This window comes from Stigmatopora argus, chromosome 3, assembly GCF_051989625.1.
Source record: "Stigmatopora argus isolate UIUO_Sarg chromosome 3, RoL_Sarg_1.0, whole genome shotgun sequence".
NCBI lineage: Eukaryota > Metazoa > Chordata > Actinopteri > Syngnathiformes > Syngnathidae > Stigmatopora > Stigmatopora argus.
In genome coordinates, this window is record NC_135389.1 from 2656061 (window position 1) to 2944418 (window position 288358).

General features: G+C 43.0%; 4 protein-coding genes across 12 annotated transcripts in view; 3 read left to right on the top strand and 1 right to left on the bottom strand.

The window, feature by feature from the left end:
- Positions 1–775: 775 nt before the first annotated feature.
- chst6 (carbohydrate sulfotransferase 6) lies at positions 776–21486 on the top strand. The gene is made up of 2 exons (XM_077596191.1): positions 776–1150; positions 17538–21486. Exon 2 carries the CDS (start codon positions 17621–17623, stop codon positions 18815–18817), a length of 1197 nt encoding a protein of 398 aa, XP_077452317.1. The 5' UTR covers positions 776–1150; positions 17538–17620; the 3' UTR covers positions 18818–21486.
- Positions 21487–29493: 8007 nt separating this feature from the next.
- On the top strand, positions 29494–129161 carry sntb2 (syntrophin, beta 2). Of its 3 annotated transcripts, XM_077596491.1 has the most exons (8): positions 29529–30265; positions 30353–30500; positions 49538–49748; positions 66831–67041; positions 94191–94333; positions 98740–98936; positions 116185–116375; positions 127642–129161. In XM_077596491.1, exons 1-8 carry the CDS (start codon positions 29822–29824, stop codon positions 127732–127734), a joined length of 1638 nt encoding a protein of 545 aa, XP_077452617.1. In that variant the 5' UTR covers positions 29529–29821; the 3' UTR covers positions 127735–129161. The 3 variants fall into 3 exon arrangements, with proteins under 3 accessions (XP_077452618.1, XP_077452617.1, XP_077452615.1); XM_077596489.1 differs by having other exon boundaries at positions 29531–30500; XM_077596492.1 differs by lacking the exons at positions 94191–94333; positions 98740–98936; positions 116185–116375; positions 127642–129161 and adding an exon at positions 70205–73352 and having other exon boundaries at positions 29494–30500.
- A 33235-nt stretch (positions 129162–162396) lies between these two features.
- plcg2 (phospholipase C, gamma 2) lies at positions 162397–257194 on the top strand. Of its 7 annotated transcripts, none has more exons than XM_077596521.1 (33): positions 162402–162781; positions 169546–169738; positions 171950–172099; positions 173525–173618; positions 173709–173756; positions 178011–178095; positions 179802–179882; positions 183480–183520; positions 183642–183714; positions 199848–199949; positions 200060–200178; positions 203768–203853; positions 203937–204054; positions 210709–210877; positions 210967–211062; positions 213451–213537; positions 229206–229375; positions 235337–235537; positions 240734–240856; positions 240924–241104; positions 241526–241594; positions 241701–241810; positions 241890–241986; positions 242063–242135; positions 242318–242490; positions 246664–246766; positions 246981–247184; positions 247904–248043; positions 248962–249070; positions 249176–249343; positions 255422–255510; positions 255594–255748; positions 256957–257194. In XM_077596521.1, the coding sequence occupies exons 2-33, from the start codon at positions 169555–169557 to the stop codon at positions 256958–256960; spliced, it is 3702 nt and encodes a 1233-aa protein (XP_077452647.1). In that variant the 5' UTR covers positions 162402–162781; positions 169546–169554; the 3' UTR covers positions 256961–257194. The 7 variants fall into 7 exon arrangements, with proteins under 7 accessions (XP_077452653.1, XP_077452649.1, XP_077452647.1 ...); XM_077596522.1 differs by having other exon boundaries at positions 162402–162776; XM_077596520.1 differs by having other exon boundaries at positions 162403–162772.
- A 14281-nt stretch (positions 257195–271475) lies between these two features.
- The window catches only part of ano1b (anoctamin 1, calcium activated chloride channel b), a 125319-nt gene continuing 108436 nt past the window's right edge, over positions 271476–288358 (bottom strand). The window contains exons 23-25 of the mRNA XM_077595611.1: positions 280689–280873; positions 279749–279854; positions 271476–272983 (exon numbers count right to left, since the gene is read on the bottom strand). Of these exons, the coding sequence (XP_077451737.1) occupies positions 272771–272983; positions 279749–279854; positions 280689–280873 (504 nt within the window). The 3' untranslated portion in view covers positions 271476–272770. The remainder of the gene's footprint in view (positions 272984–279748; positions 279855–280688; positions 280874–288358) is intronic.

Below are 288358 nucleotides of genomic sequence, written 5' to 3' on the forward strand. Positions count from 1 at the left end.
AATTTTTGTACATAATTTGTAAGTTTGTATTGTATTTGTATCTTTTGTACATAATTTGTAGGTTTTACTGCTTTAATAAAAACACCATCTGTGAATTTGCTATTGTAAGTTTTAGATCAATTTGTCAGGAATAAATTATCTGTGGATTAACCTGTTGAACCCTGGTTTGTCTCCTCTGATGCTGAATATGCTCCATTGTTAGACGGATGAGTCATAGTTTTAGCCGTTGGAGTCAGATGCTAAAACTAACAATCTAATAAGGTAAAAATGATTTTTGGTGAGTAAAATATGGCTATATTCCTAAATAATATTTCAATTGTATGAGGTTACTATTGATGATTTTTTTTATGTCTCGCAGCTGTAGCTGCAGTAGAGGTTTTATAGCCATAAAATAGTGTTTGAGGGTTGGATTGATTCCGACAGCTGAAGGCGTCGCTGCAAAATTCACGGACCACCACTGATTCACAGTAATCACATATTCGGTTTATATTCTCAATCAAGTCTTGTATTTGTTACACACTCCACACTGGTGGTCAAAATGGGTACTGAAACACCCACTAAAAATCAAACTAATGCCCATTTTGGCCTGCTGGAAAAGGACTTCGTATATATAAATGGGAGTCAGATCAGGAGGGCGCGTCCTTTCTCTGGCAAATAAACAATGTGATCCCATTTCTGTGTATTTTCCGTGTGTTTATTTAAAGCAATCCTCCAGGACAAACAAGAGCACATGGCGTTGTGATTATGAGGTCGAAAATGAATAAACGCCAATAACATGCATCCAATAATGGTCAGGGAGGAAGTCACAGAGGTGAAGGGATGCGACCACAAATGCGCACACAGTGTTTTGACCAATGACTTAATGAAACCTTAGGAGACAACAAAACACTCTTTCACTGACCGTCGTTCCGCCTGCCCTCCTTTGCCCACCCATCCAACACTTTTCCTTGTAACCTAAACCTATAAACCTAAACAAGCGGCCAGCCCACTGGCGTCTCGCCAACGGTCACTGACCACGTCTCAAACTTGGCTTTACAACTTGCACGGAGTCGGACGAAAAGGACACAAGGAGGTTGGTGTGTAAAGCAGCTGCTTCGAGAGAAGTTCAGAGTGAGGCGTGCAGTGTGGAGAAAGAAAGGTCTCTGAATAGGTAAGCTCTATCACAGGCTTCGCCTCAAAGTAGTTGCTATACCCAACAACCAGAAAGGTACGTTTGTGCTACTCCATTAGATTGAAACGACAGCAACGGAACAAACGGCGAAAACGTTTTTTTCTTCTCGAGCCATTTCTCTTTTCTTTACACTAACGATTCGTGCTTGTTAAAATACTGCAATTGCTATGGGAGCCAAGCTAACGGAAACGTTTTGTTGCTGCCTATCAGATGTATTTTTATTACTATTATTATTTAAAAGTCTTATATACACGTTTAGTGTTAAACGGGGTTTTATTACGTGGAAATGCTGAAAATGTTATATTTTAAAACTGTCGCCTATATTTACAATACAAAGTCGTTCTAGCCAAAGTTTTATCAACAGACATCAAATAAACCCCAAATTATTCCAAAATCTAATTTTTCACAACCACCTAATACCACCAAAAGTTTATATGCAGTACCTGAACAACTTCCATTTCGAGTGATCTAAAAATACATAATAACGTTTTTAATCTCATAATTGTGGTTTTTTCTAACAATATTATTCAAATATATTTATTATTTAAATATAATATGTCTACATTTTTACAAAATTTTTGAATATAAAAAAACATCAGAGCTGAAATTTCTAATATGTCCTGAATTTCAAAATGTCACCTGCTGACCATTCTAAGGCATTGCAGAAATGAGATTGAACTTTTGATACTTAAACATAACATAATCTACAATTATTGTACCATAGTCACCCATTATAATTCAGATGTTTGAATGCATTCTAAATCTAATGTGCAAAAATGCATTTCCCGCGATTTCCACATCAATTGTTTTCTTTACACTTGTACAGACGTACGGCATGCCAAATTTTTGTGTTGCGAACATTTACTCCCCTTCACCCTGAGCCAACCCCAGAGGCTGGTAAATGATTTTGCCTTTTTGCAGTAGGCTCCAAAACGATGCATAGTTGTACAACAATTCTGGTTGGGATTTAAGTAGAGGACGCTGCAGCTTCAAACAGTATATGCCGTCAAAGCCCGCAAAGTATGGCATAAAAATTTGGGCCCTCTGTGACGCTCGAACCTCATACGCATTGAAGCTGGAGGTCTACACCGGAAAGCCTCCAGGGGGAACGCGTGAACACATTGTCAGAATGCGTGTGGTGCTGGGACTCACTGACACGCTGGAAGGGCACACAATAACAGTGGACAACTTTTTCACATCAATACCCCTTGCACCAGAACTGAAAAAAAAGAAACCCACTTGTGGGTACTGTAAGGAGGAACAAGCCGGAGCTCCCTGCACAAGTGACACGCACAACAGGAAGGCAGCCCCTGCTTCACCAAAGACATGACTTTGGTTTCATACGTCCCCAAAAAAGGGAAAAATGTGCTGGTGCTCAGCACAGCACACAATGAGCCTAAAGTGGAGGACGGGGGCAAAAGAAAACCCAAATATATACGTTATTGGTCAGAGAAGTCACCAGCTGTAGTCACTCATAATCACTCACAAGAAGTTAAGATGCCATGCCATGAAGCTCATTTCACTGACACAACTTTCTAAGTCACCAAAATTGCTAATTCGTGTTGCTGTATGTATATTTTTGACCCAGCAGATTTGATCACTTTTTCTGTTAACCCATAATAACGTCATAAAAGAACCAAACTTCATGAATGTTTTTTGTGACAAAGAAGTATCTGTTACAATCACTATATATATATATAATATATATTATATATATACATATATAATATATATATATATATATATATATATATATATATATATGTATGTATATATGTATATATATGTATGTATATATGTATATATATGTATGTATATATGTATATATATGTGTATATATATGTGTATATATGTGTATGTGTGTGTATATATATGTATATGTGTGTGTATATATATGTATGTGTGTGTATATATATGTATATGTGTGTGTATATATATGTATATGTGTGTGTATATGTATGTATGTGTGTATGTGTATATATGTATATATATGTATGTGTATATGTATTTATATATGTAGAGTATTTAGTTTTTGTCATAGCACAGTACTGCTTTTAGTGTCCATAGAGGGCAAAAAATACAAATAAAAAAATAAAAACTATGTACAGTGGGGGCGAATAAGTATTTATTGTGCAAGTTCTCCTACTTGAAAAGATTACAGAGGCCTGTAATTGTCAACATGGGTAAACCTCAACCACGAGAGACAGAATGTGGAAAAATACAGAAAATCTCATTGTTTGATTTTTAAAGAATTTATTTCCAAATTAGAGTGGGAAATAAGTCTTTGGTCACCTACAAACAAGCAAGATTTCTGGCTGTCAAAGAGGTCTAACTTCTTCTAACATGGTCTCCACTCGTTACCTGTATTAATAGCATCTGTTTTAACTCATTATCGGTATAAAAGACACCTGTCCACAACCTCAGTCTCTCACACTCCAAACTCCACTATGGCCAAGACCATAGAGCTGTCGAAGGACACCAGAGACAAAATTGTAGACTTGCACCAGGCTGGGAAGACTGAATCTGCAATAGGTAAAACGCTTGGTCTAAAGAAATCAACTGTGGGAGCAATTATTAGAAAATGGGAGACATACAAGACCACTGATAATCCCACTCAATCTGGGGCTCCATGCAATATCTCACCCCGTGGCGTTAAAATGATAACAAGAACAGTGAGCAAAAATCCCAGAACCACACGGGGCACCTAGTGAATGGCCTACAAAGAGCTGGGACCACAGTAATAAAGTCTACTATCAGTAACACAATCCGCCACCAGGGACTCAAATCCTGCACTGCCAGACGTGTCCCCCTGCTGAGATTTTGAGTGAAAGTCGCCTTCCATCAGCAAGGACATTGAAGATGCGACATGGCTGGGTCTTTCAGCATGACAATGATCCCAAACACACAGCCAGGGCAACAATTGAGTGGCTTCGTAAGAAGCATTTCAAGGTCCTGGAGTGGCCTAGCCAGTCTCCAGATCTCAACCCCCTAGAAAATCTGTGGAGGGAGTTGAAAGTCAGTGTTGCCCAACGACAGCCCCAAAACATCACTGCTCTAGAGGAGGTCTGCATGGAGGAATGGGCCAAAATACCAGCAACAGTATGTGAAAAGTTTGTGAAGAGTCACAGAAAACCTTTGGCCTACGTTATTGCCAACAAAGGGTACATAACAAAGTATTGAGATGAACTTTTTGTATTGACCAAATACTTGTTTTCCACCATGATTTGCAAATAAATTCTTTAAAAATCAAACAATGGGAATTTCTGTTTTTTCCACATTCTGTCTCTCATGGTTGAGGTTTATCCATGTTGACAATTACAGGCCTCTCTAATCTTTTCAGGTAGGAAAGCTTGCACAATTGGTGTTTGACTAAATACTTATTTGCCCCACTGTATGAGTGTACATCACTCTACACTCTACTGCAGGGGTGGCCAACTCCGGTCCTCGGGAGCTGCTACGCAGTCTGTTTTCCAAATCTCCCTCCTCTACCACACCTGAGTCAAATGATCAACTCATCAGCAAGCGGTCCAGAAGCTTGATACTGATCCAGATTATTTGATTCAGGTGTGTTGGTGGAGGGAGTGATGGAAAACAGACTGGATAGGGGCTCTCGAGGACAGGAGTTTGCCACCCCTGCTCTCCTGGACCCTAGTTGGCTGTCCCACAACAACAACCTCCATGTTTCATGATTCTCTTATGCCCGTTTGACCACCGTTTGCCATTGTGTGCTTGAACTTATGCTTGGAGAAAGCTGAGGCCGAGTGGCTTCGACAGACTCGCAGTCTAGCCTCAACCTGAACTGCAGCCTGCGGTGGGCGAAATTGTGTCGCGGGGGCAGGCGATAGGGCTGGTGCTCAGTAAGGAGGACATTGAAGAGTTGGTCTAGGGGCATCAAAACGAACTCAACGGAGCAGGAGTTAAGGCAACGGTCGGCAAAACATGAGGAATTGAACGATAAAGCAGCTGAGTAGGAGGAGGAGGAAGTAGGCATCATTCCAACAGCACAAATCAGAAAAAGAATGGGGGAGAAATTTTACAAACTTTCCGACTTCGTGGAAAAAACATCCTGAAGAAGTGTTTTTGAGTCATGGGATTGCCCACTTTGACATTTGCGTTGCGCATTTTAGAAACATTAAAAGTCATCAAAGGTAATTGTCTTTAGATTGATTTTTCTTAAAACGTCAATTACCTATCAAGCACTGCCAAAGCAGATTAAACCCAAACTGGTAAGAAGCAGTGGCGATAAATAAAATGGAAGAAAAAATAGATGCCAAAGAAATCATAAAATGTTAATAAAAAAGATTAAAAGTTCAAATTAGTGTTGTTTTGAATTCTTAATTTTACGTTTACAAGCAGGGGGGGCGCCTTTGCTGGTCTCACCTGCTTGTTTAGAACCAAAAGACAATTGTTGCGCTATTAAAAAAAATCTCTTTTGAAAAATGGGTGTTTAACAAATAAAAGATTGAGTTTACACACTTGGAGAAGGTGAAAAAAATTCAATCACTCGTCTATTAGGACCCGACAGCCGTTTCTGGCCACCATAAAAAAAATGCAACTCTCTATGTTGCACGGTTTGGACAAACGTAGCGAGAGAGTCTTAACATACACACACACACACATAAATCACGCTTTATTAGGATTATAGATGACCGCTGAGGTCGAAGCCTCACCACCACTTTGAAATGCAGAAGATTGTGCCGCCATCTTGGTGCGCTTCAATTGTTTATACTTTTCCCAACTCGAGAACTCCTGTTTTTTGGCATAATTGGTGAAAAGTGACATTGCAAAAGTATGTAAAGTATGCAAAAAAAGGAATGTATAATATATACAGAAGCAGGAGTATGCCTTTTAGGAAAAAGTAAAGAAAACTGACCGCCAATTTCAAAAGAAAGGCTGACAAATTTTACTTATTTAAGCAATGTTTGGGTGTTATTTTTGGTAAAACATTTTAAACTAAAGTGAACATATGACCAAAATAAAAACTTGCACAATAGCGGTGCTGTTGCACAGTTAACTTCAAGCGGAAATAACTAATCCGAAGCACTCCAGTGTGGTTTTCAGGTGCACACACATCCATCCATAAATTATGCTTTATAAGGATTAAAGAATAGATAAAGCGTGGTTTATGAATGGGTGGATGTTTTATAACTCCTGTTACGACAGAAAAAAAAGTGTTCCGGGGAGCACCCAGAAACTCGAAGGCGTCCTACCTTACAACTAAATTGGGTCAGCGCAGCCAGCAGCATCATGTCTCGCCGAGTCTTCTCGTAACGACCGGGAAAAAAGTGTTTCGGGAGCACCGGGAAACTCGCTGGCGGAAATTCTTTCAAAAATGATGTTTCTAAATGACGTGGAAAGGCATCCTATGTTACGACCATTTTTGACCATGATTGGGGCACATTACGTGACCGGACGATTCGCCGAAATATGTTTCGCCGACGGAAGTGTGGCCGACGGACAGTTCGCTGAACGGTCGTGTGTGTACAGACGCTCCCCTACTTACGAACATACGACTTACGAACAACGGTACATACGAACATGTCTGCAAATTGCGTTTATGTCGAAAATTGTTCGTAAGTTCGATTTTGTATTTTTTTCCGAGTAGTGCTTCTTTCCGCCGCTAATACCGACGCCTGGCGCTGTGAGCGCTCAGCTCACCCCGCATCTACCTTCCTCTGCCCAGTTCGTTGCAGTGCGTAAGTAGCGTAAATTGCGTAAGTTGCGTAAGTGCGTGACGTATCTCCAGTGTGCAAAGAACCTTTTTCATTTTTATCATGAAATATCTCATGCAGCCATTATTCAATATGGTTTGTGAAAAGCGAAAGGCTTCTATGAGGGAGGTGCAAGGAAGAGGCAAGCCATTTCATTTGAAACGAGTGGCAATAATAACAAAGCTTGATGCGCGTCAGAAAATGGTGAGCATTGCACGGGCATACAACTTGAATCGTTCGACCATCAGTACCATTTATAAACAGAAAGATCGAGCAGCAGGACCCAAATATTGAACGTTGCACAAAGTTTGCAAATCAATTTAATGATGCCATACAGTGCTACCGCATCATTTATGATGAAAAAAAGAAGAAAACTGTGCAATCGTCGTTAGATCGCTTCTTTCGGCCAGTTTCTAATACATAAATCTCTCTTTCTCTCTCTCTCTCTCTCTCTCTCTCTCTCTCTCTCTCTCTCTCTCTCTCTCTCTCCAGTACTGTACATATTCTCTCCATTTTATTAAATGTTTTTAAGTACAAACCAATGCGTGTTACTTATACAAGCCTTAAACATACAAATGCACTTATATAAACCTTCAATATACTTATATAGGCCTTAAACATAAATTATAATACAAAATATAGCACTGAATCAACTTACAAACAAATTCAACTTATGAACAATCGCTCGGAACCTAACTCGTTCGTAAGGCCCGTTACAGATAACATTCATTTAGGAATAACAAGGGCATGTACTGCCCCCCGCTGGACATATTTCTAAATACAAGTACGTACTACACTACAATGTGCTGCCAATTTTTATATATTTTTTATTTTATCCTTGCGTTTAAAGTAGTAGCTATTTGGACACGCAATGTAATTTATCAAAGCTGGGGATTGATGTCTGACACTGAGAAAAAAACACCAGAAGACTTATGTGAAATTCTAAGTGCCATGGACAGACTAGAGAACTAGAGGGCTTGGAGAACAATACCTGAAAATGCCATGGAACACACTTTTACTTCTAGTTTAATTTTAAATAATTTCCCATTATTTTAGGAAATATATATTCAAAATGATTTGCTGAGAACCTTAATTCAAGGATTAATCTCAATGTTTTCTATGCTGGTGTAAATTTTCTGGAGTAGGATTTCTGGATTTACAATTTCATTACAGTAGTACTTACTGTTACTACAACTTTATTTTCTCTATTTCTTCTGTCACGTACTGTTCTGCGTGATCTCCAAATGGCTACTACTTTAAACGCAAGGATAAAATAAAAAAATAAAAAATTGGCAGCACATTGTAGTGTAGTACGTACTTGAATTTAGAAATATGTCCAGCGGGGGGCAGTACATGCCCTTGTTATTCCTAAATGAATCTTATCTGTAACGGGCCTAGGGCGGGGCGAGCGTTTCGGCGAAACGTCCGTTCAGCGAACTGTCCGTTGGCCAAACGTCCGTCGGCGAAACGTCTTTCGGCGAATCGTCCGAGTACCGGCACATTATGTAAAAACAATGATTCATACATCAACTCTGCTTTCAGCTTTAACAAATAAAAGTTGAGTTTACCCACTTAGAGAAGGTGAAGAAATTCAATCACTCGTCTATTAGGATCCAACAGCCTTTTCTGGCCACCATAAAAAAATTCAGCTCTATACGGTTTGGACAAACGTAGCGAGAGAATCTTAAAATACACACACACACACACACACACACACACACACACACACACACACACACACACACACACACACACACACGCGCACACACACACGCACACACACTTACCCCTAAATCACAATTTATAAGGATTATAGATTAGATATGTCTTCATATGCTCTCTGTCTGTTGCCTAATAGTAGCTCCCTGAAACTTGTGCACCTGCGAATACATTTTGCATCTTTTATTATTTATTTATTGGCTTATTAAATAATTTCATCATTTTCTCTCATTTTTGCATATTCACGTCTTTCCTACAAAATAGGGACACCGATCAATTTAAAGGGTTCAGTTGGTAGTTTTGTGCAGACCGTGGAACAAATTTGAGAATTTACATATATAGTATTGCTCTACTTGCAAAAATGTTCAACTTGCAAAAAAAAATCCAGTAGAGGAACGACTGTAGTCCTTTCGCATTCATATCCTGTGTGCACCACTAGATTGCTAACTCTGATGCTACATTAGCTCCTCCCCATCTTCTTTTTCTCCTAAACGTTAGTATGGAACTAGCGTTCACGTCACTTCAGTGCCCCTGTTCTTTGTGGTGTTCGGGTGGTGTAATTATTCATTCATTCATCTTCCATACCGGCCATCCTCGAAAGCGTTGTTGGAGTGCAACCCAACTGTCCCAACTGTCTTCGGGCGAAAGGGAGACTACACCTTAGGCCAGTGTTCCCCAAGCCGTGAGCGATGCTCAGGTGTGCCGCAGAAAATTACAAGAAATCATACATCATAATAATCCATCCAAAAGAGAGAGATTAAAATCAAACTATTACGAGGTTAAAATTGAAATATGAAAGCATAGATTGTACGATAACAAGATTCAAAGCGAAATATTATGAGATTAAAGTCACTTTGTAATTATTCATTCATTCATCGTCCATCCTCGAAAGGGTTGCTGGGGTTGCTGGAGCCTAACCCAGCTGTTTTCGGTCGAAAGGCGTACCCCCAATCATAACGCCACCAGCAGGAATTGAGTCCGCGCCTGCCCGCACCGAAGTCAGGCAAGTGAACCTCTACACCAGGGGTCCCCAAACTTTTTCCTGTGAGGGCCACATAACTTTTCCCTTCTCTGATGGGGGGCCGGTGTCAGTTTGTAACAGAAAAAGTGTGACGATCGTAGGGGAGCTTAATTTTTTTTTATTGTTTTCCAGAAAGCCACACAACCAAATAACCCTTTCCAGGTTCTTTACAGAAAAAAAGTCAGGAAACATATAATAACACTATTAATGAAATAAATAATAACTCAATAACCCTCTCTGAGTTCTTCACAGAAAAAACAGGAAATAAATAACACTATTTATGAAATAAATAATAACTAAATAACTCTCTCTGGGTTCTTCATAGAAAAAAAAGCCATGGAACATTAACTTTCTGTTGTGCCATGCACAATCTTCTCCCTTTGCTCTGAAGTTTATGCACGACACCACAACCGTCATTACAGAATCCCACGTCAACATTTTGCAGCACAGTGCTTGCTGGTGAATTTGGCAGTGGACTCGTAGCGGGGCGGTGAGACCCCTTTTTTCCAACTCCCGGTTCATGCGTCCCATTATTAGACCGCGAGTTTCGGCCACCATGCTAGGAGCCCCGTCAGTCGTGATGCTAGCTAGCTTTGACCAGTCCAGGTCCAACTTCTCCATGGTTTGGCACACTTTGTCAAAAATATCCTCTCCCGTTGTAGTCCCTTTGAGACTTTGGAGGGCTGCCAGATCCTCGCATATCTCAAAGTTTGCGCTAACTCCACGAATAAAAATGAGCAGTTGCGCTGTGTCTTGCACGTCCGTGCTTTCATCCAGTGCTAATGAAAAAAAGTCAAATTATTTCGTCTTCTGCTGCAGCTGGGCATATACATTACTCCCGATTTCTTCAACGCGTCTGGTCATTGTACTCACCGACAGACTTATAGCATTAATGCATCTTTCTTCTCGGGACACACCTCCTCCGCGACAGTATCCATACATTTCTTAACAAACTCTCCGTCAGTGAAAGGCTTACCGCTGCTTGCTATCAATTTAGCAACCCAAAAGCTGGTCCGAACGGATGCCTGGTTCTGCTGAGATAGTAGTCCACTTTTTCGCTTTGAGAGTTTGTCTGCTCGTATTTGGCCTTGCAAGCTATCGTACTTGTCTTTGTGACGGGATTTATAGTGTCGGCAAAGATTGTATTCTTTGAATACCGCCACCGTCTCTTGACAAATGAGACAAACAGCCTTTTCTTTGCATTGAACAAAAAAATAATCGTTTGTCCACTCCAGGTTAAATACCCTGCATTCTGAATCAATTTTTCTCTCACCTAACTCTTTCGCCATTATTCCGTTCTCAAACAGGTTGCAGTTTTTATATGCTTGAATAGTCCGCGATGGTCCCAGGGCTCCGCCCTCACCTGCGATCGTCCAGATGTCTCGGTAACACTGGACGTGCCCGCCTGCATCAAAGGGAAACACTCTCCCCGCGCGTGTCACCAAAGAAGCAATGCGAAGCCCCGCTTCACTGGGATGATTTGTGGGCTCAGCAGGGGTGCAATGAACCAAACACAAGATTAAAACGTCCCAGTCTTCAAGGCCAAATAGGAAAAAAAATCAGATAATGTCTCTGGTATTGCTCAGAGGGCCGGTCCAAATGTGCCGGCGGGCTGCATCCCAAAAAAAAAAAAAAAAAAAAAAAAACATCCGATAGCGTCTCTGGTATTGTTCAGAGGGCCGGTCCAAATGTGCCGGCGGGCCGTGTCTGGCCCGCGGGCCGTAGTTTGGTGACCCCTGCTCTACACCATGAGGTGGCTTGTATAAATTTACGTACCAGCCAAATAGAAAGAATTGATTCGTTCATTATTTTCTGAACCGCTTTATCCTCACAAGGGTTGCGGGGTGTGCTGGAGCCTATTCCAGCTGACTTTCGGGCACGAGGCACTGAATCGCTGGCCAGCCGATCACAGGGCATGGGAACACACAACCATTCACGCTCACACACATACCTAGGGTCAATTTAGTGTCCAACCAGCCTACCATGCATGTCTTTGCAATGTGGCAGGAAACCGGAGTACCCAGAAGAAACCCACACAGGAGAACATGCGAACTCCACACAGGTGGACCGACCTGGATTTGAACCCAGAACCCCAGAATTGTGAGGCCGAGGCGCTAACCACTCAGCAGCCGGGCCACCCCCAAATTCAAAGAGAATCACTATTGGAATAGTAATGATGTGTAGCCTTGTAACAGCATAAACCCCCCTTATGATGTCACACTGGTCCAGAATTGTTTGTAGTGCAATGAGGGAGGCAAATATTTTATCAAATTCTGTCAAAAATGCAATATAGCAAGTTTCAGTCTCGATCTATAATGTTTTAAGGTGATTAGAGAAAGTAAGTTTGCCCCCCAAAAAATCGAAGGTACAATTTTGGTCGGAATAGCCCTTTAACATAGCCCTGTTCCCAGAATATAACAGACATGTATAAAACGTTTGGCACGGGTCAAGGGGGCCTGAATGAGAAGGATTTTTCTCATTCCTCTGATTTTTTTTCCCTCACCTTTCTCCACCCCGGGCCCCCATTAGGGCTGGGGCCGGATGTGGCTTTTTAGATTTAAATTATGCCCTATCATCATAGCTTTATATACTGAAGTAGTCAAATGTTTAGCTTGCAGTGTTTGAGCTGAATCAATTCAATTCCAAGGTTGATACATATGGCAGCTGTTGAGGAAGACAGCCTGGCCTATATTTATTTATCCTTTATTTGCAGCCAGTTACTACAGATGGTCATGGCTGCTCCATGCAGTGATGGAAATCTAAATCAACCTAATCAAGCGTTTTGTTTAATGCAGACAGCTGAACATTAAATATTTATTATTATTATTATTTATAAGTGAAACAATACTCCAAAATACTTAATGTAAAGGCAAAAATACTAGATTTTAACATTGTTTAAATTCAGTGGTACCTTTACTTTCGATATCTCAACATACGAAATATTCCAATTATGAAGTACAGTTGTACATCTGCTCATGAGTGTCTCTAAATAGGAAATTTTCAGGTTACAAAATTGATATAAAAATGACTGTTCCAATATACGAAAACAAGATCCAAGGTGGGTGGCCCTTGGGATGAGTGGTTAGCGCTTTCCCCTCACAGTTCTGGGGTCCTGGGTCCCAGGTCGATCCTCCTGTGTGGAGTTTGCATGCGTGGGTGTTCTCTGGATACTCCGGTTTCCTCCCACATTCTGAAAACATCCAAAGTGTCCAAATATAAACGCTTGACTGACCAAATATAAAAGTCCAAATATCGGCAAAATAGTATCGGTTGATTTATACCAAAAATTCACCACTTTTTCTTGCAAGGTGATGTAACTTTAGAATTTTCCAATAATACTTTCCTGTATGGTAATATTGACAATAGCGATATGAACAGTAATAATTTGGCATTATCGTGCTTAGCGCCATTAACCATGACATGTGCATATGTTGGTTGGTAAAATGGATGGAAAAATAAGTACTGTAGCTCCACTCGTCTTGGCGAAAGAAAGAACATGATGTTCATATATGAATTAACCCTGGTGCAATTTGAAACCCTAACCTGTTCAGACTGTAACATGTACTCGTTTATTTTTTGCTGTGTAATTTACATTGAGTACACATTCGACTCTGTTTGTCCTGATTAAAATGCCACATTGCTATGATGATGCATCATGATTCTCCATTGCAAAGCACTTTTCTGGCAACCCAAAGCAAAGGGATGGCCTGCACCCCTCTTACGCCCTCCAAAATTGATCCTGGTTGCAGTACCGTTTTTGGCCACCCGTATTGTATAATGCTCCTTTACTCTTATCTATTTACGCGTTTATTCCGTCTTTTTTCCTTCTAAAATTGATGCATGCATTGCTGCTAAGAGTGTGAATGACAATTTTCTTGATTATACAATGTAAGGATTGAATGGGCACAGCAACAATACCTTAAATGTTTAATAAAAAATACGTTAGAATTTCACCCATCTCTAGGATCTTGAATAGATTGATTTAGACGCCCAGAGGAGAAGGATATCCTGCTTTGTCTTTAAGTTAAACAAAGCATCACTCACTTGAAGCCTCTGTTCAATATTTGCTTATACGTTGTTAGTTTACACAGTCATATCGAGTTTCATGAAGGGATGAAATCTAACCCATGATGGAATAAGTGAAAATTTTAGATCGACTCACTTATGTCAAAGTCAATTTTGCTTTAAATCACCTTGCGTTTGGAATAATCAAGCATAAAAAAAAGCTAAATTTCTTATGATCAGGGTATTGGTCCAAAAATTAAAAGTTAAAATATTTCATTAATTACATTCAATACATATTTATAAGTTCGCAGTCTAGCTTTGAATGCTCTGTTGACGCATATATATATATATATATATATATATATATATATACACACACATTTGCGCCTTATATTGCGGAAAATACGGTAATTGACAATGTAGAGCAGTGTGTGTGTATGTGCGCATATATGAGGTGTATATATATAGATATACATATATATACACATATATACACACATATATACACATTGATATACCGTATTTTCACGACTATAAGGCGCGCATAAAAGTCAAATTTTTTCTCCAAAATAGACAGGGCGCCGTATAATCCAGTGCGCTTTATATATGGACCAATACTAAAATTGTTATCACGATAAAATAAAATAAATCAGTCGATAGGACAACTACGGAAACCAACCCCCGACTCTACTATTTTCCCGTCGATAAAGTACTGCGCAGTGACTGCTGGGATATAGAGTTCTTAATACACCCAGTTCTTCAATACAGTTAGTATGATGGCGACCACACTAATTTGGTGCTGGCCGTCATTTCGGCTGTATTTACAAAAGAAATTCTGCCGCTAAATGTTGGCGTCAACAGAGCATTCAAAGCTAGACTGTGAACTATGTATATATATATATATCCCAAGCAGCCCGACTCTACTATTTTCCCGTAGATAAAGTACTGCGCAGTGACTGCTGGGATAGAGTTCTTGCGCGCAACACCCACACGCTAAAAACACGCTTTAAAAAGGCAACGGAAGCAAAACTGTTCGGTTGTACTTTATTTAGACATTTTACAACTTACTCACGTCATCATCACCCACAAATCCATCAAGGTCCTCATTTTCTGTGTCCGAATTAAACAATTGGCCAAATGAGTCTTCCAAAACGCTGGGTCCCGCGGTTGTAGTTCTTAAGCTTCCGGGAATGATGGAAAGCTCGGAGTTATTGTATATAATATATATACATAGTTCACAGTCTAGCTTTGAATGCTCTGTTGACGCCAACATTTAGCGGCAGGATTTCTTTTGTAAATACAGCCGAAATGACGGCCAGCACCAAATTAGTGTGGTCGCCATCATACTAACTGTTAGTATGATGGCGACCACACTAATTTGGTGCTGGCCGTCAGTTCGGCTGCATTTACAAAAGAAATCCTGCCGCTAAATGTTGGCGTCAACAGAGCATTCTGTAAATACAGACGCTCCCCTACTTACGAACATTCAACTTACGAACAACGGTACATACGAACAACGGTACATACGAACATGTCTGCAAATTGCGTTTAAGTCCAAAAATGTTCGCAAGTCCAATTTTGTATTTCGCGCCTTTTTCGGAGTAGTACTTCTTTCCGCCGCTAATACCGACGCCTGGCGCTGTGAGAGCTCAGCTCACCCAGCATCTACCTTCTTCTTCGTTGCAATGCGGAAGTGCGTGAATGTATCTCGTGTGCAAAGAACCTTTTTCATTTGTATCATTAAATATCTCATGCATCCAATATTGAATATGGTTGGTAAAAAGCTAAAGGCTTCTATTGAGGGAGTTGCAAGGAAGAGGCAAGCCATTTCATTTGAAACGAGTGGCAATAATAACGAAGCTTGATGCGCGTGAGAGTGGTGAGCGTTTCACGGGCATTGAATCGTTCGACCGTCAGTACCATTTCTAAACAGAATGATCGAGCAGCAGGACCCAAATATTGAACGTTGCACAAAGTTTGCAAATCAATTGAATGATGCCATACAGTGCTACCGCATCATTTATGATGAAAAAAAGAAGAAAACTGCAATCGTCATTAGGTCGCTTCTTTTGGCCAGTTTCTAATACATAAATCTCTCTCTCTACAGTACTGTACATATTCTCTCCATTTTATTATTATTTTTTTTTTCAGTACAAACCAATGCGTGTTACTTATACAAGCCTTAAACATAAAAATGCACTTATATAAACCTTCAATATACTTATATCGGCCTTAAACATAAATTATAATACAAAATATAGCACTGAATCAACTTACAAACAAATTCAACTTATGAACAATCGCTCGGAACCAATTGCGTTCGTAAGTAGGGGAGCGTCTGTACAGCCGAAAGGCTTAAGAACTACAACCGTGTGACCCAGCGTTTTGGATGACTCATTTGGGCAATTGTTTAATTCGGACCACAGAAAATGAGGACTTTGATGGATTTGTGGGTGATGATGACGTGAGTAAGTTGTAAAATGTCTAAATAAAAAGTACAACCGAACTCAGTTTTGCTTCCGTTGCCTTTTTAAAGCGTGTTTTTAGCGTGTGGGTGTTGCGCGCAAGAACTATATTTCCCAGCAGTCACTGCGCACCGGAACCCGGAAATAAGCTGCTTCCGGTAGCCAGCGCTATTGCGTTTCGACGTTCATCCATATATAATATATAATATATATGCATCTAATGAAATGGTGCGTGCTTTGTGTGTCTAAAATACAGAAATAGCACTCGTTACTGACACAACGGCGTAAAATACGATGTGCCAAAGAGTCGTGAAAATACGGTATATATATATACATATATATACATATATATATACATATATATACATATATACACATATATACATATATATATATATATATATATATATATATATATATATATATATATATATATATATATATATATATATATATATATATATAGATATATATATATAGATATATATATATATATATACATATATATACATACATATATACACCTCATATATATGAGGTATATATATCTCATATATGCATTCAGGGACTGAGCTCGTATGTCGATTTTCTCGTAACTCAAACGGACGTTTTCCATAGAAATGAACTAAAAACAAATTAATTCGTTCCAACCCTCTGAAAAAACACCCAAAACAGGATATTGGATTGGAAAAACATTTTTATTTGTTCTAATTCGCCATCTATTAACAAAGTAACAAATAACTAGTGGTTTAATATTACTAAAATGTGTTTAATAGTTCTAAAATTAGATGGATTTCGCGGAAGGGAGAGAGAGTGACAGAGAGAGGGGGAGAATGGGGGGGGGACTTTTTGCACGGCAACACACTCATAACATAACAAACAAATTTAAATGAACTTGGATTACGATGCAGACACATTGAAAAATAAGTTTAATCTAACTTTACACTAAACTTAATTCAAATTTTGTTTTAAATTTTGATACCTTTCTTCTCCCGTGTTGGCTCTACTTGCCCCGCCTCCACCCTCACTTTCAGATGCAGCTAAAAGGAACCTATCGAGGGATGTTTGCTTTTGTCTTCCCTTCTTGGTTACTTCAAAAAGTATGGCAGTAAACATGCCAACGACCTCTGTAAACTGCTTGTCATAATTGCCAAATGCGTTCTGCCTTATGGTTATTTTTTGTTCACTTTTATTTCATGCCCCCCATGATGATTAGTCAGGGTCTGGCTCCTTTTTTCTGATTAATAGTTTTAAGTTCTGATCTCTGACTCTCTCATCCTTCAGCTCTGGCTGTTTGTTGTTTTCCTACAGTTGAAGCAATTAGCTATAACATATTTTTTGTTCCTTGCCAGTCATAGGTACATAGTGTTATCTGGTAAGTTAGTATTAATTACATTGAGTTTCTTAGTTTTCCTATCCTGAAATATTTCTGTTCTCCTCTTCAGGCTCTTTTGCAGCACGTACAGCTTGCAACTCAACAGAGGAAAAGCATCAACACCAAATACAAGATAATAATTGACAAGAAATCATGACCCGCTACAAAGTGAAGCTCAATACTATGGTTTTCCTGTTGATCCTGCAGGGAGCAGCAGTGGTGCTCTTCTGTGGATGGTACATCCAACTAAGCCCTTGTGACTCAACCCCATCTAATGGTAAAGTTCATGTTTTGCTGCTGTCATCATGGCGATCAGGATCATCCTTTGTTGGTCAGGTGTTCAGTCAACATCCATCTGTCTTCTACCTCATGGAACCTGCCTGGCACGTTTGGACCAAACTGAGGAACTCTGGTGCGCAGGCATTACGCATGGCTGTAAGGGACCTTATGCGCAGTGTGTTCCATTGCGATTTTTCTGTGACAGAGGCCTATTTGCCAAAGCATTATAATGTTTCCTCTTTGTTCATGTGGAGTCACAGCCGTGCATTGTGCTCACCCCCAGCATGTTCACTCACGCCGCGTGGCTATTTCAGCAATGAAACGCAGTGCTTAAAAACATGTGACGCAATGGGACATCAAGGTGTGCAAGAAGCCTGCATTTCTTACAGTCACGTAGTTTTAAAATCTGTGCGTATTTTTGAACTGGAATCCCTCTACCCTCTCTTTGAAGATCCAAAACTTGACCTCCGCATCATTCATCTGGTTCGGGATCCACGGGCCGTCGTCCGCTCAAGGGACCAATCTGTCAAAGCTTTTGTTAATGATAATGCTGTTGTGTTGGAGCAGAGGAACATTTCAGAACCTGAGGTACAATACCAAGTCATCCAGGAGATCTGTCGAAGTCATGTTCGCATTAGTGAAAGGGCCCTACACACACCCCCGCCATTCCTAAAAGGCCGGTATAGAATGGTTCGCTACGAGGATGTGGCCCGAAATCCGCAAAAAGAAATAAATGCCATGTATGAGTTTGTAGGCCTGAACATGACCAATCAGATAGAGAAATGGATTCATAATATGACTCATGGAAAAGGCAAAGGTTCCTTGAAAGAGGCTTTTCAAATCACTTCAAGAAACGCTGCAGATGTTTCCCAGGCCTGGCGCACCTCACTCCCACATAACAAGGTTAAACGCATCCAGGAAGTGTGTAAGGAGGCCATGCTATTGTTTGGGTACACAACTGTTAATAGTGATAAAGAACAAAAGAGACTTGATATCGATTTACTGTTACCAAGTAAACCATACCAGTTCAGCTGGTTACCACGCAGAACAGAGCACCCTAGTAAAGGTTAAAACTGAGTGGTAAAAGAGACTCTTCTGAACGTAATTAATTCATTGTTCTTTATAGTCTTTATAAACTGTGCTAGCAGAGAATTAAAAAAAACACATTTTGTCATATGTCTGAAGAATATTGGTCATACTATCTTGGGCACTTTCTGGTTAGTTTTTTCACAGAGTGTAGAGTTCAAAAGTAATTCATCTTCCACAGTGCCCATCCTCCAAAGAGTTGCGGGGGTTGTTGGAGCCTAACCCAGCTGTCTTCGGTGGGCGAAACGGCAGACTACACCCTAAACTGGTCGCCAGTCAGTTGTAGGGCAAACAGAGAGACAGACAACCACTCACACTTCCACCGAGTGGGAATCGAAACCCAGAATGCCCGCACCAAAGTCAGGCGGAATAACCACTGCACCATCGGGTGGCCCTAGTTCTAAAGTAATAACTTAAAATTCAATAAAATCGGGCCAAACCGAATTTTACAAATATATTTTAACAATGCAGGATTCTAATTTCAGGTCATACAGGTGGTTTTGACATTAAGAGAAAAAGTTGTTTTTCTTGTAGAAGTAAGGAGACACTAACATCTAAGACAAGGATTTGACCGAGAGAGCCATAAACAAATCATATTTTTAAATGTAATTCCTTGAGTGCCATACCCAGAATTTAAAAGTAAGATTTTTTTGTCATTTAAAGACTTTTAAAGTACAATAAGTATCTAAATTCTTTTAATTACATTGTTACGCTGCTATCACGCATAAGGAGGTCTAATGAAAAGAAAAAATATTGTAAAGCAGTGCTAGAATCAGCAATTTAAATTTGGATGTGCCAATGCATAGCTCCCATTGGACAATGGAACGCATTCAAGGTGATGACGCCAACACAGAGTTGTGCCTACGCGAGGCTCCCATTGGTCATGCAGCGCCGCTAGAGTTAGTTGTCGGCACCACTGATGTCCAAACGCATTGATCGATGTAGAGGCGCTCAAAGTAGTGTCGCGAAAACAGATGTGCCAACGCATCTCTCCCTTTGGTCAATCTAGCGGCACTAGAGAGTGTCGGCGTCACTTTGATGTGCCAACATGAGGCTATTATTGGTGCGTTCAGGACTTGGCTCTCTCACCAGCAGGATTCACATTTTAGCTTACAAGTCAGCATAGAGCCAAATGCACCCATCAAAAGAGACATTTGTGGCTCGCTTTGTTGTCAAAATTTGAAAAAAGGTTTGTTGTGTGCAATAAGAAATTTTAAAAAGCTGTTTTCGAAAAACTCGAAATGATTTTGATTGATCACTTATTAATGAATATTTTTGTTATGCCACTGCTGTTTTTTATACTCCTCAAATTATTGGATGATAGGAAGACACTGATTACACCAAGACATTTTTGGATTTTAATGGATGTCACAGTTTGGTTCTACTTTTTACAATTTGTATGTTCCATGTGCTTGTTTTTTCTTTAAAAATGAGCAGTGTCCTAATTTTTTGTGAAATATGTGACAAACACAAAAAATAGAAAACATGATTTAATAATGTATTAAAATGAATAAAAAGTATGCAAAAACAGTTTCTATTAGTGCAGGAGGAAGCTAACGTTAGGCAATAGACAAAGTACACAAACACATGCACCTAAACACAGATCTACACGACTTCAAATTATGAATTCATATGCATGAGCTTTTTCAGAAATAATCGACTCCATCACTGTATGTCCTGCAATTTCTTTCTCCTCCATTCAATGGAGTAAAAGTCTCTATCTCGTTTTTCAGTGAAAACCCTTTTTTGAAATCACAGAGAAGCCATGCCAAGGAGTCATCACTTTTAATGCTTCCTTCTGCTTCAATATTGTAGCGATGGTAGGTGGGTTACGGCCGTAATGCCTAGCAATATCAGTCATGGATAGATAACAGGGCTTGCTTCTTCATTTCATTCACACCCGTAATTTTAAATAAAGTTGCTTTGACCACACTTGAAAAAAATAACGGGAGAAAAATCATCGATAGTTGTTTGGAGACAGTCAATGGAAGGCCTGTGGAATGTGGGGAGATTGTCAAGCAGGACGCAACGATTCTGAATAATTTAAAAATAAAATTTTAGGGATTTTCTAATTTGGATCTTGTTTTCCTATATCTCATCTCATTTTCTGAACCGCTTTATCCTCATTAGGTTCGCGGGGGGTGCTGGAGCCTATCCCAGCTGACTCCAGGCCAGAGGTGGGGGACACCCTGAATCGGTGGCCAGCACACTCACACCCATACCTAGGGGGAATTTTGGAGTGTCCAATAAGCCTACCATGCATGTCTTTCATGTCTTTTTTAACCATTTGTATTTTAAAGCACAGAAAGTTCTGTTATCCTTCAGGATATCACCATCACTGTCCTCGTGGCTGTCTTTTTTTTTTCCTCCAAAAATGGTAGGAGAGGCAGATGTACTTGTCCTGTTTCTTCTATACAATTTGTGTCCCCGGTGCCAAAAGACAACAACGACCAGTGCAAGGACAAAACAGTGGCAGCAAGTCAATCTGTGGAGCGGAATTATATGTTATCATCGCGCACTGTTTATTTTGAGAACGTGCGCATCACAGACACTTTTATTTTTTATGGAAACAGTGTCGTTTGTTTGTCTCCTTTTTTAGCCATCACATCAAAGTCTGGATTTATTGAATTGAATAAATGCTTTTATTGTCATTATACATGTATAATGAGATTTAAAGCTTTCACCACATAGTGCACAAATAACAACAGACAGACAAACAAATAATCAAGAAATAAGTAGTCCAAGTGAGGTCAGCAGAGTGAAGCGGGCTTGTTCCGTCTGAAGTCCAGGATGAGTTAGTTGTCCACTTCATATTAAACACTCGGCATTCGTTGTCCACTTTCCTTTTCTTAGGTCCGCTCATCTTTACAGAAGGGCTGATGTGTCGAGAAGGGTCAGAGGGTAAAGTGCAAAATGCCTACGCTTTACTTTAACAAAGAGAATGCATCTACAGTGCCTTCTAGTCGAAAACATCAGTATCAGGGAAAATAAAAAAATAACTAAGTTTATTAATTTAATATCAAGTTCGGCGGGCCAGATTAAAACATTTAACGAGCCGCAGCTGGTTCCCAGGCTGTAGTTTGCCCATACCTGACCTAGGAGGACCTAATAAAGACTAATGTCTTATCTCGTACTTGCACTAAAACTCCATAGGCTCACTTGTTGTACCTCCTAATTTATGTGACCACTTATTCATGTTGACTACTTATAAGAGAAATGTTTCTTATCATTTTCGTATTGTTTCGTTGCTTTCAAATAATGTGTATATGTAGGTTTTGAGCTATCTTTTGGTTTTGAGAAAGGACGTCTGTGAAATTTGCGATCTTTTTTGGGCTGTAGGTTATATGTGTGCGTGCGTGTGCGCGTGCGGGGGGGCGGGCGGGGGAGCGGGCGAGAGCGAGTTGTCAGAGACACAAATATACAATGTATATATTATAGATTTCGAGTTGGCAACAATGCCTTGTCGCAGGCGTAGGGATACGTCATCGCTTTCAACAACTATGATTGGCTAGTGATAGAGTGAACTAGCCAGAGCTAACAAACTGTATCTGGCGCAAGCTGAACAAGCAAATGTATTGTTGTGTTGATTTAAATCTATTTTCAAGACGGACTATGCCAGAAATACGACAGGACAGGCTCGTCTTTCAGCATTAGCTTCGATGGCAATACAAAAGAAGGAAGAAAGAAAGGAGGATGGATATTTTGACAGTTAAAGAGGATTTTTGGTGAGTAAAATATGGCTGTAATCCTAAATAATATTTCAATTGTATGAAATTCCCGGGGAAAGTCGTCCTCCGGGCCCGGTTCTGAAATCTGAAAAGCTCCAGTGTTTGTATTTAATCAATAAATGCTGCTAGGAAGTGGATTTTACCCCATTTTAGTGCAATTTTCGCCGGTTCGCCATGGACGTCCATCGCTGTCTTTTCCCGGGAAAATCCCCCCCCTGGCCCGGTTGTAATGTTTGAAAAGCTCCAGTATTTGTATTTAATCACTAAATGCTGCTAGGAAGTGGATTTTACCCCATTTTAGTGCAATTTTTGCCCTTTTGCCATTGACGTCCATCGCTGTCTTTTCCCAGGGAAATCACCCCCTGGCCCGGTTGTAATGTCTGAAAAGTTACAGTATTTGTATTTAATCAATAAATGCTGCTAGGAAGTGGATTTACCCCATTTTAGTGCAATTTTTGCGGTTTCACGTATGGACTTATCGACGTTCATCGCTGTCTTTTTCCCGGGAAAATTATACTCCGGGCCCGGTTCTGATGTCTGAAAAGCTCCAGTATTTGTATTTAATCAATAAATGCTGTTTTCGGCTGGATTTTACCCCATTTTCGGGCAATGTTTGCCGGTACGCCATTGATGTTCATCGCTGTCTTTTCCCGGGAAAATCACCCCCCTGGCCCAGTTGTAATGTCTGAAAAGCTCCAGTATTTGTATTTAATCATTAAATGCTGCTAGGAAGTGGATTTTACCCCATTTTTGTGCATTGATTTATTGATTATTTTTTGTGTCGCAGCTGTAGCTGCAGTAGAGGTTTTATGGCCATAAAATAGTTTTTGCTGAAGGCGTCACTAGGAAATGCACGGACCGCCACTGAGTCCATGTGTAGGAGAAACTTGTGTGAAGAAATCGTTCAGTGCTCGTAGATATCTGTTATACACGAAAGAGATGCGGCAAAAACGCTGCAATGATAAACAGCCTCTCATATCATGGCCACCTGGCTCTCTCGCATCTCAAATTTTTTCTCGTATCTACAGCGAATTATTTGCTCGAAATTTTCCTCGTATCTCGAGCATCTCGTAGGTAGAGCTGCTCGTATGCTGAGGTACCACTGTATATATACTCGCACACACACATACACACGCATGCGCACGTGTATATATACAGTGGTACCTCGACATACGAGTGGCCCGACATATGAGAAATTTGAGATACGAGTAAACTTTTGGGCAAATATTTATCTTGAGATACGACGAGACAATTTTTGATATACGAGCAGACAGCAGATGCGAGAGTCAGGTTGACATGTGAAGAGAAGGTTCTAGAACGGTATGTCTCTGCCAAAACGATGATGGTAAAGGGTAAAACTTTCATGATAACAGGCGATAAAAGACGCAAAGTTGGCAAATAAAGATTTGGGTCTTGCCCTGCCTAACCAGAACCTGTCTGAGCGTGCAGTCTGTTCGAACCTCAATAGTCACAGGCCTCCCTACGTTCCAGGGCAACACAGTTGACCGATTTTCCAAGGCCGCGCATTTTGTTGCACTCCGCATGCTGCCTTCAGCCCGTGAGACTGTGGACTTACCTGTCCAGCATGTATTCCGTCTGCATGGAATACCCACTGACATTGTCTTGGAATGGGGTCCCGATTTCATCTTGCATGTACGGTCGACTTTCTGCTCAGCCCTGGGCATTTCTGTGAAATAATCTTGAAAAGTAATCAAATAATGTTTCACATCTATGACTATGAATTTAACAAGGAAGCAGTGATCAAAATAGAATACCAGCTAGCATATTCAATTTTGACTGACAAGGCATTTAGATTTTCACAAACTATAGTGATGGAATAAATAAGATTTGTGATTTTTGTTCATTGGAGTATTAAGCCCAACCAAATAGCTGTATGGAAATGTAAGGCACACAGTCTACGGACTACTTGTGCACAGCTAAAGACCTGCCGTGCCTACCAAAAAATCTATTCCAAAATTGAGCCATGGGAGGAGCCATGTCTCAACAGGGGGGATGATGGACAAATGATGGACATGCCCAGAGGTTGGTGTAAATACCCACTTTAAAATTTTTGTTTACAGACAACCTCAGGCCCAAACGAGGGCATACCGATTCGAGTCATAAAAAGGAAGTCCTGGTCCTTGCCACGCTGGGAAGGCCCATTCGTGGTTCAACTACCACCCCCACAGCAGTAAGGATCGCTGAAAGGTAGACGTGGATTCACCAATCCCAGGTCAAGGTAGTTCGAGACATAGGTGACTCTGAGTAGACTGGAAGTCGGACGGTTCCCAAACCTTTGTCCGTGAAACACTCATCTGACATCTACTCACCTGCACAACCAGGTAACCTAGACCTTGACCTCCCATAGACACGTGGCGCCCCACACCAAGCTATGACAAGATCAGGGCCACAAAATAGGAACCAGGTAAAGGAGTTCATAAATTCAGAGCAAGATTTGAAGAAGTGTTCAAAACTCACAGTGGGATCATGGAAGACCAAAATGACCAAGGGGTGTACCAAGGCCAACTGAGACAAGGGTTCCTGGAAGGGCTCCAGGCCCCAATCAAAGGGTTCGTAAAGAAGTACTGTGTCACATACCGAACCATGCCAATGAATCAACTAATAGAGTGGGTGATTCATGCTGAGGAGAGACACCGCCAAAAGCAGACAAGCGCAGGAGTCAATACTCTGACCCAAGCCATGGCCTCATTGATGAACCAAGGGTCACCAGAAGTATTCTACCAACAATGACGTGGAAGAGGAAGAGGCCGAGTAAGACCCGGCTCACCAAGAAGAGCAAACCCAGAAGACAAGTGTTACAATTGTGGACAGAAAGGACACTTTGCTCGAGACTGCAAAAATCCACGCAGGGGGAACCAGAGACCCCCACCGTTCAACCCCTTTAACATCAATATCAAGAATGACGCCAGAGGGAAGAGAAACAGAAGCCTAACACAGAGGAGGAAACTGAAGAAAGTGATGAGGAGGACGAAGAAACCCCTTGCTCGCCAGCAGAAGTGTTAGACTTAACCGAAATCATGTCCACCCTCTGGGACAAAGACAGCAAACCATACTACACCTTACTGGTGGGACAAAGACAAACACCAATAACATTCTTATGTGACACTGGAGCAGATAAATCAGTCATCAAAGACCAAGTGCCAGGATTGATACCAGGAAGAGAATGGATCACTGTGATTGGAGCAGGAGGACACATGGAACTATTGAAGAAGTCGAGGAAGATAAAAATAACAGATGAAAATGGACGAAACCACAAAGCAAAGTTCGTCCTAAGTAAGAACTGTCCTGTGAACCTCCTGGGAGGAGACCTACTCCGTAAACTGGGAATCAGCCTTATCCCCACGGATGATGGCATGAAACCAGTACACAGGTGGGAGGAAATGGAGATCCAAGTAGTCGAAGGTCAAGAGGAGCCTGATACGTTCTACTCCCTAGATTTAGCAACACACGGGCCCTCATCTGTAGTCCGACAGTTAAAAACCAAAGTCGAAGATGTAGATGGCCAAGCACAAACCCACTAGCCACTACACATCACCATGAAGTTTGGGAAAGCCAGAACAGAATTTGTTGAACAGTTCGAGCGACTAGGACCCCAACTAGTTCGATTGGAGTACCTGTACACCATGACAGAGGGAGATGCGGCCACCTTGAGTGGACTTGCCACCTCAAGCGGAAAAACTGCTACAGTTTGGGATAAAACCCCACGTTTCCATAAAGAGAAAACCCCACTGGCCCTGGAAGGACCTAGGACAAATGGTGTGATTCTTGGAGACCAGAAGCGAGGAGTCGTGGTCACATCAGACTCCTACAGCCAGCGGACTGATGATCTACTGATAACACAAACAAAAATGTCGTTCCTGTCACCAGCAAGACACCTGCCCATAACAGCTACATTGTTATCGCAACCCCATCTCACCGTAAAGCGATGCAATACCTTGAATCCAGCACACACTAGTAGCTTACGGCAACATACAGTACCACCGCATGTCAAACCATGCCGGAGATTCTCACACTCCTTTGAAGTGTGACGAATCCCAGGATGCCGTCTCCTCTGTGTAAATGTGTTTGTTTTGGCTATTAAGATGGGCCTTGACAAGTGATTTTGTTATTTTCCATACCCTGCGAAGAGTAACTGATGATGATGTTTGTATTTTAAAACCCGTAGAGGAGGGATACAAATTGATGTGATTAATAAAAATTATTTTAGTTACTATAGGGGGGAAATGTGAAATAATCTTGAAAAGTAATCAAATAATGTTTCACATCTATGACATCACCTTCAATCCGTGTCATGCCCATGTCATAGATACCTTCCATCCACATCACAACCATCGGTTTCAAAACCATGCATCTTTGTAATAGGGTATGTCCTTTGTTTATATGTAGCCTTTAACATCATCAGTATCACCACCATCTTCGGTGTCACTGTCCCACTGCATCTTTGTAACAGGGAATTTGTATGTACCTTGTCATAGAGAATTTGTATGTCATGAAATCTTGCCCGAAGTAAAATATTTTCTATAGAAGTAGAGTCATCGGACCCTCCTTCTGCAGAAGCTTCAAAATCTCACTCATCTGTCTTGGCGTGCTTAACTTGTGTTTGACCTTGTGAATGTTCATAGTGGACCGGACAATTTCTGTGAGTCTCCTCTGGATAACACCCTCAAACAAATGGTCAGTGTGAGCGCACTAATCAACAGCTGGAAGCAGCACTTCGCTGCACCACCTGTGCCCACCCGACCACCTGGAGCAACCAGCTGCCCTGGATCGAAAATGCCCACAATTTGCACACTAATGCCTTGTTCAATCTGTCCCCGTTCGATTGTTACCTTGGATACTAGCCTCACTTGTTCCCGTCTCTGGCGGCAGGGATTGGTGTACCGTCTGTCCAGGCACATCTTGCCAAATCTGCACATGTCTGGGACCAAGCCCGTGCTGCGCTACAATGCTCCTCCACACGCACACAGACAGGCAAATCGCCGCCGTGCCCCGGCACTGACCTATGTCGCTGGCCAGAAGGTATGGCTATCCTCCTGCGACCTTACCTTTAGGACTGAATCCTGGAAGCTGTCGCCCGGCTTCATCGGCCTATGAAATTGAACGGGTATTAAACCCTTGTGCTGTGTGCCTCGATCTTCCAACAGTCCTCCGCACCCACTCCACCTTTCACGTTTCCCAGGTCTAGCCGGTCGAGACAAGCCAGTTGTCACTCATTATAGACACAAAACTCCACGTCTGGCTTGTGTGTTTGCCTGCTTCGGGGCCCTCCGCCCACAAAGGTAACAGTTACATACATTAAAACAAATTTAAAAAACAAATGCTTATTTCATACGTTCAAAGTTGTCATCTTCCATATCTGACATGACGAGTTTGGCCAAGTAAAAAAGTTCGCTGTCCATTTAGCTTGGTTCCATCACACCATCAGTCAGACTTGTCCCCGTGGGATTCCATAAAAATCAGGTGGCGGCAACCCAAAATATTGAAAGAGCCATAGCGGTCGAAAAAAAAAAATAAAAATGATATGAACCACAAAACAATTGAAAGGCTTGTCATAAAGGCAACACCTGCTGTAGTATCTATATAAGCCTACTGTCAAAATGACTAAATTGGCTACAAAAACATAATGAGCATTCATTATTAAATGTTTATTTTCCCTGCAGTGTATTCTGTAGAAAACGACGCACCACGCGACTGCTCTGTTTTATCTTCTATCAAGTTTAACTTCATTACAATATTGATGAATTGTTTCATTGATGAAATTAAAGAAAGCCAATTTTTTTAGTGTCATTTTTATTTTGAGGATTCGACGTAGGAACAACAAAATAAAATGTGTAATGTGCCTTTTAACCATCTGTGAATGGTAGTGGTGGATGCAATACATTTCTAAAATATATTTTGTGATCAAATTTTTCCAGAAGTAATCTAATCACACGTTTCCTCTTTCCCAACTGGATACTCAGCTGCAAATGCATTACCTGGAGATGTCTTTCCACATGACTCTTTTGTTATTTGACAAACTCAGGCAATCCCTTCTCATTGCAATGAATGCAAATTATTGGCTCCAAGAAATGTTTAATCCTCTTGTTATCATCAGTTGTTTTTGTCTTTCCCCCTTGGAATCCATGGCCCATCACACAGTCACCGATTTGTTTACAAGTGACGTGCCGAGCATCCTGCCCCGCTGTGTGTTGCAGGCTATGATACAAATCTTTGTTCATAAAAATGTTCAAATTTTATATTCTACACGGTCTAATAACACTGGAAAACATGAAGAATGTTGGTGTCATGTTTGTCCAACAGATACCATATATTAAAACAAAAAATATATTTCACGCCCCATTTTGAAACATTTTTGAAAATGGACCAGGGAGCCACTAGGGCAGCGCTAAGCAGCTGCATGTGGCTCCAGAACCTATGGTCCCCAACCCCCGTACTAGCGTAACGAGATGTCAAAATTTTCAGAATACTATTTGTATGTACAGTGCCTTGCGACAGTATTTGGCCACTTTGAACTTTTCAGTTGTGGTTTGGACTTGTTTCTTTTGCCGTCTTGTTATGTTGCCGCCTCTGTCATTCGCCGTCGTCGACGTCCTCAACACACACGCTTTTGTTGACGTGAGCCCCCCACGACGCAGTTCGGCGAAAAAAAATTAGGAAAAGCTTTATACCCTTCCACGGTATGACAAAAGTTGGGAACCACTGCACAACAAGCTCCAAAGCACTCCAAGCTCACACATGGCAAAACAAGGCCTGACGTGGAAGTTGGGTGGTCTATTATTCAAAACAAACGCGATATATTAGTAATTTGTGCTTTGCTGACTTTTACTCGGATAATGTATCTCTCTTATTTGTGACCAAATTGAGTTTCCAAATGAATGAGGAAAAACTATACAGAACACCGTAGTGAGCAATATAATTAGATTTAATTTACTTTTATTTTGAAAGTTTACGCTGGATATGGTATTGTTTACCTAAGGAACTTTGAAGTTCGAACTCGAAAAGCTTTAATTTGTAAATTTCACAACATACAGGTTCCTTTTTCTTCTTCTTGTCCTCCTCTCTTTTTTTGGAAACTACGCGCGCTCTCTCTTGTCTCCTGGATTGTGAGTGGGTGTGTCGGAGTGACCCAGTGGAAAGACGTACGTAGTATAGTTGCCTGTACAAACATTTCAGACATAAGAAAGTTTATGAATAGTTTAATGTGAAAGTGGCCGCATCAATTCTGCCTAGCCCCTCCGGAATGGCAGTTTGGACCAGAGCTGAAAAAAGCGGTCAGCTAGATCTACTTCTACGCGACCGCTGGGTTCGTGTTTCAGCCGAACTTAGCCGTGAAACGCTGACTTTAGCTGCTGAGGTGGAGGGGATCGTAGAAGAGGCTAACCAGTGGAGCCCTAGCACTGATATGGACGATATGATAAATGGCATGTCGAACGGAAACGAGCCAGGAACGAAGTTACGGAACACTAGCCGCAGACGATCTTCTGGCCACGATCAATTTCAGAAAGGGTGCAGCGGCTCCGATCCCGTGGGCGCCTACGACAGCCCCTACGGATTAAGTAGATCCGGGAAGAACTCCGACATCGCTACAAACTCTGACTTTGGAAGTCCTGGTTCGAGATATGGGAGTCCAGGCTCGGAGCGCAGCGAGGTGTGTTCCGACGTCTGCACGGAGGCTGTGCGAAAGGTTCGTGTTGTCAAACAGGAGTCTGGCGGGCTAGGGATCAGTATCAAAGGAGGGCGCGAGAATCGGATGCCGATCCTTATCTCCAAGATCTTCCCAGGACTCGCTGCCGATCAAAGTCGTGCGCTCCGCGTGGGCGACGCCATCCTATCGGTGAACGGTAACGACCTCCGGGAGGCGACGCACGACCTAGCAGTGCAGGCCCTTAAGAAGGCAGGAAAACAAGTGACGCTCGAGGGTAAGTTGGGTCACATTTGAACGTGGATTAACCGAGGCCATGTTTAGGGTGGGTGTGTTCCCGTATACTCATCTTCGTTTTCACTAGTGAGGTGGGGGCTGTTTTAAATGATTCTTTCATAATTACAAGTAATACGTTCAAAGATCACACAAATGTGAACCCGAAAATAACCCAAATGTGCCTTATGCTAATATGTATTCCAACAAATTGATGTTCCCAACAGTAGACAGTGCCGTTTGACCACTAATTCCATGTTAACACCCTGTCCTCTTCTCTGAATCACATAATGAATGACCAGTCATAAAGATTTTTCAGTATTTTGTGTGGGAGCCCAGGAATTAGGACTGCGGCCAAGTAAGCCATAGTTTCTTTTTCTGAAGTCAAGCAAGCCACACGTCATTTTCTGTTGCCCTCTTCCTTCAGGTTTTACGGCAGTGGCAGGAAATGACGGGAACACGCATGAACTGAGGGGGGAAAAATACGACGACTTAACCGCCGAATCTCAGCCTTTGCATAGTGGACTTAAAATTCCTCTCACTCAAATCCTGCTTTGCAATCTAATTAAATGCAAATATTCCCCAATGACCACTAAATGACACTCTTTAAGAAAAGCATGTTTCATAAAAATGACACCATTGATTTTTCCCCCCTCTACATTTCATCAAATGGCAATCATGGCATCACCACGGATTTCAGTACAGTAATACCTCGATATATGAGTGCCCCGACATAGGAGCAATTTGAGATACGAGTACAATTTTGAGCAAATATTTATCTTGAGATACGAGACAAATTTTGATATACAGACGCGAGAGGCTGCTCATAGAACATCATGGGCACTGTCTTTCTGGTCGCAACTCCCTTGTGTAATGTCTCTACGAGCACTGGGCGGAGCGTTGCATTTTTCCAGTGTTTTTTTCCCGTTAGTCAGTGCGAATGCCGGAGCTTGTTCGCCATTACGAGAGGAGTAATACTTCCCCAGGTAAGTTGGAAAGTGGTCGTGCGTTATCCTATTGTGAGGACATTTGTGTGCATCATTTTTGGAATATTTTGAAGGGAAGACAAAAGCAAACAACTGAAAGTCAGGGTGGAGGCGGGGCAAATAGAGCCAACCCGGGAGAAGAAAGGTATAAAAATATAAAACAAAATTAGAATAAAGTTTAGTGTAAAGTTAGATTAAACTTATTTTTGAGTGTGTCTGCATCATAATCAAAGTTCATTTAAATTTGTTTATGTTATGTTACGAGTGCGTTGCCATGCAAAAAGTCCCCCCTCTCCCCCCTCTCTCTGTCATTCTCTCTCCCTTCCGCGAAATCCATCTAATTTTAGAACTATTAAACACGTTTTAGTAATATTAAATGCAATGTTGCAATGAAATCTGTCTGTCTTAAGCTAATGAACCCCACTCCTAACCCTTCTTATATAGCGCTTATGCACAAATGAAATGGAGCCAAAAGTGCTTATTATGTCTGTGATTGTGTACTAACCACGTTTGGAGAACACTGAACTACATTCGATAACATGTTGTTGCGCGTGGTCTCATTTTCTATATTAACTCCATAGCTGAAATTGACGACACAATACATGCATTTCTTGGGAGGATTGGCCGGGAGTAAATATTCATTAATTTCATACCAAGCTCCAATTTTAATTGATTGGATATACAGTGGTACCTCAACATACGAGTGCCCCGACATACGAGCAATTTAAGGTACAGGTAAAATTTTGAGCAAATATTTATCTTGAGATACAAGACAAATTTTCATATACGAGCAGACAGCGGAGGCGAGAGGCTGCTCATAAGAACATAATGGGCACTGTCTCTCTCCCCGCAACTCCCTCGTTTAATGTCTCTACGAGCACTAGGCGGAGCGTTGCATTTTTTCAGTGTTTTTTCCTGTTAGTCATTGCGAATGGCCTATATACTACTTCTCGTTTGCAAGTGGTCGTGCGTTATCCTATTGTGAGGACATTTGTGTGCATCATTTTCAGAATATTTTGAAGGAAATACAAAAGCAAACATCTAGGTTGCATCTAAAAGTCAGGGTGGAGGCGGGGCAAATAGAGCCAACCCGACCGTGAGAAGAAAGGTATCAAAATTTAAATCAAAATTAGAATTAAGTTTAGTGTAAAGTTAGATTAAACTTATTTTTGAGTGTGTCTGCATCGTAATCCAAATTCATTTAAATTTGTTTGTTACAAGCGTGTTTCCGTGCAAAAAGTCTCTCTCCCCCTTCTCTCTCTCTATCCCCCTCTCTCTCCCCTCCGCGAAATCCGTCTAATTTTAGTACTATTAAACATATTTTAGTCCTATTAAACCACTAGTTATTTCTTACTTTGTTAATAGATGGCGAATTAGAACAAATAAAAATGTTTGTCCAATGCAATATCCTGTTTTGGGTGTTTTTTCCAGAGGGTTGGAACAAATTAATTCGTTTTTAGTTCATTTCTATAGGAAACGTTCATTTGAATTACGAGTAAATCGACATACGAGCTCAGTCCCGGAATGCATTAAGCTCGTATCTCGAGGTACCACTGTACAGTAATACCTTGAGATACGAGCTTAATGCATTCCGGAACCGAGCTTGTATGTCACTCTACAGTAATCCCTCGATTATCGCGACCTCACTCATCGCGAATTCAGCACTTTTTTCCCGTTACTAATTAATTGTTAAAAAAAAAAAGTTCGCAAACGGAAGACAGATGAAAATTGCGCCCAAAATGCCGGCGTAAAAAGGTGGAAGTGAGGATACTGCCTCCTTTTCTGCACTGCAATGATTGGTTCTAACCATACCGCAGAAGAAGAAAGAAAAAGTATAAATGCCTCGCGTACACACGCGCCGGTCTTTCCTGTTCCTTGCGTGTAGCGTTTAGCATTGCGTACGGAAAGGGAATTCCAGCTTTCTTTGTTTGGATTTTACAATCATACACCACAACGAAAAAAGGCTCCCAAGCATCCACGACCACCCAAGTCTAAAAAAGAAATCCTTTAGAGCAATCAAAACTCATTACTTATAAAATGCATACTAATCAAGTCCCAATTCATTCAATAATGTGTATCGCGTTGCATAGTAAACTCAGTTGTTTGAAATTCAAAATATCCCAATCTAATAGTCTTTTTATCAAATGTAACATTCCATTGTCTTTGGAGTTTGCCAATCGTCTCCTATAAAACTTTCTTAATCAATATTTTTCAATAGTCAGGCATAAAATTAAAATCTAGTTACATTTCTATCCATTTTCTTCCTAATTGTTTACATTAACTATCTTTAAGAAGATTTGGTCTCAATTGAAACGCTTTCACTCCTTTTTTATGGAGACAATAAAACATATTTAAAAAGTTCCTTATGACTTACAGCATTGCTCCCGAGCAATAATTTTTCCAATCAATATTGGAGTGCTTTCCATTACGTCTGATCACGTCAAAAAGTTTATCTTACCTGTCTTCTCAAACGTTTCAACTGAGAGAACCTTCTTACAGTGCACAAGGTGGATTGGCTATTTTCATGTCTGCTGGTGGGTCAGCAACACTTGTACGGACGTTCAAATTTTGGGTTGAGCACCCAGGCTCCCGGGACCACCGTTGGTCCAGTCTGTTGTCTGTTGAGAAGCACAGTCTCCTTCTGCTAACCCAAATCCAATGCATTTCTTTAAAGTTTTTTTCTTTTATGCAGATACCCAGATTAGCCTCATCATCCAGCTCCAATCGTGTGGTGAATAATGGCGTTTTGTATGGTCTACTAAATATGATTTCCGTTGACCTCGTTATGTAGGCGCAATGATTTCATAACGAAGTATGGAACCTTTTGTCAATTCAGTCGATTATTCCGCTAACACAATTTGGATGCCATTATCACTATAAATCAATGGTACTTTGGAATTTCAAATCAGGCAGTCTTTGTTTTTTGTTTTTCTCAGTGCTCTCAAATTTCACAGCAGATTTGTTCCTCCACTTCAAGTTTAACATTTGGAGTACTGCTGCTGCATTTTGACCAAAGATGTCATTGGACTAAACATTTTTCCATAATTTTCATCAAAAATTGATTTAAAATTTCGAAATCATTTTCCACCGTGATTTCTGATCAATTGATTATATCTCGGTGGTCGGCCAATCAAAAACACAAAAGACAAACATCCATTTACGCTCACACTCATAATGAGACATCAGTGGTCTGCAATTTTTTCATTACTAGTGGAGAGCGCCATCCCCAGTCTGGGCTTCTTGGCAGCTCACCTCCATTTTGCTGTCCTATCAGCACTAATCATTCTCAAAAGAAATAGGTTAATGTCATTTGGTTGACATCAATTATTTGATGCTAATGCAATCCGTGATATTCTAATAGTCATTAATATGACTCGCGCTAAAGCATATTTAATCTGTTGATGGGCAAAACAAGATATAAATCCCGTTCACTGAACATACATGATGTTTATTCCATCCCAGGAAAATCATGCCTATCCTAAATTAATTATTTTATCTAAACTTGTCAGGTACAATTTACCTAATAATTTGGATAAATGCCATTTCTGCATTGTTATCTTCATGTTTGATATCATTAAGATTCTAAATTATTCTTAATACTTAAGTCTAAATCGCAAATCACTCTCATTTTGCTAAAATAGCTAAATTGCGGATAGCTAAATGGCGCTAGCCGAATTCCTATTCTGCTCCAAGCTTGTGTTTATTTAAAATAAGAGCCATTTTTGTAGCTCCTTCTTACCACAATGAAAAAGAAACTAAACTTCCACTTAGCCATTTCTTAATTATAAATTTCAGTGTTTAATAGAGGACCCATAATTTGTCACTAATATATCACAATACAGTGGTACCTCGTCATACGACCGCTCGTCATACAAAATGCTCGTCTTACGGGGGAAATTTCGATCGAATAATTCGCCCGTGATGCGGTCAAAATTTCGTGATGCGACCAAGCCAGGTGGCCATGGCATTTTTTTTGCATATCTTTCGTGTATAACAATATCTACGAGCACGGAACTGATTAATTCTGACGAGTTTCATACGACCAGGAAAGGCACAACGCGCGGGCAAAAAGAGGGCTTTGGATTGGATTGGATTGGATTGGATAACTTTATTCATCCCGTATTCGGGAAATTTCGTTGTTCCAGTGGCAAGAGGGTGAGGATGCAGGAATAGGAAAGGCATTTTAGACATAAATAGATAGGTAATAAGTAGGTCAAGAAATAAATACATGAATAAATATATAATTAAATAAGCGTGTTGCTTAGCACATATATACATACATACATACACATAAATGTACATGCATGCATACGGTAGGTCTTAACACACAGCCATTTTTTTGTTAAAGAGCCTGACAGCTGATGGGAGGAAGGATCTGCGGAAGCGCTCCTTCCTGCAATGAGGGTGCCGCAGTCTATTGCTAAAGGAGCTTCGGAGGGACTCCACGGACTCATGCAGGGGGTGGGAGGTGCTGTCCATGATGGACATCATCCTGGTCAGCATCCTCCGCTCTCCCACTTCCTCCACTGAGTCCAGAGGACAGCCCAGAACAGAGCTGGCCCTCCTGACCAGCTTATTCAGCCTGTTCCTGTCCCTCTCCGTGCTCCCGCATCCCCAACAAAAACTTTCTGGGTAATGAAGTATACTCGTGCACACAACACCCATAGGCAATGGCAACCTTTCTCAGAATAAAACTTCATTACCCACAATCAATACGTGGGTAAGATCAACCATTGTATTTCCTGTTATTCTTTCTCAGGAAAGATGCTCCTGCGATCGTTCTTTAAAGACTATTTCTCGTTGGCAAGTGGTCGTGCGTTATCCTATTGTGATGACATTTGTATGCGACATTATCGAAAAATTTTGAAGGGTAGACAAAAACAAACAACTCTTGATGCGTTCGTTTTGAAGACTTCGGCGGAGTGGCCAGGTGGTGTCAACCCGTAGAACTACGTAAGGTAAAAAAGATTACAACAAATTTAGAATTTAGTTTTGTTTGAAGTTACATTAAACGTTGAGTGTCTGTATATAGTTATCCAAGTTAATTTAAATTTGTTTGTTCGTTTACGAGTGCATTGCTGCCGTGGATAAAGCCCCCCCGAGCAGCCCCCCCCGCCTCCGTGTATGCCGCTGTCTATACCCTCCACAAAATGTGTCTAATTTTACTCCTATTAAACACATTATTACTATCAAACCACTCGTTATTTATTACTTCGTCAATATATGGCGAATTATAAGAAATAAAACATTTTTTTCAATCGAATATCGTTTTTGGTGTTTTTTTTCAGAGAGTTGGAACGAATTAATTTTTTTCCCATTCATTTCAATGGGAAACTTCCGCTCGAGTTACGAGAATCTTGTCATACGAGCTCAGTCCCGGAACGGATTAAGCTCGTATCTCGATGTACCACTGTACTGTCAACTCTCTGTCTCTTGTGGTAGTCTTCCTTGCCCTTTGTTTGGTGTGAAAGGAGCAGTAAGCTCTATGGGCGACCCCCTCTCTTTTTGTTTGCACAGGGTGTGCTTAGTTTGTCGGGTGAGGGGTGTCCGCATCTGTGAAGGGGTTCTGGCCGTAAAGTGGGCTTCTTGCCATTGTTTCTTCCAAAATGGAGGAGTTTAACAATGGAGTCTGCGGGTCAATCTGATAAGAGTCGTGCATTTTGGAATACGTCAGTCCTGGGAATCATCTCCGCCCTGGTAATATTGTCCAGGTGACTGAGCCGGCTGCTGTGGCCGCCATGGTCTGCCAGTGCCTCGTCCTCCTCCTCCGCGCGTAGGCCGCCGTTGCTGTGGTGGGCCATACTGCTGTACTTGGGGTTGCCGCGGGAACAGTTGTTGCTGTTGTTGACTGGGACAATCACGTGCCCAGTGTCCAATACCACCACACGCAAAACAGTTGCCTTGTTGGCCTTGTCCCGAGTACCCTCTTCCCCGGCCACCAGAGAAACCACACCCGTGACCAACGTATCCACCATGGAACTGACCAACACCTCGGGCCCCACCATAACCCTGGAACATCTGGGCCGATTGCCCTGTCTTTTCCTGTTTAGATTGTTTGGCTTCACTATGTAATTTGGAAAGTTGGAGTGTTAACAGAGTAGAGGTCAAATTTTGTGATTCGTCTTTTTCTTTGACCTTCTCGTCATTATACATCTTACAATGGTGAGTCAGGTGACGTTTAAATCTAGGTTCGTCACCTGTCAACAAGTCGGGGGTCCTTCTTCAACTCCTTTTTCACAGGTTCCGGAAGACGCTTGACAATAGCTCGGAATAAGGTTTCACTCTCAAATATGCCGGATGGATGGCGGCCGGTGCTTTCCATCCAGTCTGTAGCACACTGTTCATAGTTCACCGGACCTCCCACTCCATCGGTGTATGGGAACACGGTTGGGGCCAAGGTATTTTTAATTGCCCTAAACAAGGCGTCTGACACCAGGGTCAATGGAATTTCATGTGGGTGTCTAGTAGTTGCTGCTCCTCTATCACTCATACCTGATGTTGAGTGCAGGAAGCTAATATGGGCAAGCGCACAACTCTGTCCACTCATTAAGGCCAAGAACTTCATCAGCCATGGACTTCCTCCCCTCGCCAGAGGAGGGATTTGTTACGTCAATGCAGTCACATATCTAAGAACAAGAGGGTCATATATCACGCCTCCTCCCTGAGGGCGGAGGGGAAACATACCTCCTCTCTCTGTATTGGGCCATGCCTCCACCTACTCACCTCTCTCCTTTGCCTCTATAGTTCTGCCTTAGCTGTGACGTCACATTTTTTTTTACAAACTGATGGACAAATCATTCATATTCCATTCGCCCTTTTTGACACCTAAAATGTAAATTTCCTTTCAACGTACAAAATTGTTTCTCCAACTCGCGTCTAATTTTAGCTTGTCTTTGAACCTCATTCAGAACCTGTGCTTCTACATCTCCGTACAAACTCATCAATTCATTCCATTCTCCGTCGGCATTCTTATCTTTTTTAACATTCCTTTCAATACACACATTTTCACATTCTCTCTCAAGCTCTCCTTCCATTTTCACCAATTCAGTCATCACAAATCACCAGATAAATTTAGAATTTTAGTATATTCAATTCTAGGAATTACGAATTTTTATTAGAATCAATGCTAGGAATCAAACATCTGTGGACCCCCAGTCGTTTCCCTGCTGAAGACTTAAAAAATAAGTTTGCAGAATTTTTTTACGGTAAAGTAACAGGTCTCCTGCATACAACCTTTTTCGGAATCCCTTATTCCCTTGTTTTCATACGAACGTTTTCCTTCATCTCAAAACGATCATTCTGGAATCCCCAATCACCGATTCCAGATATATAATCACGGAAATGTTCCCTGAACAAACACTCGTGATATATGAATCACATTTCTATTGTGACTTCTACTCTAAAAAATAAGTTTGCAGAATTTTTGACGGTAAAGTAACGGGTCTCCTGCATACAACCTTTCGGAATCCCTGATTCCCTTATTTAATACGATCGTTTTAGGAATTCCCGATTCCCTTATTTTAATACGACCGTTAGGAATCCCAGATTCCGAATATTTATCACGGAAATGTTCCCTTAACAGATACTCGTGTTATATAGATGACGTTTCTATTGTGATTTCTCCATAATTTAAAAAATCCAATAGCAGAATTTTGACGGTTAAGTAACAGGTATTCTGCTTACCTTTTAGTTGATCTCAGGCGCCTGTCAGAGAAGTCTCCATAGAAAGATGCTGGGTGTCTCAGACCACCCTTATAAATATCACGTCTCCGACGTGCCTCAAAGTCCGTGACTCCGGTGGGGTGTCCCGGGCTACCCCTTTCCTTAATCCCACGTCCCCGACGTGTCACGTTCCAAACGTTTTCCTAATAAATATCACGTCCCCGACGTGCTTCGAAGTCCGCGACTCCGGCATTAACCATTAACCGACCCCTATATGTCTACGCAGCCTCTCTCCCCTCGACTCACGGACAGGGTCACCTAAATTGTTAGACGTAAAGTTTTAGCTTCTGAATTCAATTCCTAAATCTGTCTTATCCCGTCTAACAATTGTGCGTGTTCAGCATCGGAGGAGACAGACCAGGGTAGAGCGAGTTATTCCACAGATGATTTATTCCTGACAAATTGTTCCATACAGAGCTCCGTGTCTCCCCAAGTAATAAGCCCGCTGAGTGTCTCTGCCCCCAGCGGAGGATGAGAAAGACAACGTCCAAACCCGAGTTTTCCCAGTTATAGTAATACAAAAATGAATATTCGCTGATTAACAATGAGATGCGGACTGGTCCACGACTGTTTTAAGGGGTATCCTCCCTGGGATTTTCCACTGTCCATTTGTCTCTGTAACTGCTGGCCCTGGAATCCACATCGTCTAGGTCCTTGTCTCCGCTGTCCTTTGAAGTCCACACCATCTGTCTAGCACCTTGTCTCTGCTGGCCTTTGGAGTCCACACCATCTGTCTTCTTATAAGTGTGAAATCAACCTCAAAGAAGAATCGAAGACAGAGCCTTTGTTCATTTTAATCGAGTTAAGAACTAAAGTTTAATCCTACAGTAGTAATATATCAAAATGAAACCGCTACAATAAAATGAATTAGTAAAATATGTCATATTCTTCAGTATTGAGTGTTTTGGAGGTTTAAAATCGCTGCGAGCACACGGAAGTCACCCTCGCCACCCTCCTGGGATGTTTTGAATGGATTTACTGTAATGCTTGGAATGAGCGCGGAGGCTATTTTTAGGGTGAACGTCCGCTGGGTTGATCGCAATAATTAGTGGCCGGCACGAAATAAAACCAGTCACTCAAGTGGTCAGGGCCATACAAAAATTTAATTTAGTGCACAAACAAGGCACACCGACCACTGGTTCCCAGTTAACCGTCCTGATTTAACAACGGTCCATTCATTATTATCAGTGAGTTTCACTACTCCCCAACCAGGCCGTAAATCTCCGGAGGGAGTGCAATAACAACATCCATCTGTGAACAAAGAAATGGACAACTCAATAGGGGAAGAGGAAATTCCTATTCCGAGCACTCTGTCACGTCTAGCTTTTTTCTCACACCAATGCAAACCTTCCTGAATAGCATCTGCCATATTAGTCAATTAAAGAATGAATTGTATTTGTGGTTTGGATTTTAGTTTGAGTTTGATTTATTTGATAAGGGACAGCACACATTAATTAATATATTTCTATTCATGATAATGAATGTATATTTGTAAATATGTAAGATTGTAGCCGGGGGATAATTTCCATCTTTAGTCCCTTGTCTAGGTACAAGATGAATGATGACATACACTCGAAACATTCACACACGTAGTACAACTTTAGACAGCGTCGTGATCGTAATTTTGTTCGTCTAACAGCCAGGCTTGAGATGATTGACGAAGAGGTTCATAGATGGGAGTTCACATATGTTAATTGGTATTGAGTTCCAGGTATGTGCGGCGCGGACACAGAAGGTGGTTTGGCTGAAAGCACACTTTTTGAAGGGAACTACACTAGAGCCAGCCCTTGTTGATTTGCTTGAATTTTTTTGTACAAAATCTTGCAGTGGAGGAGGGGCTTTGTATTGTAAGATTTTGTAAACTAATGTGACATCTGCATATTTAACAGTATAGTTTTAGTGTTGTTTTGTAGCCCGATGACCAACTTTTTAGGCAGTATGTCATGTATGATATGATCATTCTGTCAAAATATAGTTTTGCTGACTCAGGCGTTAGATTGGGCGGCCCGGTGGAGCGAGTGATTAGCGCATCGGCCTCACCGCTCTGGGGTCCTGGGTTCAAATCCAGGTCACATCCATCTGTGTGGAGTTTGCATGTTCTCCCCGGGCCTGCGTGGGTTTCCTCCCCTAATTCCCAAAAACATGCATGGTGGGCTGATCGGACCCTCTAAATTGCCCCTAGGTGTGGGTGTGAGTGTCCATGGTTGTTTGTCTCCTTATGCCCTGCGATCCACTGCCCACCGATTCAGGGTGTCCCACGCCTCTGGCCCGGAGTCAGCTGGGATAGGCTTTGTAGTTGAGATATTTCAAGCCAGTTATTCACGCTCATCATCTCTGAGTTTTTGTGCATTGTGTGTGTGAGAGAGACAGAGAAACAGAGACAGAGCTATCCTTAATTGGATGGTGCATGTTATTGAAAAACTCTCTTATTGGTGAGCTAGCTCCGTCACGCGTACACATGTTTTTCGATTTGTACGTGCTTAATATCGATTGTCATCATACGTTTTCCCTTCACACTACCCTTCATTGCACCTGCTTGCTTTGGACCCATTGTTTTCCTTTAATTCTGCACTGACTAACGCAAAAAAACCACAGAAAAAAATGGAGCACTCCGCCTTGTACTCGTACAGACCTTTACACGAAGGAGATGGGCCGAAAAAGACAGTGCGCTGAAATCGTAAGCAGCCTCTCACGTCTCGGCCATCTGGCTGTCTTGTGTGCTTGTATCTCAAAATTTGTCTCGTATCTCAAAATGTGTCTCGTATCTCAAGGCAAATATTTGCTCAGAATTTTACTTGTATCTCAAATTGCTCATATGTTGGGGCACTCGTATGTCAAGGTATTCTGTATTGTCATTACAGTATAATGAGATTTAAAGCCTCACCATGAAGTGCGCGACAACAAGAAGAAACAAACAGACAAATAAATAATTAATAAATAGTATAAGTAACTAATGAAAAATAGTCAATAAATAAGAAATAAGAAGTCAATGTAAGTCATCAACAACATAAATATGGGGCGAAATGCACAAATAACAACAACAATCAAATTACCAGATAAATAATCAATAAATAATAATACTAAATAATAAATATACAGTCATACCTCTACTTACGAATGCCTCTAGGTACGAAATTTTGAGGTTTCAATTTTTTTTATAAGCAAATGAGTAACTCGAGATCCAAATTACGAAATCCCCCCCAAAAGTTAAATGAATTTCCTTATGCGTTATTTTATTTTTAAAATGCTGTCGCAGATGCATTGATTATGTATATGTATGTGTGTGTATATATATATATATATATATATATATATATATATATATATATATATTTATATATATTTATATTTATACAGACGCTCCCCTACTTACGAACGAGTTAGGTTCCGAGCGATTGTTCATAAGTTGAATTTGTTTGTAAGTTGATTCAATGCTATATTTTGTATTATAATTTATGTTTAAGGCCTATATAAGTATATTGAAGGTTTATATAAGTGCATTTGTATGTTTAAGGCTTGTATAAGTAACACGCATTGGTTTGTACTGGAAAAAACATTAAATAAAATGGAGAGAATATGTACATATTAGAAACTGGCCGAAAGAAGCGATCTAACGACGATTGCACAGTTTTCTTCTTTTTTTATCATAAATGATGCGGTAGCACTGTATGGCATCATTCAAGTGATTTGCAAACTTTGTGCAATGTTCAATATTTGGGTCCTGCTGCTCGATCTTTCTGTTTATAAATGGTACTGACGGTCGAACAATTCAAGTTGTATGACCGTGCAACGCTCACCACTCTCACACGCATCAAGGTTCGTTATTATTGCCACTCGTTTCAAATGAAATGGCTTGCCTCTTCCTTGCAACTCTCTCACTAGAAGCATTTCGCTTTTCACCAACCATATTGAATAATGGCTGCACGAGATATTTCATGATAAAAATGAAAAAGGTTCTTTGCGCACTGGAGATGCGTCATGCACTTACGCAATACAAAATCGAACTTACGAACATTTTTCGACATAAACGCAATTTGCAGACATGTTCGTATGTACCGTTGTTCGTAAGTCGTATGTTCGTAAGTAGGGGAGCGTCTGTATATACTTCAGATACACGCTTATTCATTTATATATTTATTAACCTACTTATTACCTATCTACTTGTGTCTAAAATGCCTTTCCTATTTCTGCATCCTCACCATCTTGCTACTGTGACAAAGAAATTTCCCAAATACGGGATGAATAAAGTTATCCAACCCAATTCTCACTTTAGAACATCGTTACCCTCTACTGGGCTCTCATTTTATCGCTCTCATTCTATCTCATATTATGACAGTGAAAGCATTCAATTCAATTCAATTGGCTGTCTCACAACATCCACTATCCATGTTTCAAGATTCTCTCTTACATACCTGTCCACCTTGGCTAAATGCTCCCCTTATTAATGATTGCAATTCCCCTTATTAAGCAATTAAAAACCGTACAAATGCAACGTGGCACATATTTTCACACACAAACACACATAGGGCACACGTAAAAGTCCAAAATGTACTACAATGTGGACGGCTTTCGGCCCTGGTAGAACGGGCTCTTTCCGCCATCTGGCGGACCAACACGGGTATTACGTCTCCCAGTGTAACTGCCGCGAAGGGAACTATTTCAGCAGCGCAGGGCAGCTTTTCACATGCTTTATTTCTTTTAAGACATTAATAAATAATTTCCTTATAATTTTCTCTTATTTTTGTGTTTCCTCACATCTTTCATACAAATATGGGACCCTGACCAATTTTATAGAGTTTAGTTTGTAGTCTTGTGACGACCGTGGAACGAATTAGAGAATTTACATATAAAGTATACCTCTACTTACAAAACTTTCAAGTTACGGAAAAAGTTCTGGAAGCAAATAATTTCGTAAGTAGAAGTAGGACTGTATAAGTAGTAAATAAATACCGTATAAGCCACCCCTGCGTTTAAGCCGCACCCTTAAAATTGTCTTAAAATCGTTTATTTTTTCAATTTCTTGCTTATTTACAATTTTCACCTCTATATTCATCCTTTTAATAGGAAGTACAAATGTGTTACTTTGAAGGGAAAATCTTAAGAATGTGGTATTTCTGAGATACTGTATGATTCAAAAGCACATTATTAGGGTCAATATCATAAGGAAGTTAGTAATTAGTCCAGTAATCATTTTTCTTACTGTAAAACGAAAATAACCAACAAATAATAAATGTTAATTTGCCGACATCGTCTTGTGCGCATATAAACCACTTTGATTCAGTCATCATTTTTTTGTCACAAATACGGCTCATCTGCGACAAAATATTGTATGTAGTCAACATAATAAATAAGTAGTAGTAAAAAAGATGAGTACAGTGGTACCTCGAAATACGAGCTTAATGCGTTCAGGGACTGAGCTCGTTTGTCGATTTTCTCGTAACTCAAACGAACGTTTGCTTTAGAAATGAACTAAAAACAAATTAATTCGTTCCAACCCTCTGAAAAAACACCAAAAACAGGATATTGGATTGGAAAAAATGTTTTATTTGTTCTAATTCACCATCTATTAACAAAGTAACACATAACTAGTGGTTTAATATGACTAAAATGTGTTTGATAGGTTCATTAATAGGTATACTTTAATATAATATAAAACAATACAAGGAAGGCATCGGGCACATCTCCGGTGTTTACTTGCAAGTGAGAATCAGTCCTGGCTCATCCTCGCCACCGTGACATTCTAAAGGACCAAATTCATCTGCCAATTTAAGACATCGAATCAAAACAATTACAAGGTTATCTATTCAATCCAATTGCATAAGCGAATAACACAATTAAGGTCTGAAGAAAGGCATCCTCCTCCATTTAGTCGCGCATAATCAAAACACTTAAGATTATCTGATTCAAACAATTGCATAAACTAACCGAATAACACAATTAAGGTAAAAAAACAACTGCCACAACAATTGCATATCAGGTCGGAAACCAAAAACTGCGTAAGAATTTTCACGGCAATACACTCGTAACATAACATAAACAAATTTAAATTAACTTGGATTACGATGCAGACACACTCAAAAATAAGTTTAATCGAACCTAACAATTCCTCGGTAAAATATCGCGATGATGTCCCGATGAAGGCAAAATAGTGGTAGTTTAGATCCGGTCCATGTCGGTTCTGGTTGGTAGTTTTACTCTGGAATTGTGTCCCATGTGTGGGTAGATGTATTATTGACTAATTTGTGTAAAAATATTGGTCCAGGAAGGTTTGTAACGAAAGTACCCCTGCTTTGAATCGGCAGAACTCTTCCATCCGGTGGACAAATTTATTCATTGCAATTGGGTCAGGTAACGCTCTAAAGTGCACATTTATCTGGGAAATCAACCACCCTGGGCCCGGTTCTGATGTCTAAAAATCCCCAGTATTTGTATTTAATCATTAAATGCTGTTTTCGGCTGGATTTGACCGAATTTGAGAGCATTTTGAGCCGTTTGGCGAATGGACATGTATGGACGTTTTTTTGCCTCCATCGCGACACCATCGCGACATTTTACCGAGGAATTCACTTCCCTGGGCTCGGTTCTAGTGTCCAAAGAGCTCCAGTATTTGTATTTAATCATTAAATGCTGTTTTCGGCTGGATTTGACCCGATTGCTGTTATTTTACGGCTCGGTTCTGCTACATCTGCCCACCCAGCTTATTCCCGGGCTGCCATGCCCGCCCAAGAGTGCTTATTCCCGGGCTGCAATGCCTGCCCAAGAGTGCTTATTCCCGGGCTGCCATTGACGGTAGACTAATAAATTGAGAGTGATGAGCGGCAAAGGGAAATGAATCATTGATTTTTATTCGGCCGAATAAACGTTCGGCGCAACGTCCATTCGGTGACCTGTCCGTCTGTCAAACGCCCGTCGGCAAAACGTCTTTCGGCGAATCATCCGAGTACCGTGTGTATATATTTCAGCAAGACGCTTATTTATTTATTTACTCATGTATTTATTTATGTATTTATTTATTTACTAACTTGCTTATTACCTATCCATTTACGTCTATATGTATTTCCTTTATCTGCATTCTCACCCTCTTGCTACTGTGACAATGAAATTTCCCGAATACGGGATGAATAAAGTTATCCAATCCAATCCAATCACCCGAGGGAGTTGCGGGGAGAGAGACAGTGCCCATGATGTTCTTATGAGCAGCCTCTAGCGTCCGATGTCTACTCGTATATCAAAATTTGTCTCGTATCTCAAGATAAATATTTGCTCAAATTTTTACTCGTATCTCAAATTGCTCACATATCGGGGGACTTGTATGTCGAGGTACCACTGTAGTCAACATAAGTAAGTGGTTACGTACATAAGTAGGTAAGTAGTGACTAAAGTGGTTAACAGTAAGTCTTGATGAGGTCCTCCTCGGTGCAGAACTCGAGTTGAGTATGGTGACGGCACTTGGGAAAAAACGGTCCTTGAGTCTTTTTGTCTTGGCTGTTACGGTCCTGTAGCGCCTGTCAGACGGCAGGAGGTTGAAGAGGTGGAAGCCGGGATGTGTATTCTCTTTAATGATGCTCTTTGCCCTTCTTCGGCACTGGGATTCGTAGATGGCGGAAAGGGGAAGTAGGGGGCAGTTGATGATCGTTTGGGCTGTGTTGATCATCCTCTGAAGTCATTTCCTGTCTGCTTCTGTGCAGCTTGAGTGCCACACTGAAACAACTTAGGTCAACATGCTCTCAATGGCTGACCGGTAGAAGGTCACCAGCAGGTTGGTGTTTAGGTACTCCTTCCTGTGTACCTTCAGGAAAGGTAGCCTCTGCTGCTCCTTCTTGACGAGTGCTGTGTGTTTGCCGCCCAGTGAGATCAGCAGAGATATGGACTGACACCCGTTAATATTCTTTTCCAGCAGGCAAAAGTGGCGTTAAATTGAATATCTGTGCATGTGTTTCACTTTCCAAAATATTGAGTTTTCACCTAAGCCCAGCTTCTCCCCCCAAAAAATCTGCGATGTAGTGAAGCCGCTGTGACCGTTCATTAAATTCATTTTTTATTCATTCATTTTCTTTATCCTCATTAGGGTCGCGGGGGGTGCTGGAGCCTATCCCAGCTGACCTCTGGAGATCCTGAATCGGTGGCCAGCCGATCGCAGGGCAGGTTTTTGGAATGTGGGAGGAAAACCGGAGTACCCCGAGAAAACCAACACATGGCAGGGGAGAACATGCAAATTCCACACAGGTGGACCGATCTGGATTTCAACCAAGGACCCCAGAGCTGTGAGGCTGACGTGCTAACCACTTGCGCCATCGAGCTGCCCCTTTATTTTTTTAACTTCAATAAAAATAATTAAATATATTGCTGAATTAGTGAAAAACAACAACAATGGACTAATCGTGAAGTTAGTCGAGAGATTAGTCGGGACGACGATAACTGTATGGGACAGCATTAGTATATACCATGTATATACTATATATATATATATATATATATATATATATATATGTATATGTATATAATATATATATATATATATATATATATACATATACGTATACGTATACGTATACGTATACGTATACGTATACGTATACGTATACGTATACGTATACGTATATGTATATGTATATGTATATGTATATGTATATGTATATGTATATGTATATGTATATGTGTATATATATATATATATATATATATATATATATATATATATATATATATATATATATATATACATACACACACACATACACACATGTCTAGAATCAGTTACTGTATTTACCCGCGTATAAGCCACCCGTGTATAAGCCATGCCCTTAAAATATCCTAAAAATGTTGAAATTTACAATTTCTCTCGTCTAAGTCGCCCCCTGATTCAGAATTTTCACCTCCATACTCATGGTTTTAATAGGGAGTACAAATGTGTTACTCTGAAGGGAAAATCTTAAGAAAAATCATCGCACGTGGTATTACTGAGATACTGCATGAATCAAAAGCACACTATTTGGGTCAATATAAGGAAGTTAATATGCCTGTCTTCCTAAATGTGATATGTTGCAAATTATTCAATTTGAAATAAGAAATGAGTCTATCTTGATGAGAACCTGATGCTTTTTAATGACAGAAATTACAATTTCACAATGTTATAAGTTTCCTGTTTTCCGTTGTGTTTTCATTAAAAGGCAGGTTAGTATATTGTTTCTTTTCGTGCAGGCACCTAGGTGGGCAGCTCAGGGTCCTTAAGTTTTCATGTTATGTTGTTTAGGCACTTAGGCAGACAGCTTCGGGTTCTATAGTCGTAGTTAGAGTTGTAGTTCTTAAGCATGGAGTACCGCAAATGTTTTCAGCGGAGTTTTCACTGTCCGTCTAAAAGTTGACTGTAACGCGTTCGTGGAGAAGAATGCCATGCACTGTCAATTCCTTGGAATTCATATAAAGGGAGCTGATGTGTGTCTTCATCTCACTCTCTGACCGGAGTATCTGTGTAGATGGTGTCCCATCGCTATCAACGAACACGTAACGCTAAGCTAATTCGCTAATAGTTTTATCCTTTCTCGACTTTGAAATAAATTATCATATCGGCCGCATTATCTTGCGTTATTGCGTTTCGTCTTTGTCACCTTGCAGTTTCGTGCATGTCGTCTTTTTATGCCCATATAAGGCGTACCCTCAATTCAGTCATCATTTTTTTTGGCTGACAAATGCGGCTTATATGCGAGTAAATACGGTATACAAGTATTTGGACACCCTACTATTTTGCAAGTTAGTTCGTTGACAGTAGATGACCCTGTTAATTCTGACATTGCAATTAACCTTAGTTTAGCTAACCTAAACAGCTGAGGAAACCGGATGGAGACAAAGAATTGATCTTACCGGTGGAGGGTGGGACATCTGTTGTAAACACAATATCAAAACAACAACAACAACAAAAAATTGATATCCTATTCTGAGTAAATAATGGCCATCTTGCAATGTTGTGTTTTCAAAACATATTTCTTTTGTCAATTCCCTTGTTTTGTTGCTCTATTGCCCTTAAAAATCGAAAGTAAAAATAAATAATCATACATTTGGATCTCTGATAATGATTTAATTAGGCACACATTCTAACCATTTGATTGTATGGGGGACATTGTGAATGTTGATTGTGTAGAACTTTATATCCAAAATACCAGATCACATTCAGCAATAAGGGCCATTTTTCGTTACACATTCTGTCTCTTGATGACTCTGTCCGTCTCCGTCTGTCTTTCGAAAAGCAATTAATGTGAGCAAAACTAATTAAGAAATACCTTTTTTTTTAAATAATGCATTAAATGCAACTTTCAACGTCTGCTTTTGCCCACAGTGAAATATATTCGTGAAGTTTCTCCGCTTTTCAAGAAGCTTTCGCTGGTGGCTGACTTGCCATGGAATGGCGTTCGGCTACAGTCTCCCAGCCACAATGATTGCGACGATTCTGGATATCCACAACACAACTCCTCACCAGACAAGAAGGTCATCAGCTTGAGAATGTGCTTCATCAGTAGAAACCTAACCATGCCAGACCTGGAGAACAGGTCTGCAATGTTTCATTAAATTTGGCTTTGTACAGCATTGTTCATACACAAAATAAAAATATATTTGTATTTTTTCCTGCTGTGATGGAATAACAAGGTAAAGTTTTGACAGAAAACGGCTTCTAGGCAATAGTCAGACCAATATATTACACATTTGTTAAAAGCTAGGACAGTACCTGTAGGGGCCAATAAGGGATTGATTGGGTCATGTTCCTTATTAGTGTTATGCTTTGTATATACAGTGGTACCTCTACATACGAGCAGCTCGAGATACGAGGAAAATTTCGAGCAAATAATTATCTCTAGATACGAGAAAAATTTCGAGATGCGAGAAAGCCAGGTGGCCATGACATGAGAGGCTGTTTATCATTGTAGAGCACTGTCTCTTTTGCCGCATCTCTTTCGTGTATAAAATATATCTACGAGCACTGGGCGGAGCTTTGCATTTTCCCGTGTTTTTCCCCGTCACTCAGCGCAAATGCCGGAGCGATCGCTAATACGAGCAGTATAGTGTATTACTTCTCGTTGGCTGCTCATAAGAACATCAGGGGCACTGGCTCGAAACTCCCTCTTTGTAATATATCTGGTCGCAACTCTCTCTTTGTAATGCCATCATCATAGGCGCCGTTCAAAGCGGTTGCGACCAGAGATATTACAAAGAGGGCGTTGCGAGCCAGTGCCCCTGATGTTTTTATGAACAGCGGAGCAATCGCTAATACAAGACTACTTCTCGTTGGCAAGTGGTCGTGCGTTATCCCATTGTGAGGACATTTGTGTGCATCATTTTCGGAATATTTTAAAGGGAATACAACAGCAAACAGCCCATCGATAGCGAACGTGAGGGTGGAGGCGTGGCAAACAGCTAACCCGGCCAGAAGGTATAAAAATGTAAAACAAAATTAGAATTTAGTTTTGTGTAAAGTTACATTAAACGTATGTTTGAGTGTGTCTGTATATATTAATCCAAGTTAATTTGAATTTGTTTGTTCTGTTACGAGTGCGTCGCCGTGTAAAGTAAATAAATCTACATAGTTTCCAAACTATTTTTTACCATATCAAAACCATTTGTTGCACAGAACAATTAAAACAATTGTAATAGTGTTGCATTTTGTGTTAGCATAAATTAAAATATGAAACTCATTTTCACTATACATACACAAGTTAACTGCACAAAGGTTCCCCTTATAAAGGGGAGACCAAACTAATATTTCTAATTGTGCAATAAAACAATGACTGTTGTTGTTTTTTGTTGTTGCAATAATTAGAAAGAAAATACAATTGGAATGATTAAAAACTAAAAATTCATTAAAAACATTTTTACATTACCGTATTTTCACGACAATACAGTGCATCGTATTTTTAGCCGCAGTGTCAGTAACGAGTGCTATTTCTGTGTTTTAAACACACAAAGGACGCACCGTTTTTAAAGACACAGCCAGGCATGGCAAAACATACACCATCTTAAACATGCACTCTACACCCACATGCTAAAAACACGTTTTTAAAAAGACAACAGAAGCAAAACTGAGTTCGGTTGTACTTTATTTAGCCATTTTACAATGAACTCACGTCATCATTTCATTTTCGTGACTTGGTCGCAAATCAAAAGTGACGGCGAGCCGTGAAAAAAGCCATCCGGTCGCTTGACATACGCCTCACGTAGCCATAATCTCATGTTGCGGTTCAATATTCATTCATATAATATATATATTATATATATATAATATATATTATATATATATATATATATATATATATATATATATATATATCAGTGGCGGGCCGTCAGGGCCTTCAAGGCCTTCTCTGCTAGCCTAAGAAATATCTGAATCATATTATATTTTGTCCATCAATACTTATTATTCCAAATGGTCTGTTAGCTTCCTTTCATTGCTTTTCCCCCTGGTTGCACTGCTTCCAGATGTGTGTTTTCATATTGAAGCATTTAACCAATCACATTTCAGCCATTATTTGTTACCAGATCAGATCTGCCTCAAAGCCTTCACAATCAGTTCTTGCGGGCTCTGCTGCATTAAACTAGACTGTTGCTTTTAACCAATCAGATTTCGAGTTGGCAACCCCACAATGATTATTCATAGGCGTTAGCATTTTGGTGGCTGGGACATGTCATTGCTTTCACAAACTATGATTGGCTAGTAGGCGGGCCAAAGCAGTACCGAGGCAGCCGAGATCGCAAACTCCATCCACTATGGCCGACAGAAGCAAAAACTAATGGATTCTGTTTGCTCACAAAGCTATTTTCCAGACGGACTTTTCCCAGAAAAAAATGGACATCATTAAGAAAGGGCGGTCAACTCCGAAGCTAGCAAGCCTGTTACAGCCGGGAAAATGGTGTGTGGGGCACTTTCAGCGCGCTAACTTAGCTTCACAAGCAAATAGTATATTGTTGTGTTGATTTAATGCTATTTTCAAAACGGACTATGCCGGAAATATGACAGGAGAGGCTCGACTTTCATCATTAGCTTCGATGGCGATAGGAAAGAAGGAAGAAAGAAAGGAGGATGGATATTGTGTAAAAAGGATTTTTGGTGAGTAAAATATATTCCTAAATAATATTTCAATTGTGGGCCAAGTTCTCATATCTGAAAAGCTCCAGTGTTTGTATTTAATCACAAATTGCTGCTAAGAAGTGGATTTTACCCCAGTTTAATTTTTGGCGTTTCTCCATTGACATCCATCGCTGTCTTTTCCCGGGAAAAATCACCCCCCTGGCCTGGTTGTAATGTCTCAAAAGCTCCAGTATTTGTATTCAATCAATAAATGATGCTAGGAAGTGGATTTTACCTAATTTTAGTGCATTTTTTTGTCATTTCATGTATGGACGTATCGACGTTCATCGCTGTCTTTTTACCGGGGAAATGATACTCCGGGCCCGGTTCTGATTTCTAAAAAGCTCCAGTATTTGTATTTAATCAATAAATGCTGTTTTCGGCTGGATTTTACCCCATTTTCGGGCAATGTTTGCCCGTACGCCATTGACGTTCATCGCTGTCTTTTCCCGGGAAAATCACCCCCTGGCCTGGTTTTAATGTCTGAAAAGCTCCAGATTATTTTTTATGTGTCGCAGCTGTAGCTGCAGTAGAGGTTTTATAGCAATAAAATAGTTTTTGAGGGTTGGATTGATACGTTGAAGGCGCTACCAGAAAATGCACCGCCCGCCACTGATATATATATATAGTTCGCAGTCTATCTTTGAATGCTCTGTTGACGCCAACATCTAGCGGCAAGATTTCTTTGGTAAATTCAGCCGAAATGACGGTGAGCACCAAATTGGTGTGTTCTTCGTCATACCGGGTGTATTGACAAAAGAACTATACAGTGGTACCTCGACATACGATCGTAATCCGTTCCGAGACTGAGATCGTATGACGAGGTTCTTGTAACTCGAGCGGACGTTTCCCGTTGAAATGAATGGAAAAAAATTTAATTCGTTCCAGCCCTCTGAAAAAACACCAAAAACAGGATATTGGATTGGAATTTTTTTTTTATTTCTTCTAATTCCCCATTTATTAACAAAGTAACACATAACTAGTGGTTTAATAGAAATAAAATGTGTTTAATCTAACTAAAATTGGGCGGATTTCGCCGAGGGGAGAGGGGCACAAAAGGGGCTGGGGGCTTCGTTTTTTTTTTCCACACAACGCACTCGTAAACGGAACAAACACGCCACCCTCACGTTCGCTATCGATGGGCTGTTTGCTGTTGTACTATTCCCTTCAAAATATTCCGAAAATGATGCACACAAATCGGATAACGCACGACCACTTGCCAACGAGCAGCAGTCTTTTATCAGCGATCGCTCCGCTGCTCATGGGAGCTTCGGGGGCGCTGGCTAGCACTTCCCTTTTAGCTTGTAGCATCTGTGTTCACATCCCCTCGAACGGCGCCTATGATAGAGTTGCTACCGGGATGCTATTGCGGAGTTGCGAGCCAGTGCCCCTGATGTTCTTATGAGCAGCAAACGAGAAGTAATATAATACTCCTCATATTAGATAAAAATAACAGGAAATGCAGCAGCTGAGCTTACCCACGTATTGATTGTGGGTAAAGTTTTATTCTGAGAAAGAGTGCCATTGCCTGTTGGCGTTGTGTGCACGAGTATACTTCATTACCCAGAAAGCCCTCTTTTCCCCGCGCATGCGCGTTGTGCGTTTCCTGGTCTGAATAACTCATTTGGTGCTCGTAAATATTGTTATACACGAAAGATATGCAAAAAAGACAGTGCCATGGCCACCTGGCTTGGTCGCATCACGAAATTGTGATCGCATGACGGGCGAATTATTCGATCGAAATTTCCGTCGTAAGACGAGAATATTGTATGACGAGCGGTCATGTGACGAGGTACCACTGATACCCCAGCAGTCACTGTGCGGTACTTTTTCTACGGGAAAATGGTAGAGTCGGGGGCTGCTTGCCGTAGTTGTGAGAGCTGTAGAGGATGGTGTACCCTAATGACAGATTTATTCTATTTTATCGTGATAATTTTTTTAGTATTGGTCCATATATAAAGTGTTAGGTTCATCCAATTGTAGGTTTATCCTTAGGTTTTTCCAATTCAGCTTTCAATAAAAAAGGCATCTGTAGTCACATCACATTTAATTCTTGCAAGAGAGAATACATCCGGCAGCTCGCCCCACCCAAGATTATTCTAAAGAGCGGCATTATGTCCTGCCCATTTAAGGCTTCAAATCAAAACAATTACAAGGTTATTGATTCCATTTGCGTAAGCAAGAAACAAAACAATTCCATTTGCGTAAGCAAGAAACAAAACAATTCCATAATCAAGCAAACCAAGCGTCAACCTAGCGTCACAAATTAAAACAATATGCTTGATAGCCATCCGCTGACCCAACAACAATTTAAGCGTCCTTCACCGATCTTCATTGTGAACTCGCATCTGGGGAAAAGGTTGAGGTGTATCTCCCAGTACTCAGTCCTCGGAGCAAGGACTCGGTGTATTGTTTTATGTCTTTGCCCTGTATCTCTCGCTGGACCCAGCTGTCCTGGAGAGCGACCTTGGCGTAAGCGTTTGTCTTCGTTGAAAGCGATCAACACATATAACTATATTGTTTAATATAGTAAGCATGTATATTATAAGGCTTTATATTCATTGCAAACACATTTATAATAATGAATTACCCCAACATTCCCCCCTATATTATAAATTTGCACATGATCTCCTTAATAAAACTTCCTTTCAGCTTTATTCCATTAATTCCAAATGAACATATAGTAACATCCCAGAATTAACCCAACATTCCCCCCTTTTTTATTATATGTTCGTTATTTATTTTATGGCAAATCCAAGAAGAGAGGGATATCTCCGTTGGCTGTTTTAATTTTACCCGCTTAGGCCCTACTCGTTTGGCAGGTCTGAAAGCAGAAAACAAAATCATTTTCGCCATATTTTTCATCCTCGAAATTACCATGCTCTTGAAATTCACTGCTCCCCTCAGCACGTCAATTTAGAGTTTGTAGGGGCAATCGCAGTGGTTATAAGTCGGCTTATCAAAGATCTTAAGCAGGGAATAATACAACACCCGCATAATGTCAAAATGGTAGCAAAAAGGGCTACTGAAAATGCAACAGATTTGGCCAAATCCTTATACCTCCCAAAAGACTTATGCCACCAGCTTTCAAGGGCGGATTCTCTGACTCCAGAATGCTCCTTCATATTGCGGTTGAGGGTCTGCAGGCCACTAATGGCCTGGGTGAGGGACCCACCGGGTGACGTGTTGTTCGGTATGAAGGTGCAACATTGATCTCCAAACATTGCACACACGCCCCCTTGCTCCGCAAGCAGCATATCAACTGCTATGCGATCCTGGAACGCCATAAGACTGGTGGCTGCCAATTGTTCCTTTATCGCCACAAATCCCTGTTCAGTATAGTTTCCAAGTTTTTTGACATTGTAATGCAGGTAATTTATCCAATCAACATTTTTGTTTGGAGTAATTAAAAGAAAAATATACTCCCAACCTGCTGCGATCTGATTAGCCAACTTATACTCACCTGGTACGCCCCGTGGATGCCAATCGCATCTGTGCGGCCAATTGTATCTCCTCTACTGTAGATGGAAAAACAGACACTGGTAATAGCAGTGAGACCAAGGCACAAAGTCCTGCTGTCATTTTGGCAGGAGTCGTATAATTTGTTTTGACCCCACCACCACCATAGGTCAGAACGTGGAATCAGGGGTGCAGTCTGTTTTAGGACGTGGGCACACCACGTCACATTTATCGCTCCCAGTGCCGGACCGTGCCCTGTGAGGACTAAGCAGGTAAAATGATTAAACGCGACATGTGTTAAAAGTTAGGCTTGTCCTTTGCTGCCGTTGTAACTGGGTAGACATTTTTCCATTTCATACATTTTGGGCTTACATCTTTTGTCATTATCTCCTTTACACAATCAGGGGTAATTTGCGGCCCCCCATACATGTTATACAGGTTTGATACAGGTTTGATTTATAATAGCTGCATTTTCCATCAACAATAACCAATTATTTCTTACCGCCTCCCGTTTGGGAACTCCCCGTTGCAGAAATGAATTCTCTGGTCATCTCAGATTTTAATTTTACTATGGCGGATCCGGGTGTTTCCATCTCCGACGACCTTCTTACCCATGGACTTAGGAAAAACGTCAGACAAAGATTCACAAGTTAATTTGTCAGTCTGAATTATGATTTGTAATGCCCCACCGTATGGGTTAATTTTATCGAAGGCCTGATGGTGTTTTCGCACACGTGTGTCATCCAAGCTTGCCAATTTAGACCAGTTTCTGCAACAAGGTTTCCCCAATCTGTTTTAGGACTGTTATGTACCACACATATTCTATAAAATCCATGTGTATCCTTTGAAATGGATATGTAGCTTTTGTAGCTTGACATAAGGGGGAATCGCCCCTGTTTTGGCCATATATCTGCATATAGATTGAATATATAACCTCCCCCTTTTTTTGAGGCATGAAATTTACCATGACTCAAAATGGCAGCCCTCCCAGATAAGTCTTTTGTTTTTGTTTAGTCCCCCAGGTTCCCAAAATTTCCCATTGCAGAAATCAAAAAATTTCATTTGGCGAAATTCTTTTCTTTTTGTTTCTGTCCTACTCTGCCACCGCCGTCCTTGAAAGGCTTAACAGCGATTTCAGAAATATTCCACCTTGATATTAGAATATTGATATATCTTGGTGGCTAGCCAATTGAAACACAAAAGACAGACACTCATCCACGCTGGCACTCATAATCAAGGAATTTAGAGTGCTCCCCCAATCATCAAGAATGATGCCTGAAGAAACTAGATAATTAATGTATTAGATTCACATGCCACATATCTAAAAATAGAAATTTGTTCAGTCAGCATGTAGACTGCCATGCGAGTGGCTGTGATTAACTATTCGCCAATAATGCAATAACGGAAAAGTTGTGACACATTGAAACACACACACACCCCCTTTTTGTATTTTAACCGTTTGTAAAAACTTTATCTCCATGTTCTGGATGAAGTTACACCCCCTTTCAATGTTATCGAATTTTGCCCATTCTAATCAACCCATCTACTTAAAGCATTTCTCCAAGGTTGATATTTTATAATTTGGAGATGTTATTTTTAAAACATAGACATTATTTCATCACTTGTTTCCCACCATGAAAGGCCCTACCAGACTTTGTTGTAGATATTCCCCTTTATCTAAGCTTGTTATTGCCCATCGTTATCACCGTAACATTCAGGTGTATTAACCCCATAATTGCAATGCAGTAAGTTTTGGCTAAATTCTTAATGCGTATGCCCCTAAAGCAATAGACAGTAATAACGTCCCAATAGTCATCAATATGACTTATGCCAAAGCATACGCCCCCTTCAGGTCAAACAAGGAAAGTCTTTTGTGCACCTAAAGACGCTCCATGTTTCTTCTAGGGAAACTATGCCTATCCTTAACCAATTATCTTATCTACCCCAGCCAGGTTCAATTTACCTAACAATTTGGACGATTGCCATGAAATTTCTCATTTCCGCATTGTTAATTTCATGTCTGATTTCTTTAACAACCAAATAACTCTTAATACCTAAGACATAAATTGCAAATCACCCCATACTATGTTTACTTAAGATAAGAGCCATTTCTTATAGCTCCCTGTTACCACAAGAAAAATCTACAACATTATTAAATTAGAGAAATCCACCTTTTACTAGGCATTTCCTAATTACAATTTTCAATGCTTAATAAAGGACCCACAAATTGTAACCAATATGCCATTATATTGTAAAAAAATCCATTCATTTTTCTTTAACCAGCCAATCTCCTATATTAAAGTAAAAAGAAATTAATAATAATAGTATTATTCCCAATTCCAAAGCTTTTACCAAATCAATCTTTGCCAAACAGATTTTCTATCACCTCGAAAGACATTTCTGATTAAATCCCAAAAATAAATGCGACGATAATCGCGGAACTCTGCATCCCTTGCAGACCATGTTTTGTTCTTATTCTGAAATGTTTAAACGGAAGCGCGCCCTTACCCGCTGACTGTGACCTTCACGCTCGCTGCAGAAGCAGCTTATCAATGTTGACATTCCTAAGTGCTCTCTTTTTATTTCTGAGCACAATGCTTCACCTCCTGTGTACAATTATAACGCTTTTTAGAGAAGACTAAATTAATTACTCTCCCGATATCCAACTATATCACAATATTTTGGCAATACCCCATAATTACAATATGCTGCAAGCATAGCAAAACCCATTTCTGCCCTCAAGTTTGCTTCAGCACCCCCAAGGCCAATTATTGTAATGTCTTCCCGGAAGGGGTCCAAAAAAAAGTAGCCGCTCGTGCGGTCTGCGCGCATACTGAATGCCTAACACCGTCAAATCAGCCGCTACGCGGTCCACATGTTTTTTTGCATTCAAATCAGCAGCAAAGACAGCCGCGCTCCCCTGCAGCCAAAGCATTATTTGACCAGTTTAGAGTATGACAAAAAACGCAGGTTTGGCAACCCCGCTAAACATTTAATTGGTCGTTTTGTATTTCTTTTCGACTGTTAACCAAAACATTCCCGTTGACAGGATAAAACCAAGATAATCCGCAATAAGCCATTTCATTCCATTAAATTGACAGTACATTTAGGTACTATTAACAAAGTATGCCTAGGACTTGGAAATAACCATTTTAATTGCCATTTTACAACTTTCAGCATCACACAAAAAAAAAAATCCAATTGAATTCATTCACAAAGAATGTGATCTCTGGTTTAAAATTAGCTCAACATCCTCATGTTCAAAATCCCCATTCAAATCATTTTGAGCAGGCCTGCCTTGTTTTTAGAGACTTTTTGTCCAGGCAATCACGCACATAGTATTTTTGAAAACCCGATTTACTTGTTTTTTTCCAACTTCTTGGCTTACATTCCTATCCTCCCCCGTCAGCCGAGTAGCCCGCGCTATCTTTTATTTTTTATTTCACACAACGGACCCGTTTTATCACTCCTTTTTTCTGTGGAACAAGCCGCCTCGCTTGTATCTCCCTTCACATATTATATAGATTACTTCTATGCTTAGTGCCTATTTTATCCTGCAGGTTTTAATATTTCATGCATATTTAAGCTGGCCAGCAAACCCATATTTGTTTATCCATAAATTTAGGTGTTTAACCCTTGTAGCGCTTTGATTTTCAACAAATTTCAATCTACACGGCAGACGCTGTTTTGGATCGTCGTCACTAGCCGCTTTTTATTCGAGTTGCCCATCTTTGGATGGAGCTCGCGAGCACTCAGTTATCAGTTAGCAAATTTCTTTTCCGCGGAAGGACATACGTAACACACGCAACACATAACAACACGTAACACAAATGTATACCCTAGCTTGATATACTGTCAGAGTTATATTTGTACCTTTCCGGACCACAGCACAGGACACCCCGAACTGCCCCAAGTTTTATAGACTCGTGCTCTGTCTCGTTACCTGGCAGCGACTAGTATACCCAGGGTTTGTAACGCAGTCCCCTGGACGCGAGTCTCATTTAAAAAAAATGGACCTCACGTGCAATGCCCCTTCAACAAACGCAGACATTCACGTGGACTTACCAGATATGACACCAGATGTCTCTTTCAGAGTGTTAGTCGTCAACCGTCGAGAACCCAAGTCGCCTCGTCGAGTAATCCAGCCCGGAAAAGGGTATTTAAGCGCCGTGCACGGTCTTTCCAGATATCGAACGGAAGCGACCTGGATTCTGCTCCGGTATCTTGACCACAGGCTCGAAGGACCAAATGTTAGGTTCATCCAATTGTAGGTTTATCCTTAGGTTTTTCCAATTCAGCTTTCAATAAAAAAGGCATCTGTAGTCACATCACATTTAATTCTTGCAAGAGAGAATACATCCGGCAGCTCGCCCCACCCAAGATTATTCTAAAGAGCGGCATTATGTCCTGCCCATTTAAGGCTTCAAATCAAAACAATTACAAGGTTATTGATTCCATTTGCGTAAGCAAGAAACAAAACAATTCCATTTGCGTAAGCAAGAAACAAAACAATTCCATAATCAAGCAAACCAAGCGTCAACCTAGCGTCACAAATTAAAACAATATGCTTGATAGCCATCCGCTGACCCAACAACAATTTAAGCGTCCTTCACCGATCTTCATTGTGAACTCGCATCTGGGGAAAAGGTTGAGGTGTATCTCCCAGTACTCAGTCCTCGGAGCAAGGACTCGGTGTATTGTTTTATGTCTTTGCCCTGTATCTCTCGCTGGACCCAGCTGTCCTGGAGAGCGACCTTGGCGTAAGCGTTTGTCTTCGTTGAAAGCGATCAACACATATAACTATATTGTTTAATATAGTAAGCATGTATATTATAAGGCTTTATATTCATTGCAAACACATTTATAATAATGAATTACCCCAACATAAAGCGCACTGGATTATAAGGCGCCCTGTCTATTTTGGAGAAAATTTAAGACTTATGTGCGTTTTATAGGCGGTACATTATTTAAAAATTGATGAAAAAAACTTTTACATTACATTAATATTTTATTGTTTATTGTAAACAGATATTTCCATCACTAGTTTAATCATTGGTGAAAAAAGAATATTTACCATATTTTGAGCACCATGAAAGTTGAGTTACATATTTTTACATTATTTCCATTACTAACATTTTTTAATACACTTTGACTACATTTTGTTTGATTATCTTCAAACTAACAATTCTTGAGTTGCCTTTTATCATTGTGTTAGAATCCAAATTTGTGTTTCCCAGCTAAAGAAAGGAGAAGCTTTTCTGTGATCATATTCCCTGAAGGTGGCGGGCACACATTTTTTTTCTTAACAAGTTATAGGGATCAAAACCTGCACATTGTTGAAAATGATGGTCTCACTGAGTGTCATAATCCCAAATGTGGCCAAGGACAACCATGTTAATTTTTAACTCCTTAAAATTAACCTTAGCGTGTTCGGTATTTCCTATGATGGGAAGTTAAAAATGCAGTGAAGAACCCAGACACAGATTGCAATTTTTTCTGCGTGTTTTACATTACCTTGACCAGTGTAAAGTCTAGTTACAGGAAAATATTTTCCTCAACTGAGGTAATTTGTATGAACTCTAAAGGTGTGCCATCTCAAATACCTTATGGTGTGGTGCACAAATCAAACACGTAGGATCATCCAGGGCGGTCTTGTCATGCCCCTTACAGGCAGTATTTAAATATTTAAATCACGCTGTCACGTTCCTCTGTCTGGTCCAGGTGACGACATCATCACCTTGGCTTTTTCTTCTACAACTCAGTTTGCAAAAACAACACAACCCTAATTTGGGGGTACTGTGATCCTTCACCACTTTGTGGCTTCAGTACATTGTGTTTTTTCATCTTTAGTATAAAAAAAGTTGATAAGATTGTCAAAATTTACGCTGGATCTCAAGCGGAAGATAATAATAATAATAATAATAATCGGACATAGGCCCTGTCGTCATTATCACAACACAAAAGCCTACTTGTCATCACACGCAGAACTGCGTGTGACGAAATTGATGGTGCTTCTCCATAAGCTACGTTTAATCGGCAAAAGACCTAATAAGTGTAAGTTACGGACTTGTAATTTGTCATTCCGCTGTTGAGGATACAGGTCGCTTACCTCTCGCTTACCTCTCACTGTCTTCCACTGACCTTTCCTCAGTCAGCTAGTAGGAGGCAGATCACCAACCAAACATCTGTTCATACACCGCAGAGGGGAATGTGTGTTATGTTAGCGCGAGTTTAGATTTCTGATGGATGTGGGGAAAAAACTGTCCTTAAGCCTATTTGTCCGTGCTTTGTGGGACCTATAGCGTCTGCCAGAGGGCAGCAGCTGGAACAGATTGTGACCAGGGTGGTAAGGGTCCCCTATGATGTTCTTGGCTCTGCTGAGGTAACGAGGGCTGGCAATGTCTTCAAGTGAGGGCAGAGAGCAGCCGACAATCCTCTGGGCAGTGTTAATCACTTTCTGCATGGCCTTTTTGTCTGCCGCCGTGCTTCCAGCGTACCACACTGTGATGCCGTACGCCAGGATGCTCTCTACAGTGGTTCTATAGAAGGTTCTCAGAAGATTGGTGCCCAAGTTGTTCTTCCTAAGTACCCTGAGGAAATGGAGTCGTGTCTGAGCCTTCTTCACCACTGCCGTGGTGTTTGTAGACCATGAGAGCTTGTCCGTGACGTGGACCCCCAGGAATTTAAAGGACTGGACCCTGTCTACACATACTCCATTTATGAGGAGTGGGGCCAGATCTGTGCCGTGTTTGCGAAAGTCCAGGATGATTTCTTTAGTTTTCGTGGTGTTCAGTGTAAGATTGTTCACCGAGCACCACGAAGACAAATTGTTGACCTCATCTCTGTAAGCCGACTCATCCCCTCCTGAGATGAGTCCGACCACAGTGGTGTCGTCAGCGAATTAGATGATGGTGTTAGACTGGTGGGTGGGTGTGCAGTCGTAGGTGTACAGGGAGTACAGAAGAGGACTCAGTACACAGCCTTGAGGGGAGCCAGTGCTTAGTGTAATGGAGGAAGAGAGGTGGGGACCAAGTCTAACAGTCTGTAGTCGGTTGGTCAAGAAGTCCTTTATCCAGCAGCAGATTGAAGAGGATAGTCCAAGGTGGGAGAGTTTGTCAGTCAGAATGTCCGGTGTTATGGTATTGAAGGCTGAGCTATAGTCAATGAAGAGCATCCTCACGTAGTTCCCAGGGTGTTCCAGGTGGCTCAGTGCTGTATGAAGAGCAATGGCAATAGCATCATCAGTGGACCTGTTTGCTCTATAAGCAAACTGGTGAGGGTCAATTGAGGGAGAGATTGTATTCCTGATATGGCGGGCTACCAACTTTTCAAAGCACTTCATGATCACAGGCGTGAGGGCAACAGGCCTATAATCATTCATGCTGCCAATGGTTGGCTTTTTGGGGACAGGGATGATGGTGGCAGATTTCAGACAAGATGGAATGATGGATAGTTGCAGGGAACAATTGAAAATATTTGTGAAGACTCCAGCCAGCTGGTCAGCACAGGCTTTGAGCACCTTCCCAGGTACTCCGTCTGGGCCAGCAGCCTTCCTGGTGTTCACGGACCGCATTACCAGTCTCACTTCGTGTTCCCGGAACGTCAGTGTATTGCTGCCGGGTGGTGGTGGGGGTGTTGAGACTGGGTCTGATTTGTCAGTCTCAAAGCGGGCAAAGAAACGGTTCAATTCCTCCGCTAGTGAGGCATCTGCATTAACAGACATATTATTGTTATGATAGTTGGTAATATGTCGTATTCCTTGCCACATCTTCTTTGGGTTATTTTCTGTGAAGTGCTCCTCAATTTTTTTGGTATATGCTGCCTTGGCCTTTTTAATGCCTCTTTTCAGCTCAGCTCTGGCAGCGCGATATTTTATCTTGTCCCCTGATCTAAAGGCGGAGTTACGGCCTTTGATGAGTGCCTGTGTCTCATTGGTCATCCAGGGTTTTTGGTTCGGAAAAACCCGTATTCGTTTATCTGTAGTGACGTTGTCAATGCAGTTTTTTATGTAAGAAAGTACAGAGTCCGTGTAGTCCTGGAGGTTGTCGTGTACAAAAAGTTCCCAGTTGGTGCGGGAAAAACAGTCCTGCAGCTGAGAGAGTGCGTTGTCGGGCCAAGTTTTTATTATCTTTATTTGTGGCGTTGTTTGCCTCCGGAGTGGAGTGTAAGCGGGGGTGAGAGATAGGCAGAGGTGATCTGATCCAGCAAGGTGAGGGAGGGAAGTGGCTTTATAAGCATGTTTAATGTTAGAATAGACATGGTCCAGAGTTTTGTCTCCTCTAGTATTACAATTTACGTATTGAATAAACTTAGGTAAAACAGTCTTTAAACACGCCTTGTTGAAATCACCAGCGACAATAAAAACGCCATTGGGGTGGTCAAGCTGTTGTTTGTTTATAGCCGTTAGCAGGAGGTTAAGTGCCGTGTTAACGTTAGCATTCGGAGGTATATAGATAGCCGTTGCTATGACGACGTTTAGCTCTCTTGGTAGATAATAGGGCCTACATCGTATTGCTAATAACTCTAAATCCGGGGAACAGTGAGTGTCAATAATTTTACTGTCACCACACCATTCATTATGTATATACATGCACAGTCCTCCTCCCTTGCTTTTGCCTGTTAATACTTTTGAACGGTCGTTTCGAAAAAGCGTTCGGCTAGCTAGCGATACCGCAGCAAATGGCGAAAGTCAGAGCTCCGTTTATTCTTTGGCGCTGAATTGGGTGGCACTCAGCACTGAAGAAGAAGCCATATTTCACCGTAGAAGATGACATAAAAAGGCCGAACAGGACGCCATCTTGCCTTCTCCTGTTTTGTGCGATTGAATTTCCCATTGCATACATCAAATGTGGAGAAAGACCACGCTGAGCCTATTTCAGCTTTGTTTGGATTTTGAGTCGCCGTTAAAAAGGAAGTCTAAATATTGCCGTTCCTTGAAATGCTAACGGTGTAGCATCCCTTTGCAGCGTAAATGAATCTACATGTGGCATTCTTTTTTACATAATTCACCTGGCAGGACCCATGTTACGCCATGGGGTTAAGAGGAAGACACGGGTAGTGAACGCTCTTCCCCCATGTTGTGTTGAGAGATCTGTATGCTGCGAATAAAAACAAAAAAATGTTTTCTCGTGTGGACTGCGACACCCCGCCTCTGACTCAGAGGAATAAAATAATGAACCAGCATAATGACAGATTTAAGCCGTAGATACGGCCGTGAAGCTGGCATGACGATAGGATGTCAACACACTGCATGGGGCCACTCAGAGGAAGACTCCGCCAGGAGATTGATGTCAGAATGGCCAAAGCCATTGAATTTTTCAATCATCTTGACAGTGTCATGTCCTTGTACAACAGCATATTAGTACTAGAAAAGAAGCGGCAGTCACCATGTTCCTGGAGCACTGAAAACCTCTCGCGCAAAGAAGCTACTTCTGTTGCCCCTACGGGGCCTCCTGAAGCTTCCATTGATGATCCAATGCCTCTCGAATCTGACAAAGAGGACTTGGACCAAGGCTCCCAATAACCAGTTTTTTTTAATTATTATTACAATTTAAATCAAGCGGAGAGGAACTATTTTGACTGTGAGTACAGTACTTAAAGTATTTACATTTTTTAATTCATAGATTATATTTTGATATTAATACATTACAGTGTTCATATGTATATAACTAATATTTAAAAAATATACTTCTTGATAATTGTACTTATGTACTTGTATATATGTACAAATATTTTTGTATAGGCACGAAAACATAGTATGGTATGTAGTAATAAGAGGGGTGATCCTACTATGCGGCTTTTCGATTATCGTGGCCATGTTTGGTCTAAATTATCCGTGATATTTGAGGGATTACTGTACTGGAGAGGAGGGACCGCCCCGAGGTTGCATCTCGGATTTAGGAGGAGCAGTGTGGTTTCATCCTGGCCATGGAAGAGTGGATCAGCTGTAGACCCTCAGGAGGGTTCTCAAGGGGGTCATGGGAGATTGTCCAACCAGTCTACATGTGCTTTGTGGACTTGGAGAAAGTGTCCGACCGTATTCCCTGGGGAGTCTTGTGGGGGGTACTCCGGCAGTTTGGAGTACCAGACTCCCTGATACGTGTGGTCCGGTCCCTGTATGACCGGTGTCAGAGTTTGATCCGCATAGCCGGCAATAAGTTGGATTCATTTGTAGTGGAGGTTGGACCCTACCAAGTCTTCCCTATGTCACCGATTCTGTTTATTTTATAGACGCAGCCGCGGCCTTGAAGGTGTCCAGTTTGGTGGTCTCAGTCTTGCATCCCTGCTTTTTGCAAATTATGTTTTTTTTGAGGCTGTGATCTCCAACTCTCACTGGAATTGTTTGCAACCAAGTGTGAAGCAGTCAGGATGAGAATCATCACCTCCAAATCTGAGATGGTCATAGTCCTCAGCCGGAAAAAGGTGGCATGCCCTCTCCGGCTCAGGGATGACGTCCTTCCCCAAGTTCAAGTATCTTGGGTCTTGTCCACGAGTGAGGGAAAAATGGAGCGAGAGATCGACAGACAGATCGGTGCGGCAACTGCAGTGATGCGGACTCTGGAGTTGAGCTGAAAGGCGAAGCTCTATTTACCGGTCGATCTACGTTCCTACCCTCATGTATGGGCACGTGCTGTGAGTTCTAAGCGAAAGAACAAGATCCCGGATACAAGTGGCTGAAATGAGTTTCCTTCTCAGGATGTCCAGTGAGATAAGGTGAGAAAGTCAGGGATCCGGGAAGGACTCGGAATAAAGCCGCTGCTCCTCCGCATCAAGAGGAACCAGATGAGTTGGCTCGGGCATCTGATTAGGAAGCATCTTAGACGCCTCCCAGGTGAGGTTATCCGGGAACGTCCCACAGGGAGGAGGCCACGGGGCCGACCCAGGACACACTGGGGAGACTGTGTCACGACTGACCCGGGAATGCCTTGGGATTCTCCCAAAATAGCTGGATGAAAATGCTAGGGAGAGTGAAGTCTGGGCTTCCCTGCTGATGCTGCTGAAATTATTTATTCTACAGTACTTTGATATTGTGAATTGCTTTCTTCATTTTCAGACTTTTGGAACTACATTCCCCAAATGGTCAACACACAGTTGTACTTCGCTGTAAAGATGGTCCCACAGCCAACTCTTGGTTCACTGCCATCCACACCAACATTGCAGCACTCCTCCCACAGACCCTGGGTCACATCAATGCCTACCTGGGGGTCTCAACGTCTTCTTCCACACAGCTTTACCTGAAGCACATTGGGTGGCTAGCTGAACAGGTATATATACAGTCATACCTCGACTTACAAAAATCATTGGTTCAAGAACTTTTTTTGTAACTTGTAAATTTTGTAAGTAGAGCAGTACTTTATATGTATACTTTATAACTTTATATAGTCTCTAATTCGTTCCACTGTCCTCGCACCACTACCAACTAAACCCTTTAAAATTGGTCAAAATGTCCCGATTTTGTAAGAAAGATGTGAGAAACACAAAAAGCAGAGAAAATAATAATAAAATCATTTATTAATGCCACAAAATGAATAACAAGTCTCATCTCATCTCATTTTCTGAACCGCTTTATCCTCATTAGGGTCGTGGGCAATGTTCCCTCTAATTTTTCGTTGGTCTGGGCAGAAAGACAACCTCCCTGAGCGCACTGAGTACCAGTGTGAGCGACATCATCGGTACTCGGATGATTCGCCGACGGACGTTTGACAGACGGGCAGGTCACCGAATGGACGTTCCGCCGAACGGAGGTTTCGCCGAAACGGGATTCTCGCGCTCGCCCCGCCCCCGGATCGCTTGTGTACAAGTTTTTCAACCTCGGCCCGCGGGCCATATACGACCCGTTAGGATTTTTAATCCGGCCCGCCACCGGCGTTGTCCAAATTATAGTAAAAATCAATGATTCATTTCCCTTTGCCGCTCATCACTCTCAATTTATTAGTCCAATCATGTTTCCATTTCCCATACAGCACTTGTTAACCTTTTTCCCATTAAACGATTGAATTTCTTGGAAAAATAACAACTACTACTATAACTTTGACCTCCACAGTACTGAAACTAAACGGAACAGGACCGGTGTGCAAAGAACCCATTCATGACGTCACTCATTTGTTGTATTGTAGTATTTATGGCCAACAGCGAAATGGGATTAAAACTGTTTTAGCGCTTTTGGGTTGGGTTGGGTTCCAATCCAATCCAATTTCACAATTTAAACGACTATCAATTATGGCTTAGCGAAGTCCTATCTATCGAATTTCAGTAAAGTACCCTCCCTTGTGATGACGTGCATTTAAAATCTTAATTCTATCATTATTCTCTCTGCATATTAAATACTTTTATACTTGTACTGATATTTAAAGTAAAATACTTGTTCCTGAAGGATATTTTTTGGATACCATTTTCCTCATGTGGACACCGTAGGCCGCAGTTTGAAGATTGACTTAGTAGTAATTTCACCAGAATTGTGGCTACATCTTGATCATTTGGGTGCAGAGAGGGGCTGAGCTTTTAACCCATCAGTACCTGGTGGAGTTGACCCTGATGGTGGGGGGAATAAAGGCCCAGCCTGATAGACCCAAACATTTGGTGAGTGTCTGCTGGGAACGGCTGCCGTAGTCCCCAGTCAGAAGGTGTTTCAACTCCCATCTCCGACAGAGCTTTGACCATGGCCAGGGACAGGTAGGGGACATTGAGTCTGAGTGGACCATGTTCCACATTTCTATTGCTGAGACAGCCGACAAGAACTTTGGCCATAAGGTGTTCGGTACCTATGGTGGCGGCAATCCCAGAGCCCGCTGGAGATGCCGTTAAGATGGAGTCCTATAGTGCCTTTTTGAACCGCAAGACTCTGGAAGCAGCTGATGAGTACCGGCTGGCCAAGCGTTACGCTGGTGGTCTCCGAGGCAAAAACTTCCTAATGGCTTCAAAGAAATGTTAGCCCACAATCCGTCCACAATCAGTCGACAAAATGAGCGATTATGTGATGCAGGACAACAACGAGCCTACCCACTAAAAGATCCAAGAGAAGTCTCTGTTGTGTACTTTATTTGTACTTATAAATGCACGTGAGTCTCACAGAGCAAATATGATTGATTGAACCTTGGCAGCGATCTCACATCACAACATCCTAATCCCTCAAGGGCCGAGGTAATGTTCAAGACTCTTAATTTTCTCTCTCACGTGAATACAGTACATCCCAGAAGAAGTTATTGATTGGCTATCATTGGGGAAGATGTCAAGGGAAGCCAATAAGAGAAATTCTGACAGGGTCCAATGTTGGATTTTTATTATATTTGACAGGTTTGACAACACCCCAACACATCTGCGTTAACATTTTCCCATCAGGCCTAACCCCTTATGGTAGCCAATAATATTTTGTTTTATGGGACCGGCCCCTCCCCCAAGGCTAAATGACCTCAAACTTTCATATGAGGAACCTTAAGACTTTAGTTTAGGCGGCCCGTTAAAAATAGCCTTTTTATCAAAAGAGAGGGGTCCTACAGGCCACTCCGCGTGAACGAGTGATTTTTGCGACACTCCAACGTGGACGTGGCGTGTTTCCGACTTGCGCAGAGGAGTACTCGGGCCCAGTCAGTACTGCTTGCAGTTCTAGTTGAAGCTAAAAAATAGTCTGCTTGCCTTTGGAGATGATGTCTTAAGTTCATGATTATTGCTATTTTATTTATCTTATTTTGCCACCCGATGGTGGAGTGGTTCTTCCGCCTGACTTTGGTGCAGGCACTCTGGTTTCCATTCCCACTCGGTGGCAGTGTGAGTGGTTTTGTCTGTGTGCCCTACGACTGACTGGCGACTAGTCTCTGGTGTAGTCTGCCTTTTGCCCGAAGACAGTTGGGTTAGGCTCCAGCAACCCTCGCAACCCTTTTGAGGATGGGCGGTATGGAAGATGAATGAATAAATTAATCATATTGCACAGCAACTTTTGTTTTGAAGGCAAATTTATACAAATCAAGATGCCTGTGAAAATCCCTGCATGTTTTATTATTCATTACTTCACATAGTGTTAGAAGGGATGGTCTTAGCTCTTATTGCACGACAGAACAACAAAAAGTAAAGTAACAGTTACTATCCTAGTTGAATAACGAGTAAGGTACCGTATTTTCTCGCATATTGACCGCTTCCACGCATAAGCCGTACCCTTAAAATTGCCTGAACATCGTTGAATTTTATGATTTCTCTCGTATATTTTCCAAGATGGCGCCGTCAGGCGGCAGCCGGTGGCAGTAGCTCTGTCCACTCTTATTTGTTTTTCGTGTTTTACAGCCTTTCTATCTTTTTTTTATTACATTTTAATATTTCTTAATACATTCCTTTTTACTTTACTTTGTACTTTATACTTGTTACTTTAAGGTTTTACAACTTTCTTTGTTCTGTTAGCCTGGCTTCTTTCTGCTACTTCTTTTTTGAACCATTCAGCCATGCCTACGCTGTCATACACATGGGATTAGCTGTGAACAATACGCAGCAGAAGGAGCAACACCTCAATGCCGCTGGAAATCTGGAGCTGGAAAAAAGTGCCGGGAGAAGAAGCGACGCTTCAGACCAACCGTTCCATCTATTATTATGGGGAAAGTGAGATCCCTCCCTGATAAGACGGAAGAGCTGCTGATTGTGCTGCCATCTTGTGTGCTTCAATTGTTTACGCCTTGCCCAACTCGATACGAAATGAGAACTCTTTTTAGGCATAATTGGAGAAAATGACGGTGCAAATGTATGTAAAGTATGCAAAAAAGGAACGTATAATATATACAGAAGCAGGAGTATGCCTTTTAGGAATAAGTATGGAAAAGTGACGGTCAATTTCAAAAGAAAGGCTGACAAATTTTACCCGTTTCAGCAATGTTTGGGTGTTATTTTTGGTAGAAATTGTAAACCAAAGTGAAAATATGCAGAAAATATATACTCACACAATAGCGGTGCCATTGCGTAGTTCATGCAACTAACTTAAACCACCACAAGAGAGCAGCAAGCTAACATATTTCAGGTCAGGCATACTCATCGATAATACTTGCAAATGCTCAAAGCTTGAGTTTACACACTTAAAGAAGGTAAAGAAATTCAATCACTCGTCTATTAGGATTCGATAGCCGTTTCTGCCCACCATAATGTCAACTCCCTACGATGCACCGTTTGGATCCGACAGCTGTTTCTGGCCACCATAATGTCAACTCTCTACGATGCAGGGTTTGGACAAAAGTAGCGTGAGAATGTTAACATAAAACATCCACCCGTCCATAAATCACGCTTTATCTATTCCTGCTTCCCAAAACACTTTTTTCCCTGTCGTGACGGAAAGACTTGGCAAGACACGATGGTGCTGGACGCGCTGACCCAAGACGCCTTTCCACGTCATTTACAAACGTCATTTTGGGAAGAATTTCCACCAGCGAGTTTCCAGGTGCACACACTTACAAACCCATCCATACATCACACTTTATAAGGATTAGAGAATAGATAAAGCATGATTTATGGATGGGTGGATGTTTTATAACTCCCGTCATAACAGAAAAAAAAGTGTTCCAGGGAGCACCTAGAAACTGGCGGACCAATCAGCCACGCAGTGCGTTTAGGGCACATCATGTAAAAACAATGATTCATACATCAACTCTGCTTTCAGCTGTAACAAATAAAAGTTGAGTTTACACACTTAGGCAAGGTGAAGAAATTCAATCACTCGTCTATTAGGATCCAACAGCCGTTTCTGGCCACCATAAAAAAAATTCAAGTCTCTACGTTGCACGGTTTGGACAAACGTAGCGAGATAATCTTAACATACACACATACACCCATAAATCACGCTTTTTTACGATTCTATACTAAAGTTATAGGCATATTTAAAGACTAATTTTAAGACTTAATATCTAAATATAATCGATAAATAAATAAAAATTTAAATACTTTAAGTACTCTACTCAGAGTGAAAATAGTTTCTCTCTGCTAGATTTAAATACTGAACAAACAACAGGTTATTGTGAGCTTTAGTCCAAGTTCCCTTCATCAGATTTGAGAGGCATTGGATCTTAGATGGAATCTTCAGGATGTGCCATAGGGGAGCTGCTCAGGTGGAGCTTTTTTCTACGAGAGGTTTTTGGCACACAATGAACATGCCAAACGCCATTTCTTCTCTTGTACAAATATGCTTTGGTACAATGACATGACACTGTCAAGACGATTGCCAAATTCAATGGCTCAGACCATGTTGTTATCAATTATCCTGGATCCAATGTTGCAAACCACGTTCTTCATCCTCATCCTTGCCATTGTCCGCTGCCTCTTCTTTCACACTCCTGTGTTGACGTCCACTCGTCATGCCAGCTTCACTTATCCACAGCGTACATCCCTCATAATGCTGGTTCATTTTATTATTAATAGTAATTACCACTCATTTAGTGAACTCGGAAAAAAAATATTGTGGCCGCCTTCCGAATAATCGCTTCTTCCTTCTTGGTACAATGCACGGTAGATTCATTTAGCCACAATGGCGTTGTGCGCTCTTTAGTATAGCAAGGTCAATTTTTCTCGGTCACTGCCATCATGTCTCTTTTCCTTGGCTAATGGGATGCCAGGGCGCTTAGGAGGCATTTTCAACGGCGACTCAAAATCCAAAGAAAGCTGGAATAGGATCGGCGAAGTCTTCCCCCACAGTTGATGTGCGCAACGAGAGCGTGGTAGATTCATTTAGGCACAATGGCGTGCCATGCCCTTCAGCATAACAACGTCACTTTTTCTCAGTCATGGTCAACATCCCTCGTTTTTTCCTGGGCTCATTGGATGACGGAACACTTACGAGGCATTTTCAACGGCGACTCAAAATCCAAACAAAGCTAGAACAGAATCGGCGAAGTCTTTCTGCACAAGCGTTGTGTGCAACGGGAAATTCACTCGCAACAAAACAGGAGAAGGCAAGGTGTTGGCCTTTTTATATCATTCTTCTTCAGCGCTGAGCGCCACCCAATTCAGTGCCGAAGAAGCGAGGCTCTGACTTCTGCCATCTTTTTATCCGGTCTTCTGCTTGCGAGTTCCAGCGTGAATTTTGACATTTTTATGAACTTTTTTATACTTAAGATTAAAAAAAAAACGCAATGTACAAAATCTGCGAATGTTGAAGCCACTGTTACGATCGCGCCGCGTTTCTGCGTCGTCGCAGCGCGATCGGGGGCATCTGTTACGGTCGCGCCGCGTTGTGCGACGCGACCGTGGATGTAGGTAGACCCAAATGCAGGAAGCAGGAGAGGACGAGGCATTCAGCGTGATACGGAGTCCTTTAATGAATCAACCAAGGCGTGGAAACAAACGTGGCCGCATGCGACGCGCATACGGACAGAGGCAACAGAATAACGACAGCTAGCGACCACTAGCAACAGCTAGCGACCGCTAACAACAGTCAGCAATAGTCAACGATCCGGCGACGTGCTACTTAAATACAGGAAACGAAAGCAATCAGTGGATTGGCTACAGCCGGTACGCGTCGACGGCAACCCTGGAGGGCCAAAAGGGCCACTCCTGACAGTACCTCCCCCCTAAGGGACGGATTCTAGACGTCCCAAAGCCAAATGTCCATGAAAAGCGGAAAAGCAGGCAGGGAGGGCGGGCGGGACTTGTACACTTGGTCCAGGGGCGTACGCGCCAGCCCGTGAAGCAACGAGAGGTTGGCCGGTCCGGCGGGCGTCTGCGCCAGCCCGTGAAGCGACGGGAGAGTGGCCGGTCCGGCGGGCGTCCGCGCCGGCCAGAGACGAGGGGAGGAAGTGGTCGGTCCGGCGGGCGTCCGCGCCGGCCGATGACAAGGCGTGGGCATGGTCGGTCCGGCGGGCGTCCGCGCCGGCCGATGACGAGGCGTGGGCATGGTCGGTCCGGCGGGCGTCCGCGCCGTGGGCATGGTCGGTCCGGCGGGCGTCCGCGCCGGCCAATGACGAGACGTAGGAGGGGCCTCTCCGGCAGACCTCGGCGCTTGGAGAGGAGTGGGAGTAGCCGGTCCGGCGGGCCTCCCCGCTGGTGCTTTAGGTGCTGGCCAAGCCCCCTGCCCTTAATAGACAACGGAACTTTAGAATGGTCGTCGGGTACCTTACCCTGGCTGTTCGGGGGGCCGCCTGTCCCCTCGGTCGGGAGGGCAGGAGGGTCACTCTCGCCGTCGCCGGCCCCCTCGTCCAGGAGCGCCGGAGAGTCACTCTCTCCCTCGCCGGCCCCCTCGTCCAGGAGCGCCGGGGAGTCGCTCTCTCCCTCGCCGGCCCCCTCGTCCAGGGGCGCCGGGGAGTCGCTCTCTCCCTCGCCGGCCCCCTCGTCCAGGGGCGCCGGGGAGTCGCTCTCTCCCTCGCCGGCCCCCTCGTCCAGGGGCGCCGGGGAGTCGCTCTCTCCCTCGCCGGCCCCCTCGTCCAGGGGCGCCGGGGAGTCGCTCTCTCCCTCGCCGGCCCCCTCGTCCAGGGGCGCCGGGGAGTCGCTCTCTCCCTCGCCGGCCCCCTCGTCCAGGGGCGCCGGGGAGTCGCTCTCTCCCTCGCCGGCCCCCTCGTCCAGGGGCGCCGGGGAGTCGCTCTCTCCCTCGCCGGCCCCCTCCTCCAGGGGCGCCGGGGAGTCGCTCTCTCCCTCGCCGGCCCCCTCGTCCAGGGGCGCCGGAGAGTCACTCTCTCCCTCGCCGGCCCCCTCGTCCAGGAGCGCCGGAGAGTCACTCTCTCCCTCGCCGGCCCCCTCATCCAGGAGCGCCGGAGAGTCACTCTCTCCCTCGCCGGCCCCCTCGTCCAGGGGCGCCGGAGAGTCACTCTCTCCCTCGCCGGCCCCCTCGACCAGGGGCGCCGGAGAGTCGCTCTCTCCCTCGCCGGCCCCCTCGACCAGGGGCGCCGGAGAGTCGCTCTCCCTCGCCGGCCGCCTCGTCCAGGGGCGCCGGAGAGTCGCTCTCTCCCTCGCCGGCCCCCTCGTCCAGGGGCGCCGGAGAGTCGCTCTCTCCCTCGCCGGCCCCCTCGTCCAGGGGCGCCGGAGAGTCGCTCTCTCCCTCGCCGGCCCCCTCGTCCAGGGGCGCCGGAGAGTCGCTCTCTCCCTCGCCGGCCCCCTCGTCCAGGGGCGCCGGAGAGTCGCTCTCTCCCTCGCCGGCCCCCTCGTCCAGGGGCGCCGGAGAGTCGCTCTCTCCCTCGCCGGCCCCCTCGTCCAGGGGCGCCGGGGAGTCGCTCTCTCCCTCGCCGGCCCCCTCGTCCAGGGGCGCCGGGGAGTCGCTCTCTCCCTCGCCGGCCCCCTCGTCCAGGGGCGCCGGGGAGTCGCTCTCTCCCTCGCCGGCCGCCTCGTCCAGGGGCGCCGGGGAGTCGCTCTTGCCTTCGCCGAACCCCTCGTCCAGGGTCCCCGGCGCATCGCCGCCACTGCCGGGCGGGCAAGAGCTGGGCGTGAGAGAGCTGGGCGTTAGAGAGCTGGGTGTGAGAGAGCTGGGTGTGAGAGAGCTGGGCGTGAGAGAGCTGGGCGGGAGAGAGCTTGGCTCGAGGAAATCAGCCGGGGTGAGGCGGAAACCGGGCCGGCCGAAACCGGCAAGGATGAAATTTATCAGTACGGGACTTGGATGCCTGGGACTTGGCAGACTGGAGCTCGGCAGAACGGAGCTCGGCAGAACGGAGCTCGGCAGAACGGAGCTCGGCAGAACGGAGCTCGGCAGACCAGCCGGCACCGGAAGCCTGGTTCGTGGCTTCGGCACGGGTGCGACTGGCGGCCCCGGTGGCAATGGGAGTATTGTGCGTGGCTTCGGCACGGGTGCGACTGGCGGCCCCGGTGGCAATGGGAGTATTGTGCGTGGCTTCGGCACGGGTGCGACTGGCGGCCCCGGTGGCAATGGGAGTATTCTGCGTGGCTTCGGCACGGGTGCGACTGGCGGCCCCGGTGGCAATGGGAGTATTGTGCGTGGCTTCGGCACGGGCGAGGTCGAGCGAAGAGCTTGGTCAGGGGCTTGAGCGTCCAGGCCCTCCTTCCGCTTCTCCCTGCGGCGCGGCGCCCGCCGCCTCCTCCGGGAGGGCGGCAAAGCATACCCGCCGCCACGTGGTAGTCCAGTGTAGATGGGCCACCGACCTGGTTGATGCCGGTCGGGGTAATCCAGGTCTGAGTAGTCGGAGGGGCAATGGCGATCCTTCTCTAGTGGGGCATAACGTTCAGCGTTCTCAGTTGGAGCGTATCGGATTCCGTATCGGCTAAGAAAATAGCCGTCCCAGACCGAATCTCCAGCATCCAAATCACTTAGCCGCTGGCCGTCCTCCTCTTCAGAAAGGTCGGAGTCCCAATCTCCAGCATATAAATCTATTAGCTCCCGGTCGTCCTCACCTTCAGAGAAGTCAGACTCCCAACGGGCAAAGATTTGGCGTTCCAATGGGGCCGAGGGAGGCTGGGGATTCTCCCTCCATTGAGAAAAAAACTCGCTGGAGTCCGAATTCAAATAACTGGGGCGATGAACTGAGGGTGTCGGAGCCTTGGAATTCTGATTTAGCTGTGCTGGCTGTCCGGTGCGACGGGTTGAGCGGAGGGTGGGTTTAAAGGTGGATGAAGGCTCAGTACTACCTCTTAGTCGAGACTCCTGCGTTGCCCAAACGTCTTTGAGGTGCCCACGCCAAGTGTCCAGTATAGACTCCCTAATAGGCTCTCTGGGGCCTCTCAGAGAATCCATGTCGTCGCGGGGCTTCAACGAGGGTGGCTGGCGTCGACGAGCGCGTCGGCGCGAGCGTGGGTAGCCTCCCGCTGGGTCCATTATGGCCGGATCGTTCTGTTACGATCGCGCCGCGTTGCTGCGTCGTCGCAGCGCGATCGGGGGCATCTGTTACGGTCGCGCCGCGTTGTGCGACGCGACCGTGGATGTAGGTAGACCCAAATGCAGGAAGCAGGAGAGGACGAGGCATTCAGCGTGATACGGAGTCCTTTAATGAATCAACCAAGGCGTGGAAACAAACATGGCCGCATGCGGCGCGCATACGGACAGAGGCAACAGAATAACGACTGCTAGCGACCACTAGCAACAGCTAGCGACCGCTAGCAACAGCTAGCGACCGCTAACAACAGTCAGCAATAGTCAACGATCCGGCGACGTGTGATGACGCGTCGCTACTTAAATACAGGAAACGAAAGCAATCAGTGGATTGGCTATAGCCTGTACGCGTCGACGGCAACCCTGGAGGGCCAAAAGGGCCACTCCTGACAGCCACGAAGGTGTGAAGGGTCACAGTGCAGTCTTGACCCTAACCGTAGAGATAGTCGGAGGTGAAGCCATTGCACCTTCATGAACAAACAGGAAATTTTTGGACTCCACCCTAACTCGCACCTGAAAGAGAAGAGAATTTGAGTGGTATGTGAATGTTTTAGAGCTGTTAGCGAGAAGGCCAGCTGCTGCATTTTGTACCAATTGAAGTTTATGGAGTATAGAGTGGTTAAGTCTAGTATCGAGAGCGTTAGAAACGTCATTCCTTAAGCTGATGAAGGCATTAATTTGCTTTTCGAGGACCGCTGAGGGCAGGAACAGCTTGTCATAAAAAAGTCTCAATTGGAAAAAACTCACTCTTACAAATAAGTGAAAGTCTGCTCACCAAATAATAGTCCATCAAAAAATAAGTAAGGTTCTTAATGGTTTATGAAAATTGCAGTGCTCAGGGTCCAAAACTGTGTGATGTACTATATAGGATTTTGATCTGATCAGCACATACAGTGGTACCTCGACCTACGATCAGCTCGTGGTATGACATGCTCGTGGTACGACGAAAATTTTGATCGAATTATTCGCCCGAAATACGATCAAAATTTTGAGATGCGACCAAGCCATGTGGCCATGGCACTGTCTTTTTTGCATCTCTTTCGTGTATAAAATATATCTACGAGCACTGGGCGGACTTTGCATTTCCCCACCCGTTTTTTTCCCCCCACGTTGGTCTACATTTACATACAAGGTAAACAACAATGGATCGGCAGAGTTTTGCAAAGAAAAGGCGACCGTTGACAATCGACATGAAGCGCGAAATAATTGAAAAATATGAGAGTGGGGTACGTGTTACCGAGCTTGCTCGGTAATACGAGAGGAATCCGTCAACCATATCCACCATCATTAAGCAGAAGGACGCAATTAAAGAGAAGAGGCCTTCCAAAGGAATAACTATAATTTCCCACCGGCGCAGTGACATTCACGACGAGATGGAGAGCCTTCTTTTATTGTGGATAAAAGAAAAAGAGTTAGCAGGAGATAGCGTGACCGAGTCAACCATATGTGAAAAAGCCAGCAGAATGTACATGGATTTGATAACAACAAAAGGAGAGCTTTCAACACCTTCAGAACCCTTTAAAGCGAGTCATGGCTGGTTCGAAAAATTTAAAAAAGAGCTGGAATACATTTGGTGAGCATTTGTTGCCGGAACTCAGCAGCGAGGAGGCGGGGCCCCTGGCTACAAAAGATATCAAAGACATGCTCGCGAAGTGGCAAGAGGTTTCGGATTTCATAGAAAAGACTCACCCTGACAAGCTGGCAAGTGGTCGCGCGTTATCGTATTGTGATGACATTTGTGTGCGTCATTATCGAAATATTTTGAAGGGGAGGCAAAAACAAACACTCTTGATGCGTTCGTTTTGAAGACCCCGGCTGAACGTGCGGGTGGGTCAACCCGTAGAACTAACGTAAAAAAGATTAAAACAAAATTAGAATTCAATTTTGTGTGAAGTTACATTAAACGTTGAGTGTCTGTATATATTTATCCAAGTTAATTTAAATTTGTTTGTTCGTTTATGAGTGCCGTGGATAAAGTCCCCCCGAACACCCCCCAAACCCCCCCCCGCCTCCGTTAATGTCGCTGTATCTACCCTCCGCGAAATGCGTCTAATTTTACTTCTATTAAACACGTTTTATTACTATTAAACCACTCATTATTTATTACTTTGTCAATATATGGCGAATTAGAAGAAATAAAATATTTTTTCCAATTCAATATCCTGTTTTTGGTGTTTTTTCAGAGGGTTGGAACGAATTAATTTGTTTTCAGTTTATTTCAATGGGAAACGTTCGCTCGAGTTACGAAAAGCTCGACATACGATCTCAGTCTCGGAACGGATTACGATCGTATGTCGAGGTACCACTGTAATTAGTTTTAGCTTTTATGTAGATTAAAGAAGTTCTGGAAAAGCCACTACAGTGGTACCTCGACATACGAGCAATTTGAGATACGAGTAAAATTTTGAGCAAATATTTATCTTGAGATACGAGACAAATTTTGATATACGAGCAGACAGTGGACGCAAGAGGCTGCTCAAAAGAACATCATGGCACTGTCTCTCTCCCCGCAACTCCCCCGTGTAATGTCTCCACGAGCACTGGGCGTTAGCCCGTTAGCTCTCATTGACGGAGCAATCACTAATGCGAGACTACTTCTCGTTGGCAAGTGGTCGTGCGTTATCCTATTGTGAGGACATTTGTGTGCATCATTTTCGGAATATTTTGAAGGGAATACAAAAGCAAACAGCCCTCGATACGTTGCATCTGAATGTCAGGGTGGAGGCGGGGAAAATAACGCCAACCCGGGAGAAGAACGGTATCAACATTTAAAACTAAATTATAATTAAGTTTAGTGTAAGGTTAGATTAAACTTATTTTTGAGTAGGTCTGCATCGTAATCTAAGTTCATATAAATTTGTTTGTTATGTAATGAGCGCGTTGCCGTGCAAAAAGTCCCCCCCCCCTCTCTGTCCGTCTCTCTTTCCTCCGCGAAATCCGTCTAATTTTAATAATATTAAAAACATTTTAGTAGTATTAAACCACTAGTTTTTTGTTACTATGTTAATAGATGGCGAATTAACACAAATAAAGATGTTTTTCCAATCCAATATCCTGTTTTGGGTGTTTTTTCAGAGGGATGGAACAAATTAATTTGTTTTTAGTTCATTTCTATGGGAAACGTGCGTTTGAGTTACAAGAAAATCGACATACGAGCTCAGTCCCGGAACCCATTAAGCTCGTATCTCGAGGTACCACTGTATTTGATATAGTGGAGCATGTCCAAAGCAGAACATTTACTTAGTTACAGGAAGCTAGATCAAACTTGGAGGTCACCTGCATGTTGCGAAAATCGAAAGTGTGACGCAAGATAGGGCAGCACGATTTTTGGATTGCTTAGCTCATGTGCCCAACAATTCTGAGTTCGAGGGTTCAATTCCGACCTACCTTAATGTGTAGAATTTTCTTGTTCTCCCCCTGCACGCACAGGCTTTGTCTGGGCACTCTGGTTTCCTCCCATGTACCAAAAAAGGTAGGCTAGGTATGACTGTGGTGCTGTAGTTTTGGTTGTTCATCTCTGTTTGCCCTGCGATTGGCTGGCAACCAACTCAGGGTGTCCCCAACCTACTCCCCACAGTTGGCTGGGATAGGCTCCATTACCCTTGTGAGGATAAGTGGTATAGAAAATGAACTGAAAAAACCGAATGAATGATGAGAGAGAATTTGACTGAATGGCAGCATTTACAGTATAAACAGAATAGTAGGGCCACTCATGATGAAAGAATGGAACGGGAGTACATCCGGCCTGACATAAAAAGAGCCATTAAAGCACCCCACCTTACAAGCTAAGGTGAGATAAGAGTGGCATTGCATTGGAAATGCGAAAGCAGCTGTCAAGTCCAGTAAATAATATTAATGCATATTCGATACTGTGACCAAACCTGGAAACCTGAGTGAAGTTTGTCAACTATTGCATGATAATTGAGATGTGATTGGAGGTGGGAAAAAAACCTTTTCCAACAGTTTGGACAAAGATGTTCTGTGAGAAATGAGACAGATAGAACATGATGGGAGGGTCAAGGTTTTTTTCAGATCTGGTCTCTCAATGGCAGGAGTAGCAGGAACAATGCCCAGTTTGAGACTGGCTGTTTATAAAGCCGATAATGCAAAAGCCAAAGGTGTTTAAGGCCCGATAAAGCAGCAACTCAGTCAACAAAAATGACCCATTACGAGTTTTTGTTAACATAATAACACTCTGTTTAAACAACGCCACAATTCCTTATTAAAACAATGTAGTACTCTTACCATGGAGTAGGAGACAGTACGGTTTTACAACACCAAAGCATAGACGCACACTGTTAAAAACAGTTGAAAACTGCTGATATATGGTGGGTCATGCAGCACTCACCTCAGTAGGTGCATTTGGGTTGGCTACACCTCAGCTAAGATCACGCTGAAATTTTAGTGTTACCTTCGGGATATCAGCGAATTAGTTACAACCGCAATTGCCAATAAACAGCTTCCATTGAGTGTCTGTGTTCTATGTAATCTGGGCTATGTATTAATTATTGCTGTCACTTAAAAGCGTTTATCATGGTGTAATTTTAATAATGCCGTCGGTGTTGAGGCAAACCCTTTTTCGCCGTTAATTATGGTCCTTCCCTCACCCCGTAGTTAGCAGCTCAACCCTTCTCATAGCCATCACCTCCGGAAGAGAGTCAGGTGCGTGATTACTTGATCCTGGTATTTAAATAATTTGGGGGTTTAATGGCCAAAATGCGGCACATTTAGGCGTCGTGTCAAACATTGACCTCGCTTGGCTCGTTGGCATGACTTAATATGTTTCTTTTTTTCCTGAGCATGTATGGACGAAACTAAAGTTTGCATGGAGTAGTATGGTGAAATCACTGTTCACAGGCAAAACATAACTTTGTAGCCCGAATTGATGAAATCTGAACCCCAACCACACATACCGTCCAGTTTTGGCATTTATTGTCATTTATTCAACTAAATTGCAAAGATAAACTGTATAATGAGCCTGTTATGGATTGGCTGGATTTATTTTTTTATTGAAATGGATGCTTTACGAGACATGCGTTTTGGTGAGATTATTGTATGTAATTTTTCACATTTCATTTTCAATTTATTTTTTAAATATCAAACCAATGATTACAAATTATTTAATTAATGAAAATATCAACAGTCACCTCTAAAAGTATGGAAACTTGAGATGAATATCAAACGTTTAGAATTCCACCTCTTATTTTGATTATTTATTTATTTTTGCATTTAAAAAAAAACCTGAATGATTACATTTTATGGGACCCACTCACTTTTCAAGTTAGCAAAATTATTGGGACAACGTTATTAAATTAACTTAACTGTTCGGCTTTTGGTGGTCTATCCCCTGACTTCACATTACCACATCGAGCCTATGACTCATACACTTCACCTGGCTGTTACATATGTTATTGGAAACCCGTGCTAGTCCTTTAATGCTGCGTCTTGCAGTTCTCATTTGTTTCCTGGGATTTGTCCTTCCTTCTCTCTTCAAGAGGTAAAATGCATATGCCAGGGGTGGGCAAACTATTCCACAAAGGGCCGCAGTGGGTGCGGGTTTTCATTCCGACCCATAAAGAGGACACCTTTTCACCAATGTGTTTTCTGCAGAAATCTCATTGGTCAAAGGGTCTGTGCTGAATCAGTTGGAACAAAAACCTGCACCCACAGCGGCCCTCGAGGACCGGTCTGCCCACCCCTGGCATATGCTGTTGTGTTAAGGTCTGGTGACTGAATTGGCCAGTCCAAGATCTTCCAATTCATTCACCTGATGAAGTATTTTGTTGTGTTGGCAATGAATGGCCTATCTTGATGCATGATGACACTGGCACTGTGAGAGCGGCGACAATCACAGTACCTCATCTCTATGTTCTGTATTTCTATCTGTTTTACCTTTTGTTCCTTGCCTTTTTTCATTTTAAGTATAACATCTGCATTTGCATAACAGATCCATAGATTTGGAAATGTTGTTTTCTTCATCTACTTTGTACTTTTTTTGTCCACTTCACATACACAAGTACAGTTATCAAGAAGTGTATTCATTAAATGTTACAGTTATAGCATGGCAACACGCTCGTTTCATAACATAAACAAATTTAAATGAACTTGGATTACGATGCAGACACTCAAAAATAAGTTTAATTGAACCTAACACTAAACTGAAGAGGGAGTTGCGACCAGAGACATTACACGAGGGAGTTGCAGGGAGAGAGACAGTGCCCATGATGTTCTTATGAGCAGCATCTCGCGTCCGCTGTCTGCTCGTATATCAAAATTTGTCTCGTATCTCAAGACAAATATTTGCACGAAATTTTACTCGTATCTCGAATTGCCCGTATGTCGGGCCACTCGTATGTCGAGGTACCACTGTATACTGTACTCATGGTACTCGGTCGTTTGGTGGCCGGTCTTTTGGTCGCCCGGAAGGTTATTGATAATTATAATTTAAATCGTTGCTCAAATTCCCTAAATACAAACTGCGAATTATTATTTAGTCATACTTAATGCCCTATTAATTATTAGGCTAAAGAAAAGCTCCAAATTTCCCGTACTTTTATTGTGTTTTGTTGGAGAACTTGTTAAGACCCTGACTGACGTCCCTTCCTAAGGGGACAACTCATGTACAGACGCTCCCCTACTTACGAACATACGACTTACGAACAACGGTACATACGAACATGTCTGCAAATTGCGTTTATGTCGAAAAATGTTCGTAAGTTCGATTTTGTTGCGTAAGTTGCGTAAGTGCGTGACGTATCGCCAGTGCGCAAAGAATCTTTTTCATTTTTATCATGAAATATCTTGTGCAGCCATTATTCAATTTGGTTGGTGAAAAGCGAAATGCTTCTAGTGAGGGAGTTGCAAGGAAGAGGCAAGCCATTTCATTTGAAACGAGTGGCAATAATAACGAAGCTTGATGCGCGTGAGAGTGGTGAGCGTTGCACGGTCATACAACTTGAATCGTTCGACCGTCAGTACCATTTATAAACAGAAAGCTCGAGCAGCAGGACCCAAATATTGAACGTTGCACAAAGTTTGCAAATCAATTGAATGATGCCATACAGTGCTACCGCATCATTTATGATGAAAAAAAGAAGAAAACTGTGCAATCGTCGTTAGATCGCTTCTTTCGGCCAGTTTCTAATACATAAATCTCTCTCTCTCTATACAGTACTGTACATATTCTCTCGACCAAAAGACCGGCGACCAAACGACCGCAGACATGTACTCACAGTGAAAATACTTCCTCTCCACTTGACTTAAATAAAAATAAAAAACAGGTTATGGGGAGCTTTAATCCACGTCCTCTTTGTCAGATTCGAGAGGCATTGGATCATCGAAGGAATCTTTAGGTGGTGCCGTTGGAACAGCAGGAAGAGCTTCTGTGAGATGTTTTCAGCAAACAAGGAAGATGGTCATGGGGAGTTGTGCACGCTTTTTTTCTTTTTCTGTACAAATATGCTTTTGACACTGTCAAGAAGGTTGCCAAATTCAATGGCTCTGACCATATTGTCATCAATCTCCTGAGCCCATTGTTGCAAACTGCATGCTGTATTGAAGGTCTGCAGATTTCATAAAGTAAGGCCACGTTCTTCATCCTTATCCTCATCGTTGGCCGCTGCCTCTTCTTCCTGACTCTTCGATTGCATCATTTTGATGAGGTCCTCATCAGTTCAGGGGGTTAAGGGGGTCTCGAGCAGTGTGTTGACGTCCTACGCTGTCATATCTGAGAAGCCTTCAGTGGCTACCAACCGAGCCAGCTTCACAGCCTTGCCATTTTCCAAATGTTCACTTCTTTTTTGATATAACGCAAGGTAGATTCATTTCATGTCAGAACGGCGTGCAACATGGGAATGCGTATTGCCCATCTTCAGCATATCTAGCAACTTCATATTTCGGTCACTCATCATGTTTCGTTTTCTTCTTGGGTTCATTCGATGCCTTAGATGCCTCAGGACGCTTAGGAGGCTTTTTCAAAGGCAATTCGAAATCCAAATAAAAATGGAATAGGCTTGGCATTGTCAAAATCCATGAGGTGATGTGCGCTATGCAAAATCCAGTCCGAACAAAAGAGGAAAAAGCAAGACGTCATCTTTCTCCACGAGGTGTTGTGCGCGATGCAATATTCAATCCGAACAAATCAGGTAAAGGCAAGACCTCGTCGTTCTCGGCCTTTTATATGATTCACTGTGTCATTCTTCTTCTATGGTTAAATTCGCTTCTTCTTGTGCGCTGAGTTGGGTGGTGGTGCCCTGACTTCCGGCATTTTTCATCCTTTGTCTTCTGCTAGCAAGTTTCAGTGTGAATTTTTATGAACATTCTTGAATTGGATACTTAGTATAAAATACCGCAATTTACTGAAACCGTGAATGTTGAAACCGCGGTGGTGAAGGATGACAGTACATCTAAATAATCTAAACCAAGCAGCCTTGTGGTAGGGTGATTGACGTGTCGGCCTCACAGCTCTGGAGTTGAGGGTTCGATCCCAGGTCGGTCCTCACTGTGTGGAGTTTGCATGTTCTGCATGGGTTTCCTCCTCATCTCCCCGGGATTGCGTGGGTTTGCCCCCCCCCCCCCCCCCCCCCCAGTACTCCGGTTTCCGCACACATCCCCAAAACATGCAGGATAGGCTGGTTGGACACTCTAAATTGCCGCTAGGTATGAGTGTAGTGTGAATGCTTGCCCATCTCCTTGTGCCCTAAGATTGGCTGGGAAACGATTCAGGGTGTCCCCCGCCTGATGCCCATAGTTAACTGGAATTGGCTGCAGCAGCCCCCACGTCCCTTGTGAGGTTAAGCCAGTCTCAACCCGGTCCTCAAAGGGCCGCAGGGGGTGCAGGTTTTCATTCAAACCGAACAAGTAGACACCTTTTGCAAGTGTAATCATTTGATTGCAGCCAGGTGTTACTTATTTTAGAATGCACATCATTGGTTAAACTGTCGACACTGGATCAGTTGAAACAAAGACCACTTTGTGGAATTGGTTTGAGACACCTGGCTTAAGCTGTTCAGAAAATGAATGAATGAAGAATCAAAACGTGAATCATCTTTTTCTGAAACAATCATATGATTAAACTTCTACTTTTGCTGCAAATAGTAATGATTTCACAAAATGTCTCTCATCTCATTTTCTGAACCGCTTTATCCTCATTAGGGTCACGGGGTGTGCTGGAGCCTATCTCAGCTGACTCCGGGCCAGAGGCGGGGAACACCCTGAATCGCTGGCCAGTCGATGGCAGGGCACAAGGAGACGGACAACCACGCACACTCACACCCATACCTAGGGGCAATTTAGAGTGTCCAATCAGCCTACCATGCATGTCTTTGGAATGTGGGAGGAAACCGGAGTACCCGGAGGAAACCCATGCAGAATATGCAAACTCCACACAGGTGAGACGTGACCTGGATCTGAACCCAGGACCCCAGACCTGTGAGGCCGACGCGCTAACCACTCCCACCACTGCGCCACCCTTTCACTAAAAGTATGAAAATAAAAGGTAACACATATGCACATATCCACACTTAAACTCTTTGTACTTCATTTCGGAATGGAAGGAATCTTGGGGGAGTTTAAATCAGTCAGGACCTTCATCAAAGAACTCCCCCAAAATCACCATTCCCATTGTTGTTCTCGAACTAAACCCATTCTCACCGCTTGATGGTTGGTCAGCACTTGTCCACAGTTCAGTCCACATCCAGAACCGGATAGATGAAGACTCACGATGTGATGAGCAGATGTTAGCCCATCCAGTCTGCTGAGCTCCCTTTCTCCATGCACCTCCACTAAGCAACACATTAATCCTGCTCCCATCCCGGCATTCCGGATGGGGGCTGTTGTGCGATGAGACATCTTCTATGCATCGTGCCTTTCAATCCCACTGGCATTGTCTGTAGGGGAAAGCAGTGCTTCACAGTGCCAATTTTCATACTGACTAGTTAAAAATGGTGGCCTAGTGGAAAAAGCTAGTGGCCCGTCCTCTGCATTCCACAGATGGAACTCCTGTCACGGCTCCCTTGATAGGGCATGTTTATCAGGGACCTTTGACGTAAGGACACCTCTCTCTCTCTCAATGTGCCTTGAATTGGGTACACCCATAAGTTAAACCATAGTTCAATTGATGAGTGTCATATTCCAATAACTGCGTAATTGACATGTTTTTTGGCAAGGACTTATATTTTCAAACCAATGAAGGTCCAACGGACGCCAATTTTTTTTTAGAAATTCCGTATTTACTCGCATATAAGCCACCTGCCCGTATAAGCCGCATCCCTAAAATTGCCTTAAAATTGTTGAGTTTTACACTTTCTCGTGTATAAGACGCCCCCTGATTCTCAATTTTCACCTACATATTTATGGTTTTAATAGGGAGGGAATGTGTTACTTTGAAGGGAAAATCTTAAGAAAAAATATCACAAGTAGTATTTCTGAGATACTGTATGAATCAAAAGCATGTTATTAGGTTCTATATCCGTAAGTTAATATGCCTGTCTTTGTAAATGCAAAATATCAAATTATTCAATTTGAAAAATTAAATAAGTCTATCTTGATGAGAACCCAATGCTTTTTAATGACATCAATTACAATTTTCTTACCAGAAGTTTATGATGTTGTGGTGGCCAAATTGCTTCTAATGTCAAAATATCTTTGATTTTTTTTCGATGGTTCATATTACTGCAATAGTTGTCACTTTCGAACAAGAAAAAAAAAATCAAAGCGGAATTTTGTTTTATTTCATTATCACAAATGTACAATCTTTTCCTTTCTGTGGTCCGAAAGGGAGGGGTGTTTGCACGTAGACAAATTCAAAAGGGAAGTAACGTAAGCACAACCAGGAAATATGCCCATAGCGCTATACATAGTGTTCACCAAGTCTCTGGGTGCAATAATAGCATTCACATTACCCAGGTATCAAGGTTTATATTTTAATGATCGACCGCAAGACCTTCGATCAGCCTTAACTTTTGTGATGTGCTGTCATGGTAAACGCTATGGTCAGAGCACGTACCTACGGTAAGATGGAGGCGACCCGGGCGAGCAACAGCAGACACAAGTAAGTGTACTCACGCCTGGCCAGTCTGAGCACGTTTAACTATAGTAAGATTGTTATGATCACGCTGCGTCGCTGGGTCGTCGCAGCGCGATCGGGGGTATCTGTTACGGTCGCGCCGCGCCGTGTGACGCGACCGTGGAAGCAGGTCGACCCAAATGCAGGAGGCAGGAGAGGACGAGGCATTAGCGTGATACGGAGTCCTTTAATGGATTAACCAAAACGTGGAAAACAAACGTGGCCGCATGCGGCGCGCATACGGACACGTTGGCTACAGCCGGTACGTGTCGACGGCAACCCAGGAGGGCCAAAAGGGCCACTCCTGACAGTACCTCCCCCCTAAGGGACGTATTCCAGACGCCCCAAAGCCAACTGTCCATGAAAAACGGAAAAACAGCCAGGGAGGGCGGGCGGGAACTGTACACTTGGTCTGGGGGGCGTCCGCGCCAGCCCGTGAAGCACCGAGAGGTTGGCCGGTCCGGCGGGCGTCCGCGCCAGCCCGTGAAGCAACGGGAGAGTGGCCGGTCCGGCGGGCGTCCGCGCCAGCCCGTGAAGCAACGGGAGAGTGGCCGGTCCGGCGGGCGTCCGCGCCGGCCAGAGACGAGGCGAGGAAGTGGTCGGTCCGGCGGGCGTCCGCGCCGGCCGATGACGAGGCGTGGGCATGGTCGGTCCGGCGGGCGTTCGCGCCGGCCGATGACGAGGCGTAGGGAGGGTCGGTCCGGCGGGCGTCCGCGCCGGCCGATGACGAGGCGTGGGCAGGGTCGGTCCGGCGGGCGTCCGCGCCGGCCGATGACGAGGCGTAGGAGAGGCCTCTCCAGCAGACCTCGGCGCTTGGAGAGGAGTGGGAGTAGCCGGTCCAGCGGGCCTCCCTGCTGGTGCTTTAGGTGCTGGCCCAGCCCCCTGCCCTTAACAGACAACGGAACTTTAGCATGGTCGTCGGGTACCTTACCCTGGCTGTTCGGGGGGTCGCCTGCCCCCTCGGTCGGGAGGGCCGGAGGGTCACTCTCGCCGTCGCCGGGCCCCTCGCGCAGGGGCGCCGGAGGGTCACTCTCGCCGTCGCCGGCCCCCTCGTCCAGGGGCGCCGGAGGGTCACTCTCGCCGTCGCCGGCCCCCTCGTCCAGGGGCGCCGGAGGGTCACTCTCGCCGTCGCCGGCCCCCTCGTCCAGGGGCGCCGGAGGGTCCCTCTCGCCGTCGCCGGCCCCCTCGTCCAGGGGCGCCGGAGGGTCCCTCTCTCCCTCGCCGGCCCCCTCGTCCAGGGGCGCCGGAGAGTCCCTCTCCCTCGCCGGCCCCCTCGTCCAGGGGCGCCGGAGAGTCCCTCTCTCCCTCGCCGGCCCCCTCGTCCAGGGGCGCCGGAGAGTCCCTCTCTCCCTCGCCGGCCCCCTCGTCCAGGGGCGCCGGAGAGTCCCTCTCTCCCTCGCCGGCCCCCTCGTCCAGGGGCGCCGGAGAGTCCCTCTCTCCCTCGCCGGCCCCCTCGTCCAGGGGCGCCGGAGAGTCCCTCTCTCCCTCGCCGGCCCCCTCGTCCAGGGGCGCCGGAGAGTCCCTCTCTCCCTCGCCGGCCCCCTCGTCCAGGGGCGCCGGAGAGTCCCTCTCTCCCTCGCCGGCCCCCTCGTCCAGGGGCGCCGGAGAGTCCCTCTCTCCCTCGCCGGCCCCCTCGTCCAGGGGCGCCGGAGAGTCCCTCTCTCCCTCGCCGGCCCCCTCGTCCAGGGGCGCCGGAGAGTCCCTCTCTCCCTCGCCGGCCCCCTCGTCCAGGGGCGCCGGAGAGTCCCTCTCTCCCTCGCCGGCCCCCTCGTCCAGGGGCGCCGGAGAGTCCCTCTCTCCCTCGCCGGCCCCCTCGTCCAGGGGCGCCGGAGAGTCCCTCTCTCCCTCGCCGGCCGCCTCGTCCAGGGGCGCCGGAGAGTCGCTCTTGCCTTCACCGAACCCCTCGTCCAGGGGCCCCGGCGCGTCGCCGCCACTTCCGGGCGGGCAAGAGCTGGGCGGGAGAGAGCAGGGCGGGAGAGAGCAGGGCGGGAGAGAGCAGGGCGGGAGAGGGCTGGGCTCGAGGAAATCAGCCGGGGTGAGGCGGAAACCGGGCCGGCCGAAACCGGCAAGGATGAAATTTATCAGTCTGGGACTTGGCATACTGGAGCTCGGCAGAACGGAACTCGGCAGAATGGAGCTCGGCAGAACGGAGCTCGGCAGAACGGAGCTCGGCAGAACGGAGCTCGGCAGAACGGGAAGCCTGGTTCGTGGCTTCGGCACGGGTGCGACTGGCGGCCCCGGTGGCAATGGGAGTATTGTGCGTGGCTTGGGCACGGGAATTTGCGGAGCTGGGAGCGGCGTGGTCGGCCGAGGAGCTGGGAGCGGCGTGGTCGGCCGAGGAGCTGGGAGCGGCGTGGTCGGCCGAGGAGCTGGGAGCGGCGTGGTCGGCCGAGGAGCTGGGAGCGGCGTGGTCGGCCGAGGAGCTGGGAGCGGCGTGGTCGGCCGAGGAGCTGGGAGCGGCGTGGTCGGCCGAGGAGCTGGGAGCGGCGTGGTCGGCCGAGGAGCTGGGAGCGGCGTGGTCGGCCGAGGAGCTGGGAGCGGCGTGGTCGGCCGAGGAGCTGGGAGCGGCGTGGTCGGCCGAGGAGCTGGGAGCGGCGTGGTCGGCCGAGGAGCTGGGAGCGGCGTGGTCGGCCGAGGAGCTGGGAGCGGCGTGGTCGGCCGAGGAGCTGGGAGCGGCGTGGTCGGCCGAGGAGCTGGGAGCGGCGTGGTCGGCCGAAAAGCCTGGTCAGTGGCGCTTGCCGCCGCCTCCGGGAGGGCGTCACAGCATACCGGCCACCACGTGGTGGCCCATCGTAGCTGGCCAGCCGACCAGGTGAGAGACCTCGCTGCTGCGCCTCCCCGAAAAAACAAGACGGGCGGTGTTCGAAACTCCTACCGGAGCCCCCCCGCCGGCCGCCACGCGGTGGTCCTGTGTAGATGGCCCACGGACCTGGCAGATGCTGGGCGGGGTAATCCAGGTTTGAGTAGTCGGAGGGGCAATAGCGATCCTTCTCCAGTGGGGCATAACGTTCAGCGTCTTTAGTTGGAGCGTATCGGATTCCGTATCGGCTAAGAAAATAGCCGTCCCAGACCGAATCTCCAGCATCCAGCTCACTTCGCCGCTGGCCGTCCTCCTCTTCAGTAAGGTCGGAGTCCCAATATCCAGCATCTAAGTCTATTAGCCCCCCGTCGTCCTCACCTTCAGAAAAGTCTGTGTCCCAACGGACAAAGACTTGGCATTCCAAGGGGGCCGAGGGAGGCTGGCGTCGACGAGCGCGTCGGCGCGAGCGTGGGTAGCCTCCCGCTGGGTCCATTATGGCCGGATCGTTCTGTTATGATCACGCTGCGTCGCTGGGTCGTCGCAGGGCGATCGGGGGCATCTGTTACGGTCGCGCCGCGTCGTGTGACGCGACCGTGGAAGCAGGTCGACCCAAATGCAGGAGGCAGGAGAGGACGAGGCATTAGCGTGATACGGAGACCTTTAATGGATTAACCAAAACGTGGAAAACAAACGTGTCCGCATGCGGCGCGCATACGGACAGAGGCAACAGAATGGCAACAGAATGGCAACAGAGTAACGACCGCTAGCTACCGCTAGCAACCGCTAACAACAGTCACTGGTAGTCATCGACAGTGAACGATAGTGAACGATCCGGCGACGTGTGATGACGCGTCGCTTACTTAAATACAGGAACCGAAGGAAATCAATGGATTGGCTACAGCCGGTACGTGTCGACGGCAACCCAGGAGGGCCAAAAGGGCCACTCCTGACAAAGATGGCCGTGCCCCGAGCGAGCAGTGACGGGAATGTGAGTTTTTTCACCTTTTATGCAAGATAAAACCCACCAGTCTAACTCCATCATCAAATTTTCTGATGACACCACTGTGATCGGACTCATCTCAGGAGGGGATGAGTCGGCCTACAGAGATGAGGTCAACAAACTGTCTTTGTGGTGCTCGGTGAACAATCTCACACTGAACACCACGAAAACTAAAGAAATAATCCTGGACTTTCGCAAACAGCACAGATCTGGCCCTACTCCTCATAAATGGAGTATTTGTAGAGAGGGTCCAGTCCTTTAAATTCCTGGGGGTCCACATCACGGATAAGCTCTCCTGGTCTACAAACATCACAGCAGTAGTGAAGAAGGCCCAGAAACGACTCAATTTCCTCAGGGTACTCAGGAGGAACAACTTGGACACCAAGCTTCTGATAACCTTCTATAGAACCACTGTGGAGAGCATCCTGGCATACTGCATCACAGTGTGGTACGCTGGAAGCATAGAAGCAGACAAAAAGGCCATGCAGAAAGTGATTAACACTGCCCAGAAGATCGTCAGCTGCTCTCTGCCCTCATTGGAAGACATTGCCAGCCCTCGTTACCTCAGCAGACCCAGGAACATCATCGGGGACCCATACCACCCTGGTCACGATCTGTTCCAGCTGCTGCCCTCTGGCAGACGCTATAGGTCCCACAAAGTACGGACAAATAGGCTTAAGGACAGTTTTTTCCCAACATCCATCAGAACTCTAAACTTGCGGTAACACAACACACATTCCCTTCTGAGGTAATATGAAAAGATGTTTGGGTGGTGATCTGCCTCCTACTGGCTGATTGAAGGTAAGTGAAAGACAGTGAGAGGTAAGTGATCCGCTCGGTGGGTGATGCGATTTATCCATAACGGCAGAATGCCAAATTACGAGTCCGTAACTATCACTTATTTAGGTCCTTTGCCGAGAAAACACACCTTATGGAGAAGCACTAACAATTTCTCTCATACGCAGTTTCTGGGTGTGATGACAAATAGGCTTTTGTTGTTGATGATGACGACAGGGCCTATGTCCGATTATTATTATTACTATTAAGATAAGGTTTATTTTTTCCTTGAATTATATTCATAGACGTCAAAATACATTTTGTTTAGCGCTTTATCTCTTTATCTTTTCTTTATTTTGAAATAAATGACCGTATATTGCCGCATTGTCTTGCGTCGTGACGTCACGAAGGCGCCATTTTTTGTCATGACGTCATCTTGTCATCGTCGTGTTTTTATGCGCATATAAGCCGTACCCTCGATTCAGTCATTATTTTTTGTCCGACAAAAGCGGCTTAGATGCGATTAAATATGGTAAAAATATATATCATCCATTAATTCTATTATTTGCATTCTCAAGGTGTATTTTACTCCAGGACCTCCACCCCACAACACTCTGCTGCAAAGTTCCCAATTTCCTCTTGGGCCTTCTTTGAGCACTGAGGAAAGTTGTAACACTACAATACTATACTTTGCTGTATGTAATTACAGCAATACCTCGATTATCGCGGTTAATGTTGACCAGAAATGGCTGCGATAAACAAAAAACCGCAAAGTAAGGTCACCCTTATTTATTTATTTTTTAATTTTTTTTTTATTCAGTGCTGAGTTCTAGTAGCAAGCGGAGAACAGGGAAGTGCCTTACGCTTGCGAGTTTCCGCATGGATTTTCACATTTTTATGACATTACAAAAAAATGTAATTAACAAAAAAAATTCCCCCAGAAAAAAACCTGATGTAGTGAATCCGCAATAGTTGCAGCCACGATATTTGAGGGATTACTGTAAAGCATTATTTTAATCTATCCAAATGCATTTGCTGTTGTTTTGTGTCTTTGTTCACACTACCATTTCCTCTCTCTGTCACGTGTCACTGCACCACTGTTCATTGACTAAGAGGCACTTGCACGGGCATCTTTGCCACCAAAAATCAGCTTCCTTGCTGGTACGCGATCCACGTGTCAGACACTATTGAAGAAAAACAACAGAGCAGTCTAGCACTTCAGCAGATTTATTCTGGACACCTGAAATTCGCTTGTGACAAGAGTTAAATATTATACAGCGAGGAACACAAGACGTTAGACTTGGGAACATTACGAGTGTAATGTCGGTTGTAAGATCTAGAGTTGCTTACAGTTACCAATGTCCTTGATTGGAAGTGTTTATCATGGCCGTAGTAGCCATAATATTGCCTTATGGAACCGTTTGATATGATCAGGCTCTCTCTCGATGTGCGTTTGAATAACGTACGCATAAACTTTAAAAGCAAGAATCTTTCACAATAACACCACACTTATTGCCAATGACCACGAGTCTCCAATCGACACACACATTCCACTGATGGTGTCAAAATCGGCAACACAGTATAGAGTGAAGTGCAGGGTGCTCAGACTTTTTTGCTCCAAGGTCAACTTTTTCAGTGACCAAAATAGCGCGATCTACCTTTTTTTCCAAATGCACTCAAAAAGCTAATTGGTTATGCACGCTGATATTCTTTAAAACAACGCATGATTCAACATAGTGTGAGCATGTACCAATTATTCCTGGATGCACGATGGTGCTGTTTGACAGCTCAAGTCACATATTAAATCTTACTATATTTCATTAACTGGATCAAACCTTCCTGCAATGCCACTTACCAAGTCGAACTTGGCGATTGACTAGAAGCTCGAGATCAACTTATTGAGCACTGCTGGTGAAGCGGGAATTGCCTTTATAATTATGGAAGGGTGTTTTAAAGTAATAGTGAATTACCCAAACCCTACAAATTTTGTTTATCACTCTTTAGGTCCAGCTAGAAGGTGGACAGCGACAGCACAGACCTGTTGTAATGGCAATTACAGAAAAGGACATGATGCTCTTTGAATCTGTGCCATGGGGTAGAGAATTGTGGGCATTGCCTTTGCTCACACTCCCGCTGCTTGCTACAAGGTAGGACTAGTTGGAACAGCACAGATTTTTCTACATACTGTGTCACTGATCAGAACCTAGCATGAAAGGCACAATATATTACAAATAAGACTGAATTACAGAGTACCAGTCAACTATTGGTTATTATAATGCTTAGATTGACTCCTGTGTGGTCCCTTTCAATATTAAATTCACATTCTCTTTTCTCGTGTAATTTATTGTAGATCAAGTCAGATTCATTTATAAAACATACAGCATTACTATACAACTAGTATACAATCAAGACATTTACTTTATGAATCTAGTCCAGAACTACCGTATTTTCACACCTATAAGGCGCGGGCATAAAAGTCAAAAAAAGTCAATTTTTTTCTCCAAAATAGACAGGGCGCCTTATAATGCTGAGCGCTTGGCGGCGCCGAGCGGGAGCGCTCGCGGGGGGGCTGAGCGGCTGGCTATAGCGCTGGCTACCGGAAGCAGCTTATTGCCGGGTTCCGGTGCGCAGTGACTGCTGGGAAATATAGTTCTTGGGCGCTACACCCACATGCTAAAAACATGTTTTAAAAAGGCAACGGAAGCAAAACTGAGTTCGGTTGTACTTTATTTAGACATTTTACAATTTACTCAAGTCATCACCTTCAAATCCCTCAAACTCCTCATCTTCTGTGTCAGAATTAAACAATTACCCGAACGAGCCTTCCAAATAGCCGCCCCCCCTCTCTTCGTTATCAGTCACCGTAATTTCCATGTGGCTCCTTAGAAATTATGCCGGCTTTGGCAAAAGCTCGAACAACCGTGCAAGCAGACACGTTCGCCCAGGCGGCAACGATCCATTGACAAATCCTAGCGTAAGAAGCCCGGCGCTGCCTGCCACTTTTCGTGAAGCTGTGTTCGCCAGCGATCATCCACTGCTCCCACGCCGCTCGTAACTTTGATTTGAAAGCCCGGTTGATGCCGATGTCCAGCGGCTGTAATTCTTTGGTCAAGCCTCCGGGAATGACGGCAAGCTCTGAGTATACGTCACGTAACCAGCTTCACGAAAAGTGGCAGGCAGCGCCGGGCTTCTTACGCTACGATTTGTCAATGGATCGTTGCCGCCTGGGCGAACGTGTCTGCTTGCACGGTTGTTCGAGCTTTTGCCAAAGCCGGCATAATTTCTAAGGAGCCACATGGAAATTACGGTGACTCTGAAAATGAAGAGAGGGGGGGACCCGGCTATTTGGAAGGCTCGTTCGGGCAATTGTTTAATTCTGACAGAGAAGATGAGGAGTTTGAGGGATTTGAAGGTGATGATGACTTGAGTAAATTGTAAAATGTCCAAATAAAGCACTACCGAACTCAGTTTTGCTTCCGTTGCCTTTTTAAAACATGTTTTTAGCATGTGGGAGTAGCGCCCAGGAACTATATTTCCCAGCAGTCACTGCGCACCGGAACCCGGAAATAAGCTGCTTCCGGTAGCCAGCGCTATTGCGTTTTGATCTTAATCCATATGAAATATATAATATATATGCGTCTAATGAATTGGTACGTGCTTTGTGTGTCTAAAATACAGAAATAGCACTCGTTACTGACACTGCGGCGTAAGAAACGATGCGCCAAATAGGCGTGAAAATACGGTAGTTTGCAAAGGCCATTGTAGGTCCTGGTCTCTGTTGCAATCGATCTCGCATAGACAGTTTAACCAATGAAGTTTCTGCTGAATCAAGAAGCACCCGGCTGGAATTAACTGATTGCACTTGTAAGACACCAGATTGGTGAAAAAGTGTCTGCTTGATAGGTTGGAATGAAAACCCGCCCCCACCGCAGTTCTTTATGGAAAATTTTACCACCTTTGATCTAGTGCAAGACATTTTGATCGTATTGCGGGCGAATTATTCGATCGAAATTTTCGTCATACCACGAGCATGTCGTACCACGAGCATGTCGTACCACGAGGTACCACTCTACTGCATATAAGCCGCTTCTGTCGGACAAAAAAATGACTGAATCAAGGGTACGGCTTATATGCGCTTAAAAACACGACATGCGCGAAACTGTAAGTTGATGACGCAATGACGTCATGCACCCGTTACGGTTATTTATTTCAAAATGTAGAAAAGATCAACAGATAAAACGCTAAACAAAATGTATTTTGACGTCTATGAATATAATTCAAGGAAAAAATAAACCTTATCTTGGATAAAATGTGAAAAAACACGTTGCCGTCACCGCTCGCTCAGGCCACGGCCATCTTACCGTAGTTAAAAGTGGTCTGACTGGCCAGACGCGAGCAATGTTCCCTCTAAGCTGTGCGCGTGCGCAATTGCGCTCTCGTCTTCTCTGCGCAGCAGCAATCATATGGCGCGCAGTAATTTTTTTTTAAACCCCTTTCCCCATGATGGCGCCGTTTAAGCGGCAGCCAGTGGCAGTAGCTCTGTCCACTCTTATGTTTTTCGTGTTTTACAGCATGTTTTACATGAAAAATTAGAGGGAACATTGACATGCACCTGCTTGTGGCAGGTGTGATACTGGTGTGCCCATAGCGAGCAATGATGATGTCGTGACCGGATGATTCGCCTAAAGACGTTTCGCCGACGGACGTATGACAGACGGACAGGTCGCCGAATGAACGTTCGTTCAAACAGCGTTTAATGATTAAATACAAATACTAGTATTTGTTAGTTTAATGATTAAATACAAATACTAGTATTTGTTAGTTTAATGATTAAATACAAATACTAGTATTTGTTAGTTTAATAATTAAATACAAATACTAGTATTTGTTAGTTTAATGATTAAATACAATTACTAGTATTTGTTAGTTTAATAATTAAATACAAATACTAGTATTTGTATTTGTATTTAATCATTAAACGCTGTTTTCAGCTGGATTTGACCGAATTTGAGAGCATTTTGAGCCGTTTGGCGAATGGACGTATATGGACGTTTTTTTGCCTCCATCGCGACATTTTACCGAGGAATTCACTTCCCTGGGCTCGGTTCTAATGTCCAAAGAGTTCCAGTATTTGTATTTAATCATTAAATGCTGTTTTAGGATGGATTTGACCCGATTGCTGTCACTTCACGGCTCGGTTCTGCTACATCTGCCCGCCCAAGAGTGCTTATTCCCGGGCTGCCATGCCCGCCCAAGAGTGCTTATTCCCGGGCTGCCATTGACGGTAGACTAATAAATTGAGAGTGATGAGCGGCAAAGGGAAATGAATCATTGAATTTTACTATAATTTGGACAGCGCCGGCGGCGGGCCGGATTAAAAATCCTAACGGGCCATATATGGCCCGCGGGGCGAGCGCGCGAATCCCGTTTCGGCGAAACCTCCGTTCAGCCGAATGAACGTTCGGCGAAACGTCCATTCGGCGACCTGTCCGTCTGTCAAACATCCGTCGGCGAAATGTCTTTCGGCAAATCATCCGGTCACGAGCTCTTGGCCAATAAACAGAGATGTCACATGACATACAAATAGTAAAGGTAAAAAAAAAACATACATAAAAGAAACAGAATAAAATATATCATACTACGTCGCCACACTGAGTGAAGTGGAACAGTGCAAATACGCTGCCACAGTATAATATTGCAAATGACACCTTATGGCTATTACACATTTGTGTAGGCAGTGCATTATTAAAAAACTATGGGTCCAACAAATGTTTAGAGTCCCCAACATTGTGCAATACAAATGACAGTGTGAGAAACTGCATTTACAAGACATGACAACAAACAGATATTAACACATATTTCAGCACAATTTATTGAAACCATGAATTCCGTTATTTTTGTTATGCCCTGTACTCACAATACATTTGGCGTCCATCAACATTCTCATAATATCGCAACCACGAAATAACTATGTAAATTTTGATGGAAAAGTATGTTTTTTGTTTTTGGTCCTTTACTGGGAATGTTTGTTTTTGCTTCTTACTTTCTGGCTCATTGTTACCTGATGATGTATTTTCTGACTTGTTACCGATACAAAAAAAATGGCACTTTGATGTTGTTTCGAACCTAACAAATAGCACTTTTTAGGAGGGACTTTTTTTTAAACGTTCTCTTTTGATCACAACACAAAACAGATCTGAAATACCACATGGGAACAAAATTGTGCAGCCTTTGAAATCACAACAATGAGATCTCAGCTTCAAACCTGATAATCCAACCTGCGAAATCAAAACTAGAAGGGTGGACATGGTTATTTAAAATGTTCGCAAGTCATAAAGTTTAGCATATTGAAAAATAGTCTTTGCCAAAAGTCATGCGTCCACTACGAAGGAACGCAGGCAAAGGAGAGGACTGTATGGGCATGGATTGAATATCACAATGCACATCCTTGCAATCAACAGATTATGATCAGTTGAACACTTTGGGAGTAAAGAGGAGGATATCATATTTGTCTGAAAAGAAATGACAGGCCTATCTGTTTACCTTCTTCCAGACTGGTGCATTCTGGCTGTGCCCGTGGCTCTCCTGCCCAGAGTTCTGACCTGGTGTTTGGCACTCGAACCGGCACAGGGCGGGGCATTGAATCACACATCTTTCGTGTCGAGACCCACTGGGATCTGTCTTCATGGACCAGGGCTCTAGTGCAAGGTGCACATGCTGCAGCGGAACTCATCAAAGAAGTCTCTATTGGTGAGTGTGAATGATTTACCGTAATTTCTCGCATATTTGCCGCCTCCGCGTATAAGCCATACCCTGAAACCATTGAAGTTTACAATTTCCCTCGTATAAGATGCCCCGATTCACAATTTTCAGCTCCATATTCATGGTTTTAATATGGAGTACAAATGTGTTACCGTATTTTCACACCTATAGGGCGCTAAAAGTCTAACATTTTGTCTAAAATGGTCGATGCGCCCAAACGGTCGGTGCGTTTTGTCTGTGCACTAAACTCAATTTTTGTATGGCCCTGACCGCTTGAGTGAGTGGTTTTATATCTTGCCGGCACGCTACTTATTGCGATCAACCCAACGGACGTTCACCCTAAAAATAGCCTCCCTGCGCATTACAAGCATTATGGTAAAAACATTCAAAACATCCCAGGGGAGTGGCAAGGCATTTGACTTCCGTGTGCTTGCAGCGCTTTTAACCCTCAAAATCACTCTCAACACTTAAAGAAACAGCACATCAGAGCTATACAGAGGAAATGCCTAGCATGAATAACAACACAATGCGGGTGTGAACACTTGGAAAATGGACTGAAGCCATGGATCGAACACAATTTAACAGCTTTGCAAACGGATTGCTAGCGGATTGCTAACGGATGGCCAACATTGTAGTTGGGGCAGGCAGCATCGCACGTGTTATGTGACGATTTGGAATGAATTGTCGATGCCGATATAACAGCGAGGAGAATCAAAGGCTTGGGAGTGATGCATGTCGCGAGTTACAATGGATTGTGGATGGCTGGGCTCAAGTGTCGGCCAGCACTGTTCGAGCCTTCGCCAAAGCTGGAATCAAGTTCCCGGAATTCACAACTCTGACTGACAGTGGAGCCTAGCATGTTAAACGCCTAACTTTTTATATCAGAGTGTACATTTTACCTCAATAAAGGATTATCAAACTTAGTTTTGCTGGTGCTGTCTTTAAAAAAAAACATGCTGGTGCCAAGCCTAACATACGCTAAAAGCGAGCATAACATACACTAGCGGATAGCATAACATACGCCAGCGGCTAGCATAACATAGCCTAGTGTCATGCTAGCGCCCTATCGGACGATGCATCCAATGTATTGACAAAAAACAGAAAATATACCCGCAAATGAGACTGCGCCCTATCAAACGGTGTGTTTTATAGGTGTGAAAATACTGTACTTTGAAGGGAAAATCTTAAGAAAAATCATCGCACGTGGTATTTCTGAGCTTCTGTATGAATCGAAAAGATCGTCTGCTGGATTGCACATTCGGAAAGGGTGTCGCCTGCATATAGACAAATTCAAAAAGGAAGTCACGTGAGCAGTAAAACCAGAAAGTGTGTCCGTGGCGGTCTAGTTTGTCATCCCTAGGTAAGATGGCGGGGTACTCGGACGTTTGGCCGACGGACGTTTGGCCGACGGACAGTTCGCCGAACGGACGTTTCGCCGACCAGACGTTTCGCCGACCGGACGTTTGGTCGAACGGACATTTCGCCGAACGGACGTTTCGCCGTCGCGGGATTCGTGCGCTCGCCCCACCCCCGGATCGTGTGTGTACATGTTTTTCAACCTCGGCCCGTGGGCCATATACGGCCCATTAGGCTTTTCAATCCGGCCCACCGCCGGCGTTGTCCAAATTATAGTAAAAATCAATGACCTCATTCATTTGCCTTTGCCCTGCAATACCGCTCATCACTCTCAATTTAAAGACTGCTCTCTTTTATTGAATAATAATATGTTCTTAATGTTGAAAGTAAATTTGAAAATACATTTTCACCTTCAATTGTGTCTTTTTTCTAATATTTCAATACCCAGGTTTGATAAATTACATTGCGTGTCCAAATGCTGTCAAATGTTAGTATCCATTCTGGCCCGCAAGTCAAAAAGTTTGCCCACCCCTGGTATAGACAAACTTGCCTCTTTTATCCAATTATTGTCCCAAATTAAACACATTATCAATAAGCTGCCATTCAAAAAGTCTGCCTACCCCTTGTATAAACAAACTTGCCTCTTTTATCCTATTATTGTCCCAAATTAAACACATTATCATTAACTTTTAGCCCGGAACTTTGACATTAAAATAAAAGGCAAGTAAAATTATTTTATTAAAAAAATTATTAAAAAGAAGACAAAGCAAATTCACAGATGGTGTTTTTATTAAAGCAGTAAAACTTTTCACACACACACAGTTTACAAGAAATTACAATTAATATACGTTGGATGAAATATATGATATGTTAGAGAAAAGACCTTGCTGTTAATGAACGGTTGAAAAAGCTCATGGATGACTATCATCTGTGAATTTGCTTTGTCTTCTTTTTAATGAAATTGTCAAAAAAGTAGTCTGTAATTCTATTACAGGTACAACTGTGGGAAACAGAATTGTCCCTCTTATTAATATAGAAGAAAACAAAAATAAAAAAACAATACAGGAAGTCATTCATTGTGACTTTTAACCAAGCTATTCAATTTATTCAGTGTTTAGCAATTTTATATGAGCAAACTTGAGTTTCTTCCAGAGATTAATCTGAGTTAAGGCTCAATGAACACAACTTCAAAATAGTACAATGTTTTTCTCTCCTGGTCATCCTTGGATTTTTCTTTTGCTATATAAAAAAACTCATTATCCCATAGCAAGATTGGTACCCGGACGTCCGGCTGCCATTGATGGCGGTAGACGTCCGATTCATGTTGACTGTTGCGTTATATATCCACTATCTGGAGCTCTAATAACAGAAATAGCATCTGCACCTCAGTCAACCTCTCACCACAAATGTTTTACCCACTAGTACTTGTGAGAAATATTCATAGTTGAACACAAATCCACATCTTCAAGGGCAATCCATTTTGGAAAGATTCTCACAGATCTTCTAATTAGTAATGGTAAAACAACACACTAAGTTTAACACCAAACACTTTCATCTAAAAACAGACTTCCAGATTATGACAGTTAAGGTCAGTGAGTTGCCAGTGAGCAAAGTGTTCACTTATATCGTTACTTAACTGTCGTTTGGTAAATTGGTGCTTTGGATTCTATTTCCGATTTCAAGCAGGGAGTATCATATGCCAGCATGTTGCTGACAAATGCACCTCATTCTCCCACAACTGTAAAGGCGAGGAAAACGGATGGACTGATATTGACATCTTTAATGGCAGGAGCTAAGTGTGTGCATAGCCTATAGTCTCCTTTATTTATTTTCTGCTCAGCTAAAATAAAATGGCATTTATTCTGAATAATACTGAATTATTTTGACCAATTCCACAAAGTTAATGTCTGTGGTCCTTTTAAATTACCAAAATATTGACACTAGATAATAGAATACAATAGTAGAATATTGCAGAGCAGTGCAGCTTTCCTTAGCTTTTCTGACATCTTGCCTTAATTTATAACAATAATAGGATAAAAGAGGTAAGTTTGTCTATACCAGGGGTAGGCAAACTTTTTGAATGGCAGCTTATTGATAATGTAATTTGGGATAATTACAGTGGTACCTCGACATACGATCGTAATCCGTTCCGAGACTGAGATCGTATGACGAGGTTCTCGTAACTCGAGCGGACGTTTCCCATTGAAATGAATGGGAAAAAAAATTAATTCGTTCCAGCCCTATGAAAAAACACCAAAAACAGGATATTGGATTGGAAAAAATGTTTTATTTCTTCTAATTCCCCATCTATTAACAAAGTAACACATAACTAGTGGTTTAATAGAAATAAAATGTGTTTAATCTAACTAAAATTGGGCGGATTTCGCCGAGGGGAGAGGGGCACAAAAGGTTGTTTTTTTTCCACACAACACACTCGTAAACGGAACAAACACTCCACCCTCACGTTCGCTATCGATGGGCTGTTTGCAGTTGTACTATTCCCTTCAAAATATTCCGAAAATGATGCACACAAATGTCCTCACAATCGGATAATGCACGACCACTTGCCAACGAGCAGCAGTCTTTTATCAGCGATCGCTCCGCTGCTCATGGGAGCCTCAGGGGCGCTGGCTAGCGGCTCCCCCCCAGATTGTAGCATCTGTGTTCGCATCCCCTCGAACGGCGCCCATGATAGAGATGCTACCGTGGATGCTATTGCGGGGAGCCGCGAGCCAGCGCCCCCGACGCTCCCACGAGCAGCGAACGAGAAGTAATATAATACTCCTCGTATTAGATAAAAATAACAGGAAATGCAGCAGCTGAGCTTACCCACATATTGATTGTGGGTAAAGTTTTATTCTGAGAAAGAGTGCCATTGCCTGTCGGCGTTGTGTGCACGAGTATACTTCATTACCCAGAAAGCCCTCTTTTCCCCGCGCATGCGCGTTGTGCGTTTCCTGGTCTGATTCACTCATTCGGTGCTCGTAAATATTGTTATATACGAAAGATATGCAAAAAAGACAGTGCCATGGCCACCTGGCTTGGTCGCATCACGAAATTTTGATGGCATGACGGGCGAATTATTCGATCGAAATTTCCGTCGTAAGACGAGAATTTTGTATGACGAGCGGTCGTGTGACGAGGTACCACTGTATATATATATACCGTATTTTCACGCCTATAAGGCGTGCATAAAAGTAAAAAAATTCTCCAAAATAGACAGGGCGACGTATAATCCAGTGCGCTTTATATATGGACCAATACTAAAATTGTTATCACGATAAAATAAATCAGTCAATAGGACAACTACGGAAACCAGCCCCCGACTCTACTATTTTCCCGTAGATAAAGTACTGCGCAGTGACTGCTGGAATATAGAGTTCTTAATACACCCAGTTCTTCAATACAGTTAGTATGATGGCGACCACACTAATTTGGTGCTGGCCGTCATTTCGGCTGTATTTACAAAAGAAATCCTGCCGCTAAATGTTGGCGTCAACAGAGCATTCAAAGCTAGACTGTGAACTATATATATATATATATATATATATATATATATATATATATATATATATATATTTATATATTTGTATATATATACAACCAGTGGCGGGCGGTGCATTTTCTGGTAGCGCCTTCAACGTATCAATCCAACCCTCAAAAACTTATGGCAAAAACTCTTATGGCTATAAAACCTCTACTGCAGCTACAGCTGCAACACATAAAAGAAAACATTGCCCGAAAATGGGGTAAAATCCAGCCGAAAACAGCATTTATTGATTAAATACAAATACTGGAGCTTTTTAGACATCAGAACCGGGCCCGGCGTATCATTTCCCCGGTAAAAAGACAGCGATGAACGTCGACACGTCCATACGTGAAATGACAAAAAATGCACTAAAATTAGGTAAAATCCACTTCCTAGCATCATTTATTGATTGAATACAAATACTGGAGCTTTTGAGACATTACAACCAGGCCAGGGGGGTGATTTTTTCCGGGAACAGACAGCGATGGACGTCAATGGTGAAACGCCAAAAATTAAACTGGGGTAAAATCCACTTCCTAGCAGCATTTTGTGATTAAATACAAACACTGGAGCTTTTCAGATATCAGAACTTGGCCCACAATTGAAATATTATTTAGGAATATAGCCATATTTGTAATTTTACTCAGAAAAAATCCTTTTTACACAATATCCATCCTCCTTTCTTTCTTCCTTCTTTCCTATCGCCATCGAAGCTAATGATGAAAGTCGAGCCTGTCCTGTCATATATCTGGCATAGTCAGTTTTGAAAATGGCTTTAAATCAAAACAACAATATACTATTTGCTTGTGGAGCTAAGTTAGCACACTGAAAGTGCCGCACACACCATTTTCCCGGCTGTAACAGGCTTGCTAGCTTCGGAGTTGACCGCCCTTTCTTAATGATGTCCATTTTTTTTCTGTAAAAGTCCGTCTGGAAAATAGCTTTGTGAGAGAAATCTGCAACAGAAGCCATTTGTTTTTGCCACTGTCGGCCATGTGGGTGGAGTTTGCGATCTCTGGCTGCTTTGGCCCGCCTACTAGCCAATCATAGTTTGTGAAAGCAATGACATGTCCCAGCCAGCAAAATGCTAACACCTATGAAAAATCATTGTGGGGTTGCCAACTCGAAATCTGATTGGTTAAAAGCAACAGTCTAGTTTAATGCATCAGAGCCCGCAAGAACTGATTGTGAAGGCTTTGAGGCAGATCTGATCTGGCAACAAATAATGGCTGAAATGTGATTGGTTAAATGCTTCAATATGAAAACACACATCTGGAAGCAGTGCAACCAGGGGGAAAAGCAATGAAAGGAAGCTAACAGACCATTTGGAATAATAAGTATTGATGGACAAAATATAATATGATCCAGATATTTCTTAGGCCAGCAGAGAAGGCCTTGAAGGCCCTGACGGCCCGCCACTGTATACAACTAACTACGGCAAGCAGCCCGACTCTACTATTTTCCCGTAGATAAAGTACTGCGCAGTGACTGCTGGGATATAGAGTTCTTGTGCGCAACACCCACACGCTAAAAACACGCTTTAAAATGGCAATGGAAGCAAAACTGAGTTCGGTTGTACTTTATTTAGACATTTTACAACTTACCGTAATTACTCGAATATAACACGCAGATTTTTGCTATATAATTAATTCCAATAGTTGGGGGTGCGTGTTATAATCAATAACTAAAATAAATTACAAATTTTCGATCGAAAAAAGCATTGTCAAACTCACTTTGACGCACGGATTTTACGTCATCTCGTAGAGCCGACGCACGGATTTTACGTCATCTCGTAAAGCCAATCGGATGATGTGTTGTGGGAGGAAGAGGAAGTTGACGCATACCGGCTGTAGCCAATCCATTGATTGCTTTCGTTTCCTGTATTTAAGTAGCGACGCGTCATCACACGTCGCCGGATCGTTCACTATCGTTGACTATCATTGACTATCATTGACTGTTGTTAGCGGTTGCTAGCGGTCGCTAGCTGTCGTTATTCTGTTGCCTCTGTCCGTATGCGCGCCGCATGCGGCCACGTTTGTTTCCACGCCTTGGTTGATTCATTAAAGGACTCCGTATCACGCTGAATGCCTCGTCCTCTCCTGCTTCCTGCATTTGGGTCTACCTACATCCACGGTCGCGTCACACAACGCGGCGCGACCGTAACAGATGCCCCCGATCGCCCTGCGACGACCCAGCGACGCGGCGCGATCATAACAAGAGGACAGACAAAGAGAGAGAGGAACTCTTCATTTGAAGGATTCTAATGAATAAATTTGTTTGAACAAAACAATCGTGAAACGAAGAAAAAAAGGTAAGATTTCTGATTTTCGTCAGCGGGAAATTTTAGGTGCGCACTATATTCGATTACTGCGTTTTTCCAGATATTTTTGGAGTGTTATTTTCGAGTGCGCGTTATATTCGAGTAATTACGGTACTCACGTCATCATCACCCACAAATCCATCAAAGTCCTCATTTTCTGTGTCCGAATCAAACAGCACCAAATTAGTGTGGTCGCTGGCCGTCATTTCGGCTGTATTTACAAAAGAAATTCTGCCGCTAAATGTTGGCGTCAACAGAGCATTCAAAGCTAGACTGTGAACTATGTATATATATTATATATAATAACTCGGATCTTGCCGTCATTCCCGGAGGCTTAAGAACTACAACCGCGGGACCCAGCGTTTTGGAAGACTCATTTGGGCAATTGTTTGATTCGGACACAGAAAATCAGGACTTTGATGGATTTGTGGGTGATGATGACGTGAGTAAGTTGTAAAATGTCCAAATAAAGCACTGCCGAACTCAGTTTTGCTTCCGTTGCCTTTTTAAAGCGTGTTTTTAGCGTGTGGGTGTAGCGTCCAAGAACTATATTTCCCAGCAGTCACTGCGCACCGGAACCCGGAAATAATCTGCTTCCGGTAGCCAGCGCTATTGCGTTTCGATGTTAATCCAAATATAATATATAATATATATGTGTCTAATGAAATGGTGCGTGCTTTGTGTGTCTAAAATACAGAAATAGCACTCGTTACTGACACTGCGGCGTAAAAAACGATGCGCCAAGTAGGCGTGAAAATACGGTATATATATATATATATTTATATATTTATATATATATATATATATATATATATATATATATATATATATATATATATATATATATATATATATATATTTATATATATATATATATATATATATATATATATATATATATATATAAATATAAAGGCGATATTCTCGTTCTGACTCCATTTCTTAAAGCCTCCATTGCCTCCGCCCAAAGTGGAAGTTAATTTCAATACAAGTGGATAGCTTTCAGTTACAAGGAACATGGCAGGTTTGAAATCAAATACAGTGGTACCTCGAGATACGAGCTTAATCGGTTCCGGAACTGAGCTCGTATGACGAGATTCTCGTAACTCGAGCGGACATTTTCCATTGAAATGAATGGAAAACAAATTAATTTGTTCCAGCCCTCTGAAAAAACACCAAAAACAGGATATTGGATTGGAAAAAATGTTTTATTTCTTCTAATTCGCCATCTATTAACAAAGTAACACATAACTAGTGGTTTAATAGTAATAAAATGTGTTTAATCTAACTAAAATTGGGCAGATTTCGCCGACGGGAGACAGAGACGTTTGGGGGCATGGGGGGAGGGGGGTGTCGTTCATTTTTTCCACGACAACGCACTCGTAAACGGAACAAACAAATTTAAATTAACTTGGATTAATATATACAGACACTCAAACATACGTTTAATGTAACTTTACACAAAACTGAATTCTAATTTTGTTGTAATCAATGTTCCCTCTAATTTTTCGTTGGTCTGAGCAGAAAGTCAACCTCCCTGAGCGCACCGAGTACCAGTGTGAGCGACATCATCGGTACTCGGATGATTCGCCTAAAGACGTTTCACCGACGGACGTTTGACAGACGGGCAGGTCGCCGAATGAACGTTCGGCGTAACGTCCATTCGGCGACCTGTCCGTCTGTCAAACGTCCGTCGGCGAAACGTCTTTAGGCGAATCATCCGGTCACAACATCATCATTGCTCGCTATGGGCACACAAGCAGGTGCATGTCAATGTTCCCTCTAATTTTTCATGTAAAACACGAAAAACATAAGTGGACAGAGCTACTGCCACTGGCTGCCGCTTATACGGCGCCATCATGGGGAAAGGGGTAAAAAAAAAAAAATTCTGATTTTTTTTTTTTACTGCGCGCCATATGATTGCTGCTGCGCAGAGAAGACGAGAGTAGTGCGCAATTGCGCACGCGCGCAGCTTAGAGGGAACACTGGTTGTAATCTTTTGTTACCTTCGTTTTCCGGGTTGGCGGTTTGCCACGCCTCCACCCTCACGTTCGCTATCGATGGACTTTTTGCTGTTGTATTGCCTTCAAAATATTCCCAAAATGATGCACACAAATGTCCTCACAATAGGATAACGCATGACCACTTGCCAACGAGAAATAGTCTTTAAAGAACGATCGCGGGAGCTTCTTTCCTTAGAAAGAATAACAGGAAATACAATAGTTGAGCTTACCCACATATTGATTGTGGGTAATGAAGTTTTATTCTGAGAAAGGTTGCCATTGCCTATGGTGTTGTGTGCACGAGTGTACTTCATTACCCAGAAAGCCCTCTTTTTGCATGCGCATTGCGCGTTTCCTGGTCTTAGGAGAAACTCGTCTGAATTAATCGTTCCGTGCTCGTAAATATTGTTATACACGAAAGATATGCAAAAAAGACCTGGCTTGGTCGCATCACGAAATTTTGATCGCATGACGGGCGAATTATTCGATCGAAATTTCCGCCGTAAGACGAGAATTTTGTATGACGAGCGGTCGTATGACGAGGTACCACTGTACTGTTGGGTCTTAACTTGGACATCTGTTGAAACAGAGATTCTCAAGATATGGCACTTCCCTTCGAACCATAAAAGATATTTAGATAGGTCAGAAAAAGTTTTACAACGCTATGCAAATCCCATGATCAGATAGTGATAGGCACTATGCTTCAGTAAGCAAATTCAAATATGGCTCAAACATTCAAGTTAATTTTTATAACAAATACTTCATAACAGACCCCCTGTTTACACAGAAAATTGTGTAACAAACTATTAATGGAATAAAAATTAACACATCAAAACCTTCAGTATGGTAAAAAAAACTTTCGCAATTTTGACGTAGAAACGAAAGAAAAAAAACATAATTTACACAACTTCAGAACTAGAAAGAAAATACAAAAATCAAATCATTCTCGATCAGATGGTCCACTACTGAAGTTCTTCTTCTCATAGTTCTTTCTCCTCTTCTTCCAGCGGTCTGTGATCTCAGTCTGGGTCCATCAGCAATAATGGTCCACATTCAAAGCAAATTAACCATGCGTCACCGACATTATTTTGTAATCCTCCATAAGAACAGCATCAAAACGACCATGTGAAAGAGAGCTGGTAGAAGAAAACTGAGTGGCAAAATCATACACAACAAGTGATTGAGTCGCAGACATTCGAGTTATTAATACTAAAAATAAATCTCCTAATCATAGCTTTCACACATGCAACAATACAGCAACTAAGAAGTAAAACAAGAGGAATAAAAGTTTAAAAAGAAGCCATTAAAGAAACTACCAAATTTTTCCATTTTGCAAGATTGTCACAAGCAATGCTAATTTTGTATAAATGGTTAATTAATAGTGCCTATGATAGAATTCAACGTATATGACATTGACATTTGGATAGACAGTACTTTAAAGCGCAATGTCGATACTGGAAAAAATAAACCATGAAAAAGGAACACTTCAGCCAGATCCCTAATCAGGCAAGCTGCTTCATATCAAGACGCACGCATATCTGTGAAAAAACAAAGATCCTCCACTCCTCACAGCCTTAAGAATAAAAGTAAGCAAATGATTAAAAATGCAGACTCTAAACATATAATACAACATTGTCACATACAAAAATGAAAACAAACATACCAATGTCTGTTAATTGCATTCTAACAGTGTCGTGCCCTAATTGTATAGTTATTTTCCTTACCATTCAATTTGATTCTCAATAGATTTATTTGTTTTTATTTCCATTGCTTGTTTAAGATCCCCCAGGCAGATTATTATGTCTTTTTTTGTCCAATGCTCTACACAAATTACAAAGAGATCGGATTGTGCTTCATTGAGATAAGACTGGAGGTGTTTTCTTCTGCTATAATGTCTGTCACCCCTCCAAACGGCCTGCATGTTTAGGGCAGGTTTACGGCACGGTGGGAGTAAAACTGACTGTTTCATCAGGAGTCGTAAATCCTCTACGGCCTGCGCCAGGATTTGGTTTTGAACCCCCTCGAGGATGCGACAATCCCAGCTCCATATTTCCATGTTTATCTCTCCGCCCTGTATACACAATCAACAGTTGTTAATTGCTCGGGAGAAACCCCAGGGGGGAATTTAGTCAGCCAATTGCATCCTATTCAAGACCTTACCACCTGGAGATTCCCAAACAGCACCTGTCTTCAAATTCCTATAACATGTAATGTAACGAATCATTATTACACAAAAATAACAGTAAGACGTCCTTTTGGCCATACAGTGGTACCTCGTCATACGACCGCTCGTCATACAAAATGCTCGTCTTACGGGGGAAATTTCGATCAAATAATTCGCCCGTGATGCGGTCAAAATTTCGTGATGCGACCAAGCCAGGTTGCCATGGCATTTTTTTTTTTTTGCATATCTTTCGTGTATAACAATATTTACGAGCACCGGATGAGTTATTCAGACCAGGAAACGCACAACGCGCATGCGCGGGGAAAAGAGGGCTTTCTGGGTAATGAAGTATACTCGTGCACACAACGTCGACAGGCAATGGCACTCAGAATACAACTTTACCCACAATCAATACGTGGGTAAGCTCAGCTGCTGCATTTCCTGTTATTTTTATCTAATACGAGGAGTATTATATTACTTCTCGTTGGCTGCTCATAAGAACATTAGGGGCACTGGCTCGCAACAGCATCCCCGGGGAGACAACAGTTGGAACCTTCACGAGGTGTCTCCCGAGAGGCCGCCCGCCGCGGCCTGCGAATCCAACACAACCACCCAGAGATGCCACCCAGGAACATGGCGCCCTATGTTTTTCATCCAGCCGGAGATGTCCGCCCTGCCCCACACCTCCGGTTACTCCTCCTAAGGGCAGGCGACGTCGAGGAGAACCCGGGACCTACCTGCCCGGGATGCTCTAAGACGATCCGTCGTGACTTCACCCCACTGGTCTGCAACGCTTGCCGACGAAATTTCCACAGGACCTGTAGCGGCCTGACCCGAACCCAGATAAAGAGTCATCAAGGCTTTCTCTGCGGATCCTGTTCCGGAAATGCCGTCGTGCCGTCACTTCCGCGCACAGCCTACGTGGGACCGAAAGAAAAATGCTGTGTCTGCAAAATCTCCTTCTCCCCTACCATCTCCCCCATCCCCTGCTCGAACTGCCCCAACAAATCCCACCGCTCTTGCTCTGGACTACCTCGCTCCCAAATTAATGCAAACTGGCTATGCCCGACCTGCTCACCACCCCCGACACAACAATCCTCCACACACCAAACAGCCATAACAACACACCAACCTATAAACGCAAACTGCCCCACCTGTAATAACAAATTAATCGTTTCACGCTCTCCCCTGACATGTAGATCCTGCAAACGTGGATTCCACCTCAAATGTGCCCCTGAAACCAGACACGCTTTAACCATACTTCGCAGGAACAATAACTGGTGCTGCCAGAGCTGTCTGAACCTGAAACCCTCCCACCCTCAACAACCCACAGATAGGATTGCCGATCTACCGGAGGCACGGAAAGCCGGTCTCACCATCCTTCAATGGAACTGTGACTACCTGGCGACCAAGACTACCGAACTGAAAGAGGTGACGGCACGTCTAAAAATTGACATCCTCCTCCTCCAGGAAACAAAACTGGGACTCGAAGACCCGACGCCTCAGCTCGACGGTTATAACGTGATTCGCCAAGACCGTGAGGGCTCAGGCACAAAACAGCGACGAGGCGGGGGTCTCCTTGTCTACCTGAGATGCGGCATCCCCTACTCCATCCTTCCAGCGTCCCTATCAGGCCCCCTCGAACTCCAGCATATCCACATTCCCATCGCCCGCAGGCGGCACCTCTCACTGGTCAACGCCTACATCCCCCCGGCGACATCGGATTATTGTCCTGCCCCCCAAGATTTCTCCTGGTTAAACTCGCTCCCCACGGAGCATGGCCTGATCTGCGGGGATTTCAACGCGCACCACCCGACCTGGGATATACTTGCCAAGACAGATCCCAGGGGTAACGCAATCCATCAATGGGTCGATGACCATGACCTAACTCTCCTTAATGACGGCGTGTGGACACGGACTGCCAGATACCAACAAGGAGCAGGCATGAGTGCCCCCGACCTAACGATCACTGACCCCACCACGGCCGAACATCTGCAATGGGAACCCATCGACGAGATGACCTCCGACCACAGACCGATTCTGATTAGGTGGAACCGTGCTCTCCGTGTCGAATGCCAACAAAGAAGAGTACGACCCAACTTCTCGAAAGCTTACTGGAAGAGGTATCGTACCATCCTCATGGATTGCCTACCCGTAATCTCCGCAGCAGCCACAGCCCCGGAAAAACTCTCCCTCCTAGTGCAACACATGAAAGAGGCAGCAGCACTTACAATACCGGTCAAAGTTATCCGCCAGAAGGAGCTCCCATGGTTGACACAGGACCTGAAGGACCTCATCCGCGAAAGGAATCGACTACGTCGAGACCTCCAACAAAATAGGAAAGAATGGATAGCACTCTGCCAACAGATCAAACAAAAAACCACTGAAGCGAAAAGGAACGCATGGCGCTTACACCTCACCAAGATCGCCGAGACAAGATCTACGGGACAAGCCTGGTCCTTAGTAAAATCCCTCTCAGGCACCAAAACACAACAATCTGGCGAGTCCCTGGTCTACAAGAACAAGGAGTACGTGAGTGACCGAGCCAAAGCAACAGCATTTATCAGGGAATATGCCTCGGTCAGCGGACGCAAGAGTGACAAGCGGAGCAGACGAGCAGTGCGTTCTCTACGTACAGCTACCCGCAGACTGCTCGGCTCACCGCGACAAGTCCTCGAGCTCCCGTTCACCGATGCTGAACTGCAGACAGCGCTGTCCCAACTTAAAGCGGGTAAGGCAGCTGGACCCGACGACATAGCCCCGGACCTTCTAAAAAATCTTCCGGCAAACATCCTTCCCGAACTACTCCATATCGTCAACACCAGCTGGCTAGAGGGCTGGTGTCCACAAGCTTGGCGAGTGGCCACCATCATCCCTTTCCTCAAAAAAGGGAAGTCACCAAAGGACGTTGGGAACTACAGACCCATCGCCCTCACCTCTACGCTTAGCAAAACAATGGAAAGGCTCATCGTGAACCGTCTCGCCTGGTGGTTGGAAGATAAACAGCTTCTCAGCCACTGGCAAGCCGGTTTTCGAAAGGGAAGAAGCACGACGGACCAGGCCCTGCGACTGTCGCAGTTCATCTCTGATGGCTTCCAGTCGACTCAACGGCAACGCACGCTTGCAACATTCTTTGACTTCAGCAAGGCATTCGACCAGGTATGGAGAACAGGTCTCTTACAAAAAATGGCAGACCTGGGGGTCCCCTACCGCTTCATCAGATGGATCGCCAACTGGCTCACAAATCGCACAGCCAGGGTCAGGATCAACAATACCACCGGCAGGAGCAGAACCTTCAAAGAAGGGCTCCCCCAAGGCTCGGTCCTGTCACCCCTCTTATTCATCATCTACATTAATGACCTCCTCGACAAGTTCAACGACTCCACCCTGGTCAGCGCCTATGCAGACGATCTGGCTCTTGCTTGTCGGGGTAGGAACAAAGAGGAGGTGGAAAGCAGACTTCAAGCGGAGGTTGAAAAAGTCTGGAGGTGGAGTTCCGAGGCACACCTAAACCTTAACACCACCAAGTGTGAGGCGTCATTTTTTAGCCTGGACTCCGCTGAGGCCAAATGGCAACCAAAGATCTTAATAAATGGCGCCACCCTCAAGCATAACCCCACCCCCACTTTTCTTGGCGTATCTTTTGACCGACAACTCACGTTTGCAGAGCAAGCGAAAAAAGTCCGCCAAACCATGTCCAAAAGAACGAACCTCCTCCGCAAACTCAGTGGCACATCCTGGGGTTGGCAACCAAACGACCTTAGAACAGTGTATATTGCGACCCAGAGAAGTCTTGCGGAGTACGCAGCACCGGCATGGGCCCCCTGGCTGGCCCAAACTCACCTCAAATCCCTTGAAACCGCCCAACTGGAAGCAGCCCGCGCCATAACTCACCACCTCAGGTCTACCCCCACCGAAGCAGTCCTACATGAGGCACATCTCACACCCCTCTCATCCCGCCTCAAGTTACAAGCACTTCTTAAGGCGGATGCCTGGAACCAGCTGCCTCCTTCTGATCCCCGACACCGCCTCCTCCATGAAAACGTTAAAATGCGTTTGCAAAAGAAGCCAGACTGGCGATCATCGACCCTTCCCCGTCTTACCGCTCTCGAACTCCATACCCCTTGCACATACTCTTCCCATCCCTGCCCACCCTGGCTATTACCCCCCCCCCCCATCCAAACCGCCTTTACCGCAGTCTCTAAACACATGCCGACCATCACCCAAAGAGATAAGGCAGAAGAGCTCATCAGAAGCATGGGTAAACCGGACCTACAGATCTTCACAGATGGATCCACCAAAGAAGGCACTGCGGACGGTGGTGCAGGTTTTGTCGTCATTAAGGAGAGTGCAATCATCCACCAATGGCATGGTGCCACTGGCAGCCGCAGCAGCTCCTACCACTCTGAAAAAGTGGCACTGACCGAGGCACTCTCCTGGCTGAGGGAAACAGCAGACTGGCAGACATCAATTATCCTCAGTGACTGCAAATCGCTGGTCCAAGCTATGGGAAACCCCCATGCGCAAGACCCCGCCATTCGGAGACTTCAGGGTGACATCGCCCTTTTCCCTCCGCCTAAGCGACTGCAGCTACTGTGGATCCCGGGCCACTGCAACATATGCGGAAACGACCTGGCTGATGCCCTAGCTAAACTTGGCTCGTTAGATGACCAAACCAATACCCCCCCGGACGCAGCCACAAGACGTGCCATCATCCAACGTGAAGATCGCTCCCCCCCCCTCTCCCACCCCCGCCTTTTGCAGACCTACACTACAAAAGTCACGGAGGAAGAACTTGCCCTATCGAAAGGAGACCGCACAGACCTGATTCGTTTCCGCAGTGGACACCACCCCCTGCTCCGCCGTTGGCTCCACCTTGTGGGGAAATCCAACTCGGATCGCTGCCGCCTGTGCGACGAGGAAACAGAGTCGTCTGAACACTTATGGCTCCGCTGCCCGGCCTTAATGACCGAACGCTACCATCGCGGCTTGGGCAACTCCCTGGATGAACTTATCCGTGTTCCAGTGGCAGCTCTAGCGCTGCTGAGGGTAATCCTCAGGTGCCTGAGGTGAAAAAAGAAGAAGAAGAACAGCATCCCCGGTAGCAACTCTATCATAGGCGCCATTCGAGGGGATGCGAACACAGATGCTACAAGCTAAAAGGAGCTGCTAGCCAGCGCCCCCGAAGCTCCCATGAGCAGCGGCGCGATCGCTGATAAAAGACTGCTGCTCGTTGGCAAGTGGTCGTGAGTTATCCGATTGTGAGGACATTTGTGTGCATCATTTTCGGAATATTTTGAAGGGAATAGTACGACAGCAAACAGCCCATCGATAGCGAACATGAGGGTGGAGTGTTTGTTCCGTTTACGAGTGCGTTATGTGGGAAAAAAAAAACGAAGCCCCTTTTGTGCCCCTCTCCCCTCGGCGAAATCCGCCCAATTTTAGTTAGATTAAACACTTTATTTCTATTAAACCACTCGTTATTTATTACTTTGTCAATATATGGCGAATTATAAGAAATAAAACATTTTTTTCAATCCAATATCCTGTTTTTGGTGTTTTTTTCAGAGAGTTGTAACGAATTAATTTGTTTCCCATTCATTTCAATGGGAAACTTCCGCTCGAGTTACGAGAATCTTGTCATACGAGCTCAGTCCCGGAACGGATTAAGCTCGTATCTCGAGGTACCACTGTATTGATAACACAATAACAAAGTACATTATTTCATTCATCCATTGCTCTTTTGTATCACTTATCATAATGAAGTAAATAACATTTAAAATGTTGCCCCTGCCCCCTTTTCTTTTCTTGTTGCTACACAATTCCACTGTATTTGGGATAAAATGATTATTTGCTTTCCGCAGGCTGCACATTGAAGGAGCATGATGTTCGACTGACTCTGCACTATGAGAAAGGCTTTACTGTGATAAGAGAGCCATTTGACCCATCCAATGAAGCTGTACTCTTCCGATACACATATGAAAAACTGAAAATGTCTGCTGATGATGGAATACGCAACCTGTACCTTGATTTTGGGGGTCCTGAGGGGGAAATGGTAAGTTTTAAAAGTTTTGTTAGTTACAAAGTTACGCGTTACACTATAAGACTCAGTCATTTGTTTGTTTACTGAACCTTTTTTCCACGCTAGGCCTGTGAGGGTGCGGAGAGAGCGAGAGAGCGAGATTGTAATTGCATTGACAATATAAGAGCATTCATATCTAAATATCTAATATCAAAATTATCTATAAGTTGCGTATTATTGGCGTGTGTGTACATGTTACCCGTCGCCATATTCGCTCGCTCGCCCCGCCCCCGGATTTGCTCGTATTGGAGTGTGTGTACTTGTTTTTCAAACTACGGCCCGCGGGCCATATAAAGCCCGTTAGGCTTTTTAATCCGGCCCGCCGACGTTGTCCCCACCGACGTTGTCCAAATTATAGTAAAAATCAATGACCTCATTCATTTCCCTTTGCCCTGCAATACCACTCATCACTCTCAATTTAAAGACTGCTTCCTTTCATTGAATAATAATATGTTCTTAATGTTGAAAGTAAATTTGAAATTTGACAGCGGTAGACGTCCGATTCATGTTGACTGAGGTGCAGATGCTATTTCTGTTATTGGATTGGATTGGATAACTTTATTCATCCCGTATTCAGGAAATTTTGTTGTCACAGTAGCAAGAGGGTGAGGATGCAGGAATAGGAAAGGCATTTTATACATAAATAAATAGATAGGTAATAATATAATATTAGAGCTCCATCAAGTGGATATATAACGCAGCAGTCAACATGAATCAGACGTCTAGCGCCGTCAATGGCAGCCGGACGTCCGGCTGCCATTGACGGCGCTAGACGTCCGATGCACCTTCATTCTCTCTATAACTTGCAATACAGCAAGGTGTTGAAATATCAAAATTATCAATAAGAACACTCATTTAACACATGGGCTGCCATTGACAGCGGTAGACATCCGATGAGTTAAATGAGTCCGTTCAACGAAACATCCGTTCGACGAACTGTCCGTCGACCAAACGTCTGATAGACGAACTGTCCGTCGACCAAACGTCCGGTCACGATTAAGCTCGTATTTCAAGGTACCACGTAGTTGCGTTCGGGAAGGCAGGTTCGCACGAGTTACGTGACGATTTGGAATGAATTGTCGATTCTGATATAACAGCAAGGTGAGTCAAAGGCTTGGGAGTGATGCATGTGGGATCAAGTGTCGGCCAGCACTGTTGTTCGAACTTTCGCCAAAGCTGGAATCAAGTTTCCAGAATGCACAATTGACAGTGGAGCCTAGCATGTTGAATGCCGAACTCTTTACAGAATAGTCCGTAGTTTACAGCAAATTACGAAATCCGCATTTTATAAGAAATTTTTTTATAAGATCTGCGTTTCTTTCAAATTCGCCGATTGAGGATGGCGCAAATTGAAACTACATCCACGTGACCTAAACGGATGTCACATCCGTTTAGGTCACGTGGATGTAGTTTTGATAGAATTTTGAAGCAGCATAGACGTACCGTAGCCATGGCTTCCAAGCGAAGACGAGAGAACTGTGATACTGATATTTTGCCATTTAAAAAAAATACAACGAACTGCAGCCTGCAAAAGTTCAAAGTTCGTGTTTGGCGCAACACAACGTAAGTGTAGCAGAGATGAAAATGGCCGATTATTTTTTTGTGGAGCATAACTTACCGCTGAGTGCTACTGATCATTGTGGTCCACTATTCAAAGCTATCTTTCCGGATTCAAAAATTGTGAAAGACTATGCATCCGCCCGCACAAAGACCAAAGCCTTAATATTGCAAAAAACGGAGAATATTTCAAGTCGTATTGCTGCTAATGCAAGAGGATTGTTCACACTCAGTACGGACGGCAGTAACGACAACTCGGATAAGTAGTTTCCCGTAGTGTTGCGACATTTCAGTGAAAACCAGAAAATCTCAACAACACTTTTATCTGTTCCGGTGGTTACAGAAACGTCTGAAAATGGCCGTAACATTTTTAACACTCTAAGTGCAGAGTTGCTTAAATGTGATCTCAGTTGGGAAAATTGTGTTGCACTAGGCAGTGATAATTAATGCTCCAGTAATGTCAGGTGGGAAAGCTGGGGTGTTCGGCCATATCAAGGAAGAGAACGACAGGATCTTCTTTGCGGGCTGTATTTGCCATTTGTTGCACATAGCTGCCAAAAATGCAACAAATGTCCTACTTTGACAATGTGCTTATGGATATTTATTACCACCTTAAGAATAGTGCAAAACGTCAGACGGAGTTAAAGATTGAAGCGGAGTTGTGTGGGGACGCAAACTTGAAGGTCCTGAAATACGTTCCCACGAGGTGGCTTTCAATGAAGCAATGTATTGACCGTGTCCTTGTATTGAGGAAGTCTTTAAAGTCATTTTTGAGAAGGAGGTGAAGAAGAAATCCCCACATCACAACAGCAGATCAGCCAGAGCATACAAGTTTCTGTGTAGCCAGACTGCTCTCTGCTACATGCTTTTTCTGAGCTATATACTGGAGATATTTACAACCTTAAACATGACACTACAGTCGGAAGCACCCCTAATCCACAACCTCAGAAGACTGATGAAAGACTTCTACCTGAAACTGATGGTGATGTTCACGAAAATTGTTGCTTTGCGTGACAAAGACTTGTTGGAAGTGAAAGTGAATTATGAGAACATTAGTATTCCATTTGAGAAAAATGATGAAGGACTTTGTATTGGTGAGAACGTTCGTCAGTACATGAAAGAGCAAGAAATGCCTGAAAAAAAGTGACTGCCATCTGCACAAGTGTGAGAAAGTTTTATAAAACTGCAGTGAAATATGTAAAAGAAAAATTTCCAATGAAGGACGAATTGCTCAAACATGCTGAGGTAACTTATCTCCGCATCATAAAAAAAGTTCCTTCACAAGTGTAAGGTACTTCATCAACAGATTCCCATGCAGGAAGCCTGACTGTGAGGTTGATGCCTTGGAAGAAGAATTCAGCTGCCTGCAAGTTGAGGAGCTAGGAGACATTTCAGTACAGGAGAGAGCAGATGTGCAATGGGGACTAGTAAGAGAAATAAAAGACAGCTTTGGAAACCCAAAATTTGCTAACATAACAAAGATTGCACTGGGCATACTTTTGATTGAAGGGAGGAGTCAAGAGGCCAAGCGGGCAACTGAGAAATTTAATAGAACTAAGAAAATTGATGAAATTTGCATGTGGCGTCACGGTGCAGCGTCTCTTTGCTCTCCAGTTTGGTGTTTTCTTTTCTCAATCCTATCTTTATTTACCAACATCTGCGAGGCAAACTTTTCCTACAGTCGCCACGACTTAATTGCTATCGGAAGGAGATGCGATATATCCGATTTCACAACAAACAACCAACGGGCCTACGATATCCCCGAGGACATCTCGAGACCTCCGGGATCTCCGTGGATAGTCAGCCCGCTTAAAGCACGTCGAAGGAGGCGAAGGCGGCGAAGAGAGAGGAAGCAAAAGCGCGGATGTCGGGCGGGCCTTGCTGCTAAGCTAAGTCAACAACCACACCGAGCACTGCTTCCTAGTATCTTTTTGACCAACGCCAGATCCATCACCCACAAAATGGATGATTTGGAACTTCGAATTGCTACCAACAGCTTTGTTAGGAACTGTAACATTATTCTCATCACGGAAACGTGGCTACACCCGCAAATCCCTGACGCTGCGGTATCGCTAGCTAGCCGAACGTTTTTTCGGAACGATCGTTCAAAGGAACTAACGGGCAAAAGCAGAGAAGGAGGACTTTGCTTGTTCATACATAATGAATGGTGTGGTGACAGTAGGATCATTGACACTCACTGTTCCCCGAACTTAGAGCTATTGGCAGTACGATGTAGGCCCTACTATCTACCGAGAGAGCTAACGGTCGTCATAGTAACGGCGATCTATATACCTCCGAATGCTAACGTCAACACGGCACTAAACCTCCTGCTAATGGCGGTAAACAAACAACAGCTTGACCACCCCGATGGAGTCTTTATTGTTGCTGGTGACTTCAACAAAGCATGTTTAAAGACTGTTCTACCTACGTTTATCCAATACGTAAAATGTCACACGAGGGGAGACAAAACTCTTGACCGTGTTTATTCTAACATCAAACATGCTTACAAAGCCACTTCCCTCCCTCACCTAGCTGGATCAGATCACCTCTGTCTAGCCCTCACCCCAGCATACACTCCATTCTGGAGGCTAACAAGGCCACAAATAAAGACAATAAAAACTTGGCCCGAGGACGCCCTTTCTCAGCTGCAGGACTGTTTTTCCCGCACCAACTGGGAACTCTTCGAACACGACAACCTCCAGGACTATACGGACGCTGTACTTTCCAATATCAAAACCTGCATGACAACGTCACTATATTTAAACAAATACGGGTTTTTCCTAACCAAAAACCCTGGATGACCAAGGAGACACAGGCACTCATCAAATGCCGTAACACCGCTTTCAGATCAGGGGACAAGATGAAATATAGACCTGCCAGAGCTGAGCTGAAAAGAGGCATTAAAAAGGCCAAGGCAGAATATACTAAGAAAATTGAAGAGCACTTCACAGAAAATAATACAAAGAAGATGTGGCAGGGAATACGACATATTACCAACTACAATAACAATAATATGTCTGTTAACGCAGATGCCTCACTAGCGGAGGAACTGAACCGTTTCTTTGCCCGCTTTGAGACTGACAAATCAGACCCAGTCTCAACACCCCCACCACTACCCTGCAGCAATACACTGAAGTTCCAGGAACAGGAAGTGAGTCTGGAAATGCGGTCTGTGAATACCAGGAAGGCTGCTGGCCCTGACGGAGTACCTGGGAAGGTGCTCAAAGCCTGTGCTGACCAGCTGGCTGGAGTCTTCACAAAAATCTTCAATTGTTCCCTGCAACAATCCATCATTCCATCCTGCCTGAAATCTGCCACCATTATCCCTGTCCCCAAAAAGCCAACCATTGACAGCATGAATGATTATAGGCCTGTTGCTCTCATGCCTGTGATCATATCAGGAATACAATCTCTCCCTCAGTTGACCCTCACCAGTTTGCTTATAGAGCTAACAGGTCCACTGAGGATGCTATTGCCATTGCTCTACATACAGCACTGAGCCACCGGGAACACCATGGGAATTACGTGAGGATGCTTTTCATTGACTATAGCTCAGCCTTCAACACCATGAAACCGGACATTCTGACTGACAAACTCTCCCACCTTGGACTATCCTCCATCTGCTGTTGGATTAAGAACTTCCTAACCAACCGACCACAAACTGTTAGACTTGGTTCCCACCTTTCTTCCTCCATTACAATGAGCACTGGCTCCCCTCAAGGCTGTGTACTTAGTCTTCTTCTGTACCTCCTGTACACTTTTGACTGTACACCAACCCACCAGTCTAACTCCATCATCAAATTTGCTGATGACACCACTGTGGTCGGACTCATCTCAGAAGGGGATGAGGCGGCCTATAGAGACGAGGTCAACAAACTGTCTTTGTGGTGCTCGGTGAACAACCTCACACTGAACAACACGAAAACTAAAGAAATAATCCTGGACTTCCGCAAACGGAGCACAGATCTGGCCCCACTCCTCATAAATGGAGTTCGTGTAGAGCGGGTCCAGTCCTTTAACTTCCTGGGGGTCCCCGTCACGGACAAGCTCTCCTGGTCTACAAACACCACGGCAGGAGTGAAGAAGGCCCAGAAACGACTCCATTTCCTGAGGGTACTCAGGAGGAACAACTTGGACACTAAGCTTCTGGTAACTTTCTATAGAGCCACTGTGGAGAGCATCCTGGCATACGGCATCACAGTGTGGTACGCTGGAAGCACGGCAGCAGACAAAAAGGCCATGCAGAGAGTGATTAACACTGCCCAGAGGATCGTCGGCTGCTCTCTGCCCTCACTGGAAGACATTGCCAGCCCTCGTTACCTCAGCAGAGCCGGGAACATTATTGGGGACCCGGAACACTCTGGTCACAAGCTGTTCCAGCTGCTTCCCTCTGGCAGGCACTACCGGTCTCACAAAGCACGGACAAAGAGGCTTAAGGACAGCTTCTTTCCCACAGCCATCAGGACTCTGAATTTGCAGTAGCACAACACACAATCCCCTCTGTGTAACAACTTCGGCGTGAGGAAACATGAAGGATGTTGGGCGGTGATCTGCCTCCTGCTGGATGACTGAAGGTTAGTAAGAAGACAGCGGGAGGTAAGTGATCCATTTTATTCTTTGTTGGCATCGGTGAGGCAAACCTTTTCGCAGTCGCCGGGAGTTGGTTGCGCTCGGGAGGTGATGCGATGTATCCATCACGGCAGAGTGCCAGCGAGTCTGAAACTATCACTTGGTTGGGCTTTTGCCTGGGAAAAGCGCACTTTGTGGAGAAGCACTATCAAATTTGTCATACGCAGCTGGGTATGATGACAATTAGGCTTTTGTCTAGTCAATGATGATGACAAGCCTAAGTCTGGTTTTAGTTTTTTAAATTTATTTTTATTATGTGGTATAAAATTTTTAGGTCTTTCATTATTCATTTTTGTACTGAAAATGTTGATTGCTACAAATATTTTGACATGATTGCATCCACACAAATTTTGTGCAATAAAGTTCTAAATAATAATTAATGTGTTGTTTGCAATTCTTTTTCTTTTTTTTTTACAATAAGTGATAACATTATCCCAAAAACTATTCTCTTCTTTGCCTGCTTACCTGCGGTTGGGTCCAAGAAACCTAACAATATATCCCCATTTACTCAGTGCACACAGCCAGTATTGATGATTCTGAAGGCTAGGAGTACAAGCATGCTGAATTCTGATTGTTTCAGGACATTAATCTAAAATTAACACACTGGGATACAATATGAAATAAGTATACTCGCATAAGGAAAGGCAATATGGAAGATGAGTGAATGTGATAAATAATTTCATATATTCATACATACATATACCTATATATTATACATACATACACACACACCACACACACACGCCACACACACCATACACACACACCACACACACCACACACACACCACACATACACTACACACACACACACACACACACCACACACACACACAGTTGTGGTCAAAAGTTTACATACACTTGTGAAGAACATAATGTCATGCTCTCTTGAGTTTCCAGTTATTTCTACAACTCTGATTTTTCTCTGATAGAGTGATTGGAACAGATACTTCTTTGTCACAAAAAACATTCATGAAGTTTGGTTCTTTTATGACTTTATTATGGGTGAACAGAAAAAAGTGATCAAATCTGCTGGGTCAAAAATATACATACAGCAGCGCTAATATTTGGTAACATGTCCCTTGGCCATTTTCACTTCAATTAGGTGCTTTTGGTAGCCACCCACAAGCTTCTGGCAAGCTTCTGGTTGAATCTTTGACCACTCCTCTTGACAGAATTGGTGCAGTTCAGTTAAATTTGATGGCTTTCTGACATGGACTTGTTTCTTCAGCATTGTCCACAAGTTCTCAATGGGGTTTAAGTCAGGACTTTGGGAAGGCCATTTGAAAACCTTAATTCTAGCCTGATTTAGCCATTCCATTACCACTTTTGATGTGTGTTTGGGGTCATTGTCCTGTTGGAACACCCAACTGCGCCCAAGACCCAATCTTCGTACTGATGACGTTAGATTATCTTGAAGAATTTGAAGGTAATCCTCCTCCTTCATTATCCCATTTACTTTCTGTAAAGCACCAGTTCCATTGGTAGCGAAACAGCCCCACAGCATAATACTACCACCAACGTGCTTGACGGTAGGCATGGTGTACTTGGGGTTAAAGGCCTCACCTTTTCTCCTCCAAACATATTGCTTGGCATTGTGGCCAAACAGCTCGATTTTTGTTTCGTCTGATCACATAACTTTCCTCCAAAATGTCTTATCTTTGTCCATGTGATCAGCAGCAAACTTCAGTCGAGCCTTAAGGTGCCACTTTTGGAGTAAGGGCTTCCTTCTTGCACAGCAGCCTCTCAGTCCATGGAGATGCAAAACACGCTTGACTGTGGACACTGACACCTGTGTTCCAGCAGCTTCTAATTCTTGGCAGATCTGCTTTTTGGTGATTCTCGGTTGAATCTTCACCCTCCTGACCAATTTTCTCTCAGCAGCAGGTGATAGCTTGTGTTTTCTTCCTGATCATGGCAGTGACAAAACAGTGCCATGCACTTTATACTTACAAATAATTGTTTGCACTGTTGCTCTTGGGACCTGCAGCTGCTTTGAAATGGCTCCAAGTGACTTTCCTGACTTGTTCAAGTCAAGGATTCACTTTTTTAGATCCATGCTGAGCTCCTTTGACTTTCCCATTGTAGCGTTTGTGGACGTTTGCATCCAATGAGTCCTATTTAAATGGCCTCAGAGAAGTCACCAGCTGTAGTCACTCATAATTACTCAAGAAGATAAGAAGCCATTCTATGAAGCTCATTTCACTGACACAACTTTCTAAGTCACCAAAATTGCTAATTCGTGTTGCTGTATGTATATTTTTGACCCAGCAGATTTGATCACTTTTCTGTTAACCCATAATAAAGTCATAAAATAACCAAACTTCATGAATGTTTTTTGTGACAAAGAAGTATCTGTTCCAATCACTCAATCAGAGTTGTAGAAATAACTGGAAACTCAAGAGAGCCATGAAATTATGTTCTTCACAAGTGTATGTAAACTTTTGACCACAACTGTACATACATACATACATACATACATACATACATACATACATACATACATGCATACATGCATACATGCATACATGCATGCATGCATGCATGCATGCATACACGCATACACGCACACACGCACACACGCACACACATACATATATATATACACATACATATATACATATACATATATATACATATATATATATATATATATATATATACATACATACATACATACATACACACATGCATACATGCATACATGCATACATGCATGCATCATGCATACACGCATACACGCACACACGCACACACGCACACACATACATATATATATACACATACATATATACATATATATATACATATACATACACACATACATACATATATTTATACATACATTTATATACATACATACATATACACACATACACACACATATATACACATACATATATTTATACATATATATATATATATATATATATATATATATATATATATATATATATATATATATATATATATATATATATATATATATATATATATATATATATATATCCTTCGCAGTCGCCGGGAGCTGGTTGCGCTCGGGAGGTGATGCGATGTATCCATCACGGCAGAATGCCAGCAAGTCTGAACTCTTGCCTGAGAAAAGTGCACTTCGTGGAGAAGCACCTTCAATTTCGTCATACGCAGCTGGGTATGATGACAATTAGGTTTTTGTCTAGTCAATGATGACGACAAGCCTAAGTCTGATTTTATTTTATTTATTTTATATATATACACACATATATATATATATATACAGACATACATATACATATATATACAGACATACATATACATATATAGTGGTACCTCGTCATACGACCGCTCATCATACAAAATGCTCGTCTTACGGGGGAAATTTCGATCGAATAATTCGCCCGTGATGCGGTCAAAATTTCGTGATGCGACCAAGCCAGGTGGGCATGGCATTTTTTTTTGCATATCTTTCGTGTATAACAATATTTACGAGCACCGGATGAGCTATTCAGACCAGGAAACGCACAACGCGCATGCGCGGGGAAAAGAGGGCTTTCTGGGTAATGAAGTATACTCGTGCTCGCAACAGCATCCCCGGTAGCAACTCTATCATAGGGGCCGTTCGAGGGGATGCGAACACAGATGCTACAAGCTAAAAGGAGCCGCTAGCCAGCGCCCCCGAAGCTCCCATGAGCAGCGGGGCGATCGCAGATAAAAGACTCGGCTCGTTGGCTGCTTTTAAGAACATCGGGGGCACTGGCTCGCAACAGCTTCACCGGTAGCAACTCTATCATGGGCGCCGTTCGAGGGGATGCAAACACAGATGCTACAAGCTAAAAGGAGCCGCTAGCCAGCGCCCCCGAAGCTCCCATGAGCAGCGGTGCGATCGCTGATAAGACTGCTGCTCGTTGGCAAGTGGTCGTGCGTTCTCCGATTGTGAGGACATTTGTGTGCATCATTTTCGGAATATTTTGAAGGGAATAGTACGACAGCAAACAGCCCATCGATAGCGAACGTGAGGGTGGAGTGTTTGTTCTGTTTACGAGTGTGTTGTGTGGAAAAAAAAAACGAAGCCCCCCGCCCCTTTTGTGCCCCTCTCCCCTCGGCGAAATTCGCCCAATTTTAGTTAGATTAAACACTTTATTTCTATGAAACCACTAGTTATGTGTTACTTTGTTAATAGATGGGGAATTAGAAGAAATAAAACATTTTTCCAATCCAATATCCTGTTTTTGGTGTTTTTTCAGAGGGCTGGAACGAATTAAATTTTTTTCCATTCATTTCAATGGGAAACGTCCGCTCGAGTTACGAGAACCTCGTCATACGATCTCAGTCTCGGAACGGATTACGATCGTATGTCGAGGTACCACTGTATATATATATAAATATATATATATATATATATATATATATATATATATATATATATATATATATAAAGTCAAATCCACATTCCTTCATTCATCTTCTAAACTGCTTATCCTCACAAGGATCGTTGGGGGTCCTCGGGCCTATCCTAGCTAACTATGGGCACCAGGCAGGGGACACCCTGAATCAGTGGCCAACCAATCGCAGGGCACAAGCAGACGGACATCCATTCATGACACTTATACCTAGGGGTAATTTAGAGTTTTCAACCACCCCACCCTGCATGGTTTTGGGGGAAAAAAAGAGTATCTGGATAAAACACACACACAGAAGCCTGGAGAGAACATGCAAACTCCACACAGGAAGGTCCAAACCAAGGCTTGAACCCTGAATCTCAGAACTGTGAGGCTGACGGTCTAACCACTCTAAAATGTACTTTTACCATAAATATTATTTTAGGGCAACAGAGATGCCCTTGTTAGCCCTAGTGGCCCAGATTCTTTTTTTTAACGGAAGATCTTTGAAAGGTGCCCTAAAGTCAATTCATGGACTGGTTTATCATTTCCATAATTTCCAATTTGATCAAAGACACAAACAAACTGAGTGCCTTCAGTGAGATAATGAACAATAATTTTGTCTCAATTTGTGTTTCAACTACTAACCTTTCTCCCGTATTCTGTTCTTGTCTTTTTCTTGTGTTCCCCTATTAGATATTTGACCTTCACTCAGGCCCAAAGCCAGTTGTATTTGTCCTTCATGCTTTCCTTTCAGCAAAGCTTACTCGTATGGGCCTGCTCACTTGAAGAAATTACCATCCACCTGAGAGGAAGTCTGTGCAGTTCAATTGGAATTCACAGCAGAAAAATGGATCCCATCACCACCACCACTCATAAAAATGTGCCTTTGCCTCTATTTTCTACCACAGCAGCTGTATTGCTATGTCATGTCTTAAACTTGCATTTTGCGTAAAGTTCTCAAACCTCCTCAAAAATGTAAAGTTGCTCTACGGTCATATTTTTCGGCATTAAAATATCACTCAAAGCTCTGATGCTTCTGCTTGAAGTTTAGAAAACCATCCCTTGTAAAATGTTCATTTGGTGCAGAGGTGGCTGCCCTTTAGACACCTTTGTTATTGCAACAGTTGGTATGCTCCATTATATATAAATTAATTAATTACACCCATGCAGCATCACCAAATTTGACAATGAGAGATAAAAAAAAAACTTTTCAAGGTCTCAAACTCAATTTACCTGGGGGCCGCTAGAGGCAGAGTCTGGGTGAGACTGGGCCGCATCAGGATTTCCACAAGAAAAGCGCTGATAAAACATTCCAACGTTATCAAATATCTTTATTTTTTAACAAAAAATAATGAATTAAATAAATTAACTTAAAGATGAATAAAAAATAAATCAATCAGTAAAAAATAATAATAATGAGCATACAGTAGATATACACTGGCTGGCTAAGTAGAGAAAACTACTTATTTTTATTCCGTTTCAAATGTCTGTATTAACAGCTCTTTAACCTTTAACTTTCTGAACTTGACTGGAATATTGAACATGAAATATTCTGAACACGGCTTCTCTTGCCTACTTCTTGCTGCTAGAGACCTGGCAGCGCTTCTTCTCACATAGCTTGAGGGAGGAAGCAGTGGAGACCCTCAGTAGAGCTTGAATATGCTCATCAGTAAGTCTGGACCTGTACTTGGACTTATTGAAGTTCAAGGTGGAGAAGAGCTTCTCACACAAGTATGTGCTCCCAAAAAGGCACATGGTCCGCTTGAACATTCGGGAAAGTTCAGGGAAGCTGGGGGTCAACTCTCTCAAAAATTGCCCAAGCTTGTCTGCTTCTCCACTCACCTCCCTGAACTTGGCTTTGAGTGCAGAGATGCACTGCAGGTCATTGAGCTCCATTTGAAGCTCAGGAGGGGCATCTTGCACATTGAAGGAGAAGGGGTCCGCAAAAATTTGAAATGTGGCTTTGTGTGTCTTGAAGTCTGCAAATCTGTGATCAAATTCCTCCTGTAACTTCGAAATGGCCTCAACATACTTCTCACCACTGAATGGTGTGCCTGCATCCACGAGAGCCTTGCATGCTGGGAAATGGCAAAGGTTTGTCTGAGAGAGCTGGGCTTTCCATAACACAAGTTTAGTGCAGAATGCTCTCACATTGTCATAGGCAGCACTGACAAGATGCTTGTAGCTTCTTATTCAGTACATTAAGCTCATATGTGATATCAACAAGAAAAGCTAAGTCCATGAGCCATTTGGGATCACTTAGCACAGGAACAGCAACCCCGTCTATCTCCATGAAGTCTTTTACTTCTGCTCTCAACTCAAAAAATCTCTTCAACACGTTTCCCCTGCTGAGCCAACGTACCTCAGTGAAGTAGAGCACATCCCCATATTCTGACTCAATTTCCTCTAAAAAAGCACGGAACATTCTGTGCTTTAAGCCCCTGGATCTGATTTGGTTGATGCATTTCACAACGACAGACATCACATTGTCAAACTTCAGGCATCTGCTGCAAAGGGCCTGCTGATGGATAATGCAGTGCAGAGCTATGGCCTCCTGCACACCCTCCTCTTCCAATTTTTTTTAACAAGTGCTACCAATCCATTCTTCCTCCATGTCATTGATGGGGCTCCATCGGTTGTTATTCCAACAAAGCTCTTCCATGGCAAACCAGCATTCTCAATGGCATCACACAGCTGGTGAAATATTTCCTTATTTCCTATACATGGCCATGTATTGGAATTACTGTGAGCAACACCCCCATTACTTCAAAATTGTCATCAACACCACGGACATATATTGCGAGCTGGGCAGTGTCAGTGATGTCTGTGGTCTCATCAAGAGCCACTGAATATACACTGAAACATTGTGCTTTCTCACACAGTTGATCATAAATGTCACTTGACAGGTCAGAAATGCGCTCTGCCACGGTGTTGGCAGAAAGGCTGATGTGGTTGAACTGACTTTTCTTTTCTGGACAGACAATATGTGCAGCCTGTAATATGCACTTTTTGATAAATTCACCTTCTGTGAATGGCTTTCCTGCTTTAGCAATCAACTCACAAACGGCGTAGCTAGCTTCGACTGCTGCATTACTGTCTTTGGTAGCCTTCTTGAAGAAATCCTGTTGCCTCAGAAGACGTGTTTTAAGACTGGCAACCTGGTTGGCTCTCTCATCTCCCTGGTATTTTTCGTACTCCTCAGCATGTCTCGTAGTATAATGACGTTTCAAATTGTATTCCTTGTGCACCGCAACTTTTTCAGTGCAAATGAGACACGTCGGTGTGCCCCTGTGCTCAACAAAGAAATATTGCACTCCCCACTTTTCTTGAAACTGTCTGTGCTCATCACCGACCTTTCTCTTCTCGGCAGGCTTTGAAAGAGACATCTCTGGGGCTCTGTAATATGTGTTTCCACTTGGAATGAGTCTTGGGTTGAACTTTAACTTTCAGTCGCGCGGGTCTGTGGCGCATGCCCACTTTCGCTCTCCGATCGTATTGGATTACGGCAGTTCTCCGAATTTCTCAAGTGTCATGTTAAAGCACTTACTGTTAAGTTTCAGTTTCACTCGCGGAGATGGCTACAGACACAGACACAGGCTGGATCACGGATCATAGTGCCTCATTCAGTTCTATGCTGAGAGCAGCGGAGGACTGTGCGCGCCGAGCGGAGTGATTGGCTTCACGGCTTCTCCTCCGCCCAGCTGATTGGAGGAATGAATGAGTGAGTGAGCGAGGCACTAGACAGCCCGGCCAATGTCCCGCCCTCCAGAGCTGTAAACCTCACCGTGATTGGTTCATTCAGCTCCGAACACAAGTGTCATTCATATCAATCTTGCGGGCCGCACGAACATTAATCTTTCATATTAAGACGGGGGCCGCAGTTGGCCCGCGGGCCACGATTTTGAGACCCCTGCCGGCGCATACCAAATCTTCCAATAAGTGAGTGGTAAAATACGTGTGCGGTCGATTGGTCGCCGGTCTTTTGGTCGCGGTGTTTTGGTCGTCCGGACCGCGACAACGGGCGACCAAAAGACGGGCGACCAAAAGACGAGCGACCAAAAGACGGGCGACCAAAAGACCGACAACCAAAAGACCGGCGACAAAACAAGGTAAAACAACACGGTCTACGCATCAATAAAACCCAAAAATGGCCCTGAGCAGTTTCACTGAGCCGACGTGTGAGTGTATAAGAGTTTGTATGTACGTACATGAGTTGTCACCTTAGGAAGGTACGTCAGTCAGGGTCTTAACAAGTTCTCCAACAAAAAAACAATAAAAGGCCGGGAAATTTGGAGCTTTTCTTTAGCCTAATAATCAATAGGGCATTAAGTATGACTAAATAGTAATTTGCAGTTTGTATTTAGGGAATTTGAACATCGATTTAAATGGTAATCATCAATAACCTTCCGGGCGACCAAAAGACCGGCGACCAATCGACCGTGCACCGTAAAATAGGTCTCCATTTGTGTGGCTTTCAATGAAATATGTTATCCTTTTCAGTCGTTTAAATAGCGTCACTATGTTGTTTAGCACATTGTGGGATCCAGGAATTGCTCAAATTAAAGGTATTAGGATATTTGACCTTGCTAAAATGGAAAACCGATTGACTTATTTGGTAGCAGGGACAGGCTTTGGGTCGTGAAAAGGTGATGTTCTAAACCCAACTAAAACAAAAACTTCATAAACCATACAAAAATGTTTCTGCCGAAAACTCAGGGAATCAGAACTCGTTTTCAGCTTATGCCCATGTTTTTAGCACTTATTTTCAAACTGATTTTATGTATTTAGGAGAAAATCATCCAGTTGATCGTACACAATCTTTAACAATTTTTAACATTAGGACATATTCTCCAGTGTCCATGAGAGCAAAAAGGCACAGAGTTGCACACTTTTCTAACTGCATTGGTTCTCCATAAGTGGGAAATTTGGGCTTGTGTCATATGTTCTATTCAATTTCAGCACTTTTTTCACTTTTACGTACTTGATTCTATTGTAAATCTAGTCTAGCAAAGATGCAATATCAAACAGACACCCTCCCAACATTAAAAGGTGCAACATCATATTATCAGTTGATATCCCTAACCCACACACACACACACACACACACACACACATCAGTGGCGCGCCGTCAGGGCCTTCAAGGCCTTCTCTGCTGGCCTAAGAAATATCTGAATCATATTATATTTTGTCCATCAATACTTATTATTCCAAATGGTCTGTTAGCTTCCTTTCATTGCTTTTCCTCCTGGTTGCACTGCTTCCAGATTTGTGTTTTCATATTGAAGAGTTTACCCAATCACATTTCAGCCATTATTTGTTGCCAGATCAGATCTGCCTCAAAGCCTTCACAATCAGTTCTGCGGGCTCTGCTGCATTAAACTAGACTGTTGCTTTTAACCAATCAGATTTCAAGTTGGCAACCCCACAATGCTTTTTCTTACGCGTTAGCATTTTGCTGGCTGGGAAATGTCATTGCTTTCAGCAACTATGATTGGCTAGTAGGCGGGCCGCAGCCAGAGCTCGCAAACTCCACCCACAATGGCCGACAGTGGCAAAACCAAATGGATTCTGTTGCAGATTTGTCCCACAAAGCTATTTTCCAGACGAACTTTTCCAGAAAAAAATGGACATCATTAAGAAAGGGCGTCAACTCCGAAGCTAGCAAGCCTGTTACAGCCGGGAAAATGGTGTGTGCGCGCCACTTTCAGTGTGCTAACTTAGCTGCACCATCAAATATATTGTTGTGTTTATTTAAAGCCATTTTCAAAACGGACTATGCCGGAAATATCACAGGACAGGCTCGACTTTCATCATTAGCTTCGAAGGCGATAGGAAAGAAGGAAGAAAGAAAGGAAGATGGATATTGTGTACAGTTAAAAAGAATTTTTGGTGAGTATAATATCGCTATATTCCTAAATAATATTTCAATTGTGGGCCCGGTTCTGATATCTGAAAAGCTCCAGTGTTTGTATTTAAGCGCCAGTGTTTGTATTTAATCACTAAATGCTGCTAGGAAGTGGATTTTACCCCAGTTTAATTTTGGCCGTTTCGCCATTGACGTCGATCGCTGTCTTTTCCCGGGTTAAAAAAAAACCCTGGCCTGGTTGTAATGTCTCAAAAGCTCCAGTATTTGTATTCAATCAATAAATGCTGCTAGGAAGTGGATTTTACCTAATTTTAGTGCATTTTTTGTCATTTCACGTATGGACGTATCGACGTTCATCGCTGTCTTTTTACCGGGGAAATGATACTCCGGGCCCGGTTCTGATGTCTAAAAAGCTCCAGTATTTGTATTTAATCAATAAATGCTGTTTTCGGCTGGATTTTACCCCATTTTCGGGCACCGTACGCCATTGACGTTCATCGCTGTCTTTTCCCGGGATATTATTTCAAAATCATCATTGGATATTAAATGTCAGATAAAAAGTCGGGTCGGGCTCTGGCTTAAGATCTATCTCATAAGCAGCCTCTCGCATACTCGGCCACCCGGACAGCATCATCGGAATCACCTGGTACACTCATATCTCAAATCTGTGTCGTATCTCAAGGTAAAAATTTGCCCCGAATTTTCCTCGCATCTCAAATTTCTTGTATGTTTGGACACTCGTATGTCAAGGTATTATTGTACAGTGTATGTCATAGATAGCATTTTCATCCAATAAACTTTTTTTCCGGTTAAACCCTCTAAAACAGGTGTCTCAAACCGATTCCGCAAAGGGCCGCAGTGGGTCCTGGTTTTTGTTTCAACCGATCCAATGTCGACATTTTAACCAATCAGGGTCTTCTAAAATAAGTAGCACCTGGCTGCAATCAACTGATTACACTTGCAAAAGGTGTCCGCTTGTTGGGTTGGAATGAAAACCTGCACCCGCTGCGGCCCTTTGAGGACCGGTTTGAGACCCCTGCTCTAAAAGGTTCTGTTGTTTATATTTGCTTTATTGCATTATGTTTTATAGCCCTATTATTATATGTAACTCTAGCCATTGTTGATATAAGTTTATGGAAATATGTATACAACTTCATTTTTTATGTTTCTAAACATTGTTACAATATACCTCTCTGTGCCTTTGTCAAAATTTATGAGTGTCGCATTGTTTTCATTTTGTCTCAACAGTTTACTACCCAGCATGATTTTCTTTTTTTACATTAAACGAAGCTTGTTGATTTTAGGTGGACAGTTCCCCAAGCTGAAGAAGATAGTTGCACGACATAACAGTTACTTACTAACTTGTTTTTGGGAATACATGGCTAAGATGGCCTTCCCTCCGACGATGATATGGGGAGTCAAATATTCAACAAAGAAAGACGAAATTGAAGACTTTTGTTGGAAATGGGCCAAGTGCACAGAGTTCAAACCCCAAATGACCTGCAGGTGGAACGTCTGGTGTTAGCTTGTGCGAGGATATGGAAGTTAGAATTAAGGACTACAAGCCAAAAGATAATAGCAAAAAAGATGGGAAAAGAGAGATAAAGAATTGGAGGTTTTGCAGTTATTTAAATAGGAAGGGTAGTTATTTAGGAAATCCATAAAACAAAGTCGCGAAAAGATAAAAACCACAGGGGGAGATGAAGCTAAGATAAAAAAGAAGAAGCATGGGCAGCTTAATAGCCAGTGTTCAGATGTGGTGCCATCAGGTCTATATCCTTTCATCACCGGTAATGTAAAATTTCAGGGGATGTGGACAGACGAATGAAGTCATTCTCCTTTGTCGCCAGATGAAAGGATGCCAAGTCCACCACAATATTGCAGCACCGACAGAAGAGACCCAAAGCCAAAAAAGTCGAATGTGCTGGATTGTCATGCTGAAAGAGATCAAGCGCTCAAAGGAATGACAAACCAAGCCAGATGTCTTATTGGGTCAATCTAGAATAGTAAAATGGAAGGAAAGAGAAAGAAAATACTACTATCCAAGAACTTCAGAATGAGATGGATGATGCAACTCAGAAATATGTGCCGGACAAAGTGAATGAAGAGAAAGACAGAGTAACAAAGGTAGCATCAGGAGCAATGCGAAGAATTAATTCAGTGGGAGCAGAAAAGAAAGAAGGGTTGGGAGGTTTTCTGTAACGTCTTTGGGGAGCTGTCCAGGTGAGGTTACGAGGAATAGGACCCAATCGCATGGAAGCAGGCGAGGACGAGGGAAATAGTGCTCATACCAAAACTTTAATAACTTAGGCAGGATCTTAGAAAATAACAAAGACTTAGAAATCAAATCACAAAACCAAACCTGACTAAGGATAACACGGGGAATCGAGGAACAAGGTAACGCAGACACATGGCAAGGGAAGTGAAGCAGATGATCCGACAAATAACAATCAGTGGCGTTTAAATAGACTGACATGGGTTGACGGGACAATTGGGAACACCTGAGAAACACAACGCAGCAGGCAGGGAATACACCAGGGGCGGAGAAACGACAGCTGAAAACAATGGGCAGTCACTCAGGACACCAGGTGGGGAAAAAAAGCATAAAACCAAGCAGGCCTAACAGTACCCCACCTCTAAGGGACGGATCCCAGATGTCCCAAAGCCGAATGTCCATAACGAAAAAAAACGCTGGTGGGGATGGCGGGTGGGACCTAGAAATCTACTCTGATGGCCGTCCCGACCGGTCCGTGAAGAGACGTGGGAGTGGCCGGTCTGGCGGGCGTCCGCGCCAGCCCGTGACGAAGCGTGGGCATGGCCGGTCCGGCGGGAGTCTGCGCCGGGCCGTGAAAAGGCATAGGAGTGGCTGGTCCGACGGGCGTCCACGCCGGCCCGTGACAAGGCGTGGGAGTGGCCGGTCCGGCGGGCGTCCGCGCCGGCACTTGACGAGGAGTGGGAGTGGCAGGTCCATTGGGCGTCCGCGCCAGCCCTTTAAGTGATTGGCCGAGTGCCCTGCCCCCCTCGTCCAAGGGGCCCTAAGAGTCGCTGCCGCTCTTAAGCGCGTAGGAACTTGGCGGGAAAGCGGGCATGGGAACCTTGGTTCATGACTTCGGCACGGGGATGACCGACGAGCCAGCCGGCACGGGGACGATGGTTCGCGGCTTCGGCACTGGTATGACCGGCGGGCCAGCTGGCACAGATAATCTTGTGCGTGGCTTCAGTACAGAGATGACTGGCGGGCCGGCTGGCACAGGGACGCGAATGCGTGGCTTCGGCATGGGTGTGACGGGTGGGCCAGTTGGCACTGGGACGTTGGTTCATGGCTTGGGGACAGATGACTGGCGGGCCAGCCGGCACTGGGACGCGGGGAGCTTGGACGGGCGAGGTCGAGCGAGGCGCTCGGACGGGCGAGGAGCTCGGACGGGCGAGGTCGAGCGAGGCGCTCGGACGGGCGAGGTCGAGCGAGGAGCTCGGACGGGCGAGGTCGAGCGAGGAGATCGGACGGGCGAGGTCGAGCGAGGAGATCGGACGGGCGAGGAGATCGGACGGGCGAGGTCGAGCGAGGAGATCGGACGGGCGAGGTACCAGAATCCAAATCGGAGGGGATGTCAGGCCCCAGACGAGATTGGTGGCTGGTTGCGCCCGCCACCCAACCACAGGTCCTGCCTCTAATGACTCGAGTGCTGCCAGGTGTGAGTCATTAGCCAGTGAGGAGTATTTAAGGCCACAAAGAACATGACCACGCCGCTGGATCGTCTGATCAGCTCACAGTGAGGATTCCGACTACGCCCCCACGACCACGGACTACGACTAACGACACGCCGACGCCCCCCCTCTTGTGCCTGGCCCGTCACTTGGACCATTCTAATAAAGATTCGAGAACCAGACTCGCAGCCCTCGCCTGCTTTGGGGTCTTCCACCCCCGATCATAACAGGGGGTTGCAGTCCGAGTCTGACTCTAACCAAAACTTTAATAACTTAGGCAGGATCTTAGAAAATAAAGACTTAGAAATCAAATTACAAAACCAAACCTGTCTAGGGATAACACGGGGACTCAAGGAACGAGGTAAAGCAAACACATGGCAAGAGAAGTGAAGCAGACCATCCGACAAATGACATCACAATCAGTGGGGTTTAAATAGATTGACACGTGTTGACAAGACAATTAGGAACACCTGGGAAACACACGAGGGAGCAGGCAGGGAACACACCAGGGGCGGAGAAACGACAGCTGAAAACAATGGGCAATCACTCAGACAGGACACCAGGGGGGAAAAAGCATAAAACCAAGCAGCCCTAACATTTTCTTACATTTGCTGCAACAGGCAGGTAAGGCAAACAATGTGATCTCAGATACAGACCTGGCATTCACCCTCCAGTTAGGTATCCCGATCCAGCTAATCAATTTCCACTATTAATAAAAGGAGCCCAGGGAAAATACATACCTTGGACAACCTTGGACCTTGAGGGATTTGTAGCACGTCTCCCTGGTATTCATGAAGGTGCCAGCAAGTCGATAAGGGCGTTTGAAGAAGAGACAGTGGGCAAAATACTGGCATTAGGTGACATCAAAGCAGTGTGGGTAAGAGTTCTGGGAATACCAACAATGGAAAATGTCCTGTACCTGAGCGGCCATCATTGGATGCGTAACCCAGAGGCAGATGGAGTTGTGTTCAATCCGTACTAGGGGGCAACATTGAGGAGGGAATATCCAATTAAGATTGATCCCAAGCAAGGCCCTAAAAGGACAGCCGATCACGATACAGAAAACCCTGCCGAATACATCAAACAGCAGCTCAAAAGGTTGAAACAAGAAACAGAATAGGAGGTTGACAACAGTCCTTTGATGATGACGCCATTCAGAACGGTTGCAGGAGGAAGCCAGTGATTTTGCTGCCCTGCCCTCCTTGTGTAGGTCAACAATGTGAGGGTGATTTGCAAATTAGATCTTAAATATTAAGAAGTATTTGGGTGTTAATGATATCAAACATGAAAACAACAATGCAGAAATGGGATTCATTCACACAATTAGGTAAATAGTAGCTGGCTGGTTTGGATACATTAATTGATTTTAGAATAGGCATAATTTCCCTGGGGGAGACATGGAGTTTTTTCGGTGCATGGAAGACATTCCCTGTTCTGTCCTCGGCAGGTGGAATGTGCTTTGTCATGCTTTATATTGATAACTATTACAATATTTACGGATTGCATCAGCATCGAACAATTGATGTCAACTAGATGAGGTTGCTTTCTATTGCTTTGAAGGCATACAAATTGAGAGAATTTAGGCTTAAAATGTACAGACTTGGCATTGCAATTAAGGAGTTTATTGCATCTAAATGTTAGAGTACAATTGTAACGATTGGCAAGGACAATCTTAAAAAAACGAGATATTGACAATTCTCCAAGCTCCAAAACCTCTAGCTAAGTAAAAGATTGTTTGTCGCTTTTGGGTTTGACATGTGGTGGTGCATGGGTTCTAGATTGTGGCTCCCATTTCTAAAACAAATTTGAGGGAATTTGAAAATTACCTCTATTTTGCACTAGACGTCCAAGATTTAGCAAGCCTTTCATGGCATAAAACAAGTGCTAGTGGATGGTCAACATTAGCACTTCTAAATTATGAAATATCAACCTCTGGGTAATGCACAATTCTTTATGTAGACGGATTATCTAAGAATTAATGGAATGGGCAAAATTTGAACAGGATACAATGTCGACTATTTACCGCTACTAAAATTTTAGAAGCAAAACTATTACTACCTCATTTTTATGCACAAACAGCTAAAGTGATTGCATTAACAGAGGTGTATCACTTAATGCAAAACAAGGTTAAAATTCATACCAACGGTTAATATGTTTTGTGTGTGTGTTTTCAATGTGTCACGGTGTTGCCTCTTATTGCATTATTTGCAAACAAAGGGTTAATAACAGCCAGTGGCATTGCAGTCGCTCATGCTGACATACTGTTGCGGTTAATGGCTGCAGTTCAGCTTCCAAAACAAATTTATGTTTCTTAATGTGTGGGGCACACATCTAATACATTAACTACCTATTTTCTTCGGGAATGATTTTGCTGATAGGACAGCATAGAGGCCCGGGGGGCTGCCAAGAAGCCCTCAGTGGGGATGGCAGTCTCCACTTGTGATGAACATTTGCATGCCACCGATGTGTGGGTGAGTGGCCCAATGGACTAGTGGTTAGCGCATCGACCTCACAGTTCTGAGATAGACTATTGAATCCTGGGTGAGTTCCAACCTTACAGTGTGTGGTGTCCCTGAGAATTTGTGGGTTTTCTCTGGGTACTCCAGTTTCCTCCCACAAATCAAAATTATGGATGGTAGGATTATTGAACACTAAATTACCCCTGGTTATGAGTGTGAGCATGAAGGTTCGAGTTGGAAAGGATTTGGGAATTTGGAATCGATTTCTGAAATTGCCAATTAGCCCTTTTCCGGAATGGCAGCGACAAATTATGGCAGAAATATTTCATCAAATGAAATTTTAATGAAAATGCAGGAGCAAAGTCCAAATTTGAAACTTAAGGTATTGATGAAAAAATAAGATGCTCTGCAAAGTGGAGATTTTGTGAGTGCTGAGGGAAAACACAAATTTGTACATAAACTGTCTTGGAGTCACTGCTAAACTGACTCATGGGAAGTCTCATGTCTCAACAACGGGGGTGTTGTGCTTTGTGCAACTTTTGGGTTAATTTTTTTTCTAAACATAAAATCTTTTGGAAGGGATTGTTTGATCTGTACTCCACATAATCTCGAGGGCAATACACAACCAAGGCGTGGTCAATCCTCAAAAACAATTATTCAATTTCAAAGACTCCATATGGATATTATAAATTTAAATGTCAGTGAGGGGAAGAAGTATTGTCTATGTATTGTAAATGTTTTCTTCAAATGGGTTGAAATTTTCCTACAAATTTTATTTCGTTGACCATACAAATGGCAACCCGGTGATTGAGTGGTTAGCGCGTCGGCCTCACACTGGGGTACCTGGATTCACATCCAGGTCAGTCCACCTGTGTGGAGTTTGCATGTTCTTCCCGGGCCTGCATGGTTTTTCCCCGGGTACTCTGGTTTCCTCCCACATTCCAAAGACTTGCATGGTAGGCTGACTGGACACTCTAAATTTCCCCTAGGTATGAGTGTGAATGATTGTCTGTCTCCTTGTCCCCTGCTAGTGGCTGGCACCAATTCAGGGTGTCCCTCGCCTCTGGGCCAAAGTCAGCTGGGATAGGCTCCAGCACCCCCACTACCCTAGTGAGGATGAAGCGGTTAAGAAAATGAGATGAGAGGGAGAGAGATGAGAGTGACCATACAAATTGTAGTTATTCACTACGCAAAGGGAACTAGGTTAGGTTAGGTTAGAATTTTATTTCATACCGTATTCGGGAAATTTCTTGGTTGCAGTAACAAGACAGACACAAGACACACATTGTAGACCTAGGTAAAAAACTGGAGCCACACACAGGAAGTCCACAAGGTGGGGACCTTCTGCAGACTGAGAATGAGGTTACCGCACAGTCCTTCAATAGTCTGGAGGTTTTAAAGATCATCTTCCTTGCCTAGATCCTCCTAAGCCAGGGGTAGGGAACCTATGGCTCGGAGCCATATGTGGCTCTTTTGATGGGTGTATATGGCTCGCCGCTAACCTGTGTGATAAAATATGGGAACCGCTGGTGAGAGACCACCTAAGTCCCCAACGCAGCGGCTTTTGAATCATAATTTTTCTTCATTATACTCTTCTGCATGCATACTCTCATTGATACTCATTGATTAGCAACCGTGAAAAAATATTCTTAAAAGAATTCAGAGACTTTTTTTACTTTCAAAGTGGTGAAAAGATTAATAAATCCACACATTTTCATGTATTTTTACTTTTAAATTCTGAGTATGGCTCTCAAGGAATAATGTTTCAAAATATGAATTGTTTATGGCTCTCTTCGTCAAAAAGGTTCCCGACCCCTGTCCTAAGCTGTCCTATCACCTAATCAGCAGCAGCGGAGAGGCCAGTGGGGGGCTTCAAAGCACACAAGCAGCCCAGCAAGCACCAGCAGCTCCTCCATCTGACCGGGGAGAGATATCACGCTCCCATAACAATGATGGAATTCTCGGCATGGAGCGTTGCCTCTTCTCCCAGCACTATTGTCCACTGCTTACAGCTGATCCTGCGCACATGACAGCGGAGGCACGGCTGAATGTCTCCAAAGAGTGCCCTAGTCCTAGACAATACTTGGACGATTCGCCGAAAGACGTTTGGCCGACGGACGTTTGGCCGACGGACAGTTCGCCGAACGGACGTTTCGCCGAACAGACGTTTCGCCGATCGGACATTTGGCCGAACGGACGTTTCGCCGACCGGACATTTGGCCGAACAGACGTTTCGCCGAACGGACGTTTCGCCGACCGGACATTTGGCCGAACGGACGTTTCGCCGAACGGACGTTTGGCCGAACGGACCGCCGCAGGATTCTGGATAAAAACACCAACCAGAACCGACAGGCCCCGCTTGCAATACTACCACTCCTTGTAAATAAAGTACCCATGTTGATGACACTATTTCTGGGTAAACAGAACCCCAGAACCTTCCTGGACCAATATTTTTACACAAATTAGTCAATAATACATCGACGCCGTGACCGGACGTTTGGTCGCTGGATGTTTGGTCGGCAACCAAACGTCCGGCAACCAAACGTCCGCCGACCAAACGTCCAAGTACCCATCTACCCACACATGGGACCACATTCCTGGGTAAAATACCCCCCAGAACTGACAGGGCTCGGTTGCAATACTATTAGTCCTTGTAAATAAAGTACCCATGTTGATGACACTATTTCTGGGTAAACAACCCCAGAACCTTCCTGGATCAATATTTTTACACAAATTAGTCAATAATGCATCTACCCACACATGGGACCACATTCCTGGGTAAAATACCCCCCCCCAGAACCGACAGGGCCCGGTTGTAATACTACCACTTCTTGTAAATAAAGTACCCATGTTGATGACACTATTTCTGGGTAAACAGAACCCCAGAACCTTCCTGGACCAATATTTTTACACAAATTAGTCAATAATGCATCTACCCACACATGGGACACAATTCCCCGGTAAAACTACCAATCAGAACCGACATGGACCGGTTCTAATACTACCACTATTTGTAACAAAAATACCCTGTTTTGAATCGGCAGAACTCTTCCAACCGGTGGACAAATTTATTCATTGCAATTGGGTCAGGTACCGGGTCTAAAGTGCACTTTCATCGGGGAAATCAACCACCCTGGGCCCGGTTCTGATGTCTAAAAATCCCCAGTATTTGTATTTAATCATTAAATGCTCATTTCGGCTGGATTTTACCCCATTTTAGTGCATTTTGGGCCGTTTGGCGAATGGACGTATATGGACGTATTTCCCTACATCGCTGCATTTTACCGGGGAAATCAACCACCCTGGGCCCGGTTCTGATGTCTAAAAATCCCCAGTATTTGTATTTAATCATTAAATGCTCATTTCGGCTGGATTTTACCCCATTTTAGTGCATTTTGGGCAGTTTGGCGAATGGACGTATATGGACGTATTTCCCTACATCGCTGCATTTTACCGGGGAAATCAACCACCCTGGGCCCGGTTCTGATGCCCGCGGGCTGAGGTTGAAAAACATGTACACACACGATCCGAGGATGGGGCGAACGCGCGAATCCCGCGGCGGTGAAACGTCCGTTCGGCCAAACGTCCGGTCGGCGAAACATCCGGTCGGCGAAACGTCCGGTCGGCCGAACGTCCGTCGGCCAAACGTCTTTCGGCGAATCGTCCAGTCACGTAGGACTAGCACAAAGAAACCAAGCCATGCGACGGGCGGAGCCGAGTCGCAAAGGACGCAGAACAACAACGCAAAAATCACAAAGTTCAAAGCAAAGCAAAGTATATGGGAAATCATTAAGAAATACCAAAATGCACTAAAAAGAGACAGAAAAGCAGCAAAAATAGAAAACGAGCAAGAACGGACGGAGCTACCGCTACCGGCTGCCACTTGAGCGGCGCCATCTTGGTTGCAGTAGCAAAAACGGATACAGACACAAGAAAAAGACGTTGAAAAGTTGGATAAAACTGGAACCACACACAGGAAGTCTTCCACAAGATGGGGAACTTCTGCAGACTGTGACCGAGGTTGAAAATATGCAGAGTCACTCTTCCAAGCTTATCCGCACAGTCCCTCAGTAGTCTGGAGCTGAAGAATCAACAGTAGCAGTGTTTTACAGCCTTTCTATCTTTTTTTAATTACATTTTAATATTTCTTAATACATTCCTTTTTACTTTACTTTGTACTTTATACTTTTTACTTTAATGTGTTTAGAACTTTCTTTGTTCTGTTAGCCTGGCTTCTTTCTGCCTCTTCTTTTTTGGAACCATTCAGCCATGCCTATGCTGTCATACACATGGGACTAGCTATGAACAATACGCAGCAGAAGGAGCTACACCTGAAAGCCGCTGTAAATCCAGAGCTGGACAAAAGTCAGGAGAAGTCAGAAGTCGGGAGAAGAAGCGACGCTTCAGACCAACCATTCCATCTATTATTATGGGGAAAGTGGGATCCCTCCCCGATAAGATGGAAGAGCTGTCTGCGCTTACCAGGCCAGAAACAGAGTCGAGGGGTTATACTCTGCTACTGTTGATTCTTCAGCTCCAGACTACTGAGGGACTGTGCGGATAAGGTTGGAAGAGTGACTGCATATTTTCAACTTCGGTCACAGTCTGCAGAGGTTCCCCATCTTGTGGAAGACTTCGTGTGTGATTCCAGTTTTATCCAACTCTACAACTGTCTTTTTCTTGAGTCTGTATCCGTTTTTGCTATTGCAACCAAGATGTCGCCGCTCAAGTGGCAGCCGCTAACGGTAGCTCCATCCGTTCTTGCTCATTTTGTGTTTTTGCTGCTTTTCTGTCTTAATGATTTGATTTAATGATCCCATATACTTTGCTTTGCTTTGTACTTTGCGCTTTTTGCTTTGTCGTTCTGCGGCCTTTGCGACTCGGCCCCACCCGTCGTGTGGCTTATTTTCTTTGTGCTAGTCTACAATGTCTTGTGTCTGTCTTCCTACTGCAACCAAGAAATTTCCCGTATACGGGATGAAATAAAGTTCTAATGTAATCTAAAAGGCGCTAGCATGACACTGGGCTAGCGTATGTTATGCTATCCGCAAGCGTACCTATGTTATGCTAGCCTTTAGTGTGTGTTATGCTATCCGTTAGCGTATGTTAGGCTAGCCAAGAAATTTCCAGAATACGGGATGAAATAATAGAATAGAATATAATATATAATATAATCGGACATAGGCTTTGTCATCATCATTGACTCGACAAAAGCCTAATTGTCATCATACCCAGAAACTGCGTATCACGAAATTGGTAGTGCTTCTCCACTAGGTGCGCTTTCCCGGCAAAAGACCTAAATAAGTGATAATTTCGGACTCGTAATTTAGGTACCCGGATGATTCGCCTAAAGACGTTTCGCCGACAGACGTTTGACAGACGGACAGGTCGCCGAATGGACGTTCCACCAAACGGTCATTCGGCCGTTCGCCGAACAGAGGTTCGGCCGAACGGAGGTTCTGCTGAAACGGGATTCGCGGGCTCGCCCTGCCCCCGGATCGTGTGTGTACAAGTTTTGCAACCTCGGCCCGTTAGGATTTTTAATCCGGCCTGCCAAGTAGGTAAATCATATCCCTACGGTCATCGGAGGGGTTTCTCCCCGGGAACAGTGCTTCGTGGGCGGATTTTAATGACATGCTGAGTTTCATTATCGAGCTCCATATATTTCCAGAGTTTGAGAACTTTAAAAATCGGCGGGCGTTCCCCCTGAGCCTATCCGAGAATAGTGCACCGTGAGCGGACTGGGTTGGACGACGCTCCGCTGAATTTCTGCAGCTCCAGAAATTTTTCAAATTTGAGCCCCACACACATTGGAAGGTTTTTTCACCAAGCACAGTGCTCTGTGGGCGGACAGGGGTGACACATGCCCCGCTGGAATCCTGAGCACCATATTTTTTTTCTAAGCGTGAGCACCACACACATCGGCGGTGTTTTTTCCGGAGCGTAACCAAGGATAGTGACACATGAGCGGATATGGGTTGCTGAAGCCCCGCTGAAGTCTCGAGCTCCAGATTTTTTTTCAAAAGTATGAGCACCACACACATCAACGGTGTTTTCCCCAGTGCCTATCCGACATTTGATGTCGCAAATACAAATACTAGTATTTGTATTAAATCATTAAACGCTGTTTTTGGCTGGATTTGACCGAATTTGAGAGCATTTTGAGCCGTTTGGCGAATGGCTCTGTTCTTAAAATGGCCGACAAGCGACGACGTCGAGCTCCGTTGCCTCACAACGCGCAAGGGAAATCTAGTCTGTATACACCAGGGGTCACCAAACTACGGCCCGCGGGCCGTATCCGGCCCGCCGGCACATTTGGACCGGCCCTCTGAACAATACCAGAGACGCTATCAAATGTTTTTTTTTTTTTTTTTTTTTTTTAATTTTTTTTTTTTTGGGGGGGGGGATGCAGCCCGCCGGCACATTTGGACCGGCCCTCTGAACAATACCAGAGACGCGATCGGATTTTTTTTCCTATTTGGCCTTGAAGACTGGGACGTTTTAATCTTGTGTTTGGTTCATTGCACCCCTGCTGAGCCCACAAATCATCCCAGTGAAGCGGGGCTTCGCATTGCTTCTTTGGTGACACGCGCGGGGAGAGTGTTTCCCTTTGATGCATGCGGGCACGTCCACCGTTGCATGCACGAGCAGTGTTACCGAGACATCTGGACGATCGCAGGTGAGGGCGAAGCCCTGGGACCATCGCGGACTATTCAAGCATATTAAAACTGCAACCTGTTTGAGAACGGAATAATGGCGAAAAAGTTAGGTGAGAGAAAAATTGATTCAGAATGCAGGGTATTTAACCTGTAGTGGACAAACGATTATTTTTTTGTTCAATGCAAAGAAAAGGCTGTTTGTCTCATTTGTCAAGAGACGGTGGCGGTATTCAAAGAATACAATCTTTGCCGACACTATGAATCCCATCACAAAGACAAGTACGATAGATTGCAAGGCCAAATACGAGCAGACAAACTCTCAAAGCGAAAAAGTGGACTACTATCTCAGCAGAACCAGGCATCCGTTCGGGCCAGCTTTTGGGTTGCTAAATTGATAGCAAGCAGCGGTAAGCCTTTCACTGACGGAGAGTTTATTAAGAAATGTATGGATACTGTCGCGGAGGAGGTGTGTCCCGAGAAGAAAGATGCATTTAATGCCGTAAGTCTGTCGGTGAGTACAATGACCAGACGCGTTGAAGAAATCGGGAGTAATGTATATGCCCAGCTGCAGCAGAAGACGAAATAATTTGACTTTTTTTCATTAGCACTGGATGAAAGCACGGACGTGCAAGACACAGCGCAACTGCTCATTTTTATTCGTGGAGTTAGCGCAAACTTTGAGATTTGCGAGGATCTGGCAGCCCTCCAAAGTCTCAAAGGGACTACAACGGGAGAGGATATTTTTGACAAAGTGTGCCAAACCATGGAGAAGTTGGACCTGGACTGGTCAAAGCTAGCTAGCATCACGACTGACGGGGCTCCTAGCATGGTGGCCGAAACTCGCGGTCTAATAATGGGACGCATGAACCGGGAGTTGGAAAAAAGGGGTCTCACCGCCCCGCTACGAGTCCACTGCCAAATTCACCACCAAGCACTGTGCTGCAAAATGTTGACGTGATTCTGTAATGACGGTTGTGGTGTCGTGCATAAACTTCAGAGCAAAGGGAGAAGATTGTGCATGGCACAACAGAAAGTTAATGTTCCATGGCTTTTTTTTCTATGAAGAACCCAGAGAGAGTTATTAGGTATTATTTATTTCATAAATAGTGTTATTTATTTCCTGTTTTTTCTGTGAATAACTCAGAGAGGGTTATTTAGTTATTATTTATTTCATTAATAGTGTTATTATATGTTTCCTGACTTTTTTTCTGTAAAGAACCTGGAAAGGGTTATTTGGTTATGTGTGGCTTTCTGGAAAACAATAAAAAAAAATTAAGCTCCCCTACGAGCGTCACACTTTTTCTGTTACAAACTGACACCGGCCCCCCATCAGAGAAGGGAAAAGTTATGTGGCCCTCACAAGAAAAAGTTTGGGGACCCCTGGTATACACCAATAATATGTGAATTTCCTTTGTCTTCTTTTAAATAAAATACTAGTATAAAATACAATACTAGTATTGTATATACAAATACTAGTATTTGTAATTAATCATTAAACGCCGTTTTAAGATGGATTTTGAAATTTTTCTGGAGCTGCAGAAATTCAGCGGGGCGTGATCCAACCCAGTCCACTCACGGTGCACTATTTCCGGATAGGCTCGGGGGGAACCCCCGCCGATTTTTAAAGTGCTCAAACTCGGGAAATATATGGAGCTCGATAATGAAACTCAGCATGTGTTTTTAAAATCCGCCCACGAAGCACTGTTCCCGGGGAGAAATCCCTCCGATGACCGTAGGGATATGATTTACCAACTCGGCGGGCCGGATTAAAAATCCTATCGGGCCGTATATGGCCCGCGGGCCGAGGTTGCAAAACTTGTACACACACAATCCGGGGGCGGGGCGAGCACGCGAATCCCATTTCAGCGAAACCTCCGTTCGGCCGTTCGGCCATTCGGCCGAACGACCGTTTGGTGCAACGTCCATTCGGCGACCTGTCCGTCTGTCAAACGTCCGTCGGCGAAACGTCTTTAAGCGACTCATCCGGCCACGGTAATTTGGCATTCTACCGTGATGGATACATCGCATCACCCCCGAGCGGATCACTTACCTCTCACTGTCTTTCACTTACCTTCAGTCAGCCAGTAGGAGGCAGATCACCGCCAAACGTCTATTCATATTACCTCACCCCGAAGTTATTACGCAGAAAGGATTGTATGTCGTGTTACCGCAAGTTTAGAGTCCTGATGGATATGGGAAAAACTGTCCTTAAGCCTATTTGTCTGTACTTTTTGTGACCTAGAGCGTCTGCCAGAGGGCAGCAGCTGGAACAGATTGTGACCAGGGTTTCACTACTGCCGTGGTGTTTGTAGACCAGGAGATCTTATCCGTGACGTGGACCCCAGGAATTTAAAGGACCGGACCCTGTCTACACATACTCAATTTATGAGGAGTGGGGCCAGATCTGTGCTGTGTTTGCAAAAGTCCAGGATTATTACTTTAGTTTTCGTGGTGTTCAGTGTGAGATTGTTCAAAGAGCACCACGAATGCAGTTTGTTGACCTCATCTCTGTAGGCAGACTCATCCCCCCTGAGATGAGTCCGACCACAGTGGTGTCATCGGCTAATTTGATGACGGAGTTAGACTGGTGGGTCGGTGTACAGTCGTATGTGTACAGGGAGTATAGAAGAGGGCTCAGTACACAGCCTTGAGGGGAAGAGAGGTGGGGACCAAGTCTAACAGTTTGTGTACGGTGGGTTAAGAAGTTCTTAATCCAGCAGCAGATGGAAGAGGATAGTCCAAGGTGGGAGAGTTTGTCAGCCAGAATGTGTTGAAGGCTGAGCTATAGTCAATGAAAAGCATCCTCACGTAATTCCCATGGTCCTGCAGGTGGCTCAGTGCTGTGTGTAGAGCAATGGCGATAGCATCCCCAGTGGACCTGTTTGCTCTATAAGCAAACTGGTGAGGGTCAACTGAGGGAGGGATTGTATTCCTGATATGGCGGGCAACCAATTGTTCAAAGCACTTCATGATCACAGGCGTGAGTGCAACAGGCCTATAATCATTCAGGCTGTCAATGGTGGGCTTTTTGGGGACAGGGATAATGGTGGCAGATTTCAGGCAGGATGGAATGATGGCTTGTTGCAGGGAACAATTGAAAATTTTTGTGAAAACTCCAGCCAGCTGGTCAGCACAGGCTTTGAGCACCTTCCCAGTTACTCCGTCAGGGCCAACAGCCTCCCTGGTGTTCACAGACCGCATTACTAGTCTCACTTCCTGTTCCTGAAACTTCAGTGTATTGCTGCAAGGTGGTGGTGGGGGTGTTGAGACTGGGTCTCATTTGTCAGTCTCAAAGTGGGCAAAGAAATGGTTCAGTTCCTCCGCTAGTGAGGCATCTGCGTTAACAGACATATTATTGTTATTGTAATTGGTAATATGTTGTATTCCCTGCCACATCTTCTTTGGGTTATTTCCTGTGAAGTGCTCCTCAATTTTCTTTGTATATGCTGCCTTGGCCTTTTTAATGCCTCTCTTCAGCTCTGCTCTGGCAGCGCTGTATTGTACCTTGTCCCCTGATCTGAAGGCGGTGTTACGGCATTTGATGAGTGCCTGTGTCTCCTTGGTTATCCAGGGTTTTTGGTTAGGAAAAACCCGTATTTGTTTATTAACAGTGACGTTGTCCGTGCAGTTTTTGATGTAGAAAAGTACAGTGTCGGTGTAGTCCTGGAGTTTGGGTTGTTCAAAAAATTCCCAGATGGTGCGGTAAAAACAGTCCTGCAGTGGGGAAAGGGCGTCCTCGGGCCAAGTTTTTATTATCTTTATTTGTGGCCTTGTTAGCGTCCGGAGTGGAGACAGCAAAGGGTTTCAATCCGGCCCAAAAAGAGCATTTAATGATTAAATACTACTGAAGGGATATTAAGAGTTAACGCTTAAAAGAGAGTTCATTATATCTCCCTGCATGGCCTTTGGAATGCGAAGGTTATTTGGACAGGATGTGGGAGTAGGACTCAATAGATTGCAGATGTGTGGGGGGTTGAACTGTGTGCAGGTACCAGTTGCTGAAAATGGAAAGATATAGCTGGGAGGAACCGCAGGAAAATCTTCAAGAAAAAGACCAATGAGCAAGCTAGGGTTAACTGCATTTTACACATAACCAATCGTATAGTGCCAGGATGCCTTTGTGTTGTGTCATTTGCATATTGTGTAGTATAACTAAGTTCCCGGGCAACCCAGAAGAAGAACTACGTCGACTGGTGTCAAATAAGACGTATAGAGTGTATTGAGAGGGACCTGGGCCCCGGGTGTGTGTATTTGGATTGGTGTGGTAAGAATAAATCCACTCGTGTGTGAAACTGCTAGCTTCCTGAAATCTCTATATTGCAGAACGAGCGCGCAAATTGTTGGATGAGTGAAAGTCGGGTAAGGTTACAAATTGGAGTCAGATTATTAACTTAACTTTAATATACTTATAGATTTTAAAACCCAACAATTTTTTGGTGACCCTGACGTCATGCGATTGAGATAGCAAGAGCCACAAGAATCTGGGATTCAGGGTCTGGGACCCACGTTCACACCAGGTGACGACCTGATAAAGGAGCCACACGCGTCCGACCGTCCTTCCTCTTGGGCCCACAGAGACACAAGGTAAGCAGATTCCTTTTCAAATTCTGCGCATTGGAAATTCTAAATCAGAAGGGGGAGGATGACCGGAACGTCTTAAATGTATAAGGGTGGACAGTAGGGTGTAAAATCTGGGATTTACCTACATAGAGTAGTCCATGGTGGCTTCAAAGTGTAAGTGTGGACATTAGTAGGGTGTAAAATCTGGGATTTACCTACTAAGAGTAGTTCCATTAGTGGGGTGTAAAATCTGGGATTTACCTACTACAATAATGTGGAACTACTCGTGGCTCGATACGGTGTAAAATCTGGGATTTACGTATCAAAGTGGAAGCGGTGTGTGTGAAAACTAAAATTAAAACTAAAATTGTTCTGCATAAAAAGTGTTTGGGACACGCACGGGTGGATTTCCAGAATGGGTGATAAGAAGAGTGATGGGAGTGTCGGGTCCCTCTCAGGGGGTGGCATTTCCGACGTAGGGATTGAAGTCTGGTCGCAGATTAATGGTCATTACGCTGAGCTGGAAGCACAGTTGATTAGTGGACTAGAAAGTAAAAGAGTTAAGGAGAGAGAACGGTGTCAGAAGGTGTTTCGGAAATTAAAGAAGGATGAGTTGTTTCGGGGAGAACCGGGGACATGGGACATGGCGAAGTTAGCGTGGCAGCTACAGAAGAAGGAAAGTAGAATGTTGTTAAGTATTCGAGATATGAAGGAGGAACAGAAGCAGGTCGGATGGCGACGGCGTAATAAACTTGAGAAGGAAGTGAAGGAAGTGGAGAAAGATAGACGAGGTATTCACCAATTGGCAACTATTGCTACTGCGCTGGCAGTGATAAGAGAGGAAAAGAGGGAGGAAGTGAAGAAAGAGGAGGAAGTGATTAAAGAAGTGGGAAAGAAGACGGGAAGTTTTAGAGGCATTTATCCACAGTTGCCGAGTTTGGGACAGTATGTGGTTGAGCCGCCGCCGTATCAAACGGCGCCAGTGATGGCCCCCGTAGTGACTTTGGGGGGAAGAATGGTTTTAGATGTGGAGGATGACGGTTCACGTATGACACCAGCAACCATACAGTTGATTGAACAGGCTGTGAATAATGAGAGAAAGAGAGCGCGCGGAGAGCAGCAGGGGAATGTGGAGTCGCCCGCGCGCACGCCAGGGGCGGCGCTAGCAGGAGAAGGGGACACCACTACTGCAAGGAAGCTGACGAGGGAGGAGGCAGCGCGTAAGTTGGGGGATGGACATAGGGTGCAGAGTGAGGAAAGAGGAATGTTAAAGGAAGTGATGACAGTGACATGGGGCCATGGGCAGACAAAGCCCAGCGACGCGGATCGCCGCGAGGAGCAAGTGGAAAATGATGAGGAAGACGAGGTTGTGTTACGTGAACAGCGGCGGATGCTTGGAGCGTTGAGTGAGGGAGAGAGGCTGGGCGCTAGTGAGGAGAGCATGTCCAGGGCAGAGCGAGCCTATAATACACGTCGTAAAGGGAAAATGATGGCACAGCAGGAGCAGCCGCAGACAATGGCACCCCTAGTGGTGACTCATGCTGGCCGCCAATATGAGCCTTGGGTGCTTCGGGATGTGGCTGCATTGGTGGAGAAGTTGCCCCCCCTGCATAAAGGGGCACGAGCCTGGATTACTAAATTTTTAGCTGCCATGTCAGGACAGGGAGTAGCATTGGGGGATTTCAGACAAGCCATTTTGGGATCATGTTCCCTGATCCAATTACAGAATATTGAGGGGGCAGCTGGCACCCTCCTGCTGGGGAGAGAGACGCCCCTGGCGGAGATCGCGGAGGCGTTGTTCCGGGAGTTGAGGGCGGCTTTTCCCTCCCCAGTGGATGGGGTTCCAACAATTTTTAATTATGTAAGAGAGGTGCCTCCCGAGCAACATTATGCTCAGGCATTGGAGCTGTGGATTGAGACCACAGGTAAACACCCAGGCAACTACCCTGAAGCTGAGATGATGTTCAGGACGGCGATGCTGAACGGCCTCCCAAATGAGGTGCAAACAATTATGAGAATTGATCCGGACATTTTGGTCTGTCCGGAACCGAGATTCAAGAGGCATTTGATACACCATTGCCGCATCTACATGGAAAAAGCAAATAAAGATCAAAAGGAAACTGACGCTCTGGCGACTAGTTTGGTTAAACTACAGTTGGCAAAGTTGCATGGTGAGGCAAAACAAGACAAGAGTAAACAAAAACAGATTTATCAGACGCCAGTGGGGGCTGGACGGGGCCGAGGCCAAGAGTTCCGTGGTGAATACAGAGGGCGTGGTCGTGGCGCCCCCTCTGGGCGGGGGCGGAATGGGTTCGCCCTAGGGACTTGCTACAACTGCGGGTCCTATGATCACTGGGCAAGAGACTGTCATGGCACCCCACCACCACCAGGGGCGGAGCAGCAGAACCAGCAAGCAAGGCCACCACATCAAAGGGGACCGCAGCAGACCCGCCCGTGGCCACAGCCAAATCCACAGGGGCAGTATTACCAAGCTGACCCGTGGTACGGCCCGGACGAATAGGGGGGCCTGGGAAGCTCGGGAAGCACTGGCCAGGCAGAGCCAATGCTTCGGTTGACAGTGGCGGACACTCCGGTCCAGATGTTGGTGGACACTGGAGCAACACATTCATCGATCAACATGCCACTGCCAAAAACAGCGTTGTCAAAACGAGTTACAACGTTGGTCGGCTTCTCGGGACGTCCTCAGACTCTGCCCTTTACTCGCCCATTGAAAACGGAAATCACAAACACCGGACAGAAACTATATCATTCATATGTTCATGCAATGGACACACCCATCAACTTGATGGGCAGAGACATGTTGTCAGCATTGAGAGCTCAGATATTGTGCGGCAAGGAAGGACTCACAGTGACATTTCCTGACGGACAGGTGTTGGGATGCTCCCAGCCTGTGACGCATCGGGGTCAGTGGTTGATGGCACCACTCCCCACAGTACCGGAAACAGCACGAATCTACTGGGCAAGATTGAATCCTGAGACTCCGTCTGGGGGAGGTGTCTACTCCGCGTACCTTTTGTGGAAACCATGGATCCAGGCATTGGCACCGTACCACCCCCCAGTGGATCAATTGCATTGCACTCTATATTATGATAGGGAATCAGATGATATATATAGAGATGCGTTTGGAGAAATTGAGGGAGATAATTGGACATTACAATCACCATGCATCTTTGTGGGCCCCGAAGGGGTAGCAGCATATGTACAGTTGTCGCCAGAGCAAGAGCAATGGTATCGAATGAGTGAGGAAGGTTTGCCTCACGTGTCGTTGGCTGTGTCACCAGGCCATGATCCCCGCCAATTGGGGCCCATGGTGAAACGATTAACACAACAACATGACTGGATGATGACTGATATTCCAGATGTGTGGCATTCGACCGCAACCAAAAGTTACAAAATAATGGCAAAAATGGTAGATGAGTCAGACCTTGAATTGGTCTTCCTGGACCGCCATCATGGGCGGGAACAGACGGACCATGAGTCTGCACAGGCGATGCTGGATCAAATGCCACAGACCTTGTGGTCACAGGGTCCATATGATGTTGGTTTTTGTCATACGGTTCAGCCGATCCAATTGGAAGTTGATTGCTCCAGTCCGGTCCGCCGTCCTCAATATCGATGGCCAAAGGAAGCAGACAAAGGAATGGAGGACACAGTGGCAGGATTGTGGGATGCGGGGGTGTTGGAGACGTCGGCGTCCTCTTGGAACACACCTCTGAGGCCGGTCCAGAAGGCTGATGGGGTGACATGGAGAATGGCCCACGATTTGAGGCCGGTGAATGACATAACTATAACTCCAGTTTTGTCAGTCCCTGACCCCCATCGCATCCTGTCCTCCCTGATCCCTCAGAAACGGTGGTATACAGTAATTGATTTGGCGAATGCATATTTCTGTTTACCACTGGCTGAGTCAATACGACACGTGTTTGCATTTTCCTACAAAGGGGTGAAATTGCAGTACAAACGACTCCCACAGGGCTTCAAAAATTCGCCGGGAATCTTTAATCAGGTATTGAAGGACTTGTTATTTTCATGTGAACTACCCCAAGGCTCAGTGCTCCTGCAGTATGTGGACGATCTCCTCATTGCAGCCGAGACATCCAACCAGTGCGTGAAAGCCACACAAGCAGTGCTGTTGAAGCTTGCTGTCCAGGGTTTCAAAGTGTCTAGGAAAAAGTTACAGTGCTGTCGTAAGTCGGTGATTTTTCTGGGGCGTGTCATTACACCAGCCGGTTTGGCTATGTCCCCGGATCACCGCAGTTCCATCTTGCGACACCCACGTCCAGAGACAGTGCAAGACATGTTGTCTTTCTTGGGATTGTGTGGCTACAGCAGAGCCTACATCCCATGTTTTGTGGATAAAACAGCAGGCTTGCGGGCCCTGGTCAAACAACAAGGGGTCAGAAATTTGAAGGCCACATTGCAGTGGACCCCTGAGGATGATGCATTGTTTGTGCAACTAATTCAGGAATTAGCATCAGCAGCAGCTTTGGCTACCCCAGATTACACCAAGGTGTTTCATTTAGATGTGGCCATTAGTGAGAAGACAGTGAATGCGGCATTGTACCAAAGACAGGGGACAAACAGGGCAGTGTTATTGTATTGTAGTGTGCCATTAGACGGAATTGAACAGAAACAAGCAGACTGCGTTAGGTACGCATCGGGCCTGGCAAAGGTCCTACAGAAAACGGCTCATATGATCATGGGGTATCCTGTCCAGGTGCTAACAGACCATGCGGTGTCAGCTTTTATCGCATCGGCAGCATTTACATTGACACCCCTAAGACAAACACGGATGATGAAAACATTGACGGCACCAAACGTTACGTATGTGCATGATGGCGTGAACATGGCTGACCACCTCCTGGAAGGGGCACATGAGTGTGCTCTGAAAGTACAAAAAGATCAAAAAGTCCGTGAGGGCTTGTATGCGGAACCATTGGAAGGAGGACGGGTTATGTTCACGGATGGGTGTTGTTGGCGTGCCAAGGAGGGGACACTCCACGCGGCAGTGGTGGAGTGGACAGGCTCTTCTTTCCTCCCGGTGACATCTCAGAAGTTGACAATAAAACCCTCCGCCCAGGCGGCTGAGGTGTTGGCTCTGGTGTTGGCCTTGGAACAGTGTCCAGGACAGAAATTGACTATATATACTGATTCGGCGTATGCAGCGTGTGCTGCCCTGATTGACCTAAAGGGGTGGCTCAACAATGGCTGGCTAACAGCGAAAGGCAAAGAAATTGCGCATAAAACTTTAATGGAGCGATTGTATGAAGCAATTAAGGGTCCCCACCAATTGGCAATTGTAAAGGTCCCGGGACACTCAAAGGCCAACACCATGATGGCAAAGGGTAATGAGAGGGCGGATGCTCTCGCGAAAGAAGTAGCTGGGTACACCCCTCAGGGCGAGATGATGTTAGCAACCACGGCTGTGGTCTGGGACGGGGAACCCCCGGATCTTCCAGGGGCACCCGCAATTACACTGGAGGACATTATGGGCGCACAAGGTAAGTCGTCGCCGGAACAAAAATCTATGTGGATCGCATCAAAGGCGGTCAGGCGATCGGATGGTCTTTGGGTGGGACCCAGAGGCCAGCCGGTCCTCCCTGAAGGACAACTCATGACATCGGTGTTGACTGAGGCCCATACAGTGGCGCATGTGGGGCCTCAGCCAATGCTTCCAAAACTTCGTCAGTGGTGGCATCCGAGGTTGCGGGAGGTGGTCTGGCAGTTTGTGGCGGATTGTGAATTATGTCAAACATTTAATGCACGACCGACATTGAAACCCAGGCCAGGAACATTCTCCCCTGTGGCCTGGCCTGGAGCAGAAATTGTAATTGACTTCACGGACATGATTGACAGGGTCAACGGGAAGCGGTTCCTTCTGGTCATGGTGGATTCTTATTCACGCTGGCCGGAGGCGTATCCGTGTGCAAGGGAAGACACCGCCTCAGTCATTAAAGCATTGGTGAATCATTATATTCCGACACATGGTTTTCCTGCGTTAATCAGATCGGATAATGGGACACATTTTAACAACAAAGCAATGGCTAAAGTGGAGGCGTTGTTGGGGCTGAAACATCGCTTTGAGTGTGTGTATCACCCCCAGAGTCAAGGCAAAGTTGAGAGATATAACAGAAATTTGAAAGAAAAAATGGCTAAGATCATGGCTCAAACAAAAATGACGTGGTTGCAAGCTTTGCCCCTAGCCCTGTTGGTCGTCCGCCAAACTGTTCACAGAATCACAGGTTTTGCGCCATTCGAACTGTTAACTGGTCGCCTAATGCCGGGGCCCGCCTCCACCTTGGTCCTGCCAGCTGACGTACCGACACCTGATTTATCACACGCTGAATACTGGAAGTACCTTCATTCACTTGTATCCAGTGTGTCTACGCAGGTCACAAACAAGGCGGTTGCAGATTCATCACCAGTAGTAGTGGAGTCGGACAGCACTCCGTACGTCTACCTCCGGGTGCTTTCCCGGAAGTGGACTGAACCTCGCTGGAAAGGACCGTTTAGAGTTCTGGCTAGAACTTCACACGCAGTTCAATTGGAAACTAAAGGACAAAAGTGGTACCATTACTCACAGTTGCGCCCGGCCCCAGACTTTGTGCCTGCCAATGGTGAGCTTAAAGGTTGACCGCCCGGACGGGCAGGTCAAGAGAGGGAATATGACGATGGCAAGAATTGGATCAAAGTCGGACTCGAAAGTGTCTGGACAAAGACGACGACAATGCAAATGTTTAACGTTATTAACTATTTTACTGGCTGGCTTGTGTTTTGTGTGGACTATGTTGATGGTGCAGGATGACAGACGGAATGGAGTGAAAGGAGAACGAGTGATGGTGTATCATGCCGGGAATGGAACGGTATGGTATGAAGCAGAGCGAGATGGTGGTAAGACGCTGACACAGACACAACAATTACTGCTAAATCTGAAGTGTAAACAATCGACACAGGTGAACGTTTGGGTGACAATTTTGAACTGGACTCAACTATGGCTTGATTTGTTAGATAAATTGGACAATTATAAAACACGGTACCAGGACCCACAGGAGCCAAGGAGGAGAAGAGAGGTAAAGTCAGAAAATGAGTGGGAGAAAAAGGGCTACCAGCCTTGGATAATAGGCTGGGCATACAATAATTCGGTGAGAGTAACAGTGGCTCCTAAAACAACTACCCAAGTAGATATACCAATAAAGGCACTGAGAGGGTTTCGGGGAGCGTGGTATACATCAGTGATGGCTGACATGTCAGAAGTAACTGGAGACATGTTCCCGGGTCATTGGTGGTATATAACAGGACACGTGACAATGTGGGGATGGGATTCCACGGTTACCACACAGGCGGGTGATTATTGGGCACCATCAAAGAATAATATTGCTAAGTATTTCCATAATAAGATTTTCCTAAGAAAAGAAGGGGAGATATTGAAATTGACAATTGCAATGGGCAATAATTCAATTGCGCCACCACAACAAGAGGTGTTAGTGCTAAACACATCATGTTGGGGGTTTAAGTTGTGGGCATATTCATCTGGAAAAGATCCATATTTTCCAATTATCATTTGTGAGAATGGGACTATGACAAAAGGGGAAACACCAGCGTTAAATAATTATACACGTCAAACGGGTACCACAGCCAGAACAATGACGACAGTGGATGACTGGTTTATGATTCACACAGGTATCTCTATGGTTACGAATAATTGGCTCCTAATGGCTGAACAGGCCGCTCACAACACTAACGAGAATTGTTTGGTATGTTTAGGTGCAAGACCAGTTTTGAAGATCATGGCAGCAACTGCTGTATCCAAAAAATGTCTCTTTGGTTTCCTATATAACAAGACTATGCAAGGAGAGTGCAGCCAATTGGACTCGGCCTTTCCACTGACATATGGAAAAGGGAAAGCCCATTTTTGACACCCATGTTGCACAACAAAATTTCACCTGCCTAAATTTAAATGGGACTGGCCCTGGGATTGGAAATATCCAGGAGTCATGGTGTAATGAAAATGTGTCTTTGCCAGCAGGAATCCCTCTCGCTCGTGCGGATGTTTGGCTGTGGTGTGGAGCGAAAGTTTTGTATGATAGGCTACCCTCCAATGCCTCAGGTAAGTGCGCCCTAGTAACGCTGATCATGCCAATTAGTGTAACAGCATTAGACATGGCCGGAATAAATTGGGAAGGCGTTGGACGATGGGGAAGAATCCCCTTCCTTGTGAGGAAGAAAAGGGACATGCAAGAATGGCTAAAGGCAGGAGACCCCACGTATATGGATGCAATTGGAGTTCCGAGAGGGGTCCCTGATGAATACAAATTGGTGAATCAAGTGACGGCAGGATGGGAGAGTATTTTCCTGTTTGTTACTGTAAACAAAAATGTGGACCGAATTAATTATGTCCACTACAATGTCCAACGATTGGCGAACTTCACCACCTCGGCACTCCAGGCAGTGCATGAGCAATTAGCAGCCACGTCTCTTATGGCATTTCAAAATAGAATGGGTTTAGATATGGTGTTAGCTGAGAGAGGAGGAGTATGTGGCATTTTTGGAGATCAGTGCTGTACTCTGATTCCCAACAATACGTCTCCTGACGGGCGTCTAACTAAGGCATTGGAGGGTCTGCGCACGCTCAGTAACAAAATGAAAGAGCACTCAGGTGTGGACACCAGTTGGTACTCTGACTGGCTAAACGGCTTTGGCAAATATAAAAGCTTGATTGCATCAATGTTGGTTTCTATCGCTGTGTTTACCGCTATTATGGTGTTATGCGGATGTGGCTGTATTCCATGTATCAGATCATTAACTATCAGGACAATTGAACGCACGTTGGGGCCACGCCCTCCGGGTGGCCAGTACATGATGATCCCTCAGAAGGACCCCCAGGAGACAGCTATCGCCCTCCGGGAGTTCAGGATGTGAGTATGGGGGAGGTAGTCTCAAGGATCTGAGGCTGAGTATTAATTTTTTACTGATTTTTACTAGAGTAGTAATTTTGTACTGATTTTTTACTAGAATGAAATCTTATACTGATTTTTAGTTTTCTACTGATTTTTTAATTGTTTACTGAGTTTAGCTTATGGTCATTGATTTTAGCTCGTGTCTAACAATAAAACAAGGTATTTGAGTGATGACCTCAGTCGTCCGAGGTCATGAGAGGGAATGAAGGGATATTAAGAGTTAACGCTTAAAAGAGAGTTCATTATATCTCCCTGCATGGCCTTTGGAATGCGAAGGTTATTTGGACAGGATGTGGGAGTAGGACTCAATAGATTGCAGATGTGTGGGGGGTTGAACTGTGTGCAGGTACCAGTTGCTGAAAATGGAAAGATACAGCTGGGAGGAACCGCAGCAAAATCTTCAAGAAAAAGACCAATGAGCAAGCTAGGGTTAACTGCATTTTACACATAACCAATCGTATAGTGCCAGGATGCCTTTGTGTTGTGTCATTTGCATATTGTGTAGTATAACTAAGTTCCCGGGCAACCCAGAAGAAGAACTACGTCGACTGGTGTCAAATAAGACGTATAGAGTGTATTGAGAGGGACCTGGGCCCCGGGTGTGTGTATTTGGATTGGTGTGGTAAGAATAAATCCACTCGTGTGTGAAACTGCTAGCTTCCTGAAATCTCTATATTGCAGAACGAGCGCGCAAATTGTTGGATGAGTGAAAGTCGGGTAAGGTTACAAATTGGAGTCAGATTATTAACTTAACTTTAATATACTTATAGATTTTAAAACCCAACACTACAAAGATTCATGTTGACTGAGGTGCATATGCTATTTCTGTTATTAGTCTGTAGGATGAGTTTGAAAAGACAGCAATGGGTTTCAATCCGGCCGAAAACAGCATTTAATGATGAAATACAAATACTGGAGCATTTCAGACACTACAGCGGGGCCAAGGGAGCGATTTCCTCGGTAAAAGACAGCGATGGACGTCAATGGCGTACCGGGCAAAAATGTGTTAAAATCTAGCCGAAAACGGCATTTAATGATTAAATACAAATACTGGAGCTCTTTAGACACTAGAACCGAGCCCAGGGGAGTGATTTCCCCGGTAAAAAGACAGCGATGAAGGTAAATACGTCCATAGACGTCGCGAAAAGGCCCAAAATGCACTTAAATGGGTTTAAATCCAGCCGAAAAGAGCATTTAATGATTAGATAAAAATACTGGGGATTTTTAGACACTATAACCGAGCCTAGGGGGTTGATTTCCCGGGCAAAAATGCACTTTTAACGCCTGTACCCGACCCAATTGCAATGAATTAATTTGTCCACTAAACGGAATAGTTCTACCGATTATGTACAAAAATTACAAATGCAATACAATCTCAAAAATTATGTACAAAGGGAATTCACAGATGCTGTTTTTATTCAAGCAGTAAACAACTTACAAATTATGTACACAAATTACAAATACAATACAAACTATGTACAAAAATTACAAATGCAATACAAACTTAAAAATATGTACAAAGGGAATTCACAGATGGCAGTGACGACTGACATTCTAAATTGAAATGCGCGGTGCCAACCTCCAACGGAATTATTAGTGCGTGGTATTCCCAGCAAGGTCTTTTCTCTAACATTCCATGAGAGGATAGCAAAACCTGGACAGCGTCGCCTTCCCCTTATAGCTATTCCTAGCCAAGTAGACTCAAAGTACGTGAGAAATTCTGCTAGGACTTCTTCTGTTCCATCGTCTAGTGAAGCCATTAATTCATTAAATGCTTCTATGACATCGTCCTTTGGGACGAACGCCAGTGCTGAAAGTTTTTTTATTACGAAAGTATTCACTGGGTCACTATACCAATTTTCTAGGCCACATGGCTGAATTTTTCTCCAAAGGCATTGACCGAAATGGAAAAAGCATCCAGATGTGTGAGAGTTTGGAAAATGCTTTTGTATACTACTTATTGCAACCTTTTCAAAATCAACAGTTATAGAAATAGGCTCCATAACACGGCCTTCTTTAATCTTAGAAAATATCATATCATATGTTCTTTGAATTCTTTGTAATTTTTGCACACACACGCACACACACACACAAACACACATATATACCTACATGCATACATAATTATATAATTAAATCAAACTCAAACTCAGAATGAGAAAAAGCATTGTGTGTCGCTCATAAAATCAATGCTAGGACTGCAAACTCTTAGAACATCCCGGGTTAGTGCAACAAACCATTAGTTGTGTATCTGCTTGCTAATTCTATAATTATGAAGGCACGGTTAAGAGTGGTTAGCACGTCGGCCACAGAGTTCTGAGATCCACGGTGGGTTCTAACCTTCCCGTGTATAATTTGCATGTTCTCCACATGGCTGCGTGGGGTTTTTCAGTTTTACTACTCAGTTTTCCTCCCACATGCTAAAAAAACATGCATGGTAGGCTCGTCGAACGCTCTATATTGTCCCTAGGTATGATTTGCGAGCATGAATGGGTATTTGTTTCAGTGTTCCCTAGTGTTGTGAGGTGACCAATTCAGGGTTTCCACAGTTACACACTGTCCTCAAAATCAATTGATTCCACATTTTCCTTCAAAATTGAGTGCACTTTTGTAGGTAAATAAATGATGTAATTATCATGTAAATAATATTTACAAAAGTATTAAAAAACAAAGCAAAAAAACAATGAAACATCTTTTTTACTTGGCAAAAATTCAAAACTAGTAATGATGCTGGCATTGGCTGCGACAACCCTTAAGAGCAAGGGTGTCAGACTCGGGTTGGTTCGCGGGCCGCTTTAACGTCAACTTGATTTCACCATTTTAGATATAATATTTAGATATTTTTTTTAATAAATGGATTAAAAGAAATGAATTAAAAGCCCAGAATATTCAGTTTTTTATAGATCTAAAACAATGTTTATTTATTTATTTTAATATATTTTTAGATTTTATAAAATGATTTTTGAACTAAAAACAGAAAAAAAATCATTAAAAAATTACAATTATTGATTTAAAAAGGGGAAAATCAGGAAATGTAATATAAATCTATACTCTTCATTTTAATTTGATTCTAAAACAGAAAGTCGGCACTCATGATTTACTTTCCCGGGCCACACAAAATAATGCAGCGGGCCATATTTTGCCCCCGGGCCGGGACTTTGACACATATGCTTAAGAGGGAGCGCGGTACGGAAGATGAATGAATGTTTCGGTGTAGAAATGTAAACGTGTAAATTTGTTAATATTTCACTAAAGATTTTCGTCATTTGTATCACTCAGTTGATTGAAATTGAATAATTTAAAACTGCACACTTTGTTCCAAACCCCCTCGTTTGTAATTTTATTAATTTCAATATCCATATCGTTTTTTCTTCCGGCCATTTTTTAAATATCAATCAGGCTTATACATACTGCAAGTTGACTTTACTTCCTTGTACAGCCAGATAGAGGAACTATAAATGCTTTGTGGTTGTCACTGTCAACACTCTTATCGACTCCTGTCCCATTCGGCATTGTTGAAGGCATGATCAAATAACAAGAATCATTTTTAAAAATTGGCTACCGTGAGCCGTTTATAGGATCGGTTCGACGTGGAAGGTAGGTAAGGTAATTATGTTTAAAATACCATTTTTTGCAGCTACTAAGTATTCTGTAGTTTATGAGGAGCGAGAGGAAATATTTTCCTCTCTAACGAGAAAATATGATAAAGCTGAACGCAAGGACCTTAGTTAATGCACGTAAACCGGGCAGAGATAATGTCGTTATAGGTGTGCATATGTTGTTTGGTAAAATGGATGGAGGAATAATTATTGAACCACTGAGTACTACTACCGCACCCATCATGACGAAAGAAAAAAAATACAAACTTGCAACTTGGCGGCTTGTACTGTATGTTTGTGTTAATTTGGTGAACTTAGCTTTTGATGAACAAGCTTGTGCTACAATATTTTGCACGGGGTTCAATTGAAAAGGCCAAAATTAGTCTTTACCTATGCAAATGTGTTGGCTGTTAAAAATGAAGGAAGGAATAAAATAGTCATTGTGGATTTTATCAATGCACTGCCGATTTGGGGTGTGTGTAATTTCCTTCCGTGTGCACGCAACGCTTTTAAACTCAAAAATGCCCTCAACGGTCAAATAAACAACACCATATACTTATTCAAACATTGTCATAATATACAAAATTAAACAATGTCGCCGGATTTTAAAAAAGACATACTTCAATCCACGAGTACAATAGAAAACCTACCGAATGCATGCATGTACATCTATGTGAATGTATGTATATATGAAGGCCTTCTCTGCTGGCCTAAGAAATATCTGAATCATATATTTTGTCCATCAATTCTTATTATTCCAAATGGTCTGGTAGCTTCCTTTCATTGCTTTCCCCCCTAGTTGCACTGCTTCCAGATGTGTGTTTTCATATTGAAGCATTTAACCACATCACATTTCAGCCATTATTTGTTGCCAGGATCAGAAATCTGCCTCAAAGCCTTCACAATCAGTTCTGCGGGCTCTGCTGCATTAAACTATACTGTTGCTTTTAACCAATCAGATTTCGAGGTGGCAACCCCACAATGCTTTTTCACAGCCATTGGCATTTTGCTGGCTGGGATACGTCATTGCTTTCACCAACTATGATTGGCTAGCTATAGAGAGTAGGCGGGCCAAAGCCATAGTGAGGCAGCCAGAGATCGCAAACTCCACCCACAATGGCCGACAGAGGCAAAAACAAATGGATTTGGTTTAAGATTTGCTCACAAAGCTATTTTACAGACAGACTTTTCCAGAAAAAAAAATGGACATCATTAAGAAAGGGTGGTCAACTCCGAAGCTAGCAAGCCTGTTACAGCCGGGAAAATGATGTGTGCGCCAGTTTCAGTGCGCCAACTACAAAGAGCTACGAAACTGTATTTGGAGCAAGCTGCACAAGCAAATATATTGTTGTGTTGATACAAAGCCATTTTTAAGACGGACTATGTGACAGCATATTTAGATGGCGCCCCGGCGGATGAGTGATTAGCTAGTCAGCCTCACAGCTCTGGGGTCCTGGGTTCGAATCCAGGTCGGTCAACCTGTGTGGAGTTTGCATGTTCTCCCTTGGCCTGCGTGGGTTTTCTCCTGGTACTCCAGTTTCCTCCCACATTCCAAAAACATGCATGGTAGGCTGATTGGACACTCTAAATTGCCCCCAGGTATGGGTATGAGTGTGAGTGGTTGACTGTCTCCTTGTGCCCTTTGATCGACTATCCAACGATTCCCCCGCCTCTGCCCCGAAGTCAGCTGGGATAGGATCCAGCACCCCCCGCAAGCCTTATGAGGGTAAAGCAGTTCAGAAAATGAATGAATGAAGTAATATTTAATGAACAAAAATGTTAACTTAAGAGGTTGAAGTTTTTATATTACTTATTTTTATGTTACATGAACCAGAAGTTGTTGGAGGTAGGCGGACATCATCATAAATCTATACATATTACCATTTCTGAGAATGTTTGTGTGTGGATGTATGTATGAATGTATGTTGAATATATTTGACAAAACGGAGAGAATACCGTGCATCCTATTTAAATGCGGTTTTGAACAGAAAATTGCAAATTTACAGCTCTAGAATGTTAGCGCAGTTAATTTTTGAATTCCGATCCCAGTTTTTCAAAAAATCGATTTTTCTAACAATGAGTCCAATTTTTTAGGTCAGGAAAGTGCACCTTTGTGCCATTTTTTTCGGTACCTGCAAAACTTTGAGACCAAAAGTACTTTGTTTTCTAAAAGTTCAACAGTATTTAGACTCTAAAAACTGTTGAAACGATCTAAATACTGTTGAATCTATCTAAATACTGTTGAAACTATCTAAATACTGTTGAAACGATCTAAATATCTAATATAAAAATATCAATAAGAGCACTCATTTAACACATCAATAAAAGCACTCATTTAACACCGGCTGCTGCCATTGACTGTCATAGGCGTCCAATGAACCTTCATTCTCTCTGGGAGAACTTGCAATGTTGAAATACTTTAGATTAGATGGTCATTTTTATCAAACATCAAAATATCAATAAGAGCACTCATTTAACACATCGGCTGCTGCCATTGACTGTCATGGGCGTCCAATGAACCTTCATTCTCTCTGGGAGAACTTGCAATGTTGAAATACTTTAGATTAGATGGTCATTTTTATCAAACAAATAAAAGTATTAGTATACTTTTAGCCCTTATTATAATTAGGGCTACATTATAATAAAAGGCAATAAGTAAAATTAATTTATTAAAAAAAGACAAAGCAAATTCACAGATGGTGTTTTTATTGAAGCAGTAAAACTTAAAAATTCTAGCAGTAAAACTTACAAATTCTGTACAAAAATTACAAATACAAACTTACAAATTATGTGCAAAGGGAATTCAGAGATGGGAGTTTTTATTACAAATTGTATGCAATGGCTTGCAGGTACTCTATATTTATTGGACGCCTATGACAGTCAATGGCAGCAGCCGATGTGTTAAATGAGTGCTCTTATTGATATTTTGATGTTCGATAAAAATGACCGTCTAATCTAAAGTATTTCAACATTGCAAGTTCTCCCAGAGAGAATGAAGGTTCATTGGACGCCTATGACAGTCAATGGCAGCAGCCGATGTGTTAAATGAGTGCTCTTATTGATGTGTTAAATGAGTGCTCTTATTGATATTTTGATATTAGATATTTAGATCGTTTCAACAGTATTTAGATCGGTTCAACATTATTTAGATCGTTTCAACAGTATTTAGAGCAGGGGTCTCAAACTTGCGGCCCGCGGGCCAACTGCGGCCCTCGGGACGATAATTTGCGGCCCCCGTCTTAATATGAAAGATTAATGTTCGTGCGGCCCGCAAAATTGATATTAATGACACTTGTGTTCGGAGCAATGTTCCCTCTAAGCTGCACGCGTGCGCAATTGGCCACTACTCTCGTCTTCTCTGCGCAGTAGCAATCATATGGCACGCAGTAAAAAAAAAAATCGATTTTTTTTTTTTTTAATTTTTTTTTTTTTTAATTTTTTTTTTTTACCCCTTTCCCCATGATGGCGCCGTTTAAGTGGCAGCCAGTGGCAGTAGCTCTGTCCACTCATGTTTTTCGTGTTTTACAGCATGTTTTACATGAAAAATTAGAGGGAACATTGACATGCACCTGCTTGTGGCAGGTGTGATACTGGTGTGCCCATAGCGAGCAATGATGATGTCGTGACCGGATGATTCGCCTAAAGACGTTTCGCCGACGGACGTTTGACAGACGGACAGGTCGTACTAGTATTTGTTAGTTTAATGATTAAATACAAATACTAGTATTTGTATTTAATCATTAAACGCTGGTTTCAGCTGGATTTGACCGAATTTGAGAGCATTTTGAGCCGTTTGGCGAATGGACGTCTATAGACGTTTTTTTGCCTCCATCGCGATATCATCCAGTATTTGTATTTAATCATTAAATGCTGTTTTAGGATGGATTTGACCCGATTGCTGTCATTTTACGGCTCGGTTCTGCTACATCTGCCTGCCCAAGAGTGCTTATTCCCGGACTGCCATGCCCGCCCAAGAGTGCTTATTCCCGGGCTGACATTGATGGTAGACGAACATTGATTTTTACTATAATTTGGACAACACCGGCGGCGGGCCGGATTAAAAATCCTAACGGGCCGTATATGGCCCGCGGGCCGAGGTTGAAAAACTTGTACACACACGATCCGGCGGGGCGAGCGTTCGAATCCCGTTTCGGCGAAACCTCCGTTCGGCCGAATGAACGTTCGGTGGAAGGTCCATTCGGCGACCTGCCCGTCTGTCAAACGTCCGTCGGCGAAACGTCTTTAGGCGAATCATCCGAGTACCGATGATGTCGCTCACACTGGTACTCAGTGCGCTCAGGGAGGTTGTCTTTCTGCTCAGACCAACAAAAAATTAGAGGGAACTTTGGTTCGGAGCTGAATGAACCAATCACGGTGAGGTATACGGCTCTGGAGGGCGGGACATCGGCCGGGCTGTCCAGTGCCTCGCTCACTCACTCATTCATTCCTCCAATCAGCTGGGCGGAGGAGAAGCCGTGAGGCCGATCACTCCGCTCGGCGCGCACACTCCTCCGCTGCTCTCAGCATAGAACTGAATGAGGCGCTATGATCCGTGATCCAGCCTGTGTCAGTGTCTGTAGCCATCTCCGCGATTGAAACGGAGAGCGAAAGTGCACATGCGCCACAAACCCGCGCGACTGAATGTGAAAGATCAACCCGAGACTCATTCCAAGTGGAAAAACATATTACAGAGCCCCAGAGATGTCTCTTTCAAAGCCTGCCGTGAAGAGAAAGGTCGGTGATGAGCACAGACAGTTTCAAGAAAAGTGGGGAGTGCAATATTTCTTTGTTGAACACAGGGGCACCCCGACGTGTCCCATTTACACTGAAAAAGTTGCGGTGCACAAGGAATACAATTTGAAACGTAATTGTACTACGAGACATGCTGAGGAGTACGAAAAATACCAGGGAGATGAGAGAGCCAACCAGGTTGCCAGTCTTAAAACACGTCTTCTGAGGCAACAGGATTTCTTCAAGAAGGCTACCAAAGACAGTAATGCAGCAGTCAAAGCTAGCTACGCCGTTTGTGAGTTGATTGATCCTGTGCTAAGTGATCCCAAATGGCTCATGGACTTAGCTTTTCTTGTTGATATCACACATGAGATTAATGTACTGAACAAGAAGCTACAAGGCCAGGGGCAACTTGTCAGTGCTGCCTATGACAACGTGAGAGCATTCTGCCCTAAACTTGTGTTATGGAAAGCCCAGCTCTCTCAGACAAACCTTTGCCATTTCCCAGCATGCAAGGCTCTCGTGGATGCAGGCACACCATTCAGTGGTGAGAAGTATGTTGAGGCCATTTCGAAGCTACAGGAGGAATTTGATCACAGATTTGCAGACTTCAAGACACACAAAGCCACATTTCAAATTTTTGCGGACCCCTTCTCCTTTGATGTGCAAGATGCCCCTCCTGAGCTTCAAATGGAGCTCATTGACCTGCAGTGCAACTCTGCACTCAAAGCCAAGTTCAGGGAGGTGAGTGGAGAAGCAGACAAGCTTGGGCAATTTTTGAGAGAGTTGACCCCCAGCTTCCCTGAACGTAGGTTCAAGCGGACCATGTGCCTTTTTGGGAGCACATACTTGTGTGAGAAGCTCTTCTCCACCTTGAACTTCAATAAGTCCAAGTACAGGTCCAGACTTACTGATGAGCATCTTCAAGCTCTACTGAGGGTCTCCACTGCTTCCTCCCTCAAGCCAAATGTGACTATGTGAGAAGAAGCGCTGCCAGGTCTCTAGCAGCAAGGAGTAGGCAAGAGAAGCCGTGTTCAGAATATTTCATGTTCAATGTTCCATTCAAGTTCAGAAAGTCAAAGGTTAAAGAGCTGTTAATACAGACATTTGAAACGGAATAAAAATAATTCATTTTCTCTACTTAGCCAGCCAGTGTATATCTACTGTATGCTCATTAGTATTATTTGGTTTTGTATTACTGATTGATTTATTTTTTATTCATCTTTAAGTTAATTTATTTAATTCATTATTTTTTGTTAAAAAATAAAGATATTTGATAACGTTGGAATGTTTTATCAGTGCTTTTCTTGTGGAAATCCTGATGCGGCCCAGTCTCACCCAGACTCGGCCTCTAGCGGCCCCCAGGTAAATTGAGTTCGAGACCCCTGATTTAGAGTCTAACTGATTTAGAGTCTAAATACTGTTGAAACGATCTAAATACTGTCTAACTAAAAGTATACTAATACTTTTATTTGTTGGATAAAAATGACCGTCTAATCTAAAGTATTTCAACATTGCAAGTTCTCCCAGAGAGAATGAAGGTTCATTGGACTGCTTCAATAAAAACACCATCTGTGAATTTGCTTTTTAATAAATCGACAGTAGATGGTTGCAGCCGATCAGGCGACCAAAAGGGGACAAAAAAGACCGGCGACAAAAAAGACCGGCGACCCAAAAGACGACGACCAAACTTCCGGGCGACCAAAAGACCGATGACCAAAAGACCGGCAACCAATCGACCGTGTACCAACCCCACCACAACGATAAATTGAGGACTCATCGGGGGGGAGATGAACTATATTAATTAGGCTAGATGGACAGACATTCCGGTGAATTATAGAATGTTGTTATAAGAAAAAGTGAGCTATAACTATGAGTAGATCTTTTAATGTCTTGACCCTTCTCAAAGTGTTGATCCAAACATAAGTTATATGCTGTAGAATATTTTAATCCATGTCAGTTATGGAAAAAAAAAATCTGAATCTTTGTGCAATCAGTTATCATCCTCAAATATGTTTGTTTCCCTCATGTTCCACAAAGATTTGAGAGATGGCGCATTGGGTGCAGCACGGAGAGATGACAGAGTACAGGAAGAGTATGATCACACGGGAAATGGAGATGGGTATGGTCATGACAGTCTTTCGGCAAAAGGCAGAGAGGCTCACTGTTCAAGTCATCATGGAAACACGTCAGGTTGCTTGGACACGCACTGCAGAAAAGACTGATGGTGTCTGTAAGTACTTTATGCCAGTATTTCCCAAGCACTGTGGTGCGGCACACTCGTGTGCTGTGAACACTGGTCAGGTGTGCCTTGGGAAATTAAGTCATACAGTGGTACCTCGACATACGAGCGTAATCCGTTCCGAGACTGAGATCGTATGACGAGGTTCTCGTAACTCGAGCGGACGTTTCCCATTGAAATGAATGGAAAAAAATTTAATTCGTTCCAGCCCTCTGAAAAAACACCAAAAACAGGATATTGGATTGGAAAAATGTTTTATTTCTTCTAATTCCCCATCTATTAACAAAGTAACACATAACTAGTGGTTTAATAGAAATAAAGTGTTTAATCTAACTAAAATTGGGCGGATTTCGCCGAGGGGAGAGGGGCACAAAAGGGGCGGGGGGCTTCGGTTTTTTTTCCACACGACGCACTCGTAAACAGAACAAACACTCCACCCACACGTTCGCTATCGATGGGCTGTTTGCTGTCGTACTATTCCCTTGAAAATATTCCGAAAATGATGCACACAAATGTCCTCACAATCGGAGAACGCACGACCACTTGCCAACGAGCAGCAGTCTTATCAGCGATCGCACCGCTGCTCATGGGAGCTTCGGGGGCGCTGGCTAGTGGCTCCTTTTAGCTTGTAGCATCTGTGTTCGCATCCCCTCGAACGGCGCCTATGATAGAGTTGCTACCGGGGATGCTGTTGCGAGCCAGTGCCCCCGATGTTCTTATGAGCAACCAACGAGCAGAGTCTTTTATCAGCGATCGCCCCGCTGCTCATGGGAGCTTCGGGGGCGCTGGCTAGCGGCTCCTTTTAGCTTGTAGCATCTGTGTTCGCATCCCCTCGAACGGCGCCTATGATAGAGTTGCTACCGGGGCTGCTGTTGCGAGCACGAGTATACCTCATTACCCAGAAAGCCCTCTTTTCCCCGCGCATGTGCATTGTGCGTTTCCTGGTCTGAATAGCTCATCCGGTGCTCGTACATATTGTTATGCATTAAAAAAATGCCATGGCAACCTGGCTTGGTCGCATCACGAAATTTTGACCGCATCACGGGCGAATTATTCGATCGAAATTTCCCCCGTAAGACGAGCATTTTGTATGACGAGGTACCACTGTACATTGTAATATTCCGAGAGCAAAATATTATTTTAAAAGTTTAAAATTGAACTATTGCTAGATTAAAATAAAAATATGATGAACATTAAATGATGGATTATACAAATCATAAAATGGTAATTTTGTTGCTTCTTTTCATGTTACGTAAACCGGAAGTAGTTTGGCTTCACGGGAATCAAATTTTGTTGTCTGTGTGATCACAAAACTGCTCTTTGTGTAAAAAAAGTTGTTACAAGTTATAAATGGTTTTCTTGTTTTACGTTACTTTAACCGGAATTTGTTTGGTTTTAAGGGCATCAACTTTTGGCAACATAAAATCTGTTCGAGTACAACATTGCTTTTTACATGATATTACTTGAACCGGATGTTGTTTGGGGTCTGCACCAACTTTTGGTGACATTAGGTTGGTGTGAAAAAATTGAACTCGGAATAATTTTAGGTTATTATTTGATTTCTGTCAATCAAACTTTGTTGAGAACGACTTTAGATTGTTAATTTAGGCGGCATAGTTTTAAATTATAAGATTTTCAGATGGTGGTGTGCCTTGACATTTTTTCAATGCAAAAAGAGTTCCGCAGCTCAAAAAAGGTTGGGGAACTCCTCTTTATCTGAAGATATAGTACTTTATTTTTTTTAAAGCAGCACAAAACCACATACTTTATCATTGAAGAGCGAGTCATGGTTTGCAGCACAATTCTAGGCACAAAGCACACTACCTCCGTCTCCATATGCAGCTACACAGTTGTGTTTTCATGTAGTAAAATGCGATATAGTAATATAGTTGTATTAAAGGCAGTCACTGAAACACCCTAATGAAGGCCTATAGTGTGTGGCGCTTGTCTGTAGTTGCTTGCTCGTACCCTGTCTGTCAACCAGTTCTTGGTGTGACTCGACTACTGCTAGTAGTCAGCATTCCTGCAGCTATCATGAGGATAAGTGGCTTGGGTAATGACTGAATGAATGTTTGAATGACAAATGTGTTTTGTCATTTGCCAGCGTCATTCAAGAAAGGGTAGGTAAAAGTGATTAAATGTCAGTCCTCATGTAAGACAATTTTATTGACTAATAGTTCATGTGCTTCTTCTGTGTTTCAGTGGATCTATTTGAGATCCGAGAGGTCCGTCCAGGGAGAAATTCAAAAGACTTTGAGCGGTTCAAAGATGGCAGGGATAAACATGACGACAATACCTGCTTTACCATCTTCTACGGCTCACAGTTTGTTCTCAACACCTTCAGTCTGGGAGGTGGGTTCTTCATCTAAGGACACCATAATTATAGTTTTCCACCCTATTTACTGTGTGGGCACAGACTTGTTGAACTTTGTTTGCAGTCGCTCTCTTATGATTGGTAGAATCGTCTTTTGTGTCTTTCTTCTTCGGGGTTCAATTGTAGTCGGTAGAGGTAAGATCGGGCTGAAAAAATCCGACCCGGGCCGTGGGTATTAGAGCCCGGCCTGGCCCGAGCCCGGCGAATTAACTTGATTTGCCGGCTCGAGCGCGTCGAATTAACTTGATTTGCCGGCCCGAGCCCGAAGCAAACCCAAAATTTCATATTTTATTTGTGAGGACTCACTCGGCACTCCCTAGTCGGGAGGAGGAGGGGTGATTTATGATTACAAATTAAAGCCTGTCTTTTGTAATGAAATCTAAGTTAAACAACACTGTATAAACATTTACATATTTTATATGATATAGGACGATTGCAACTCTTTAAATGCCTGCCCAGCTTTGAGGTGCCAGTCTTTTTGCTCTCGTATGAAAGCAAAGCGCCACATTGACTACATTCAGCAAAGCCAACGCAAGTTTCTGTTGCATATTCAACAATCAATTTGAAGCTTTCCCACACCTCACTCTTACCGGTGCATGTTTGTCTTTCCAGTTCTCCTGTCTTTAGTTTATCCTTAACTTCTTGCTCAAAATATATGCGGACTTGCGAAGGGGAAGATTATTAAGAGCGCAGCGTTCATGTGACGTGCGCAGAGCATGCTCTGGCTCTGTGGCTCCAATTGCAATTACATTACAGCGCCTTCCCTATTTTATCCAAAGTATTTATTTTATAACAAATATTCCTTATTTTAGTATCCACACATCATTTTAGTATACTTTTTTTCCGCAAGAGAGACCCGATCTGAACCGAAAGTAATGATTGACATTTTAGGCCTGACCTGACCAGAATTTCGGGTCGGGTCGGGTTTGGGCTCGGGCTAAAAATTTCACCTCTAGTAGTTGTCAAACGAACAAGTGGTGTGTTACACCCTTCTCCAACCTGTCTAATTAGTAAGCATTGAATGATTGCTGCTGTGGCCGAAGACACCATATGTTCAGCTGGCATTGATGCTGAGCCATGTGGTGGGCTAAAGCTATCAGGCGTCGGGTTCATTAGCTTATAGCGACTTTAGATGATGACTAAACATTTTAACTTGGGTTAAACGTGTATATGTGGTTTCTAGTATATTTTAATTTTTCTGTTTAGTTATTCCTTCTCTTTATATTTTTAGTTTCTTTCTGTCACCCTAAACCTTCCTCTGTCCAGCTGCACTTCCTGAATTAAAAAAAGCCTTATAAGACACTCTGATTTAGCATTCTCTGGGTCTAAGTAGCTAGCTTAACAGTACTGTTGAATGTCTGATAACCAATCTGAACCCAACCTCCACCGTCCACCCCCCTCAGCTGACTCTGTGGAGGATGCATATAAATGGCTGATTGGGCTTGAAATGTTAGTCCAAGAAACACTGATTGCTCCTACTCCAGTTCTTATTGAGAGGTAATCATACACCACACACTCCTAACTATACAGTATGTGCAAATAGAGGACAGTCAATTCTGATCGATCAAGGTTTTGTTTTGTTTCAAGCTGGCTCAGAAAGAAGATGTATTCTGTCAATCATAAGAAAACAAACAGGTACAGTTTTCAGGCTTATTATTTATTTGATTTACTCAGGCACACTGTAGTTATATAACATAAAGGAGGGGTTGGGAACCTTTTGGGAGCAGTACAAAAATACATATTTTTAAATGTAATTCCTTGCGAGCCGTAGTCGTATAACTTAAAAGCAAAAAAATACAATTCGATGTGTTCACTTTTTGTAATTTACACACTTTTAAAGTGCAATACGCCTCTGAATTCCTTTAATAACATTGTTACGCAGTTGCTAATCAATGAGTATTTTTTACCATTAACCATTAACATTTATCATTGGATATTAAACACACTGCAGAACCCACTCTCTCCACAACGGAGAATTTCTTCCTATTGAAAAGTATGAAACTAGTGGACTTTGCAATTGATCAGGTGTGCTCAAACTTTTTTTGCTCCAACATCTACTTTTTAAGGAGACAACATAGCGTGATCTACCTTTTTTTCCAGGCCACTGAAAAAGCTCAGCAGTTACGTATGCTGATATTCTTGGAAACACTGCATGAATCAACATATGTAGTGTGGACATGTACTAATCGTGACAGCTCATGACCCATACTAAAACAGTAATACCTCGACATACGAGTGCCCCGTCATACGAGCAATTTGAGATACGAGTAAAATTTTGAGCTAACATTTATCTTGAGATACGAGACAAATTTTGAGCTAACATTTATCTTGAGATACGAGACAAATTTTGATATACGAGCATACAGCGGGCGCGAGAGCCTGCTCATAAGGACATCATGGGCACTGTCTTTCCGGTCGCTCAGTCCCTCGAGTAATATCTCTACGAGCACTGGGCGGAGCGTTGCATTTTTTCAGTGTTTTTTTTTCTCGTTAGTCAGTGCGAATGGGGGAGCTTGTTTGCTAATACGAGAGGAGTACTACTTCACGGGCAAGTTGGCAAGTGGTCGTGCATTATCCTATTGTGAGGACATGTGTGTGCATCATTTTCGGAATATTTTGAAGGGAAGACAAAAGCAGACAACCCTTGATAGGTTGCATCTGAAAGTCAGGGTGGAGACAGGGCAAATAGACCCAACCCGGAAGAACAAAGGTATCAACATTTTAAACAAAATTAGAATTAAGTTTATTCTAAGGTTAGATTAAACCAATTTTTGAGTGTCTGCATCGTAATCCAAGTTCATTCAAATTTGTTTGTCATGTTACGAGCGCGTTGCCGTGCAAAAAGTCCCCCCCCCTTTCTGTCCCGCTCTCCCCTCCGCGAAATCCGTCTAATTTTAATACTATTTAACACATTTTAGTACTATTAAACCACTAGATATTTGTTACTTTGTGAATAGATGGCGAATTAGAACAAATCAAAATGTTTTTCCAATCCAATATCCTGTTTTTGGTGTTTTTTCAGAGGGTTGATACAAATTAATTTGTTTAGTTCATTTCTATGGGAAACCTTCATTTGAGTTACGAGTAAATCGACATACGAGCTCAGTCCCGGAACGCAATAAATTCGTATCTCGAGGTACCACTGTACTATAATTCAATAAATTGATCAAATCACTGCCATGCGAACTACCACGTCGAACTTGACGATAGTACAGAGGTGTCGAACAACTAGACAACACAAAGAGAAAAAAAATTAAACTGTGAGAGTCAAAGATCCACACCCGCGGAGATGATTGCTGGTCCCTTATGTTAGAAACGGCATAAAAAAATCCAATCTGATAAATTCTTTTAAAAATATTTATTTTATTATTTTTATTGGGCCCTGATAAATTTGAGTGTGCTTTAAGAGATTAAGAGAGAATAAATATAAGAGAAACACGAAACGAGGCAAAGAGCCACGGTATATACAAAATACTATATTAAGAAAAGAGCCGCATGCGGCTCGAGAGCCACGTGGTCACTACCCTTGGACTAGTAGCTTGCTATCGATGTATTTAGCACTGCTGCGATTAATAGTCCCTGATGACTGTGGCCAGTTCACGCATACGCAAAAACAAAAACAAATAAAAAACGATTAAAGTGGCACTAGAGGTAGTGTCAACCCCATGGTGGTGCAGCGTGACCGGATGATTCGCCGAAAGACGTTTCGCCGACGGACGTTTGACAGACGGACAGGTCGCCGAATGGACGTTTGGCCGAACAGAGGTTTCGCCGAAACGGGATTCGCGCGCCCGCCCCGCCCCCGGATCATGTGTGTACAAGTTTTTCAACCTCGGCCCGTTAGGATTTTTAATCCGGCCCGCCGCCGGCGTTGTCCAAATTATAGTAAAAATCAATGATTCATTTCCCTTTGCCGCTCATCACTCTCAATTTATTAGTCTACCGTCAATGGCAGCCCGGGAATAAGCACTCTTGGGCGGGCATGGCAGCCCGGGAAAAAGTACTCTTGGGCGGGCAGATGTAGCAGAACCGAGCCGTAAAATGACAGCAATCGGGTCAAATCCAGCCGAAAACAGCATTTAATGATTAAATACAAATACTGGAGCTCTTTGGACACTAGAACCGAGCCCAGGGAAGTGAATTCCTCGGTAACATGTCGCGATGATGTCGCGATGGAGGCAAAAAACGTCCATATACGTCCATTCGCCCAACGGCTCAAAATGCTCTCAAATTCGGTCAAATCCAGCCGGAAACAGCGTTTAATGATTAAATACAAATACTGGAGCTCTTTGGACACTAGAACCGAGCCCAGGGAAGTGAATTCCTCGGTAAAATGTCGCGATGATGTCGCGATGGAGGCAAAAAACATCCATATACGTCCATTCGCCAAATGGCTCAAAATGCTCTCAAATTCGGTCAAATCCAGCCGAAAACAGCGTTTAATAATTAAATACAAATACTGGAACTCTTTGGACACTAGAACCAAGCCCAGGGAAGTGAATTGCTTGGTAAAATGTCGCGATGATGTCGCGATGGAGGCAAAAAACGTCCATATAACGTCCATTCGCCAAACGGCTCAAAATGCTCCAAATTCAGTCAAATCCAGCCGAAAACAGCGTTTAATGATTAAATACAAATACTGGAGCTCTTTGGACACTACAACCGAGCCCAGGGAAGTGAATTCCTTGGTAAAATGTCGCGATGGAGGCAAAAAACGTCCATATACGTCCGTTCGCCAAACGGCTCAAAATGCTCTCAAATTCGGTCAAATCCAGCCGAAAGCAGGGTTTAATAATTAAATACAAATACTGGAACTCTTTGGACACTAGAACCGAGCCCAGGGAAGTGATTTCCTCGATAAAATGTCGCGATAATGTTGCGATGGAGGCAAAAAACGTCCGTATACGTCCATTCGCCAAACGGACGTTTTTTGCCTCCATCGCGACATCATCGCGACATTTTACCGAGGAATTCACTTCCCTGGGCTCGGCTCTAGTGTCCAAAGAGCTCCAGTATTTGTATTTAATCATTATATGCTGTTTTCGGCTGGATTTGACCCGATTGCTGTCATTTTACGGATCGCGACACCATCGCAACATTTTACCGAGGAATTCACTTCCCTTGGCTCGGTTCTAGTGTCCAAAGAGCTCCAGTATTTGTATTTAATCATTAAATGCTGTTTTTGGCTGCAATTCTAGCCCAAGAGTGCTTATTCCCGGGCTGGCATTGACGGTAGAATAATAAATTGAGTGATGAGCGCCAAAGGGAAATTAATCATAGATATTTACTATAATTTGGACAACACCGGCGGCAGGCTGGATTAAAAATCCTAACGGGCCGTATATGGCCCGCGGGCCGAGATTGAAAAACTTGTACACACACGATCCGGGGGCGGGGCGAGCGCACAAATCCCGTTTTGGCGAAACCTCTGTTCGGCCAAACGTTCATTCGGCCGAATGAACGTTCGGCGAAACGTCCATTCGGCGACCTGTCCGTCTGTCAAACGTCCGTCGGCGAAACGCCTTTCGGCGAATCATCCGAGTACCGTGGTGCAGTATCAACGCGCAGCTTCCGTTGGTGCATGTAGCAGTGCTAGAAGTAGTGTCGACCACATACAAAGTGGGGTGAAATGCGGTGCTCCCATTGGTGAGTGTAGTGGCACCAGAGGTAGCGTAAGTGCCAAAGTGGTATGGAAACACGACACTCCTATGAGTCCCCTCAGCACTCAGTTCTCTCTTCAGCGAGTTTCACATTTTAGAGAAGAGCCACATGCAACCATCAAAAGAGACATATATGCGAGCCTTAGGTTCCCGACCCCTGGTATAAAGACTAGCCAATAGCATTTCATTGCACATTTTGTTTTCATGCACTTCCATGTGAATTTTACAGCATATCAATCAAGGAGCTGAAGACTCTTCTTCCTTTGCTCAATTACAAGCCCTCCAGTGCTCGGTCCCTGAAAGACAAATTATTGGTATTGTTTTTGTTTTTATTTATATAGTTTTCGTTTTATGTCTATTGTTCAAAATGCTTTAAAACTGTTGTAGACACGTAAGATTGGTTCATCAACTTTTTCCTAGCATAGACAGACAAACAGAGTTAGAGACATGCGTGTGACAACAGATTGCTCTTGCTATGCCCGTTGCCAAATGCTGTTTTGTGTTCAGATCGACCATAACGTTGCCAAAAGTTGAAGTCTGTGCCCCAAAAACACCATCCGGTATACGTAATATAAACTTAAGTAATATAACAACTTTAACCTTGTAATTTTTACGACTTTTTTTCTGGTAATATTCGGTACTTCAACCACCTAATATTACGCCAAAAGTAGTTTTGTTTGCCTAAATGAGTTTAGTTTGCCAAAAGTCTCAGCCCATTAAACCAAACAACTTCCTATTCATGTAAAATAACAACAAAAAAACCTTTAGTGTCATAATATGATTTTATTCCTGTCATATTACAATGTCTGATTTATATTTTGTGGCAGGTTCGCCATTAGACATTCCCAAATTTAGGCACAAATAAAGAGGAAAAGACATTTATTCATTAATTCATTCATTTATTTTCCGTACCGCTTTATCCTCACCAGGGTCGCGGGGGAGGGAAGACCCGATTTATTGCAAAGTTTGGCATCTTTTATAGGCTAAGCACAGTACAGTGAAAACATGAAGGACATCTACTTTCTTTCGTCATCGTTTTGGCCAAAACACAACGTCCGATATCTTTTTTGGTAGGTCAGTCCGACCCCTGCTCATATAAACATAGGATGCCATGAGCCACAATATTCCACAATAGTACTACAGCATGAAGGAAGGAAGGAAGCATTTAACCTCCTATGACCTGGCATCCACATGTGTGGACATCACATTTTTGGTTGTCAAAGACTACCATGTTACATTTTGGACTACAAGGGCCTGGTGTCCACTTATGATGTGGACATCATTTTTCTCAGAAACTACATCAGGTAATAAGATAATTATTTGTTTTTACACTGATCAGGTCCCAATTAGCCTAAATATCAAAGAAAACTAAAATGCATGCCTTGCAAGAGTTTGGGTCTTAGGAGGTTAAAGCGACGACTCCTTGGCATGGCCTTTCTGTACTGAACGGCGAGATGGAGAGACTTTTACTCTTTTGGAGTTCTTTTTAATATTAAGTGGATGAGATGAGATGATGAGAATTTGAAGTTGTTCAGTGTGTTTATGTGAATGTGTTCGTGTTCGTCTGCTAATGTTAGCTTCTTCCTTACTCTACTGTACCACTGCACGAATAGAACAGGTTTTTGCATGCTCGGTATTCATTTAATTACATCACTAATTAAATTTCTTTTCAAGTGTTTAGTTGGTAGTTTTTTTTGAGAACCATGAACAAATTGCAAAATTTACATATAAAGTACTGCTCTACTTACGAAATATTCAATTTATGAAAAAAGTTTTGGAACCAATTAATTCCATAAGTAGAGGTACGACTGTATATGGGAAACTTATTTTTTGTCATATTTAAATATTAATCTGTTAAGATTAGAATTTTTCGACTTCTTGTCAGGTCATTTCCCGCGGCACACTGATCATTGGTCATGGAACACCAGTGGGCCGCGGTACAATGGTTGGGAAACAGTCTGGTAGAGAAAATAAATGGATAGCATGGTCACTAGTACTTATTCATGCTTTTTTTCCACAGGAGATAGGAGCAAAACATGATTGTTTGAACTTTGAGCAGTTTCATAAATTGTACAACCTTATAATGTTTGAACAGAATGAGGTAAGTATTACTCATTTGATTGTATGACATGTGCACAGTATACTACAACCATATTCAAATGAAGTTGGGGCATTGTGTTAAACATGAATAAAAACAGAATTCAACTAGAATTTGTAAATCATGTTTAACCAATATGAAAGTCCTGTCAAGTCAAATTTAAATTAATAAATTATTGGATTGGGCAAAAGTAAACGAGCCCTGACAAATGTAAATAAATAAAACAAGAGAGTACCTGTAATAAAATAAGGCTTTTAAAAAACGGCCTGCCCTGTCAGTTTTAGGTTTTTGTAGGTGTGTCCGTCTTGACTGTCAATCAACTACGTACTTGCTCACGCTGATGTGGTTATCATGGTTCCTCTGTCAAGACAATTGTGCATCTTTTAACCACCTGAGTCACAATACAATCTTGAAGGAGAAGACAGCGTGTTTCTGAATGTTTCTGTCAGTCTGCAACAGAATGTTCAGTATTTTATGCTTTTAAAACTTCAGAGTACGTATTAGTCTTTCTGCACGTCTAGCATTGCCCGTTTTAAACTGGAAAAAAATCCGTCTTTTGTGTAAAATATAAAACATTGAATAAAAATCAACACATAACAATGAGTCAATGCCTAACTATTTTTTACTATATAGGAACAGTCGTACAACTTCAATTTACACCCATTCTAGTCAAAGTTTACCCCTTGACCGGTGAGCTGAGTTACGTGGCATAAAATAAAATGAAAAGTGCTGTTAATTCTGCTTGAGGCTTACAAAACTATATTTTGTAAATTCCTCACTTTCTGCAGAGATGGCTTTCGTACGTCTTTGTTATTGGAAGGGTTGGTATGTCCCATTAGTTGACTGCAACGTCGCCCAAAAAATCTTTTCACGTTCGTCCTTCTATCTTTGTCTTTATCCCACTTGATTTTTTTAGGGGATTGTAGTCTCCTCTATAGGAAATAAAGATTGACATATTAATATTCCTTCATTCATCTTCCGTACCGCGCATCCTCGTAAGGGTTGCCTATCCCAGCTGACTTCCGGCAAAAGGCAGACTACACCCTAGACTGGTCGACAGTCAGACGTAGAGCACATATACACAGAGATAGATAGATATAGATATAGATATATATATATATATATATATATATATATATATATATATATATATATATATATATATATATATATATATATATATATATATATATATATATATATATATATATATATATATATATATATATATATATATATATATATATATATATATATATATATATATATATATATATATATATATATATAAATAACAACAACAACCAGGCTTATTGTATCTTACTTTATGAAAAGAACTGCATGTGTGGGTGTCGCAGTGTTGACAGGTAGAGCGAACTTCAAAATGAACAAATGAGTTTGCATAAAAGATGAGATTCTGAACAGCACTTACTTTCAAACAGATTTCATGTATTTAGAAGTCCTCAAAATCACCTAACTGAAATGTTCAAGCTGATAAACTTTGTTTTTGGCAAAAAAAAAATCATTAACTGCTGGAACATGTTTCGAAAGAGTTAGGGAAAGGTGACAAAAAAGACTGAGAAAGTTTTGTAATGCTGCACAAAAGGACACTAAAAAATAATCCAAAATCAAGATGGAAGTCCTAGATTTCTAATAATGAATACTTATCAAACATCTGTTTGGAACATACCAAAGGTACTCCACGTGTTACAAAAGTGTTGCTTCTTACTGAAAGAGTATGGTTTATAAACTGACCTCCATGCATTCCAGACCTGTCTCCAATGTTCCCTCTAATTTTTCGTTGGTCTGAGCAGAAAGTCAACCTCCCTAAGCGCACTGAGTACCAGTGTGAGCGACATCATCGGTACTCGGATGATTCGCCTAAAGACGTTTCGCCGACGGACGTTTGACAGACGGGCAGGTCGCCGAATGGACGTTCCGCCGAACGTTCATTCGGCCGAACGGAGGTTTCGCCGAAACGGGATTCGCGCGCTCGCCCCGCCCCCGGATCGTGTGTGTACAAGTTTTTCAACCTCGGCCCGCGGGCCATATACGGCCCGTTAGGATTTTTAATCCGGCCCGCCGCCGGTGTTGTCCAAATTATAGTAAAAATCAATGTTAGTCTACCATCAATGGCAGCCCGGGAATAAGCACTCTTGGGCGGGCAGATGTAGCAGAACCGAGCCGTAAAATGACAGCAATCGGGTCAAATCCATCCTAAAACAGCATTTAATGATTAAATACAAATACTGGAGCTCTTTGGACATTAGAACCGAGCCCAGGGAAGTGAATTCCTTGGTAAAATGTCGTGATGATATCGCGATGGAGGCAAAAAAACGTCTATATACGTCCATTCGCCAAACGGCTCAAAATGCTCTCAAATTCGGTCAAATCCAGCCGAAAACAGCGTTTAATGATTAAATACAAATACTGGAGCTCTTTGGACATTAGAACCGAGCCCAGGGAAGTGAATTCCTCGGTAAAATGTCGTGATGATATCGCGATGGAGGCAAAAAAATGTCCATATACGTCCATTCGCCAAACGGCTCAAAATGCACTCAAATTCGGTCAAATCCAGCTGAAAACAGCGTTTAATGATTAAATACAAATACTAGTATTTGTATTTAATCATTAAACGCTGTTTGAACGAACGTTCATTCGGAGACCTGTCCGTCTGTCAAACGTCCGTCGGCGAAACGTCTTTAGGCGAATCATCCGGTCACGACATCATCATTGCTCGCTATGGGCACACCAGTATCACACCTGCCACAAGCAGGTGCATGTCAATGTTCCCTCTAATTTTTCATGTAAAACATGCTGTAAAACACGAAAAACATAAGTGGACAGAGCTACTGCCACTGGCTGCCGCTTAAACGGCTCCATCATGAAGAAAGGGGTAAAAAAAAAAAAAAAAAAAAAAAAACGTTTTTTTTTTTTTTACTGAGCGCCATAGGATTTCTGCTGCACAGAGAAGACGAGAGTAGTGCGCAATTGCGCACGCGCGCAGCTTAGAGGGAACAGTGCCTGTCTCCCATTAAAACTGTGTGGGACATTATGAAGTATAAAATTAGCCTATGGAGACCCAAGCCTATTGAACAACTAAATCTTACATCTTTTTAGCTACACAATGCCAAACCACATTCTCCACGTATTACAAAAGCTTTGTTTCTTACTAAAAGAGTATGGGTTATGAACTGACCTGCATACATTCAGGACCTGTCTCCCTCTAAAACTGTGTGCGACATTGTGAAGTATAAAATTAGCCTTTGGAGACCCCAGCCTATTGAACAACTAAAACTGTACATAAAAAAAAATGGAATGACTTCCATCTACAAGGCTACAATTAATATTTTCTCACTCAGAAAATATTTTCTTAATGTAGTTCAAAGGAAAAGATAACATTATAAAGTAGTAAACGTCACATCCGTTACAAATTATTTGAGAAGTTGGAATATTAAATGTCTTGTGTTCATCTAAACATAGGTTAAATATGATTTGTAAATCATTGTATTCTTTTGTTGTTTATGTTGAACACAATGTTTCATCTTCATTGGAATTGGGCTTGTAGTTATGTAGTATTTTAATTTCATTTTCACTTAGATTCTAGAAGAGTTCAAAAAGGATTGCTCATTCATTTTGGGGTAAGCTCCTTTTTTCAATGTTGGAAAGTGACATTTGTCTTGCACATACAATATAGAGGGACACTGACTTATTGATATGGATTCTCTGTTAGACTATGTTCTCTTTTTTTCTGCCATACAGTAATCGAGATAAACCTGATGCTTCAGTAGTTTTCCTCAATGACTTCCAACGATTTCTTATGTATCAGCAGAAGGTATGCAATTTTAAATTGTACATTTCGTTCAGCAGATACTTTGTCTTTTCTCTTATCATATTTAATGTTTAATTTCCACAAAAAACATTTATTTCTCCTGCTTTTATAATTCATGGAAGACACAATCATCTAAAATCGTTTTGTTAAGTAGCAGACATGAACAGAATATGTGATTGAGAACTGGAAATGTGATGCAAAAGAAACTTTTTAAGAAAATCTACGGTCCGTCAATAGCAAGTATCTGGATTCTTGGTTCTTAGGCAATTTTTCCCAAAAAAGAGGCAACTCCTGGCAACAGAATCCCAATTTGCCTTGCCAGATTTATGGTAGGGAAGGAGACTGAGGTAGTATACAAACACAATAGATTTCAACTAAACATTTCCCGCCATGGTTCAGCACACATTTGGTCCTGGCCCCACAGAGGGTGTTCCATACTCGCACACAAGCTCAGCCCATTTTGAAGAATTAGGAAAGGAGAACCATCTATTGCACATCCTTTCCTCTATTATCAGGTTTATCAAGGGCTGTGTAGAAGAGAGTTCATCAAAAAGTCGAACCTCAAGTTAAGGAGAAGCATTTTGCTTTTCAGCCTGGCCCTGGGACAACACAAGTTCTACACAGGGTCCTGGCCTATGCAAGGGAGTTCATACATAGTTTACATAGAGCATGCTTTGTTTTGCATTAAAAGGCCATTTGATCTTGTCCCTTGTGGAATTATGTGGGGGGAGTCCTCGAGTATGGGCTATCAGATACCTAATACAAGATGCTTGGTCCCTGTGCAACCTTGTTTCGGTATTAGCTCCACCTAGCTGTGGGTATTACATGGAATTTTCTGGTAAAGACCGGGCTACACCATGGTAGGTTTTCGTCACTACAGATATTTGTGGGCCAATTCCAATCCATCCCTTTACCCCTTGACTTATCGATAAAACCAAAGGAAAGCGCTGTTTGGTTTTGAGTTTGTTTGTGTTTAGTTCAATCATTCATTCATTTTCCGAACCGCTTACCCCCACCAGGGTCATGGTGATAAAGTGGATAAAGCGGTTCAGAAAATGAATGAAAAAATATCTATGAATAAAACATCTTCATAAATACATTAGAATATGCACAAATCCGACTTAAATGTTACCTAATTTTACAAATCTGTCCTCACTTCTCATTCTCGTTCAAATGACTTTTCTGCTGAACGTGTCACTTGAGAGTCAAGTTTCCATTTATATGCAATATTTTTCCATGATTTTGCTTTGATTTATTTAATAAGGGATAGAACATTTAATGAACATATTTATATTAATGTTAATGAACATATATATGTAAGATTGTAGCTGAGGGCTAATTTCCATTTATAGTCCATTGTGTAGGTTGAAGACAAACGATTACATACTAGACACACGCACGCACAAAACCACACACACAGCCGATTTAGACAGTTCTCACCTGATTTCGCCGCTTGTTCTTCTATTTGCACAGTAAAGTAAAAAGGAATGTATTAAGAAATGTTAAAATGTAATTTTAAAAAAAGATAGAGAGGCTGTAAAACATGAAAAACATAAGAGCGGACAGAGCTACTGCCACTGGCTGCTGCATGAACGGCGCCATCATGAGGAAAGAGGAGAAAAAAAGTGGATTTTATTTTGTGCGCGCTATATGATTGCTGCTGCGTGGAGAAGACGAGAGTAGTGCGCAATTGCTTAGAGGGAACATTGCTCCCATTTATTCCTCATTGTCTTGTTAGCCCCCTTTCTGTCTATAAAAAGCCTCAGTTGTTGTTTAGTGCATGTCGGATCGTCATTAATGTTACGTCACGTCATAGTCCACATGAACAGTTTCTTCAGGATCCCCCATCTAATCTTTGTTTCTAGTTTCTGACTTGATTTTAATAACTTGTCTTTCCTCTGGTGCTTTTGCTTGTGCTTAGTTTTTGGTACCTTGCTATTAACTAGTTGGAGTTATCCACCACCCTGCGTTTCCCTGCACTTGACCCCATCCTATGTTCTGCATCTACATCAGGGGTCTCGAACTCAATTTACCTGGGGGCCGCTAGAGGCCGAGTCTGGGTGAGACTGGGCCGCATCAGGATTTCCACAAGAAAAGCACTGATAAAACATTCCAACGTTATCAAATATCTTTATTTTTTAACAAAAAATAATGAATTAAATAAATTAACTTAAAGATGAATAAAAAATAAATCAATCAGTAATACAAAACCAAATAATACTAATGAGCATACAGTAGATATACACTGGCTGGCTAAGTAGAGAAAATGAATTATTTTTATTCCGTTTCAAATGTCTGTATTAACAGCTCTTTAACCTTTGACTTTCTGAACTTGAATGGAACATTGAACATGAAATATTCTGAACACGGCTTCTCTTGCCTACTCCTTGCTGCTAGAGACCTGGCAGCGCTTCTTCTCACATAGTCACATTTGGCTTGAGGGAGGAAGCAGTGGAGACCCTCAGTAGAGCTTGAAGATGCTCATCAGTAAGTCTGGACCTGTACTTGGACTTATTGAAGTTCAAGGTGGAGAAGAGCTTCTCACACAAGTATGTGCTCCCAAAAAGGCACATGGTCCGCTTGAACCTACGTTCAGGGAAGCTGGGGGTCAACTCTCTCAAAAATTGCCCAAGCTTGTCTGCTTCTCCACTCACCTCCCTGAACTTGGCTTTGAGTGCAGAGTTGCACTGCAGGTCAATGAGCTCCATTTGAAGCTCAGGAGGGGCATCTTGCACATCAAAGGAGAAGGGGTCCGCAAAAATTTGAAATGTGGCTTTGTGTGTCTTGAAGTCTGCAAATCTGTGATCAAATTCCTCCTGTAGCTTCGAAATGGCCTCAACATACTTCTCACCACTGAATGGTGTGCCTGCATCCACGAGAGCCTTGCATGCTGGGAAATGGCAAAGGTTTGTCTGAGAGAGCTGGGCTTTCCATAACACAAGTTTAGGGCAGAATGCTCTCACGTTGTCATAGGCAGCACTGACAAGTTGCCCCTGGCCTTGTAGCTTCTTGTTCAGTACATTAATCTCATGTGTGATATCAACAAGAAAAGCTAAGTCCATGAGCCATTTGGGATCACTTAGCACAGGATCAATCAACTCACAAACGGCGTAGCTAGCTTTGACTGCTGCATTACTGTCTTTGGTAGCCTTCTTGAAGAAATCCTGTTGCCTCAGAAGACGTGTTTTAAGACTGGCAACCTGGTTGGCTCTCTCATCTCCCTGGTATTTTTCGTACTCCTCAGCATGTCTCGTAGTACAATTACGTTTCAAATTGTATTCCTTGTGCACCGCAACTTTTTCAGTGTAAATGGGACACGTCGGGGTGCCCCTGTGTTCAACAAAGAAATATTGCACTCCCCACTTTTCTTGAAACTGTCTGTGCTCATCACCGACCTTTCTCTTCACGGCAGGCTTTGAAAGAGACATCTCTGGGGCTCTGTAATATGTTTTTCCACTTGGAATGAGTCTCGGGTTGATCTTTCACATTCAGTCGCGCGGGTTTGTGGCGCATGTGCACTTTCGCTCTCCGTTTCAATCGCGGAGATGGCTACAGACACTGACACAGGCTGGATCACGGATCATAGCGCCTCATTCAGTTCTATGCTGAGAGCAGCGGAGGAGTGTGCGCGCCGAGCGGAGTGATCGGCCTCACGGCTTCTCCTCCGCCCAGCTGATTGGAGGAATGAATGAGTGAGTGAGCGAGGCACTGGACAGCCCGGCCGATGTCCCGCCCTCCAGAGCCGTATACCTCACCGTGATTGGTTCATTCAGCTCCGAACCAAAGTTCCCTCTAATTTTTTGTTGGTCTGAGCAGAAAGACAACCTCCCTGAGCGCACTGAGTACCAGTGTGAGCGACATCATCGGTACTCGGATGATTCGCCTAAAGACGTTTCGCCGACGGACGTTTGACAGACGGGCAGGTCGCCGAATGGACCTTCCACCGAACGTTCATTCGGCCGAACGGAGGTTTCGCCGAAACGGGATTCGAACGCTCGCCCCGCCGGATCGTGTGTGTACAAGTTTTTCAACCTCGGCCCGCGGGCCATATACGGCCCGTTAGGATTTTTAATCCGGCCCGCCGCCGGTGTTGTCCAAATTATAGTAAAAATCAATGTTCGTCTACCATCAATGTCAGCCCGGGAATAAGCACTCTTGGGCGGGCATGGCAGTCCGGGAATAAGCACTCTTGGGCAGGCAGATGTAGCAGAACCGAGCCGTAAAATGACAGCAATCGGGTCAAATCCATCCTAAAACAGCATTTAATGATTAAATACAAATACTGGATGATATCGCGATGGAGGCAAAAAAACGTCTATAGACGTCCATTCGCCAAACGGCTCAAAATGCTCTCAAATTCGGTCAAATCCAGCTGAAACCAGCGTTTAATGATTAAATACAAATACTAGTATTTGTATTTAATCATTAAACTAACAAATACTAGTACGACCTGTCCGTCTGTCAAACGTCCGTCGGCGAAACGTCTTTAGGCGAATCATCCGGTCACGACATCATCATTGCTCGCTATGGGCACACCAGTATCACACCTGCCACAAGCAGGTGCATGTCAATGTTCCCTCTAATTTTTCATGTAAAACATGCTGTAAAACACGAAAAACATGAGTGGACAGAGCTACTGCCACTGGCTGCCACTTAAACGGCGCCATCATGGGGAAAGGGGTAAAAAAAAAAAATTAAAAAAAAAAAAAATTAAAAAAAAAAAAAAATCGATTTTTTTTTTTTACTGCGTGCCATATGATTGCTACTGCGCAGAGAAGACGAGAGTAGTGGCCAATTGCGCACGCGTGCAGCTTAGAGGGAACATTGCTCCGAACACAAGTGTCATTAATATCAATTTTGCGGGCCGCACGAACATTAATCTTTCATATTAAGACGGGGGCCGCAAATTATCGTCCCGAGGGCCGCAGTTGGCCCGCGGGCCGCAAGTTTGAGACCCCTGATCTACATGCTGGCCATGAGGTGCTAAGATGAACCCTAAAAAATGAGACATAGAAGTGCGAGCACTAGGTTTGAAGGATGCCATATGACAGTTGACCGCAGTTGACTGAAGAAAACATGTTGTAGACAAGGAAGAAAGCACATACTGTGATCCTTCAGCACTTTGCGGCTTCAACATTTGCAGCTTCAGTACATCGCATTTTTTTAAATGCAAACTGACCAGAAAAATGTCAACTGCCTTTTCTTTCATTTTTTTCGGATTACATTTTGCATTACACACAGAAACTACGCCGAGCCTATTACCAGCTTTGTTTGGATTTTGAATCGCCATTTAAAATGCCTCCTAAGTCTCCTGCATCATCTATGGCAACATAAATGAATCTACCCTGCGTTACATCAAGAAAGAAGAAGCGAACATTCGGAAGACACCCTTTTTCAAGGACACCAAGCGAGTGGTAACCACAAGGAATAATATCATTGTTAAGATGGAGAATGCTCTATCGGTCTGAATCTCGGACTGTAGGGAGATTGCTCTGGACACCGACATGATTAGAACCAAAGCCAAAATCTTTTAGCTCGGGATGAAGGAAATGAAGATGAACCTCAGCCTCGTTCCAGTGTTGCGAGTGAGCCCAGTGGTTTTATTGCAAGCAAGGGCTGGTTTGGTACCCGGACAGTTCGTCGACAGACACTTCGTCGCCGGACGCTTCGTCCCCGGACGGTTCGTCGCCGGACACTTCGTCGCCAGACAGTTCGCCTAACCTTAACCACTAACCTTAACCACTAACCTTAACCACTATTAAAGAAGACAAAGGAAATTCACATATTCAATATTAAAGAAAATAAAACAGCAAAAACTCGCTCGACAACACAAACAGCTGAATCTCGGACTGTAGGGAGATTGCTCTGGACACCGACATGATTAGAACCAAAGCCAAAATCTTTTAGCTCGGGATGAAGGGAATGAAGATGAACCTCAGCCTCGTTCCAGTGTGCATTTGGGCGTGTGCAAGTATTAAATGTGCTTGTTTGTGTCCGTAAATGTCCGTCGACGAAATGTCCGGTCATGGCTGGTTTGAAAAGTTTAAGAAGAGGTATGGTCTACAAAGTTTTTTCGTTGTATGAGGCAGCCTCCTTGGCAGACTAAGAGGGTGTGGAACAGAATGTCAAGGAAGAGTTCACTCACATAATTGAAGAGAATGATTGTTTATCTTCATCAGCAAGTTTTTAACATAGATCAGACTGGCCTTTTTTGGAAGAGGGTGCATTCCTGGACATTCTTATTCAAAGATGAACTGAAAGTACGGATCATCATGTGTGGGATTGCTGCTGGCTTCATGGTAAAGCCAGCCTTAATCTATAAGTTCAACCGTCCTCATGATTTAAAAAAACAAGAACAAAGCCTTGGTGCCTGTTTATAGATGGGCACCAGAAAAGCCTGGGTCACGAAAGCCCTCACAAAGGACTGGTTCTTAAACTGGTTAATCCCGAACGTAAAACTGTACCTTGCTGGAATGGGGCTGCCCTTCAAGGTCTGGACTTTGCCAGAGGACTTGGAATGAAACTCCCATTAACCTGTTTTTTTTAATTTATATCAAGTGGAGAGGAACTATGTTCATTTTGAGTACAGACCCTCCCCTACTTACAAACGAGTTAGGTTCCGAGCGATTGTTCATAAGTTGAATTTGTTCGTAAATTGCTCAGTGCTATATTTTGTATTATAATTTATGTTTAAGGCCTATATAAGTATATTGAAGGTTTATATAAGTGCATTTGTATGTTTAATGCTTGTAAAAGTAACACACATTGGTTTGTAGTGAAAAAAAATAATGATAAAATGGAGAGAATACATACAGTACTGTATACATACATTAGAGAGAGAGAGAGATTTACTAGAAACTGGCCGAAAGAAGCTAGCTAATGACGATTGCAGTTTTCTTTTTTTGATCATAAATGATGCGGTAGCACTGTATGGCATCATTCAATTGATTTGCAAACTTTGTGCAACGTTCAATATTTGGGTCCTGCTGCTCGATCTTTATGTTTATAAATGGTACTGACGGTCGAACGATTCAAGTTGTATTCCCGTGCAACGCGCATCAAGCTTCGTTATTATTGCCACTCATTTCAAATGAAATGGCTTGCCTCTTCCTTGCACCTCCCCCAATAGAAGCCAACGATGGCCATGAGCAGTTTCACTAAGCCGACGTGTGAGTGTATAAGAGTTTGTATGTACATGTGTTGTCCCTTTAAGAAACTACGTCCGTCAGGGTCTTAGCAAGTTCTCCAACAAAAAACAATAAAAGTCCGGGAAATTTGGAGCTTTTCTTTAGCCTAATAATTAGTAGGGCATTAAGTATAACTAAATAGTAATTCGCAGTTTGTATTTAGGGAATTTGAGCAACGATTTAAATGGTAATTATCACTTACCTTCAGGGCGACCAAAAGACTGGTGACCAAAAGACTGGTGACCAAAAGATCGGCGACCAAAAGATCGGCGACCAATCGACCGTGTACCATTTGTGTCCCACTTCCACACTGGAAGAACTTGCTAAGACCCTGACGCACGTAGCTTCTTAAAAGGGACAACACATGTACATACAAACTCTTATACACTCACACGTCGGCTTAGTGAAACTGCTCATGGCCATTGTTGGCTTTTATTGATGCGTAGACCATGTTGTTTTACCTTGTTTTGTCGCCGGTCTTTTGGTCGCCGGTCTTTTGATCGCCCGTTGTCGCGGTCGGGGCGACCAAAAGACCACGACCAAAAGACCGGCGACCAAAAGACCGGCGACCAAAAGACCGGCGACCAAAAGACCGGCGACCAAAAGACCGGCGACCAAAAGACTGGCGACCAAAAGACCGGCGACCAATCGACCGCACACGGGACACAATGACTTGGACTTACACCCATGGAGCCGGTTGGGCTCACCACTTGTGCCCCTGATCGAAACAAGAGTTGTGTTCTATTTTTGGACTTCTGCACTCATTGCAGATCTTAACTAAAGAACACCATGTTCAGGCAAACTGTCAATATGTCCACCTGGGACCGGGACACTCTAGGCGTTTTGATTCGACGATTGATTTTGTAGACTTGTCATCGGACTTGCAGCCGCTTATCCTGGACACTTGAGTAAAGAGAGGGGTAGACCTGTTTAACTATCACCACCTGGTTATGAGTTGGCTCCTAAGGTGGGGAAGATGCCTGTCTGGCACAGCAGACCCGGATATTTTGTCGGGGTCTGGCACAGCCAGCAGGCCCAGATATTTTGTCGGGGTCTGGCACAGCAGACCCGGATATTTTGTCGGGGTCTGGCACAGCAGACCCGGATATTTTGTAGGGGTCTGGCACAGCAGACCCGGGTATTTTGTCGGGGTCTGGCACAGCAGACCCGGGTATTTTGTCGGGGTCTGGCACAGCAGACCCGGGTATTTTGTCGGGGTCTGGCACAGCAGACCCGGGTATTTTGTCGGGGTCTGGCACAGCAGACCCGGGTATTTTGTCGGGGTCTGGCACAGCAGACCCGGGTATTTTGTCGGGGTCTGGCACAGCAGACCCGGGTATTTTGTCGGGGTCTGGCACAGCAGACCCGGGTATTTTGTCGGGGTCTGGCACAGCAGACCCGGGTATTTTGTCGGGGTCTGGCACAGCAGACCCGGGTATTTTGTCGGGGTCTGGCACAGCAGACCCGGATATTTTGTCAGGGTCTGCTGGGAACGTTTGTCAGAGTCCCCTGTCAAAAGTACTTTTAACATCTCTGGCATATTTTTTTCCCATGGGTTAGTTATTGAGGTAAGATCTTGAGCCCGAACCCAACCTGACCTGACCCAAAATTCGGGTCCGGTCGGGCCCAAAGTGTCAATCATTACTTCGGATTCGGGTCGGGCCGAGCTTCTCTCTCGCTGAAAAAAATTGTATGCTTAAACCATGTGTGGTATCTCTCGCTGTCTTAAAGTAAATAAATAAATTAATGCTTTTAAAATGTATATTAATGTAATTGCAATTGGAGGCGGAGCCGCAGAGCCCGAGAAAGCTGTGCGCACGTCACGTGAATGCCGCGCCAGTACCGGTTAGAGTGAATTTAGGAAAAAGCTTCAAATTGATTGTTGAATATGTTATAGAAAATTGCGTTGGCTTGGCTTAATGTAATTCTTAGGTTCACCAATAGGCATTCGCAAATGCACGCACAAATAAAGAGAAAAGACAATCTTCTGGATTTTTTTCTTGCAAGGAGAAATCGAACCGTTCAGGTCTAGTCCCCGGTTCGTTCTGGCGTCACTCGCTTCTTTTCCTTGTTTATTAACTTCAAGAACCCTAGTTACAATGGACGTCTCAACTCTCAAGGGAGGGGTGGGAAACAGAAGTGAGATGTCAAATAGTCCAAACAAATTAAGGTCATGTGCAGCCAAAGGATCTTCTCCACATTCCAGCAGTCCAAGTGGATTTCGCTTCCCTTTTGTTTAGTCTAATTAAGGAGCAAAGCATTTACTTCGTTGCAAGCAGGCATTTTAGATGTAGTAAGCGAAGCACTTTCTTCATTGAAAGCAAATATATAATAATGTAAGACTAATAACCCTAACAGTAGTCAATGTGGCACTTTGCTCTCATACGAGAGCAAAAAGACTGGCACCTCGACGCTGAGCAGGCAACGCGTCTGCTTGTTTGTTGTTGCGTCTATCGACTCAGCGAGTGGTGCGACTTGGCGCTGAACGTCTCCAAAACCAACCATGGAACTCATCCTGGACTTCAGACAGAACAAGCGCACTTCACTCTGCTGACTACTTATTTATTGATTTATTTGTCCGTCTGCTGTTATTTGTGCACTATGTGGTGAAAGCATTATACTTGTATAATGACAATAAAAGCATTCAATTCAATTCAATTCATTTAAACAATTGAACTCGTCAAACATCTATATTATCATATAAAAGATGTAAATGTTTATACAGTTTTGTTTAACTTAGATTTCATTACAAAAGACAGGCTTTAATCATAAATCACTACTCCTCCCGACTCGAGTCCTCACAAAAACATGAAATTTCGGGTTTGCTTTGGGCTCGGGCCTGCAAATCAAGTTAATTCCTCGGGTTCGGTCTGGTCGGGTTTTTAGACCCGCGGGTCGGGTTGGATTTTTTTCGGCCCTATCTTACCTCTAGTAAGTTAGTTCCATGCCTATAAGGCTGTGGCACCCGCCTGCAGCTGCGTCCGTAATGTGGTCGGTGCCTGTTATGGTGGCAATCCTAGAATAGTAATAAGAGTGAGGGATGCCGTCAAGCTGAAGGAGGAGTCGAATCGGGCTTTATTGGCTTGGGGGTTTTCGGAGACAGCTGATGGGTACTGACTGGCCAAGAGGCTGGGGTGTCTAAACGTGGTCACTGAGGCAAAACCCCCGACTTGGTAGGAGTTCAGTGAGGTCATCGAGAATGACTTTCGGACGATTTCAAAGAATTTCTAGTCCACCATTCTGCATCTCGCGAGGGGAAAGCCGTGCAGCACCAACACTGTGTATAGTAGGAATAGGGCGATGCTAACCTCAACTCGGGATATAGTTAGATAGCTTGCAGAATACTTTGAAAACCTCAACTCCACCGACACATCTTCTCATGGGGAAGCAGAAAAAGGGGACTCTGGGGTTTAAGTCATTGAGGTCGTTAGAAAACTCCTCGAAGACAAAGCCACAGGAGTGGATGAGATCCACCTGGAGTTTCTAAAGGCTCTGGATAATGTGGGTTTGTCTTGGTTGGCATGTATCTGTAACATCTCGTAGACATCATGGACAGGGTTCAGAACTGGGGATCAGCTCCATAGCTTGAGCAGGGTCACCGGAGGCTCATGTGTTTTGTGGACTTGGAAAAGGTGTTCAACTGTCTCCCCCGGGTGAGTCCTGTGATGCCTGGTCTGGAAGTATGAGGAGTACCATAACCCCTGATGCGATGGGTCCAGTCCCTGTATGCACAGGTCACTCTGTTTAACATAGCCATGGCTCCCCTATGCCACCAATTCTTATCATAACCTTTATGGATAGAATATCTAGGCGCTTCTGAGGCTTTAAGGGGGTCATGTTCAGTGGCCTCAGTATTGCAACGCTGTATTTAGTGGATGATGTAGTTCTGTTGGCTTCATCAGTTCACAACCAAGAGGGAAGCAGTCGGAATAAGAATTAGCACCTGAAACCATGGTGGCCTGTCCTCTTAGGGTCAAGATTGAGATTCTTCCTCAAGTGGAAGCACTTTAGTAACTCCGGGTCCTGTTTACAAGTGAGGGAAGGATGGAGCGGGGAATCAACAAGCGGATTGGTGTGACGTCTGCAGTGATGCAGACTCTGCATATGTCCGTCCTGGTCAGAGACCTGAGACAAAAGGTACCGTATTTTCACAACTATTCGGCGCATCGTATTTTAAGCCGCAGTGTCAGTAACGAGTGCTATTTCTGTATTTTAGACACACAAAGCATGCACCGTCTCATTAGACGCATATATATTATATATGGATGAACATCGAAACGCAATAGCACTGGCTACCGGAAGCAGCCTATTTCCGGGTTCCGGTGCGCAGTGACTGCTGGGAAAAATAGTTCTTGCACGCTACACCCACACGCTAAAAACATGTTTTAAAAAGGCAACGGAAGCAAAACTGAGTTCGGTTGTACTTTATTTAGACATTTTACAACTCACTCACGTCATCATCACCCACAAATCCCTCAAAGTCCTCATTTTCTGAGTCCGAATTAAACAATTGCCCAAACGAGCCTTCCAAAAAGCTGGGTCCCCTCTCTTCGTTCTCAGAGTCACCGTCATTTCCATCAATCTATTCACAAATCGTAGCGTAAGAAGCCCGGCGCTGCCTGCCACTTTTCGTGAAGCCAGGCATGGCATATATACGTATATTATTTATGGATGATTATCAAAGCGTAATAGCGCTGTCTACGAAAGCAGCCACAGACGCTATTTCCGGTGCGCAGTGCCTGCTGGGATAAATAGTCCTTTTGTCAATACACCCAGGTTGATGGCTGTGATAACTTTGCACTAATAATATCTGTATATATATGTAGTATATTTACTACAACGGCGAACACATTAATTTGGTGCTACATGTACCAAATGCACGCTACACCCGCACGCTAAAAACACGTTTTTAACAAGGCAACAGAAGCAAGACTGAGTTCGGTTGTACTTTATTTAGCCATTTTACAATGTACTCACGTCATCTTCACCCACAAAACCATCAAAGTCCTCATTATCTGTGTCCAAATTGAACATTTGTCCATCGAAAACGCTGAGTTTAATACATTCGTCCAGGCGGCCACAATAAGGTGATGAATGGGATTTTGACGTCATGTACTCATTTGAATGACGCCATTATAAGTTGCTGGATATTAATAACAACTAAAACATAAATAAAATTAATAAAATAATAATAAAAAAAATAAATGAAACATGGCACATATCACATAACTTCACACTTCTTCACACAGTCGAGGACACTATGCGTTGCCGCGGCACACTGCTAGAGAGATGCGCTGTAACAGCCATTGACACTCGCGTGGCTCATTTGAAACAGCCACGAGCCGGGAACCCACCTCTAACAGAAACTTCAAAGTGGAGTCCCCACATACAGCTGAAGTTTTCGTAGGCTATGGGCCACAATTAATTCCCAAATGGTAGCTAGCTAGTAGCTAGCGTAACTATTCCAAGGCTGTCTTCCATGCTTCGCAGCTGTGTTGATGGCGATCGCCAGGCCACAATTCGTTCACAAATAGTAGCTAGCGTAACTAGTATTCCAAGACTGTCTTCCATGCTTCGCAGCTGTGTTGATGGCGATCGCCAGGCCACAATTCGTTCACAAATAGTAGCTAGCTAGTGTTGATGCCGATTGGCAGGGCACAATCCGTGTGTGGGTGTATTGACAAAAAAAAACTACGTATCCCAGCAGTCACTGCGCAGAACTTTATCTAAGGGGAAAATAGTAGAGTCGGGGGCTGCTTGCCATAGTTGTCCTATCGACGGATTTATTTTATTTTATCATGATAACAATTTTAGTATTGGTCCATCTATAAAGCGCACTGGATTATAAGGCGCCCTGTCTATTTTGGAGAAAATTTCAGACTTATGTGCGCCTAATAGTTGTGAAAATACGGTAGATCACTTTATTTACTGGTCAATTTATGTCCTGACCCTCTCTTATGGTCACAAGTTTTGGGTAGTGGACAAAAAAACAACAACGTGGACACGAGTGGCTGAAATGAGTTTCCCCCCAGGTTGTTCTAGCTTTCCTTTAAAGAAGTTAGAACATTAGTCATAAGCAATGATTCCTGTACTGGGACACAATAGCATACTAGTGGATTTAATGTAGCGTATTATGAAGTCGGGGCAGCTCGGCAGATTAGAGGTTATGCCTCACAGTTCTGGGGTTGAGGGTTCAATCCCAGGAGGGCCCTCACTGTGTGGAGTTTGCATGTTCTCCCTGGGCTTTCATGGCTTTTCTCCGGGTACATCCCACATTCCAAAAACATACAGGGTAGGCTGGTGGAACACTCTAAATTGTCCCGAGGTACGAGTGTGCGTATGAATGGTTGTCTGTGTCCTTGTGCCGCGCGATTGGTTGGCCACTGATTCAGGGTGTCCCCTGCCTGGTGCCTTAAGTGAGCTGGGATAGGCTCCAACACCCCCGTGACCCTGAGGTCAGAAAATGAATGAATGTATGAAGTCGCATGGTGAGAATAACCTTGCTGGACATCGATTATTTTATTATGCCAATTCGTATTATCAAGCTACTAGATATATGTAATTTCATCTCCATGGATTAGACCGCACAACAACAAGATTCAGTGCCAAAGCAAAATGAACAGAGAATGCAATTCCGCTATATACAAAATACAGTTGTACCTCTACTTACGAAATTAATTGGTTCCAGAACTTTTTTCGTAACTTGAAAATTTTGTAAGTAGCAGGACTTAAGAAGTAAATTCTCAAATTCGTTCCATGGCCCTCATACAACTCCCAACTAAACCGTTTATAATTGGTTCACATGTCCCAATTTTGTATGAAGGATGTGAAAAACACAAAAATGAGGGAAAATTATGAGGACATTATTTATTAGTGTTTTAAAATGAATAACAAGCATACTAAATCCATCCACGTTGAAACGCAGAGGAACAATAGGAAGCTAACGGTACACAACAGAGAGAGTACAAACACGAGCACACATCTGATAAACGCAACATTAAGAATTCAAACAGCAACGCTAACAACATTAATCAACAATAAACATTAACGTTTTATGATTTCATTGGAATTTAAGTTTTCACTCATTTTATTAGTCACTACTCTTTCTTACCTGTTTGGATTTAAGTTGCCCCTCTGCAGTGCTGGTTGACGGACGTTTTCCAAAAAAAAATCTATCCAAAGACAATTCCCCTTTAATAATGTTTCTATAATGCAACAGACAAATGTTGTCAAAGTGGGTGATAGCACGACTCGTAAACACGATATTTTTTCTACAAAGATAGGAAGTTCGTGAAATTTCTCCAACATTTCTTTGATTTTTGCTGTTGCAATGTTTGCTGCTTCCTCCTCATCCTCCAGTATTGCCGATTCTTCCATTAACTCTAGAGAGTTCGCTTTTATGCCACTCGACCAACTGCTCGTTGTCCTCCTCCCTGACCAATTCTTTTCATTCGCACTGGTAATTTTCTTGGGAAGCATGAGGATAAAAACAGCTGCTTTATCCGCACTTGGAAAAACTCAAACAAAAAACACCGTCAGAACTTTGCGACGACGAACGGCGGTCAAAAGTACATGAGATAATCTTGAAACATGGATAATGCAGAGCTGCCAACCTTCGTCAACCCCATTTCAGGAGTACCCTTGTCCCATTTACGGAGTATATCCGGAGTGAATGTGATTCATGTAAAATGTATATAAAATATAAAAAAATAAGCATAGGACAATTTAAATCAAACTGTTATTATCATGTTTTTACATTAATTGAAATATTGTGTTTTTGCAAACTATTGAAAAAGTACAGCATAATGAAAATACGTTTATCTTTGTGTTTTGGTCCTACATGCGTAATTCCAACATGTGTCACGCTGAAATCGCACTTGCATGTTGTGCAGTGTGCAAATGTCAGTCCTTTTTGAGACGACTTTTGAGAAAAATCAAAGCGGAATTTTGTTTGATTGAATAATCACAAATGTACAATCGTTTCCTTTCTGTGTTCCGAAAGGGAGGCTGTTGTTTGCACGTAGAAAAATTCAAAAAGGAAGTAACAGAAGCACAACCAGGAAATCTGCCCATAGCGCTATACCTAGTGTTCACCGAGTCTCTGGGTGCAATAATAGCATACACATTACACAGGTATAAAGGTTTATATTTTAACAATCGACCGCAAGACCTTCGATCAGCCGTAACTATTATGATGTGCTGACATGGTAAACGCTATGGTCAGAACATGTACCTACGGTAAGATGGTGGCGCCCCGAGTGAGCAATAGCAGACACAAGTAAGTGTACTCGCGTCTGGCCAGCCTGAGGACGTTTAACTACAGTAAGATGGCCATGCCCAGAGCGAGCAGTGACGGAACGGGAGTTTTTTCACATTTTATGCAAGATAAGTTTTTTTCCCTTGAATTATATTCATAGACGTCAAAATACCTTTTGTTTAACGTTTTATGTGTTTATCTTTTCTCTATTTTGAAATAAATGACCGTATCGGGCGCATGACATCATCGCGTCATCAACTTACAGTTTCGTAAATGTCGTGTTTTTATGCGCAAATAAGCTGTACCCTGGATTCAGTCATCATTTTTTGTCCAACAAAAGCGGCTTATATGCGAGTAAATACGGTAATTTCGTAAGTAGAGATACGACTGTATTGTGTTTTTGGTTTCATCAAATCTGGACTTACCAATGTGGTTTCCAGCCAAGTTTTAATGTTGTAACCAGAGTAAGCGCTTTCAGGTCACAGACCATGGTGTTTTGTCAAAATAGGGTTGCGAATGAGAACCATTCTCCAAACAGAGGAGTTAAGTATCTTGACTTGTTTTCGACCAAGAGAAGAGTCGAGTGTGAGGTCAACATACACAGCATTAATGTAGTCTCTCATTAAGACTGAACTCTGCTGAATAACATATGAAATGGAATGCAGTATGTGTTTTGCTTTCTATTCCTAAAGGAGTCTTGGGCTAGCGATCTCAATAAAGTTAGAGAGTTGATGACCACGTTCATTGATGACACAATGAGAAAAACCAATGACCCGGAGTTCACTGTCAGCGAGGTATTAACTTTAATACAGCTAATACGGTTTCATTTATTTTTAAAATGCCCTTTACTGATATGCAAGTTATATGAAGTCTTGCATGTGACCTTTCTTAATGTTTTTCCTAGTTTCTCAGCTTCCTCTTCTCCAAGGAGAATTCTGTGTGGGATGATAAATTATCAGAGATCAACAACCAAGACATGAACAACCCTATGTCTCATTACTGGATCAATTCATCACACAACACGTCAGTATGTCACTCTCCTAATTCAATCAAAAAAAGAGACTGTGGAGTTTTCATTTTTGTACAGTGGTACCTCGAGATACGAGCTTAATGCGTTCTGGGACTGAGCTCGTATGTCGATTTTCTCGTAACTCAAACGAACGTTTGCCATAGAAATGAACTAAAAAAGAATTAATTCGTTCCAACCCTCTGAAAAAACACCAAAAACAGGAAATTGGATTGGAAAAACATTTTTATTTGTTCTAATTCGCCGTCTATTAATAAAGTAACAAATAACTAGTGGTTTAATAGAACTAAAATGTGTTTAATAGTACAGACGCTCCCCTACTTACGAACGAGTTAGGTTCCGAGCGATTGTTCATAAGTTGAATTTGTTCGTAAGTTGCTCAGTGCTATATTTTGTATTATAATTTATGTTTAAGGCCTATATAAGTATATTGAAGGTTTATATAAGTGCATTTGTATGTTTAGGGCTTGTATAAGTTTACACACATTGGTTTGTACTGAAAAAAAACATTTACTAAAATGGAGAGAATACATACAGTACTGTATACATACATTAGAGAGAGAGATTTACTAGAAACTGGCCGAAAGAAGCTATCTAATGACGATTGCAGTTTTCTTTTTTCATCATAAATGATGCGGTAGCACTGAATGGCATCATTCAATTGATTTGCAAACTTTGTGCAACGTTCAATATTTGGGTCCTGCTGCTCGATCTTTATGTTTATAAATGGTACTGACGGTCGAACGATTCAAGTTGTATGCAACGCTCACCACTTTCTCACGCGCATCAAGCTTCGTTATTATTGCCACTCATTTCTAATGAAATGGCTTACCTCTTCCTTGCACCTCCCTCAATAGAAGCCTTTCGCTTTTCACCAATCATATTGAATAATGGATGCACGAGATATTTAATGATAAAAATGAAAAAGGTTCTTTGCGCACTGGACATACGTTCACGTACTTCCGCACTGCAACGAACTGGGCAGAGGAAGGTGGATGCCGGGTGAGCTGAGCTCTCACAGCGCCAGGCGTCGGTATTAGCGGCGGAAAGAAGCACTACTCGGAAAAAGGTGCGCAATACAAAATCGAACTTACAAACATTTTTCGACATAAACGCAATTTGCAGACATGTTCGTATGTACCGTTGTTCGTAACTCGAATGTTCGTAAGTAGGGGAGCGTCTGTATACTAAAATTAGACGGATTTTGCGGAAGGGAGAGAGCGACTGGGAGGGTGGACTTTTTACATGCCAACGCGCTCTTAACATAAACAAATTTAAATGAACTTGTATTACGAAGCAGTTACACTCAAAAATAAGTTTAATCTAACCTTTCTAATTTTGTTTTAAATGTTGATACCTTTCTTCGCCCGGGTTGGCTCTATTTGCCCCGCCTCCACCCTGACTTTCAGATGCAACCTATCGAGGGTTGTTTGCTTTTGTATTCCCTTCAAAATATTCCGAAAATGATGCACACAAATGTCCTCACAATAGGATAATGCACGACCACTTGCCAACGAGAATTAGTATATACGCCATTCGCACTGACTAACAGGGAAAAAACTGCAACGCTCCGCCCAGTGCTCGTAGAGACATTACACGAGGGAGTTGCGACCAGAGAGACATTACACGAGGGAGTTGCGACCAGAGAGACATTACACGAGGGAGTTGCGGGGAGAGAGACAGTGCCCATGATGTTCTTATGAGCAGCCTCTCGCGTCCATTGACTGCTCGTATATCAAAATTTGTCTTGTATCTCAAGATAAATATTTGCTCAAAATTTTACTCGTATCTCAAATTGCTCTTATTTTGGGGCACTCGTATGTAAAGGTACCCCTGTACAGTGTATTTTTACAGCTCAGGCTGCCAGGCAAGTTTTACAATTTATTTCAGTTTTACACTTCTCAAATATAATTCTCAAAAATATATTGAATTTGTTTAGACAGCGGCTGAGTGGTTAGAGCGTTGGCCTCACAGTTCTGAGGTTAGTCATCACTGTGTGTAGTTTGCATGTTGTCCCCGAGCTTGCATGGGATTTTTCTGTGTACTCCAGTTTCCTCCCACATCCCAAAAACATGCAGTGTAGGTAGGCTGGTCGAATACTCTAATTTGCCCCTGGGTATGAGTTTGAGCGTGAATGATTGTTCTTCTTGTGCCCTGCGATTGACTGGCCACCGTTACAAGGTGTCCCTCGCTTGGTGCCCGTATTCAGCTGGGATATGCTCCAGAACCCTGTGAGGATAAGTGGTTAAGAAAAAGAATGAATGTTTAGAGATAAACATGCTGGCCTTGTCGAGCTTATTGGTAAATTACCGTATTTACTCGTATATAAGCCGAACGTGCGTATAAGCCGCACCCTGAAAATTCCCTTGAAAATTTTTGAATTTTACAATTTATCGCGTATAAGCCACCCCCCTGATTCCCATTTTCACCTCCATATTCATGGTTTTAATAGGGAGTACGAATGTGTTACTTCGAAAGGAAAATCTTATGAAAAATCATCACAAATGGTATTTCTGAGATACTCTATGAATCAAAAGCACATTATTAGGGTCAATATCATAATGAAGTTAATATGCCTGTCTTTGAAAATGCAAAATATCAAATTATTCAATTTGAAAAAAGAAATAAGATGAGAACCTAATGCTTTTTAATAACAGATATTACAATTTTCTTACCAGAAGTTTAAGATGTTGTGGCAGCCATATTGCTTCTAATGTCAAAATAGCTCAATTCTTTCTATGGTTCATATTACTCGAAAACTTTCCAACAAGAAATACAACGAAAAAAAATCAAAGTGGAATTTTGTTTTATTTCAAAATCAAGGCTAATTGCGTCTGGCCAGTCAGAGCACCTTTAACTAGGTTTAGACGTCAGCGCGCTATGTAAGATGGCTGCCCGGGACCTAGGTAAGATGGCTGTGCCCAGAGCGAGCAGTGATGGGAACGTGAGTTTTTTCACGTTTTATGCAAGATACGTACGTTTTTCCTTGAATTTCATTGATGGACGTCAAAATTAATTTTGTTTAGCGTTTTGTCTGTTTATCTTTTCTCTATTTTGAAATAAATGACCGTGTCGGCCTTCGCTTGCGTCATGACGTCACTGAGCACGCAACAGCGCCATTTTGTCGTGACGTCATAGTGTCACGGCGCAGTCAACTTGCAGGTTTTTTGCATGTCATGTTTTATGCGCATATAAGCCGTACCCTCGATTCAGTCATCATTTTTTTGCCCGACAGAAGTGGCTTATATGCGATAAATACGGTATGTGAATCATCGTTCTTACTGAAAATAATGTCCCATCTCAGTATGTGAATCTTTGAATTTAATACTTGGTTTAACCTCCTCAACCAAATGTGTCAACTAATAAAGCAATTATACTTGGCAAATTTGGGGAGAGTACCCAAAATGATCAAGTCAAAGATTCACTAATATAAAAATAAATAAATAAATCTGGGGAAAAAAAGTTTTATAATTTATTTCCTTGTTTCAGTTGTAGCGTTCGTTTCCTTATTTTTGTTTTTTAGGTCCGGGCATTTTTTCCCCGTGTTTGTATTTTAGTTTCAAGGCAGTTTTTGTTTTTTTTTAGCTACCTGACAGGTGATCAACTTCGTAGCGAGTCCTCCACGGAGGCTTATGTACGGTGTCTGCGCCTAGGATGTCGCTGTGTTGAAAGTCAGTATATTCAATACTTTGACTTTGACTCTTCCATATAAAAGTTACACTACAAATGTGATATGTTTTTGTGTTAAATACAGTGGATTGCTGGGAAGGACCTGGAGAGCCAATCATTTATCATGGTTGGACTAGGACTACCAAAATCAAGTTTGAAGACGTGGTTAAAGTCATCAATCAGCATGCTTTTGTATCCTCGGAGTAAGTGTGACATAAATTTTATTTATTCATTTTCTCAACCGCTTTATCCTCACAAGGGCTGCAGGGGGTCCTGAAGCCAATCGCAGGGCACGAGGAGACACAACCATTAATGCTCACATTCATATCTAGGGCCAATTTAGTGTTCAACCAGCCTACCATGCATGTTTTTTGGAATGAAGGAGAAAACCAGAGTAACTGGAGAAAACAACTCATTCGCCGGGCCGCCACATAAATGTTACTTTTTCAGTACGATCTTGAAGCTTTTGCCTTAATAATACAGTCCTTGCAGGTCCCTGTCCGAATTAATTAATATTATTTGTTATCCTCTTTCATGTCCCTTAATCGGGTTTGCAAGATAAAATGCCTTGAAAATGCACCAAATTGAATTGAATTGCATTGAATACGTTATTGTATGAGATTTAAAAATTCACCATGAAGTGCACAAATAACAACAACAAACAGACAAATAAATAATAAATAAATACATAGTCAACATAATGTTGGAGTAATCATTATTATAAATGTGTTTGAAGTTTTATTAGGGGGATCATGTGCAAATTTATAATATAGGGGGGAATGTTGGAGTAATCATTATTATAAATGTGTTTGCAATGAATATAAAGCCTTATAATATACATGCTTACTATATTAATCAATATATTTGCTTATTAGGAATAGTAATGCTCATCCTAAATGTGTAACTATATTAAACAATATATATATATATATATATATATATATATATATATATATACATATATATGTGTTGATCGCTTTTATGTTAGAGTTAGAATTAATATGTGCTTTCAACGAAGACAAACGCTTACTCCAAGGTCGCTCTCCAGGACAGCTGGCTCCAGCTAGAGATACAAGTTCGCAATGACTTAACAATACACTGAGTCCTTGCTCCGAGGACTGATTACTGGAAGATACGCCTCAACCCTTTCCCCAGATACAGGTTCGCAATGAAGATCTGTGAAGGACGCTTAAATTGTTGTTGATTCAGCGGATGGCTATCGCTAGGTTTGACGCTAGGTTTGCTTGATTATGGAATTGTTTTGTTTCTTGCTTACGCAATTGGATCGAATCGATAACCTTGTAATTGTTTTGATTTGAGGCCTTAAATGGGCAGGACATAATGCCGCTCGACAGAATAATCTTGACCGGACGAGCGGGTGGATGTATTCTCTTCTTGCAAGAATTAAATGGTGATGTGACTACAGATGCCTTTTTTATTCAAAGCTGAATTTGGAAATACCTAAAGATAAACCTAACATTGGATAAACCTAACACATAATAAGTACCGTATTTTCTCGCAATTAAGCCGCCTCCGCGTATAATCCGCACCCTTAAAATTGCCTTAAAATCGTTGAATTTTGTAATTTCTTGCATATATGACGTCACCTGATTCACAATTTTCACCTCCATATTCATGGTTTTAATAGGGAGTACAAATGTTTTACTTTGAAGGGAAAATCTTAAGAAAAATAATCGCACATGGTATTTCTGAGATACTGCTGGATTGCACACTATTTGGGTAAATATCATGAGGAAGTTAATATGCCTGTCTTTCTAAATGCAAAATATCAAATTATTCAATTCGAAAAAAGAAATAAGTCTATCTTGATGAGAATCTGATGCTTTTTAATGACAGAATTACAATTTTCTTACCAGAAGGTTAAGATGTGGCAGCCATATTGCTTCTAATATTGAAATATCTATTCTTTCGATTGTTCATATTACTGCAATAGTTTTCACTTTCGAACAAGAAATTAAACCAAAAAAATCAAAGTGAAATTTCGTTTTATTTATAATAACAAATGTACAATCATGCAGCTAAACCTTCAAAATCTTTTCTTTCTGTGTTCCGAAAGGGTGTTGCCTGCACGTATACAAATTCAATCCAGGAAGTATGTCCGTAGCGGTCTACTTTTCACCAAGTCTCTAGGTGCAATAATAGCATGAGATAAACATTACCCAGGTATCAAGGCTGATATTTTAATGATCGACCACAAGACCTTTGATCAGCCTTAACAACTATTGGGATGAGCTGACATGGTGAACACTACGAACACATCTATCAAGGCTACTCGCGTCTGGCCAGTCAGAGCACGTTTAACTACGGTAAGATGGCGAGCATTGGCAGGCGCAAGTGAGTTTTTTTTCACGTTTTATGCAAGATATTGTTTTTTTTCCTTGAATTTCATTCATGGGCATCAAAAATACATTTTGTTTAGCATTTTATCTGTCGATCTTTTCTCTCTTTTGAAATAAATGACCGCACTGCGGTACTCGGATGATTCGCCGAAAGACGTTTCGTCGACGGACGTTTGACAGACGGACAGGTCACCGAATGGACGTTTGGCCGAACGGAGGTTTCGCCGAAACGGGATTCGCGCGCTCGCCCCGCCCCGGATCGTGTGTGTACAAGTTTTTCAACCTCGGCCCGCGGGCCCGTTATGATTTTTAATCCGGCCTCAACGGCGGCGTTGTCCAAATTATAGTAAAAATCAATGATTCATTTCCCTTTGGCGCTCATCACTCTCAATTTATTAGTCTACCGTCAATGGCAGCCCGGGAATAAGCACTCTTGGGCGGGCATGGCAGCCCGGGAATAAGCACTCTTGGGCGGGCATGGCAGCCCGGGAATAAGCACTCTTGGGCGGGCATGGCAGCCCGGGAATAAGCACTCTTGGGCGGGCATGGCAGCCCGGGAATAAGCACTCTTGGGCGGGCAGATGTAGCAGAACCGAGCCATAAAATGACAGCAATCGGGTCAAATCCATCCTAAAACAGAATCTAATGATCAAATACAAATACTGGAGCTCTTTGGACACTAGAACCGAGCCCAGGGAAGTGTATTCCTCGGTAAAATGTCGCGATGGAGGCAAAAAACGTCCATATACGTCCATTCGCCAAACGGCTCAAAATGCTCTCAAATTCGGTCAAATCCAGCCGAAAACAGCGTTTAATGATTAAATACAAATACTGGGGATTTTTAGACATCAGAACCGGGCCCAGGGTGGTGCACTTTACAGCGTTACCTGACCCAATTGCAATGAATGAATAAATTTGTAACGAAAATACCCCTGCTTTGAATCGGCAGAACTCTTCCATCCGGTGAACAAATTTATTCATTGCTCACCGTTCTTGTTATCGTTTTGACACCACGGGGTGAGATCTTGCATGGAGCCCAGATCCCAGATCGAGAGAGAATGCCAGTGGTCTTGTATGTCTTCCATTTTCTAATAATTGCTCCCACAGTTGATTTTTTTTTATACCATTTTACCTATTGCAGATTCAGTCTTCCCAGCCGGGTGCACATCTACAATTTTGTCTCTGGTGTCCTTTGACAGCTCTTTGGTCTTGGCCATAGTGGAGTTTGGAGTGTGAGAGACTGAGGTTGTGGACAGGTGTCTTTTATACCATTAATGAGTTAAAACAAATGCTATTAATACAGGTAACGAGTGGAGACCTCATTAGACCTCGTTAGAAGAAAGACCTCTTTGACAGCCAGAAATCTTGCTTGTTTGTAGATGAGCAAATACTTATTTTCCACTTTAATTTTGAAATAAATTCTTTAAAAATCAAACAATGTGATTATCTGTTTTTTTCCACATTCTGTTTCTCATGGTTGAGGTTTACCCATGTTGACAATTGCAGGCCTCTCTAATCTTTTCAAGTAGGAGAACTTGCACAATTGGTGGTTGACTAAATACTTATTTCCCCCACTGTAAGTAGGGACGTGTACAAATAACAACAACAAACAAACAGATAAATAATCAATAAAGAATATAAATAACTAATCAATAAATAAGTAGTAGTCAACATGAATAATTGGTCACTTAAATATGTAGTGGGCGGCCCATTGCGCGAGTGGTTAGCGCGTTGGCCTCACAGATCTGGGGTCCTGGGTTCAAGTCCAGGTTGGTCCACCTGTGTGGTGTTTGCATGTTCTCCCCGGGCTTGCGTAGGTTTCCTCCGGGTACTCCGGTTTCCTCCGGGTACTCCGGTTTCCTCCCACATTCCAAAAACATGCATGGTAGGCTGATTCAGCACTCTAAAATGCCCTTAGGTATGGGTGTGAGTGTGCATGGTTGTCCGTCTCCTTGTGCCCTGCGATCGGCTGGCCACCGGTTCTGTCCCCCGCCTCTGGCACGGAGACAACTGAGATTGGCTCCAGCACCCCCCGCGACCCTAATGAGGATAAAGCGGTTCAGAAAATGAGATGAGATGAGATAAATAAGTAGGTACAAAGTGACTAAAGTGGTTAGCAGTAAGTCTTGATTAGGTCCTCGATGCAGAACTAAAGTTGAGTGTGGTGATGGGTCTTGGGAAGGGATAGGGAAGAAACTGTCCTTGAGTCTGTTTGTCTTGGCTGTTAAGGACTTGTAGCACCTGCCAGAGGGCAACAGGTTGAAGAGGTGGAAGCCGGGATGTTTATTGTCTTTTATGACGCTCGTTGCCCTTTCTAGGCACCGGGATTCGTAGATGGTGAACAGGAGATGTAGGGGGCAGTTGATGATCTTTGGGCTGTGTTGATAACCCTCTGCAGTTTGGGGTTCGGTTGCTCTTTCCTGAGTACTCTAAGGAAATATAGCCTCTGTATGCCTTCTTTACGAGTACTGTGATGCTTTCTCCACAGGTGACGTGCGCGATGCGAAATTCACTTGCAACTAAACAAGAAATGGCAAGACCAAGTGCATCTCGCTTATCACTTCTTTGTCGCCGAGTGCCAACCATTCCAGCACCGAAAAAGAAGCGAGGCCCTGATTTACGCGATTTTTCACCACCATTTTCCATCTGTCTTCCGCTTGCGAGTTTAAGCGTGGATTCTGACATTTTATGAACTTTTTATATACTTAGGGAAAAATCCCCGATGTAGTGAAGCCGCGAAGGTTGAAGTCACAAAGTGGTGGAGGATCACAGTATGTACACAGTGGTACCTCGACTTACAAAATGACTTGCAGAAGTGCTTGCACAAGTTTTTTAAGTAGAGGCATATTTTACATTGAATTATCATAATTCATTCCATGATTAATACTAACCCTTAAATGGTTTAATCATGAAAAATGTATCCCTAATTTGTATGAAATATGCAAATGTATTTATGTATGCAAAAAGAACGTTAATATAAGAAAAATATTTATTAAGCCATTTAGGTGAATGACCAATGCAGAGACATTTTCAAATCAGGTGGAATTGCGAGTGGCAGCAGAGTAAACACAGTGAAATCAACAAAGAAGTCGCCAGATTTCTCTGTTTTTTAGTACTTTATTTTGGAATTTGAAGAACACAACACGACAACTGTCCGCCGTAGCCGACGCCACAACAACACCCAAACAAAAACAAAATCAAAATCATTTCATCCTGCTTTTCCGTATGTCTCATTCTTGCGGTGCATTCAAGAACAGCTAGCAAATACAACCTCAACATTCAAACCTAATTGATTTTAATACCTAAAGACACACGTAAACACACAAGTTAACAACTTCAAATTTTGTAAGGCACACCCAGAAAAACTCAAAAAACAACTCTGTGACGAATTTGGGCGATCATTTTTTTCAAGTTAAGAGAAAAATCAGTAAAGCTTTTCTCGTCATTCAAAATACTGAAGCAAAGGTGATGCAGAAATGTGAGAGATGAAAATTCAATCATTTTAGATTTTGCTTGACATTTTGTAACTTGGACTATTTTTCAAATCTTGGAACAAAATGTCTCTCATAAAAGCTCTTCGTAACCTGAATATGTCTTATGTAAAAGCATTAATAAGTAGAGGTACCATTGTATTAATCTATTCCTCCCAAAATAAAATTAAATGATTGGTACGCTCCCTTGAGTTCAGCTAGTGGCATGAGACTTTGCAAATGAATGAGTGTTTATTTAGTCAGCTCTCCTAAGATGAGTGGGCCTGCAGCATGTAGATGCATAATGACATAATAAGACTTACATCACATTGTTGTCCATTCGAAATCTATTGTTCACAGAGAGGTGTCAGGTTTTGTGGATGGTGAAGCGTAAGAAAGCAGGCAAAGACAGGGAGTAGAGAGCACTAACAAAAACTTTAATAATTGTGGCAACCTACTCAAAAAAATAACAAAGACTTCAAAATCAAATAACAGAATCAAACCTGACGCAGGGGAGGCGGGGAAACGAGGATCACAAGACATGGGCATGAGAATGACAAACGCAGACGATCCGACAAGGACTGACAAACGCACAGGGTTTAGATAAACAGACATGGGTTGACGAGACACTTAGAAACACCTGGGTCACACAAGAGACAGCAAGCAAGAGATACACCAGGGGCGGGGAAACGACCGGTGAACTCAATGGGTAATCACAGGGACGGGTGACACCAATCTCTAACAAGAGGTTTGACTTTCAAAATAGATTTAGACATCTGAATAATTAATCAGGTCAGTGATGGTGTAGTTGTTCATTTGCCATTCTAAAGTGTGGGCAGCGTGGGATCAATTGCCACTAAGTGGCAGAGTGGGATCAAATGTGAATGTAAATGGTTGGTAGTTTAGAGTGTAGTGTGCCTTTCGCCTGAAGTCTAATGGGATAGGCTCCAGCACCATGTGATCCTAAAATGCATAAGCGGTGCTGAAAAGTAATGAATATTTGATCAACCTCTATGGTCTTTCCTAGGTATCCAGTAATCCTGTCAATAGAAGAGCATTGTCCAGTTGAGCAGCAACGTCATATGGCCCGCATCTTCAGAGAAGTGTTTGGTGAAAAATTGCTACTTGAGCCAATGGAGCACATGGCTGAGCAGCTACCATCACCAACACACCTGAAGGGCAAAATTATTCTTAAAGTACAGTGTGTGTGTGAGAGGGGGTGATTGAAGTTTTTCTCAATATTTTTTATTACGATAAAATCATGTGGATAATGTTCCATGTGCAGCACAAGAAGCTTAGTGTTGATGGCGTGGAAACCTGTAAAGACTTCAGGACATGGCAGAAACAGGGTGACTTAGAAATGTGGGACCCTGTCAACCAGGTACTTTTGAGTTCTATCAAACTGCTCTAAAATGCACACAGTGGGGAAAAAACAAGTCAATACAAAGTCAATACACAAAACACCCACTAAAAACTCAATACCACAAGCCTATACACACTGAAAGCAAAATTTACATTTTACTCCTATAATTAAAAGATTTACAACAGGGTGATTAGGTTTAGGGATTAGGTTTTGGTGGATGCTGGAGCCAATCCCAGCTGATTTTTCGGGCATGAGGCTGGGGACACCCTGAATCGGTGGCCAGACAATCTCAGGGCACGAGGATACAGACAACCATTCATGATCACACTCATACCTAGGGGTAATTTACAGTGTCCAACCAGCCTACCATGCATGTTTTTGGAATGTGGGAGGAAACTGGAGTACACGGAACAGACACATCCAGGCCCGGGGAGAACATGCAAACGCCACACAGGTGGACCGACCTGGTTTCGAACCCAGGACCCCAGAGCTGTCAAGCCGACACGCAATCCACTTATCTACTGGGGCGGCCTGTATCCGTTATTTTATTTTAAAATTGTACCGCTAATATTGCAGCCTTCTTGACTTCCACTTGGAGCCTTCCACAACATCTCTCTTTTGACCGCCGCTTGACGTCACAGAGTTCTTTATTTAAAATTATTGGTGCGAATGAAATGAATAAGCAGGCCGAAAAACAGACGTTTAGAAAGTGGTGCGCGGTTGACTAATAGTGCAAGGCAAACCCACCTATTAGCATCGCTACTCTATTGAAGCAGAAAGAATGCCTCTCTGTACTGAACGACAAGATGGCGAGGCTGTTAGTGCTTTGGAGTTCCATACTGTCATCCTTCAACACATTGTGGCTTCAACATTTGCAGCTTCAGTACATCACAGTTTTTTATATTAAGGATAAAAAGTTCATAAAAATGTCAAAATTTGCGCTGAAACTCTCAAGTGGAACATGGGATGAAAATGGCAGAATTCAGGGCTGAAGAACAAGCGATATGTCACAGTAGAAGAAGAATGACGCGGCGAGTAATATAAAAGGCCGCACATCACACATAAGCATCACACACATCACCTGTGGAGAAAGACAACACCGAGCCTATTCCAGCTTTGTTTGGATTTTGGGTCACTTTTAAAAATGTGTCCTTAGCGTCCTGGGCCATTTAAGGCATCCAATGAGCCCAAGAAAAAATTAGACATGATGACAGTGACCGAAAACGTGACGTTCCTAGTTATGCTAAAGACGTAGCATGACATTGCGGCATAAATGAATCTAACGAGTGATACCAAGAAAGGAGAAGCGAAAATTGTGGCTGATGCTGCACACAATGTTGATCGTGAACAGATCAAAACACTGACAGAATCCATGGATGGCATGTTTGAATGTCAGAAATGTATATTTGGATTGTTGCACTGTTATATTGGTTTCCCTAATGAAAATAAATAATTGAAATGGGTATATATTTATTTTTTGTTAAATTACCCAATAATTATGTATAGTAATAGTCACATGCACACACAGGCATCCTCCTAAAATAGCTTAATCTAAAAAATCTCCACTTTAACTCCCCAAAATATTCGGCTTTGATATTAATGAGCCTTTTGGGTTCACTAAGAACATGGTTGTTGTTCAATAATAAAATTAATCCTCAAAAATACAAGTTTCCTAATAATTCTCCAGTCCCTGTAATGTGTAAATGTAATGTACGTACTGAATTGAAAAGAACGACTGAAACCACTTTAATAAGACGTACAGTGTGTCACAGGGTGGCCCAGCAGTTAGCACGTCGGCCTCACAGCTCTGGGGTCCTGGGTTGAAATCCAGATCAATCCACCTGTGTGGAGTTTGGATGTTCTCCCCAGACCTGCATGGGTTTTCTCCAGGTACTTTGGTTTCCTCCCACATTCCAAAAACATGCATTGTAGGCTGATTGGACACCCCCTAAATTGCCCCTAGGTACGAGTGTGTGCGTGAATGGTTGTCTGTCTCCTCCTTGTGCCCTGCGATCGGCTGGCCACCGATACAGGGTTTCCCCAGTCAGCTGGGATGGGCTCCAGTGCCCCCCGCGACCCTAGTAAGGATAAAGCGGTTCAGAAAATGAATAAATACATCCACACGAAGCCTGTGTACAAACATTGGTTGTCATACCACACTTTGGGAATCATTGCTTTAAGGCAGGGGAGGGCAATTAATCTAGAGGGCTACAATGGGTTCATGTTTTTATTCTGTGGACTAAAAACTGTGCGGCTACGGTTGGAGCAAAGGCCACGATCCACTGAGGCCCTTTTTGGAATAGGTGCCCACCTCTACTGTAAGGATGAGTGTAAACTGTACCAACCAATACAATTAACTTGAAATCATTAAGTTATGAACACAACTTTTGCACGTTTTTTTTTCAGCGCTGGAACAAACACTACTGTGTGATTTCTGATGACATGCTGTACTACGCAGAGGAGTATGAGGAGGAAAAGGAAGATCTCAGGAAGGTAGAGGAGTGATATATTCATTCATTCATTTTCTGAACCGCTTATTACTCACTAGGGTCGCGGGGGGTGCTGAAGCCTGTCCCAGCTGACTTCAGGCTGGAGGCGGGGACACCCTGAATTAATGTCCAGCCGATCGCAGGGCACCCATTCACACTCACTCCAATCAGCCTACCATGCATGATTTTGGAATCTGGGAGGAAACCAGAGAACCCGGGGAGAACATGCAACAACTCCACACTAGTGGACCGACCTGAATTTCCCCACAATTGTGAGGCCGGCATGCTAACCACTCAGCCGCTAGGAGTTATACAGTTACAGTCATACCTCTACTTATGAGATTAATTGGTTCTTGAACTTTTTTCGTAACTTGAAAATTTTCTAATTCGTTCCATGGTCCTCGCAGAACTAGCAACTAAACCCTTTAAAATTTGACAACATGTCCCAATTTTGTAAGAAAGGTGTGAGAAACACGCAAAAATGAGAGAAAATGATCACAGAATTATTTATTAATGTCACAAAATGAATAACATGTATATATATACAAAATCTACCCGTGTTGAAACGCATGGGAATAAGAAAAAGCTATTGGGATGCAACATTGAGATTGTACACAACCATGAATGCACATTTAATAAAGACAACACTAAAAATTCAAACAACAATATTAGTCAACAACAAGCATTAACGATTTATGATTTCTTTGAAATCTTATTTTACACCTATTTTATAAGTGACTACTGGTTCTTACCTGCTTCGGCAGTGCTGGTTAACGAACATTTTGGAAAAAAACTATACAAAGACGTTTGCCTTTGACGACTTTTAATAATGTTTCTAAAATGCACAAGACAAATGTCGTCAAAGTGGGCATGACTCGTGAACACTTTCAAGGATGTTTTATCCACGAAGTCGGAATGTTCGTTTCTCCCCCGTTTTTTTCTGACTATTGCGATGGTGGCGGTTTCCTTCTCGGCTGCCTTCTCGGCTGCCTTCTCGTTGAATTCCTCGAGTATTGCCGAGCGTTGCATTTACTCATGCTCCGTTGAGAGTTCGTTCCGGAGGTTTTTCCACGAAGTCGGAAAGTTCATTTCTCCCCCGTTTTTTTCTGATTTGTGCTGTTGCAATGGTGGCTGCTTCCTCCTCTGCTGCCTTCTGGTTGAATTCCTCGTGTATTGCCGAGCGTTGCATTTACTCATGTGTCCGTGTTGGTGCACATCGACCAACTAACTCGTCAATGGCCTTTACTGACCCATTGCCTGCCCCTGCGACACAATTTCCCACCGAAGGCCACAGCTTCCCCTACCATAAATAGGTTTAAACAGACAATGAGTTAAAGAAAATGGACGGTTGTTGTGAGATAGCCACTAAGAGCCCAGTATATGGAGTGAGCTTCTAAAGCGAGAATCAATGCAGCCGCAACAATATTTTCAAAATAAAATAACGGATAAGGAATGCATGTACTTTTTGGGGGTTTTCATAACTTGGATATTTTTCTTATCTCGAATCACTCATTTGCATATAAAAAGCTTTTGTAACCTAGAAATTTCGCACCTAGAGGCATTCGTGAGTAGAGGTATGACTACTTTGAAAACATATATTGGACTCTAAACAAAACATTGATGATCTAATACAGAAAACTGTTGCCAGAGTTACCTTGAACAAACAACTGATCTACGTAATTTACTAAATATTCGACTTAAGAAGACTACTTTTTCACGGATTTTTACACCCTGATTAAATGATAGAATCCTGTCAATGAGTGTTGAAAAATAAACGATCAAGACTCACACGGATCCTTAAGTATTCAAATTGTACAAAAAAATCATTTACATAATGTTGCAATAAGCTTTCTTAGAAACGATGATGTCACAAGAGTAAATGAGCCAGCAGAGGACGTTGCCTCAATAAATATGGGATGTAGACAATTTCTTATTGGTTTTAACGTGAAATACAAAATTAAAAGTTAGTCATGAGTCTTGCAAACATTTCATCGTATCAGTAAACATCTTAAATTTACGACTTTCGACTTTACGAGCAAACCTGGCAATTGAAAATTTATTAATTTATCATTTAAATTTGGCGGCGGCCCGGTGCAGCGAGTGGTTAGCGCTTCGGCCTCACAGCGCTGGAGTCCTGGGTTCAAGTCCAGGTTGGTCCACCTGTGTGGAGTTTGCATGTTCTCCCCGGGCCTGCGTGGGTTTTCTCCGGGTACTCCGGTTTCCTCCCATATTCCAAAGACATGCATAGGAGGCTGATTGCCCCTAGGTATGAGTGTGAGAGTGAATGGTTGTCCGTCTCCTTGTGCGCTGCGATTTGCTGGCCACCGATTCAGGGTGTCCCCCGCATCTGGCCCGGAGACAATTGAGATCGGCTCCAGCACCCCCCGCGACCCTAATGAGGATAAAGCGGTACAGAAAATGAGCCGAGATGAGAACTTAAATTGGCGGCCGGGCGGGTGAGGTGTTAGTTCACGGTTCTGGGGTCGTGGGTTCGATCCCAGGACGGTCCTCCTGTGTGGAATTTGCATGTTCTCCCAGGCTTGCGTGGAATTTCTCGTGGTATTCCGGTTTCCTCCCACATTCCAAGAACATGTATGATAGGCTGGTGAACACTCTAAATTGCCCATAGTTATGAGTGTGAGCGTGAATAGGTGTGTGTCTCCTCGTGCCCTGCGAATGGCTGGCCACCAATTCAGGGTGTCTCCCGCCTGGTGCTCGAAGTCAGCTGCGATAGGCTCCAGCACCCCCTGCGACCTTCGTGAGGATAAGCGGTACAGAAAATGAATGATTAATCTAAAATTGAAACCAGGATTTGTGATGTCACTTGGTAGTAATACTGTAGTATTTTTACCAACAACAACATGAGATTAAAACAGTTTTAACGCCTTTTTTTTTTACAAATAAAAAGACTATGGGTTGTGGGTTTGCAATGTCCAATCTATTGAACTCAGTAAATTATGCCCAAACAAGATAGGGGGCCTTTAAAAGAAACTATGTAAGTTACCATATTTTCAGGCCTGTGGGCCACTGAAAATTTTCTCTAAAATTGCCGGGGCGCCCAATCTATCGGTGCGCGTTCGTTGTGTATACGCTAAATTCAAAATTCTGTAGATATCGGTGTATGATCCTGACAGCTTGATTTGCCGACGCGCTACTTGTATATAGAGGAAAAGGCCTGCCGAGAAAGGGGGTGCAAAGAAAGAGCACGTACCAATAGGAATGTACATGGAAATCAAGTTGCATTGAAGCACCACAGCAAATATGAGTCCATGGTTTGCAAGTGGTTTCATGCTAGCACTACTGTGATCTTGTGCCCATCGAGCCGTAGTGCCTTGTGTATGGGCAAAATGCAGACATTGCACCCGCATCTGAGACCGCAGTCTCAATTCACTTCAATTAAACGTCTAACCCAGGGGTCTCAAACTCAATTTACCTGGGGGCCGCAAGAGGCAGAGTCTGGGTGAGACTGGGCCGCATCAGGATTTCCACAAGAAAAGCGCTGATAAAACATTCCAACGTTATCAAATATCTTTATTTTTTAACAAAAAATAATGAAATAAACCTCAGTGAAGTAGAGCACATCCCCATATTCTGACTCCATTTCCTCTAAAAAAGCATGGAACCTTCTGTGCTTTAAGCCCCTGGATCTGATTTGGTTGATGCATTTCACAACGAGAGACATCACATTGTCAAACTTCAGGCATCTGCTGCAAAGGGCCTGCTGATGGATAATGCAGTGCAGAGCTATGGCCTCCTCCACACCCTCCTCTTCCAGTTTTTTTTGAACAAGTGCTACCAGTCCATTCTTCCTCCCTGTCATTGATGGGGCTCCATCGGTTGTTATTCCAACAAAGCTCTTCCATGGCAAACACAGCTGGTGAAATATTTCCTTAGCGGTGGTCTGCCATGCATTGGAATTACTGTGAGAAACTCCTCCATCACTTCAAAATTGTCATCAACACCACGGACATATATTGCGAGCTGGGCAGTGTCTGTGATGTCTGTGGTCTCATCAAGAGCCACTGAATATACACTGAAACATTGTGCTATCTCACACAGTTGATCATAAATGTCACTTGACAGGTCAGAAATGCGCTCTGCCACGGTGTTGGCAGAAAGGCTGATGTGGTTGAACTGACTTCTTTTCTGGACAGACAAAATGTGCAGCCTGTAATATGCACTTTTTGATAAATTGACCTTCTGTGAATGGCTTTCCTGCTTTAGCAATCAACTCACAAACGGCGTAGCTAGCTTCGACTGCTGCATTACTGTCTTTGGTAGCCTTCTTGAAGACATCCTGTTGCCTCAGAAGATGTGTTTTTAGACTGGCAACCTGGTTGGCTCTCTCATCTCCCTGGTATTTTTCGTACTCCTCAGCATGTCTTGTAGTATAATGACGTTTCAAGTTGTATTCCTTGTGCACCGCAACTTTTTCAGTGCAAATGAGACACGTCGGGGTGCCCCTGTGCTCAACAAAGAAATATTGAACTCCCCACTTTTCTTGAAACTGTCTGTGCTCTTCACCGACCTTTCTCTTCACGGCAGGCTTTGAAAAAGACATCTCTGGGGCTCTGTAATATGTGTTTCCACTTGGAATGAGTCTCGGGTTGAACTTTAACTTTCAGTCGCGCGGGTCTGTGGCGCATGTGCACTTTCGCTCTCCGATCGTATTGGATTACGGCAGTTCTCTGAATTTCTCAAGTGTCATGTTAACGCACTTACTGTTAAGTTTCAGTTTCACTCGCGGAAATGGCTACAGACACAGGCTGGATCACGGATCATAGCGCCTCATTCAGTTCTATGCTGAGAGCAGCGGAGGACTGTGCGCGCCGAGCGGAGTGATCGGCTTCACGTCTTCTCCTCCGCCCAGCTGATTGGAGGAATGAATGAGTGAGTGAGCGAGGCACTGGACAGCCCGGCCGATGTCCCGCCCTCCAGAGCCGTATATCTCACCGTGATTGGTTCATTCAGCTCCGAACACAACAAGTGCCATTCTATCAATCTTGCGGGCCGCATGAACATTAATCTTTCATATTAAGACGGGGGCCGCAAATTATTGTCCCGGGGGCCGCAGTTGGCCCGCGGGCCGCGAGTTTGAGACCCCTGGTCTAACCCAACTCACACAAAACTGCGTTAGTTTGTCTGTGTGACATGCTAAAGTGTTTAAGTTATTAACGATTGCATGTTGGATTGAGTGTTTATCGGTGTACGATTATTGATGGCTTGATCCACATGGCAAGTGTGACGTGTTAAAGTGTATGTCGGTGTTCGATTGTTGATGCCTTATGCAAGTGGCTTGTCCAACACGGGAGACTTCTTCATACCAGTAAACTGGATTGAGAAAGCAACAACGAATCACTATTGTGATTATTTCTCTCGGTGTTTCAAGGTATGCTGGTTGTTGTAGAGGCCGGTTGAGTTTGTGGTTTGCACGATACACTGTTTAGCATGTGAGAAAGAGGATAATGTTTAGTAATGTTTATTTACTTTTGAATTGCGAGCGTGAATGTGCGAGTCCCGGGTCAAGCACATGTATGTAACATTTAGTACGCTACCCATGTTATTAATATTTCATTGTTTACCCTGTTGAATAGGTGAGAAGGACTTCTTGAAGTTGTAAAAAGAAAAGATAAAATAAGTTATGACCGTATATTGAACGGGTGTAATTGTACATTATGTTTTGGGTCTAACGTGTTGCTAATATATATACGGGTGCAACATTTGAGGCACCGCTTTGATAGCTGTTCAGATGTACAGTGTCCATGACCTGCTCACTGAATTCTGAGCCAGCTAAATCCCCCCAAACACTACAAACCAGGCAGATGGCAATGAGAAGAGGTGTTGCTGTTTAGGAAGAACTGGAAGTTGGCGGTTGAGTACTTGTCATCTGAGGCCAATCTGAGATCATCAGAGGGACAGTAAAGATGTGCCAGTTCAGAGTTCACTCCTGTACAGTCAACAGAACTCCTACATTGTCAACAAAATAGAACAGTTGCATGAAAAGGTGGTAGGAACATTGCACAACCTGACAGAAAACAACCTACTGGAAATATGTGATTTTCTCAACATATTAGGAAGTGTTAAACGGAAATTGCGTATATCATTAGTGACTCACATTAGGAAGTATCTAGAAAGAGAAGAACTAGAGGAACTAGAGGATGAAGGCATGTCTGAATTGTTGGAACTGAAGGATAAAATATCATATTATGTAGTATGAAGTCAAAAGGGATGCAAATGAAAAACAAGGATCAAAATTGGGAGAAATTCCAATAACTTTGCCCCAGCTACCAGATGCTGCGCACCCTCAGCCCCAGCCAAGCTCATACTGGCGCAACGACTTCAAAATTCCTGGCCAAATAGGTGAATCAGGCCAGAGGGATAAGCTGACATTCTCCAGCCTTGTTCATCAAATTGAAAATGGACTGAATAGGGGTTACCTAGATATGGAAATCATTGATGCTCTTATCAGGGCTGTCTTCCCCAGTTTGCAGCTACGTAATTACTTGGAAGAAAAACCTAACCTCACTCTTCCCACACTCAAATGCATCCTACGCGCTCATTTTCAGGAGAGGAGTGCTACCGACCTCTATAAGCAGTTAGCTTCAGAAGTGCAGCATATAAAAGAGACTCCTCAAAGTTTCTTAATTCGAGTCTTGGGTCTTAGGCAGAAGGTACTGTTTGCATCTCGAGAATCAGAATCACGACTCCAGTACGACCCAAGTTTAGTCCAGCGTATGTGCTTGCACACGATACTCACTGGTCTCCAGAGTGACAATGTTAGGGTAGATATGCAGCCTCTCTTCCTGGACTGTAAGACTTCAGATGAGCTTTTACTAGAGCGGTTAAATGTAGCCTGTGCTAATGAAACGGAAAGGAGAAATAAAAAGAAGTTTAGTGCCCTACAGGCAGCGACACATGTTAGCAAGGTACAGTCAGAAGAACTAAGACCCACCAATTTCCCTGTAGAAGAAAAACCAAAAGTGTCCCCTGAGGTACTAGCGGAGTTAACTGAACTTAAGACAAGTGTTGCTTCTCTTAAGGATCTCAGTGCAGAAATAGCTCGGATCAAAGAGACACTACAGCAGGCTATGTTTCAGCCTCAGTCCTACCGCCCACCCTCAGTTAGAAGACCAGTTAGGGACCCCCAGCCACCTTCTGCACAAGAATATTACTACAGCCAGCCCCCGCAACCCACTGGAACACTAGCCGCCCTGCTTATGTCCCAAGGAGATGTTTTGCCTGTCAGCAGGGAGGGTGAGATGTACAGTGCACACACTGTTATCGGTGTGGGAGTGGAGAACATTTCCAAGCTGGATGTAAAATCCGAGGTGTCAGACCACTAAGAGAAGCCCCTTTTAAACGGCTAGTGGTTGCCCTGTGGGACGAGTGTCAACCATGAACGAGGAAATGTCCCCTTTGAGTATGCCCTCCTTATAGATGTGTAGTTCAGTGTCAGATGCAAATGAGACAGCTGCTGCATCAATCAACTCCATACCAAAAGAAAAGACTATAGCAGAGCTAACTCAGGAAAGGGAAGGTATTGGTTTGTGTGCTTTGTGGCACATCCAGTCCACTGTCCATCGTCAATCCTCCCAGCATGCAACAGCAGCAGGTGGGAAGTCAGCAACACCTGATGGTGGAACTTGCCGATTCAAAGGCAAAGATCAGACGACTTAGACAAGAACTAGAAGAGAGGAATGAACAACTGCTGGACAAAAGACACGAGCAGGAAAACATGGAGGGAGAAATAAAGAGGCTCCAGCAGGAGAATTTGAAGCTGCTCGTAGACGCCCGTGCCTACCGCGATGAACTGGATGCGCTGAAAGAACGCACAATCAAAGCTGACAAGCTGGAGAGTGAGGTGGCATGCTACAGGAAGCAAATGCACAAGATGGAGTTTTACAAGGCCAAAGTGGAGGATCTCAAAGATGATAACAGAATACTGCAGGAAACCAAAGAGGTGTTTGAGGATCAATTGGCAGGCTGGAGGGCACGCTCAGATCGAATCCACCAGCTGGAGAAGCACAGCCTGCTGCTGAAGGCCCGGATCTACGATATGGAACAAGGAAGGGATGCAGATCGTAAATGCATTGAGGAGCTGCAGGATGAAAACTTGACTTTGTGTTTAGCTCAGAGGAGGAGCATGGAGGAGTCTCAGCACCTAGGATGGGAGATAGAACAACTATCTAAAATTAATGACAACTTTCAGGGGCGGCCGACTCTAAGTGACGAGGTGAGTGAGCAGATCCATAGTTGACTGTTAAAACTGGAGAAGGAGAACCAAAGTCTTCTCCAGACTGTCAAAGAGCTCAGATCTTGTTCATATTCACAACAGCCTGCAGTCCTACAAACATACTCACTACAGTGAGAAGGATGATGCCCAACAGTCGCTTTGGTGTAGAGGCTGGAAGTTATTGACAAATGGAAACATGTCATTTACACAGCCAGTGAAACAGAAGATATTTAATACAGACAATCAGAGGCTCCAAGCCACTGTAGAAGAACTTCGAATTACAGCACGCCAGTTGGAACAAGTGGAAACAGAGAAGCAGAGTTTGGAACATGAAACAACCAACAAGGGGAGAGATATTTGGAATGTACTGATGTCGAGACGACATTTGTTTTGTGGGGGAGTGTGTGACATACTAAAGTGTTTAAGTTATTAACGACTGCATGTTGGGGATGTACAACTAGTTTGGATTGAGTGTTTATTGGTGTTCGATTGTTGATGCCTTATACAAGTAGCTTGGCCAACACGGGAGATTTCCTTCATATCAGTAAAGTTGGATTGAAGAAGCAACAACGAATCACTATTGTGATTATTTCTCCCTGTGTTTCAAGATAAAATGCAGGGTGCAACATCTGCAGTAATGTCTCATCTCATCTCATTTTTCTAACCGCTTTATCCTCATTAGGTTCACGGGGGGTGCTGGAGCCGAGCCCAGCTGACTCCGGGCCAGAGGCGGGGGACACCCCGAATCGGTGGCCAGCCGATCGCAGGGCACAAAGAGACGGACAACCAAGCATGCTCACACCCATACCTAGGGGCAATTTAGAGGGTCCAATCAGCCTACCACGCATGTTTTTGGAATGTGGGAGGAAACCAGAGTACCCGGAGGAAACACACGCAGGAGAACATGCAAACTCAACACAGATGGACATGATCTGGATTTGAACCCAGGATCTGAGAACTGTGAGGCCGACGCGCTAACCACTCGCACTACCGGGCCGCCCTATTTAAAGTATTTACAATGTTTTTTATACATAGATTATATTTAGATATTAATAGATTACAGTAATCCCTCAATTATCATGTCTTCACTTATCACAAATTCACTACTTTGCAATTTTTTCCCGCTATTTTTATTTTTTTTAAGTTTGGCAGATGAAAATGGTGGCGGAAAATGGCGTAGGTCAGGGTACCGCCTCCCTTTCTGCGCTGAAATGATTGGTTCTAAACACCAAGCATACCACAGAAGAAGAAAGCAAAGTATAATTACCGCTGCGAACACGCGATCCGGTCTTACCTGTTCCCTGCGTGTAGTGTTTAGCATCACATACAGAGAGTGAATTCCACCTTTTTTTGTTTGGATTTTACAATGATACACCACCACCACCACGAAAAATGGCTCCCACCTGTCCAAGACCACCCAGGGCTTCATTTGATGCGAAGAAAAAACAGCAGCAAAAATGTACTTCGAGGAGATCTTTCCTGCAATAAGTAGCGAGAAAGGTTATCTTCCGGAGAAAATTCTTAACATGGACGAGACTGGCCTTGAATTTAAAGCGCCAGGTTACAAAGTTCACAAGGATCGCCTGACACTAATCTTGTGTGGAAATGCCACTGGCTTCATGATATAGCCAGCCTTAATTTACAAGATTAACCGTCCTCACGCTTTGAAAAACAAGAACAAAACGTTGCTGCCTGTGTACTGGATGAGCAACAGAAAAGCGAGGATGACGAAAGCTCTTACGTGCAAACTCCACACGGGTGGACGTGACCTGGATTTGAACCCAGGACCCCAGAGCTGTATTAGTCTGAACTAAATGCGTTCTCGCATTTTTTGGAACTATTCACCTATGGAACATATTGATGGACAACCCGGGTGCAGGTTTTATAGCTGGGCTATAAAACGATAACGATAATAATCGTGAAATTATTTTTGTCAACAATAATATTGAAAACTTGAAAGAAAAATTCGATAATTTTAAACTGCAATTACACCACCCAAACACCTTAGAGAAAGGGAGCACTGTTGTGAAATGAACACTAGTTCCAAACCAATGCTCAGGAGAAGAAGAGGGTGATGAGGAAAATTGTTTTAGCATCTTAGCAATAGAGGCTAACACAGAGCATTAATGCAAAAGGACAATAACATGGCCAAAATAAGCGATTAATATATGCAGGAAAACACAGAGCCGACCCACTAAAAGATCCAAGTACATTCTCCTAGCGTTTTATTTATTTATTTATTTATTTTTTAATTACTTGTACCTGTGCAAAGAGCAGCCTTATTGAAAATGATCTCCACCCACTGTCCTCATTTGAGGACAGCCTTTAATATTTGTCTTATTTGATATAAAAAAATCTAAAACTTTGTATCCTGGGTTAAAATGGATTAAATTCAACCAACTTTGTAGTTTTATTTTTTTGTAAATGACCATATGTGAGGTAAATTTACACTGTGTCTTTTTGTGAGCGTGAAAATATCTGCTTGCCTATCTCTTCAGTTGTTTATTTTATCAATTCTTGAACAGCAACTTTTGGTTTGAAGGCAAATTTATAAAAAATATGACGCTTGTCAAAATTTCTCCAAGTTTGTTTCTTTACTTTTCATAGTGTAAAAAGTAAGGTAAAATCGTTACTTTAATATTTGAAGGAAAGTAATGTATTTACTTATTCACACAAGTTTGAAGTTTCAAATTTGAAACAAAAAACGTGAGTGATAGAATAATGATTAAAACCTTTAAATCATTATTAGTAATATTTAATAAAAACTGGAAGACATCTTTCAACATAACTGATTACAACTTGCAAGGAGTTACACTAGTGACGCCGTCCCGTCCACAAGGCATTCTGCCTGGGCAGTATCTGATTCATTGTATTTAATCGCGACAAACGGAAAACAACATTATGTAATCAAAACAATTGCCTTAGACAGTAGAATAACACCCTAGAAGGTTAAAAAACAACTGTGTAAGAATTGCAGAAATAAGCATAAAATTGAACCGAGCCAAAACAACGTTGTAAGGAATTGCATAATATTTTCATTATAAGGTAAACAAAGCATTCTGAATTGCAGAAGTAAGCATAAAGTTTGAACCGAGCCAAAACAATGTTGTAAGGAATTGCATAATATTTTCATTATAAGGTAAACAAAGCATTCTAAGGTAAACCAAGGGGAGGGGGGGGGGGAGTGTTTGTGGTCCCAACATAAATCATGAATTAATTTAGCCTTCTTACTTATTAAAAATGCTTAGAAAACCTATAGAAACATCCCATAATAAATCCAACAGTGAGCTATCGTGATAATTATCGATATCGACTGATATATATATTTCTTATTGTGATAACAATTTTTGTCATATTGCCCAGCTCTACATGTTTAGTTCATCGCTGGGCAATTGAATGATGACATGCTGGATAAATGACAATAAAGCATGGTTCAATACACCAAAAGGTTGATTGTATCATAAACTCCATCTCGATGTCTTGAAGAAAGGGCACTCGAAGCAGTTTGCCAGCCTGGACCTTTGGCCTAGTGGCTACCCTGCTCTCTCTTGCGCTGCTAGCTACAGTGTGTGCAGTCCTCACCTGGAAGGGGGAATGGATTGCGCCACTCTGACGCTGGCAACGTGACCCAGTAACATTTAGGCTATTACAGGCTGCTAGCGTCCTCTCTTGAAGGCGTTAGGAAGGAGGTTTCCATGGCATACAACATACCTGTCAACCTCGGCCAATAAGTCCCCTTATTAATGATTGCAATTCCCCTTAAGTGTTAATAAACCGTACAAATGGAACGCGGCACAAATTTACTCACACAAGGCACACTTAAAAGTCTAAAATTTTCCCCAAAGTGAACGGGGTGCCCAATAAGTCGATGTGCCTTTTGTATGCACTAATTTCAAGATGCTGTATAGGTGGCTGTATGGTGCTGACAGCTTGACTGCCTGGGTACTACATTGCTTGCTGACGCGGTATATTTATATAGTGAAAAGGGCAGAAATGACTGACGCGCGTGCCCATATTATATTCAAAGCATGACGACATTAGCAATCAACTATGACGTTTTCGTCTGCTACCAGTGACCGAGGCGATCCGGATTACACCCGAAATTGGATTGGATTGGATTGGATTGGATAACTTTATTCATCCCGTATTCGGGAAATTTCGTTGTTCCAGTGGCAAGAGGGTGAGGATGCAGGAATAGGAAAGGCATTTTAGACATAAATAGATAGGTAATAAGTAGGTCAAGAAATAAATACATGAATAAATATATAATTAAATAAGCGTGTTGCTTAGGACATATATACATACATACATACACATAAATGTACATGCATGCATACGGTAGGTCTTAACACACAGCCATTTTTTTGTTAAAGAGCCTGACAGCTGATGGGAGGAAGGATCTGCGGAAGCGCTCCTTCCTGCAATGAGGGTGCCGCAGTCTATTGCTAAAGGAGCTTCGGAGGGACTCCACAGACTCATGCAGGGGGTGGGAGGTGCTGTCCATGATGGACATCATCCTGGTCAGCATCCTCCGCTCTCCCACTTCCTCCACAGAGTCCAAAGGACAGCCCAGAACAGAGCTGGCCCTCCTGACCAGCTTATTCAGCCTGTTCCTGTCCCTCTCCGTGCTCCCGCATCCCCAACAAAGCACTGCATAAAACACTGCAGAGGCCACCACAGTGTCGTAGAAAGTCCTCAGCAGTGTCCTGCACACTCCAAAGGACCGTAGACGCCTCAGTAGGTAGAGGCGGCTCTGGCCCCTTTTGTACAGGGCATCTGTGTTTGTGGACCAGTCTAGTTTGTTGTTGAGGTGAACACCCAGGTACTTAAAATTCTCCACGATTTCAATGTCTGTACCCTGGATGTTCACCTGAGTGGTCTGTTGAGGATTCCTCCGAAAATCGATGACCATTTCCTTTGTCTTACTGGTGTTGATGTAGAGGTGGTTTTGCCTACACCAGTCAACAAAGGCTGTGATGACTCCCCTGTACTCCAGGTCGTTCCCGTCCGTCACTCGTCCAACAATAGCGGTGTCGTCAGAGAACTTCTGGAGGTGGCAGGTGTCTGTATTATGTTTAAAGTCCGATGTGTAGAGGGAGAAGAGGAGTGGAGAGAGCACTGTGCCTTGTGGGGCCCCCGTGCTGCAAGCTACCACATCAGACGTACAGTCCTGGAGTCTCACATATTGTGGTCTGTCAGTGAGGAAGTCGATGATCCATGCGGCTAGGTGGTTCCTTACTCCAGCCTCTTCCAGTTTCCCTCTCAGTAGAACCGGCTGAATGGTGTTGAAGGCACTGGAGAGGTCAAAAAACATCATTCTCAGCGTGCTTCCCGCGTTCTCCAGGTGTGAAAGAGACCTGTGCATCAGGTAGGTGGTAGCATCTTCCACACCAATGCCTGGACGATAGGCGAACTGCAGAGGGTCCAGCTCTGCATTCATCAGGGGGCTGAGGTGATTGAGGATGATTCTCTCCAATGTCTTGATCAGGTGAGAGGTTAATGCTACCGGCCTGAAGTGGTTTGGCTCCCTGGGGTACGCAGTCTTAGGAACTGGGACCACGCAGGAAGTTTTCCACAAGGTGGGGACCTTCTGCAGACTGAGGCTGAGGTTGAAAATATGCAGAATCACTATACCAAGCTGATCCGCACACTCTCTCAGTAGTCTGGAGCTGAGGCCGTCTGGACCGGTAGCCTTCCTTGCCTCGATCTTCTTGAGCTGTTTTATCACCTGATCGACAGTAATGCAGAGACCGGTGGAAGAGGGGGAGGAAGAGGAGGAGGAGGAGAACGAGGGGGGAGCGTTGCTTCTGGTCTGGGGGGTCAGGGGAGTGGGGGCAGGACTGAATCTGTTAAAGAACTGATTCAGTTCATTGGCCCACTCCCTGCCGCCAGACTCCGGGTCTCTCTCGCTGTTGCCTCCATGGCCCGAAATAGTCCTCAAGCTCCTCCAGACCTCTTTGGTGTTGCCTCTCTGGAGTTGGTTCTCCAGCTTCCTCCTGTAGATGGTCTTACCCTTCCTTATCTCTCTCTTCAGCTCCTTCTGGACCATTTTCAGGCTCTCTTTCTCCCCAGACCTAAAAGCCCTCTTCTTCTTGTTCAGGAGGGCCCTTAGATCCCTGGTGACCCACGGCTTATTGTTGGAGAAACAACGGACCTTCTTGGAGGGTACAATGTTCTCAACACAGAAGTTAATATAATCTGTGATGCAGTGGGTCAAGCTGTCAATGTCATTACAATGTGAATTGCACAGCACCTCCCAGTCAGTGGTCTCAAAACAGTCCCTCAGTACCATGAGGTAGACGAGATCGGTTTTACAAAAACAAATTTTTCAATGTACAAAAGTTTTTACTATACGGCCTACACAATTTCAAATGATAAAAAAAAAAGTATAAAATACTGGAAAATCGTATAATTTGACAGGTATGATACAATGACCCAGTGTCCTCCCTTAACACTCAAACCCCAAAACTACCCCCCATTGCTGGCGGAACACGGTCCATTGGTCGCCCGGAAGGTTATTGATAATTACCATTTAAACCGTTGCTCAAATTCCCTAAATACAAACTGCGAATTACTAATTAGTCATACTTAATGCCCTATTAATTATTAGGCTAAAGACAAGCTCCAAATTTCCCGGACTTTTATTGTTTTTTTGTTGGAGAACTTGTTAAGACCCTGACTGACGTAGCTTCTTAAAGGAACAACGCATGTACATACAAACTCTTATACACTCACACGTCGGCTCAGTGAAACTGCTCATGGCCATTGTTGGCTTTTATTGATGCGTAGAACATGTTGTTTTACCTTGTTTTGTCACCGGTCTTTTGGTCGTCGGTCTTTTGGTCGTCGGTCTTTTGGTCGCCTGTCTTTTGGTCGCCTGTCTTTTGGTCGCCTGTCTTTTGGTCGCCTGTCTTTTGGTCACCCGGACCGCGACAACGGGCGACCAAAAGACCGGCGACCAAAAGACCGTGACCAAAAGACTGGCGACCAAAAGACGGCGACCAAAAGACCGGAGACCAATCGACCACACACATTGCTAGCGACGCGATCCGGTAACGAGTTGTCTAGCACAGGCTGATAGTGCCCTCTCTTGAAGCCATCGGGAAGGTTTCCATAGCATGAATGAACTTTCCTTCTTTCTCTCTTTTTCTGTCTGTCCTTATCTGTCTGTTGGCTGTCTTTCTTTTTCGGTCTGTCGGCTGTCTTTCTTTTTCTGTCTATCGGCTGTCTTTCTTTTTCTGTCTGTCGGCTGTCTTTCTTTTTCTGTCTGTCTGTTTGTCTGTTTTTCTTTACCTGTCTGTCTTTCTTAATCTGTGTGTTCTTTCCTTTCTCTCTCTATCTCTCTTTTCCATCTTTGGAATTTTTTCTTGGTTTGGATAATGTTGGTACGTTTTTTTTTAATTATAGTGAAATTAATAACATTTTTTTGTGTTTTACAGTACCAGGATTTGCATTGCTCTGAAACATGGTTTCACGGTGGGATAAAAGAGGGACGACTGATGGCGGAACAACTGATTCATGAGTACTGTGCTGAGACAAGAGGGAGAGATGGCGCTTTTTTGGTCCGACAGAGTGATACTGTTGCCACAGATATCACCCTTTCTTTCTGGTAGTGTTAATTTGATGCAAATGTCATAATTCTGGGAATATTTGTGTTTATTTATTTATATGTATGTAAGTATTTATATATATATACTTGTACGTATGTACGTATAGATATACGTATAGGTATACGAATAGGTATACGTATAGGTATACGTATAGGTATACGTATAGGTATACGAATAGGTATAGGTATAGGCAGTGCCGGTCGGTGCATTTTCTGGTAGCGCCTTCAACGTATCAATCCAACCCTCAAAAACTATTTTATGGCTATAAAACCTCTACTGCCGCCACAGCTGCGACACATAAAAAATAATTAATAAAAATTGATGCACAAAATGGGGTAAAATCCACTTCCTAGCAGCATTTCATGATTAAATACAAATACGGGAGCTTTTCAGACATTAAAACCAGGCCAGGGGGTGATTTTCCCGTGAAAAGACAGCGATGAACGTCAATGGCGTACAGGCAAACATTGCCCGAAAATGGGTTTAAAATCCAGCCAAAAACAGCATTTATTGATTAAATACAAATACTAACGTTTTTTTAGACATCAGAACCGGGCCCGGAGTATCATTTCCCCGGTAAAAAGACAGCGATGAATGTCGATACGTCCATACGTGAAATGACAAAAAATTCACTAAAATTAGGTAAAATCCACTTCCTAGCATCATTTATTGATTGAATACAAATACTGGAGCTTTTGAGACATTACAACCAGGCCAGGGGGGTTATTTTTCCCGGGAAAAGATAGCGATGGACGTCAATGGCGAAACGCCAAAAATTTAAATGGGGTAAAATCCACTTCCTAGCAGCACCTAGCAGCATTTTGTGATTAAATACAAACACTGGAGCTTAAATACAAACACTGGGGCTTTTCAGATATCAGAACCGGGCCCACAATTGAAATATTATTTAGGAATGTAGCCATATTATACTCACCAAAAATTATTTTTAACTGTACACAATATCCATCCTCCTTTCTTTCTTCCTTTCCTATCGCCATCGAAGCTAATGATGAAAGTCGAGCCTGTCCTGTCATATTTCCGGCATAGTCTGTTTTGAAAATGGCTTTAAATCAATACAACACTATATTTGATGGTGCAGCTAAGTTAGCATACTGAAAGTGGCGCGCACATACCAGGCAGATCTGATCCGGCAACAAATAATGGCTGAAATGTGATTGGTTGAATGCTTCAATATGAAAACACACATCTGGAAGCAGTGCAACCAGGGGGAAAAGCAATGAAAGAAAGCTAACAGACCATTTCGAATAATAAGTATTGATGGACAAAATATAATATGATTCAGATATTTCTAAGGCCAGCAGAGAAGGCCCTGACGGCCCGCCACTGCGTATACCTATACGTATATGTATACCTATACGTATACCTATACGTATACCTATACGTATACCTATATGCATACCTATACGCATACCTATACCTATACGCATACCTATACGTATACCTATACGTATACCTATACGTTTACCTATACGTATAAGTATACCTATACATATACCTATACCTGTACCTATACCTGTACCTATACCTGTACCTATACGTATACCTATACGTACATACGTACACATACAAGTATATATATATATATACGTGTACGTATACGTGTACGTATACCTATACGTATACGTGTACGTATACCTATACGTATACCTATACGTATACCTATACGTATACCTATACCTATACGTATATGTATACCTATACCTATACGTATACCTATACCTATACGTATACCTATACCTATACGTATACCTATACCTATACGTATACCTATACGTGTACCTATACATGTACGTATACCTGTACGTATACCTGTACGTATACCTATAACTATACGTATACCTATAACTATACGTATACCTATAACTATACGTATGCCTATAACTATACGTATGCCTATAACTATATGTATACCTATAACTATACATATACCTATACCTATACGTATACCTATACGTATACCTATAACTATACGTATACCTATAACTATACGTATACCTATACGTACATACGTACACATACAAGTATATATATATATATATATATATATATATATATATGTATATATATATATATATATATATATATATATATATGTATATATATATATATATGTATATATATATATATATGTATATATATATATATATATATATATATATATATATATATATATATATATATATATATATATACGTATGCGTATACATATACATATACATATACGTATACGTATACATATACGTATGCGTATGCATATACGTATACATATATGTATGCGTATGCATATACGTATACATATACGTATACATATACGTATTGATATACGTATACATATACGTATACGTATACATATAAGTATACATATACATATTTAGTGGCACCTCCTAACATCGAGATACGAGCTTAATGCGTTCCGGGACTGAGCTCGTATGTCGATATTCTCCAAACTCAAACAAACGTTTCCCATAGAAATGAACTAAAAACAAAACAATTTGTTCCAATCCTCTTAAAAAACACCCAAAACAGGATATTGGATTGGAAAAACATTTTTATTTGTTATAATTCGCCATCTATTAACAAAGTAACAAATAACTAGTGATTTAATATGACTAAAATGTGTTTAATAGTACTAAAATTATACGGATTTCGCAGGGGAGAGAGAGAGAGAGAGAGATGGACAGGGGGAGAGAGGGGGGTGGACTTTTTGCACGGCAACGCGCTCGTAACATAAACAAATTTAAATGAACTTGGATTACGATGCAGAAACACTCAAAATTTAATTTAATCTAATCTTACATTAAATTTAATTTTAATTTTGTTTAAAATTTTGATACCTTTCTTCTCCCGGCTCTGCTTCATTTGCCCCGCCTCCACCCTGACTGCATGGCAACGCGCTCGTAACATAACATATACAAATTTAGATGAACTTGGATCACGATGCAGACACCCAAAAATAAATTTAATCTAACCTTACACTAAACTTAATTCTAATTTTGTTTTAAATTTTGACACCTTTCTTCTCCCAGCCCGGTTGGCTCTATTTGCCCCGCCTCCACCCTGACTTTCACATGCAACCTAGATGTTTGCTTTTGTATTACCTTCAACATATTCCCAAAATGATGCACACAAATGTCCTCACAATAGGATAACGCACGACCACTTGCCAACGAGAAGTAGTATATACGCCATTCGCACTGACTAACGGGAAAAAAACACTGAAAAAATGCAATGCTCCGCCCAGTGCTCGCAGAGACATTGCACGAGGGAGTTGCGGGAAGAGAGACAGTGCCCATGATGTTCTTATGAGCAGGCTCTCATGTCCACTGTTTGCTCGTACATCAAAATTTGTCTCGTATCTGAAGATAAATATTTGCTCAAAATTTTACTCGTATCTCAAATTGCTCGTATGTCGGGGCACTCGTATGTCGAGGTACCACGTACACCTACACGTACGCGCACACGCACACGTATACATACACGTATACGTACACCTACACGTACGCGTACACACACGCGTACGCGCACACGTATACGTACACCTACACGCACATGCACACGTACAGACGCACACACGCATACATGCGCGCGTGCGTGTGTACACGCACACGCGCACGTATATATATATATATATATATATATATTTATATATATATATATAAATATATATATATATATGTATATTTATTTATTAACAAAATAACTAGTGGTTTAATAGCACTGATGTGTTTAATATTATTAAAATTAGACGGATTTCGCGGTGGAAAGAGAGGTGGACAGAGAGGGGGGAGACTTGTTGCACGGCAATGCGCTCGTAACATAACATAAACAAATTTAAATGAACTTGGTTTACGATGCAGACACACTCAAAAATACGTTTAATCTAACCTTACACTAAACTTAATTCTAATTTTGTTTTAAATTTTGATACCTTTCTTCTCCCGGGTTGGCTCTTTTTGCCCCACCTCCACACTGACTTCCAGTGAATATCGAGGGTTGTTTGAGTTTGTATTCCCTTCAAAATATTCCCAAAATGATGCACACAAATGTCCTCACAATAGGATAACACACAAGCACTTGCCAACGAGAAGTACTATATACGCCATTCGCACTGACTAACGGGAAAAATCACTGAAAAAGAGTGAGACGGAGAGGGGGAAAGGGAGACGGGGAAAAGGAGAGGGAGCTGTAGAGAGAGAGGGAGAGGGAGAGGGGGAGCCGGAGAGAGAGAGAGGGAGAGGGAGTCGGAGGGAGAGAGAGGGAGAGGGAGCTGGAGAGGGAGAGGGAGCCGGAGAGAGCGAAAGAGGGAGCCGGAGAGAGGGAGCCAGAGAGAGAGAGGGAGAGCGAGCCAGAGAGAGAGAGGGAGAGGGAGCAGGAGAGAGGGAGAAGGAGAGAGAGGCCAAGTGTCAAACAGGTTACATATTTATTTTCAATTTACAAACTGTCTTTGTGCAACATTATTTTCCCTTTTCCCTTTTTTTCAAAGGAGGAGAGAATATTCAGTTCAATCTATCCAGTTCAAAGAACAAAAAACAAGCTGGACATATACAGTTTGACCTGTTATCCGTTGCAATTGTGGGATTTTTTGTCACCTGGATTGTCTCTGTTTACTGTTGCTTTCTCTTGATGAGCCTTTTTACCGCGCTGGTCTGCAGCGCGTGCTGCCTTGTTGGTAGCGATGCCAAAGCGAGTCGGCCGGTATTCGTGCGGCCTACAACGCCAAGCCAACATTTCGGAAAACACAGGCCCTTGGATTTTCAGGGGAAAGCCGACCCGTGTTCCCTTTTCCCGATGGCTTCGCGGTCACCACGTGAAATCTTCCATCGGCCATGGTTCACCTCCATCCGTCGAATGCTGCACTTTGAAGTTTTCAGAGGAGCACACTCGTCGGTTGAATGTGATTCAATTGGTCATTAAAGCTTTCTCTCATCTAAATATTCTTCTTTTCATCCACATTTTGCTTGGACAACCCGTGTTCAGTCCCTTCTTACTTGAGGCGTGACATTTTTCACTTCCCTCGCGAAGCAAACATTTTTAATTTCCAGTGGAGGCAAACATTTTTCAATTCTCCTGAAGGCAAATGTTTTTCACTTTAGCTGCCCCTAACGCTCTTCTGGTCGGAATTATACGACGCATCGACTGATGTATGACGGGAATTATGTTTTTATTTCTCCAAGCATCAAACGACAACACCCTGAAAAACTGAAAGATGACATAAATATTACAGCACAAAATTGTTATTGACAACAAAATAATTACAACAAAGGAAACTCTTATAAACAAATAGACAATAACTACAATTTTATTACCGTGTGTGCTTTCTGACTTGAATTGGGAGCAAATTGTTGTATGCGTCCTCTTTGAATTGTTATAAGTCTGAACAAAGCACGTCTTTCCCAACAGCCCTGTGTGTTGGTCATATGACCACGCTTTCTTGTCCTGACGTAATTTCTAAGCTCAAAATTGCACTACACGGTTTATATTATGAAATATATAGAAAGAAAAGGAACAAAATACACATAACTCAAAACATTGTATAAACACAATACACAAAAATATCAAAGGAACACATACATTGCGGCAAGCTTTTGAAGGATGTTTGATTTTTTTGGGATTTTGCGTTTTGTAACTTTAATTTTTTCATATCCAAAGAGAAAATGTTTCCTATTTACGCATTTCATTCATTCATTCTATCATTCAATTTCCATACCAATGAAAGGGCTGCGGGGGTTGCTGGATCATAAACCAGCTCACTTCAGGCGAAAGGCAAACTACACCCTAGACTGGTCACCAGTCGACCGTAGGGCACACAGAGAGACAAACGACATCCGCACTCACAATCATACCGCCACCAGCGGGAATCGAGTCCGTGCCTGGCCGTGTGTGTGTAATATTTTCTTTAGTTTTAAAGTCTGGAACCCTTTGTCCCCAATGTTTATCAGGCGCAGTGGGAGAGTCCAGCATTGTCGTATTCGTTCATATACAGAAGGACAAAGCACATACTACTACCTGACTGCAAACTTACAGTTTCCCAGTGTGTATGCACTCATACAGCACTATAGAGAGAACCCGCTGCGCTGGCAAGACTTTGAAATGCGTCTCACAGATGCTGTACCTCATCCCAACCCACATCTCCAACAACGGTTTGTTCCTGACAATTAACATTTCAGTAAAAACAAAACATACCGTATTTACTCAATGTAACGTATTTACTCGCATATAGATGGCCGCGCGCACGGGTGCAGCAGGTCTATGCTCTCCAGTTTGGTGTTTTGTTTTCTCAATCTTATCGTTATTTACTAATTTCTGCAAGGCAAACTTTTTCTAATGTCGCCAGGATTTAATTACTCTCGGGAGATGCGATATATCCATCACAACAGATTACCAACGGACCTACAATATCCCGGAGGACATCTCGAGACCACTGGGATCTCCGTGGATGGTCAGCCCAATCAGAGTACGACGGAGGCGGCGAAGGGAAAGAAAGCAAAAGTGCGGATACCCGGCGGGCCTAGCTGCTAAGCTAAGGAAGACCACACCGAGCACCGCTTCCGAGTATCTTCTTGACCAACGCCAGATCCATCACCCACAAAATGGACGATTTGGAACTTCAGCTTGCTACCAACAGCTTTGTCAGGAACTGCAACGTTATTTTCATCACGGAAACGTGGCTACACCCGCAAATCCCTGACGCCGCGATATCGCTAGCTAGCCGGACGCTATTCCAAAATGATCGTTCGAAAGAATTATCAGGGAAAAGCAAAGGGGGGGGGGGCTTTGCGTGTACATACACAATGAATGGTGCTGCAACAGTAGGATCATTAACACTCACTGCTCTCCGGATTTAAAGCTATTGACAGTACGGTGCAGGCCCTTCTATCTACCTAGAGAGCTAACGATTGTCATTGTAATGGCTGTTTACATCCCACCGGATGCTAACGTTAGCACAGCACTTAGCCTCTTGCTAGCGGCTGTAAACAAACAGCAGCTTGACCACCCCGATGGAGTCTTTATTGTAGCTGGTGACTTCAAAAAGCATGTTTAAAGACTGTTCTGCCTAAGTTTATCCAGTACGTGAAGTGTCACACCAGAGGAGATAAAACTCTAGACCATGTTTATTCTAATATCAAACATGCTTATAGAGCCACACCCCTCCCTCACCTTGCTGGATCAGACCATCTCTCTCTGCCTGTCACTCACCCCCTCATAAACCCCACTCCGGAGGCTAACAAGGCCACAAATAAAGATAATAAAAACATGGCCCGAGGACGCCCTTTCTCAGCTGCAGGACTGTTTATACCGCACCATTTGGCAAATTTTTGAACACCACAACCTCCAGGACTACACGGACACTACTTTCCTACATCAAAAACTGCACGGACAACGTCACTGTTAATAAACGGATATGGATTTTTCCTAACCAAAAACCCTGGATGACCAGTGAGACACAGGCACTCATCAAATGCTGTAACACCCCCTTCAGGTCAGGGGACAAGGTACAATACAGTGCTGCCAGTGCAGAGCTGAAGAGAGGCATTAAAAAGGCCAAGGCAGCATATACAAGGAAAATAGAGGAGCACTTTACAGGAAATAACCCAAAGAAGATGTGGCAGGGAATATGACATATTACCAATTACGATGACAATAATGTGTCTGTTAACGCAGATGCCTCACTAGCAGAGGAACTGAACCGTTTCTTTGCCCGCTTTGAGACTGACAAATCAGACCCAGTCTCAACACATCCACCACCACCCTGCAGCAGTGCACTGGAGCTTCAGGAACATGAAGTGAGACAGGTACTGCGGACTGCGAACACCAGGAAGGCTGCTGGCCCTGACAGAGTACCTGGGAAGGTGCTCAAAGCCTGTGCTGACCAGCTGACTGGTGTTTTCACAAAGATCTTCAATTGTTCCCTGCTACAATCCATCATCCCATCCTGCCTGAATTCTGCCACCATTATCACTGTCCCTAAAAAGCCAACCATTGACAGCCTGAATAATTATAGGCCTGTTGCACTTACGCCTGTGATCATGAAGTGCTTTGAAAAGTTGGCCGCCATATCAGGGATACAATCCCTCCCTCAGTTGACCCTCACCAGTTTGCCTATAGAGCAAATAGGTCTACTGAGGACGCCATCACCGTAGCTCTACACACAGCACTGAGCCACCTGGAGCACCATGGGAACTACGTGAGGATGCTTTTCATTGACTATAGCTCAGCCTTCAACACTATAATACCGGACATTCTGGCTAACAAACTCTCCCACCTTGGACTATCGTCTTCCATCTGCTACTGGATTAAGAACTTCTTAACCAACCGTCCACAAACTGTTAGACTTGGTCCCCACCTCTCTTCCTCCATTACACTGAGCACTGGCTCCCCTCAAGGCTTTGTACTGAGTCCTCTTCTGTACTCCCTGTACACATACGACTGTACACCGACCCATCAGTCTAACTCCATCATCAAATTTGCCGATGACACTACTGTGGTCGGACTCATCTCAGGGGGGAAGAGTCTGCTTACAGAGATGAGGTCAACAAACTGTCTTCGTGGTGTTTGGTGAACAATCTCACACTAAACACCACAAAAACTAAAGAAATAATCCTGGACTTTCACAAACGCAGCACAGATCTGGCCCCACTCCTCATAAATGGAGTATGCGTAGACAGGGTCCAGTCCTTCAAATTCCTGGGGGTCCACGTCACGGACAAGCTCTCCTGGTCTACCAACACCACGGCATTGGTGAAGAAGGCCCAGAAACGACTCCATTTCCTGAGGGTACTCAGGAGGAACAACTTGGACACTAAGCTTCTGGTAACCTTCTATAGAGCCACTGTGGAGAGCATCCTGGCATACTGCATCAGACAGAAAGAAATCAACAGTGCCCAGAAGATCATCGGCTGCTCTCTGCCATCACTGGATGACATTGCCAGCCCCCACTATCTCAGCAGAGCCAGGAACATTGTCAGGGACCAATACCACCCTGGTCACAACCTGTTCCAGCTGCTGCCCTCTGGCAGACGCTACAGGTCTCACAAAGCACGGACAAATAGACTTAAGGACAGTTTTTTTCCCACAGCCATCAGGACTCTGAAATTGCATTAGCACGACACACAATCCCTTCTGTGCAATAACTTCGGGGTGTGCAATAACAATGTGCAATATCTTAGACTGTGCAATATTTTAGAATTTACCTAGCCGGGATGTGACTTTTTATACTTTTATATTACTATTTATGTTTTTTTTTACGGGGAAAACACACTTTGTGGAGTAGCACCACCAATTTCGTTATACGCAGCTGTGTATGATGACAATAAAGGCTTTTGATTTGATTGATTGATTGATATAAGCCGCTTTTTTCGGACAAAAAAAATGATGACTGAATAGAGGGTGCGGCTTACATGCACAAAAACACGACATGCAAAAAAACTGAATGTTGAAGGCGCCATGACACGATTACGTCACGACAAAATAGCTCCGTTGCGTCTTGACACAAGCGAATGCGATACTTTCATTTATTTCAAAATAGAGTTTATGAATGAAATTAAAGAAAAAAAAGTTGCGTATCTTGCATAAAACGTGAAAAACTCACGTTCCCGTCACTGCTCGGTCGGGGCACAACCATCTTACCTAGGTCCCAGGCAGGCATCTTACGTAGTTAAACGTGCTCTGACTGGCCCGACGCGAGTAGCCTTGATTTTGAAATTAAACAGAATTCCGATTTCTTTTTCGCATTATTTCTTGTTCGAAAACTACTGGAGTAATATGCGTGTGCGGTCGATTGGTCGCCGTCTTTTGGTTGCCGGTCTTTTGGTCGCCGGTCTTTTGGTCGCGGTGTTTTGGTCGCCCCGACTGCAACAACGGGCGACCAAAAGACCGGCGACCAAAAGACCGACGACCAAAAGACCGGCGACAAAACAAGGTAAAACAACATGGTCTACGCATCAATAAAAGCCAACAATGGCCATGAGCAGTTTCACTGAGCCGACGTGTGAGAGTATAAGAGTTTGTATGTACATGCGTTGTTCCTTTAAGAAGCTACGTCAGTCAGGGTCTTAACAAGTTCTCCAACAAAAAAACAATAAAAGTCCGGGAAATTTTGAGCTTTTCTTTAGCCTAATAATTACTATGCCATTAAGTATGACTAAATAGTAATTCACAGTTTGTATTTAGGGAATTTGAGCAACGATTTAAATGGTAATTATCACTTACCTTCCGGGCGACCAAGAGACTGGCGACCAAAAGATCGGCGACCAAAAGACCGGCGACCAATCGACCGTGTACCGTAATATGAACCATCAAAATAATTGAGATATTTTGACATTATAAATAATATGGCTGGCACAACATCTTAAACTTCTGGTAAGAAAGTTGTATTTTCTGTAATTAGAAAGCATCAGGTTCTCATCAAGATAGACTTATTTCTTTTTTCAAATTGAATAATCTGATATTTTGCATTTACAATGACAGGCATATTAACTTCCTTATGATATTGACTCTAATAATGTGCTTTTGATTCATACAGTATCTCAGAAATACCACTTGTGATGATTTTTCATTAGATCATTTTCCCTTCAAAGTAACACATTTGTACTCGCTATTAAAAACCATGAATATGGAGGTGAAAATTGGGAATCAGGGGGCGGCTTATACGCGAGAAATTGTAAAATAAAAAATTAAGGTAATTTTAAGGGTGCGGCTTATACGCGCGGGCGGCTTATACACGCGGGTGGCTTATATCTGCATAAATACGGTAACTTTTATAATGCTTTGGCTTTTTTGCAGTCATGTTAAACGTACTAATCAATCATCTGATTCACTATTTAGCTGTGGCAACCCCTGAGGCAATAAGCCAAAAGTCAGTTTTCTGTCTAATTTGTAATTTCTAATTGTAATAGGTATTGCTCTAAGACAGATTTAGAAATACTATTCCACCAAAGGCCGCAGTGGGTTCAGGTTTTGATTTAAAATAATCATGTGGACACTGTTTCACCATTTTCATGTCATACAAGTGTAACCAGTTGTGTGCAAATAGGTCCTGGTTGTTTCAGCAGAAATATCCTTGATTTAAGGTTAACGGATGGACCAGTTGGAACAAAAACCTCCACCCTGAGTGGGCCTTGACTTCTACTTCTGTAATTTTACAGTATTTCTAACATTATAACTTCTTTGCGGAATACATATACAAAAGCCTGGACTTCCTTGTTCAATTGTCAGGTTTTTGTTGTAACAGTTGAACTGAGATGTATAATTGTAAAACTTTAAGATTTCAAATTTAAATTACTTACTTTCAATGTTCATTTTGGTTTAACATTGGGATCGGTATTGTATTTTTTTAGGTGGTTTTACAGAAACCTGAGCAGAGGTGAAGCTGAAGAATATTTGCTTAAAATTCCTAGAGATGGAGCATTCCTTGTTCGACAGAGGGAGGGAGAACCTGAATCTTTTGCTATCACTTTCAGGCATGTATATCGGAAAGTTACTTCAGTGAACTGATTTTCTACAAAAATATAATTCTCCATCTCTCAGAGGTGATGGCAAGGTGAAACACTGTCGAATTCAGAAGGAAGGCAATGTCTACTTGCTCGGTACAACAACTGAATTTGAAAGCCTTGTGGAGATGGTAAACTACTTTAAGAAGAAACCACTATATCGCAAGACCAAGCTACGATACCCAGTCACCCCAGACCTTGTAGCTCGCTTCAGTACAGTAAGTTCAAAAGGAAATGAGTGAAAATATTTGAAGTTGTTTTCTGAGCATTTGTTATTTAGTTAGCTAAGCTTTTATATTATGTTTGTCAACACATTTTTAAGTTTCAGTATATAAACAGTTACCCTGCATGCACGGAATTGCTCTCAGCTGATGTCGATTTTAAAAATTATGACATTTTCCTAGAATTTCCCCTGAAAATGGTACATAGTATGGTACAATTCATACAAATAAAATTCTGATAGAGTAATTAAAAGCCAATAAAAATAGAAACCCTTTGGACCATTTGTTTCTACAAATGATATCTTAGTTGGGTAGATGGAGTAACAACACAGTAAGTTATAAAATGTGTAAAAAAAATAAAACAACAATGTGAAAAAGACAAATTGTTTTGGATTGGATTTTAGCCTTTGTTTCACAGGATAACGACGCTGCCTTACTCTATGAAATGAAAACATATGTGGAACCCAATGAGATTGAATCATTACTGGTATGTACACTAAACACTGTACGCATATCTAATTTTTTGGTGTGTTATGATTGGAAGACAATAGGGTGAGTGTATTTCATATTTGTTTTTGTTTGTCTTCTTTTAGCCAAATAGCACTGTTAAAGCTGTTTACAGCTACCAGGCTACGAGGCCTGATGAACTTAGCTTCAGTAAAGGGGCTTTGATACATAATGTATCAAAAGACAATGATGGGTGGTGAGTCATTTTGCAAATTGTTGGTTAACATAATCAAATGCAAAAATACACAAAAACAAAAACTTGTTCACAATTCTAGGTGGAAAGGTGACCATGGTGGAAATGTGCAGCTCTTTTTTCCATCCAATTATGTTGCGGAAGTGTCTTACAATGCAAAACTTGATATGGGACACCAGGTAAAAAAAACGTTTAAAATCATAATTTAAGTGACCAATGCAATGCCAGATGTGTTTCTAACCTAAATTAAAATAGGAAATAGAAGACAATCCTTTGGGCGAACTATGTAAGGGTGTGGTGGATATCTCCAAATGCAACATACAAAACTGTGAGTACAATGTATTTTCCCTTCTTATAACTTGCCAACTTAATGTGGAATAATTTAGAAATATAGAGGGAGGCAGCAAATTGTACTAAAGCAAGATTTAAAATCCACTTTAATCAATTGTGAATTAATTTGTAATGGATATAATCTAAAGACTAAAATTCCTAAATGTCCTCTATTTTCAGTAAAAAATGGTAAAAACGGAAAGCTACATGTTCTGACACTGCAGAATATACAAGAGGACAAACTGCATTTTGACTTGGCTGCAGAGTCTTTGGAGGAGCTGTATGAATGGTATAAAGTGGCATGGGGCATCACTCAAAGAGAAATTAGCAAGCAATTCAATAAAGAGCAAGGGGCAAGTATTTCTATCTTAAATATTTAGATGAGAAATGTTGAAATATTCTTTTTCAGTTTTAAGCTTAACCAAATTGGCTGCATTGCTGTTCTCTGTAACTGTAGACAGATTCTAATTTGAGCTATGACTGCCCTATTGTTAAAATCTGATTTATTGTGTTTTTATTTTTTTTAGAGGCAGGTTACCGAACCAGAGCACCTGGCTAAATGAGATACTAGACTCAAAAAAACTATCTGTAAATCATAGTGAGGAGCTTTCTCTCAACATGCAGGGGACAGTTTTCTAAGGCAGCATAGGCACTGATTGATCTTTTTATACGTACCTAGACTCAACAAAGATAAGTTTACTGTAGTAGTGATCCCAAGATATAGTTTTGTCCACATTCCACAGCATGACCTTTTATACAAATTGCATCCTTGTTACATATCTGTTTCCTGAAGTCAACAGGCATCGTATATATTTTTAAATGTTCAATTGTAGAAAGGACAACTCCTGGATGATTGGACAATGACCTCTTTCATTGTCTTTTAGCAGCCAACAATAACATCATTTGTCATCAGTCATCAATACTACTAGTATTTCACTCAAACTTGAGTTATGTAGGTGCATGTTAAGAGTGGAAAAACAATAATTATCAATCATGTATTTTAAGCCAATTAAAAAAAAAAATCCTAGTGTCAAGTTCACCAATTTGACACCTGTAAAAACGTGCGAAACAAGGATAGACAACACTCTTTTTCTGGTGAGGGGAAGCACCGCTTCTATCTTTTTTCGTGGTTCTTCCATATTCTTTCAAGTTGTGGTCCCCTATTATTGCTTACAATATGAATGTGTGTGTACAACAAAGAGATGTGGGTGTGGCCTCTCCAAATCAGAGAATCTGGTTTCCATCAAACAGTCTCAGTCTTTTGGCGTAAACAATCGTTGAGATCACATCTTTTACTGGAATCGCTTCTCCTAGGTCCTGGACAGCCTCCCAGAATGTCTCACTCCTGCCCAGTAGATAGAAAGGGTATCCAAAGGTCTGTCCCCATAGATGAGTTCACAGCAAGCGGAAAGATGTTGTATGCAAGCTTCAGCGCTGATGAAACATTCATATATGGTGGTAGTAAATGTAGGATAACACTGATACATGATACACATATGACAATAATACTGACTAAACTTATCATTGCCCCTGTTTATTGTACATTTGCTCAATCCTAATTTTCTTAATAAAACTTACTTACAGCTTTATTTTATTCATTCTCATGAAACAAACAATTTTACACAAAAACTTGTTTAGATGGGTGGTTATATTGAGCCATGGGAAAACTCATGTCTCAACGGTGGGAATGGCATCTCTCGTCAAACACCAACTGGGTTGACACCTTATCAAATTATGTTTGGGGTACCATATAAATTACCATTATTCACTACACAATGGGAATTGGATGATGAAGCTAATTTGGCATATTACATGAAAACAACATCAGAGAAAAGGAACTTAAGTTACCAGAAGGAGAATGTGTTTCTCAACAGGAGCAAGATCAACCAGTGGTGGTGCCAGGTCACTGGATGCTCAGCCGCAGCATAAAAAAAGAAACACTGGCATGACCCAAAGTGGGAAGCTCCCTACCAAGTGCTGCTAATCACACAGACAGCTTTGAAAATAGCAGACAGAGGGACTTGGATACATCTTTCACATTGTAAGATTACATTACCTGAAGTGAAACGCTTAAAGACACAGAAGACAATAAGTCTATAGATAAGATAAAAGGGGACTAATACCAAAGTCACTGACCAAAATGGCTACTCCAGCATCGCTGAAAAGTTCCATAGATTGTTGGGTAGTGTCATTGGGTATAGTGATAATATTTCTATCCATGTGGTATTTGTGGTCTCCATATTCATTGAAAGAAACAAAAAACGTTTTGGGGAAGACTCAGCCTTCTTACAACAGTTTGGAACGATCAAATGACGAGTAAGACTAAAACGAGGAAGACTATCAACTGACATTACATAGCCTATGAGAATTGACTTCTCAGCATGCATATGAGATGACATTCCAAAGGAAATGAGTACCACTCAGACAATGTTTTTCTGCCACACAATGCTACCACTTCCTTTACTATCCCTTGGGAAATAATGTATTTGGAAACTTCTACTGCAGTGGTTCCTATAAGTTGGACCAAAAGCATCAGACTGTGCTAGAGATTGTGTGGTATTTGACAGTTCAAGACTGAGACTAGTCAAGCCTGGTGGCCTGTTTGGTCTGGACAGTCAAAGCATGATTAACTACCGGTAAAAGGTAAGATGGCGGCGCCCTGAGCGAGCAATGGCAGGCATAAATAAGTGAGTTTTTCTCAACTTGTGACTGTGAAACTATGTTCGATTAAGAATGGGTTCATTGAGGTTTAGTGGTTGTGGTGGGTGACATTCTATTTGAGAGATTTCTAGGTGTCAGTTCTTTAATGGACTCTATAAAATCATCATTTAAAGTTGTAGCTATGTCCCTTGGATCACGTCCTGGTAGCATTATTATGGCCTGCTCTACTTCTGCTTGGTCTCCCAGAACAGCAACACTCTTTTGACCGTCGTTTGTCGTCATAAAGTTCTTTATTACAAATTATTGGTGCAAATAAAATGAATAAGATGGCCCAGTTTTTCATCGAAAAACAGAAGTTTAGAAAGTGGTGTGCGGTTGAATGATATTGCAAGGCAAACCCACCTACTAGCATTGTTACGCTAATGAAGCCAAGGACTCCTTGGCATGTCCTCTTTATTTGTTATGTGTACATGGGTTTTTGGGATGGATGTGTGTGCGTTCTCCGTGTGTGTGCTGTCCGTGTGATTATTGTATGCGTTTCGCCTATTGTGCCCCTTATGGTTTCCCTTCCCTCTTGTGTTTAGGTGTTTGTATTTTGTAATCAACCCCTTTCTGTCTATTTAAGTCTTGTGTTGCAGTCTTTGTCGGCTCGTCTGCTTTGTCTGCATTACGCTATGTTGCCATGCCATGTTTCATGTTCCTCGTTTCCCCATGTCTTCTATGTCAGGTTTGGTTTTGTTATTTTATTATAAGTCCTTGTTATTTATTGACACCCCTCCTGACTAAGACATTAAAGTTTTTGTTAGAACACTCCTTCCACGTCCTTGGTTGCTTCCCTGTGTTTGGGTCCTTCTACTTTGTACGCTCGATGCTGCACTTTACAGAACGATCCGAACAAGCCATGTAACCAGTGGGAAGCCGTGAATGCTATTATCCTCTTCCCCCACTCAACCTTCCTGTGCTCCCGACCATGAGAGACTATCCAACCTTCTTCGCCCTCCGCCAATTGACCTTGTTACCTTGATGTGGACTCTGATTTTTCGGACTATGAGGACCAGAGCTGACAAATTTGTTGGACTCGAACTCGGACAGTGACTTCCTCGCCCGATTTGGATTTCGTTGCTCTCCCCCGGAGCGTTATCACCCAGACACTTTTTCCACAGAACCCTGCAGGGTTTCCCATCTGGCCATCTACGGTGGATCACCGCGTGGTGGCCGTTGGGTGAACTCAGGTAGGGGTGTTACCTGGCGCCAGCTAACGACCGGGAAATTGCCTTGGTTTCTTTTGGAGAGGCGCAGTGGCAAGACTATTCCAGTGTCACGGAGGAGGACGACGGTCAGGCTACGCCATTCTCCTGGAGGTGCCGGTGAGAACCGCGGCGAGGCAGGAGAAGTGGGGCGGTCTTCGACCGGATGACCACCGGACCAGCCAGCTCGGCGCTTCCTCATGGGCCATACTGGACAACTGCCGGACCGGCCGGACTATGTTTCGAAGCCCCACTGCGCCCTCCCCGCCTGGATTTTTTTTGTTATGGACATTCAGGTTTGATTCACGTTTTTGACAGCGTGCTTGCCTTCCTCCAGGCCCCATGCCACCCTCTCCTTTTTGATGATAGTAGTCTAGGTTTGTGAACGTCTGGGGTTCGTCACTTGTGTGATTCATTTAATTGCATTAATAAATAATTTTCCTATCATTTTCTTTCATTTTTGTCTGTTTCTCACATCTTTTATCCAAATGTACATATAAAGCACATCTCTCCTTACAAAAAGTTCAAGTTTAAAAAACAAAAAAGATTCTGGAACCAATTATTTTCGTAAGTAGATGTACAACTGTGCAAATAAGTGATATTTTTGTCCAACCTCAGATAAAGAAGCAAGAGGAAGTGGAAAAGAAAGCAGAGGTGGCTATCGAGATGTCAGATCTTGTGGTCTACTGCCAGCCACGGAGCAAGGACAAGGATCGTTTTGGTAAATGCATGCAGTTTAAAAAAATGTGGAAAATGTATTTCCACCATATGGTCACTAGCTACAAAATGAATCATTTTAGTTTAGTGGCATTAGACAATAATACAGCAGTGCTACTATAGAAAGTTGCAAACAACAGTTCATGAAGTTATTAAAAAGTATTATTTCATGAACTGCATGCATAGTGTGAAAATCATAAACTTTCCTGTTTTTGCAGACTACTACAACTGCAAAGAAGTCCGCTCTTTTGTAGAGAATAAGACACCTGGAAAGAGCCTTTCCAGGAGTTTCCTGCAGTACAATCAGACGGCTCTTAGTCGGATCTATCCTAAAGGCCAGCGTGTGGAGTCCTCCAACTATGACCCATACCCTCTTTGGGAAAATGGCTGTCAGATGGTGGCTCTTAACTTTCAGACACCAGGTGATTATTATATTTTGGTTTAAGCTAAACATTGTAAAATTTTAAAAGCCATGGTCACTAATGTTTTTAAAACTATTACTGTGAATGTTGTTTTCTTCCATGAAAATTATTTTATTTTTCCACTGTTTCATGCAAAACAATCTGTAAGTCAAAAACAAGATTTTGAAGATTTGTATAAAACCTTTTCATGTCAATGAGCATATTTCAAATAGGCAATTGTTTGATAGCACTGTTTTCCATATTTTTTTAAATAAGCACCATTTGTGCCAATGAGACGCACATCCGTATTAGGAGAACTGGCTGATTGTGAGGCAACACAAGTTCTCGTTCTCAGCCAAACTGCAAGAGTGAGAGCTGAAATATGAATTATTGAGTTACATTTATTACTATTTTTTAATGTTATTTCTTTGTTATTGGTTTTACAAAACAATTCAAATTCTGAGCTTTGTGGCTCTTCACACAAGAACACATTTATTACAAATTTCGCACCATGTACCAAAGTGGAATCAAACAAGTTTCCAATTCTTAAAGGGGTTATTGCCAAGAATTTTTATTTCAACAACAAAAAATATTTACTCCAACAAACACACTCATTTTGGTAGTTTTCTTTCTTTCTTCGAGAAGTATATCAATAATGTATTTGCATAAAATACTAAATGTAAATATAATTTTAAAATTTAAACCAATTAACAATTTATTGAATTATATGATCCCTCCAGATAAATACACCCAGATGAATCATGCTCTGTTCAGTATAAATGGACGTACTGGTTACGTTTTGCAACCGGAACTCATGCGTTCTGATTGCTATGACCCTCACCAGGCAAAGAAAGACGTCAAGTACAACATTATAATTAGGGTATGTTGATCACATAATCAAATAAATGCATTTCACAGAATGATTTTCTCATGCTAAAAATATTTCTGCATTTCTCTTTCTTAACCCAAGTAATGAGTATTCATTCAAGTGTCTCGTAGGCTCGCCTGACATATACAAATTAGCTTTTGAACAAAATGTTTTAGATTTTCACTATCCCTGATTGGTATTATGGATGTGATGACAAAAATATCAGCAAAGGCCTATTAAAAAGTCTGATTTCTGTTAGTGGTGAATCACAGGCATGTTGTGTCATGTTTTGTTGGGGTTTGGTGGTTTTTACTTGTGTCCTTCTGGCTCTTCTTCCTTTATGTGACCTGGGTGTTTGTGATTGTCATCAACCCCTGTCTGTTAATTTAAACCCCTTGTCTTTGTCGGTCGGGCGTGCAATTATTTTCTGACAGCGGTTATGTTGGTTTTCGTCTTTGTGCATCTACCCGTGCTTCCCCATTCAGTTTTTCTTTGTTATTTTTACCAGTTTTTAGTTTGTAAGGTTTATTCTGTTGTTGTTTTCCTGTAAAACATTACGTTTGTGCGTCAGCACTTTCCCTTGTCTGCCTGCCTTCTAGCGCCTGAGTCCCCCTCTGCTTTGCAACCGAGGCGATCATAACATTTTAAAGGATGTTGGTTGGATTGATTAATTCTGAAAACAGGCCCATCCTCAGTTTTAAGAGTGTGCACATATTTTTCATTTTGGTGGTTAATTTTTATCATTACCCCAAAAACATCTACGTTTACTAAAATATAATTGTACAGCCTCACATTGTGGGTGCAGACGTTTTTAGGTTACAATGACCCAAATTTTTTAAAAAGATTCACACACCCGGGCACGATAACGATGACGTGAATTTAAATTAGTTTTAACTGAGCTTAATTTAGCTTTTACTCTATATTTTGCAGGTAATTGCTGCCAGACACCTGCCAAAGCTTGGACGTTCGATTTCCAGTCCTTTTGTGGAGATTGAACTATGTGGTCAAACTGAAGCAAAGTCAAAGACCACGGTCTATAGTAGGCAACGATAAATTGGATGTATTTAATTAGGATATATTAAGACATACAAAATATATGACAACGGTTAAAAATACAGCGTGTCTGTCGTTGTGATGTTTGTAGGGGATAATGGTCTGAACCCAGTGTGGAAAGCCACAACACAGCCTGTGTGTTTTAAAGTGTACGAACCTGAGCTCACTTTCCTGCGCTTTGTGGTGAATGAGGAAGACATGTTTTCAGATCCCAACTTCCTTGCTCAAGCCACATTTCCAGTTAAAGGTATCTGTTCAGGTGAGAAGAAACTTTAAACTCTCTCTCTCTCGCTGTCTCTCTCTCTTTCGCTCTCTCTGTCGCCCTCTCCGTCTCTGTCTTTGTCTCTGTCTCTCCATCTCTCTCTCTCTCTCTCTCTCTCTCTCCAATGAAGGTTTTTTGATGTATTCCAATTCCCAAAATTAATCCGATGCCTCTCCCCCACAAAACATACAAATTAAGATTCATCTTCCGTACCGTGCATCCACGTAGGGGTTGCTAGAGTCTATCGCAGCTGAAATCGGGCGAAAGGCAGGCTACACCCTAGAATGGTTTTCAGTCAGCCATAGGGCACACATAGACACAAACGACCACCCGCACACCGAAAAGAACGGAGGCGCTGATACGACGTGAGAACTAGTTCCATACCAATGTCCAGGAGACGTAAAAGATGGTGAGGAACAGCTAACCAATTAGCAGTGATAGCTATAGAGTGACACACAAAGAGCATGAAAGTGAAAGGAATAACACGCAGCCAAAATGAACGATTATGAGATGCAGAAGAACACCTAGCCTACCCTGTCCAAGACATGCGACTCTGCTTCCTCTCATGGGAATGCGCCTCAGGGAATTGAAACTCCTTTTGACAGGGGACTCCACCAGGTGTTCCCAGCAGACCCTCATGAAACGTTTGGGTCTCCCGGGCCACTCTGGCATCTGCCCTTACCATTGGAGCCAACTCACCACCAAGTGGTGATCGGTTGACAGCTCCACCCCTCTCTTCACCTCTGAACTGCGGCTTGTCCTGGTGCCAAGTGCACATATGGACACCCTTAGGCTTGAACATTGTGTTCATTATTGTCAATCCACGATGAGCGTAGAAATCCAACAATAGAACATCACTCGGGTTTCGATCAGGGGTGGCGTTCTTGCCAATCACTCCTCTCCAGGTCTCACTGTCAGTGCCCATGTGAGCATTGAAGTCCCCCGAAGGAGCACTCTCCAGCACCCCTTCCAAGGACTCCAAAAAGGGTGGGTACTCTCAACTGCTGTTTGGTGCATACGCACAAACAACACTTAGGTCCGGTCCCCCCACCCGAAGACCGAGGGATGCTACCCTCTTGTCCACCGGGGTACACCCCAACATACAGGCACCGAGCTGGGGGGCAAGAAGTATGCCCACACCCGCTCAGCGCCTTTAACCGTGAGCAACTACAGAGTGGAAGAGTGTCCAACCCCCCTCGAGAAGAGTGGTACTGGAACCCAAGCTGTGCGTAGAGGTGAGCCCGACTATGTCGAGGTGGAATTTCTCCAACCTCACGCACTAGCTCAGGCTCTTTCCCAACCACAGAGGTGACATTCCACGTCCCAAGAGCCAGTTTCTGCAGCCCCGGATCGGTCCGCCAAGGATTCCTCCTTTGGCTGCCGCCCAACTGTCAACGCAACCGACCTCTTTGGCCCCTCTCACAGGTAGTGAAACCATGTGAGGGGGAACCCACGTCGTCTCTTCGGGCAGTGCCCAGCCGGGCCCCATGGGTGAAGGCGCTCGCCATTGCACCCTCCTTCAGGCCTGGCTCCAGATTGGGGCTCCGGTAACCCGCATCTGGGTGAGGGAAGAAAGACGTCGTCCAATAATGTTGCTCATCATAAGAGGTTTCTGAGTCATGCTTTGTCTGGTCCCTTACCTCAGACCAGTTTGCCATCGGTGACCCTACCAGGGGCACCAGACCTCAGACAACATAGCTCCAAGGATCACAGGGACACACAAACCCCACCACTACGATAAGGTGATGACTCATCAGGGGTGGGGGAAATGTTAACTTGTTTTATTTTATTTGAAATGGTAATATGTAAGGTAGACTTATATGTTTCTTTTTGTGAAAATAGACCGCTTGCCAATAAAAAAAGATTTTAAATTTTCAGCAGGTTTTATTCTTCATCACTTTTCAGCAGGTTTTATTCTTCATCACGTTTGATAGTATTCGGATGGAGTTGTCTTATCTCTTATTGCGTGACAGAACAACAAATACGCTTTTTGAAATCATCACATTTTATATTCTTTTTTTAAATAAAGTAATCTAGTTGTTTTTTTAAATGTAATACCGTAATCCTCGAATATCGCAAAAAATGTAGACCAAACATGACCGGAATAATAAAAAAAAACGCGACGGAGGATCACCCCTATTACTACGATACATACCAATATATATATACAAAAATACAAGTAAACAATTACTATTATCAAAAAAGTAAATACTCGAAGTATTGTACTCACAGCACTTGATTCAAATAATATTTTTAAAAAACAGGTTTTTGGGAGGTTTAGTCCAAGCCCTCTTCATCATATTCGAGAGGCATTGGCTCGTCAATGGAATCTTCAAAAGGCGCTGTAGGGGCAGCAGGATGAGCTTCTTTCTGCGAGAGGTTTTTGGCGCACAAGGAACACGAACTCGAATATCGGATATAATGTAGACCAAACATGGCCACGATAATCGCAAAACCACGGTTTAGGATCACCCCTATTATTATGATACATACCATACCACGTTTTCACGCCTATACAAAACTACAAGTACAATGGTCAAAAAAGTACATACTTGAAGTATTGTATTCAAAGCGGTTGATTTGAATAATATTAAAAGCAGGTTATTGCGAGCTTTAGTCCAAGCCCTATTCGTCAGATTCGAGAGGCATTGGATCATCAATGGAATCTTCAAGTGGCGCCGTAGGGGCAGCAGGTGGAGCTTCTTTCTGCGAGAGGTTTACGGCACACAAGGAACACGGTGACCGCCGTTTCTTTTCTTGTACAAATATGCTGTTGTACAAGTACATGACACTCTCAAGAAAATTGCCAAATTCAATTGCTCCGGCCACGTTGTCATTAATCTCCTGGACTGGTGTTGCAAACTGCGTGCCATATTGAAGATCTCCAGCATATGTTTTAAATAAAGGCAGACCACGTTCTTCATCCTCATTCATTGTTGTCCGCTTTCCTTGCTCCCCCATGGAATCAATTCTACGATGTCCTCAACAGTTGGGGGCTGTGGTTAGGGTTATTGTGTTGACCTCCTCGTCATGCTAGCTTCACGTTCGTATCTACGGCGTAAATCTCTCATAATGCTGGTTCATTTTTTTATTCCTCAGAGGCGGTGTGTCTTAGACCACACAAGAAAACATTTATTTTTATTTATTCTCAGCATACAGACCTCTCACATGCAAAAACCCATCTCCAGAGGGGAAGAGCGTTCACTTCCCATGTGTCTCCCTCTTAACCGCTCAGCAGAAGCCAATCACATTAACATGGTTCCTACCACGTGAATTATGCACAAAAGAACCCCACAGTGTAGATTCATTTATTCTGCAAAGGCATGCTGCACCTTTAGCATATCTAGGAACATAAATATTTAGATGGCATTTTCAACAGTGGCTCAAAATCCAAACAAAGCTGGACTAGGCTTGGTATTCCTTCTCCACAGGCGATGCGAAATTCCCTCGCAACAAAACAGGAATGGGCAAGATAATATTTGGCACATCATTGTTCTTCTCTGCTTCTGATTGCCACTCAATTCAGCGCTGAAGAAAAAGCGGAGCTCTGACTTCAGCCATCTTTTGTCCCATCTTCCGCCTGCGGGATTCAGTGTGGATTTTGACATTTTAATGAACTTTTTTATACTTAAGATAAAAAAAACGCGATGTACTGAAGCCGCAAATGTTGAAGCTGTGAAGTAGTGAAGGATCACAGTAATGAGTAAAGTCATTCATTTACTAATACACAGAACTTTGAAGTTTCAAATTTCAGAGAAAAAATATGTGATAATTATCGCGATAATTATCGATAGCTACCGATAACTTTTTTTATCGTGACAACAATTGGGACAGAGAGGGTGAGAGAGATGGAAATTTAATTAATTCCTACAAAATCCTATGCCTCTGCATAGATTTAACCAGAAAAGCCATTGGTTCCCATCGGACAAGCAAATATGCACATACAAAGCGCCGTGGCCCGATGATTCGCCTAAAGACGTTTCGCCGACGGACGTTTGACAGACGGACAGGTCGCCGAATGGACGTTCCACCGAACGGTCATTCGGCCGAACGGCCGTTCGGCTGAACGGAGGTTTCGCCGAAACGGGATTCGCGCGCTCGCTCCGCCCCCGGATCGTGTGTGTACAAGTTTTTCAACCTCGGCCCGTGGGCCATATACGGCCCGTTAGGATTTTTAATCCGGCCCGCCGCCGGCGTTGTCCAAATTATAGTAAAAATCAACGATTCATTTCCCTTTACCGCTCATCACTCTCAATTTATTAGTCTACCGTCAATGGCAGCCCGGGAATAAGCACTCTTGGGGGGATGTCAGCCCGGGATTAAGCACTCTTGGGTGGGCAGATGTAGCAGAACGACCATTCGCCAAACGGCTCAAAATGCGTTTAATGATTAAATACAAATACTAGTATTGTATATAAAAATACTAGTATTTGTATTTAATCATTAAACGCTGTTTTCGGCTGGATTTGACCGAATTTGAGAGCATTTTGAGCCGTTTGGCGAATGGCCCTGTTCTTAAAATGGCCGAAAAGCGACGACGTCTAGCTCTGTTGCCTCACAACGCGCATCGGATATCTAGTCTGTATACACGATACCTATGGCAATACCAAGCCAAAAAAAAGGAAAACGACGAAGAATATGTGAATTTCCTGTCTTCTTTTAAATAAAATACTAGTATAAAATACAATACTAGTAATGTATATACAAATACTAGTCTTTGTATTTAATCATTAAACGCTGTTTTCGGCTGGATTTGACCGAATTTGAGAGCATTTTGACCCGTTTGGCGAATGGACGTATATAGACGTTTTTTTGCCTTATCGCGACATCTTCGCAGCATTTAACCGAGGAATTCACTTCCCTGGGCTCGGTTCTAATGTCCAAAGAGCTCCAGTATTTGTATTTGATCATTAAATGCTGTTTTAGGATGAATTTGACCCAATTGTTGTCATTTCACGGCTCGGTTCTTCTACATCTGCCCGCCCAAGAGTGCTTATTCCCGGGCTGACATGCCCGCCCAAGAGTGCTTATTCCCGGGCTGCCATTGACGGTAGACTAATAAATTGAGAGTGATGAGCGGCAAAGGGAAATGAATCGTTGATTTTTACTATAATTTGGACAACGCCAGCGGCGGGCCAGATTAAAAATCCTAACGGGCTGTATATGGCCCACGGGCCGAGGTTGAAAAACTTGTACACACTATCCGGGAGCGGGGCGTGTGCGCAAATCCCATTTCGGCGAAACCTCCGTCCGGGCCCAACCTTCTCGGTGGAACGTCCATTCGGCGACCTGTCCATCTGTCAAACGTCCAGCAGCGAAACGTCTTTAGGCGAATCATCCGAGTACCGCAAAGCGCAATGCATGTCGTCGCATGCTGTGCAATCACACAGCCCGTGTATTGGATTTCAGCTCAATGATTTTTGCATTTTGACATCTCTCATCATGTCCCAAATGTCTCGGCTATTAAAATGGCATTTCCCAGTAGAACAGTGGTGCTAATATGTCAATTGCCATCGGTAGATCTCAAAGATAGTACGTATCAGTCAATTGTCTTCTGCTCATCCATCCTTACAATCCTTACAATGGGATCTTTTTGTTCATAAGATTTTGAAGCAATTTAATATGTGTTAGATGTGTTATGTTGATAGTGTGGGATGTTCTTTTCTTTTTTCTGAAAGATCTGGTGAAACAAGTGTTAACAAAAATATAGGGAAGACATTATTGAAGCTTCCATGACCTTCTCTTTATTAGCTCAAGAAAAGGCGAGATTCTTGCTCTGACTCCATTTCTTAAAGCCCAAAGTGGGAGTTAACCCAAACATTTGTTTAGGATGTCTAGACAAGCCAGGAACGATCAATTTAGTAAAAGCTTCAAAACTGCCAGAACACAGATAAATTGTTTATACAACAAACACCCAGAGTTACCTGCTGTTTTTCACACAATGAATGTCTCTGCCCAGACACAATGATCAAATTAGTGGCTAGCACTTTGGTAAACAAACCTTTAAGTTAATAATTGTTATATCAAATAATTCATAACAATAGTTGTGACCTTTTTAAATGTTTTATTTTTAAGGTTATCGCTCGGTGCCTTTGAAGAACGGCTACAATGAAAACTTAGAACTAGCCTCTTTGTTGGTTGATATAAAAGTACTACAGCCAGAGGTAAGGAGACTAACTAAATCATAGTGTACTGCAAATAGTGTACCTGTTTTGCATTATGCTGACATTCGTGTCATGCCTCCAAGAACACAGAAGAGCTGTATTCTTCCTCCAGTCAAATGAGGAAGAATAAAGTAGAGCTCAGCTGTGAAGGACTTCTATACAACACACAGGCAAACATGAAACTCTCCTCTACGTCCAGTCAGTTTGTTAAAGAATCTTCAAATACAAGTGAACACATGTAAGTCTTTTGCCTATTGTAGTTTCTAGGAGTTTCCTTCTTCTTACATTAGTAATTAGGACATTACAGTGGTACCTCGAGATACGAGCTTAATTCGTTCCCGGACTGAGGTCGTATGTCGATTTACTCGTAACTCAAATGAACGTTTCCCATAGAAATGAACTAAATCAAATTAATTCGTTCCAACCCTCTGAGAAAACACCAAAAACAGGATATTGGATTGGAAAAACATTTTTATTTGTTCTAATTCACCATCTATTAACAAAGTAACAAATAACTAATGGTTTAATAGTACTAAAATGTGTTTAATAGTACTAAAATTAGACGGGTTTCTCGGAGGGGAGAGAGAGAGGGACAGAGAGGGGGGACTTTTTGCATGGCAACGCGCTCATAACATAACAAACAAATTTAAATGAACTTGGATTACGATGCAGACACACTCAAAAATAAATTTAATCTAACCTTACGCTAAACTTAATTCTAATTTTGTTTTAAATTTTGATACCTTTCTTCTCCCGGGTTGGCTCTATTAACCCCGCCTCCACCCTGACTTTCAGATGCCACCTATCGAGGGCTGTTTGATTTTTCCTTCAAAATATTCTGAAAATGATGCACACATGTCCTCACAATAGGATAACGCACGACCACTTGCCAAAGAGTAGTATATTCTGCTCTCGTATTAGCGATCGATCCGCCATTCGCTTTGTCTAACGGAAAAAAAACACTGAAAAAAATGCAACGCTCCGCCCAGTACTCGTAGACATCACCATACCTGTCAACCTCTGCCGATAACTGCCCTAATAAATGATTATTGATTCCCCTTACAAACCCCCCAAAAACCTTACAAACACCGTACGAGTCGTACGGTGTTTGTAAGGTTTTTTTGGGGTTTTTAAGGGGAATCAATAATCATTTATGAGGGCAGTTATCGGCAGAGGTTGACAGGTATGCATTACACGAGGGAGTTGCAGGGAGAGACACAGTGCCCATGATGTTCTTATGAGCAGCCTCTCGCGTCCGCTGTATGCTCGTATATCAAAATTTTCTCATATCTCAAGATAAATATTTGCTCGAAATTTTACCTCTAGTATCTCAAATTGCTCGTATGTTGGGGCACTTGTATGTCGAGGTACCACTGTATTATGTTCATCAGTACTCTCTTTGATTGTGATTATTATATATTTGCTGTGACTTGCTTTGCATTGCAGATGAACGAAAAGTGGTGAACTCACCAAAGTTGCTACAGAATATTACTCAATCATATATTGCTACACGTGTTGCTACAAGAGATGTTTTAACACACATGTACTAATGTTCCACCCACATCCAAAAACACAGACAACAAGTTCATAAGGTGTCGTCCCCGCTTGCTCCCTAATCCTTCAGAGGCAGACACCTGTTTTGTAACTAGGGTCCCCTTTTTCATCAATAAAAAGGAGAATGGAAGCAATGGCTCAGAACGCTAATGAGAATTGTCCCATGCAGTCCTCTTCCTTGCAGCCAAACCAAATAAGTCGAGTGGCTTCTTTCCTTCTATTTCTTAATATCTATAAATGTCATCCTACGGAAGAACTTGCACTTCACAATTATTAAATCTTTGACACATTTATCACAGTTAAATCTATTACAATCAATATTTATTTTTTTGTGTAATCAGAAATTACTGCAAACCAATTTCTTGGGCAGAGAAAAATACAGTTGTACCTCTACCTACAAAATTAATTGGTTCCAGAACTTTTATCGTAAGTTGAAAATTTCATAAGTAGAGCAGTACTTTATATGTAAATTGTTTAATTCGTTCCACGGTCCTCACACAACTACCAAAAACCCTTAGGTCAAAGTGTCTTAAATTTGTATGAAAGATGTGAGAAACACACGAAAATGATAAGAAAATGATGTATTAATATCGTGTATCTTATCTTTTCAAGATGGTGCCGCTCAAGCGACAGCTGGGGGCAGTAGCTCTTTCCGCTCTTACTCGTTTTCTGTTTTTACACAGCTTTTTTTCTGTTTTTTATTACATTTTAATATTTCTTAATACTTTCCTTTGTACTTTATACTTTTTACTTTAATGTTTTTACGACTCGACTCCATCCGTCATGTGTGAGAGGCAATCTTTTTTTTTCTATTAGCTTCTAGTATCGGGAGTGTTGTATTATGTGATTCACCTCCCCCACCGGCCTCTCCGCTACTGTTTATCAAGTGATAGGACACCTTAAGAAGATCAAGGCAAGGAAGGCTACTGGTCCTGATGGCCTCGGCTCCAGACCACTGAGGGACCGTGTGGGTCAGGTTGGAAGAGTGATTCTGCATATTTTCAGTCTCAATCTGCAGAAGGTCCCCACCTTGTGGACATCCAGTATGTGGTTCCAGATCTACAATGTCTTTTCCTCTGCCTGTGCTTGCTACTGTCTTGCTACTGCAACAAAGTGAATTTCCCGAGTATGGGATGAATAAAAATTACTCCAATTGAATCTTAAATGAGTAACAAGCATGAAAAATCTAAAATCTGTTAAAACGCATGTAAACAAGAGGAAGCTAACAATAGACAACAGAGAGACAGAGCACACAAACACCTGAACACATCTAATAAACACAAAATTAAAAATTCTAATAACAACATTAATCAACAACAAGCATTAACGTTTTATGATGTCTTTGGAATTTAATTTTTTCCCCATTTTATTTTTCGCTACTGGTTCTTACTGTTGTGAATCAGCAAGCCAATTAAAGATGGATCCACAACAACTGAGCAAGGAAAGATTCAATTCACAAAAACTAGAATTTATTGAACAAAGGAAGCAAGCCAAAAAACGCGAGTATCAAAAAGATAACAAAAAACAGCGCGATTGATTTGGCGAATAAACTAAGGATCAAAAGTACAACTAAACAGCATGACCGAGTCGGCGAATTAACTAAGGTTTTCAAAGTACAAAAACAACAATACAAACGTCAAAGTCTGGACAATCCGCCAGCTGTGGCACGTGTCCTTAGATTTCGGATGTGTCAATCAGGTGCAGGTGTGCTGATCCTGCCCCACCTCGTTGGCTTAATCAGCTGCTGAAAAGACATGTCATCGTAGGCAGTCGAACATGACACTTACCTGTTTGGGTTTAAGTTGCCCTATCTGTAGATGCAAGTTGACGGATGTTTTGGAGAGAAAAAAAACTATCCAGAGATGATTGCCTTTTAATAATGTTATTATAATGAGACAAACAAACGTCTCCAAGTGGGCGATCGCCCGACTCGTGAACACTTTTTCGGGATGTTTTTTTTCTACGAAGACAGAAAGGTGAAATTTTTCCAGCGTTTCTTTGATGTTTGTAGTTGGAATGCTCGCTGCTTCCTCTTCGTCCGTCTTCTCGTTATATTCCTCCTGCATTGCCGAGTGTTCCATTAACTCTAGATCATTCAGCTCCACAGTTGAGAGTTCGTTTTTGTGCCCCTCGATCAACTCCTCCCCGCTGACCAATTATTTTCATTCGCACTGGTAATTTTCTTGGGAGGCATGATGATAAAAACAGAAGCTGCTTTATCCACATTTGGAAAATGGTGGTCAAATGTACATAAGAGAGAATCAGGAAACATGCTTAGTGGTTTTTATGAGAAACCCAAGGAGAGGCCAGTAGAATGTAGCGAGATTGTAAAGTAAGAATCAATGCATCCGCGACAATTTCAAAATAATAATAATAATCGGACATAGGCCCTGTTGTCATCATCAACAACACAAAAAAGCCTACTTGTCATCACACCCAGAAACTGCGTATGACGAAATTGGTGAAATAACGATATGGGTGCCGCGGCGGTTGAGTGGTTAGCGTGTTGGCTTCACAGTGGGGGACCTAGGTTCAAATCCAGGTTGGTCCACCTGTGTGGAGTTTGCATGTTCTCCCTGGGCCTGCGTGGGTTTTCTCTGGGTGGTCCGGTTTCCTCCCACATTCCGAAGACATGCATGATAGGCTGATTGGACACTCTAAATTTGCCCCAGGTATAAGTGTGAGCGTGAATGATTCATGCCGCTTGGTCACCTGGTACCCGTCAGCTGCCTCCAGAGTCGCATGGGCCAAAAGGGCCCGATAGGACTCCTTTTTTTAGCCTGGCGGCATCCCTCACCACTGATGTCCACCAGCGCGTTCTGGGATTGCCGCTGCGACAGGCACTGACCACCTTGCGCCCGCAGCTCCGATCTGAAGATTAAATTCAATTTGTCCAATTTTAGGTCCATTAGAAACGGCAAAACTGTAGGTTGACACAATGATCATATCACACATGACTTACTGCTGAACAACTTGGTCATCGGCCTGCAAAACAAAACTAAAACCAATTGAAACCATAAATAAACAAGCTCTGAAAGTATTGGACATTAAACCAAAAACGCACCAACATTCTCAGATATTAAAAAACACAAACTCCTGAACTTGGACAATACTACTAAATATGTAGATGCCACTTTAGTTTACAAAATCTTTCATCATAGCTCCTTCTCCACTTCAAGATTTTGTGCAAAAACTCCAAACAAATCAACAAGGACTGGCTCTAGAGGTGACTGTGTAGTTCCCTTCTAAAAGAGTGCATTCAGCCAAAGCACCTTCTCTTTCTGTTCCTCACATATCTGGAAATAAATACCAATTATCATACGTGAACACGCATATCTGAACCTCTTCGCCAATCACCTTCAGCCCTCGGCTACAATCCTACATATTTACATATATAAGTTCATTCACATGAATATGTTCATTCATATGTGCTGTCCCTTATTAAATCAATCAAACTCAATTCAGGGAGCTTAGCTGCTGCTGTTGGTGGGGTCATTTGTTATACCCCGACTTATGAAATTAATTGGTTCTACAACTTTTTTCGTAAGTTGAAAATTTTGTAAGTAGAACAGTACTCATCTCTTCTCATTTCCTGAACCGCTTTATCCTCATTAGGGTGGCGAGGGGTTGCTGGAGCCAATCCCAGCTGTCTCCGTGCCAGAGGCAGGGGACACCCTGAATCGGTGGACAGCCGATCGCATGGCCCAAGGAGACGGACAACCATGCATACTCGCACCCTTAACTAGGGGCAATTTAGAGTGTCCAATCAGCCTACCATGCATGTTTTTGGAATGTGGGAGGAAACCGGAGTACGCGGAGGAAACCCATGCAGGCGCGGGGAGAACATGCAAACTCCACATAGGTGGACCGACCTGGATTTGAACCCAGGTCCCCCACTGTGAGGCCGTCGCGCTAACCACTCATCCGCCCTCGATTTATGATTTCTTTGGAATCTAATTTTTCATCCAAAGGAAATGGTGATCGACTTTCAGAGAAAGCCCCAACAGACCACTCCGGTGAACTCCCCACTCATCTTCTAACTCTTCACATCAGACTTCAAACATAATACAGACACCTGCCACCTCCAGAAGTTCTCTGACGACACCGCTATTGTTGGACGAGTGATGGACGGGAACAACCTAGAGTACAGGGCAGTCATCACAGCCTTTGTTGACTGGTGTAGGCAAAACCACCTCTATATCAACACCAGTAAGACAAGAGAAATTGTAATCGATTTTCAGAGGAATCCTCAACAGACCACTCAGGTGAACATCCAGGGTACGGACATTGAAATCGTGGAAAATTTTAAGTACCTGGGTGTTCACCTCAACAACAAACTGGACTGGTCCACAAACATAGATGCCTTGTACAAGAGGGGCCAGAGCAGCCTCTACCTACTAAGGAGACTACTGTCCTTTGGAATTTGCAGGACACTGCTGAGAGCCTTTTACGACACTGTGGTGGCATCTACAGTGTTTTATGCAGTGGTCAGTTGGGACAGGAACAGGCTGAATACGCTGGTCAGGAGGGCCAGCTCTGTTCTGGCCTGTCCTCTGGACTCTGTAGAGAAAGTGGGAGAGAGGAGGATGCTGGCCAGGATGATGACCATCATGGACAGCACCTCCCACCCCCTGCATGATTTTGTGGAGTCCCTCCAAAGCTCTTTCTGCAATAGACTGCTGCACCCTCATCCGCAGATCCTCCCTCCCATCAGCTGTCAGGCTCTTTAACAAAAGAAATGTCTGAATGTTATATATATATATATATATATATATATATATATATATATATATATATATATATATATATATATATATATATATATATATATATATATATATAGATAGATAGATATATATAGATATCAGTGGCGGGTCGTCAGGGCCTTCAAGGCCTTCTCTGCTGGCCTAAGAAATATCTGAATCATATTATATTTTGTCCATCAATACTTATTATTCCAAATGGTCTGTTAGCTTCCTTTCATTGCTTTCCCCCATGGTTGCACTGCTTCCAGATGTGTTTTCATATTGAAGCATTTAACCATTCACATTTCAGCCATTATTTGTTGCCAGATCAGATCTGCCTCAAAGCCTTCAAAATCAGTTCTGTGGGGTCTGCTGCATTAAACAAGACGTTGCTTTTAACCAATCAGATTTCGAATTGGAAACCCCACAATGATTTTTCATAGGCATTGGCATTTTGCTGGCTGGGACATGTCATTGCTTTCAGCAACTATGACTGGCTAGTAGGCGGGCCAAAGCAGCCAAAGATCGCAAACTCCAGCCACAATGGCCGACAGTGGCAAAAACAAATGGATTCTGTTGCAGATTTCTCTCACAAAGCTATTTTCCAGAAAAAAAATGGACATCTTTAAGAAAGGGCGGTCAACTCCGAAGCTATCAAGCCTGTTACAGCTGGGAAAATGGTGTGTGCGGCACTTTCAGTCCGCTAACTTATCTCCACAGGCAAATAGTATATTGTTGTTTTGATTTAAAGCCATTTTCAAAACGGACTATGCCAGAAATATGACAGGACAGGCTCGACTTTCATCATTAGCTTCGATGGCGATAGGAAAGAAGGAAAAAAGAAAGGAGGATGGATATTGTGTACAGTTAAAAAGGATTTTTGGTGAGTAAAATATGGCTATATTCCTAAATTCAATTGTGGGCCCGGTTCCCATATCTGAAAAGCTCCAGTGTTTGTATTTAATCACTAAATGCTGCTAGGATGTGGATTTTATCCCAGTTTAATTTTTGCCATTTCGCCATTGACGTCAATCGCTGTCTTTCCCCGAGGAAATCACCCCCCTGGCCTGGTTGTAATGTCTCAAAAGCTCCAGTATTTGTATTCAGTCAATAAATGCTGCTAGGAAGTGGATTTGACCTAATTTTAGTGAATTTTTTGTCATTTCACGTATGGACGTATCGACGTTCATCGCTGTCTTTTTACCGGGGAAATGATACTCCGGGGAAATGATACTCCGGGCCCGGTTCTGATGTCTAAAAAGCTCCAGTATTTGTATTTAATCAATAAATGCTGTTTTTGGCTCGATTTTACCCCATTTTCGGGCAATGTTTGCCCGTACGCCATTGACGTTTATCGCTGTCTTTTCTCGGGAAAATAGCCCCCCTGGCCTGGTTTTAATGTGTGAAAAGCTCCAGTATTTGTATTTAATCATGAAATGCTGCTAGGAAGTGGATTTTACCCCATTTTTGTGCATTGATTTATTGATTATTTTTTATGTGTCGCAGCTCTAGCTGCAGTAGAGGTTTTATAGCCATAAAATAGTTTTTGAGGGTTGGATTGATACGTTGAAGGCGCTACGAGAAAATGCATATATATGAATATATATATATATATATATATATATATATATATATATGTATATATATGTATATATATATATATATATATATATATATATATATATATATATATATATGTGCATCTCACACCTAGGGCTTCAGTAGTGCTTTGTGTGAATCAATTCAACCCTCATCAAGTATTTTATGGCTATTAAACCTTTACTGCAGCTACAGTTGTGACACGTAAAAAAAGAATCAATAAAAACCTTAAAAATCGAAATATTATTAGGAAAATAGACACATTTTACTCAACAAAAATTATTTTTTTATTTATACACAAAATACATCCTCCTTTCTTTTCTCAAGAAGATTTCAAATACTCTGTTGTACAAATTACATGTGCTTTTCAGGTCAATCAAGAAGTATTTTTCTATCGCCATCAAAGCTAATGCTGAAAGTCGAGTCTGTCCTGTTGTATTTCTGGCATAAGTTTTGATTCTATTTGGGGCTGAAAATGTCCTTTCGACAGAAGCAGTGGACACGGGGATGGTCACTGCCAAACACACTAATGTGTACAGCTGCCCCATGCTCTCACTCAGATTTTTCTGCTGAAGGAAGTCAACGAGATCAGTGGGAGATTTCCCTGTAAAATCATCCGTGGCATACATTACAATCAGTTCTGTTCTTAGCCGAGGCAGATGAAAAAGTGTACTGTGGCTCTGCGTTAAGGTGGAGAAGGCTGAATGTCGGAAAGTTTTCTGGTATTCCCAAAACTTCTGTGGGTCGAGGAGGGAGAGAAACATCAGTCTTTCGTGTTCTTGGAATCTGGTCCACGTCTGGCAAATAATATTGTCCAGAATTCTGTCGTGGTGTTGGTGGTAGTGCATGCAAGAATCTTGCGCTTGATCTCTTCGTGCGCTTGGCGCACCCACACTGCGTTCAGTGGCCTCGTAGTTTTCCTCATATCGGCTCCTCTCGCGTTCAACGGTGTCAAGAAACTCCTTTACTCTTGCAAGACAAAACAGTACATCCAGTTTGTTGTTCTGTAGTACGTATTGAAAAAAGCATGTCTGAATGCTCAAAAATGCCATTAAATGTGTGAAGCAAAAAAGAAAATTCAAAATCATCCAGATGTGCTTTAAATCCATCATCACACCGCACAGACTCATTCAACATTACAGAGACAAACATTACTTTTATTTCCTTCTGATCTCTTCCTCCATCACTTCAGCAATAGCAGTCATCAGGTTGTTTTGTATTTTGCCCGACGTGCCACTAAACACTTTATTAGTGGATAGGTGGTAATGTAAATCTGTGTTTCTCTCAGCAATGAGAGAAAGAAGTTCCACATAATTTCCTTTGTTTGGGGATGCAGCGCTTTCATCGTGTCCCCGAAATGAAAGTTTACACAGTCTATCAAACTTTTGAAGATTTCCCTATTTTTCTTTACCTTTTTGTTGTGGCGCTCCGTTTCCCTACGCACTTGCTCACTGAACTGTAACTCCACTCGGGTTTCCCCAAAAGTTTTTGAGAGCACCATTGTTGCTTGTAAGTTTCCGACAGTGTTTTGGTGTCTCGTTGTTGCCTTGGTTAAACAAGTCAAATTTGCAAATCCAGTGTTGCTCCAAACACCATGTCGATCGGTGGCAAATAACAAGCACTCCCAGCATTACAATTTGCAGTGTTCGTCGAAGCCCGTGAGCCAGGAGTAGTGCTCGTAGTTAGCGAACTGAAAGTGGCGGACAAACCATTTTCCCGGTTGTAACAGGCTTGCTAGCAGTTGTAACAGTTTGCGAGCTCTGGCTCGCTCGCTCTGGCTTTGGGCCACCTACTCTATCACCAGCCAATCATAGTTTGTGTAAGTGATGGCGTACCCCTACGGCAACGAGAAGGCCTTGGTGTCGCCACCTCGAAATCTGATTGGTTAAAGCAACAATTTTATCGATGCTTGTTTTATGCAGCAGAGCCTGCAGAACTGATTTTGAAGGCCTTGAGGCAGATTTCTGACCCTGGCAACAAATAATGGCTGAAATGTGATTGGTTAAGTGCTTCAATATGAACGCACACATCTGGAAGCAGTGCAACCAGGGGGAAAGCAATGAAACGAAGCTGACAGACAATTTGGAATTATTTAATAAGTACTCATGGACAAAATATAATTAACATCAGTCTGTGATTCAAATATTTCTTAGGCCAGCAGAGAAGGCCTTTGATAGGTTCATTAATAGATATACTTTAATAAAAGAAAGACATCAGAGCACATAATCCAGCGTTAACTTGCAAGTGAGAATCCACCCTGACTCGTCTCGGTCATGGATCATTCTAAAGAAAGACATCCTCTTCTGTCCATTTAGTTCCATTAGAATCAAAACAATTAAGGTTATCTTATTCAAAACAATTGCATAAGCTAACCGAATAACACAATTAAGGTCAAAAAACAACTGCAACAACAATTGCATATCAGGTCTTCAAAAGAACAATTAAGGTCGGAAACCAAAAACAACTGCATAAGAATTTACACAAGGTGAAACGAGCAACACTATTTTAAAACAATATGCGAGTATTTTCTGAAGTCGATTTGATTACAGACGCTCCCCTACTTACGAACATTCGAGTTACGAACAACGGCACATACAAACATGTCTGCAAATTGCGTTTATGTCGAAAAATGTCGTAAGTTCGATTTTGTATTGCACGCCTTTTTCCGAGTAGTGCTTCTTTCCGCCGCTAATACCAACGCCTGGCGCTGTGAGCGCTCAGCTCACCCAGCATCTACCTTCCTCTACCCAGTTCGTTGCAATGCGGAAGTGCGTGAACGTATCTCCAGCCAGTGCGCAAAGAACCTTTTTCATTTGTATCATTAAATATCTCGTGCATTCATTATTCAATATGGTTGGGGAAAAGCGAAAGGCTTGAGGGAGGTGCAAGGAAGAAGCAAGCCATTTCATTTGGAATGAGTGGCAATAATAACGAAGCTTGATGCGCGTCAGAAAGTGGTGAGCGTTGCACGTGAATACAACTTGAATCGTTCGACCGTCAGTACCATTTATAAACATAAAGATCGAGCAGCAGGACCCAAATATTGAACGTTGCACAAAGTTTGCAAATCAATTGAATGATGCCATACAGTGCTGCCGCATCATTTATGATGAAAAAAAGAAAACTGCAATCGTCATTAGCTAGCTTCTTTCGGCCAGTTTCTAGTAAATCTCTCTCTCTCTCTCTCTCTCTCTCTCTAATGTATGTATACAGTACTGTATGTATTCTCCATTTTATTAAATGTTTTTTTCAGTACCAACCAGTGTGTTACTTATACAAGCCTTAAACATACAAATGCACGTATATAAACCTTCAATATACTTATATAGGCCTTAAACAGAAATTATAATACAAAATATAGCACTGAGCAACTTACGAACAAATTCAAATTATGAACAATCGCGCGGAACCTAACTCGTTCGTAAGTAGGGGAGCGTCTGTATCGCCATCTGCTCCAGAATGCCAGTTAAAGCAATTTAAGAGTCCTTCACAGATCTTCATTGCGAACCCAGATCAACAGTCCTCGGAGCCCGGGACTGGGTGAGCTGTCAAGTCAATAGTCCTCGGATCAGGGCAAAACAATTAAATGTCCTCAGAGCCAGCTGCAGGGGAAAGTGTCCTTCAGTAAGAATTATACTACGCATTTGTCAAGCTTATTATGATTAATATTTCACATACATATAATGATTAATATTTCACATATACATATAATGATTAATATTCCACATATAATGATTAATATTTCAAGCACATTTATAATAGTACCCAAAATAACCCCAACATTCCCCCCTGTTATTTTACATTTGTAGGAAATCCAATAATATTTTTTTTATTTATGACACTTGGGGGAGGTCCGTTGTCTCGATCTTTACCTTGATTCAACTTACTTGCATATCTGGCCTGAAAAAGGAAGAACAAAATCATTTTCGCCCAATTCGTTCTCGGAATTATCATGCTCCTGGAATTCACTGCTCTCTTCAGTACGTTTCATAAGCAGAGGATATAATACATGTAATTTCGAATTTGTAGGGGCAATCGCAAATGTTATAAGTCGGCTTAGCAAGGAGCGCAAGCAGGGGATAAGACAACACCCACACAATGTCAAAGTCGTAGCGAAAATGGCTACTGAAAACACAACAAATAGGGCCAAATCCTTGTATTTATCAAAGGTCTTATCCCACCAGTGTCCAAGCGGATAATTCTACTCCAGGATGCTTTTCATATTGCGGTTTAGGGTCTGCAGGCCCTCAACGACCCAGGTTAGGGACCCATTAGGAGGCGTGTTGTTGAGTGCAACATTTTCAAACATTGCATACGCCCCCTGCTCCATCAAGACGCATATCGACCGCTATGCAATCCTGGAACACCCTCAGATTAGTGGCTGCCAGTTGTTCCTTTATTGCCACAAATCCCTGTTCAGAATAATTTCCAAGTTTTTGGACATTGTAATGTAGGTAATGTATCCCATCCACATTTTTGTTTGGGGTTATTAGAAGAAAAATAGACTCCCAACCTGCTGCAACCTGATTAGCCAGCTTATACTCATCTGGTATGCCCCGGGGGATGCCAATCGCATCAATGTATGTTGGATCTCCCTCTCTCTATACCGATCGACGGCGTCGGGAGGGACCCGCCATCATACTGGATTTCTGAGCAGCCAATTGTATCTCCTCCACTGTAGATGGAAAAACAGACACTGGTAAGAGCAGTGAGACCAAATACTGGAGCTTTTCAGACATTACAACCGGGCCAGGGAGGTGATTTCCCCGGGAAAAGACAGCGATGGACGTCAATGGCGAAACGGCAAAAATTGCACTAAAATGGGGTAAAATCCACTTCCTAGCAGCATTTAGTGATTAAATACAAATACTGGAGCTTTTCAGATATCAGAACTTGGCCCACAATTGAAATAGTATTTAGGAATAGAGCCATGTTTTACTCACCAAAAATCCTTTTTAACTGTACACAATATACATCCTCCTTTCTTTCTTCCTTCTTTTATATCGCCATCGAAGCTAATGCTGAAAGTCGAGCCTGTCCTGTCGTATTTCTGGCATAGTCCGTCTTGAAAATGGCTTTAAATGAACAACAATATACTATTTGCTTGTGGAGCTAAGTTAGCGCGCTGAAAGTGCCCCACACACCATTTTCCCGGCTGTAACAGGCTTGCTAGCTTCGGAGTTGACCGCCCTTTCTTAATGATGTCCATTTTTTAACTGAAAAAGTCCGTCTGCAAAATAGCTTTGTGAGCAAACATTATATATTTGTTTTTGCTTCTGTCGGCCATAGTGGGTGGAGTTTGCGATTTCGGCTGCCTCGGTACTGCTTTGGCCCGCCCTAGCCAATCATAGTTTGTGAAAGCAATGACATGTCCCAGCCAGCAAAATGCTAACGCCTATGAAAAATCATTGTGGGGTTGCCAACTCGAAATCTGATTGGTTAAAAGCAACAGTCTAGTTTAATGCAGCAGAGCCCGCAAGAACTGATTGTGCAGGCTTTGAGGCAGATCTGATCTGGCAACAAATAATGGCTGAAATGTGATTGGTTAAATCAGGGGTCACCAAACTACGGCCCGCGGGCCGGATACGGCCCGCCGGCACATTTGGACCGGCCCTCTGAACAATACCAGAGACACTATCTGATTTTTTTTTCCTATTTGGCCTTGAGGACTGGGACGTTTTAATCTTGTGTTTGGTTCATTGCACCCCTGCTGAGCCCACAAATCATCCCAGTGAAGCGGGGCTTCGCATTGCTTCTTTGGTGACACGCGCGGGGAGAGTGTTTCCCTTTGATGCAGGCGGGCACGTCCACCGTTGCATGCACGAGCAGTGTTACCGAGACATCTGGACGATCGCAGGTGAGGGCGGAGCCCTGGGACCATCGCGGACTATTCAAGCATATAAAAACTGCAACCTGTTTGAGAACGGAATAATGGCGAAAAAGTTAGGTGAGAGAAAAATTGATTCAGAATGCAGGGTATTTAACCTGGAGTGGACAAACGATTATTTTTTTGTTCAATTTAAAGAAAAGGCTGTTTGTCTCATTTGTCAAGAGACGGTGGCGGTATTCAAAGAATACAATCTTTGCCGACACTATGAATCCCGTCACAAAGACAAGTACGATAGCTTGCAAGGCCAAATACAAGCAGACAAACTCTCAAAGCGAAAAAGTGGACTACTATCTCAGTAGAACCAGGCATCCGTTCGGGCCAGCTTTTGGGTTGCTAAATTGATAGCAAGCAGCGGTAAGCCTTTCACTGACGGAGAGTTTGTTAAGAAATGTATGGATACTGTCGCGGAGGAGGTGTGTCCCGAGAAGAAAGATGCATTTAATGCCGTAAGTCTGTCGGTGAGTACAATGACCAGACGCGTTGAAGAAATCGGGAGTAATGTATATGCCCAGCTGCAGCAGAAGACGAAAGAATTTGACTTTTTTTCATTAGCACTGGATGAAAGCACGGACGTGCAAGACACAGCGCAACTGCTCATTTTTATTCGTGGAGTTAGCGCAAACTTTGAGATTTGCGAGGATCTGGCAGCCCTCCAAAGTCTCAAAGGGACTACAACGGGAGAGGATATTTTTGACAAAGTGTGCCAAACCATGGAGAAGTTGGACCTGGACTGGTCAAAACTAGCTAGCATCACGACTGTCGGGGCTCCTAGCATGGTGGCCGAAACTCGCGGTCTAATAATGGGACGCATGAACCGGGAGTTGGAAAAAAGGGGTCTCACCGCCCCGCTACGAGTCCACTGCCAAATTCACCACCAAGCACTGTGCTGCAAAATGTTGACGTGGGATTCTGTAATGACGGTTGTGGTGTCGTGCATAAACTTCAGAGCAAAGGGAGAAGATTGTGCATGGCCCAACAGAAAGTTAATGTTCCATGGCTTTTTTTCTATGAAGAACCCAGAGAGAGTTATTTAGATATTATTTATTTCATAAATAGTGTTATTTATTTCCTGTTTTTTCTGTGAAGAACTTAGAGAGGGTTATTTAGTTATTATTTATTTCATTAATAGTGTTATTATATGTTTCCTGACTTTTTTTCTGTAAAGAACCTGGAAAGGGTTATTTGGTTATGTGTGGCTTTCTGGAAAACAATAAAAAATAATTAAGCTCCCCTACGATCGTCACACTTTTTCTGTTACAAACTGACACCGGCCCCCCATCAGAGAAGGGAAAAGTTATGTGGCCCTCACAGGAAAAAGTTTGGGGACCCCTGGGTTAAATGCTTCAATATGAAAACACACATCTGGAAGCAGTGCAACCAGGGGGAAAAGCAATGAATGGAAGCTAACAGACCATTCGGAATAATAAGTACGTATTGATGGACAAAATATGATATGATTCAGATATTTCTTAGGCCAGCAGAGAAGGCCTTGAAGGCCCTGACGGCCCGCCACTGATATATTATATATGGATGAACATCGAAACGCAATAGCGCTGGCTACCGGAAGCAGCCTATTTCCGGGTTCCGGTGCGCAGTGACTGCTGGGAAATATAGTTCTTGCACGCTACACCCACACGCTAAAAATATGTTTTAAAAAGGCAACGGAAGCAAAACTGAATTCGGTTGTACTTTATTTAGACATTTTACAACTCACTCACGTCATCATCACCCACAAATCCCTCAAAGTCCTCATTTTCTGAGTCCGAATTAAACAATTGCCCAAACGAGCCTTCCAAAAAGCCGGGTCCCCTCTCTTCGTTCTCAGAGTCACCGTCATTTCCATCAATCCATTCACAAATCGTAGCGTAAGAAGCCCGGCGCTGCCTGCCACTTTTCGTGAAGCCAGGCATGGCATATATATATTATTTATGGATGATTATCGAAGCGTAATAGCGCTGTCTACGAAAGCAGCCACAGACGCTATTTCCGGTGCGCAGTGACTGCTGGGATAAATAGTCCTTTTGTCAATACACCCAGGTTGATGGCTGTGATAACTTTGCACTAATAATATCAATATACTACAACGGCGAACACATTAATGTGGTGCTACATATACCAAATGCACGCTACACCCGCACGCTAAAAACACGTTTTTAAAAAGGCAACAGAAGCAAGACTGAGTTCGGTTGTACTTTATTTAGCCATTTTACAATGTACTCACGTCATCTTCACCCACAAAACCACCAAAGTCCTCATTATCTGTGTCCGAATTGAACATTTGTCCATCGAAAACGCTGAGTATAATACATTCGTCCAGGCGGCCACAATTAATTCCCAAATGGTAGCTAACTAGTAGCTAGCGTAACTATTCCAAGGCTGTCTTCCATGCTTCGCAGCTATGTTGATGACGATCGCCAGGCCACAATTCGTTCACAAATAGTAGCTAGCGTAACTAGTATTCCAAGACTGTCTTCCATGCTTCGCAGCTGTGTTGATGGCGATCGCCAGGCCACAATTCGTACACAAATAGTAGCTAGCTAGTGTTGATGCCGATCGGCAGGGCACAATCCATTGGGTGTATTGACAAAAAAAACCTACATATCCCAGCAGTCACTGCGTAGTACTTTATCTACGGGAAAATAGTAGAGTCGTGGACTGCTTGCCATAGTTGTCCTATCGGCGGATTTATTTTATTTTATCGTGATAACAATTTTAGTATTGGTCCATCTATAAAGCGCACTGGATTATAAGGCGCCCTGTCTATTTTGGAGAAAATTTCAGACTTTTATGTGCGCCTAATAGTCGTGAAAATACGGTACATACATACAGGTGGACGTGACCTGGATTTGAACCCAACTAATTTCTCCTATTGATAATGAAATCATATTCAATTACATTTTTGTGCTAGTATTGGATTTATTAGGCAGAGTGATGTACATATATGAATGCCATAAAATGAAAAATTACATATCCAAATGAGTTTCTTGGACACATTCTGAATATAATACATGCTTAAGTAATGTTATTAAGAATATGTATACAGTAAAAACACTTTCAGTTTCCACAACTCTCTTGACATATAGTCAGCTGCCATATTAATCATTGGAATGTTTAGAGAAAATTAAGATGCCTGCACAGGCAGTCTTTACCTACAATCAACGGTGGAAAATAACAAATTATATTCACTACTTCCATCCTATAACTAACTACATTTTGAGAATTAATAAAAATAATGGGTAATTTGATCTAAATTCAAGTGCATTTTGTTGTATTTAATTTTCTGTTACATTATTTTAAAATACTTCCATTTCAAAGTAAATGCAATTAACAGATATTGAGTGGGCTACTACTCCCAAAGTTTGTTTTTATTGTAAAATTGTTTTGGGACACTTTCCACCCGTCGCTACGTAAGAATGTGACCAACTAAGCCAACATTTATTTCATTACCAATGTAGTTCTAATTGGTGTGTATTTATGAGTCCAAATACAGTTGTGAGGTTGTGTTAGTGTTTCTGTTGTGCTTATTCACTCCTGAAGCACTGCTCTCAAGGTTGATCTTTACTCGCTCTTCTTTCATAAACAGATCTACCAATAAAATCTTCTCCTTGTGGATCTGGAGGCTGATGTCTTTGGGGATGTCTGGAATTAGCCAGTCCACAAGGTCATTCATCATCATGACAACATTCTGAAAAAAATGATTGAGAATTAGTCTTTAAAGGTCCTAAGAAACAGTGACCATGTCTAAAAGTGAAAATGACTTTACTCATACATTCATTCATTTTCAATGTCACTTGTCCTTATTAGGGTCATGGGGAGCTGAACCTATCCCAGTTAACTTCGGGCGAAAGGATGACCATGACTAGATTGGGCAACAGTGTGTCATATGGCACTCATAGGGACAGACAACCGTTCGAACTCATGATCACATTGAGTGGGAATCGATCCCACCGTAGTCATGTGAAAGAACCACTGCACCATCAGGGGGCTAAAAAAATGTGGCACTCAAATCTATCTTATTTTTAGCACTCTTTTTTAATTAATGAATAATAGTTAGAAAAAGACTCAGAAAAGTATTTTACAATAAATACTCACAAAGGACTGTATGTGTATCATAGACTTTCATACGGAGTGTCCAGTGCTCCTTCTATGTTTCAGAATGTGATGGACCAGATCCTCCAAGGCTTGGAGCACGTGACCTGTTTTTTTAGACGACATTTTGGTCACAGGAAAAACAAGAGCTGAACACCTGAGGAATCTGGAGGAGGTACTGAGCCGCCTGGAGAGCTACGGGGTAAGAGTGAAAAGAGCAAAATGTGACTTCATGCAGGAGAAAGTAGAATACCTGGGGCATCTGATAGATAAGGAGGGACTGCACCCCACTGAGACAAAAGTTGCAGCCATCGTTAATGCACCCCAGCCTACAAACGTCACAGAGCTACGGTCTTTTCTAGGACTATTAAACTATTATGGTCGGTTCATGAAAGACCTGTCGACGGTGCTGCAGCCGCTACATCAACTACTGAAGAAGGAAGTTGATTGGAAATGGACTACTAAATGTGCAGCAGCATTCAAAGATGCAAAAGAACAGTTAGTAAAAAGCTCAGTAGTAGTGCACTATGACACCAAGAAACCGCTGAGATTAGCTTCAGATGCATCCCCTTATGGAATCGGGGCTGTCATGTCTCACATAATGGAAAATGGAGATGAAAAACCGATCGCATTTGCATCGCGTACATTGACAGAGGCAGAAAGCAAATACAGTCAGATAGAGAAAGAGGCTTTGGCCATAATTTTTGGCGTGACCACATTTCATAAATATTTATATGGCTGCAAGTTCAGTTTAATAACTGACCACAAGCCCCTTCTTGCTACTTTGGGACCCAAGTTTGAAATTCCCACTTTAGCTGCTCTGCGAATGCAGCGCTGGGCGCTGAGACTGATGGCTTATGACTACAGTATAGAGTACAGAAGGTCAGCAGAAAATGCCAACGCAGATGCGTTATCTAGACTGCCGGGGAAGGAAAAGGATAACACAGCGGAGGAAAACAGCATCTTCTATTTCTCAATAGTGGATGAGCTTCCCGTGCAAGCTACAGAGATCGCACAGAGCACTCTCAAGGACCCAGTCCTATGCAAAGTACTGGAGCTGACTCGGTCTGGATGGCCAAGTCAAAACAAGGACGAGACACTGAAACCATACTTTTTCAGGAAAATTGAACTGTCTGTGGAACAAGGTTGCATATTGTGGGGAATTCGAGTTATCATTCCACCAGCACACCGAGAGCGACTACTGCATGATCTTCACCAAGGACACCCTGGAGGATGCAGGATGAAGGCCTTGGCCAGGAGCTACTTGTGGTGGCCACAGTTGGACAGTGAAATAGAACATACAGTACAACAATGTGAAGCCTGTCAGAGTGTGAGGAAACTACCTGCAGCCGCACCTCTACACTTCTGGAAATGGCCGACGAGAGTTTGGCACACGAATACATATTGTCTTTGCAGAGAAAGACCAACACCACTTTTTAGTACTAGTGGAGAGTCATTCAAAATGGCTTGAGGTCATCGCCATGGCAACAACCACAGCAGCCAAAATGATTGAGGTGTTGCGGAATATTTTTTCTTCCTACGGGCTTCCTGAGGAGATTGTTTCTGACAACGGACCTCAATTCACTTCGCAGGAGTACAAGACATTCCTGCTGAGCAACGGAATAAAACAAACTTTGGTACCAGCTTACCATCCCGCTTCCAATGGAGCTGCAGAGTGAGCAGTTCAGACAGTGAAAGCATCACTGCTGAAACAAGTACTCGAGGAGAAGAAACAAAAGGTCACAATAACAATGCAGCACAGGCTAGCTAACTTCCTGATTGCATACAGGAGTACACCGCACACTGTTACGGGATGTACACCAGCTGAACTGTTTCTAAAACGTCAAATCAGGACCAGGTTCAGCTTACTGAAATCAGATCTCCCTCGAGTGGTGGAAGCAAAACAACGGAAGCAGAAACACTATCATGATAAAACCGCCTCCAAGCTGAGACATCTGTCTGAGGGTGACTCAGTCCTGATCCGGAATTTCCGTGGAGGAAAGGAGAGGTGGACAAAAGGAACACTGGAAAAGAGACTCGGACCAGTCACCTACCTGGTGTGGAATGGTGTGAGCCGACGCTCGATCCACATTGATCATCTGCTGTACAACCAACCGTCCAGACCAGAGACATTGGAGTTTCCGGATGAGCAGATGGACATCACAAACAACTACCCCGTGGTGGTTCACGCAGATGTGGGGGGAAAGGCACACCTGGAGCAGTAGGTGGTAGCCCGTACTCACCTGAAGAGACACATGTAACATCTTCACCAGGCTCAGTGGCCTGTGACAAGACTGTTACACCTGACAACCGAGCAGTCAGTTCCCCAGAGGTGTTTGGGCGCAGGTACCCAGTGACAGATAGAGCACCTCCGAAGCGACTGAATTTGTGATCGGTCAGTTGTGAGGAACGTCGTTCCTAAAATAAGAGTTCCTGTTCATACAAAAATGTGAAAAAGAGTTCCTGAGATTGGAATGTCAAAGAATGGAATATTGAGTCTAATGGTAGCAGTAATAATTTAGTTACAAATTGAGAAGTAAAGTTACAAAAAGTTAATGAGGCAAAGATAATTTTTGAAGTTGAGTGTTAAGTCTTAATAGGAACTTCATAGTTAAAGGGGGAGGAGTGTAATATATTGATACTAGAAATGATAATTGCCTCAGGTTATACAAGTGTGTTTAACCACGCCACCTAGTGACCGTTGTGTAATACAGCGTGACCCGGATGGAGTGGTGTGGTGTGTCCGTGTTGCAATAAAGAGCTACACGTGTGAACCCTGGCTCCGCCGTCTATTGCTGTTATGGTTATATTAACAGTTATATAAAGTGCAAAGTTATCACAGAAGCAAAACTGAGTTCGGTTGTACTTTATTTAGACATTTTACAACTCACTCACGTCATTATCACCCACAAATCCCTCAAAGTCCTCATTTTCTGTGTCCGAATTAAACAATTGCCCAAACGAGCTAGACACGTTCGCCCAGGCGGTCACAATCCATTCACAAATCGTAGCGTAAGAAGCCCGGCGCTGCCTGCCACTTTCCGTGAAGCCAGGCATGGCATATATATATTATTTATGGATGATTATCGAACCGTAATAGCGCTGTCTACGAATCAGCCCCAGACGCTATTTCCGGTGCACAGTGACTGCTGGGATAAATAGTCCTTTTGTCAATAGATCCCAGGTTGACGGCTGTGATAACTTGGCACTAATAGTATCAATATACTACAACGGCGAACACACTAATTTGGTGCTAAATGTACCAAATGCACGCTACCCCCGCACGCTAAAACACGTTTTTAAAAAGGCAACGGAAGCAAGACTGAGTTCGGTTGTACTTTATTTAGCCATTTTACAATGTACTCACGTCATCATCACCCACAAGTCCTCATTTTCTGTGTCCGAATTGAACAATTGTCCATCGAAAACGCTGAGTTTAATACATTCGTCCAGGCGGACACAATTCATTCGCAAATGGTAGCTAGCTAGTAGCTAGCGTAACTATTCCAAGGCTGTCTTCCATGGTTCGCAACTGTGTTGATGCCCATCGCCAGGCCACAATCCGTTCACAAATAGTAGCTAGCTAGTAGCTAGCGTAACTAGTATTCCAAGGCTGTCTTCCATGCTTCGCAACTGTGTTGATGCCCATCGCCAGGCCACAATCCGTTCACAAATAGTAGCTAGCTAGTAGCTAGCGTAACTAGTATTCCAAGGCTGTCTTCCATGCTTCGCAACTGTGTTGATGCCCATCACCAGGCCACAATCCGTTCACAAATAGTAGCTAGCTAGTAGCTAGCGTAACTAGTATTCCAAGGCTGTCTTCCATGCTTCGCAACTGATACACTGAAGTTCCGGGAACAGGAAGTGAGACTGGTAATGGGGTCTGTGAACACCAGGAAGGCTGCTGGCCCAGACGGAGTACCTGGGAAGGTGCTCAAAGCCTATGCTGACCAGCTGGCTGGAGTCTTCACAAAAATGTTCAATTGTTCCCTGCAACAATCCATCATTCCATCCTGTCTGAAATCTGCCACATTATCCCTGTCCCCAAAAAACCAACCATTGACAGCACGAATGATTATAGGCCTGTTGCACTCACGCCTGTGATCATGAAGTGCTTTGAAAAGTTGGTAGCCCGCCATATCAGGAATACAATCCCTCCCTCAATTGACCCTCACCAGTTTGCTTATAGAGCAAACAGGTCCACTGAGGAGGCTATTGCCATTGCTCTTCATAAGCACTGAGCCACCTGGAACACCATGGGAACTACGTGTGGATGCTCTTCATTGACTATAGCACAGTCTTCAACACCATTAAACCGGACATTCTGACTGACAAACTCTCCCACCTTGGACTATCCTCTTCAATCTGCTGCTGGATAAATAACTTCTTGACCAACTGACCACAAACTGTTAGACTTGGTCCCCACCTCTCTTCCTCCATTACACTGAGCACTGGCTCCCCTCAAGGCTGTGTACTGAGTCCTCTTCTGTACTCCCTGTACACATACGACTGTACACCCACCCACCAGTCTAACGCCATCATCAAATTCGCTGACGACACCACTGTGGTCGGACTCATCTCAGGAGAGGATGAGTCGGCCTACAGAGATGAGGTCAACAAACTGTCTTCGTGGTGCTCGGTGAACAATCTCACACTGAACACCACGAAAACTAAAGAAATAATCCTGGACTTTCGCAAACACGGCACAGATCTGGCCCCACTCCTCATAAATGGAGTATGTGTAGACAGGGTCCAGTCCTTTAAATTCCTGGGGGTCCACGTCACGGATAAGATCTCATGGTCTACAAACATCACGGCAGTAGTGAAGAAGGCTCAGAAACGACTCCCTTTCCTCAGGGTACTTAGGAAGAACAACTTGGGCACCAAGCTTCTGATAACCTTCTATAGAACCACTGTAGAGAGCATCCTGGCGTACTGCATCACAGTGTGGTACGCTGGAAGCACGGCGGCAGACAAAAAGGCCATGCAGAAAGTGATTAACACTGCCCAGAGGATTGTCGGCTGCTCTCTGCCCTCACTGGAAGACATTGCCAGCCCTTGTTACCTCAGCAGAGCCAGGAACATCATAGGGGACCCTTACCACCCTGGTCACAATCTGTTCCAGCTGCTGCCCTCTGGCAGACGCTATAGGTCCCACAAAGTACGGACAAATAGGCTTAAGGACAGTTTTTCCCCACAACCATCAGAACTCTAAATTTGCGGTAACACAACACACATTCCCTTCTGAGGTAATATGAAAAGATGTTTGGGTGGTGATCTGCCTCCTACTAGCTGACTGAAGGTAAGTGAAAGACAGTGAAGAGGTAAGTGACCTGTATCCATAACAGCAGAATGCCAAATTACAAGTCCATAACTATCACTTATTTAGGTCTTTTGCCGAGTAAACGCAGCTTATGGAGAAGCACCACCAATTTCGTCATACGCAGTTTCTGGGTGTGATGACAAGTAGCTTTTTTTGTTGACGATGACGACAGGGCCTATGTCCGATTATTATTATTATTATTATATTGATGCCCAACGCCAGGCCACAATCCATTCACAAGTAGTAGCTAGCTAGTAGCTAGCGTAACTAGTATTCCAAGGCTGTCTTCCATGCTTCGCAACTGTGTTGATGCCGATCGCCAGACCACAATCCATTCACAAATAGTAGCTAGCTAGTGTTGATGCCGATCGGCAGCCCACAATCCATTGGGTGTATTGACAAAAAAAACTATATATCCCAGCAGTCACTGCGCAGTACTTTATCTACGGGAAAATAGTAGAGTCGGGGGCTGCTTGCCATAGTTGTCCTATCGACAGATTTATTTTATTTTATCGTGATAACAATTTTAGTATTGGTCCATCTATAAAGCGCACTGGATTATAAGGCGCCCTGTCTATTTTGGAGAAAATTTCAGACTTTTATGTGCGCCTTATAGTCGTGAAAATACGGTAATTGTTTTTCTCCCTGCTGTGAAAGTGGAGATTGTGATCCACAAAAGGCTGTCCCAGTGGACAAGGAATGTATGTGCCAGGACAAAGGTACTGGGTAAGTTGCCAGAATTACAATGTGAAGGTGCAAAGACGGACAGTGTTGGTGACATAAAGTTCATGCATGCGGTAATTGCTAGTCACCATCGCCAGTTTGTCATCTGATGCCCTTTGTTCTTGCTATTCTTAGCTTAATTTCTTCCTTCCCTATTTCCTTCCTTCCTTCCTTTACTCCCTCCATCCCTCCAGGATCAAACTCAAGACCCCAGAACTGTGAGGTCAACGCGTTACCCACTCATCGACTGGGCTGCCCTACTGTATGTTTATTTCAATATATAAAATAAAATAGTAAATAAACAAACAGAATCACCTGAAAAATAATTACAAAGCCCAGACGAATTGCCAGAACTGTCCAGAATTCCTTTGAAATCTCATATGGAGTTGTTGACCAGGGCGGTTCTCTGTAGTCCTTGTATCTAGAAAAACAAGCAGATTTGGTTAATATTTCATTCTTTTCATGCTGTTCGAACAGCTATGTCAGAGCATCACCAGTAAATTAAATCCTCAGTAAGAGTATTTGCTAGATAATCTAAACCAATTAATCTGGCAATATGAATCAAATGACAAAAATATGTTCATGCCACCTAAAAGAAACTGCGATATACTGGACTGTATTTCACGGTCATTAATGACAATAGGCCTTGTCTGACTAGAATTGTCAGAAAAATATATACTAGTCTTATATTATTCTCACAATTGAATGAAAATTGCACAATTCATCTGCTTATTCATGGGAACAGGGAGTACTTACAGTGCACATGTTAGTGCTTACCATTAGCACCCATTAACCTACACATTTACACAACAATGGTTCTGCTGTGGTGTCCTGCGATTGGCTGATCACAAATTCAGGGTGTCCCCCGCCTGGTGCCCATACTTAGCTGGGATAGACTCCAGCACCGCCCGCAACCCTTGGGAGTAAAAGCGGTTCTGGAAATTAATGCTTCTGCTGCCATACAAGGGGCTGCTAACCGATTGGCCAAATGAGATTTCAGTGCCTTGCACAAGAGCACTTCAACAGTGGTTAGTTGTAGCCTGAATTCCAACCTCTAACCCTTCGGTCCGAATAACTCAAGATACCAACTCTGCCATAGCTGCCCATAGTCATTGTCGTCCTTTCTTTTTAGATTTTGAATTTTATAATTTATATTCACCACTGTAGTTGTTAGCCAAACACAAAATGAAGACATTGGTTCTGGTCTTCAATTCTATTTTGCGATGGCAACTGTGAACTGAGACTAAGTTCTCACCTGCATATCTCAACTGCATAACCAAGTTGCATTGGAACTAGCGGCTCTTTCCCATCCTGGAAGTGGCTGACATTAAAATAGGAGAGAGTATGGTTGACGAACCCATGCATGGTTCCATCAGGGCTGTACATGTACTGGTAGACCATCCGAGGAATGAAGTCTGAGGTGAAGGAGATGACAAATGCCTGGGAATTATAGGTGCATAGTTGTTGTTAAAGGTGGTATTAAACAAATTAAGGACAGAATAATGGTCAGACTGCTTGATAATTCTACAGTATGACTGCTTCAAATCTATCTAATGTTTTGTTAGTGTTAGAAAATGAACTTTAGTGCCTGAGGACAATCGATTCATTGAATCTAATTAAATGCTTTTATTGTCATTATACAAGTATAATGAAATTTAATATTTTATAATAAATCTTAACATACACACACCCATCCATAAATCACACAAACAAATGTTTGTAAGTGTAAAGTGCACTTTTGCAATTGTTTGCACTGTTGCTCTTGGGACCTGCAGCTGCTTTGAAATGGCTCCAAGTGACTTTCCTGACTTGTTCAAGTCAAGGATTCGCTTTTTCAGATCCATGCTGAGCTCCTTTGACGTTCCCATTGTAGTGTTTGTGGGCGTTTGCATCCAATAAACCCTATTTAAATGGCCTCAGAGAAATCACCAGCTGTAGTCACTCATAATCACTCACAAGAAGTTAAGAGGCCATGCTATGAAGCTCATTTCACTGACACAACTTTCTAAGTCACCAAAATTGCTAATTCGTGTTGCTGTATGTATATTTTTGACCCAGCAGATTTGATCACTTTTTCTGTTAACCCATAAAAAAGTCATAAAAGAACCAAACTTCATGAATGTTTTTGTGTGACAAAGAAGTATCTGTTCCGATCACTCTATCAGAGAAAAAGAACTCAAGAGAGCCATGACATTATCTTCTTCACAAGTGTGTATATATATATATATATATATATATATATATATATATATATATATGTATATATGTATATATGTATATATGTATATGTGTATATATGTATATATATACACATATATGTATATATCCACATATGTATATATGTATATATGTATATATACATATATATACAGTGGCGGGCGGTGTATGTTCTGGTAGTGCCTTCAACGTAACAATCCAACCCTCAAAAACTATTTTATGGCTATAAAACCTCTACTGCAGCTACAGCTGCGACACATAAAAATAATCAATACATTAATGCACAAAAATGGGGTAAAATCCACTTCCTAGCAGCATTTCATGATTAAATACAAATACTGGAGCTTTTGAGACATTAAAACCAGGCCAGGGGGTGATTTTCCCAGGAAAAGACAGAGATGAACGTCAATGGCGTACGGGGAAACATTGCCCAAAAATGGGGTAAAATCCAGCCGAAAAAAAGCATTTATTGATTAAATACAAATACTGGAGCTTTTTAGACATCAGAACCGGGCCCGGAGTATCATTTCCCCGGAGTATCATTTCCCCGGTAAAAAGACAGCGATGAACGTCGATACGTCCATACGTGAAATGACAAAAAATGCACTAAAATTAGGTAAAATCCACTTCCTAGCATCATTTATTGATTGAATACAAATACTGGAGCTTTTGAGACATTACAACCAGGCCAGGGGGGTGATTTTTTCCAGGAAAAGACAGCGATGGACGTCAATGGTGAAACAAAAATTAAACTGGGGTAAAATCCACTTCCTAGCAGCATTTTGTGATTAAATACAAACACTGGAGCTTTTCAGATATCAGAACTTGGCCCACAATTGAAATATTATTTAGGAATATATTTTACTCACCAAAAATCCTTTCTACACAATATATATCCTCCTTTCTTTCTTCCTTCTTTCCTATCACCATCGAAGCTAATGATGAAAGTCGATCCTGTCCTGTCATATTTCCGGCATAGTCCGTTTTGAAAATAGCTTTAAATCAACAAAACAATATACTATTTGCTTGTGGAGCTAAGTTAGCGCGCTGAAAGTGCGCCACACACAATTTTCCCGGCTGTAACAGGCTTGCTAGCTTCGGAGTTGACCGCCCTTTCTTAATGATTTCCATTTTTTTCTGGGAAAAGTCCGTCTGGAAAAAAGCTTTGTGAGCAAACAAAATCCATTAGTTTTTGCTTCTGTCGGCCATAGAGGGTGGAGTTTGCAATCTCGGCTGCCTCGGTACTGCTTTGGCCCGCCTACTAGCCAATCATAGTTTGTGAAAGCAATGACATGTCCCAGCCAGCAAAATGCTAACGCCTATGAATAATCATTGTGGGGTTGCCAACTCGAAATCTGATTGGTTAAAAGCAACAGTATAGTTTAATGCAGCAGAGCCCGCAAGAACTGATTGTGAAGGCTTTGAGGCAGATCTGATCTGGCAACAAATAATGGCTGAAATGTGATTGGTTAAATGCTTCAATATGAAAACACACATCTGGAAGCAGTGCAGCCAGGGGGAAAAGCAATGAAAGGAAGCTAACAGACCATTTGGAATAATACGTATTGATGGACAAAATATAATATGATTCAGATATTTCTTAGGCCAGCAGAGAAGGCCTTGAAGGCCCTGACGGCCCGCCACTGTATATATATACATACATACATACACACACGTACGCACGCACGCACGCACACACACACATGCATACACACACATACACATACTCATACACACACATGCATACACACACATGCATACACACACATACACATTCACATACACACACATGCATACACACATGCATACACACATGCATACACACACATGCATATACACACATGCATACACACACATGCATACACACATGCATACACACACATGCATACACACATGCATACACACATGCATACACATGCATACACACACATGCATACACACATGCATACACACACATGCATACACACACATGCATACACACATGCATACACACACATGCATACACACATGCATACACACACATTTATACACACATATGCATACACACACATGCATACACACATGCATTCACACATGCATACACACACATGCATACACACGCATACACACACATGCATACACACACATGCATACACACATGCATACACACATGCATACACACATGCATACACACACATGCATACACACACATGCATACACACACATACACACACATGCATACACACATGCATACACACACATGCATACACACATGCATACACACATGCATACACACATGCATACACACATGCATACACACATGCATACACAGACATGCATACACACACATGCATACACACATGCATACACACACATGCATACACACACATGCATACACACATGCATACACACATGCATACACACATACACACACACATACACACACGCATACACACACGCATACACACACATGCATACACACACATACACACACGTACACTCACATACACACACACATATACACACACATATACACACATATACACACATATACACACATATACACACATATACACACATACACACACATGCATACACACACATACACACACATACACTCACATACACACACATATACACACACATATACACACATATACACACATACACACATATACACACACATACACACATATACACACATACACACATGCATACACACACTTTAAATAAACAGATTCGATACATCAGACCTCAATATGAAGTTGGATATTTATACAAATAATGACAGGTCAATGTTTTAGGAACAAAATGGATGCCAAGTCATTTAATGCAAATGAAAATGTGGAGACACTAAAAATGGCTAGTCCATTTTTCAAAAACTTAATTTTTCCCTCTCAAAATGGTTATTAGTAACTTGTGTGGATGCATTTTTGACAATGCCGCGGCATGTTCCTAAAGAAACGACAGATAAAGTCTTGTCGCATTCCCTACCAGATATCTGTGTGGCATCCCTAATCTGTTGTACAGTGTGAGGAGCAAGGTGGTGGCACCTAATGAATCAAAACATAATGTCCCACAGATGTTATATTGGGTTTAGGTCAAGGGATTGTGAAGGTCATGTTTCAATTCTTTCATCCTCCAGGTACTGCCTGCACATAAGGCCGGGCACTGTCGTGCACCAACATAGCATGTGACAAGGGGTTCAAGGATTTCATCTCGACACCTTATGGCAGAGACCATCATTGACCCACTACCAAAAATGTCATGTTGAACGATGTTGTAGTCAGCATAACATTGTTCTTTCTTCTGCAGATATTTTCACTTCTATCACAGGTGCTCAAGGTGAACCTGCTCTCCTCTGTGAAAAGTACAGGGCGCCAGTGGCGGACTGCTAATTCTGTTGTTCTTGAGCAAATCCCAGTCAGGCTCCACGATGCTGGGTAGTGAGCACAGGGGCATTATAGGATGTTGGGCCTTCAAGCTGACTTCATTGAAATCTCCATGTTCTGGAGATTGTGATGAGAGACACAAGAAGCTTTCTTGCGGCAGCATGTGTGGATGTGCCATCCTAGAGAATTTGGACCACCTGTGCAATTTCTGTAGGGTTAAGGAATAGCCTCATATGGCTAGTAGAGATAATAACTCAAGCCAAAATCAGTATGACTGGAAAACCAGCACAAAAAAAAATCGAGAGAGAAACTTGAAATGACATCCACATGTAAATCCTGTGTTTCTTGTTGCCACTTTAGTTCACCTGTTGTAAATTCCATGAAGACCAATACAGTGGTACCTCGAGATACGAGCTTAATTCGTTCCGGGACTGAGCTCGTATGACGAGATTCTCGTAACTCGAGCGGAAGTTTCCCATTGAAATGATTGGGAAACAAATTAATTCGTTCCAACTCTCTGAAAAAAACACCAAAAACAGGATATTGGATTGGAAAAAATGTTTTATTTCTTATAATTCGCCATATATTGACAAAGTAATAAATAACGAGTGGTTTGATAGTAATAATGTGTTTAATAGGAGTAAAATTAGACACATTTCGCGGAGGGTAGAGACAGCGGCATACACGGAGGCGGAGGGCTGTTCGGGCTGACTTTATCCACGGCAACGCCGCACTCGTGTAAAACATGTTTTATTCCTTCTAATTCGCCATGTATTGACAAAGTAATAAATAACGAGTGGTTTAATAGTAATAAAATGTGTTTAATAGAAGTAAAATTAGACGCATTTCACGGAGGGGAAGGGAACGTCACACACGGAGGCGGAGGGGGGCTGTTCGGGCTGACTTTATCCACGGCACTCGTAAACGAACAAACAAATTGAAATTAACTTGGATTAATATATACAGACATTCAACGTTTAATGTAACTTCACACAAAATTGAATTCTAATTTAGTTTTAATCTTTTTTACCTTTGTAACGGGTTGGCCCCACCCCGATGTTCTGCTGGAGTCTTCAAAACGAACGCATCAAGAGTTGTTTGGAACTTGCCGCTTCCCCGTGTCTGATTACCGAGTGTACATATATTCCAGATCTTTTCTTTGCAAGACTCTGCCGATCCATTGTTGTTTACCTGGTATGTAAATGTAGACCAAAGTGGGGGGAAAAACGGGTATGGAAATGCAAAGTCCGCCCAATGCTCGTAGAAAGATTTTATACACGAAAGAGATGCAAAAAAAAATATGCCATGGCCACCTGTCTTGGTCGCATCACGAAATTTTGACCGCATCACGGGCGAATTATTCGATCGAAATTTCCCTCGTAAGACGAGCATTTTGTATGACGAGCGGTCGTATGACGAGGTACCACTGTATAGCTAAAAGTGATTCACGACGCCCTCAGCTTCTTAACCAACCAGAGAGATTTTATTGATTTCATGCCAGGCCCAATAAAAATGTGTTCCTATATTTTTTGTCAGTAGTGTACCATAATGGCGCGAATATAAGACGAACCCGATTCTAAGATGGGGACCCTCGCTTTCAAGACTCAAATTTGCAAAAAGACTTTTTGAACACCAAATTTAATTTCTATACAGACTGAAACAAATTATAACAATATTTTCAAGACGCTTGAAACAAATCTGAATACGGAAAAACTGCATATAAAAAATGCGAACTGATTTAAACTTGAGAGTCGCTGAAATCTGTCATGTCAGAACATTAATCCTCACAAACATCGTCTTCTTCACTGTGCTCAGTGTCACTGTCCCCACTTCCATCTTCTGCCTCCTCCCATAGCACGTCATCTTCACTGACGTCCAGGGGATTTGATATGCAACATTTTTTAAACCCGTGGATGATGCTCTTTGAAAAAACTGTATCCCATGCGTGGAGGATCCACTCACAGAGCAAACGTACCGGAGGCACCTGAATGTTTCCAGTCGGTGTGAGCGCGTGATCACCCGACAGGAGCCACTCTGTGTATTTCATTCACAGATTGTCTTTGAATGGTTTGTTGACCACAAAATCCAACACCTGCAGCTGACATGTCAGTGCCCCCGGAATGATCACCAAGTCGCCGTTGATCGCCTTCACTTGTTTTTTGACTGGATCAGACAAGTGTCCACAAAATGCATAAAAATATCAGCATCCTCCTCTTTTATTCTGAGTCCCCAAAGCCGTCTGCCCCACACAACCTTGAGCCAGTCTACTACAAGCTCGGTTTCTATCCAGCCCTTTTCCTGGGCATGTACAATAATGCCAGCTGGCATCGCTTCCTTAGGTACTGTCTTACGTTTTAAAATCACATAAGGAGAGAGTTTGGTTCCGTGTCCGAGGCAGGCTAACATGACGGTAACGCGCCTCTTCTAATTTCCAGTGGATTTTAAAATAACAGATTTCTCACCTTTCTTGTGTACAGTGACATGCGTTGGCATGTAAAAAAACACAGGTATCTGATCAGCATTGCCAATCTGATCCAGAGGGTAAGAGTGCTTTTTCCTCAACTTGATCATGTAACACTGAAAAGACAAGAGCTTCTCTCCAAAGTCAGATGGCTGGCGCTGGGCTGGACTTGTTCTGCGTCGCAGCGTTAGTCTGTTAAGCCACATCATTCTTTAACACCAGCCGAGGCTAGCATCTTTGGCTATTTCCACGGCTTTGAGCTGAATGACGGCTCTGCTAACAGGCATCCCGTCCTTTCGTTTCTTGTCCACATACGCGCACACCCTCCTGTCGAGTTCTTGGAAGCGGACGCTCTGAGGACCCCGGAAAGCTTTTCTCTGACTGGGAGCATTTTTCAGGCGATCTTTTTGAGCTCTCCATCTCTGTACATTACACTCCGTGACACCATATTTCATAACTGCTTTGCAATTGTTTGAAGACTGCCTCATTTATCACCATCATCTTGAAGTCTGCATCATACCTTCTCAGCTGCCGATGAACATGGCCAATCTTCGACCCACTTCTCTCCAGATTGTCGCTACGTTTCTCCATTTATCTCCTCTTCTTTTCCTCTCTTTCCTTTCTTACCGCTATTTTGTATTTTTCTTCTTCGTGCTACCGCTGATTTTAATTTTCTTCTTCGTTACATGGGTTTGCTCTGGTCTAGGGAGTTAAGTTCAGCCTTCGCTTTAAAGATATTTAGGACCATCTAGCGTTGTGAATGGGTATGATGTCTTGAATCATCGTCTTATAATCGGGCCAATATGGTAGTCTCCACTCGAATATTGCGGCTTTAACTTTCACGGATTCACTTTTTCGTGGATTTTTTTCTAACAG

Coding starts and splice junctions, on each gene's coding strand:
- plcg2 (XM_077596521.1), top strand. CDS start 169,555: ATGGCGCATTGGGTGCAGCACGGAGAGATGACAGAGTACAGGAAGAGT. Junction 172,100..173,524: donor CAACACCTTCAGTCTGGGAG/GTGGGTTCTTCA, acceptor CACCCCCCTCAG/CTGACTCTGTGGAGGATGCA. Junction 255,511..255,593: donor TAAAAGTACTACAGCCAGAG/GTAAGGAGACTA, acceptor CATGCCTCCAAG/AACACAGAAGAGCTGTATTC.
- chst6 (XM_077596191.1), top strand. CDS start 17,621: ATGACCCGCTACAAAGTGAAGCTCAATACTATGGTTTTCCTGTTGATC.
- sntb2 (XM_077596489.1), top strand. CDS start 29,822: ATGGCAGTTTGGACCAGAGCTGAAAAAAGCGGTCAGCTAGATCTACTT. Junction 49,749..66,830: donor ATGCCAGACCTGGAGAACAG/GTCTGCAATGTT, acceptor CTTCATTTTCAG/ACTTTTGGAACTACATTCCC. Junction 94,334..98,739: donor CTCCCGCTGCTTGCTACAAG/GTAGGACTAGTT, acceptor ACCTTCTTCCAG/ACTGGTGCATTCTGGCTGTG.